Source organism: Vipera berus (assembly GCF_964194415.1).
Source record: "Vipera berus genome assembly, chromosome: 2".
Lineage (NCBI taxonomy): Eukaryota > Metazoa > Chordata > Lepidosauria > Squamata > Viperidae > Vipera > Vipera berus.
The window spans coordinates 129549474-129837831 of NC_138203.1; the positions used below are offsets into that span (position 1 = coordinate 129549474).

Below are 288358 nucleotides of genomic sequence, written 5' to 3' on the forward strand. Positions count from 1 at the left end.
TAGGTTGGGCTGAGATGAATCTTCCAAAGTCACCAACTCAGTTATGAAACAGGATCTCTCCATTGCACTACAGTGGCTCTTTTTAACAGGAGCCCATCAGATATTCTCAACTTTGTTTTATTTGCTCACATGTTCAGGAGATTATGTAGCATTTCCTTGGAACTTCTTGTTCCCGCTTATCCTGAGCTTGTCTGGGAAATCTCTAGTTTTTGGATAGTTTGTTCCAGCCTCCGTTCTTCTGAATGCTTTGGGTTTCCTACCGTCCCTGAAAACCAAGTATGCAAGCTAGTTCCAAAACTTTTGCAGTGTATGTTGGGATAGGGAAAAAAAATCATTTTGGCTGGCCTAAGCAAAGCCCCAAAGGGTCCTGCTTGTAAAAGACCTGCTGAAATAAAGTACAAAGTGACTTGCTAATATTCCTTGTTTAACGCAAGCACAAAATGTGCAGAAATTCTCATGTCCTCTGTCACATCTCATCTGACCAGATGAATCCCTGCAAAGATTTAGACATGTTGTTTCACAAGAGCAGCCTCATCCAGGGAAGTATTTGCAGGAGAAAACTCTCAAGTGTGCAGATTACGCTTTACTTTTCCTCTATTTTTCAACATGATCCTGCAAACTCCATCCACCCTCAGCCTTATTTTAATAATCAACATGTCCTATTCAAGTTCCGAAATTAAAATATAAAACACACCCGGAGAAAAAGAGAACATTTTCAAAAGAAGGTCAGACGGAAGTCGGAAGACTTACACATCTTTCCCCCTTGTTGACTGTTTCCTTTAGATGCTTCCCCCATAGTCTTGGCGTCAACTTCCCTCCGTCCAGTGCGCTCCCACAGAGAGGGCCTCCTCAGGGTGCCTCCGATCAAGGAATGTCGATTGGTGGCCCCCAGGGGGAGAGCGTTCTCTGTGGGCGCGCCAGACCTTTGGAACCGCTTACCGGTTGAGCTCCGAACGGCCCCCGACCTTCGCTCCTTTCGGCGTGATCTCAAAACTTTTCTTTTTGAACAAGCTGGCCTGGTCTGATGGGTTGGGGCTGGGTTTTATAATCGGTTTTAACTTTTAATATGTATTAATTTATTACGGGCATTGTAGTTTAATTACTTTTTAATTTTTGTATCCGGGTTTTTATTATGTATTGCCCTGTTCACCGCCCTGAGTCCTTTGGGAGAAGGGCGGTATACAAATTAAATTATTATTATTATTATTATTATTATTATTATTATTATTATTATTATTATTATTATTATTATTATTATTATTATTATTATTATTATTATTATTATTCTCAGCCCATTCAGCATCCCTTTAACAGAGAAAATGTAAAGCTTTCCATACAAAGTTGCCTGAATTTAGAAGAATTAATCAGGAAAAAAACCTGAGACATCTTGATGAAGAGACACCATCATTTGCTTTCCCGAGCGGTATGGTTCTCCTCCCCTACTAACCACCACTCGTGAAAATTCTCCGAGCAGATTGAACAAACAATTGGCAAACAATTGGCAAAAAGCCTAGCCAGAAAACAGAGGTGACTCCATTCTCTGCAGAAGAGTCTCCTGTCTCTTCTTGTTCTTGATCCTGCCTTCTCTTTCCAGGACGTCAGGTCTATTTGAAATAGGTTCCTTCTGGTTTATTACTAGCCAGCCAGCCAGAAATTGCAATTTCAGCTGTCATGAGGCAACACTTGGCATTGTCATAAAAGGCAAAGTGGAGCAACATTCCCGGCAAGAAATAAAGGGTCACCTTCTGCATTGCAAGACGGCCGGTAAAAGCAGACACAATGCATAAGTGGCAGATCAGTGATGCTGCTGTCTGGTGAGTGCGATTCCCCACGGGTGCGTTTCAGTCTCCCCAATGAATCAAGATTCGGAGGATGATGATGATGATGATGATGATGATGATGATAATAATAATAATAATAATAATAATAATAATAATAGTAATAGTCAGGGCTTTTTTTGTCATAGAGCGCTCAGAACGGAGTTCCGGCACCTTTTTTGGATGGAACCTTGTAGGGTAGGCAAGGCGGGTTGTATGACATGTGTGAGTTCCGGCACCTTTTTCTTTTACAAAAAAAGCACTGGTAATAGTAATAGTAATAATAGTAGCAGCAGCAGCAGCAATAACCTCAATGAGGCACTACTTTTGTATTGCTGTGTGACCTGTGTGCTGTGAAGAAGATGAGAACTATACAAAGTTTTAACCATACTGGACAGGTCTCATCAGAGAAGCCAGATGACGAGCATCTCACCAATAAACAATATGTTGAGATTTAATTAAGCAAAAATCCATACTGGATCGGTCCTTGCTTGAGTCAACAGAGTCTGCAGCTGATGTTGGAGCGGCTGGACATGAAGTGACAAATAGGCTACACAACTCAGGACCGTTGGCTGAACAACCAGGGCCAGAAGCTGCAGGACTACTGGAAGAAAAGGTGTTTACTTGTCACAAATATGCAAAGATTAACCACAAAGAAATAAATATCTGTTATGACAAATCCAAGTCCAGCAAGAAGCGAATAGCTGAAAAGAATGCACCAGTTCTAGAAAGAACAAAATCCAGAATCAGAAATAACAGAAACAAAAGTCTTGCAGATCAACCTTGATTTATAATATGAAATGAAGTATTCACAGAAGCAGAATTAGAAGAATTGCAAAGGTCTACTCGGGGCACAGAAACCAAAGCCTTGCCAGAAATAGCTCAGGCTGTAGTAGAGGCAAGCCAGGGGAAGTCAGCAGTAGAGGAAGCATGCATTATTGAATCATTTCTGTGGGTGCTCCATCACTGGAGGTTTTTAAAGAAAAGATTGGGCAGCTATTTGTCCAGAATGGTTATAGGGCATCCTGCTTGTTAGATGTTTAGTGCCAGCCATGGCAGTTACCCAAAAGGGTCATCAGATGGAAGCAAAGAGGCTTCTTTGCTTCCACTGATGAGTCAGGGGTCTCAGACCCCTACAGCCCCATTGGCAGAGTGTTTTATGGTTAGGGAGGGACTGAGACCCCCCATAAATACCTCTGCTCAAAGGGGCTGCTCTCTCTTCAGTTTTTGTTCTTCTGTTCCAGTTATGCTATGCTAGCTTGCTTTCTTTTCTTTTGTTCTCTCTCACATGCAGGCATGAATGCCTTCATGCCAAGTAATTCTTTCTCTTTAATCTATCATTGAGTAAACTTCATATGATTGCATCTCTGCATGATGCCTTTTACTTGGAAGCACCTTAACGATCCATCGACCTCGTGAGACTATCTCACACTGCTTGTGCAAGGGGTTGGATTAGAAGACCTCCAAGGTCCCTTCCAACTCTGTTATTCTGTTATTCATTCCCAAACCAACTCTCTGCCACCTATAGTACTCAGAAAGAACAAAGTCCTGTAACTTCTCAATGGAGTTTCGACTGGACAAATATGCCACCTTCACCATAAATCAGATAAAAATAGTGAAAACTGAAGGAACCAAGATGCCCTGTGGAAATAAGATTAAAAATCTGAATGATGATAACTGCAGATACCTGGGCATCCTTCAGGTTGACAACATCAAGCACATCAAGAAGGAAGCTAGAAGTGGAATACATCATAAGACTGCAGATGACCTTCAAATTGAAACTCAGTGGAGGAATTACCATCAATGCAATGAACATCTGGGCAATTCCAGTCATTAGATACACAGCTGGAATAGTGGATTAGATTCAAGCAGAAGTAAAAGACCAGGATAGGAAGACCAGCAAAACAATGGCAATGAATCATGCTCTTCATCCTCACAGTGACAATGACAAACTCTACCTACCAAGGAAAATAAGTGGGTGTGGTATATTGCAAGTACACCCGACAGCTGAGGGGGAATAAAGCATTAGAAGAATATCTGAAGGCTGGTGATAAAGATGTACTGAAGCTAGTATACCAGAAAGGTTTATTGAATACCAAAGAGACCAAACTGGCCTACAAGAAAGACCAAATGATGAATAGAAAAGAGACATGGCAAGGTGGAAGGAAGGAAGGAAGGAAGGAAGGAAGGAAGGAAGGAAGGAAGGAAGGAAGGAAGGAAGGAAGGAAGGAAGGAAGGAAGGAAGGAAGGAAACCAGGCAAAGCAGATATCAATAAGGCCTGGCAATGGCTAAAAGCAGGAAAGTTGAAGAAAGAGACAGAGGAGCTAATTCTGGCTGCACAAGACCAAGCCTTAAGAACAGAAGCATACAAAATCAGAACCAAGCAAACAGGAACAGATAGCAAATGCCCCCTCTGCAAAGAAGCTGAAGGAACAGTGGACCACCTGGTTAGCTGCTGCAAAAAGATCACACAGATTGACTGCAAGCAGTGGCATGACAAAGTAGCAGCAATGATGCATTGGAATATCTGCAAAAAGTATCACTTGCCTGAGACCACAAAATAGACTAAGCAATAGAAAATGAAGACGCTAAAGTTTTTTAGAATTCAAACAGACAAGCATCTTCCATGGAACAACCCAGACTTAACAATTGTTGTTAAGAAAGACAAAAGAGTCTGGATAGTGGGCATTGCAAGATCTGGAGACAGCACAATAGAAGAGAAAGAAGTGGAGAAAATCACAAATTACAAAAGACCAGCAAATAAAAGTGGAATCACTGTGGCAAAAGAAAGCAAAGATAGTAGCAATGCTACAGGAAGTCCTTGACTTACGACCACAATTGAGCCCAACATTTCTGTTGCTAAGCAAGACAGTTGTTAAGTGAGTTTGACCCACTTTATGATTTTTCTTGCCACTGTTATTAAGTGAACCACTGCAGTTGTTAAGTTAGCAACCTGGTTGTTAAGTGAATCTGGCTTCCCCATTGACTTTGCTTGTCGGAAGGTCGCAAAAGGTGACCACATGACTCTGGGGACCCTGCGACTGTCATAAATATGAACTGGTTGCCAAGTGTCTTAATTTTGATCACGTGACCTTAAGGATGCCGCAGTGGTCGTAAGCATGAAAAATGCTCATCAGTCACTTTTTCCCGTGCCATTGTAACCTTGAACGGTCATTAAATGAAGTGTTGTAAATTGAGGACGACCTGTAATAGGTGCCTTTCATGCAATTCCCAAAAACATATGGAGCCCCACCTGAACACCGTTGGCATTGGTAAAATCACCATCATATTATTGCAGACAGCAGCTTCATGTGGGACAGTTTACAGTCATAAATCACAACATCTGCCTTTCCCAGGTCCTTGGGAAGGACTCAGTAGATGAACAAAAATGACAAATCCAATCTAAAATATCCGGCTGGCGATGTGCCCACCTATAATAATTATTTAAACTTGTATGCCAACCGATTCTCAAGACTCTAGGCAGCTCACAGCAAACAAATCGATGAAAAAGATGGCAAGCATGAAGAAAGAAAAGAGGTCACATTTTCCTTCACTGAACGGGTCTTTTAAAAAAGCAGCAGAGGCAGAATGGGACAACAAACCTGCAGTCAACTCCTTGTGGCCAACTTGTCACATCGAATTTGCCATGTCCAATTTGCTGCGGCTAACTCACCACGGCCAACTGGCTGCGGGACAACTCACCATGGGACAACTTGCTGCTGAGCAATTCAACAATTCAACCGTATGATGTAATACCCTGTATTCAGCTCTGGGAAGTCAGGGGGGGGGGTGTTGGGAAGGGAGGGAAGGGGAGGGGGGTGGGGGAGATGGGGTATATGTTCTAAAAATGTATTTTAAAACTTTTCAATAAAAAAAATTCAATTGAATTATTTAATTTAAAAAAAATATTTTAATTTTTGTCATCATCCACATTTCATTCTGTCCCTCTTTTTGCACTATTTATTTATTTATTTATTTATTTATTTATTTATTTATTTATTTAATTCGATTTATATACCGCCCTTTTCCCAAAGGACTCAGGGCGGTTTACAGGGCAAATTAAAAAGAAATACAATATACAGATTAAAATAATTAAATTAGCAGCCCTAACACTGTAAAATTTGATCTAAAATTCTTAAAAACCCCTCAGCCTTTAATGATTCTAGTCCACCGTTTCTTCGATATTAGTGTAATTCTTGTCCCACAGTGAGTTGGCTGGGGCGAGATGGCCATGGTGAGTTGACTGTGGTGTGTTGGCCGTGGCAAATTGTCGCAAACCCCAGCAGAGGGGGACCATTCAGATCTCTTGGGGAACTTTATTTCAGAGGGCAGGCACTGCTACAAAAAAAAAAAGGCAAACTTCCAGGATCCTGAGAGATGTTATTGTTTAATCAAAGTAACCATGGAGGGCGCCAGCTCTGCAGGATTGAATTAAGGGATTTAGACTTCAAAAGGTTGGCAAGGGAGAGAGAAAGAAATACCCTTTAGAGATACTATACGGACTATGTTAAATCATAAATAGGTTAACTGTGGTTATATAAACTACAGTTTGATGACTTCAGACAAGACATCAAACTACAAACCACTGCATGAAAGTCATAAGCCGAGTCCATGCACTGTGTCAAAAACAGTTTAATCATCTGAAGTCTTAGTGTAATGTGGAGGGATGCCAACTCTGAGCTGCAAAAATCCAGATGATTAGAGGCAAAAAGAAATTATTATTGTTGTTGTTGTTTTATTGTATTATTGTAAAACACAAGTAGTACACTATACTATTTGGGTACAGAGGTGTTTGTACAGTATTAACTAGACAGTATTAACACCCTAGGGACGCGGTGGCTCAGTGGGTTAGGACGCTGAACTTGTCGATCGGAAGGTCGGCAGTTTGGCGGGTCGAATCCCGAGTGCCGCGTAGCAGAGTGAGCGCCTGTTACTCGTCCCAGCTTCTGCCCACCTAGCAGTTCGAAAGCACGTAAAAATGCAAGTAGAAAAATAGGGACCACTACGGTGGGAAGGTAACAGCGTTCCGTGCGCCTTTGGCGTCTAGTCATGCTGGCCACATGACCACGGAGATGTCCTCGGACAAGCGCTGGCTCTTCGGCTATGAAACGGAGTTGAGCACCGGCCCCTAGAGTCGGAAACGACTAGCACGCATGTGCGGGGGAACCTTTACCTTTACCTATTAACACCCTAAAGTTCAGTTAAATGCTTAGAGAAGACATTTATATCAATATTAACTATGGTTTCTAAAAAAAAGTGTTGAAAAGTGTAACGTTCTTTCAGTTGTCATTCAAAGCTAAATGTGACATCCATAAACAACCGCACAATACTTCAAATTTTGTTACCCAATAAAGGTTTCTGTCTTAGCAAAAACAATAGCATTTAGACTTATATATTACTTCATCATGCTTTACAAAACTCTCTGGGCAGTTTACAGATTCAGCATATCGTAGCCAACAATCTGGGTCCTCGTTTTACTGACCTTGGAAGGATGGAAGGCTGAGTCATCCTTGAGCTGGTCAGGATCAAACTCCAGACTGTGGGCAGAATTAGTCTGCAATACAGCATTCTAACCACTGCACCACCAGGGGTCTATTTTTCTTGTGATTTAATGGTCATTCAATGGTCAGCCCAGATCTAATAATTCTGCTTAAAAGTACAGGGCACAGTTTTCCCCACCTGCCCGGTGGCACAATGTTCATTGTCTTGCTGCTCATTTTTCCACTAGAAGAAGCTCAAGGCTACAAAAGCATGGCAATTGTTAGGTAGGGCCTTGGGAAGACTCTTATTTGTCAAACAATAATACCGCAAGCTTCCCTTAATCCCTGTGGAAAGATTTCTATAGACCTTTGTGCCTTCCTATAGATTAACAGGGTATTTTCCCCACCATAAATCAGTATATTGGAAAAACGTAAACAGGCAGTTCTCAAGGGAGCAGGAAAATAAGATAAACTGAGAGAGAGCTACTGTGTTGTTGTTGTTTTTTAGCTCCTTTCATGAATCACTTATATATAGCATCAGGAAACAGTTCTTTCAGGAAACATCAGGAGCCAAGTTGGAAGTTTATGAAGTCAGCAGTATTCAAGGAGCAAAGGTTTATAGGTTCTTGCTGCACAGAAGGGAGTAATTCAATTGTCTTAACCTTTTATTGGCTTTTATCTCTACTTTCTAATGGCCAGGAAGCTTTGGATGCAATAGCAGCCTCTCTTCTTTCACAATGAATTAATATTTTGGTTCAAAACCTGAGAACTAAGGTTTGTCTTCACACGCCATGTAAGCCTCATCAATTACATACTATGAAGCTATGATATGATTTATATTGTGCTTAGCATGTTGTAGGTGCATACGGTTTTGTCTTGTTAACCTCCTTTAGGTTTTAGCATGTTATGTGAACCAATCTCTGTAGTTTGACTGTTAATGCAGCCAATTTTTTTATCACTAGAGCTTTGCCACTTGATCAGAGGTTCTGAGGTTTTTTGTTTTTTTTTAACTAACAAATTTTGAAAGCTGAAAAATCTTTCTGATCTAATCCAATATCTTCCTTTCTACAGCAACCAGCAAGAGATGCTGGACACTGTACAGAACAGATTTTAAATCTAGCAGAGGAAAACAGAGCCAATTCATCCGCCGTCCAGAAAAGAATGAAAAAAGTTTTGAGAACTTTTTAAAATTTTATATAAATAAAAACTGTAACAAATGTTTTGCACTGAATCCCAATATCTGTATCTATCAAAGCGAGAGAGTGTATTCATACAAAGAAGCCGGATTGTATTAATGTAGTATTCCAGAACTTAAATCCAAGCAGCCTAATTTGGTACTAGTCAAATTAAACCTATTTGCATTTTTAAATATATATTTTTTTAAAAAAAAATCTCAGGGCAATAATAAAAGCACAACAAAAACACTAAGTCAATGCCTGAGATGAATTAAACTCTCTCATAAATAAAAAAATACAGTTTTGTTTTGCAAAACACAAACACAAAACAAAACACCTGCTGCCAGCCTCAAGCTCCCTTCGTCCAGTGCGCTCCCACAGGGAGGGTCTTCTCAGGGTGCCGCCGGTTAAAGACTGCCGGCTGGTAACACCCAGGGGTAGGGCCTTCTCAGTGGGCACGCCTGCCCTTTGGAACCAGCTGCCCGCGGAGCTTAGAACTGCCCCCGACCTCCGTTCATTCCGCCGGGACCTGAAGACCTGGCTCTTCGAGCTCTCTGGCCCAGGCTGAGAATTTTTTTTTTAACTGTTTTAACTTTAACTGGGGTTTTTATTTTTCTCTCAGGGAATGATGTAATCTTTTTTAATTGTTTTTAACTTTTGTATTGATTTTCTTTTAATATCCTGTAAACCGCCCTGAGTCCTTCGGGAAAGGGCGGTATATAAATCTAAATAATAAAAAAATACCCATCAACTTTTGAGGCGGAACATATTTTTGCATAATAAAGAATTGGGGGGGGCGGTTTGAGGGTGGAGGAGAAAGGGAGTCTGCTTCTCCCCCACAGTAGAAGGGAATTTCCCAGAAGATGCTGTCACATGAAAATCAGCTAATGATCTTGGTGGGGACATTTACAATTAAACATTCACCTTGAAATCAACTTAAATGCCATCACTCTGATTCTGGCATAATTGGGAGTAAATTATTAATATCTGCAGCATAAAAAATGAATGGCCATCACAACATCTGCACGTGAATGTGCTTTGTAACTTAGTGATTGCAAGCAAGAAGCATGGTGGGCAGGTGGGGGGGGTGTTACATATAGCTAGCATGATCTACCTGTAAAATCCTACTCAAATGTACGACACCTGAGGAGCCATCTAAGGGCTCCACTGTGTGGCTGAGCTGTCTCTGAGGCAAGGTATCAACATCTTTCCCTGCAGAGTGAAGGGGAAAATGTCATTAGGGAATGCTCTCTCTGTGCCTCTCGTTTAAGTATGAGCATGCGACCTTGCAATTTCTCAAATGGGATGAGAATCCTCTTCTGCAATGAGAATACTCTTTGTGAACAACCAGTATGGAGATGAGAGCCATTTGAGACACATTCTGGGCCAGTAACACTTTTTGACCACTGAGTACAGCACTGTCTAGGAATAACAAGAGTTGAAAGGGACCTTGGAAGTCTTCTAGTCCAACCCCTTACTCTGGCAGGATGCCCTATATATACCATGTCAGACAAATGATTGTCCAAATCTCTTCTTAAAAACTTTCAGTGTTGGAGCACGCACAACTTCCGGAGGCAGGAGGTTCCACTGATTAATTGTTCTGTCAGGAAATGTGTCCTTAGTTCTAGGTTGCTTCTCTCCTAAGAGGCACCCTGGTTTGACATATCCCTCTCTTTCATTCATTATTGTCCTTCTGCTCTCTCTCAGTCTAACACGATGGGTACTATTGTTCCTTATCTGCATGCCTTCTGGGTGTTGGCAGTTGTAGTATTGGCATAACACTGGGGAAATGTGAACACCAGCCGCCTGCTTTTCTCCTAAGCCTGCCTGCCTGTTTCTGCTTTTCCCATGCTCACCTCTTCCTCAGCCTCCACAGGAGCCTCTCTTAGTTTATCCATCTCCTGCCCCAACTCCTTCTTCAGCACTCTTTGAGCCGTCTCTTGTGGCTCCCAGTCGGCCAGTGCGCACGCACCTCTTCGAACGGGCAGTGGTGCGCGCGCACCTCTCCAAATGGAGAGTGGCACCGCCCGTTCCGAGAGGTGCACGTGCACCTTTCCGAAGGGCGGAGGTGCGCGCGCACCTCTCCCAAACCGCCGCCGTCCCGTTTGCACAGCTGCCGCGTTCGTCCAAACGGGACGGCGGCGGCTTGGGAGAGGTGCGCGCACACCTCTCCCAAGCCGCCGCTGTCCCTTTCGGAGACCTGCTGCATTCGTCAAACATGGACGAACGCGGCAGCTGTGCAAACAGGCCGCGTTCGTCCATGTTTGACGAACGCGGCAGGTCTCCGAAAGGGACGGCGGCGGCTTGGGAGAGGTGCACGTGCACCTCTCCCAAGCCTCTGCCGTCCCGTTTGCACAGCTGCCGCGTTCATCCATGTTTGACGAACGCGGCAGGTCTCCGAAAGGGATGGTGGCAGCTTGGGAGAGGTGTGTGCGCACCTCTACCAAACCGCCGCCGTCCCGTTTGCACAGCTGCCGCGTTTGTCCATGTTTGACGAACGCGGCAGGTCTCCGAACGGGACGGCGCGCACCTCTCCAAAGGGGAGACCCGTCGCCGCGCAGGTGCCTCCCATTTTGCGCATGCGCAAAATGTTTTTTGCGCATGTGCGTGAGTGGACGCACGCGCGCGCACTTTTTGCAGCTCCCACTTTTTTGTTTGTATGATGGAACCAGTTCTGAGTGGCTCTTTTCCTTTTTCCAGTTGCCGACCCCTGGTCTAACTGGACTCTCATTCACATCCCCCCTCCCAGCATAATCTAACTCTAAAAGCAAAAGAGAAAAGATGGCTACATTTCCATCTGTTGTCAAAGCAAGGACATCCGATGTTAGCAGCATTGACACTCTAAACATCAGAGTAGGGCCCAAACTCACCCTCCATCCCTGAGCAGGCTGTTCTAGAATCTATTCTAGAAGACAGATCTTCCAACAGAGAATCCTTGTTTCCATGCCTTCTCCCAACAAAAGTAAGCAGGGACCCTCAATATGTCTTCCTTGGTGGCAGACAGATTTTACTTGGAATAGGTAGTCTCAAGAAGAAAAAGATCCCATCCTACATAAGGTTTTATAGATAATAAGCAACTTCTTGAACTGCACATAGACTAAAACAGGCAGCCAATGGATCTTCCAAGGTGATAATGATGGATCTGACCCATTAGCAAACAGGTAGCTGCCTTCACCTCTAGCTGAAATTTTCATGATTATGAAAAACGCTCATATGTACTGTGAATTGCAATATTATGACTGAGAAGTGGCAAGGTCATGAGTGAACACTGTTAATCCATTTCAGGAAATACCCAACCTGATGTACCATCTAAAGATGAGCACTTCCTGCCCTAGCTCTTCATAAGTACAGGAACTTAAGCAGTTGGTTAACCTGCTCTTTCTGGGGAAGCCGCACCATCTAGAGGCCATATTGGAATGGCCCTGGGTTGTGTTGGGTTTGGATTAAGAGCCATTTCATCTTTCTTGAATTAAATCTCACCCCATTTTACTCCATCCACATTCTAACAACCTCTGAGCATTGTTTTCTGCATCATTTTATTTTCAGCCAGTGGTGGAGATATACAATTAGATCTACACATGCAGATTACTCTTTATCATGTGCCAATGGATGACCATACCTGAATGCCCAAAGCCTTGAGCTCATCTATTTCCAAATGACCAAATGGAATTGTCCATTTAGGAAGGAAGAGAACCATTATGAAATGTTCAACCTGCTCCCAACCCTTGCAGTGATCTAGAAAGATAATCACTAATTATGGTGGAAAAGGCCAAAGTAGACTCAGCAAGACAAGGAGGACAGTACAGTATTCCCTTCCCTATCTAGGTTCATCACAAAAGCAAACAATGTTATTTCCATCCCATGTCTGGGCCTGGACCATAACTGAAAAGTTCCAGGTAATCTGCTTCTACTAGGGCACTTTGTAATGCCACTCCACAACCTTCTCAAAATCTTCCCCCCAACGTGGAGGTTGGAGACTGGGCAATTGTTGACTAATACGGCCAGATCGAGAGGCATTCTTTTAAGGAAGGGTCATTCCAGAGTTTCTCTTAAGGATGCTGGCATCCTTAAGGATCCCTCTCTCAGATCATCCCGTTTTCTACTGTCTGCATTAACACCCTCCTCCTCTTCATGACAACTTAAGTCACCTGAAGTAGGAATCAACTGGCAGAGCTTGTCTCGCAAAAGTCCTAGTAGTAGTAGCAGCAGCAGCAGTAGTGGCTGTAGTAGTTGTAACCGTAGTAATAGCAGTAGTTTTGTTTTTCATTTGCCTGTAATACAGAATTGGAGAACAAAATAACAGCATATACCATCCACAGTTTGATATAATCACACACTGCATTCCAATTTAAAACCACAGCTTAAAATAGCCTTAAAAGCTATAGAACAAGAGAGTGTCCTGACCTATTTGGCACACAATTGACTTTATTTCATATTGAAGAGCTGAAGTCTAAAGTGTAATGCAGGTATCCAACCTAGCTGGGAAATAGCCTGAAAACAAATCATTGCAAATTTGTTATTGTTTAGGAACATTTTTCACCGATTTGTTTTTTTTTTTAAAAAGTGGTTTAGAAATGTGCTTGAAAGTGTGCTCAGAATCTGGCTTCTTTCTGAACACAGACCCAACTTCTCTGCTTAATTTCATATTTATTTATTTCATTTCATTCACCGTCTCTTTTTCATTGGATCCTACTCATTGCTTCCTGCCTCATCCAGTCTCTTATCTCAGCTACTCTTTCCCTTCAAACTTTTTGTTACAACCCAGCAGTTTCTCCAATTCATGGGGAGGATACAATTCTTAGAAGTTACAACTTGGCAGTGCCTTTTGAAGGAGAACTACACTACGCACCGCCTATAATTAACATGTTCATATTCCTGCACAAGCTGAACCAAGTCAAAGTGACCACCTTATGACCATATGCCAATTGTGACCCATGTCAGTGTGACAGTGTAAGCTAGTTACTTGAAAGGTCTGACTTAGTACATGTTCTTCATTACTAGGAGAAGACATGAGAGGTGGTTGAACCAAGGTCAGGAAGATTCAAGACCAATCTTCTGTTACATGTGCAGACTGTGTTAGAACTTCAAAGGATCTGTGAAGCCGAGGGAAATTCTGCAGTTCTCAAAACAAAATTAGTCAAGGGTAGCAGGTGAATTACGTATCAGCCTATTTTTTGACAGGGATTTTCTTTCTTTCCTGTTGAGCACTAGTCATAAATTTATAGTGAGAATGAGAATTGGAAACTATTTATTTATTTTATTTATTTTATTTTAATTCCATTTATATCCCGCCCTTCTCCGAAGACTCAGGGCGGCTTACAAGCTTAGCAGTAGCCTTCATTCTATGTATATGCCAGCTTATTAGGGCTTTCACCCCCCCAAGCGGCATTATTACAAAGTCAGCTTAATTGCCCCCAACAATCTGGGTCCTCATTTTACCTACCTCAGAAGGATGGAAGGCTGAGTCAACCTTGAGCCTGGTGGGATGCGAACCTGCACTAATTGCAGGCAGCTGGTGTTACTTATACTTAACTATGATTAACAAAGGGCATTTTGTATTTTTGTTGTTGTTGTTGTACTGTTTTCACAAAACAGAATCTTGGAGATAATTGTCCCAAAGGGAGGTTGTCCATGTTTATTTAAGTCACAACTGGGGAAAACCATCCTAACACAAACATGAGATCAAGCCAAGATGGAATTTCCTTCCTTTGTCTGGAATATTTAAAAATTGGATTACAGAAATGTGTTCTACCTGGCTTTACTTCTGAAAGTGACCGTAGATCAGCCCTGCTATTGCATTAGGATGCATCAGGCCCTGCCTTGCTGGGATTGAATCTGCCTGTCACATAAAAACATTTTGTAGAGGTGTTCTCAGAGTCTTTCTTCTGTGCCAAGTGCATGTTATATAGACTAGGTCAAGGGTGTTCAAATTTGGCCCTTTTATGACTTGTGGACTTCAACTCCCAGAATTCCTCAGCCAAGCATGCTGGCTGAGGAATTTTGGGAGTTGAAGTCCACAAGTCATAAAAGGGCCAAATTTGAAGACCCCTGGGCTAGGTAGTCAGGTTTTTTTCGGTCATGGCCCACATGCTCTGGAATTCACTTCCCCTAGAGCAGGGGTAGGCAACCTCGGCTTTTATGACTCATGGACTTCAACTCCCAGAATTCCTGAGTTAGCTATGCTCACTATGACTCAGGAATTCTGGGACTCAGGAATTCTGGGAGTGGAAGTCCATGAGTCAGAAAAGAGCCGAGGTTGCCTACACCTGCCCTAGAGGCTGGTGCAACATATTCCCACTTACCATTACCCCAAGTGGTTAACACAACCTTGTGCCATCCTCCTCTTGATCCTAATTACTTAGAGCAATTTGTCTCAGGATGGGTCAAATAATGTTTTTAATGTAACTGCCTTATTACCTCTTAGCCAATATTTAGACTGAAATGAGTTACAAAACTTGCCAATAAATAAATGCATATAATCTCTATTGATCCTCTGGCTTAATTCACACTTTAAGTTTAAGTCATAATGTGATTTGCTAGCATGTTGTGGGTGGACCCAGCCAACCAAAGATTGTGTAGCAAAAGAACAGTTAATGAATACCCTGAACCCAGACAAAACTGTTTACCAAAATTTGTGTCACAGCTACAACAATTAAAACTTCACTGTATTTTTTTCTTTTCATTATGGTTTTAAAATGGTGATTTAAAATGCTTTATGGATGTTTTATTTTTTATTTGTTTGATTTGTGGCTTTAATGATTAGACAGGATGATCTATAAAAAAAGTATTACGATGTAACTTTAGACAGAGAGGTTAAAATATAATTTACTTTTGAAGTAAATGATGAAGAAGCCATTTCTTTGTATCTTCTTTATCTTCTATTTTTCTTAAGCTTTTTTTTCTTTTCTTGCTTTTTTCTTTCTCTTTTCTTGCTTTTCTTTCTTTTTCTTACTGTATATTTGTTTAGATTAGTTTTTAAAGAAGTTTCAGTGAAAATCATTTATTTGTCTTGTTTTTGGCTTGGGTTAGGGAAGAAATTTGTAGTCCTATAGAGAAAGGTGACTTCTGTGTTTCTCAGGCATCTTTCGATCCATGGCTTGCTTGCTGCCTAATTGCTGAGCTCCTCATTTTCTTGCAAGCATCTTAGTCACAATATGGGTCATAAGAAAAGGCAGAATTCCAGAGAGTCACTTGGGAAATGAAGATCTAACCAACCATGCTGAGCACAGAGTTTTGGTCTGTTTATTTTTTTTATTTTTAAAGCCACCTGGCTCCTTGTTAGAAAAAGCTGGAGAACAGCCACTCCTTTCTAGAAAGAATTTTAAGGTTGGATTAACACAACATACTAAGCCATGCTTTAGTGATTAGCCCATAACTGACTAGTTTTTCCTAACATTACTAAGCCATAAATAAAGATACACAGTCTTAACGGCTACATTTATGCCAACTTAAATCAAAACAAGACGGGTTGCCTTTTGGTTTGGTGTGATGATGCATGAAAGCAGTCCAAGATTGCTTTTTAAGAGACACCATTAACCCAGATCAAGAGTAGGTGAGTGGTAATCTCCAGATCACCCAACCTGGCAATGAATAATGGGAACTGCTGTCCACTTCCCAAGGATTTCATGTTGTCTTCCTGTATCTTCACTTATACCTAACAATAACAAAGAGACCTAGACTGGTGTCTTCCCTAAAACCTATTGAGAAGCTTGATTGAAAAATTTTAAAAAAATCTATTTGGTAGCCTATGGTCAGTTCAGAAGGATCAGCAGCAGATTTTACAAGGCAGCTTCTCTAAGCCTTTTGTCAATTACACTTGCGCACAGGATTACCATGTCCTTGCAATCACAGTTTTCTGCCATGTCACTATGATATTGCCATCATCTTATTCTCGGCCCATAAGTGAGCTAGGTGAAAGTTCTTAGCTTGTACCAGTGTTATAACAGCATTTCCTGTTCTCATTCTGGCACCTATCACACCAAGAAAAGGATTCACCCAGCACACATTAACAGGCAAATAGCAGTGTCCGTGTGTGTGTGTGTGTGTGTGTGTGTGTGTGTGTGTGTGTGTGTGTGTGTGTGAGAGAGAGAGAGAGAGAGAGAGAGAGAGAGAGATTTAGAGGACAGTGCAAAGAATGAAAGGGGAGCGAAGTAGAAGACTGACTGGATATTATTGGGGCTTTGTGAGTGTGTCTTTGAATCAGTCTTGACTGACTCCTGGCAATTTCATGGACAGGGCTGTGAAATTTTCTGGGCAAGGTTTTTCACAACCGGTTTGTCCTTGCCTCCTTCCTAGTGTGAGAGAGAAGTGACTGGCCCAAGCTCATTCAGCTGGTTTTGTACTTAAAAGTAGGGCTAGAACTCACAGTCTCCTAGTTTGTAACCTGGTGCCTCGCCCATTTTACAAAAGCAGAGGAGAGATTAAAAACTCACTGGAGAGCTGGTTATTCAATATCAGAGATCTTATTGACCCACACACTTGATGCTCTACCCCTGCCTCAGTTTTATTAGAGCCGTGCAGATCTTCGCAGGGGTGCTTTCCTTCAGTGAAAGCTGAAGAAATGCCTTTTCAAGCTGCTTTTGGAAACAATGTGGTTCCCTCGTGTCTAAAAGCAAAACTTCCATGTTGCTTTGCATTACCTCATCCAACTACCTCTTTCAGCAATTTCAATATCCTGCAAAAAGGTTTACGCACATGAACATTAGCCTTTATTGGGAGTTCGGGAAGATGCAAATGTTAGAGCAAGGCTGCAAAATGAGCAAAGCACAAGATGAATTCTTTGCTCAGCTACAGTCCATAAAAGTCTGAAACTCTGGGAATCCAGAAAGCTCCAATGTCTACTAGACCTCCAAAACATCTTTTGACCTCTCTGAAACAATAGGAAGGGTCCTAACTCGATTCAAAGTAGGACGCTGAGCTTGTCGATCAGAAGGTCGGCAGTTTGGCGGGTCGAATCCTGAGTGCCGCGTAAGAGAGTGAGTGTCTGTTACTCGTCCCAGCTTCTGGCAACCTAGCAGTTCGAAAGCACGTAAAAAATGCAAGTAGAAAAATAGGGACCACTACGGTGGGAAGGTAACAGCGTTCTGTGCGCCTTCGGCATCTAGTCATGCTGGCCACATGACCACGGAAACGTCCTCGGACAAGCGCTGGCTCTTCGGCTTTGAAACAAGAGATGAGCACCGGCCCCTAGAGTTGGAAACGACTAGCACGCCTGTGCGGGGGAACCTTTACCTTTACCTTATTTAAAGGAATGGGGCAAATCAAACAAAACCTCTTCAGATCAGCCCTGATGGTGAAATAATTTTGTCCAGCATATACAGTTGACTAGGACTATATCCTGTGGTCCTGCCCAAACTGGAGAGTTTGGTCAATCCAGCCATGTGCTTCCAGTTTTCTGCACATGGTGTGTAGTGCTTGTTCCTGATGCACTGTCTGGGCCAACAGTGTGGGACCAGAACCAGATCTGACTTTCACGACCACCGGAGCTGTTCATTACCCTATAGATTCGCAAGCAAAAAGACCATGATACAGCCAGAAGGTAAACCCTTATCTACAGTTGAACGGGGGAAAGGGGAAAAAGCTTGCTAGAAAAACTGTCAGAATGCTGCCTGCTTATTGCTTAAGACAATCCATAACCAAAGGAGAAAGGAAGAGCTAGCTGTGGAGGAGAAGGAGAGTTAAAGGTTGACCCTCCAAGGACACTTGCTGATTGAAACACAACTGTTTGACCTATGTGATCCTTCCTGAGCAACCTTGGGCCCATTGGGATCAGATTGCATTTGTCCTGGGTTTTCACAGCACTTTATGGAGCACTTCAAACCAATTAGAGGGACTTTTATGCTAATATCCTTTCAAGCAGGAAAAGGGGAACAAGGAAGGCACTGAATTATAATAGTCAAAGAAGGAGTATGGGTAGTTTGTATTTCACTGTCTCATATTACATGAAGTCCTCTACAACCAGTCATTTAATGATCGAAGTTACAATGAACTTAAGAAAAATCTAGTTATGATCTATCTTGAAAGTTACGACTGCCCCCTGCTTCCCCCCCCACTCTGCAGTCATGTGATTGCATTTGAGGCACTTCGAAACCAATTTCACACTTACAACTGGTTGCCACACTTACAACTGGTTGCCATGCAATCATGTGATTGCCTTTGCAATTGTCTCCACAGAATTCCCCAGAAAGTCAATGGAGACGTTGACAGGGAAAGTTGCCACCTGCCAAAATATTTCCTGTGACTTCTACGGCAGGTTGGAGAAAGGAAGCTTGGATCAGGAAGATCTGAGCTTCCTTCCTGAAGCCCACTGCTGGAGTTCCTTTCTGCCTGCCCTCCTTCGCTCGTTCGATCCATCTGCTTAACAGCCTGTGTAGTTGCATAATGACTGCAACTGAGAGAGCCAGAATTGCAACTGTTAAGTGGTCGTGTGGGCATCTCACTTAACTTCCACAATTACTTACAATTGAAATTCTGGATTCAGTTGTGGTTGTAAGTTGAGGACTACCTGTATCTTTGTGTTAAAGAGTGTCCCAATCAGGAAGAGGGGGCAAATGGGGGATCAGCCTGGAATCATTAATATAGACACAAGAGGGCAAGATCTGATCCCCTTGAATTCTGTTAAATCTTATGTAATCATTCCAGGGGCAAACTGCCAGTCTGGGAAGATTGCTGTAATATAGGTATTCAACAATAAAATAGCTGGTTTATAGGTTAGACCTGTGGCTCTGATTGTATATGGCTGAAGCTTGATCTTTTTATTTAAGAGGAAATAGTATTGTGTCCAATGCATTTAAATAATAGTTTGTAATGCAAGCTATCATGATTCGATTCACTTATCATGCTAAATCATAACAGACTGTTCACCTCAAACAAACATGTCAGATTATAACTGGGATCTCACAAGCTAAACTCTAGACTGAAAGCATGCAGCTGAATGTGTTGGGTTTATTTTAAATGAAGAAAACGCATAAATTCTCGGATGGGACTTTTATAAATGGATTTAAGCAGGCCAACCATATCTCGATTGCAAAAATCCATTTAACCAGTAAATGGCAGTAAAATTATGCAGAAAACCCTAATCCTCTGCCATTATCATGTGGTTGGGCATATTTTTGCACCCCCATTAAATTGTAGGCTAGGACCACGTATTCTTGTTATTAGCTGTTGTTTCTATATTTAGAAAATTGTCAAAATGTTACGAAAAAAATTGGGTACTGATTTGCAATTAGCACAGTCTTAACTATAGAGGATTCTGGGAGTTGTAGTTCCAGTACACGTAGTCCTTGACTTATAACAGTTCATTTTAGTGACCGTTCAAAGTTACAATGGCACTGAAAAAAGTAACATATGACTGTTTTTTCACTCTTACGACCATTGCAGCATTCCCCCATGATCAAAATTCAGACAATTGGCAACTGTTTCATATTTATGATGGTTACAGCGTCCTGGTGTCATAACATCACCTTTAGCAACTGTCTGACAAGCAAAAATCAATGGGGAAGATTCACTTAACAACTGTGTTACTAACTTAACAAATGCAATGATTCACTTAACAACTGTGGCAGGAAAAGTCATAAAATGGGGCAAACTCTCTTAACAAATGTTCCACTTAGCAACATAAATTTTGGGCTCAATTGTGGTTGTAACCTGAGGGCTATTTGTACATCTGGAAGATACTACACTGGGAAACAGTGATATAAAGAAAATGTAATGATTCTACTGAACAACACAGGTTCACAATCCATAAAAATCTTTGACAAAGGGTGAAACAGGGAAAAAAAACCCCACACAATAGGATATAAATGTTGTAACAAAAGTAAAGCTGTTTTTTAATAACAGATATGTGTACCTTTTGCAAACTATACAGTAGATAAGAATCTCACTCTTTGTATAAAACAGGGAAAGGCCAGCTATTGCCTAAATGTTCAGGATAAATCAGGCAGAATGATGGCTGATATAAAGCTTGACGACAAAGAATGTGACACAAAAAGATTTTTATTATACAACATGTTGACAGGAACTGTCTAAATTTAATCACCAGCAGACACTGCAATCAGAGGACTTCATTTCAAAACATATTTGACAATCAATTTCTGCTCTTCCATATTGTTGATTTGCAGGCTCTCAGCAACCAAGCTCTCAGCAAGTGATGTCAGGTTTCCCATCCCTGAACCCTCCCCCCCAAAAAAGATAATTCAATAGTAATGTGTCCAAAACCATTATGTATTGTACCGGTCTTAATGATAGCACAAGTTTTAATGTTCATAATCACAAGAATGAATGAATGAATGAATGAATGAATGAATGAATGAATGAATGAACCTTTATTGTCAAAGTACAACCGTGTACACATTGAGATTGGCTGAGTCTCCCTTCGTGCCCGCCCGCCAACTCAGTGACAACAAACCCTCCATCTTGTTATACCATGTGAGCTAATTGCACAACACACCGACCTCGCAAGTCAATCATACATAAAGTTTATAAAATTATTTCCCATTCAAAAGCCTAACAGCCCACAGATAAAAGCTGTTTTTCAGCCTGTTGGTGCGGCTGGCTATACTCCTATATCTCCTACTTGATGGTAGGAGAGTAAAGAGATACCGTCCAGGGTGTGAGTCGTCCCTGAGAATTTTCCTCACTCTTCCAAGGCAGCAAGCCCTGGCGATGTCATCCAGTGGTGTCAGGGGACAACCCACAATTTGGGGCCTCTAAACTAGCTGACTTTTTTTCCCTTACGCACTTATTTAATCCCATTTATATCCCGCCCTTCTCCGAAGACTCAGGGCGGCTTACAATCTAAGAAGCACAAATCAATGTGCTTAGCAATAGCCTTCATTCTATGTATATGCCTGCTTATTAGGGCTTTCGCCCCCCCCCCCAAGCGGCATTATTACAAAGTCAGCTTATTGCCCCCAACAATCTGGGTCCTCATTTTACTTACCTCGGAAGGATGGAAGGCTGAGTCAACCTTATAACTTCACTTGGACAATTTTCATGATTAGGGAAGGAAATCCAGTTCCAAATTTTCCAGAAACTTACCATCCTAAGCCCTAACTGGACAAAAACTGTGAAAAGTCTCAAGTTGTCAAAAGGAAACAAGAAAAATTGGTTTCAGGGACTATGCAGTTAAATGTATTCCACCCAGGAGAATGAATTGGAATAACTTTGTTTATTAAAAATGCAGAGGTTACATGTAGCTTCTGAGCAGAAAGGAAAGTATTTTCTAAAATTTGTTTTCTAAGCCCCTTTACCTATTTCACTGCATGATTTATGAATTGCATAAGTCATAGGAAAAACTGACTCTAGTGAGTAGAGTCAATCTGCCCACAATCTGCCCACAATTTCCCTATCCAAATAATTAGCAATTCTTTGTCCCAGCCAGGGCCTCCAAACTTAAAAACTTTTTGAGAGAACAAGTCTTCTTATCTAATTCAACATGAGTAGCTCCCATGGGGAACACCACAAACAGGACAAGAAGGCAATTACACAACCATATTTATCTTTCCTATAAATGCTCATCATTTATCTTATATAAGTATTGAGGCCATGTATTCTTTGTTTCACCAACCTTTTAAACCAACATGGCTGGACAACATTGCTACAGCTTGTGATCTCAAATTCCATAGTTTTAATTATTGTGGATTGTATAAAGAGATGCTCCTGTTTTGTCCTGATTTTTTGTCAGGCCCAAGGAACAAAGAAGGACGCAAGGAGTTGCCTTTAAGTAGCTTCTTTATTGTTGCTTGCCTGTAGACAGGGATTTTGTCAGATTAAAGCACTTACCTGCATAACACTAGATTTACCCTGGGAAGAGCCAGGTTCTAACTTTGCTCTCTTTCTGCATACCGAGAATCCAAGCTTCTTTGTCTCTTTGCTTGCTGGGAAAGAGCCTCTTCATCCTGCAACTCTGGCTCACATTCCACCACAATTGTCCCACTTATCACACAGCTTCATTGGATGATTAATGAGCAAGTGGCAGTCATGGCCAGGAGGTCCTCTGCACAACCGCATTAGTAAGTCGATGGTGCCAATTCTTGGATCAGGAAGCCCTGACTCATGCCTTCATCATTCCTCAGTTTGAACTGGTGCAGTAAGCTTTACCTGGGACTGTCCCTGAAGATTATTCAGAAGCAAGAGCCTTGGTGGAGCAGTGGGCTAATGCCTCCTTAAGTAACACCAGCTGCCTGCAATTAGTGCAGGTTCGCATCCCACCAGGCTCAAGGTTGACTCAGCCTTCCATCCTTCCGAGGTGGGTAAAATGAGGACCCAGATTGTTGGGGGCAATTAAGCTGACTTTGTAATAATGCCGCTTGGGTGTGTGTGTGTGAAAACCCTAATAAGCAGGCGTATACATAGAATGAAGGCTACTGCTAAGTTTGTAAAGCCGCCCTGAGTCTTCGGAGAAGGGCGGGATATAAATGGAATTAAAATAAAAAATTTAAAAAAGCTGCAACTCATCAGGGTGGGTAGAGATGGACATAACTCATGTGACACATCTACTGTGCAGGCTGAACCAGTTCCTAGTTGCAATCCAAATGGAATGGTCATCACTACTGAAGCCCTTTATGGCTCACGATCAGGTTATTTTCAAAAACTACCTCTCTCTGTTTCAGTCTATCCCATACACTGCAACATAGTGGGCTTTGACCAAAGGCACAAACACGTTTCTTATTTTTTTTTAAAAAAACAAACAAACATGGTAACCTGTTTTTATGGCATGTACACCACACCAGTTATATTTTTGGGAACTGGGTAGCCATAACTCTTTAAATAGATAAATAAATGATTGTATTACAAAATAGGGTAATATGCTCTCTTACGTTCTACTTTATTTCATAGCATGCTTAATTTTATACATTTTCCTATCCACCCACCTACCCCAATATATTTTTCTGACCTAAAAAGCTCCAAACACTGTAATATTTTGTTTTTCATTAGTTGATCGTTTAGTTTTACTTTCCCTTCTCCACCTTTACCTCCACAATCTTCTTTCAGAGGTATGGTAAATTAAAATTACACATAGTATGCCAACTGAAGTCAGATTTATAATCTTAACCCAGATTATAAAATCCAGTTTGAATTTTGGATCTTCACACTGGATTTTATAATCTAGAGGTTAGCAATCTACTTATCCTGGCATTCCAAACCTCTTCCCTTTCTAGTTATTTATTTTCTGTCTCTCCTTTATTATTTTTCCAAATAACTCAAGTGGCGAACGTATCCTATTTTCACCACAACTCACCGGTGAGGTGAGTTGGACTGAGAGAGAGTGACAGGCCCAAAGTGACCCAGCTGGCTTTCATGGCTAAGGTTGAATCTGAACTCATGTTCTCTTGCTTTCTAGCCTGGTGCCTTAGCCACTGGAGCAAAGTGGCTTTTGGCTGGAGTTTCTGAGAGTAAAGGATCTGCATGGAAAAGCAGTATAACATGGACGCACACATGCACGCAACGCCGCAATTTTGTTGAAGAGCAGAACAAAAAATGGCACTGAGCATGGGGTTCAGCTTTTGTCCTTTCCTTCCTAAAGCAAGCGCTCAGTCTTGGCACATACAAATCAGTGATGTTTAATTAAAATGTCAGAAATGCAAATAAACCATTAGCAGCTACTTTTCAGCACCCATGTTTACACTCACTTATGCCCGGCCTCCACCAGTCATAAGAAAAAATATAAGTCAAAAGAAGTCAAAAGAAAAATATACAGATCATTTAAATGTATAATTTAACATTTATGAACTACCTTGGCAACTCTTTCCTTTAAAAAAAAAGGCATAATCTTGATTAAGGGTAATTATTCATTTTACATGTATCTTCCAGTGCTAAGAAAACATACAAATAAAAGATGTTTCTCTGCTTTTCCGCAGAATTCATCATCCACCAAGCCACTTCTACACATTGTTGTTTTTTTCACTTACTCCATGTAAACCATCACGTAGATGATTTCTTTGGATTTTCAATTTCACATTTAGAAAATCAATTTATTCTCCCATAACATTAAAGCCACATCACTGTTGTAGCAGCCTGAGGACCTTGCTTCAGGTCACCCACCCATTGCCAACATCATTACTGCATGCGATGAAATTATGTGTGTGTTTTACAAATCACAAAATTTTGATGTGTAATATATATACAGTAATTTTTTCCCCGTTGTTCCAATTTTAGGTGTTCATTTTTTAAAACTCTTAAAATATAATGCATATTTAGTGTAATTTAGTGACCATGTGTTGTGCTGTACAGTCATAGTGACAAATGTGTTCAAACAGTAAGTTTAAAAAATAAAAAAGCAAACAGAACAAGTTTTCATCTTTTTCAAATGTTCTTTAATTTGAAAGCCTGCGTGACCTCACCCTATCAGGTTGATGAGAAAGTAAATCTACATAGAGCTATGAAACAGTAAGCCCAAAGAAACTGCAGTGTTGGATTTCTGCTTTGTTCAAATTGATTTTGTATCTGAAACTGCTCCTATCCTTCTGTGCTGGAATGCGCATCTAAAGTGTTTGGTTCTGATTGACGAGGACTCAGAGTGATTTAACAATGAACGAGTTTATTGAATACACATAGTCAACTGACAACTGTCAAATGTTGCAACCCTTTTATAGAGAAAGCGTTAGAACTGTAACCAATCAATAGAGTCTCTTTTCCCGCTCCTAGGTTGTGGCGACCAATGATTGCACCTTAATTTCCCGCTCAGAACCTTGCTAAGCTGCAATGTATTTGCAATCACTTACTTGCCTTGTAATAACTATTTACATACACAACACCCCTTACCCCCCCAGTTGATGTTATTTCTTTACAAAATCCTTTAGGTATTTTGGTGGCCTATGTATTCTGGAAGGGTATCTGTTACTGTGGCAGGTAGGGACCCCTCTTCCTGGTTGACTGCTTGGCTGCTTGTCGCTGCTAAGCCTGGGCTCTGGATTACTGGCTTCAGGTGTGCTGTTTTGTGTATTAGGTTGAGTTTGTAATTCAGTGGTCACTGGCCTACCTCGCAGGAGTATTTCCCCTTCGATTTGACTGAATTGTTGTTGTTGGGTTAGAGGGGATGAGTCATTTTGCCCATCCTCTATGCCACTCACTGGCCTGTTGTTATCTGTACTGTTTCCCCCTACTATGCTTGGGTCCCCCTCAACTGGCACACAACCACTAGATCTTTTCCTCAGCTGGTCTATGTGTCTCTTCCAGATCCTGTTCCCTTCCCCCTCAATAGTGTACGACAGGGGACCTAAGATTTCAGTCACCACCCCTGGAATCCATTTGTCCCCTTGGGCATAGTTCCTGGCCCAGATCAAATCCCCCACTTTAAATGTCCTGTTAGGAATGTCAAATTCAATGTTTGTTTGCAGTCTGTCAGGGTGCAATCTGTCCAATTTGGTGGACAGTCTCCTGCCCCACCTCATTTCAGCTGGACTTTTCCCTGTAGCAGAACATGGGGTCGAGTGCTGAGCCAACAAGAACTCTGCCAGTCTCTGATGCCAGTCACCTCGAATAATTCTTTTTAAAGCGTCCTTTGTGGTCCTCACGTTTCTTTCAGCCAATCCGTTGGTGGAGGGGTGGAAGGGTGCTGAAGTCTTGTGCTTAATCGAGTTGGCCTTGAGGAAATCCTGAAATTCAATAGATGTGAATTGTGGCCCGTTATCAGACACAATTAAATCCGGCAACCCGTGAGTGGCAAAGAGGCCCCTTAATGCCTGTATTGTTCTGCCCGCAGTTACTGAACTGACCGGTACTACCTCTAGCCATCTAGAGTAGCTGTCAACCACTACTAGGAATGTTAACCCTTGGAAGGGTCCAGCAAAATCAATATGAATCCTGGACCAAGGATTCCTAGCTTGTTCCCATTTATGTGTGCGGATATGTTGTTGTTCAGGCCTGGAACGTTGGCACAAATGGCAATTGGCAACGCATTCCTCAATGTCGTTGTCCAGTCCTGGCCACCACAAGTGACTCCTAGCCAACGCTTTCATCCTGACTATTCCAGGATGTCCCTCATGCAATTCCTGTAGAATAGCTGATTTGTGGATTCCTGGAATAACTACACGAGTTCCCCAGAGTAAGCATCCCAAATGAACTGACAGTTCATCTTTCCTTCTGAAATATGGGCTGTACACTTCGTCCGGTTTGGCGTTAGGCCAACCGCTCATGACCCAGGCCATTACTCTTCTTAAGGTGAGGTCCTTATTGGTTGCCTCAGCAATGTCTTTTGCAGTTAATGGCAAATCAGGAATGTCCTGTAGGGACATTATTTGTCCCGCTGGGGCAGGGTCCTCCTCTGTTGTGCTTAGGGGCAATCTGCTAAGAGCGTCTGCATGACCCATGTCCTTACCTGGTCTGTATTGGAGGGAAAATGAGTATGCTGAGAGGAAAATGGACCACCTCAGCATCCTGGGTGACATAATCTGGGGAGTCTGTTTATCTGTGGTAAACAGTCCCAGCAAGGGTTTGTGGCCCGTCAGTATGGTAAAGTTCCTACCATACAGGTAGTCGTGGAACTTCCTAACTCCTGCCACAATGGCTAATGCCTCCCTGTCTATTTGTGCATAGTTCCGCTCTGCCTTGGTGAGTGTGCGGGAGTAGTATGCAATGGGTCTTTGTATTCCCTGGTTGTCTAAGTGGCTGATTACAGCCCCTACGCCATATGGCGAAGCATCGCACGCCAGGTAGATTGGTTTGTTTTCTATAAAGTGGGTTACAGTTGAATTACTGGAAAGGATGTCTTTTAGAGTTTGGAAACTCACTTTGTGCTTGTTCTGCCATTGCCAAGGGGTCTTCTTATCTAAGAGTCTGTGTAAGGGTTCTGCAATGGCAGCCTTGTGTGGCACAAACGTATGGTAAAAATTTACCAAGCCAAGGAAGGCCTGTAGTTCTGCCTTGTTCCTTGGTTCTGGGGCCCCTTTGATCGCTTTAATTTTTTCAGGGGTAGGGTGGACTCCACCCTTGTCAATCCTGAACCCCAAAAAATCAGTGGATTTAACCCCTATGCTACATTTTTCCTTCTTCAGTTTCAATCCAGCCTTCCTAAATCTACCCAGTACCTGTTCCAGCCGCTCCACTAACATTCCTTCATCCTTTCCAGCTATTAGGACATCATCAAAGTAAGGGCATACTCCTGGTATGCCCTTTAAGGTCCTCTCCATCACTTCTTGGAAGATGCCTGGAGCTGCTGCAATTCCAAATTGCAGTCTGTGAACTCGGAACGCCCCCTTGTGGGTAACGATCGTCTGTGCCTCTGCAGCCTCTTCAGAAACAGTCAACTGTAAGTACGCATGCGCCAAGTCTAACTTGGCGAAAATGGCGGCGTCCTGGATCGTGGCGAGGACCTGCTTCACCGTCGGGACCGGGTAAGCATGTTTTTTCATTCCAATGTTGAGGGTGGCTTTGTAGTCCGCGCAGATTCTCACATCCCCGTTGGGTTTGAGGGGTGTGACAATCGGCGTTTCCCACAAACCGCCCTCAACAGGTTCTAATACTCCTTGGCCTACAAGCCGGTCGAGCTCGGCCTCGATTTTACCCTTTAAGGCAAAAGGTACCCTTCGGGCCTTAAGCCTGATTGGTCTTACTGAGGGGTCTAGGTTGAAGTTAATGGGGGGGCCCTTATACTTGCCCAGAGATCCATCGAATACGTCTGCAAATTCCTTGCAGACGGATTCGATGGTCTTATTTTTAATCACTGAATTTATTCCCCCTATCCAAATTCCCAGGGCCGGGAACCAATTAAGTCCAATTAAGCTAGTCCTATTTCCCTCTGTAACTATTAGTTCTAAGACCCCCTTAAACCCCTTAAATTTTACACTAAGGCTGGTCTTCCCTTTTATTTTTATTGGACTTTTTTGAAAGTCCGTTAATTGAATATTTGTTGGACTAAGTGGGATTCTTTTCCCACTTATTTGTTCAATTCTCTCAAGGGTTTCAGTGGAAATTATCGACACTGAAGCCCCTGAGTCAATTTCCATTCTGCAAGGGACCCCTTGCAGAAGGACTGTGATTTTTAATTTTCCGTCCGGAAAATTGTGACCATTCCCCGGCCTTCTCCGATTGATTCGCGCCACCTCCCCAAAATTTGGAATTTTAACCCGGGTTATTGGGGTCTCCTTGCCACTAGCATTAGGGGTTACCTTACCCTCAGACCACACATCGACTTCGTTCAGACGGTTGTCGCGAGCGCGGTTTCTGCAGATGGCCTGGATGTGGCCGGTCTTGCCGCAGGCCCTGCACTTGGCGGTACGGAATCGGCAGGAGGCGCGGGGATGGTTGCCGCCGCAGCTGCCGCATCGGCCCTGGCTATCGTTGTCGCGCGGTCTGGTTGCGGTGTCCCGCCACGGTCGTTGTGCCCCGGTCGGTTGTCTTTGCGGAGTTGCGGGTTGTTGACGGCGGCCGGATTCGGGCCCCTCACTTCTGGGTTGTCTTGGTGCCATCTTCCCAAACCGCCTGGAGACTTCGGCGATCTCTTCCTCCCACTGCTGGTCCACCTCCCCGCAGTCCACATAGCCCTCTTGGTTGATCTCGGGCGCTGCTGCCATGCTACTGCGGGGGGGGTCGCGATACCCGGTTGACTCGTAAGTTAGGAGTTCGTCAATCACCTCCTGTAAATCGCCGGTGGGTTTGGCGATTATTCTGTTTTGTAGCTGCTCATCACGTAAGCCCAGTACAACTCGGTCCCGAATTCTAATTTCTAAATTATCGTATTTACACCGTACTGCGGCTTCCCTGACGGCAGCGACAAACTTTTGTATGGACTCTCCGGGTCTCTGATTCCTCTTTTCGAAGATGCACCGCCAAAAGAGCTCGGACCTTCGGGGTGTAAAGTGGACCTTTAATTTGGCGAGGAGGTCGGCATAAGGCACGCTAGAGACTGGTTGCGGTTGGCACAGTCCGACAGCGACTCTGTAGACCGGTGTGCCACAGATCGTCAATAATGCCGCCGCTTTTTTACGGTCGTCAGTGATTCCGTTCACTAGCAGGAACCCTTCCACTTGACCGATGTATTCTTCCCAATCCTCGGGGAAGTTTGGGTCGAATTCCTTCAAGGACCCTATCTGCGCCATTCGGAGAATTTTTATTTCGCCGCGGCCGCCGGTTGACTGTGACTCGTTTCGAATTTGCCGCCTTTGCGCAACAAATCGCCGATTCTCTGGTCTTCTGTCAATCCCACCTTCGTCGCCAATTGTTTGGTTCTGATTGACGAGGACTCAGAGTGATTTAACAATGAACGAGTTTATTGAATACACATAGTCAACTGACAACTGTCAAATGTTGCAACCCTTTTATAGAGAAAGCGTTAGAACTGTAACCAATCAATAGAGTCTCTTTTCCCGCTCCTAGGTTGTGGCGACCAATGATTGCACCTTAATTTCCCGCTCAGAACCTTGCTAAGCTGCAATGTATTTGCAATCACTTACTTGCCTTGTAATAACTATTTACATACACAACATAAAGTACCTTTTAAGGAATGATAGTAATTAATATAATTTGGGATATAGTTTTCTGTCACCAAGAAAACCACACGAATGTGTTGAATAAGGGCAAATTTGAACCTGCTTAGTAATAAAAGATAAATTAATCATATGGAAGCTCTCCAAATGTTGCTGAATTACAATTGCTAGCATCTCTTGCCATTAGTCATGGTGAGGGCAAAGGTTCCCAATTTGTACCTTACTGTAAACCCCTAAGTACATCCAGTTAGGAGTAAAATCCAGTAAATATAATTTTCTTTCAAGTGGAAATAAGTACGATTATTTTGTAATAACGCAATTACTGATCTTTTTTCTTTTTTTCTTTTCTTTTCCCTCATTCTGCAGCTGCTTATGTTTTTTTTTATTTGAGAATTTTGTTTCTAGAATCTGTTCCATAGAGAAAATATTGTTACAACTAGTACTGCATGTGTGTGTTTTTTCCCCTCCAGGCAAAATCACAAAATCGTTCAAATTTAACTTACTGTTGATCAACGGCTTTTCCCAGAAAATGAACATGCATACTCAGTTCATGCATCCATAAAATATTTTTTTTAAAATACGGGTTGTTTTGTGGGGGCCCAAACCCTACTTTGATTTCACTCTGCAGTGTTTATTTTTGTGTGTGTAGGGGTGGATAGGGATTGAATCAAGAGAGATTAGAAGGTGGAATACACACATCTTTAAATAACTGTCAATAACAGCTATCAGCACATAAATTGACTCATTTGAATGTGTGAAAACAAACTGCAAGAAATGAGTCACCACCAATCTGTGTCTTTCATCCCAGCAAATAAGATCCCCTTTCAAACCCAAATGAGAGCCTTTTTTAAAAAAAAACAGTGATGTGTATCTCTGAGCCCACCTTGCATTCTCTGTGTAAAAATTAGTGGAAGGGGGTCATTTAACCATCCACGTCATCCTATGAATCTACAGACTTAATTTTGCTATTCATTTCAATCTGTTAAAGCCAGCCAGAATTATTTTACCAGATAAGAAAGTCAGGTTTATCTCAGAAAGCTAAGAAGGGTCAGGCACCATCAAATTTGCAGATGACACCAAGCTGGCAGGAATAGCCAATACTCCAGAAGATAGGCTTAAGATACAGGAGGATCTGGACAGACTCGAACACTGAGCACTATCTAACAAAATGAAATTCAATTGTGAAAAAGTAAGGTTCTGCATTTAGGCAGGAAAAATCAAATGCACAGGTATAGTATAGGTGGTACCTTGCTCGACAGTAGTAACTGTGAGAGGGATCTCGGAGTCCTAGTGGACAATCACTTAAATATGAGCCAGCAGTGTGCTGCAGCTGCCAAAAAAGCCAACACAGTGCTAGGCTGCATTAACAGAGGGATAGAATCAAGATCACGTGAAGTACTAATACCACTTTACAATGCCTTGGTAAGGCCACACCTGGAATACTGCATCCAGTTTTGGTCACCACGATGTAAAAAAGATGTCGAGACTCTAGAAAGAGTACAGAGAAGAGCAACAAAGATGATTGGGGGACTGGAGGCTAAAACATATAGGGAACGGTTGCTGGAATTGGGTATGTGTAGTTTAATGAAGAGAAGGGTGAGGGGTGACATGATAGCAGTGTTCCAATATCTCAGGGGCTGCCACAAAGAAGAGGGAGCCAGGCTGTTCTCCAGAGCACCTGAGAGCAGGACAAGAAGCAACAGATGGAAACTAGTCAAGGAAAGAAGCAACCTAGAACTAAGGAGAAACTTCCTGACAGAACAATTAACCAGTGGAACAACCTGCCTCCAGAGGTGGTGAATGCTCCAACACTGGAAGTTTTTAAGAAGAGACTGGACAGCCATTTGTCTGAAATGGTATAGGGTTTCCTGCCTTAGCAGGGGGTTGGACTAGATGACCTCCAAGGTCCCTTCCAACTTATAATAATACCACCAGAAAATTTCAGAGATGTAAACTGTGCTAGAAAATATCAAAAACATCCCCAAACAAGCCAGTAACAAACTAGGTTCTTATTATTCATCAAGAAAATGGGATACTTGTATCCATGAAATTAGCAAAGTTAAATTTGAGAATTTTTTCTTTTCCTTTTCTAGTTATTAATGCTCAGTCCTATACATTTTCCCAATTTGCCTTTATTTATCGATTTGTATGCCTTCCCAATTTCTGTAGTGACCTAGGCAACTGATCAGAAGTAAATTCAGCCAAATTAAATAATACATATATCCAGGTTTTTGTTTAGTGACTTCATATTACTTCTTTTATCCTGGCAGTCAGAGAAACTCCCTTGACTATCCTGGACTTGTTTAGCTTTAACAGGGTGCAAATGAATGATGCCATAACAGAACTATTCTCATCCTGCCTTACTTCAATCCTTCCCTGTCTGAAGAAAAAGCCTGTTGTTTCAAAAAGGACATTGATAAATTTATTGACATTTTCACATTTACGATAAGGCTTAAACTTTTAAGGGCTGACCCCATGCCCTAATGAAATTACTTTCTGAAGCCTACACGGTACACCTGCTGAAATATTGTTTTGGCAGCCTTGGTGGCTGGCAGACAAGAGATCAGACACAGATTCCAAACTGCATTCTCTGAACCATCACACTGTTCTTAATATAGGTGTACCTGTCACTTGATGGCTGCAACACCGTGTCTTTTAGTAATACTAGTAACAATTGCACAGACTACAACGTCCCTGTGTTTCCCTGGAAAATTAAAGCCCAACGCACTACTTCCTGCAGGTGTGTTGTTCTAATATGTTCTCTTCACTGCAGCATTCAATGTAAGCAGAGTTTGTAGCTCTCAAATACAGAACCTTTCAATAGACCTGATGCATACAAAAAGTGTAATAAAAATGAGGTTTGTATGCTTGTCTAAAAACATTGTTTCATCCTGGTTCTTATTTCAGCTTCGATCAAGCTGCTTTTTGCCCTTAGCATGTTTTTCCGGTGTGTTCCAGAATATTAATTATGGGTAACCTTCCTCAACCTCTTGTCCTCTTCGAATAAGTTACTTCTGGATTTGGGGTGTTCTAATACAATTTGGAACCCACATTAGGCTATTAACTTCCATTATTCCCAGAGAGCACTACCATTATAGGATGGTGGGAATATAATTGTTAAATGTCAGATTGTGAAAGATATTTCCAGTGCCTTCCTTCTTCCTTCTCTAGTTATTTATGCAGACATAGCTACCTTTGTATGCCACCTACCCCACAGATTCCTCTCTAATTTACACTCTAAACCATAAAGACACAACCACACTCACACATTTACAACTCTACACCCTGCACCCTGCAGTTGCCTCAGTTAAATGGCATTTTTGCCTGAAAATCTCATTGGCAAAGATAAGTTTTCACTGCGATCCTAAGCATTAGCAGAGAAAGGGGTGGGTGGAGGTATCCCGATCAATGGGGCTGCTTCCCTCTGTTCTCCGCTACTGTTGCCCCATTCAGTCTCAAGATGTCTCACGTTGTCTTTTGCCAGCCTTCTCGCTGCTTCACTTAGCTAGTCAAATGTGCCAACTTGCTATATTACAAGAAGAAGAAGAAGGAGGAGGAGGAGGAGGAGAACAAGAAGGAGAAGGAGAAGGAGGAGGAGGAGGAGGAGGAGGAGGAGAAGGAGGAGGAGAAGGAGGAGAAGGAGAAGGAGAAGGAGAAGAAGGAGAAGGAGAAGAAGGAGAAGAAGGAGAAGGAGAAGGAGAAGAAGGAGAAGAAGGAGAAGAAGAAGGAGAAGGAGAAGAAGGAGGAGAAGAAGAAGGAGAAGGAGAAGGAGAAGGAGAAGGAGAAGGAGAAGGAGAAGGAGAAGGAGAAGGAGAAGAAGAAGAAGAAGAAGAAGAAGAAGAAGAAGAAGAAGAAGAAGAAGAAGAAGAAGAGGAAGCACACGGTCAAGTCCGTGTTTTGCTTAGTCAGGGGTGGAACAAGGGAAGGTTTTGACCGATGGCGCGGAGGAATCTCGCGTTTCCTAAAGAGTGTGGCTCAGGGACGAATCAGCAGAGGTAAGCTTGGGAGACTTTGTCTTGATCAGGAGGCAGATCCTGCTAAGTAACTGAGATTGCGTTTAAAAAAAAAACCAACAAACCAACAACCAAAGCACATGGAAGCTCAGAACGTTTCATTTGCAATTGCAAAGCCACCCGGTACGCGGCGACTCAAGAGTTTAAGCCTCTCTGATTGCGGCGAGGCTTGCTTACTCTTAGGTAAATAGGTCGCAGAAAGCACAGCAGGCGTCTTTGTCAGGGCATCGCTCAGGCCCGCTCTACAGCTCGGCTCCCTCAGGGCCCCGAGCGCGCGCGCGCGCCTCCGGTGCCCCGAGCGCGGGCGCGCGCGCGGGCGGGCCCGGGCATTTATCTCGCAAGGAGTGGGGGTGGGCGGGGGCGGGCATCCCGAGCAGCCAATCGCAGCGCCGTTCGCGGGGAAGGAGGGAGGGTGCGAGCGCGCTGGGTGGGAAAGCGAGCGGCCGGGCGCCCTCAGACCGGACGGGCGAAGGGAAGAGCGAGCAAAGGTAGATTATTTCTCGAGCGCGGCTCGTGTGAGCGCCCTCGATTCCCGGGACGACGGAGCCGGCATGGAACCGAACAGTCCCCGTAAGATCCAATTTACGGTCCCGTTGCTGGAGCCTCATCTCGACCCGGAGGCAGCAGAGCAGGTTGGTAGCAGCAACGTCGGCAGCGCCTACTTTTTTTTGGGTTTTTTTTTTGGGGAGGCGGGGGGGTGGGGACGAAATATATCCTCCCTTTTACCCCAATGGCAAGTTGAATGGAAAGTAAACCTCAGCCCGAATGGTTAATCTGGACTCGGATCTCTTTTTTCGAGATAGGCTTTCTAATCTTGGGGCATCATCCTGAAGTAGTCGTGTAACGCCCGGTTCCCCCCCCCGCCCCCCCCAAGCACGCATTTTCCTACATATTTCAATGAGATACATGGTTAGGGAAGCGTGCTAAGGACAGATGCCGGGCACATTTAGGAACATCATCTCTTTATTCCTCAGAACCATTGTATCACCAGATTTAAAGTATCTGCATATGAGGACCCAGATTGTTGGGGGCAATTAAGCTGACTTTGTAATAATGCCGCTTGGGGGTGTGTGTGTGAAAGCCCTAATAAGCAGGCATATACATAGAATGAAGGCTACTGCTAAGCTTGTAAGCCGCCCTGAGTCTTCGGAGAAGGGCGGGATATAAATGGAATTAAAATAAAAATAAAAATAAAATAAAATTCCTAGCATGTGTGATCTTCAAGAACCTCAGTTTTGGTTTTAGCACGTGAATGGTCTCCAGATCTGCTAGTTTCCCCCAGGAAGACCCGCTTAACAGAATCTGCTACAATAGCCTCTTTCTCATTGTGTTCCCCAACTATTTAGCTTAGAAAACATTGGAGGTGACATTGCCGTCTTGGTTAGGATCAATGACTGAGAGCCAGGCTCAAGCTCTGCCGGTGATGGGACCTTCTTTTGGTATGGGTCTTTCTCCAACGGTGGTCTTCCCTGGCATTTTATCTAGGTTAACCATTTCCTCCCTGTTCTGATGCTCCCTTCCCTTACACTCACCCAAAGGCCCAAGAAGGCAACGTGACAAACTTCACCTGGTTCAATTAACTGGTTCTCTGGATTCACACAATAATCAAGTTAACTCACTAAACTTAAGATTAACCAAAGTTCAACGGTAGGCTCCTGACCTGGTTAAAGACAAAGCTGGGCAAAATGAACTAGAATCATAGATTGCTGGGGACCCCTCTATGTTGGTACAGGTATACTGTGGGAAATTGGAGCTCAGTTTGGAGAGACAATCTTGCCTTGATATATTACCGTAGGATGCTTTGCCAACAGTGTAAGCAGGGAATAATAGCTAGCCAGAGGAGTTTCTCCTGGGTTGCAGGAGGAAGGGAGACTGTGGCATGTTATAGGGTTGGGGCTGTCAAATGCAGCAGGCTGCTACATTTGATCAGAAGAACTCAGTGTTCTGTGATTGTAGCCAAACTCCCCTCTTCTACACATTTATTGCAAGTATTCAGAATTCTGAGCTCCTACTGTTTCTGGCCCAGAACCAGGGCTTTTTTTGTCATAGAACGCTCAGAACAGACTTCCGGCACCTTTTTGAATGGAACCTTGTAGAGTAGGCAAGGAGGATTGTATGACATGTGTGAGTTCCGGCACCTTTTTCTTTTACAAAAAAGCACTGCCCAGAACTGTCACTGTTTTTTTTTCCAATTTAATTGACCTCTTGCTTTCCCTGGCTGCTCCTCTACTACTTTTCATAGTACCATTCTCTGGAAAGAGAGAAAATGATCATGCCCATGTCCCTGCTATGAGGAGCTTCCCCTGCAGATGAAGCTGCTGCTTATAAACCCAGGCTGCCTTTTTTCTGATTTATTGATAGTCTTGTCTCCTGTTGGAAGCTCTTTAAAAGGGAACAGAGTAGTCTTCCTTAATCCCTTTTCCACTCCCTTTTCATTATGCTACATATTGATTGTTTTAGATTTGTTGTAATTTCATTATTAGGTTCTAATGAGCTTGATTTTGTTACTTGCACTTAGCTTCAAAATGGATACACAGGAAGCCATATGGGAATAGTTGGGGGGGGGGGGAAATAACCTTGACTCCCTCCAGTGGTGCTGAATTAACACCTCTATAATCTGCAGCCTTCCTTGTTCTCCTGCCCTGCCCTCCAGCTCTTGGGACAAAGAGTAAAGTTATTATTATTATTTTCAACAGCAGTCTTTTTCTTTTAGTTCATTGATCCACTTCAGTGGATAGAACTTGCTGTCCTATGATTGGCATGTGCCTTCTCTGAGCAATAGTGACCTGTATGGATTAGGTCATCTTTAGGAACCCCAGTCTGTTTTGGACCTCCACATCCCTTTAAGCAACAGCAGTTTTTGGAGGAAGGCAGCAAAACCAAATTGCTCAGGATAGCTTGAGCCTGCATTTGGAACAGGACTCATGCTGTCGCTGGTATATTCATCCTGTCTTCTAAGCTTTTTTTTAAAAAAGGAGTTAAAGTCTCCTTTGAGTTGAGCTTGACTTTTTATAACCTCATAAATACGTCCATGCCATTTTCTTCATAACTCTATGGAAATTATTTGCCATTACTTTCTTCTGGCATATAAAAAAAATTCCCAGTCTAGCCTGCAGCTTTGGACTTCCTGCATAGGAACTGATTTTATGCTCCGTCCAGACAAGATGGAGAGTCAGCTGTGGCAGGTTTCTCCATCTTTTCACTTCACCAGCTTTCCTGCACAAGCAGTCACTGTCAACAAGGGTTAGCTCAGAGACTATTTCTTTCTGGGAAGTATCCCTGAGGAGATTTTTTGAGAGAAGCTAATAAAAGCTGACCTTTAGAACAAAAGAGACTAAAATCTCCTCAGTGCTTTCATCTACAGGTACCTACAAGAAATCAAAGTCCTAAGCCTGCTTTAGATGCCATTCTTCTACCTGAAGAAATCAAGGCTGCCCTGGCAAAGGGGCATTGCTTCTTTAATCAGAGAACAGAAAATTCTACCGTAAATGTTATCCTTAAGTTCGAGTACGGTTAAAAGAGTTGGATGTTGGGAGCTGTATTTCAAGAAAATCTGGATGGCCTTCTCTCTAGTGTAGACAGTCCTGGGCTTGGACATCTGACTTGGCCAAACCCAGGTTCAAATGATTCTACTGCTTTGCCAAAGCTTACCTCCTCCCCAGGTTACCATTTTTTCTTTCTTTCCCTGAGTGAACATCTTGGTCTTCTGTGGCACCATGATTCCTTACTGCCCCCCCAGCCCCCCCAGCCTGCAGCTGCCTGATTAAAGATCTCCTGGTGGGAATTAAAAGACGTACCTTTCCAGAGGTGTGGTGATCTGGCTAAGGTGGACTGGTTTAGCTTTGGATGAAATCAAGGATAGTGAGAAGCATTTGTTGGAAATGAAGAATTGGTTGAGACATCCTTAAACATTCTGGTTACTTGGAGCTTGGTGATTCATAGCTGCAAATATGTGAATTGACTATACAGTATTGAGAAACTTTTATATTAGATGTTTTATATTAGATGTAGGCAAGAGGCACGATCTTCAAAGGTAACTGTGGGGTGAGGAGACATAAGTATTAACCTGGCCAAGAATAATACACATAATTGGAGTCTGAGGAGAGAGGGAGGGAGTGGGAGGGGGGGGACTGTCTACTTTAAGGTTACAAACAGAATAGAATAGAATAGAATAGAATAGAATAGAATAGAATAGAATAGAATAGAATAGAATAGAATAGAATAATAGAGTTGGAAGGGACCTTGGAGGTCTTCTAGTCCAACCCCCTGCTTAGGCAGGAAACCCTATATCATTTCAGACAGATGGTTGTCCAATCTCTTTTTAAAAACTTCCAGTGTTGGAGCATTCACAACTTCTGGAGGCAAGTTGTTCCACTGATTGTTCTAACTGTCAGGAAATGTCTTCTTGGTTCTAGGTTGCTTCTCTCCTTGATTAGTTTCCATCTGTTGCTACTTGTCCTGCCTTCGGGCGCTTTGGAGAATAGCTTGACTCCCTCTTCTTTGTGGCAGCCCCTGAGATATTGAAACACTGCTATCATGTCACCCATAGACCTTCTTTTGATTAAACTAGACATACCCAAGTGCAGCACCTGCTCTTTATATGTTTTAGTCTCTAGTCCTCTGATCATCTTTGTTGCTCTTCTCTGCACTCTTCCTAGAGTCTCAACATCTTTCTTACATCATGGTGACCAAAACTGAATATTCCAAGCAATAAATGGAAAATGTAATGTGGCTATAATTAGAGGGAGAAATGGGATTATAAATTTCATGATCCCCCACCTCCACCCCACCAATTACCCAAAGCACAAGCAGAGCCTCTCATTCTGTCTGTGATTGGTTTGTTATTGATCTGCTGGCCACATATCACAGGGTAGGCTGGATCTTGCTTTTTTATTTCCTGGAATTGAACTAGCTTTCTTGATTTGCCTCTTTCTATGGAATAGCACAGGTGGTCTTGATTTTAAGCAGATAAAGTATGTAGTGTTTTAGTTGCCATTGCTTGTCACCGAGCCAGCTGAACTACCATAACTTCAATATTGTGGCTTTGTAGAAGTTCCTTCCAAGTGGTATTGAACTTGTCTGCAACCTGGGTTTATATTAAGGTGTTAGAGAAAGTCAGCAATATTTTAAAAAATTGGAAAAAGGGTTGCTAAGTGAATCAACTTTGGTGGGTTCCTTAGAATAAACAAATACTTTGTTTGTTTTGAATGTCATCAGCTTCAAGCAATTCAGCTAGGGATCCTTCCTTTCTTTTTCTTGGCAGTTTTATTAAGAGATTTCAGGAATTAATAAACCCAAACGTTTCTGGAATTGAGGTTAGTGTTCTACCAGACTTTCAGGGGGAGCTTGTCAAGCTACAATGACCATGGCAAAAACTGAAGAAGCAGTGAGTTCACCAGTTCTTCAGAACCTTTCCAGATAAGGAAAGGACAGATGACTATCCACATATATTCCAGAAGGCTGTTTCTTGCAAGGAAACTGCAGGAGATGGCTTCCCCGGGTTTGAGCCCTGGGCGATGAAGAGATTTGTCAAACTCACGAACATGACAGAGCCTTTTAAAAGACACAAAGTTTGCTAACCCTAATCTCTAATCACTTTTGGAAATTGCTTATATATCTATTTTAAACTATTAGAGAACTTCAGAACAACAAGCTTGAGAAGCCATCGAGTAAGTCTATCTTATTTCTGAACAAAGGAAAAATTAACTATAAGTTTAGGAACTTAAAGAATTTGGTGTGTGTGTGTGTGTGGGGGGGGGGAAATGGCAAAAAGCTAAATAAGATTTTAAACTAAGAAAATTATAAACAAGTTAAGGTTCCAAACAAATTTGAAACACTGGAACTTTTAATATAAAATTTTGGAACTAACTATATAAAATAAACAGCTTTTCCTGGTAAGCAAAATAAATTTAGTCTACTCTTAAGTCACAACACAAATTATAGACTTCAACACTTAAATTGGACACTAGCAGGGACTAAAGATACCAGGTAAAAAGAAAAGTGTGAACCTACTTTTGGTTTTGATCAGTATTGGAATTTTAAAAAATGACACCACACATTATAATATTTGAAATATTAAAAAATGGGGCCAGAAATTGGTAAGATGCAAAATCAACAATATCAGTAACAAGATCTGTTTCCATGGATAGACTAGATAGAAGTTATTGAAGGAATGACAAATATGAAACAAATCTTGCTTGATGCAGAAATATTAGAATCAAAAATATTGGATTTTAAAAAGTGTGGAATACATGACAGAAGTCATTCAAAATGGAAATGCAAGTGATAGGCCTGGATAAGGATTTTTACCGTATGTACAAAAGAAAATGACTCAAGTTTTAAAACTTAAAGGGGAAAGGATGATGACCTTGATAATGTCTTTTTATTGGATTTACAAAGGAGGCTTGTTAAAAGCCTCCATTAAAAAAAGTTATGGGATGGAACAAAGAAGAATTGAAGAAAGAACATATCCCATGCCAATATTTAAATAAAGATTAAGATTTTTTTCAGAAATAAAAGGAAGAAATATAAAGTTGGTTCATTTGATCAACGTTAAAATAAGACATGATTTTATAAATTCTGGCAACACTTTATGGATTTTTTGCTAACACCAGGATTGAAAAGTTGATGTCTTATGGATTTCTTTATCAACAAGAAATAGGTTATGACAGACCTGGGCATTTTACAGCCCACAGGCAACATCTGGCTCAGGGCCACAACATTGGCGGCATCACTGATTGGGTGTCGGCAGCAGCAGGGGCAGGGGATTGGTGGAGGGGGTGGGCTGGCATCCCTAGAGGAGGCGACACCAGTGCAGGGTTGGTGTCAGGGCAACAGTGGCAGCCCTCCACAACAGTCCCAGTTTGTCATGTGACTCCTTGGTTAATTTAATTGCCCACCCCTGGGTAATGGGATGATAGATATCCTTATCCAGGCCTGTGACTTGTATATTAATGCCTCATTGAGTGAAGGGTACTTCCCTGCCGTGGTAAGGCCACTCCTCAAGAAACCTGCATTGGATCCAGCTATTTTAAATAACTTTCGTCCTGTCTCCAGCCTTCGCTTTCTTGCGAAGGTTGTTGAGACCGTGGTGGCACAGCAGCTCCCTTTGGTCCTGGAGGAAACTGAGTATCTGGATCCATACCAATCAGGTTTCAGGCCCGGGTATAGCACGGAGACAGCATTGGTTGCGCTGGTGAATGATCTCTGGCAGGCCCGAGATAGGGGTTATTCCTCTGTCCTGGTCCTATTAGATCTCTCAGCAGCTTTTGATACCATCGACCACGGTATCTTGCTGCGACGTCTTGAGGGGTTAGGAGTGGGAGGCACTGTTTTATGGTGGTTCTCCTCCTACCTCTCGGGCCATTCGCAGACGGTGTTGGCAGAGGGGCAGAGGTCAACCCCTAGGCTCCTTAGTTGTGGGGTGCCGCAGGGGTCGGTACTCTCGCCTCTCCTGTTCAACATCTATATGAGGCCGCTGGGTGAGATCATCCATGGCTTCGGGGTGAGGTATCATCAATATGCTGACAATACCCAGCTTTTCATCTCCACCCCGAACCAACCCAGTGATGCCCTCGATGTGATGTCCCGTTGCCTGGAAGCGGTACAGATTTGGATGGGGAAGAACAGGCTCCGGCTCAACCCGGCCAAGACTGAGTGGCTTTACGTACCGGCATCTCGTTTAGTCCAAGAGGTTCCATCTTTGGTTATGGGGGGGAGAGGTGTTACCTCCCATTGATAGAGCATGCAATCTAGGTGTCCTCCTGGATTCACGACTCAGTTTTGAAGATCATATTGGAGTCGTGGCTAGGGGGGCATTTGCCCAGGTTCGCCTGGTATGCCAGTTGCGCCCCTTTCTGGACCGAGATGCCCTATGTACAGTCACTCACGCACTCGTTACCTCCCATATAGATTACTGCAATGCTCTCTACATGGGGCTGCCCTTGAAGACCACCCGGAGGCTTCAACTGGTGCAGAGTGCGGCCGCGCGGATAGTGATGGGAGCACCCCGATACTCCCATATTACACCCCACCTGCGTGAGCTGCATTGGTTACCGGTTGTCCTCCGGGTGAGATTTAAGGTTCTGGTACTTACCTTTAAAGCCCTACATGGCTTAGGCCCGGGATACTTGCAGGACCATCTGCTGACGGGAACGAATTCCCATTGCCCAGTACGCTCACACAGAGAAGGCCTCCTCAGGGTACTGTCGGCTAGACAATGTCAGCTGGTGACCCGTGGGGGAGGGCCTTCTCTGTGGGAGCGCCAGCCCTGTGGAACCAGCTCCCCCCTGAGCTTCGGATGGCCCCAGATCTCCAGTCCTTTCGCCGCGGCCTCAAAACACTCCTTTTCCACCTGGCTGACCTGGACTGACAGGGATTTTAGTTATGTTTTTAATTTTTAACTTTAATTTTTAACTTATTTTAATTTTAATTTATTCTACAGGGCCATTAATTTAATTTTTCTTTTAACTTCTGTATTATTGTATGTTACAGTATTGTTGTTAGCCACCCTGAGTCCTTCAGGAGATAGGGTGGCATATAAATCCCAATAATAAATAAATAATAAATAAATATGAGCCGTGGTGGCGCAGTGGTTAGAATGCAGAATTGCAGGCTAAGTCTGCATTCCACTGCCAGGAGTTTGGTCCTGACGGGCTCAAGGTTGACTCAGCCTTCCATCCCGGTAAAATGAGGACCCAGATTGTTGGGCGTGGGGGCAATATGCAATATGCTGACTCTGAAACCACTAAAAGTGCTATGAAGCGGTATTTAAGTCTAAGTGATATTGCTATTGTTGTCTGTAACTTTAAAGAGAGTGTTAACAGCTACAGAACTTATTTATACAAGTTGTGATGAAGATTGGAAGTCACTGCTTTATATATATATTTTTCTTTATCTTACTCTTTCCTTTTTGTTTTGTTTTTCCCCCCTGTTTTTCTTCTTTGTACTTTATACTCTCTTTTTATTTTCCTACCTTGAATTGACTTCAGGCAATTTACAAAAGTAGATAAACAACAAGATGGCACATAATAATGTAACCATATAAAACCATTGTTCCCTAAATCTAGAATCATTTCCATTTTGTAGGAAAGACATTCAAACCCAGTTGATATTATTGTTCCTTGAAAGCTCTTTGAAATAGCTCGTAAATGAGTATTTACAAGCTTCTTGTAAAGTGTGCAGCTTGGAGTCAGACTGTTCATAAGAGGAGTTTCTCTCAGAGAACGCTGATTTCTAAGTTCTCATCTGCTGAATTTCCCAATAGGTGGGAAGTCCGAATATAATATTTTGGATAGCATAGATTGGTTGGTCGATTCTGTTTGGAGCAGGTGGTCTCCAAGTTATTTGATCTTTATTATTGGCAGCTTCCAGGCATCTGAGCTAGTGCAAAGACCCTGCATAAAAGTGCACTTGGTTGGATCTAACACTCCTGAACTTTCAGCGAGGGTGCAAGAGATTAAATGCTACTTTCCAGGTTAGACAAATCACCTGCTCTTTGTGCCTCCATCCAGGTTAAGCTTCCGATTATTGGTTCTCATCTGATTCTGAAGGCGAGGTTGTCAGAATACAAGTGAATTTGAGGGCTAATCCACATGGAGCCCCATTTCCATCTGTCCTGTGTGCCATCGTTCACTCCCTAGAGACTAAAATGGACAATGTGAAATTTGAGCGGGCCACGAAAAAGAAGTATATATCGGAGGTGGTGACCCTTTGAGAGCTGTATGCAACGAAATTTCATTTTGATGTATGCCGATTGGTGTATATTCAAAGTGACAATAAAGTTATCATTATCATTATTCCAGAACAGAGGTATCTGAATTGGATGAAAAGAAATCAGTGTGCTGATATATTGAGGGCATTAGGCTTAAGGATGAGCCCCCTTTTAGAACAGCACACATTGTTACGGGGCCTTGCTTTAGTCTTCTAGCCCCACTTCTTGGAAATGGTCTGCCAGGCAGAAACAGAACTGCTGAGTCACGATGGTCTTGAAACTTATCTCAGAAGCCTAGTTGGCTTAAACGCTTTCATAAGAGAATTAAACACCTCAAAGAAACAATTACATCTCCTCTGCCCTTCTTCGGCAAAGAACACAGCACCGCCAGGTGCTCGTGGACGGTTATTCTCAGAATCTGAACTGTGGGAATCACATTAGATTGCATAACCCTGTCCTCTTACAACGAACAGGATACTTTCTGAAACAGAAACCAGATGAGAGATGATCATTACTGTATTTAATGGCATTTATTTATTAAGAAAATTTATATGGCCGCCTGACTCATGATGACCCTGGGCAGCTTACAGAAGTAAAAACCCCAATATAAAACCCACTAACCTCTGGTGACAACCATCAAATAGACCAGTCTATATCATCCTAGAAGTCCCAGGCCCACTGGCAAACCCATGTCTCCAAGGTCTTTCAAAAGAGGATCAAGGTGGGGGTCAATCTTATCTCTGCAGGGATGATGTTACATAGGGAAGGGCCTTCTTTCTTGGTCCTTTAAGACAGGGGTCCCCAAACCCTGGTCTGTGGACCGGTACCAGGCCACAGCATGCCAGCCACCAGTCCGCACAACAAGCCATCCGTGGGATCAGGCAGCACGCAAAACCACACACTCTCCGGTCCGTGGAAAAACCTTTCTCCATGGAACCGGTCCCTGGTGCACAAAAGGTTGGGGACCTCTGTTTTAAGAGACTTGCAACTCTAACATATCCTGCATCTCCACTCTGGTGGGTTGGGTAAATCTATTTAAAAATATATAAGCACTATTTTGGGTGGGGCTTTACTCAAAAAAGGAAGTTTTATCATTGGTGATAATCTGTGTAGTAGAGGATATTTTCCCGCTTATTAGCCAAGGACAAATAAATAGATTTTATCTGGTAAGAGTGTGGTTGTTTACTGTTTTTTTCCACCATGACCCATCCTGTGTATGAAAAGAAGTAAAAAGGGACAAATCAGAAAAGGGGAAAAAAAGGAAATAAAAATCAGATAGCCAGAATGCAGCATCAACCTTTTGTGATGCTTAATTCTTAGTCATTTTATCAGATAAAGTCAGATAAAATGGAGACCATTTATTTATAATCTCTAGGAAATTGGATTCAGGATATTAGTAGCAGGCAGGGCATTATGCTTTCAGAAGGAAGACACCCAACTGTTGCAAAATAACTGGCAGCCCTTTCCACCAGGCTGAAATAGCAAGGGAAAATCATATTTCAGGGCCATGCGATCTCTTGGGAACAAAAGGGCAAGGCGGTGTAATAAACCCAGTTCCCAATGGTTGTAAACATATTGACCAACTACAGCAAAAACTGAAAATTTCAAAGGGCAGTTTTGGCGGGAGAATGGGGAGGGGTTGAAGGTAATTCCCAAACCACCTAGTGAAACTAATTCTTTCTGCATTCCATTAAAGAGGACTTTTAAAATCTATAGCAAACCATCCAAGTGCCAAAAGTTAATAATAGCGGTGGTGACATTAATCCATGCAATAAGAGAGTGGGGAAAAAGTGAATGTCACAAACTGACAATCATGTCTCAATATAACCTTCCTAATTTATCTTCCTTAGATTGTATATATTCCAAAAGAGATAAAGCTCTAAAAAGAAAAGAAAAAAGGAAACATATTTATACCTTTTCCTGGTTTTCCATTAGCTGCTGAATCTGAGCACTGAGGCAGGAATTGGAGAATGTTGTTATTTTTCCTGGAACTTTTTAAGCCTCTGTTCTTTTCAATTAGCATAATTTTTAATGTAAACCAAGTTTCTAGCCATTATAAAAGATATAAGAAGGAAATACGTATGCAAATTCTACCCAGCTGTTCAGTAAGAATTAAATCTGCTGGGCACTTTCCTCTGCTGTAGTCAATGAATACAAAAAGCTGGTATTTATTTATTTATTATTTATTTATTTGATTTGTATACCGCCCTTCTCCCTAAGGACTCAGGGCGGTGAACAGTGACATAAATATCAAAAGCACAAATACAGATATTGAAAACAAATTAAACCCTAATGCCCAAATGCAGAAGATAAGTTAACTTAAAACAATAATTACAACAGAACCCGTCAGACCAGACCGGATTGCTCAAACAGATATATGATATATGATATATGAATATGATATGATATATGAATAGCAGGTGCTTAGTATCTTAAACTGTTTGAATGCATTTTCATTTTTTTAAAAAAAGTATATTATTTAACTTCTGGGATTTAAAAATAATGGAACATCATCTCCAGTGCTAGTTTACAGTTTAGAGTTAAAGCTGTGGTGGGGCAGTGGTTAGAATGCAGTATTGCAGGCTTACTCTGCCAACTGCCAGTAGTTTGAACCTGACCGGCTCAAGGTTGACTCAGCCTTCTATCCTTCCAAGGTTGGTAAAATGAGGACCCAGATTGTTTGGGGGGGGGCAATATGCTGGCTCTGTAAAAAAAGCTTAGAGAGGGCTGTAAAGCACTTTGAAGCACTGTATAAGTGTTATTTCTATTGCTAAAGTCAGAAACCTACCCAGCATCCTGAATTTCAATTCCTATCAAGTTCAAGCAACATGGTAAAAGTATAGGTCTTGTAGGTACTGCAGTCCAGCATATCTGGGAGATAACAGGATTTTTTCTTTTCATGTACAGTGTTTTTACAGTGTTTCCTCGCCTTTTTAGCCTCCTTCCATGGATCCTTTATTCCCCTTTGTTTTAGCAGTGTTGTTACAAAAAAGTGTGATTTTAGCCCAAAGGACTATTGTGACTAATTAGCAATAAATGTAGAACCAACCTAGAACTAAAGAGAAATTTCCTGACGATGAGAACAATTGATCAGTGGAATGACTTGCCTCCGGAGGTTGTGGGTGCTCCAACACTGGAGGTCTTCAAGAAGAGATTGGACAACCATTTGTCTGAAATGGTATAGGGTTTCCTGCTTGAGCAGGGAGTTGGACTAGAAGATCTACAAGGTCCCTTCCAACTCTGTTATTCTATAGGAAGCTTTTTGTAATCTTGCTCTATCTCCCCATTAACAATTTATAGCATTTTCTAGAGTCATCCAATCATCACTGTGTCAAAATAATAGTAATGAAGACAGGACAGTGCTATGAAGATACTGTAAATTTCCCAGAGTGGCAATGCAGTTGGGTGGCCTATAAATGTAATTAAATAAAGAAATAGGTCCCTACTGGAGAGACGGTGTATATATTTCAGGATTTTGTGTATTGGGTGGCTATGGCTTTCCAAAGTCCCATTTCAGAAAAGGATTTCTTGACAAGTGTATTGTTGCAGATTGAATAGTGAAAACTATGCCATTTATTTACCCCATTGAGTGAGATGGTGTCATAGGATATGGCCCACGGCTATTAATAGATGCAATGAAGTTGAAAGATCTGAGCTCTTCCCCTCAACAGAACAAGTTAGTCACGCCAGATTAAATCTTGCTGCTTTCAGTAAAGCAGATAAAGTTTGAACCTGACTATCTTGTATATTTTGAGTGTTTCACATTCACCCATAAATGACTCTTTTGTTGAGTCTTCTCCCTGCCACAGCTGCTCTCACAAATACATGCACCAACATTCACTTCTGCAAATTGGTGGAGCCTTGGTGGAGCAGTGGGCTAATGCCTCCTTAAGTAACACCAGCTGCCTGCAATTAGTGCAGGTTCGAGTCCCACCAGGCTCAAGGTTGACTCAGCCTTCCATCCTTCCGAGGTAGGTAAAATGAGGACCCAGATTGTTGGGGGCAATTAAGCTGACTTTGTAATAATGCCGCTTGGGGGGGGTGTGTGAAAGCCCTAATAAGCAGGCATATACATAGAATGAAGGCTACTGCTAAGCTTGTAAGCCGCCCTGAGTCTTCAGAGAAGGGCGGGATATAAATGGAATTAAAATAAAATAAATACATAAATAAATAAATTACCTACCATAGTACATCAGGCACCTCAGTGGATTAAACCTGCCCATCTGGCAAGTATCTTCCTCCTTAAAAAGAGTTTCCAGTCACCACTAATGAAAATTAGGTTCAAGTGCTCTCAATGGTAGCCTTTTCAATAGGAGCTGTAGCGGCACAGAATCCAGTATTGCAGGCTATTTCCGCTCACTTCCAGGAGTTCGATTCTCAGCAGCTCAAAGTTGACTCAGCCTTCGGTAAAATGAGGACCTAGAATGTTGGGGTCAATATGCTGACAGCTAGGGCTGTAAAGCACTGTGAAGCAGTATATAAGTCTAAGTGTTCTCACTATTGGTTTTCTATTGTGGCCCCACACTTTATTGCTCTCCAGTGCTGGAGGATTACAGACCCCTGTCCCTCAGCAGCCAGAACGGCCCCAGTCCATTAAGTTTTTAACATTACTTGCTAGCAAGAGGTGTCCATCTTGAAGGAAATTTGCATGTTGTTTAGTACTATTTTTAGTCTCTTGTAATTCACTTAGGGTCTTCTGAATGGGTCAAGCTGTAAAAATACCTTCCTCTTGAGTGCTTGTAGAGATCAGCAGGAAAAAGATTGAATTTTAAATGCTGCCAGATTGTCACTTCTGGGGCTCCAATGCCAAAGTTATCTTTGATTCCTACTCAAAACACAGCTTCCTACCTAAGCAATATCCTTAGGTAGTGCCTTTCAGAGCAACCATAGAGAATATAATATGTGGTTTCTTGAACTATACCCCGTGTGGAAACATTATCTTCTTGATCAACGTATCTACATTGCTCTTCTCCTGCTCCATATAAAACTGCTCAAATCTTGAAGGGCATTTCAGAAGAATTATTCTGCAGATAAAATGGTATCAGACAGAGGAAAGTTTCCTGTAAAATCCCAGCCCTTTTTTCTTTATTGCGATCTTTGACCAGCTTTTACAATAAAAGAGTTACAGTAAAAAAGAGTTTAACACAAGAATTTGTTATTGAGAAAGGGGGAAAAAATTGGGCGATAAACCAACACATCTAATTAAATGTTTTGTGCTGTTGTATAACTTGTTGAAGATATTTGGCCACCCGATATGTGAGTGTGGGGTAGGCATAACCCCAAAACTAATAAACATAAAATTTATCTGTATGGCCCTTGTGTTTGGGCATCATAGAAAGGGCACCATATGAGTTCATGATTGAGTGTTTCTATCTGCCTGCATCCACAAAGGCAAAGTCTCTGCAAATAAAGAGTCCCATGAAATCTTCCCGTCAGTAGAGTTGATGGGTGGGCATCAAAGTGGGCTCTGAAAAAGGCCCATCTATAATTTCTTAGGGTTAAATTATATAAATACCCCTCATGAGAGAGCTTGTGACTTTCTAACATTTGGTGATAGAATTCACTGTTGATATCATTTTGGCAATCAATGCTCCTTTTTCTCTCTTTTACTATTGATTAGGCCTTCTCCAGGGTTAATTGGCTTAAATATTCAGGAGAGAGGCCAAGGCTGCAAAGTTCTCCTATATAGATATGGTACCAATGAGGTTGTCAGCAACAGAGGCATTAGGCCTGTGCTTCCAGAGCCAGAAGAATTTTGGTTATAGATCTTCTCAAACTTGCTGCTGAATATTAGTATTTAACATAACAGAATTAAATATGCGGGAAGCAATCATGTCCACTGTACTTCATTAATGCAGTTTTAATTGCATTTACATTGTAATGAAATAAAAACCAATGTAACTTTTGTCTTGGCTGCATTCCTTTCCTTGTGGCCTGTGCTACATTCAATAAACATGTGGCGCTCCCCCGCCCCCACAAAAAAAATGGTTGTACAGTCCTGCTTTCCTCATGAAAAATCATAGACTTGGTTTAGGCCATTGGAGTCTTCGAGTCCAACCTTTAGCTCCATGGAAGGATCCAACATAAAGCATTCTTGGTAAATAGCAGTCTTACCTCTCCCAGCAAATCCTATCACCTCCTTCATTCACCAATTCCACTGATGAACTACTGTTTTAGCTAAGAAGGTCTCCTGCTATTGAAGTTGAATGTTGTTTTCCCCTGTGACTTCAATCCATTGTTCAACATCTCATCCTGAGGGATGATAGAATAAGGTCTTGACCTTCTTTGGTTACATCCCTTTAAGTATTTGAAGGGTGCCATCATATCTACACATACATATCACACACTGTAGGAACCATGGAGATGGCCTTGGAGTAACTATTAAGATAACAACACATGCATAAGTATGTTCTGAGTACAAATCAAAAGGAAAGTCTTAGAAAGACTAGCTCTCCCCAAGTCAGACTAGTAAGATTCTGTTACTATAGCCTATATATCAATAAAATATAGTTGTAGTCTTCTTGTAGTCTTTCCTGATCTGGGCAATCTCATAGGGTTCACACACAAACACACAGAGTTTATTTTCTGAAGCTGTCTCAGTTTTTTCAATGTTTCTATAAGGGTGAAGGCACCAGTAACCTGGAGAGGTGGAAAATTGCCCCCCTTTTGAAGGTGTTCAATGGAGGTTGGAGATTCATGTGTCTCTAATGTTTTTGTTTTCATTCCTACACCGAGTATGGGGTTGAATGCAGTAGCCCAAGTAGTTCCTTCTAACTCTAATATTCAGTTATATTGATTGATTTTATCTGATCTGATGGGATTGGGTTTATATCTCACGTTTTTGTTCTGGCATGCACTCAAGGCAACTAACAACAATTTAAAACTTAACCAGAATCTGAAAAGTGAAGCTCTCTCAGTTGGTTCTAGGTTGCTTCTCTCCTTGACTAGTTTCCATCCGTTGCTTCTTGTCCTGCCTTCATGCGCTTTGGAGAATAGCTTGCCTCCCTCTTCTTTGTGGCAACCCCTGAGATATTGGAACACGGCTATCATGTCACCCCTCACCCTTCTCTTCGTTAAACTAGACATACCCAATTCCAGCAACCGTTCCTTATATGTTTTAGCTTCCAGTCCCCTGATCATCTTTGTTTCTCTTCTCTTGTACTCTTTCTAGAGTCTCAATGAACGATTCCCCTAATTATGCTTGGTGCCTCTAAGAATCTTTTCCAGTTGATCTGATTCTTCCTTAAAATATGAACTCAGCTCAAAGTGAGTTTGGGAATCAATTATCCTGCCATCACTCCTAATCCAGTGAGGCTGGGACTGAATCCAATTTGAACGTTGAATTCATTTGGGAGAATTAAGATCACTGGGTAATTTAGATAACTCATCAACTTTTTCAAGATTGTTGACAGGAAAAACTAGGCATGGGAAAACCAAGTATGAAGTCCTAAGAGTGGAGGAAGGGTGGAATGAACTCTTAACTCCTTCCTCTCAAGTCTTCATAGCTGCCAGTAACTCACTGTCAAATAATCTTTTAAACCAGTTCTGGAAACCCATCCAGAATTTCGAATTCCCACTCCCAGCATCCCAGATGAAACACAGGTATTATTAGGTTTTTTTAAAAAAAATTGAAAATGGCCAACAGCCCAAATAACATGTGGTGGCGTTACACAAAGATGGCGTACTATAGCTACACAGAAAAGGCTTCCAAACATCCCCCCTGCCAGGGTTCAGTTCTTTAAAAGCGAACCTCACCAAAACTGAATAGCATGCTGTTCTTCAAGTCATTTGAGAGAATGGCAGAATTGTTGACAGAAACTGAAGCACAGAGAGGAGGAAGGAGGAGACAGTTAAGTCAGGCACAGGAGGAAATCCCACTGGGCCCAGCTTCGTTTCCCAACATTGTTTGCAACGGTGCATAGACTGTTTTCTGTAGCACCAAGGGGAAGCTTTGACACATCTGTTTCAATACTTCTCTCGGCTCAGGTGCCCTTCTCCAGCTGATCTCAGATGTGGCTAGAGGAGGAAGCACTTGCCTTCTCCAGCAGGAGCTGACACCGCTGCATACCCGCCCCTCCTGCTCGGTTGTTTGCTCTGCATCACATGGAAGAAAGAAGGGCAGCTGAATGTCTCTTAGGAATGTGCTGCAAACAGCTGGGTTCATCATTACCTGCTGTACTCAGGAAGCTCTGGGTGGCCGCTGCTCATGGTACTTGGCTTCCATGGACATTTTGGGGCCTGTTTATTTTTGAAAAGAACAGAGAACAACGGGAGGGGGGGGGTCAAATTGAGTCAACGTCACCAGAGCTTAATCCCAGGAACCAATGTTCAGATCTTTTAGAATACGCAGTGCAATCATGGATGAAAAGCACTCATGACACATGAAATGCCTTGTCATATAATTGAATGACATAGTCAGCCTACAGTCTGTTCCCCACGGTTGCAATATAAGAGATCTCAATTCCAGATGATTTCATAATAGTTTTATTGGCAAATAATACAGACGTGATTAGCCAGTGCCTTCTTCGGGGATGTTTTGAACGTCCCAGTCTAACCTTAGTCAGGTGGCTTCCTATCCATAAGTCTTGGTATCTGGACTGGTTCTGTATCCCCCCCAACCCCTTTAGCATATCAATCATAGGAGTTTGCATATCTCTCTTCCTTTCTATGCACAATAGAACGCTATGCCTGGAGCTGGAAAAAACTCAAATTGCCGAAGAACTAGAAATATTTCTTAAGCAAGTGAAGAATTTGGACAGAAAGCAGAAGCAGCGGGTTCCCACAAAATCCACTGAAGCATTTATCAGTGGTTATTTCACGAAACCTACTGTTAGCAGAGGCAACTTTCTACCCCTAATGGAAACCCTTTCACTTATACCAGGAAAAACAGTACTTTCAGAAATTATCCTCCTCCATTCTGGTGTTCTCCAGATTTCTAAGAGTCTATTGTCATCCAAGCATGGAAGATCAAAAGAGTAAGCTTCAACATTTTGGCAGGGCATCAAGGTTTTAAAAAATTCCGGAAGCATTTTAGAAATCCTGTCCCATTTATTTCTGAATTAGTTCATCAACATATCGACTGATTATGAGCCAGTAAGTCAGTGTCGTTTCTCAGCCACCATATAAATAACATTTCTTCATGAAGATCTATCCCTGATCTGTCCCAAATCTGATCCTTCAAGACTTCCAACATTGCACTCATCACCACTGTAACTAAATTTCCCCACCTTGTGGCAGCTCACCTCTTCTTTTTCCTTCAAACTTTCCCAGTAACAGACCTTTCTCCAGAGAGCTGCTTCTTCACATAATGTACCAGAAGTAGAATAATTTGGGCCTCGTCATTTGTGCCTCAAGTGAGAACTCTGGGCTGCTTTCTTCAATGCTTCATTCGTTTTCTTGCCTGTCCATATGGTAAGGGATTGTTTAAATTTCAGATGCAGCACTCCACTGAAAGAAGGCATTCCATATATAAGATAGACTTACGCTGAGTAATTTTATGCTGGATATTCTGTCTAGACCTTGGCTGCTCGTGAAAAACCAAACATGGGGCAGAATCATGAACATGAAGTCCAGAGGACTCCAGGACTCAACTTAAAACTGACATTACCCAGTTTTATTATGAAACAGATCGGATAGTGTGTGTGTGGGAGAGGGGGAGTTATTAAAAATGAACTAAAGGATTTGAAGGTAGTAGTCTATCCTCAAAAGAATAGAAATTATGTCGGGGTGGGGGATATAGTTCTAAAAGCATATTCAAAAGAAAAGGGAGAGAAATTTTTTTTTTAGTTAGCAAACCAGGGTAAAATACTCGAAGATAAAACAGTAAGATAAAACCCCGATCTTTTTGGATGGCTTTGAGAGTGCTGACAAGGAATCACAAAGAGTGTGAAATTTTGGCAAGAAGATTCCTGGGAGAAGGGGAAGGGGGAGAGAAGATCTCCTTAGGGATCAAGGGATGAGTTTTGATATCTTAATAAATAAGATACATAATGCCGGAATCAATACTAAAGAACTTGAATGGGTTTTAAGGGATTGGGTCTTAATGTGGACTCTGGTCATTAAAGCAAATTGTTAAAGGCGGGATAGTGTTTTGGTGTTTCTGGAGTCTTGTGTTCGGAACGCAAGAGGGCTTATGAAATGGGCCGGCTGCCTGGGGAGGATTGCACTAAACTGCCCCTTAATCTCGCTGTGGCAGCAGGGGTTGGATCCTCTTAACCGCAGGCTGATACTTTGGGATGTTTTCTTTCATTTGGGAGCACTTCAGAGCTTATTTGCTTTTAATGTTGAGGGAAAATAACAGGCTCCCAAGAGATCAAGCAAGAAACACACAACACAATCGCAAACGTCGTAATCTTTTCCTCATCTAAGAGGCTCCTTGAAATGGGCACTTTCCAGACATTTTCTGCAAAGCTTCCATTTCCACGGCTAGAATTAACTCCAACACTTAGCCCTTTTCAAAACATTACAAAGGATCAGGAATGTGTGAGAACAGGAGGTCTGGCAGCAGGCAGATCCAGAATATAGATTCAGGCAGAAATGCACTGGCAATCTATCTACCCTCTGTACCAGGGGTAGGTAACCTTGGCTCTTTTATGACTTGTGGACCTCAACTCCCAGAATTCCTGAGCCAGCCATGCTGAGGGAAAAGGGAGAGGTTTCCAAGCTGAGCCATGCTGGCTTAGGAATTCTGGGAGTTGAAGTCCACGAGTCATAAAAGAGCCAAAGTTGCCTACCACTGCTCTATACGTTTAGAGTAACTCAGCTTTGTATTCGTTAACTAATCACAGAGTAGGTATAGAAAGGTCCCAAGACTTACTATCTCTATTAAAAGGGGGACAAGACCAGAGAAGCGGATCCTACAAAGCAGCAGCAGGCAAACTCTTCTGTTGGTGGAGACCTTATGGAGGAGACAATAAAGGAGAATATTTGTAGTTGAGGGTTGAAATGGGGGGTTCTTGGTGCTCTCCGAGCTTGGTTGTTTTCTGGTAGACATTTCATTACCCAAACTAGGTGATAGCATCAGTGCTAGTAGTGCTAGTAGTAGCTAGTAGACTGTTACCTGATTCGGGTAATGAAGCATCTGCAAGAAAACAACCAAGTTCAGAGATCTCTAAGGACCCACACACACTGGAGGAGATTTGTGTTTTAACTCTGTGTTTGAATTATATTGCCCCTTTTCACTCATATCAGCTTTCAGAGCTAAATAACTTCCTCACTCCCTACTTCATCCACCAAGCTCAAATACTCACGCATGAGTATTCAATGTTGCAATTTTATAGGAATATGCTTTTCCAACAGAATCAATTTTTGAATTTAAGCACTCCTAAATTTTCGGTTGAGAATAAGGGAGCACCCTTGAACAGAACTGGGCACCAAAATAGAAAATACTTTATTTAAATACAGGTAGTCCTCAACTTACAACAGTTCATTTAGTGACTGTTCAAAGTTACAACGGCACTGGAAAAAAGTGACATGACTGTTTTTCACACTTACGACCGTTACGGCATCCCCATGATCACACAATCAAAATTCAGATGGTGTTGGTAATTGACTCATATTTAAGATGGTTGCAGTGTCCTGGGGTGTGTGTGTGTGTCACATGATCCGCTTTTGCGACCTTCTGACAAGCAAAGTCAATGGGGAAGCCTGATTCACTTAACAACGGGGTTACAAATTTATCAGCTGCAGTGATTCACTTAACAATTGTGGCAAGAAAAGTTATAAAATGGAGCAAAGCTTACTTAATAAATGTTTCGCTTAGCAACAGAAATTTTGGGCTCAGTTGTGGTTGTAAGTTGAGGACTACCTGTACTTTCCTAAAAAAAATAAAAAATAAAAATACATATTCCAGTAGAGAGAAGTTCCCTGAGGATGGGCTCCAGCACAAGTCTGAAAGCTCAGAAGACTAAATCTCTGGTCCCAGATTGGATCCTGCAGAAAATACTTGGCCCAAATGAAATACGCTCACCTAATATTGCTGCATCCTATATGCCAGTGTTGTAATGTGAGAAGCAAGGTTATGCAGTCCTTCAGATATGAAAGGAAAAAGCTATGTTGGAAATCATAGGGGCGCACCCAAACAACTGTCTGCAAGTTCTTAAGGCAGCTGTGCCTTTTCTTAAGATTATGCAGGTACCCTTTGCAAGCTGCAACATATTTCCAAGAAAAAGACATGCTTGGCTTAAGGAATTGCCAATACTTGCTATACAGGTACTCTCCCATGTATGTTCTGAAGTATCTTTTCGTATTATCCTAGCGTGAAATAGATGTGCATGTTCTCTTATTCCCTTTGCTTTCATTTTGTTCTGCTGTAGGTAATTGCAGAAGAATTTCATTTGAGCAATATGCTTGTATAAATGCACCAAATGGATACTTCCTGTGCAATTATTCAGATCAAAGCATAAATTATCCTGTGTTTTCGCCAGATAATTCACCTATAGGTACAAGCTTGCCTCTCCATTCAGCACAGATTTTGGGAGCTTAAAGTTATAAGAAGCCAAAAGCATAGAAAATTGCCAAAGGTTCTGTGGGTGCTCACATTGTGGTTAGATTCACACAGTTTGTCAGACTAGGCTCAAAGGAATTTGGGCATTAAGATCTTTAGTGTGTTGTGGGAATCTAATGCACAGATATAGTATAGGTGGTACTTGCTCAATAGTAGCAACTGTGAGAGGGATCTTGGAGTCCTAGTGGACAATCACTTAAATATGAGCCAGTAGTGTGCTACAGCTGCCAAAAAAAGCCAACACAATGCTAGGCTGCATTAACAAAGGGATAGAATCAAGATCATGTGAATTGTGAATACCACTTTACAATGCCTTCCAAGGCCACACTTGGAATACTGCATCCAGTTTTGGTCATCACGATGTAAAAAAGATGTTGAGACTCTAGAAAGAGTACAGAGAAGAGCAGCAAAGATGATTAGGGGACTGGACACTAAAACATATAAGGAACAGTTGCTGGAATTGGGTATGTCTAGTCTAATGAAGAGAAGGACTAGAGGTGGCATGATAGCTGTGTTCCAATATATCAGGCGTTGCCACAAAGAAGAAGGAATCAAGCTATTCTCCAAATAGGCAGGACAAGAAGCAACAGATGGAAACTAGTCAAGGAGAGAAGCAACCTAGAACTAAGGAGAAATTTCCTGACAGTTAGAACAATTAACCAGTGGAACAACCTGCCTCCAGAAGCTGTGATTGCTCCAACACTGGAAGTTTTTAAGAAGACACTGGACAGCCATTTGTCTGAAATGGTATAGGGTTTCTGGGGGTTGGACTAGATGACCTCCAAGGTCTCTTCCAACATTGTTATTGTTGTTGTTATTATTATTATGCCAGCCCATTGTCTTAGTATGGTTCATTTGTTTGGGCACAGCCTTTTATGTAAACACAGCAGTAATGTTTTGTTAATCCAGTTTAAAGTTTGGCATGCTATGTGAATCAAGCTCCTGAAAGAGATTTAATTAGCCTGACTTGTTTGGAAGTGGGAAGCAACTGAGAATTTAAGGTGTTTTTCCCCCCTTTATTTGTATCTGGTCTATTACGGTTGTGGTAATGATTATACTAAAAACATTAATTAAATGTGGCCAAACACTTAAATGTGGGGGCTGTAGCATCTATTTTTGTAGCATCTGTGTTTGGTTCCCAGTTGCCTTGTAGTGGCCCAACTTGGGTGGTGGTGCCAAACATTTGACTTTCAGCCCAGTTTTGCTTAATTCATTAATTTCAGGTACATCCTGGGAGGGAGGTGAAGTGGCTGTTAATTCTTTCTCTTTGGGCCAACTTCTGTGCTTGCACAAATTGAACTCTAGCCAGTTCATTCTGGCGCCCCTGTTGTGATGATTGGCCTTTGTGATCATTGCCAATCAATGTCGGAAATGGGTCTAAAAATAGCAGCCTACAGAGTGGCAGTAGGATGAGGTCCGGTTGCCAAACAGCCCCATGCTGCTCCAAAATACTCTCTCAGTAAGGAGAAAGAACCAAAGAGGTGGAGAACAAGGGCAGCTTTTTCATCACCGCATTTTCTTTCCCCCCCCCCCCCCCGGACTAGAAAAACATGGTGTTTAAGGCTCTTTAATTCTCTTTTTCTCTAGGCGCATTTATCATGGAAAACAGCACGTCGGACTAGCTAGGAAAAGCTGGCAGGGTGATAGCAGTCATTTTTTTTCTCTGCTCCCAGAAAGATGTCCTTCCTCCTTCCCAAATGAGCAGCTTCCAGAGTAACTGCTCTGGTTAATGTGGACAGCAGAGCCATTAGGAATCTGAGGATGCTGTGCTGGGAAGGCTGATTGCACGTTATGACTGAATCGGGATACGTTTTTGTGACGTCAGCCTAAGGCTGGGGGTGGGGGGCACCCCGTCCAGCATTCCCCAGTTCAACATCCTTTTCTTTTATTTATTTATTTTTAAGCAAAGTTTCTCCTGTCTCCTTCCTCTTTCTCCTCTCCAAATCCAGCTGAAGAAAAGAGGATGCCGGCTATAACCAAAGCTTTGCCTGTGGTGCATCCAATTCTATATATGTGTTGAAGGGGAAAGTAATAGGGGGTGCAGAGAGAGCGTGCCAAGGAGGAAGAAAGAGAAAATGAGAGTGGGCCCCAAGGAGGGAGAGAAAGGAGCTGTTGTAGGCCAGGGGTAGGCAACCTCGGCTCTTTTATGACTCATGGACTTCAACTCCCAGAATTCCTGAGTCAGCCGGGAGTTGAAATCCATGAGTCATAAAAGAGCCGAGGTTGCCTACCCCTGGTGTAGGCGGTTGAATATGAGGTGTGTGGTTGGGACTGGGGACAAAGAACCTCTCATTCTGGGCCCTTTCAACCCTAGGAGCATTGCTGCCAATTCCGGTCTTATTAATGGATTGATTAACACGATTTCTGTATGATTTCTACATACCCCAATCTCATGCCCCTGTTTTTAATTATTTTTTTAAGGGATTGCAAGAGGTAGCAGGTTAGGGAAGATGGTTATATTCTGAAGACAAGTAAATGGTGTGATTTGGCTAGTAAGTGTTCCAACTGCCAGCAGCATTTTTGCTTAGAACCAGGGCTTTTTTCATCATAGAACGCTCAGAACGGAGTTCCGGCACCTTTTTTGGATGGAACCTTGTAGGGTAGGCAAGGCGGGTTGTATGACATGTGTGAGTTCCGGCACCTTTTTTTTTTTTTTTACAAAAAAAGCACTGCTTAGAACCATTGTAGATTTGTAGAATTGGAAAGGACCATAATAAGGCTCATGTAATTCAACCTTTAACAGTGTGCGGGAGAATGAATTAAAAGCATTCCTGAGGGGTGGCTGGCCATCTTCTTCTTAAAAAAATTTCCAAGATTTCCAGGAGCCCACAAACTGCACAGCGCACACTATTGCTGCATTGCTGCACAGCTGTTCCTGAGGTCAAGCATACAGAGGAGTAGGAAGACCATTGCCAATATTCAGTCTGTGCCTCCTAATTCACCCTTTGCTAATGAGAAGGGAAAAGAGAAGCAGCGTTTCAAAACTGTCTCAGTTTTCAGCATCCTGAAGATTATGGGGAGGGAGGGAGGGAGGGAGGGAGGGAGGGAGGGAGGAGAGAGAGAGAGAGAGAGAGAGAGAGAGAGAGAGAGAGAGAGAGAGAGAGAGAGAGAGAGAGAGATTGAAGAAAAGCAAGTCACTGTACCTTCAAAGGATTGGAGAGACAGAAAGCATGTGGAGACTGCAGTAAAATCCTACATCTGGCAATTCATGTACATACTGTAGGAAGTAAACATTTTTATTTTATTTTTTTGCATTTAGAGGATGAGCCACCAGTGCCCTATTTATCTCTTTGCTTCCCCCATTCTGTGCTCAAGAGTATTGCTTTATTGTATGCCTGCGTACACAAACTTTCACTGTATATGCCTGGATGGATGGATGGATGTTCATCTTCAGACTTAGATAACATGTAGATCAGCATTTCAGGCTGCAGAAGGCTCTATTTGTTTAATGCTTAAAGCAGGCTCATCTTTAGAACTAACACAGATGGACCTTTGGTTGAACACAGAGGGCTCCATGAAAAGTTCATCTAAAATGCATATTGAGTTGCCTGCCATTAGCTCTGTTTTCCCTTCTAGTGAGTTTTTACGATCTTTGCCAACAGGGAATAGTGGCGCTCGACAGCACAGCACAGCACATCTCTGTCTTTTCTAGCTAAGCAGTTTCCAGTTACAGGACCAAGGCTAGAAGCAAAGCTGGGGAGAGCTGCTAATCAAAGTTGACAGTCTTGGGTGAGGTAGGTCAGACCAGTCTGCCTAACTCAGCTCCTTATGTCTCTACATATCATCTTTGGTATGGGGGTAATGGATATTAGCTGACATTGGTGCTGGCAAGTGTAAGAAACCTCTGCCAGTCTTTCAAAAGCATTTTGCTTATATGGATCATAAGGAAACATTAGCCATTCCGCAAGTGCCCAGTTTCCCAAGGGCAAGTAGCAGCTGTTTTGCAACAGCTTAGTTAAATCTAAATTTTATCAATCCATAATATTCTAGGGACAAGAAAGGCTTCAGTCAACTTCTTGGCCCTACTTAATTTATCAGTTCAGAAAGACTTTGCTTTTTAAGACAAGGGCTAAGGTGGTTCCTTTCATACGCAAAAACAGGGCTGTTTTAAGACTAGCAATGAATCTATGCCATCCAACATACCTAAATGCAAGCAGAAAGCTTAGGTGGCTATGGCAGGTTATGTGTTTGCCTGTGGACCACTTCCTGCCTCCCAGAATTTGTTATCCAAGGTGACCATATATCTAAATAGCCTGTATGAATAGATGTCCTCCCTCCGTTGTGTCCACAACAACCCTACTGTGATAAGGGTCAACATTTTGTTTACTTTCCATCCTTCCTTTATCTAGCTATCCAAATAGTGAAGATGGTAGAATGTGCTTTGGATTCCAGCTGTTCTTCAAATTGGAGATGGCCAAAGATAGTTTGAATGATAGTTCCTGCAATTTCTTCCCAATATGGGTTGATGGGAGTTGAAATCTAAATCTTGTAAATGGATCAAGTGGTTCATCTATGTGTATACATGCGTGAGATCTTGGTGAAGGCTTCAAACATGTTTTTTCTTGTTTTATGCAAAACCTTGATATTTACATGGTTCTATTTGAGCTTAGGGACACGGTGGCTCAGTGGGTTAGGATGCTGAGCTTGTCGATCAGATGGTCGGCAGTTTGGCGGGTCGAATCCCGAGTGCCGCGTAACAGAGTGAGCGCCTGTTACTCGTCCCAGCTTCTGCCAACCTAGCAGTTCGAAAGCACGTAAAAATGCAAGTAGAAAAATAGGGACCACTCCGGTGGGAAGGTAACAGCGTTCCATGCGCCTTTGGCGTCTAGTCATGCCGGCCACATGACCACAGAGACGTTCTCGGACAAACTCTGGCTCTTTGGCTTTGAAACGGAGATGAGCACCGGCCCCTAGAGTCGGAAACGACTAGCACGCATGTGCACCTTCACCTTTATTTGAGCTTCAGGATGGAGTGGGTGGTATGAAAGAAGGCTGCTGTAGGAGATTAGGCTGCTAATTAGGAGACTCAGGTGAACCCTTGGATGTTGAAATGGGAAATAGCAGAAGGGGAAGGAAGGTCCAATCAACTTTTCCCTGGGAATATGGAAATAGAGCTACTGTGGGTGGCTGACGCCCTATGGCATTTACAAGCAAAAGCTCCTTTGTAAATCTCAACCATACTGAAAGAGAGTAAACAGCCAAATTGAAGCGCTTGTTGATTGAACTCAGAAGTAGAGCAAAGTCAAGTTGGGGACAGCCACTTGGGAATTCCAGAGCGATAGGCTGGAGCAGAGTTTTTCAACCTTGGCTGCTTGAATATCTGAAGACTTCAGCTCTCAGTATTTTGAGAGTTGAAGTCCTCACTTCTTCATGTAGCCAAGGTTGAGAAAGACTGGGCTGGACAGAGAAGTCATAAGAACATTAACCTAGAAGAAGATGTAAACCAGTTCCAAACATTGCCAGGAACTGCATGGATTTAGTCACCAAAGCCAACCTCAACTACAAGGTGTCTTTACAGGTAGTGTTCAACTTATAACTGTAACTGAGCCCAGAATTACTGTCCTAAGTTTGTGGTGATCATTAAGCAAGTTGCCATGTGACCACACCCAAGTTTATGTCCTTTTTTTTTGCAATGGTCATTAAGCAAATGCTGTGGTTAAGTAAGCACTTCGGTCATTAAGCAGACCTGTTTTTTTTCCCCCAGACCTGTTTTATAGTGGAAATCGGAAATAAACTGGAAATGTAAAAAAAAAATAAATGCTGAAAATTGCAGTCATGTGACCACAAGACACTGTAAATGGCCATAAAGGGGAGCCGATTGCCAAGCACCCAAAATGCACTTATGTGACCGTGATGTCTCTGTGTGTGTATGTATGTGTGCACACACGCGCACATGCGTCCATCAGAACTCCGGAATTGGATCAGAACTAGCACTGAGGAAGCCTGTCATAATTTTGTACGATTGCTAAGCGACCAGTCGTTAAAGCGAGGACTACCCGTACTTTTTCTTTTTTTAGACGGGTGGAAAAAAAAGGGAACCGAAATGCTGTGAAATGGCACATTTTCGATTGCTTTTTATATTCAGCCTTCGAAGAGCAGGAAGAGGTGACCTCTCCTCTAGTGATAGTTTTGGTGGCAGAAGGATGACAGTTGCTTCTGAAGACTTTCTCAGTCCCATTCCCAAGCGCCCTAGATGTGTCATTTCGTTCACTGCACGTTGCCATTGTCAAGAATATAAAAGAAGCGGAGGAGGCTGCCTCCCCTCTCCCCTCTTCGCTCTTCACTCATTGTTTATACCAGGGGTGTCAAACTCAATTTCATTGAGGGCCGCATCAGCATTGCGGTTGCCCTCAGGGGGCCGGGTGGGTGTGGCCTACTGGGTGGGCATGGCTAAAGTGCGTATGGCCTACTGGGTGGGCGTGGCCAGCTCTACATCGTTCTCATCAAGGGTGCCTATGGGGGCCTGGGCAGGAGTGAGACAGATCTGAGGGTCTCTGGCAGAAGGAGGGTCTCTGGGCCAGGGCCAAGGCAGTGGGGGCCATTCTGTCACTGTTTCCAGGATGGCTTCACGGGCCACATGAAACCACTTCGCGGGCCGGATCTGGCCCCCGGGCCTTGTGTTTGACATGTCTGGTTTATACGTTTTAGTGGGAAAAGGCACTGACAACCAAGGGGAGCTTGCTTGGATCAGGATCTCTTAAGTGATGTTGGTGGAGGTGGGGGGTGTTTCGTCGCATGTTCCATCATGCTTTACCCCAACTCCACTTCTCCTCAGGGCCACTGATGTGCAGCTGTGGCGAGAAATGCTATGAAATTTACGAAATGGCCTCTGAATGCCTGACAGGTAGCAATTGTAGTTTGTGTCACCAAACCAGCGTGTATTTTGAAGCACCTTTTAAAAGTTGACAGATTGATTGTGACATAAACCATACTCAAAATCATACTTTTTTCCCAAGCTGTGTTTTCTCTCCTTCCTCCTGATCTTTCCCCTCTTTTCCTGAGGAATATGTCAAGATGCTTTCTCGCATCTGTTCCCGGTTATTCTTGTCACTGGCGTAGCTGTGGCAAATGAGCGTGGGTGTCAAAGGGCATCTCGTTAAGTATCTGCAAAAAGTTCCTTGACTCCTCCTTCTCACCCCCCCCCCTACCGCTAGGTTAATTCATTCAGATACAGTCCTGGCTGCATTTAAGAATGACTATGGGGGGTGGGGTGGGAAGGAATGAGTCATGTAGTGCAGAAATTCTCAGAACCAGGCTGGATGTCAGGAAACAGCACAATCTTTATCTGAAAATTATTTTAAAGTATAGAGTTCACGTGTGTTAGTTGTACCTTTGCGTTTTGGATAGATGTCAACTGGTATAAAACAGCCTATTATAATGCAATGTGCTCCATCCACACCTATAGAAAAAAAGAAAAGAAAAAAAGAAATCTGGATATTCCAGGTTTTTATTTGAAATTGCAAAACAAGCCTAGTCTTAAGAACTTGGAAAGTATAATACTTAAGATACAATATGCCTACTTATGGGTCATCATTCCTTACCTGACCGTTATCTGTCACATTAGTTCTCTATTATCTCTCAAAGAATTAACTATTACACTAGTCACTATTTCCTTTGAAACACTCCTGCTAAAAAAAAAACAAATTTACCCACAACCATTGCGACTGTTCTAGTCATTAAGAATTTTATCTTTTGTGGATTTCACCACTTCTAACTAATTTGGGTAATTCAAAAAGTCTTTGTCAACATTCTGGCTATACTAAATCTTGCAGGCACAATTAATTTTTGCCATGTTCAGACATTCTCCATTTGTTACTTCTGTACATGGATACTGGGGGATAGGGGGTGGGGTGGGAGAGAAAGACTCCGTTATTGTTCCTAACATCCTACATGTCATATATTAAATCCTTTCAACATCTCTGCCCTGAATTGAGATTTCTGAAAGGAGGCCTCAATCTGTAAACAATAGCAGAATGTGAAAAAGCACTTCATTCAAAGGAGATGTCTTCTGTAGAACCAGGCAGTTCGCACACAATGTACTTTCGAACACATCTAGGTTGCAATGATCCAGAATTTCAATGTGTTTGGCCCAATTACTATAGTTCTATAAAGGGCTGAGCTGGCCATCTCTTTTTTCTGGATAGTAGTGGTAGACTCCTCCCAACAGGTTCCCAGGAAGGAGCACACTGGGTTGCTAGAAGCATCTGATTGCATTCTGAAAACTGGAAACAGAGTGCATGTGCAACAGGTAAGGGACCTCCCTTCCTCTGTGTAAGCCATCAAAAGCAGAGGGCAACAAAATGTGAGGCTTTACCTGCAATTCCAAGAGGATAATTGATACTTGTCAATGAAAATGAAAAAAAGTGCTGTGATATGTGATTTGAACCCAGATATATCTTATAATAGGGACGCGGTGGCTCAGTGGGTTAGGACGCTGAGCTTGTCGATCAGAAGGTCGGCAGTTTGGCGGGTCGAATCCCGAGTGCCAACCTAGCAGTTCGAAAGCACATAAAAATGCAAGTAGAAAAATAGGGACCACTACGGTGGGAAGGTAACAGCATTCCGTGCGCCTTTGGCGTCTAGTCATGCCGGCCACATGACCACGGAGACGTCCTCGGACAAGTGCTGGCTCTTTGGCTTTGAAACGGAGATGAGCACTGGCCCCTAGAGTCGGAAACGACTAGCACGCATGTGCGGGGGAAACTTTACCTTTACCTTTATATCTTATAATATGGGGAGGTTGACCAGGCCATCTATGGAGAGCCAACTTCAAGATCCCTTGGGGTTTAGTTAGGCTTGGATTGACCAGCTCTTGAGAACAGCACCATCAGAACCACAGTTTAGAAGCTTACAGTATAACATGTCTGGTCTTGCTGTCTGGGGCTGTTGAGAGCTTATAAGACATTACTTTTGACAGGCTTATGAGATAGATCAGTGATGGCGAAACTTTTAGAGACTGAGTGCCCAAACTGCAACCCAAAACCCACTTATGTATCATTGGGTGCCAGGTGGGCATGACCTATTGGGTGGGTGTGGCCCATTGGGTGGGCGTGGCCCATCGGGTGGGCATGGCTGTGATGGTAACGGCAGACTGGGTGGGACTAAAAACTTCAATCAATTCCAACTTTGCAAGATCTTTTTTTCCCCATGAGAAGTTGAAATTGATTGATTGATTGAATTTTTATTTTATTTTTTGCACACGGCGGCAGAGGCTTAAAGCAAAAAGGTTTTATAAAACCCAGCTGAAGGCCTAGGGCAGGGTTAATGGTGCGTGTGCCCACAGAGAGGGCTCTGCTTATGGTGCCATAGGTTCACCAACACAGAGATAGATCATCATCTTCATGTCATCATCTTTGTAGGGATGTCCAATGAAAGAGGTGATCCAATTCCTTGAGCTACTGTACTTTAAACCAGAGAAGGATTTTTACACATTCCTTTCATGTGATCATCCTGTTATTTGATATAGTAGCATTTTGAAGGCCTGCTTAACATTAGAAGGGAAGAAGGAAATTGTTGTGATTCAGGGTCAGCCTGTGGGTTCGGCAGTTGGGTCGGACGACTCAGAGGAGGAGGGGGGGTGTTGAAGAGCTTGCTGATGATGGCCTTGAGGCTCCGCAGAGCCCTCAGCCAGGCCCCTCCCACCTGGTCACGACGGAGACCCAGCTGTGTGAGCCTGACAGCATGGATGAAGATGACCCACAGCTGGCCCTGTTCAAGGACGCCCGACACAGGAGGCAGTCAATCAGGAGTAAACAGAGGAAGGCAATGGGGCACCTCGGAAGGAGGCAGAGAGAAGCCACGCCCTGAACTGTATAAAAGGGGAATGTGTGGGAGGGCTGGTTTGCTGAAGGCAACCGCTTGAATAGTCCTGTTTCATAGCTCCTGTTTCATGGTTGGTGTCTGTTTTATGTTAATAAATTTGGCAGGCTTTATTCCAGCCTCTTGCCGTTTGTAAAGGGGTTGTCCCTGCTTTTTCTGCAGGGCCGGTAGCAGGCTGGTACAGAACAGAAATGAAATGGTGGGAAGAAAATGCTCTTCTAACAAGCAGCAGTATTTCACCAACAATGACTGATCTCAGGAAAAAAAAGCTCCAAGCAGGGCTAAAAGCTAAACTTGGAAATCAAGGAAACATCCCAGAAGATGATAATGGCAGATCACTTTCATATGGTTGTTAAGATGACAAGTTTGATCCTGTGGCTTCCAACAAGCTTACTGTTTGTTTGTTTTTTAAATCAGGCTTATCCAATGAAAGCAAGAGGTTTGCTTAATGGCAGTAACTGAAAACCAGTCTGGAGCACTTGTTTTGATGGCCTTTGGTGGAACCTCATTTTGGGTCATCTTAAAATGATCATTCTTAAAACTACTTGCCAGAAGCAACAAGCTCAACAGAATAGTCACTGCAGCAAAGCTCCTGATCCTTTGCACCGAATAGTAGATTTCCTACTCAACTGCTACTGCCAGGCCTATGAGAATTCCTAGGAAGTAGCATTACTTGACAAATGGCATCCAACATTTTGAAGCACTGTTGCGATTGCTGTTCATAATATTCATCCCAGTTTGAAGCCTGACATTCTTTATGATTAGGTTCAGATCCCCGCTGGTCTAAGAAGTACACTGGGTTATTTAGAGCTGGGAACTCACTTCCTAGATGCCCCTCTGAGGGGAACAAGAAATGCCTATAAAAATAAAAAAAGAGGGGAAATGTTTCATCTATGCACAGTGGGCCACTTATTCATGGTCAACAATGGTAAGTCATCTCACCTATTTTTCTAAAAAGTGTTCCTTCCCAATCTTAACACTCTCAAAATGTGTTGAGTGAGGTTGTCTCTAGGAAACATAGTAGAAAATGCTTGGGGGGGGGGGGGGGGAAGTTAACCTAAAGCAGCTCACTGCAGGCTGGTAGCCTGATTTTTCCCCCCTCAGATTTCTCTTTCAAGTCAGGTTGAAATCCAATATCTTCCCCACCTTGGGCTACTTTACAGGGAGTTAGGAGACTGATACATGCAAAAGGCAAATGCTTTTCCAGCTGAGGGCATTGGAGCTACTCTAAAGAAGAAGAAAAGGTGGTTTATTCATAGCACACAGACTCCAGATAACCCACTTGAATGGCTTGCGATGCTCTGATGGAGATGCTGGTCTGGCTATGACCCACATTTTTTCCCCCTATTGGTTTTGTCCTATTACATTTTTTGAGGATGCACGGCAGTGGAAAAGTAATCCAAATACATAACTGTAAAGTTAATAAATCAGCCAATTGTGTGTGCGTGTGTGTCAACAGGTGCTATCTACAAAGACTAAAGGATGAAGATGCTATCCAGATCTTTAGTGGAAGATTCTTACAAATAGGAGGTGCTCTTTCAGAGGAACGCCTGAATTTCCTACAGAAGAGAAACCTGAACATGCCTAAATGGGAAAAGTACACCAAGTAGGTAGGGTTTATTTGAGGCAGAAAGTGCTGCAGGTGCCAGGCCACGTAGGGCTTTTCACTTCAAACTGTACACAGAAGCCTATTAGCAAACAGTGCAATACCGGCAACTGTTTGTTCTCACCCATTAACAACAGGCAGTGCTTTGCATTTTGCACCAATTAGAGTTTGGTGAGAATCTTCCCCCACAGAGGCATGTTGCTCCCCTTTGACCAGGCACTTCATATGAATGGGGTACCCCACTGTACTTTGTCAGAACAAGGTCAGTCCACCTTGATTCACTGGCAGGTGGACAGAAGAGCCCCTTACTGTCAAGCAGAGTCACCATTCTGATCTGAGGCTTTATTTATTTATTATTTTATTTTAATCCCATTTATATCCCGCCCTCCTCCGAAGACTCAGGGCGGCTTACAATTTAAGCACAAACCAATGTGCTTAGCAGTAGCCTTCATTCTATGTATATGCCTGCTTATTAGGGCTTTCGCCCCCCCCCCCCCCCCGCGGCATTATTACAAAGTCAGCTTATTGCCCCCAACAATCTGGGTCCTCATTTTACCTACCTCGGAAGGATGGAAGGCTGAGTTAACCTTGAGCCTGGTGGGACGCGAACCTGCACTAATTGCAGGCAGCTGGTGTTACTTAAGGAGGCATTAGCCCACTGCTCCTTTGCAGAGTACCGCTGGGTTTGGAGAAGGGACTTTGAGAGGATCCTTCAGTCATTCTCCTAGCAGGAAAGCACTTCCTTGAAGTTCAAACAGACATTCCCAAGTACATAACAAATGCAGTGCACATCTGTCAGCTCTAGTCTGGGCATGGATTATTCATTGGTTAAGAGGCATATCAAAAGCTAAAGCCGATCTGTGACTTCTCAGCATCTTGCCTCCTTCGGGGCTACTTTCCTGTATCAGGAAAAGGGAGAATGCAAAATAACTTATGTTCTGGGAGTCCCTTTGAGGGTTATAGGATTGTGGCCTGTTGGACTGTGAAGTTTACCCTCCAGTTCCGGTAGTACTTTGGTGTGCCAGAAAGAGAGTTTTTTTAAAGTCTTTAACGGTATTTGTGATAGCTTTGACTTGCTGTGTTTGAGCTCTTCTGCTCTTGTGGGAGATCCAGTCCAGCTTAAGTAAGGGGTTGCGTCTTCCATCTGAAAATATGGCAAAGTCCTTAGTATGTCCAGTCGGCTTAAACTGGAAGAGACATTGTACGGTATGATATGCCATGGCATTTTTTATTTAGTATAGCCACCCATTCCAGTGGATTCTGGGCAACTTACAAAATGTAATACTAAATTTGTAAGGGGTTGCTTCCCTCTGCTTTTAATAGAAGAGACCTTGAGTGCAACGTTCTGCCCAGTCGTAGTAAATGGGCAGAAACACCGGGAGAAAGACCACTACCCAGCTAAGTAGGCCCATGAATGGAGAGCAGTAGGCCTTCCCTTTTCTGTTCTGTGCTATTGCATTGAGCCCAAAACTATCAAGCTCCAATTAGTTATAATGCTTGGGGGAAGAAGACTCAGCCATTGAAGATGTGAGTGGCTCACCTGGCTGGTGAATGGTGAATGGCCCAGAGGCCCAGATTTTGAAGGCAGCCTCTAGATGGGGGGGGGGATCATCAAACTGCTGGCCTGCAGGCCGGTTGCAACATGTGGAGGCCATGCCAACCCCAGCTCCGGCAATGCAAAAAAAGTCGCAATATGTCACAGCACGTCACGTGATGCGGCGAGTTTGACACCCATGCTCTTGATGCTTCCTGTAAGGGCAGGCATTTTTTTACAAATAACTCAAGACAGTGAACATATCCATCTCACCTTCCTCTTCGTCCTCCTCCTATTTCCCCCCACAATAACAATGCTGTAAGTTAGATTGAGGGATGCGGTGGCTCAGTGGGTTAGGACGCTGAGCTTGTTGATCAGAAGGTCGGCAGTTTGGCGGGTCGAATCCTGAGTGCCGCATAACAGAGTGAGCGCCTGTTACTCGTCCCAGCTTCTGCCAACCTAGCAGTTCGAAAGCACGTAAAAATGCAAGTAGAAAAATAGGGACCACTATGGTGGGAAGGTAACAGCGTTCCGTGCGCCTTTGGCGTCTAGTCATGCCAGCCACATGACCATGGAGATGTCCTCGGACAAGCGCTGGCTCTTCGGCTTTGAAAGGGAGATGAGCACCGGCCCCTAGAGTTGGAAATGACTAGCACGCATGTGCGGGGGAACCTTTACCTTTAAGTTAGGTTGGGCTGAGAGACACTGACTGGCCCAAAGTCATCCAGTTGGCTTTCATGGCTGAGGCAGGACTTAGATATAAATCTATAGATACTATTTTTCTGTATTTGTCTTATTCTTGCTTTCTACTACAGTTTGGGCAATGCCTGCTAAACTATTCTCATCTTAATTGTTTTTACTTGAAAAATGGCAAAAAATACAGAATTTAAAATAGCAAATTCATAAGAGAAACAAAAGTAACTGGAGAAAAGGAGAAAAAAACAAGGAAAAATGGGAATGCACAGTCAAAAACGAATACAATATTTCTGAATCTTTGTGATATAAAGGGAAAACAATACGTACTCAGTATTTCTATTCAGTGACATTTGTACAGCCAAAGGCAATGTTTTAGGGAAGCATTAATAATATACAGTAAATAATAAATGGACTTGAGTACATTTAGTCTTAATTCTGGGAGGTTTCAACGTTCTTTGTGTGTTGTGCCAATTTTTAAATCAGAGCAACTTCCCATACTTTTAAATACTTCTTTTTCAATGAACCATGAATTTTAATTCTCCAGTTTTTGCATTATTGGATTTGGCAGTTAACAACAGGAAATGAATTGATTTCTTATGGTACAGTGATTTATGTTTGTACAATTTATACAACATTAAAAATATGAACAATAAACCAACAGCAGGGCTCATTATAAAAGCTTGTTGAGTGATTTTCCTAATTTCTTTACAAGCCAAATGAACTAACTGGGCATTGCCAAAGAAGATGGCAATATGCACCAATTCAGTTGGTGCATCTTGTCAACAAAATATAGCACAATTTTACTGAACTGGAGTGCTACCTATGACTTGTCTTCCTGATCTATTCCTGATGATTTTCCGAAATAGATTTGAAAGAAATTCTGTGCCATAAAGAGTTCCAATGAGATTAAGGTAAAGGTAAAGGTTTCCCCGCACATGCATGCTAGTCGTTTCCAACTCTAGGGGCTGGTGCTCATCTCCGTTTCAAAGCCGAAGAGCCAGCGCTTGTCTGAGGACGTCTCCGTGGTCATGTGGCCGGCATGACTAGACGTCAAAGGCGCACGGAGCGCTGTTACCTTCCCACCGTAGTGGTCCCTATTTTTCTACTTGCATTTTTACGTGCTTTAGAACTACTAGGTTGGCAGAAGCTGGGACCAGTAACAGGCGCTCACTCTGTTATGCGGCACTCAGGATTTGACCCGCCAAACTGCCGACCTTCTGATTGATAAGCTCAACGTCCTAACCCACTGAGCCACCGCGTCCCTCCAATGAGATTAATCACGATCAAAAATCTTTACAATCTTCCCTAAGCTTTTAATTTTCAGGAGACTCTGATGTTCTCAGTATAACTACTAAGATTGTTTTCCTGGTGACGTACTGATGTAGGAAATCCTGCCCTTGGGGACCCACAAGCAAGCTGGTAATCACAAGGCATCAAATTTCATAAGCTGTGATTAGAAGATTCCACTCCTGTTGGTCCCACTTCAGAGAATGTTAACTGTGCCTAAAATCTAGGAAAGGGCAGCCACTGAGGCTCTTGACCGAGTTGTACCCTTGCGGCCCCTGACCCGGTGCAGATCCTGTCGAGCTCCATGGTTCTCCGCGGAGCTCCGGGAGATGAAGCGTCGGAGACGGGGCCTAGAGAGCGGTTGGAGATCCAGCCGATCCGAATCCGACCGATTGCGACTAAGAGCCTATATTAGGTCTTATCTCGCTGCGATAAGGGAGGCGAGGTCTAACCACTTCGCTACCCTTATCGCGTTTGCAGATAATCGCCCGGCCGCCCTGTTTAGGGTGACTCGCTCCCTCCTGAATCAAGAGGTGAGGGAAGAACCCTTGCAGGGTCGTGCCGAGGAGTTTAACCAACATCTGTCGGACAAAATCGCTCGGATTCGGACCGGTCTGGACTCTGACTGGGCAGAGTCTGGCGATCAGGACGCGGGCGGTCTTGTCGATATTACCTGGGAGGAGTTTGATTCTGTGACTCCGGAGGAAGTGGACAGGATCATGGGGAGGCTGAGCTCCACCACATGTTTATTGGACCCGTGCCCTTCCTGGCTGGTTTATGCAGCCCGGGAGAGGACATGCAGCTGGTTCCAGGCAGTTATATCGGCTTCTCTGAATGAGGGTAGCTTCCCCGCCGTCTTGAAAGAGGCGGTGGTGAGGCCTCTCCTCAAGAAGCCTGCCTTGGACCCAGCTGTATTGAACAACTTTTGTCCCGTCTCCAACCTTCGCTTTCTTGCGAAGGTTGTTGAGAGTGTGGTGGCGCATCAGCTCCCTCTGGTCCTGGATGAAGCGGATTATCTAGACCCGTACCAATCGGGTTTCAGGCCCGGGTACAGCACGGAGACGGCATTGGTCGCGCTGGTGAATGATCTCTGGAGGGCTCGGGACAGGGGACATTCCTCTGTTCTAGTCCTATTAGACCTCTCAGCGGCTTTCGATACCATCGACCATGGTATCTTGCTGCGGCGTCTCAGGGGATTGGGAGTGGGAGGCACGGTTTTACAGTGGTTCTCCTCCTATTTCCAGGGACGTTCGCAGTCGGTGTTGACAGGAGGGCAGAGGTCGACCGCGAGGTCTCTCGTTTGTGGAGTTCCTCGGGTCGGTCCTCTCGCCTCTCCTGTTCAACATCTATATGAAACCGCTGGGTGAGATCATTCGTGGTTTTGGAGTTGGGTATCATCAGTATGCTGATGATATCCAGCTTTTCCTTTCGACCCCAAACCACCCCAGTGATGCCCTCAACATGATGTCCCGTTGCCTGGAGGCGGTTCGGGTCTGGATGGGGAGGAACAGACTTCAACTCAACCCCGACAAGACTGAGTGGCTTTGCATACCTTCATCCCGGGTCTATTCGGATATTCCACCTCTTTCTATGGGGGGTGAACTATTACCCCCCGTAGATAGGGCTCACAACTTGGGAGTCCTCCTAGATTCACGGCTTACCTTGGAAGATCACATAGGGGCTGTGACTAGGGGGGCTTTCGCCCAGGTTCGCCTGGTGCACCAGTTGCGGCCCTATCTAAGCCGGGATGATCTATGCACGGTCACTCACGCGCTCGTGACCTCTCGGCTGGACTACTGCAATGCTCTCTACATGGGGCTGCCCTTGAGGACCACCCGGAGGCTCCAACTGGTACAGAATGCAGCCGCGAGAGTTGTGTTGGGAGTCTCCCGATACTCCCACGTTACACCTCTGCTCCATGAGCTGCATTGGTTACCAGTTGCCTTCCGGGTGAGATTCAAGGTACTAGTAATGGTGTTCAAAGCCCTTCATGGCAGGGGTCCGGAGTACCTTAGGGAACACCTGCTGCCGGCATCAACTTCCCTCCGCCCTGTGCGTTCCCACAGAGAGGGTCTCCTCAGGGTGCCACCGGTCAGAGAATGTCGACTGGTGGCCCCCAGGGGGAGATCCTTCTCTGTGGGCGCCCCGGAGCTATGGAATCAGCTACCGGTTGAGCTCCGGACAGCGCCCGATCTTCGCTCCTTTCGCCGCGAGCTAAAAACATACTTTTTTGAACAAGCTGGCCTGGCCTGATGGGGGACTGGGGGGTTGTTATTGTTATTTTATTGGGGTTTTAAGATGTATTAATTGTTTTTAGTATATGGGCATGTATTTAATCATTTTTTAACTTTTGTAATCCTGTATTTTTATTCTTGCCCTGTTCACCGCCCTGAGTCCTTCGGGAGAAGGGCGGTATAGAAATATTATTAAATTAAAATTAAATTAAATCCTGGGGGTGGGGCTTCAATTTAAACATTGCTATGGTGATCAATGCTCTTGTCTCTTGTCAGGGCAAAGTAGCCATTTGCAATAGTAAGCCAGGAGCTACAGAATCAGATAGTCCTCCAGACCAAAACAGAATCACAGGATAAGCTAGAAAGGTAGGATTGCAGAGTGAGCCAGGAATCTAGATTGAAGAATAATGGAAATACTAGAAGAGGGTAAGACATTCCATATAGTTCTCATAATGTTTGCTTCATCCTTGCTGCTGATCAGCTTCCAGATTATAAGCCCAGCCATTCATTGCTCCAAACATGTACTCTTTTTTTTTTTCATGTCCTAGTTTATTTCCCATGTAATTTTTCTTTAGCACTGCACTTTGGGCATTAGGTTCATTCATATGCACTTACAAGAAAGAAGTGAAATGTTTTTAATGGAAATCCCGTGCATTTCTCCCCCATCTACATAGGAACACGTCAAAAGGCAAAAACTCAGGTGCAAGGCCTAGTCCCAGCTTTCCTCCTTTGTATTCTTCCCTGTGAGATGAAAACAGGGCCATGCGAACCCCAGAAGAAAATTGTGTCAACTATTGTATTCTTGTCCTAAAAGAGAGAGGACTGTCCCGAGTGTTAAACCTGGTTTGAAGGGGTGACTCTTCTGACTGTTCTCATGCCCTTGTATTTGGCTAGTTGCTCAATTATTCATAAACATTAGATTGTCTCCCTTGTGTTTGTATTTCCAACACAGTTCTGAACCATATCATTAGTGTTGCCAGAAAGCCAACGGTCAAACACAGTCGCAGACCAGGTCGCTGAGACTTCCTTTGTGTAATTAGCATTTTCCCATTTTACAGAATTATCTTTTTTTAAAAGACTTTTTTATTAACTAAATACAAAAAAAAAAGAAAAAGGTTACACATAATTATAAAAGAACAATAACGAAACTGAAAAAAGAAGCAAAAGTTTACAATGTATATTTACAGGCATGGGTAAATTGAAACCATCACTCATTGTAACCATCCATTGCTGATCAATTAACCAGTTCTGCAAACAGTTCTGAATAGTGGGAGCCATGTGTTTGTCTTTGTGACACTGAACAATAAGGAGTTTAAGTCAATTTTCATGGTTCAGCATTGAACAAAAATCTATTGAAATTTTTAGTTTCACACAATTATCATCATTGTCTGCTATCTGTCAGGCACAAATAACCAGGAACAAGAGTTGAGTTCAAACCACTAAACGTTTATTACATGCGATGTATACACAAGAATCTGGTCTATTAATGTCAAGGCATATTGGCATCTGGCCCTCTCAATTCCTGGCAAATAGATGGGGAAGAAATGGAGGTAGTGACAGATTTTATTTTCCTGGGCTCCAAGATCACTGCAGATGGGGACTGTAGCCAAGAAATTAAAAGACGCTTGCTCCTGGGGAGGAAAGCCATGGCAAATCTAGACAGCACACTAAAAAGCAGAGACATCACCCTGTCAACAAAAGTGCGTATAGTCAAGACTGTGGTCTTCCCAGTTGCAATGTATGGCAGTGAAAGCTGGACCATAAGAAAGGCTGAGCGCCAAAGAATTGAGTCCTTTGAACTATGGTGCTGGAGAAGACTCCTGCGAGTCCCTTGGACTGCAAGGCGATCAAACCGGTCAGTCCTAGAGGAGATCAACCCTGACTGCTCTTTAGAAGGCCAGATCCTGAAGCTAAAACTCAAATACTTTGGCCATCTAATGAGAAGGAAGGACTCACTGGAGAAGAGCCTAATGCTGGGAAAGATTGAGGGCAAGAGAAGAAGGGGACAAAAGAGAATGAGGTGGCTGGATGGAGTCACTGAAGCAGTAGGCGTGAGCCTAGATGGACTCCAGAAGATGGTAGAGGACAGGAAGGCCTGGAGGAACGTTGTCCATAGGGTCGCGATGGGTCGGACACGACTTCGCAACTAACAACAACAAATATTGGCACTAGATAAGAGTTAACAGAATTCCTGGGTGGCATGACTTAGGTTTCTTTGTGCCTGCGTAAGGATTCCAAACTGATGACTCATTTGACCTCACCTCTGCCTGGTCGTCTCCTACAGTACCCAATTATCATTTTGTGCTTGCTGTTTTTAAAGGCAGATAGGGATTGCTGGTGCAACATGCATCTTGGCTGGGAGCCACTAAAACCTGAAAGGGGCAGATAGCCTTGCCTTCCCCAGAGAGGGTTTTCTATAAGTTTTGAACTTGTAGTTCCCATTATCCCATCGGCTTTGCCAGAAGTAATTGATGGCAGCTGTAGTACTAGGGGCTCAGGGGCCTGGTGTAATGGACTGCAAGAATAACCTTGGGAGGCAGAAAGAAGAGGTACAACTTAGATGATCTGATAACAGAAATCTGAGTCAAAGGAGGGATGGGGTGGAGAAACCATTTCAGAAGGGACCCTCCCTAGTTCTCAGGGAAGTAAAAGCAACGGAGGGGAAAAAGTGATTTCAGACTTGCAAGATTCTGTTACTGTAAACCTTCAACAAAAGTAGTATTTGTATTCCTAGTTTTGGTTTCCTGGATGGATTACCTGCACAGACTGATATCTCCACAACTGTTATATTCACATAAGATGCTATGCCCGGAAAAATAAAACATACATTTAGATTATCGTGGTAACCTGATTTGCAAACATACTAAAAGGAAGTTGGCGTTTCTTCAAGGCTTTAGATTCCAAGATACCAACTCTGCAGGCTGAGGAAGGTGACCTTAAGAGAAATAGATCAGATCCCTTTACTAAGGAGACAAGGGGCAAAACTAAGTTTTGAAAGATGAAGGAAATATGCAAAAAAAACAACAACAACTGAAGCAGATCCTCCCTAATTTATACTAGTATATGGGGGAGGGGGAGTGAAGTCAGACTTGTAAAACACGGTTACTTCTTTTTCTTCTTCCATTTAATTATGTCTAGTTCTTAGGAACAGCTTGGACAATTTCTGCAGGTTTCTTGACAAGGTTTTTTAGAAGTGGATTGCCATTGTTTTCTTCCTAGGGCTGAAAGAAAGTGACTAGCCTAAGGTCACCCAGCTGGCTTTGTGCCTCAGGAAGGACTAAAACTCACAGTTCCCCTGGTTTTCAGCCTGATGCCTTAACCACTGCATCAAACTCTTTAAAAAAAACCCAAAATTTCAGCCTTCATGTAAGTTGACGTCTCGATTTGGTCTAGATCAGCAGCCCCCAACCTTTTGGGCACCAGGGACCGGTTCCATGGAGAAAGGTTTTTCTGTCGACTGGAGGGGGTGTGGTTTTACATGGTGTCTGTATCCCGCCAATGGGGCTTCACTTGTTTGTGTGGCCCAGTTGCAGGCATGCCGCAAACTGGTGGGACCCCTGATCTAGATAGTGAGACTAACGCCAACCCACCTCATTTTAGTCTAGGGGTAGGCAACCTCGGCTCTTTTATGACTCATGGACTTCAACTCCCAGAATTCCTGAGTCAGACTCAGGAATTCTGGGAGTTGAAGTCCATGAGTCATAAAAGAGCCGAGGTTGCCTACCACTCTAGTCTAATATTACTGGGCAGTTCAACCAGAGGATCCTCAATTGATCTGTTGCTGACAGAGGAATCTTCAAGAGATGTGCTAAGCCTAGTTCTGAGTTCAAACTAATAGTCCAGGTGCTGCTTTGCAAATAGGTGTCTGTCTTGACAGAGACAAAGAGACAAGATTCCTTATCACTCATGGGAGGAAAAAAGTACCAATTATCAGGGGAACAGCCCTTCGAGCATGCTTTCTGGGGTTGTGATACCCTATTTTTTCAGAAGCTTAACTAGTGTCAACACTAATGATTATGGAGAGGTGAAGTTCACCCAACACTCAATTGGTCTCATTCTCTCCCCTTCTACCCCCCCACCCCCGCTCATTCACTTTAAAAAAAAAATAAAACAAAACAAATCTGGACTTTTGAGCTGAAACATTGATTCTTGACAAAACATATGGACTAATTACATGCCATAAATTTAGACACTCAGGGAATGGCTGCACTTATTTATAATATCCCTGCATTAGCTGGAGAACCAGACTGCCAGCTTCCCTCAATGCAGAGGCATTAATAGCTTCTAACATAGCACGCTTCATCTCCAAAGAGAGAGGGAGAAGGACAGAGAGGGAGAGAGAGAGAGAGTATAATTAATTAATCATTAACAGCACTTAACTCCATGCTGCTCTCCACACAGAAAGAAAGAGCGAGTGTGTACACTGTAGACATTAAGCACTTTGGTGTATTTAACTCTCTGATCATATTAAGTGCAGCCTGGAGCCAGCAGGCAGGAGCTTCAACAACCTGAGCTCCTGTTTCAGGACAATGCATTTCATCCAGGACTTGGGAGGAAGCAGCCTGGCTTCTTCCAAAACTACGATGTCCAGTAGCCCTGTCAGCTAGCCAGCACTGAGAGATACTATGGACTGTCATTTGGGAACATCTAGATCAGTGAAGGCGAACCTTTTAGAGACCGAGTGCCCAAACTGCAACGCAAAACCCACTTATGTATCATCAGGTGCTGGATGGGCGTAGCCCATTGGGTGGGCGTGGCTGCATTGGTAACGGCAGACTGGGTGGGACTAAAAAGTTCAATCAATCAATTCCAACTTTGCAAGAACTTTTTTTTTTCCCTCGAGAAGAAATTGATTGATTGATTGAACCTTTTTTTTTTTGCACACAGCGGCAGAGGCCTAAAGCGAAGAGGTTTTATAAAACCCAGTTTAAGGTCTAAGACTGGGGCGACGGCACATGTGCCTACAGAGAGGGCTCTGCATGCCACCTGTGGCACCTGTGCCATAGGCTCGCCACCATGGATCTAGATGAACATGTATTGTCTGTCCACAATAACCCAGTCCTTAAAAGTTTCAGGTGCAAGACTGACTTATATACTGATTGGGTTGGGGACATTGTACAAGCCATAATTGGCTGGAAGAGGTAACTGCTGGAGGAGAACAAGTGATCTCACATTTGTTGGGATGTCATTGCACAAATGACATGCAATGTCAATGGGCATTGTTTGCATCCAATGACGTCATAACATACATTACTTAATTTTGGCGCCACTGCAGCTTCGGTGTTGGCTGGGTTCCCGCTGAAGGGCTGAACAATCTGTCACAGCTGGCAAGCAGTCATGGCTAGATTCACACAAGTCCAAAGTCTAAATTTAACAAACCATCTTAAAGCTGAGTTCACCCAAGATACTTCACTTGGTCAGATACAAAGATAGTCCCTTTGCACTCCCTGCCAGACCTGGTTAATTTTGATAAACTTATGTTTGTTCACTTGTAATTTCCTTCTCTTTTTGGCAGCTTAATGATTTTTTTTAATGAACCCAGGTCATCTAGTTAAAATATGGGTCAATGCCAGGGCTTTTTTTCTCATAGAACGCTCAGAACGGAGTTCCGGCACCTTTTTTGGATGGAACCTTGTAGGGTAGGCAAGGCGGGTTGTATGACACGTGTGAGTTCTGGCACCTTTTTCTTTTACAAAAAAAGCACTGGTCAATGCATTATGTAATCAGCCTTCCTCCCACGGGATAAATTCACTAACCTTCTGGAGCATATTGTGTGAATCCATCCCATGGTTTATTCTGATCTGGGAACCCAGCCAGTGACATTGTGTTGGCTTGGATCCACTCTGCATCTCTGCCTTCTTAAATTCCATTTCCCTTTCTGTAATTTTCTCCAAAGGACAGTCTGCTTTTCAGTCCATGCCACTTTACTATTTCCAGCCCAACAGAATGTGGCAAGGAGATTATGTAAAGAGGCTTGGGGCTCTCTTTTTATATTTATCAGTGTACTATTTTTTCCAAAATTGAACAGATCAGGCCCAAAGCTGGTGTGGCAAAAGAACATGGGGGAAAAATGGAGTTCAGAAATGGACCAGGTCTGCCTGGGATCTGTGGAACAAAACAAAATCCCCCAATGCATTCCGATGGGAAAGGCAGATGAGTAGCTGACTCCTCTATTCAATTTATTCAAAGCTCCCCTTCCAAATTCTTTCCTGTTGCTCACATGTCCCTGAGCAGAACATATGTAAACCACCTTGTGCTTCCCAGTCCACATATACATATATATGTACACACGTACTCAGAGAAAAACATAAACATAATACGTTACTCAGTTACACAGATGCCTGCCTATGATTACTGCTGGCGGTGGGGTTGGAGACAACTTCAGAAGCAAAGCTCTGTGTTGCCTCCCCCATCTTAACCTGCTAGTAAGTTTAGGGCTTGCATGGAGGGCTTGCATCATTTACAAAGCGTAGCACATATTTCACACTTTAGGGCATGCTCTTAGACTAGAGCACGGGTGTCAAACTCGTCACGTCACGTGACGTGTTGCAACGTATCGCGACTCTTTTTGCATTGCCGGCAACGGGGTGGGCGCGGCTTTGTTATGATGAAACCAGCGCGCCCTGGGAAAGAGAGATTCTAGCTCTTTTTATTTAAACAAAAAATATTAATTCGTATGGCCCATTAAGGTCTCAAGTTCTATCCTAAGCAACCTGTTAGACCTCAAAGCGCTGCAAGACTGCTAGCTTGTCTATCGCACACACCCATCCCTTTGAAGATCTCTTAGTTCATGGCCTTTGTGCAACGCCTGCAATTCAGCTGCTGCTGATTTTTCAGTAAGTTAAAATGAAGCTAAGCAATATCAATGCACGAAAGGTCAGGAGAGGTGGAAAGGGGAAAGAGAGACAACTGGTGAACAAAAAGTAAAAAAAAAACCACCTTTTTTCTGCTTGCTGCACCCATTTTCCCCTGACCCATGCCTGTGCTCCTCCTGACACATACAAGACTTACTTATGGCTGCTAATTATTCATTCACTCTGAACTCGTGCATTCAGACATTCGGTTAGTGCAGGGGTAGGCAACCTTGGCTCTTTTATGACTCGTGGACTTCAACTCCCAGAATTCCTGAGCCAGCCATGCTGGCTCAGGAATTCTGGGAGTTGAAGTCCACGAGTCATAAAAGAGCCAAGGTTGCCTACCCCTGGGTTAGTGCATGCTACGCTATTGCAAACTTATTTATTTATTTATTTATTTATTTATTTATTTATTTATTTATTTATTTAATAATATTTATATACCGCCCTTCTCCCGAAGGACTCAGGGCAGTGAACAGGGCAAGAATAAAAATACAAAATTACAAAAATTAAAAAAGGATTAAATATATGCCCACTAAAAACAGTAAATACAATATTAAAACCCTAATAAAAAACCCCCCCAATCCCCCATCAGGCCAGGCCGGCTTGTTCGAATAAGAATGTTTTTAGATCGCGACGAAAGGAGCGAAGATCGGGCGCCATCCGGAGCTCAACCGGTAGCTGATTCCATAGCTCCGGGGCGCCCACAGAGAAGGCTCTCCCCCTGGGGGCCACCAATCGACATTCTCTGACCGGTGGCACCCTGAGGAGGCCCTCTCTGTGGGAACGCACAGGGCGGAGGGAAGTTGATGCCGGCAGCAGGTGTTCCCTAAGGTACTCCGGACCCCTGCCATGTACGGCCTTAAACACCATTACTAGTACCTTGAATCTCACCCGGAAGACAACTGGTAACCAATGCAACTTTTTTTTTCTCTTTTCCTTTTTTTGAAAGAAGAGCATCTAAAAACACTAGCCGGCTTTGAAAGACACAGCAGCTCACGTTATGATTGGCACTAGTAAATCAAGCAGGTGACTCTCCTTTTTTTTTTTTTTTTTTTTGCAACGCCTTCACTGGCTCCTGGGTTTCAAACGCTAGCAGGAAATGCTGATGGCTGCCTAGCAAGGCACTAAATCAGTTCACAACCGTTTCAAGATATCTAATTGCCTTTCTCTGCTCATATGAATCTGCCTGGACATTTGGTCCTGCAGGAGGCATTCCTACCAACCTCTGAGCTGCACATGGTTGAGATGTGGAAAGTATTTTCTATAATCACAATTAACCCATTATATTCCTCTCTTATCCTTCCCCGGCTGTCCTTACAATCTGCTGGCAATAATCCTTCCCCCCCTCCCCTCCCCTCCCCTCCCCTCCCAGTCATCTGGTTTCTTGTACTTGATGTTTTAAGAGCCCACTCTTGATTTAATTTTCTCTCTTTTCATTTCTCTCTTTATCTTTTTATCTGGCACGGTACTTTTTTCGACTTCTTTCCATGCTCCTGCTTGAATTTTCAAAGAAAAGTGGTACAGCCCAACCAAGGACCCTGCACGGGAGCATGATCAGTGTTCAGGAGGCTTTATTCCTAATAGGAGCAGTTGCTCTACTACTCTGTGCCAGGGGACTCTAGTGGCTAGCAGCATCTAGCTAGCAGCATCCCCCTCTGCCTGTTAATAATGAGCGTAACAGCTGGCGACTGCGGATCCTTCCAAAGGCGGCTGTCGAATTAGGCAGCTGCCTAAACAGAATCTGCCGAAACGTCACTGCACAACAGAGGCTGATCTGCGTCTGCTGAGTCTCTAGTGGGGGGGGGGAGCCTGTCCCCCTCCAAAAGCTATGGCAGCTAGCACCTCCTGCCAGCTGGAAATCCTTCCTTAATGGAAAAGCTGCCCCAGGAAGTCTCCCCTGCGTCGGCTGTCCTTTTACTCTTTTGCTAGCTTTCCAGTGCCAGACAGCAATAATAATAATAATAATAATAATAATAATAATAATAATAATAATAATAATAATAATAATAATAATAATAATAATAATAATAGAAGAAGAAGAAGAAGAAGAAGAAGAAGAAGAAGAAGAAGAAGAAGAAGAAGAAGAAGAAGAAGAAGAAGAAGTCGTAGTTGGAAGGGACCTTGGAGGTCATCTAGTTCAACCCCCTGCTCAGGCAGGAAACCCTATACCATTTCAGACAAATGGCTGCCCAGTCTCTTCTTAAAAACTTTCTACCCAGAGTGAGGAGAACCTGCCCTACCCAAAGAAGGGAGGAGAGAGAAAAAAATGAATTTCGCCCTGACTTCTCTTGTTCAGGTTTTCCACGACCAAACAGGGAGGGATCCTTTGGACTGGAGGACGGACAGGTCATAGAACCTCAGTAGTTATACTGTGATTACCATTCCTTTTTTTTGTTGTTGTTTTCGGGAAGAACCCTGTATCGTCGTTGCTCTGTGTAGGGATTCATGCTGGCTCAGGAATTCTGGGGGTTGAAATTCACAAGCCGTAAAGGGGCCATAGTTCTCCATAGTTCTCCTTTATGGTCCGTAGCTTTAAAAGGGGAGAAGCCCCATGTACCGGCTAAGCACCCCTTTACATTGGAATAGGGAAGATTTTAATGTTCCCCAGCCAAAAGCAGCGGCAGAGAAATCCAACCAGAATGACCTCGCCTCCGTTTCAGCCCATCAGCAGCCCCAGCAAGAAGAGTGGGACTAGATGAAGGCTGAAAGCAGGATGAACTATATTTTTGGCATGAGGTTTGCAGTTCGTCTGGTTGAGATGTGGAGAGCTGCATGAAAAATAGATGTGGCTATGTGGGAAATAGGAGGAGGGGGAGGGGGGATGGAGCTATGAATATTTCATCCATTAATTGCGTGTATGCCCCATATTTTCATTCCATCCCTGCATGTGGATTATGCATCCCATAAAAGATGTGAGGCTTTTTGGCAGCAAAGGCTTCATCATTTCCCCACCACCACCACCATCCCCCGCCTTCTTCTGCCACCCTCCTTCAGTATCTGGTTGCAGGTAAGACTGCGCTGAATGTCTGTGCTGCAGCTTCCTAAAAAAAGGAAACGGCAGAGGCTAAAAATATACACAGTGAACAAACCAGTAACATAATAAAGCAATAAACACTCCAGTCCAGTAATACATTTGGGACATAACATCAATGCAGCCTCAGCCAACAGCGCATTAAAAAAAGATCAAATCAAAATATCTGCATAGATGTTGAAATTTAAAAGAGGATACCCTGGGAAAAGAAGTGGGGCCATTATCAAAAAGGATTTCTGCTGTCCCAATTATGGCTGGTTGTGTGTGGATATATTCCATGGAGGGCCATTAATGTTAATGAAGTGCACTGTGTTTATCTAATTTTTTTTTAAAAAAACCCATAGTATATCCAATATAGCAAACACACCCAATAATAAGCTGAAATAATAATAATAAAGTTGGAAGGGACCTTGGAGGTCATCTAGTCCAACCCCTTGCTCAGGCAGGAAATCCTATACCATTTCAGACAAATGGCTGTCCAGTCTCTTCTTAAAAACTTCCAGTGTTGGAGCATTCACCACTTCTGGAGGCAGGTTGTTCCACTGGTTAATTGTTCCAACTGTCAGGAAGTTTCTCCTTAGTTCTAAGTTGCTTCTCTCCTTGATTAGTTTCCATCCGTTGCTTCTTGTCCTGCTTTCAGGTGCTTTGGAGAATAGCTTGACTCCCTCTTCTTTGTGGCAGCCCCTGAGATATTGGAACACTGCTATCATGTCACCCCTTGTCTTTCTCTTCGTTAAACTAGACATACCCAATTCCAGCAACTGTTCCTTGTAAGTTTTAGCTTCCAGTCCCCTAATCATCTTTGTTGCTCTTCTCTGTACTCTTTCTAGAGTCTCAAATGATTCACAAGTGCTAGAAACCAGAGTCTAAAACAACAGCTAAAAACAGCGGTTACAAATTTAACAATATTGAGCTGAAAATACTTAAAATTGGAAAGAAGTGCAAAGCACATTTACTGATTCCTCAGACTGGAATCAAAAGAGATGTTTTTCCCTGGTCCTTGAAGGACATTGGAGAGGGTCCTAGCCTCATGCAGACTAGACAAACTTTAACACAACTGGGATGTGTTAAAAACTGGTCGTTGGGATTCTTAGCAGCACCTTTCTTCCAGCAATTCTCCCCCTCCCCCCCACACAAGAAAAATATATATGAAAAAGTAACGTTCTTTATTTTTGAAGAAAGCATGGCTTGCTATGGTCATCCCTGCATGACACCCTTTACTTTGCTTAACCGTGGAGTTCTTAGCTATTCTATCCAGACCGTTTTCCTTCAGCTCAGTCAGTGGTATTATCTCAATGGCCAGCGACTGATATGCCTCTTGGTTCATCGCCAGCCAAAGTGGCTGAGCTGAGTGAGAGGAAGAGGGATTCCAAGCATGGTGTCTTCTTGAAGGGATATGAGGGTGACAGCATCCCTGGGCTGTCTGAAGATAGGAGGTAGCTGCAATCTTAAGAGGAAGTGCTGAAAAGTAATTGTATTGTGATGTGTATTGGCCTGTGAGAATAACCTTGGGAGAAGTGAGGAAGAGCCACAGCCTAGACCAGGGGTCTTCAAACATGGCCCTTTTGTGACTTGTGAACTTCAACTCCCAGAATTCCTTAGTTGGGCACACTGGCTGATGAATTCTGGGAGTTGAAGTCCACAAGTCATAAAAGGGCCAAGTTTGAAGACCCCTGGCCTAGACAATAGGGAAGAGAAATCTGAATCCCAAGGAGTGATGCGGGTGAAAAAAGCAACTCTTCCTAGATCTTTGGAAAGTAAAAACATTGGGGGGAGGGGAATGCTTTCAGATTCACAGGTTCCTTTTACTGTAACTTTACAATAAAGGTAGTATTAGTACTTATGGTTTGGTTTCCTGTCTGGACTACCTTGAAAGACTGACATCATGTTCTCAAAAATGTCACTTTTGTGAGAAAGGATGGTTTTGTTCAACCTTGTTTGCTCAAAATGGTTCTGTTAATTCTAGCTATGCTGTTTGTGGTCCTCCGTGGTAATGATGGCTCTATCAAGTTTTTTTTTACTCTGTTGTCAGTCAAATAATTGGAAAAGAACACTACCAGCATAATGGGTAGGGCATTGATTGATTGATTGATCGATCAATTGTCCAATCATATGGCAATGGTAGGGCATATAAGTGCCCAAATGTCTTTGATGCCTACTTCCCATCATCTCCAGTTAGTATTGCCTTTATAGACAGGACTAATGAAATAGCGGTTCAACATATCCATTAGATAGCCAGTTAGAAATATCTCAGTTCTCACAGTACTTTGCCATTGACTGCGTCTTTTGAGAACTGCAATCTACAAACATCTGCATAAAAACATTGGCAGGGTTGCCTGTCTCCAGTGTACCATCTACAATAAAGAACTGTCTTTGGCATTGCTGACAAATAACTATCTCTCTCCTGTCTGCAGTTTTTTTGGATATTTAGAAAAAAGTTCCTTACCGGCAGTTACTGTAATTAATCTCTCTTCGTCTACAGATCCGACGGCGTCGCCCAACTCCTGCCACCTTGGTCTTGAGCAGCGACCAATCGTCACCTGGTGAGAGCAGATGCATGACTTGATTAAATGAAAATTCCCCCCTCCCCTCCCCCTATCCAAGAATGGTTTGCTGCTATTCAGTAGGTCAGTCCTGGAGAGAATTTGAATAGTAGTATGTGAGACAACAAAGACTTCAAATCAGGGATGGGAAGGGGATCTGTAGTCATCCAAGCATTACTGAAATATCCTCCCAGCAGCTGCAAGCCAATATTGCTCAATATCTGGATCTAGTAATATCTCAAAATCTAGAACTAGTAATATCCAGATGGCCATGACCAACGTCTAGTAACATCTAGAATCTAGATTCTAGATGGCCACCTCTCTCACCCATGCCTGTCCTAAAAAGTTGCTCATTGTTTATATTATGGAGGAATCTTTTCTGACCCCTGAGGAAGGGAATATATGGGGGCCTCACTCTGATTGGTACAAGGGACTATTTCTGATATTGCTGAAACTCTCAAACTATAGCTAAGGACTAAGAGCCAGTCAGCCATCTCTACCCCAAAACATAACTTTTTGCTAAAGCCTTTGCTGTCGATCAGATTTTTCAATTGCTTTTTGCAGTGCAAAATAGATTACAGAGTATGACTGAGGCTAAGTAATGGCAGTTGAGCCCTGCCTTTATTCATGATTGCACAATTGAGGCTGGGAGGGCTTTGGCCAGCCTCCCATTCCTTTCCTGTCCTGCTCCTGGCTTTCAGTGAATAAATTAAAATTAAAATTATTGGATTTATGTTTGGATAAGAGGGATAAGAAGAAGGAATTGAACCAATGAGTAAAACGTGTGGGTGTAAGAAAATGTAACTCTTATCCTGGACAAGGCATTTGACCCCCCACACACACTTGCCACCCCTTTGCAACTTTCAAAACACTTGACAAGATTCATACATTGTCCTTAGTACAAACCTAAGAGTAACAAAATGTGGCACCTTAGGTGGGTGAGACCCTGATGTCCATGTACTATGACTGATGGTTAGAAATTCTGGGAAATGTAATCCAATATATTTAACATTGGAATCATTTTCTTCATTATAACAAATTACACATATTATCTAAGAGGCTAGGTCCGTTTAGCAAGTACTTTTGCGAGCAGCATAGATTTTCCTCAATAATTTGGGTGATGAGGGAAACAGGAATTCAGTGATGTGGGGGCTGTTTTAACCAGGCAATGTGTGGTTGCCTGGTTTAAACATAAATATAAATCTCCCACAACATTTTGGAGTAGTTGACAACATCATTCCTAGGTATTATGGAAAATTTTATATGCCAGTTATGGAGGGAGGATCTGCTGCCCTATAGTATACAGAGAAGTGGGTCTACAGGAATGAATACTATGGTGATGCGGGTCCAAGAGAGGGTCAGAAGAGAGGGCAAGCCCACATTTTTGTAACCTTGGTATTTGCCCCGAATGACACCAATTGAGTTAACATCCAGAGCCTGTTAGAAAATAAACATTAAGCCAAGTATTTAGGGCAAATTGTTTTTAGAAGTGTACCCCAATTTGGCAACTCATTTATTTTGTTCAGCGTTCCCCATCCATGCTATTTTGGTTTAGTGTGCAAAATGGATTGAATTTCACATAGCCTGCTCTTGATGGGATCTAGAATGAAAAGAAGGGCAGAATGCTGAAGTTGGTCAGTGGCTTAAAGGAGGTTGTGCTGAAGTCAGCTTGTGTTTACAGTATTCCAAACTGTCAGGCTTCCCTCCCAGACTCAAGGTACATATTTACTCATCTGAGATCACTACATCTTCACAAGTGAAAAATGCATGCTCTAGAGTCTAGGTCGGGTACGGAGACAAATTTTCCATTTTATCTGAGACTCTTGATCATTTTAGAACAAAGACAGGAATTGGTCTACGGGGCTAGGAAAAGGAGAGAAGCAACCTCTGATTTAGGATTACCAGATATCTGAATGGGCAATGAAGGATATGAACAACTGGGACAGGAGAACAAAGAGTAGGGAGAGGACTCACTAATTGTTTAGCTGTCTTGGTGTCTGCAGCTAACAGCTGTTGTGACTCAGGGCCAGCTTGTGGGTCCGACAGCCGGCTCCGATGTATCGGATGACTCAGATGAGGGGGAGGAGGGAAACGAACCGGCTGATGATGGTTTGGAGACTTTGCAGAGCCCTCAGCCGGGGACCTCTTCTCAGCTGCGTGAGCCCGAGAGTGCGGAGGAAGATGATCCACAGCTGGCCCTGTTCAAGGACGCCCGACGCAGGAGGCAGTCGAGCAGGAACAAACAAAGAAAGGCTGCGGGACTCCTCGGGAGGAGGCACAGGGAGACCACGCCCTGAGCTCTCTATAAAAGGAGTGTTTGGGGAGGGGCTGGTTGCTGAAAGCAACTTTTCCGCTTGAGAAGACAAGCTCTAGTGTTTTTGTTAACTGCGTAATAAATCTTGGCAGATGCCTTTTAGCCTTGGACGCTCTCCAGTCTCTTCTTTCTGAATAGGGGTTTGCCTTATTACAAGGCCAGAAGAGGGCTGGTTCAGAACAGTTTGCTTTCAGCCACCCACCCCTTATTACTACGATGGAGCAGCTTCTTGCCGAGAATGCCCAGCTCACCCAGCAACTCACTTTGCTGGCAGCTCAGGTGGCTCAACTGCAAGCTCAGGTACATGCTGCACCCCCACCCAGGAGGAAATGTCAGATAGCTATGCCGGATAAATTTGCTGGTAATCCAGAACTGTTTCCTGCCTTCCTGGGACAATGCCAGCTTTTTATCAGCGTGAGAGCAGCTGATTTCCCCACTGACCGAGATAAGGTGGGATTCGTGTTGAGCCTTCTGTCGGGAGATGCAGCTCGTTGGGGCACGCCTCTGTTGGCACAGCCTAGCCCTTTGTTGGATAACTTTGGGGGGTTTTGTGACCATATGCGCCTCATGTACGAGGACCCGATTAAGGCGCAGACTGCCACCCGACGCCTGAAAGCTTTGAGGCAGGGTCAGCGCCCTCTACAGGCCTATATCAGCGATTTCCGGCTGCTTAGCCAGGATTCCGCCTGGAATGAGGCTGCGCTCGTGGATGCCTTTCAGGATGGCTTGTCAGAGGAGATGTTGGATGAGCTGGCCCGCGTGGACATTCCCTCAGATCTGAATGGGCTGATCCATCTTTGTCTGCGGATCGATGCCCGGCTGCAGCAGCGAAAGAGTCGCCGTGCCACCCCACAGACCCCTGCCGCCCCTGTTGTGCGTGAGCCCCCAGTCCAGAGGGAGGAGCCAATGGAGCTGGGTGCCGCCAGGTCCCGTCTATCGGTGACGGAAATGGACAGACGACGATCGGAGGGGTTGTGTTTTTACTGTGGGGACCCTGGACATTTGGCTGCTTCTTGTCCAAAGAAGCGTCAGCGGGCATCAGTGACCAAGCCGGCCCCGAGAAAGTCCCCTGCTTTGCTGTCGGGAAACGGCCCGAGCCCGATCTAGACGGTGTGATAGATCGGACGACCCACCACGACCACGCCGAGCGACGCCATTCCGATGGTGCCTGTGAACCTCCACGGCATTTGATTTTGGAGGCACGACTGATCCTTCCTGGCAAGCCAGAGGGGATTCCGGTCCATGCCTTAATTGACTCTGGGGCTACCACTAACTTTATGGACTCGGCCTTCGTGGCCAAATGGGCTGTTCCTCAGTGTCCGGTGGATCCGCCCATGCTAGTGGAGACTATTGATGGTCGAGTGCTCCTGTCCGGGCCTATTACGGCCGCCACGCAACCAGTGAGTATGGCTATCAGTACCCATGTGGAGGCCATTCAGTTCTACATCACTTCGGATCTGCACTTCCCCGTGGTCCTGGGACTGGCGTGGCTCCGGGCGCATGATCCACAGATCTATTGGTCTCAGAACTTGGTCACCTTCCCAAGTTTGCAGTGCGTGGACCACACCCGCCATATCTGTGCCGGCCAGGTGGAGGGCTCCTCAGGAGTTTCTTTGCCTCCCGAACTGTCCGACTTTGCTGATGTGTTCAGCGAGTCAGAGGCGGACCAATTACCCCCGCACAGGCCCTATGACTGTTCCATTGAACTAGTTCCTGATGCGCCTCTCCCAGTGGGGCGTTTGTATTCCATGTCGGAGCCCGAGTTGGCTGCATTGCGGGACTTCTTGACAAAGAATTTGGCTCGTGGTTTCATCCGGCCCTCGTCCTCGCCAGTGTCTGCGCCCGTGCTCTTCGTCAAAAAGAAGTCGGGCGAGTTACGGCTCTGCTGTGACTACCGGAAACTCAACGCCATCACGGTGCGTAACCGCTACCCGCTGCCCCTCATCCCCGAGCTCTTGGACCGACTCCGGGAGGCTAAGATCTTCACGAAACTGGACCTGCGTGGAGCTTACAACCTCGTCAGGGTTCGGCCGGGTGATGAGTGGAAGACGGCGTTTGGTACTCGCTATGGACATTTCGAGTACACGGTGATGCCGTTTGGCCTGACCAACGCCCCCGCTGTGTTTCAGCATTTTATGAACGACATCTTTCGAGATCTGTTGGACCAGTTTGTCGTGATTTACCTGGACGACATCCTGATTTACTCCCCGTCGCGTGAAGCGCATCATCAGCATCTCCGTCAGGTCCTGCAGCGCCTCCGGAAACATCGGCTGTTTGCCAAGTTGGAGAAGTGCCAGTTTTACCAGGTGACCATCGATTTCTTGGGTCACCGCATTTCTCCTGAGGGCATCGCCATGGAACCGAGTAAAGTTGAGTCGTTGCAGAGTTGGCAACCCCCACGTCGCGTGAAGGATGTTCAGCGACTTCTTGGATTTGCCAACTACTATCGAACATTCATTCCTGGCTTTGCTGCCTTGACAGCCCCCCTTACCCGGCTCCTGCAGAAGAAGACTCGGTTCCAGTGGAACGCCCCCGAACAACAGGCGTTCCAAGCTTTGAAGGACGCCTTCATGAAGGAGCCCATCTTGAAGCATCCTGACCCGCAACGGCCGTTTGTCGTGGAGGCGGACGCCTCCGACATTGCCATTGGGGCCGTGTTACTCCAGGCAACGACGCCCAGCGGTACCCTTTTCCCTTGCGCGTATCACTCTCGGAAATTGAACCCCTCGGAGCGCAACTATACCATCTGGGAGAAGGAGCTGCTGGCCATCAATGCGGCGTTCGAGGCTTGGAGGCATCATCTGGAGGGGGCGCGGCATCAAATCGAGGTCCGGACGGACCACAAGAATCTGGAAAGCCTGCAGACCGCTCGGAATTTGAACCAACGCCAGATCCGGTGGTCCCTCTTCTTTGCGAGGTTTGACTTCCGGGTGCGGTACATACCAAGCGGGCACAACCAGAGAGCGGATGCTCTGTCCAGGAAGCCCGAGTACACCCGAGTGGAAGACAAGCTTCCGCCCAGGACAGTGATCCCCGTCGAGTCTTTTGCTGCGGTGCGGGAGCCGGTGGATGTACGGGCTCGGATCCGGGAGGCGCAGCAGCAGGAGGCGTGGGTGGCTCAGCGGAAGGAAAAGGTGGGGCCAGATTCGCCTTGGTCGGTCACAGATGGACTCCTGTATTATCGTGACCGGCTCTATGTTCCAGGAGGGCCACTCAGGGGACTCGTCCTCAGCCAATGTCATGATAACCCGGCTGCGGGGCATTTTGGCCTGTTCAAGACTCTGAACCTGGTCTCCCGTACCTTCTGGTGGCCCCGAGTACGACACGATGTCCAGTCTTATGTCACCTCCTGCGTCCCATGCAGGCAGGCCAAGTCATCGACAGGGGCCCCGCCTGGTTTACTGCAGCCTTTGCCAACGCCCGAGACCCTGGGGGGCTGTGTCCATGGACTTTCTGACGGATCTACCCCCATCCTCCGGCTTCACGACAGTGTTTGTGGTGGTGGACATGTTGACCAAGATGGCGCACTTCATCCCCTGTCGCGGCTTACCGTCAGCTCGCGCCACTAGTCGCATGTTCATCCAACAGGTGTTCCGGCTGCACGGCCTTCCCGATAGGGTCGTCTCCGATAGGGGGGCCCAGTTTACAGCCCGCTTCTGGCAGGAGTTGATGCGGGCGTTGGACATTAAGGTTTGCCTCTCGTCCGCGCATCATCCTCAGACCGACGGGGGTACCGAGAAGGTCATCGGCATCTTAGAGCAGTATCTGCGCTGCTATGTTAACCTGCAGCAGGACAATTGGGTGGACTATTTGGCCATAGCCGAGTTTGCCTTTAACAACTCGCAGCACACCTCCACGCAGATGACACCGTTCTTGGCCAACGTGGGTTATCACCCCAGATTTTTCCCCCTTTCTCCCGTGGACTCACCGGAGCCGGCAGCGAACGAATTCATGGCGGAATTACAGGCGATCCATCGGTTGGTGCGACGGCAGCTGGAGAAGGCCAAGGCCGACTACAAGAGGTTCGCCGATCGGTCGAGAAGGGATACGCCTCCATTATCGGTGGGGGATCGGGTCTGGCTGTCCACCAGGAACCTACCATCCACTCGGCCGGCGAGGAAGCTGGACCACCGTTACCTTGGACCGTTCCCAGTCGAGGCCGTCATCAACCCAGTCGCCTATCGTTTAACTCTGCCACGTTCCCTGCGCGTGCACCCCGTCTTCCATCGGTCCTTGTTGGTCCCCGAACAACCGGCTTGTCCACTTTGCCAAGCGGAACCTCCCCCATCAGGACCTGGTGATGGCGACAGCACCCCCGAGTACGAGGTCGCCAGCATCAGGGATTCCCGCTGGCTGAAAGGTCGCTTCCAGTACCTGATCGAGTGGAAAGGGTACGGGCCGGAGGACTTCACATGGGAAGACGCGACCGCCGTTCATGCCCCTGCGTTGGTGACTGCTTTTCACGAACAGTTCCCATCCCGACCGCATCCGGATCGGCAGACCCGGGGGAAGGGCCCTGCGGTGCGGGATAGTGTTGTGACTCAGGGCCAGCCTGTGGGTCCGACAGCCGGCTCCGATGTATCGGATGACTCAGATGAGGGGGAGGAGGGAAACGAACCGGCTGATGATGGTTTGGAGACTTTGCAGAGCCCTCAGCCGGGGACCTCTTCTCAGCTGCGTGAGCCCGAGAGTGCGGAGGAAGATGATCCACAGCTGGCCCTGTTCAAGGACGCCCGACGCAGGAGGCAGTCGAGCAGGAACAAACAAAGAAAGGCTGCGGGACTCCTCGGGAGGAGGCACAGGGAGACCACGCCCTGAGCTCTCTATAAAAGGAGTGTTTGGGGAGGGGCTGGTTGCTGAAAGCAACTTTTCCGCTTGAGAAGACAAGCTCTAGTGTTTTTGTTAACTGCGTAATAAATCTTGGCAGATGCCTTTTAGCCTTGGACGCTCTCCAGTCTCTTCTTTCTGAATAGGGGTTTGCCTTATTACAAGGCCAGAAGAGGGCTGGTTCAGAACAACAGCATAGTTTCCCAGCAGGGAGAAAGAGAAAGCCTGAGAATAGTCCGACCAACCTCTGGGATCCTGGGAAGGCAGTTGGAGAGTGAGGAAGCCACAGTGTCCCCCCGCCCCCCCCCTGTCCCACCGATGCACTGTGAGGGAACTCTAAAGATGTAGAGTCACCTCTCAAGTGGACTGTTGCAATGTGCTTTACATGGGCAACTCTTGTTTTTTTTTATTGAAAAGTTTTACAATACATTTTATCTTTAACAATCCCCCCCTCCCTCCACCCACCCCTACCTAACCCTCCCTATCCCTCCCCCCCATTCCCCCCCCCGACTTCCCAGAGCTAAGTACAAGGTATAAAAACAAAGAACAATCATAAACATCCATATGCTAACAACAATAAACTATTAAGTCTATCGCACTCTAGCTCATATGAGATGACTACAAGCAATACTAATATTACATATAAAAGGAAAGAAAAAAAAGAGAAAAAGCTTATTCAAATGCTAAGTGAAACTTTTTAGTCCCATATTTGTTCTGGATATAATCAATCCACTTTTCCCACTCCATAATATAACGTTCTTGCGTATGATCTTTCTAGTAAGCCGAAATCTTTGCCATTTCCGCCAGGTCAGAAACTTTTAGAGTCCATTCTTCTATAGTCGGCAATTCCTCCTTCTTCCAATATTGACCTATTAAGAGTTGCTGCTGTGATTAAATACAACATCAACTTAATGTCCACAACAGTAGCATCTGTAATTATACCCAATAGAAACAATTGCGGACAAAACTTTATCCTTTGCTTGAAGATCTTCTGCATATTCCACCAAATTTTTATCCAAAAAGCCTTAACCTTTTTGCAGGTCCACCATATATGAAAATAGGTTGCATCTTCACCACCACATCTCCAACATTTAGGTTGATAGTTCGGATACATACTTGCAAGCTTTTTAGGATCTAAATGCCATCTATAAAACATTTTATAAAAATTCTCTCTTAGATTTTGGGCTTGCGTAAATTTTACGTTCCTCACCCAGATCTTTTCCCACGTGTCCATTGTAATAACTTCTTGAATATTCTGAGCCCATTTTATCATACAGTCTTTAACAAGTTCTGTTTCTGAGTCAATATCTATCAATGCAAGATAAATCCGTTTAATATGTGCTGGAACCTGATTTCTAATTTGCTTTATCAAATTTTCATCAGTCATTGAGAAACCAATTTTCTGATCTTCTTTCCACCTGGCACGTAATTGACCATATTGAAACCAAGTTTGAACGATCTTCTCATCTCGCAAGAGATTGTACGGCTTCAAACACCAGACGTTCCTCTCCAAGCTTAAGATCTCCTTGTACGTAGTCACATCATGTTTGAAGCCAACATTTATATTTTCTATTGCATGTTTTGGGATTGCCCACAACGGCATCTTGTAGTCTAACTTATGTCTATACTTCTTCCATACTCTCAACAATGCCTGTCTTAAAATATGCACTTTAAACACATTATCTACCTTCTTATCATACAACAAATATGCATGCCAGCCAAATAACAAGTCGTGGCCCTCAAGATTTAATAATCTCCCTTGTGTCAAATTAATCCAATCACTTATTCCTGACAACGCAGCAGCTTCATAATATAATTTAAGATTAGGCATTTTAAGACCACCTCTTTCACGAGTATCCTGCATAATCTTAAGTTTAACTCGTGGCCTTTTCCCTGCCCACACAAATTTATTGATACCCCGTTGCCATTCTTCCAAATTAGAGTCTTTTTTAAGAATCGGTATCATTTGGAATAAAAATAAAAATTTAGGCAGGACATTCATTTTCACTGCTGCAATTCTTCCCAGTAAAGACAATTGCAATTTTTCCCAGCTCTCCAATTCTTTTTGAATTTTTCCCCATAACTTTTCATAATTATTTTTATATAACTTTGCATTTGAGGGTGACAAATACACCCCCAAATATTTAACCCTTTTAACAATCTCAAATCCAGTTAATCCTTCTAAAAGGGCCTTTTGCGATGCTGTCATGTTTTTGGCTAAAATTTTTGTTTTTTGTACATTAACCTTAAATCCAGAAACCTTCTACATGGGCAACTCTTGAAGAGCATTCAGAAGTTGCAGCTGTTCCACAATGCAGCAGTATGGGCAGAAGTGGGCACACCTCAGTGCATCCATCTAACAGCAGTGCTGTATGAGCTGCACTGGCTCACAATAAGCTTCTGAGCAGGTGCTGGCTGACAAGTTGTAGCCCCTATGTGTCATGGCCCTGGTTGTTAGCAAGACTGGCTGTCTGTGTCTGTATTACTCAAACTAATGGGATGTTTCAGGTCCCTTCATTGAAGCAGTGTCACCCGGTGGGGCCTTGGAAATGTGCCTTTTCTGTCTTGGAATGTGCCTTAAAGAACACCCTCCCACTGGGGATAAGGATGATCCCCAACCCTATTGACCTCATGGAAAGCTGCGAAGGCTGACTTTTCCCCCAGGCACTGGGGCCAGGATGTTGGTAGAGCAGGCACTGGGTAGTTGGTCAGTAGCTAGAAGTAAGTTTTATTGAAGTCTTGATTTGTTAAATGTTAAAGGTAAAGGTTCCCCCGCACATGCGTGCTAGTCGTTTCCAACTCTAGGGGCTGGTGCTCATCTCCGTTTCAAAGCCGAAGAGCCAGCATTTGTCCGAGGACGTCTCCGTGGTCATGTGGCCGGCATGACTAGACACCAGAGGCGCACGGAACGCTGTTACCTTCCCACCGTAGTGGTCCCTATTTTTCTACTTGCATTTTTACGTGCTTTCGAACTGCTAGGTTGGCAGAAGCTGGGACAAGTAACAGGTGCTCACTCTGTTATGCGGCACTCGGGATTCGACCCGCCAAACTGCTGACCTTCTGATCGGCAAGCTCAGTGTCCTAACCCACTGAGCCACCGTGTCCCTTTGTTAAATGTTACAAAAGTTTATTTTAAAAAAAAACTAGTTATAAAAAGATAAGATCTATCCCTAAGGCTTATAGATTAGGGGGGAAAAATAGGCCAGAGATGAGGATTCCCTTATCTATATTATGTTCCCTTCCCTTCTTTCCCTCCAGGGCCATCTTTCCGAAACTAAGATTGTCAATGCAACAATTGGAATTTATGTCATGCCTATTTGGATTTTTAATTGACTGGCAGGTTTCATTAATGTAAATTTGGAGGGAGTTGTTAAGAGAAATAGCAAGGAAGGGACCTAAGCGATTTATTAAGGTTGGAGTAAAAGTGGATATCACATAAATGCATTTGGGGGGGGCTCCCCAATTTGCCAGTGTTTCAGTTAGAAAATCAATTGCAGAAAAAAGTTTACCAGGACAGTGCAGGCTGGGTTCCTTTCTCTTTGGATCACCCTTGCCCCTCATGCCATTCTAATCCTCGTCTATCCAAATTGTGGGCAGGATGCAACATTGGCTGTAGCTTTTATTTTTGCTACATTTCTTCTCCAGCTGATGACGTTTTCTTTTTTCTGTATGTGGTATCAGCAAAGAGGCCCTCAGAGTTTCTTACTGTTTCTGCTCATGGTTTGGTGCAAGGGTATGCAACCTTGGCTCTTTTATGACTCGTGGACTTCAACTCCCAGAATTCCTGAGCCAGTATGACTCAGCTTGGAAACCTCTCTCTTTCCCCTCAGCATGGCTGGCTCAGGAATTCTGGGAGTTGAAGTCCATGAGTCATAAAAGAGCCAAGGTTGCCTACCCATGGCTTTGGTGTATAAAATGGGTTGCATGGAAATCCTTTATTTGATGCCCGCTTAATGATACAGCCAAACATGAATACCCATTCTGCTCCCAGTGAAGAAAATGATTGCAAGAAAATGTCCTTAGAATCTGGACAGTCTTCTGCCTCATTTTTCCTATCCAGTCAATCTCCAACAGCTGCATCTGCCCTTTGAAAGACATGCAGCCCCCGTAATGACCTGTACATCTCTCTCCATCTGTTTGAACATTTAGGAACTTTTCACAGCAGGTGACAGATCAGCAAACTACATTCCTAATGCCTAGGAATTATGGGCATGTTGCTCTCAAAAAGTAAAATTTAGATGCTTTGACAATGTTGAGATTTAAGAGCGAAGAGATATTTACAGTTTAATCCCCCAGCCTAGAAGAACTCAGCATCTAAGTGATAATTATTTTCCAACAATTCATAAATAAGACTTGTTCAAGTAAAACTGTGCCACTAGGTTTACTGATAATAGAGCAGCACTAATAAGGTGTTAAAAGCTTGCTTTCCCTCACTTCTGCCCACCACTTCTCCCAGTCATTTACAGAGTAATATGTGTGCAACTGATCTATGGAAAAGTTACATCTTGAATAGGGAGTCTTCTGGATTGTGTGAAGGAAAATCTCAAAATAGGTTTCTTGTCCTTGCGAAAGGAAGTGTTAAAGGTTTAAATCCAGTTTTGTATCTGATATAGAATCTGATACATTCTTGGAATTGACATCTAATGGATAGATTTGAAAACCAATACATATAAATTTACCTCCAGGCATTGTTTTGATCAATCAAAACTATCCCCATTCAGGACACTGTCAAATACCATAAGTAGCAGCAATACTGAGCACAACAAACTTTCTGATACAAAAATGTAGGCATGTCTCCATCCATCATTCAGAGAACTGATCCTTATGACACAACACGTTCCCAATGCTTGGTGCACCAGAGTAGGAAATTAGCAATTCTATTCAATGAATTATAAAATCCTGTTGGCTTCTTTGGGAAAATACTATATCTAGAGAAAGATCATTCTAAATATAAGACTATCCTCCAGCATCAGTAGATCAGAAAATATTAGAAAAAACACACACAGTTCCTGTTCAATGTTCGGCTTCCCTACTTTGTCATCCTAGGATGGGCAACTCTAGCTGAACGTGATTCCGAAGATTACCTCCACCAAAAACTATGTTTCCATGTAACACATATATTTGTATTTCTATATATCTGTCCAACGTCACACTTCAAAAACAGAATAGGGCCAGATAATACTGTAAGAGGGAGAGAGGGACAGACAGGGTAAGTAGGTAGATGAATTTAAAAAAAAATATTAATTAAAAGTAACAATTTGAACAATATCTCATCCCATTTATAAAATTAATTTATGGTGACCTGGATGTCTCACCAATCTTCTCTTAGGCAAACCATTCTCACATGCAGAGACAGATTTGTACACACACACAATATGTTCTTCTCCCTTTTTCAATAGAAACAGCACAACAGAAGGAGACATTGAATAGAGAGGGAGTGCAATGAAAGGATAGCTGCATGGTGAGGAAAGATTTGGGAAAGGGTAAGGATAAAACCTGGAGTTTGGGTGAAGGGGAAAGAAAACAGCTTTTGTTTCAACATGACAGAAATTTTTATGTTTAGCAGGCAAGCAGCTCCTATCATGAAAAGGCTAATCTTCCAAAGAACCACCACCCCCTGTAAGATATTCTCCTACAAATTTCTAGGTTCTCTAGAGCTTCTTCTATTCTTATCGGCTGAATGCAACAAGTAATTATCCTAATTATCTGGGATCAGGCAATTATTTACCTGATACATATTCATTAGACTTGCTTGAGGGGAACAGATGGGTAAAGAATATCCTTTATGGAACAAGGTTGCAACAGAATGATCTTTAGTCCCTTGGTATGTCCACTACTGGGCTGCTTTTGTGATTAGTGCTCTTCCAAATGTGTGAATAGCCACAGGAAATGCTAGAAAAGCAAGAGAAAAATCCCCATGCTCTTGAATTTGGTTCTTTATTTTCTGACCCAGTGAGTTTCAGATTGAATTAGTCCTTCAGGAACACATAAACCTAACGTACACTTAATTGAAGTACCAGTTAGGTTTAATCTGGAACAAAGCACCTCCTTGAAGGGCCGCATCGCTGTTGATTGTGGTAGGGAATCCCAATACCCAAGCCAGAGGCATCTAGCCAGAACCCTTAGCAGATGCCACGTTGTCTCCCAGATGGCAGCCCCTTGCTGGAAATCTCACAGTGGGCCCAGGAAAATTCAACCTCTAGCATAACCACAGGGGCCTCCTAGGGCTTCCGGAAGTCCTTCTGGGATTGCCCCACCACTTAAGAAAAGCAAGCAGCCCAGAAAAGCTCCTTTTGTACCACTAGGCCAGCGGTAGGCAACCTCGGCTCTTTTATGACTCATGGACTTCAACTCCCAGAATTCCTGAGTCAGCTGACTCAGGAATTCTGGGAGTTGAAGTCCATGAGTCATAAAAGAGCCAAGGTTGCCTACCCCTGCACTAGGCTCTTTGGCGTGGCTTCCCAGATGCCAAGTGGCTGAGAGAGACAGTGACAAGCAAAAAGAGTCTTTTCCTGCGGCATGCATTCTCTCTGTTGTTGCCAGTGGACTAGGGAGGGGAGCAGGCTAGAAAAGCTATTTTTGTGCTGCTGGGCTCCCCCAACTGCTCACCAACTCTAGAGGAGAGTTAAGAGTGGAGTAGGAACGTCTATGGAGATTCAGATCATAGTTGTCCCAAAGGTGCTTTTCAAAAGGCAACTCGACTGTCTCGTTTTTTGTTTTGTTTTTCCCCTTGAAAACATTTCGCCTCTCATCCCAGAAGCTTCTTCTGAAGAACTGAAGAAGCTTCTTGGATGAGAAATGAAACGTTTTCAAGAAAAAACAACAGCAAGAAAGTCCAGTTGCCTTTTGAAAAGCTTCTTCGGGGCATAGTAGAATAAGGCCAATGGTCTACTCCCATAGGAGGACCTTGGAGTACAAAAGGAGGAAGGGCCAAATCTTTTGAAGGAGCTCTGTGGGAAAAGGCTGAGAGAAACTTTCTTGTAACCTTGGCCAAAATGCTTTCAGACTAGGTAGTATGGAGATCCTTAGATACACTAAGATCTTCTTGGCTGTGGGCCAACCATCATGAGGACATGAGCCTTGGTGGAGCAGTGGGCTAATGCCTCCTTAAGTAACACCAGCTGCCTGGAATTAGTGCAGGTTCGCATCCCACCAGGCTCAAGGTTGACTCAGCCTTCCATCCTTCCGAGGTAGGTAAAATGAGGACCCAGATTGTTGGGGGCAATTAAGCTGACTTTGTAATAATGCCGCTTGGGGGTGTGTGTGAAAGCCCTAATAAGCAGGCATATACATAGAATGAAGGCTACTGCTAAGCTTGTAAGCTGCCCTGAGTCTTCGGAGAAGGGCGGGATATAAATGGAATTAAAATAAAAAATAAAATAAAAATTTAACTGGTATTGGGGGAGAAATCTGAGAGGAGTCTTCTTCTACCATATGGACCAAAGCAATTCAAGGCCATCCAATTTTTTTGTTGCTGTTGATGCAAATCGAGTGACCTGTTTGCTTATGCAATATGAATCAGTTTAGCCCCATGAGCTAAGCAGCTCTGTTGAAGAGCCATCTATAAACCTAGTGCCTCTTCATGAGAATTGAGTAAGAAATAAGGCAATATAGTTTGGAATTCTTAAACATGTTTTAATAATATACAAGTAAATGCTCCGAAATAGAACCAATTTAATGCAGTGCTTAAAGAAACCACCAGCAGACTAGAATTTGAGAAACCGTGATTTCTTAGCACTTGCCTAGGCATGAAATAAGTGGGAGGACTTTGGGCCAGTCACTCTCTTTCAGCCCTAGGGAAAAAAAGGCAATGGCAAGCCACTTCTGAAATCTTGCAAGAAAACTATACATCCATATATTTGCCAAGAATCAATACTGCCCGAAAGGCTCATACACAGAGGCTCCAGAAACAAATGTGTATGGTGTTATATACAGGTAATACTTGATTAATGAACAGTTGCTTAGCGACCGTTCAGATTTATGCTTGGGCCTCTCCAGGATACTTATGACCTGGTTACGAAGTTCCATAGCCAGTCCATCCTCCCCCCACCCCCACCCCACCCTTAGTAATATATGGTAACTGCATTTGGGGCACTGGGCAACCAACCTGCAGTTACAGCCAATGATAGCATCCCGAGATCAGATGGCCTCATTTTACGATGTTTTCAGAAACACCCACTCATCCTGAACAATTAATAAGGCTTAACCTAAGGAACAAGTAACACTTAATGAGTGAGTCATCATTTTGCAACACTGCACTCACTTAACGATCTCCATAAACAAGATCACAAAATTGGGTCAGTCACGTATGACTGTCATGACTTACAACATGATACAGGCAAACAGACAGACTCTGTCTGTGTGTGTGTGTGTGTGTGTGTGTGTGTGAAACAGCACCTTTTTTGGGGAAAAAATGTCCTAAAAAGAAAACTCTAACATATGCTTTTGTCATCCCACTAAGGCACAAGAAGAAAATCCTAACCATCTTCTTTCTTTTTAAGAATCGTAGAAAGGAGAAAGCATTTTTTTCCCCTTGCTTGTGTCTATAATCTAAGTAAAAAGATTCATACTGCTACCCGTGCTATAATAGCCATGTAAATCAAAGCTGCAGCTGCAGAAATGAAAGCTCTTAACCCTTCTCTAACATGGATGGAGTCAGCAGCGGAAAGGAAGAGAGCCCACTGAAACTCTGAAGTCCCTTGGGGGGGGGGGTTGAGAGATTTACCTGATAAACATTACAGCAAAGGAAAAAGAGAGAGCACCTCAATTCTGCCGTCCCTAAAAAGGTAAAAGATTTATAACAGAGGCTTATAGATCTCATTAATGATCACAAAAAACCCATCTCATTAAAACTATCTAAATTCAGCATCTTAATATATAGTTTCCTCCTTTGTTCTTTTTTTTTTAACTCCTCTATCCGGTGAGCCTACTTTTTCAATTCCCAGAATGTTGTCATCTGGAGTGTCTTTGCAGTTAATCAGTGGCCCCACCAAAAAAGAAGCATTTATCCTTCCATTCCAGATACGATTTAGGGTTTGCACAATGACACAAGGGTTGTGAGATATCCTTACAGCTTCTAGACTTGTAAAAATTACAAATAGTCCCTGACTTACAACAGTTCATTTAGAAACACTAAAAAAGTGACTTATGGCCATTTTCCACACTCAGAACCATTGCAGCATCTCCACGGTCACGTGATCAAATTTTGCGACACTTGGCAACTTGACTCATATATTTATGACGGTTGCAGTGTCCCCGGGGGTCACGTGATCGCCTTTTGCAACCTTCTGATAAGCAAAGTCAATGGGGAAGCCAGATTCATGTGTTATTAGCTTAACAACTGCAGTGATTCACTTAATAACCATGGCAACAAAGGTCATAAAATGGGGCAAGATTCACTTAACAAATGTCTCCCTTAGCAACAGAAATTTTGGGCTTAATTGTGGTCGTAAGTTGAGGACTCTCTGTATTCTATTTTGGGCTTTATCTGAGGAATGCATTGTGACTGCAAAGTTGGACTGCTTTTGGCTGGAAAGAGGGAACAGTAAAGAGGGGAAGCCATTCCTTCAGAAGCTCCAGAAGAGAAAATGGAAATGTCAATATGGAAAAATTCATTTGAATTGCCTATGGACCACCAGCCCAGCTTAAACTATGTCCATAGTTACCTTATTTTCCGGCGTATAAGACGACTTTTTAACCCATGAAAATCTTCTCAAAAGTCAGGGGTCGTCTTATACGCCGGGTACTGAAACTTTAGGGACAGGGCTGGCTGGAAAACCTGGAGCGGATCTCCCATTTGCGCAGGGAAAGCTTTAGAGTGAATTAGGAAAAGTTTGATCCACTTGCACTGTTTTATATTTACATGTTTTATGACAAACAGCCTTATGTTTATAAGTGACAGTTTTCCTACTAAGTACCTGCATGTCATAAGCATTAGAATTAAAATTACCATATTAAAATCAAATCTGATGTTTTTTAATTTTTATTTGGTGTGCGTTGGAAGAGAGGTAGTCTTATACGGCGAGTATAGCCCAAACCCTATAATTTAACAGGAAATGTAGGGGGTCGTCTTATACGCCCAGTCGTCTTATATGCCGGAAAATACGGTACCTTTCCATAGAGAAGGAAAAATAGACTCAGAGGGTTTGCATGTAGCAGAAGCTATTGTTATTCAGCTTTTTTTTTAAAAAAAATCATCCTTCTGACTGCATAAATTAACATTCCATTATCCCATCGCTAAGCTTTATTCCCTAGAGCTGACAGGTGAGTTCCGCTTATTTTACAATAATTGTTCTCTTTCTTTAGTCACCCTAATATCCTTTCAGAAACACAATAGAAAAGAATCTTTAATCTTTCTCCCTCCTTCCCTCCCTTTCTCCTTACAGTTGCAGACGTTATTTTGTTAGAAAGGAGCAAGAGCCTCCTTGGATAGATGAAAAGTAACAAGGAGACAGAGTGAGTCGTTGGGGCTACAGTCTCCTCTCTGGCCTTTTCTGTCTCCCCTTCATTATGGGATTGCAGTGTTCTGGATATCACCTAAAGCTGATTCTTCAGAAAAGCTGGAATAGGTTTCCTGCCCGGCTTGGACCATTGCTTAATAACAGGGGTCTTCAGACTTGGTCCTTTTATGACTTGTGGACTTCAACTCCCAGAATTCCTCAGCCAGCTCGCTGGCTGAGGAATTCTGGGAGTTGAAGTCCACAAGTCATAAAAGGGCCAAGCTTGAAGACCCCTGCTTAATAACAACAGCAATAGCACTTAGACTTATATATCACTTCATAGTTCTTTACAGCCTTCTCTAAGCGGTTTACAGAGTCAGCATATTGTCCCCCAACAATCTGGGTCCTCATTTTACCAATCTCGGAAGGATGGAAGGTTGAGTCCACCTTGAGCCGGTCAGGATCAAACTCCAGGCAGTGGTCAGAATTAGCCTCCAGTGCTGCATTCTAACCACTATGTCGCCAGGGCTAAATTATCTCTCCTCCTCTGAAGTAAAACCAATCATTGTAATGCACATCCTAATACAGGTAGTCCTCAACTTACGAGCACAACTGAGCCAAAAATCTCTGTTGCTGAGACAGTTGTTAAAGTGAATTTTGTGCCATTTTACAACCTTATTTGCCACAGAGGTTAAATGAATCACTGCAGTTGTTAGGTTAATAACACAGTTATTAAGTGAATCTGGCTTCTCCATTGACTTTGCTTGTCAGAAGGTCGCAAAAGGTGATCACGTGACCTTGGAACATGGCAACCATCATAAATATGAACCAGTTGTCAAGCCTCTGAATTTTGATCACATGATCATGGGAATGCGGCAATGGTCGTAAGTGTGAAAAAAGTCATGTCACTTTTTTTAGTACCGTTGTAATTTTGAACGGTCATTGAATGAACTGTCGTAGGTCCAGGACTACCTGTAATCCTAATATACCTGAATATGAGTTTTCATGATCTTGCCTTGAAGAATGAGGCGAGTCTGTGTGGTGTTTTTGCTGTCTTCTGATTGAGAACCAGTTAGGCATGGCAGTTTAGGGCCCAGGCCCTCAAGGGTGAAAGTTTTCACAGCCTTATATACATAATTGCCTGACTATTGAATTAGCCATTGTAATGAACCCAATTGATTGAACTATAGACCAGTGGTGATGAACCTATGGCACACGTGCCAGAGGGGGGCACTCGGAACCCTCTCTGTGGGCACACGTGCCTCGTGCTTTGGCTAAGTTTTCATAGGAAAAAGCCATTTCTCAAGCCCCTTCCTAGCCAAAACAAGCCTCCAGAGTGAGTGTGCAGTTTTCAGCTTTGAATTATATCAAATCTGACACCAGAAACAGACTAACAGATGACTGAGTACTGCATGTGTTGCTCTCAAACTTACAAAGTATAAGCCAAGATTAGACAAATTATCAGCATGCATACAACAGCAAAAATCACATTAATTGTTCAAAAGCATGCCAAATGCAAACTTTTACCTTTCAGTAAAATGTTGTTTGTATCATTGAAAGCTTTGTTATTGTGTTTTTCTTTTAAGACAAAAGATGTTAATGTATGAGTTGTTTTTTCTAAACTAAAACCTCAGTGTTCAGATTAAATTGCTGTGTTGGCACTTTGCAATAAATAAGTGGGTTTTGGCTTGCAGTTTTGCAGGTTTTGGGGTTGCAGTTTTTTTTTAAATCCCATTTACTGTATATCCTGCCCTTCTCCAAAGACTCAGGGCGGCTTACAATCTAAAGCACAAATCAATGTGCTTAGCAATAGCCTTCATTCTATGTATATGCCTGCTTATTAGGGCATTTTTACAAAGTCAGCTTATTGCCCCCAACAATCTGGGTCCTCATTTTACCTACCTCGGAAGGATGGAAGGCTGAGTCAGCCTTGAAGTTAACCAAACTTAACAAGTTCTGTGAATACAGCTGGTAGGTTTTTGTTTTTTTTAACCTAACCTGGATAAGCATCTTGTCCAACCTTTCTTACGAGGTGGTCGTGGTTGTGAGAAAAAATAGGGACAGGGTCCATGTGTATGACACACTGCACTTGTGGAGGGAAGGTTGAATTAAGTCTAATATAAGGGGACTATTTTTTTTTTTTGATGGGCAAAGTCTGTTTTTTCATGAGAAGGGTGACAAGTGTGTTGGGAGGACTGGTGGATAACATAGTTTTTCTGATTTTTTGATGCTGGGCGGTGTCAGTTTTAAAATTTAATTTAGCTAATTGAGGTAGAAATAAGTTTGGGGGGGTGGCAAAAAGAGAATGTGCATTCTGTTGGACAGCAAGAGACTTTATTTCAGCCTTCAATTATAAGTCTCTCCATTATCTACTTCATGGCCCATTCGTGCCTGTGATTCCACAAAATGTAACACCCCTCGTCAAAGGAAGACTCCTGTAATTCTGGATTGTATCAGTGGATGGGAATAAAAATAAGACTGATGGATTTAAAAAAAAAATCTCTCCTAAGAGGAAACCTGACTGTAGATATATTTTTATCCTCAGACAGTTCTGGCTTTCAAATGGAATTTTGGAACAGTGCCAGCATGATAAGTAAATTGCTTGATGCTCAGACTGCAGAATAACTCATCCACCACCTGCTCACACCTACCTTTCCCCCAGTGATTTGATTCCAGGTTGCATTTAGGTCTGACATTTAGACTTTTCACTGAAGTGATCTCTCTGTCATTTCCTTACCTAGAAAAACTAGCTGAGCACATAGCAGTCTAGCGGTTCTAGTCATTTCTGAATGTTCTGGTCTCCCCAGAACTGCGGCCTACCCTAGCTATGGGGTAAGGTAGCAGTCACACCAGGTAATACAATTCTGGAGTTTATAAGGGGAAGAGGAATCTTGGTTGTTTCTGTTAGTGGTTTTCGGCACCACAGATCATACTTTCCCAAACAAGCACCTTCCAGACCTGTAGGCTTACAATTACCATCATTCCCAGCACTGGGAATGGGAACCCACATTGAGGAGAAATGATAGTGGGTGAAAAGGCTGAAAGAGGATGGCTTTGGGTTGAAGAACCTATGATGTCCAAGGAATCTGAAATTGTTAGGTGACAGGAAAGTTCTAACTTTAACATCAGGGTTTGTGCTAAGATACCTGAAGTCACACTTCTGTCAACCTGTCAGATGATAAGAAGGTACTTCTAAAAATCTGTTTCTAAGTCACCTTAAGTTTCTCATCTTGGGAGCTACAGTATATCTAGAGATTGGGGGGGGGGGAGTTTGCATCTTGTACATCTAAACTCAATTTAATGGTTAAAGGTGATCTAAATACAGCATAGTGGCTGTATTGGCTCCCGACCTTCGCTCCTTCCGACGTGACCTAAAAACATATTTATTTGAACAAGCCGGCCTGGTCTGATGGGTTTAGGGGTATTTTAACATTTTGTATTAATTTATTTAATTGGGCTACTGTATTTAATATTTCTTTTAATTTTTATATATTGTATTTTATTGCATTGCCCTGTACACCGCCCTGAGTCCTTCGGGAGAAGGGCGGTATAAAAATTATATTATTATTATTATTATTATTATTATTATTATTATTATTATTATTATTATTATTATTATTATTATTATTATTATTATTATTATTGTGGTTAAGGTTGCTGAGTTAGCAATCTCCAGTTCATATTAGCTGCACCCATGTCTTAACAGCAATATTTTTCAGTGTCACAGCCAAGCATCCATTTGGGAGTTATCTGATTTTAAATCTGTTATTTGGTGTCCTGCCATTTGAGAGAACAAGTTTTGGTTTTCTTTTTTTTAGATAGATTTTGGAGAGTGCTTTCATGTTGCTTTTGGTCATCTATGAACATATGGTTTCCTGCTTGAGCAGGGCGTTGAACTAGAAGACCTTCAAGGTCCCTTCCAACTCTGTTATTCTGTTATATCCAGCTCCTTCTGTCCACTCATGGGATTTAGTTACTACTCCCCTAATCATCCTTTCTCTGAATCTGTTCTAATTTCTGTGAATCCTTGCTCAAGTGAAGGGCCTAGAACTCTTTTAGAGTATTAATTTATACTTCCCAATGTTATGTCACCTGATAACTTGGTAAGTATTCACCTTTACCTTTTCATCCAAATCATTAAGGAACATACTGAAAAGCAAAGGATTCAGCACTCAACAGTATATCTTGATATACAAAATGGGAAAACATTACAGGTTGTCCTTAAATTACAGATGTGATTGAGCCTGCAATTACAATAGTAAATTGTGAAGGTCGCCATGTCAGTAATCGCATGGTTGTGACCGATTTTATGACCTTTTTTTGTAGTGGTCTTTATATGAACCCTGTGGTTGTTAAGCGAACCAATTTTCACTATGGGGTGTTGTTGTTTTGTTTTTTTTTACCAGAAATTGGAAGTAAATGCCAATTTCCGGCAAAACCATCATAAATTATAGTGACATGATCACGGGATGCTACAAATGACCATAAATTTGGCTGGTTGCCAAGCACACAAAATGAGGTCATGTGACTTGGGGGGGCGGCAGCCATTAAATCTGGGTCGTACATACCTTTTTCAGGGTAACTTTGAACAGTTACTAAGTGATCAGTCGTAAATTGAGTATTATCTGTAATGCACATCATTTGAATATGGTGTTTGAATTAGGTCTGTTAGTGATTGTCATTCATTGGCATCCTTCAGTCTTGAGAGACTATGATATCGTGCTCTGGAAAGAGGTCCTAAAGCAGCATCTGGTGTGGCTAAAAAGGCCAATTTGAGAGTGGCAGTCCCTTCCACACTGAGGGCAGATACAATCTGTCCCCTGTCCAGCCCCCAGATTTTGCTGCTTCCGGGACTGCCTCTGCCTCAGCCTGCCGCACAAGTGTCTCTTCAAATTGGAGAAGGCCATGCTGCGTCTTTAGCCTCCAGGCTGAGCAATCAGAGGTTAAGTTTTCCCAGCTGTTAATATATATTAGTGATGCTAGCTGATGAAATGACGAGATAAAGGTAATCAGCAGAATTTATTTTTAGCCATTTCTTGCTGTCTTCTGTTTATTAAGTTATCATTTTAAGATGCTCTCTAAAGAGATCTAGTGTACACCCTTCCCAGGTATCATTGTCTGTTGAGCTTGTAGCTTACTGGATCCTCTCTTTCCCCTTTTTAAAAATAGGAATGATATGTGCTCTTTCTGAGTCAGCTGCTATTTTGCCAGTTCTCCAAAGTTTCTCAAAAATAATACATAAAAGTTCAGCCTATTCCTTTAGACCGCTAAAATGTAGCTCATTTGGCCTTAAAAATTTTAAATCATTCAAGTTGAAGAGCTATTCCCTCACCATGTGCCTGTCAATCTCCAAGCAAATTGACCAGTTCTAAACTGTGGGGTCCTTGGTGTTCTCTGAGCTTGGTGGTTTTCTTGCAGACATTTTATTACCAAACTAGGTAACATCATCAGTGCTAATAGAGAGTGGTTTGCTCTTATTTTTATATATTAGAGGCTTGCCTTGTCAGTGTTGGTGGGTGTGGTCTTGGTAGTTCCTTGATGTTTTTTACTTTTAGCTTGTTTGCCTGTTGTTGGTAATTCCTTGATTGGTTACTTCTTGATTGCTGGTCTAAGTATTAATCTTGATGTTAATCTCTGCTCATCTGGGTATTGATTGCTGATGTGGAGGTGTTTACTAATTCTAAGCGTTTCAATTCTACGCAGTGGTTGTCCTGTCCCGTGAGCATTTTTCCATTTCTTTTATTTATTTATTTTTCTGTTCAGATCTTCAGTAAGTTTTTAATGTAGTCATATTAGCCTCTTCCCCCCCCCCTCTTTGGCTGTTTCCTTCTTTAGGAGATCTCATCCCTATTGAGTTCCTTTTCTCATCAGCTTCTCCTTCAATAGCGGTCTTACTGATCATTGCTCTAAGTTGATTAAAATCTACTTGTTTGGTATCAAAAATATGCATTTGACTGCATTCGGTTTTACTTTTCCTTAAAAGGAAGAACTCCAGCACGTTCTTCTTAACATCTACTAATTTAATTAAGTCTTTCCTTCTGAGTAGTTAGGGACGCGGTGGCTCAGTGGGTTAGGATGCTGAGCTTGTCGATCAGAAGGTCGGCAGTTTGGCGGGTCGAATCCCGTGTGCTCATCCCAGCTTCTGCCAACCTAGCAGTTCGAAAGCACGTAAAAATGCAAGTAGAAAAATAGGGACCACTACGGTGGGAAGGTAACAGCGTTCCGTGCGCCTTTGGCGTCTAGTCATGCCGGCCACATGACCACGGAGACGTCCTCGGACAAGCGCTGGCTCTTCGGCTTTGAAACGGAGATGAGCACCGGCCCCTAGAGTCGGAAACGACTAGCACGCATGTGCGGGGGAACCTTTACCTTTTACCTTCTGAGTAGTATCAAATCTAGAATAGCTAATTCCTTTCTGCCTTTCTCCATCCAGCTAGAGAAAGTTGTTAGCAAGGCAAATCATGACTTCCCTGGAAGAGATCGTGCTTGGTAGAGGCTGTTTCTCAAAAGATGGTGAGGTGAAATTTTCCTCCACTACACCTTTACGTCTCTTTGAAAGATCTGGATTTTGTGTTTGGAAGGCATAGTTTCATTTACTTGGCTGGTTGGGTGAGAGTTCACTCTAGTAACAGGAGTGCTTTTGTTTGCTTTTCCAATGATTTTAGTACAGAAACTATTTACAACATTGCAAGTTTCGTTCGTCTGAATTTCTGAGCAGAAGAGATATTTTTGACATGGGGTGACACCGGATCCTTCTAATTTTCTATTGCCACTGCTCCTTTGGAAGAAACCATATCCTTAATTGTCATATTCCGGTTAAGGGAATATGAAGTCATCCCACCAGGTCCTTGTTATAACCACTGAATCATATTTGTCTTCCTGTACAAAAGGCTGAAACTCATACTTATTTCCCATAGTTTTAATATTAATTAACGAGGCCATGAACCTCATGAGCCATTTCTGATTTTTCATCCAGCGATCTAAGATGTCCCATCTCGGCAACGTCCCCCACTTTTTACAGTGCACAAATCTTTTATCTGAGGTCCTTAGCTCAGAGTTTTCATTCACAAGTGCCTACCCGGATTCAGATTAGAGCCCACCTAATTAAGCTTGCCATAATTTTTGCCAACATGTTTTTATCTGTTCTTGGACGTACAACCTCATTTTATGTCAGCAGCCCATCACCTAGATAGGTCCAGCCATGGTCCCAGAAACCAGATCCCTCTCATCAACACCTTGGTACAGAGAATCCTCAGCTTATGACCACAGTTGAGCCCAAAATTTCTGTCATTAAGTGAGACATTTGTTAAGTGAGTTTTGCCCCATTCTATGACCTTTCCTGCCACAATTGTTAAGTAAATCACTGCAGTTGATAAGTTAGTAACACGATCGTTAAATGAATCTGGCTTCCCCATTGATTTTTGTTTGTCAAAAAGTTGGAAAAGGTGATCCCATGACCCCAGGATACAGCAATTGTGTTAAATATGGGTCAGTTGTCAAGCTTCTGAATTTTGATTATATGATTGTGGGGTCTGCGACAAAGGTCGTAAGTGTGAAAAATGGCCATAAGTCACTTTTTTCAGTGCCATTGTAACTTTGAACAGTCACTAAATGGGCTGTTGTAGGTCAAGGACTACCTGTACTACTTAGCCAGGCACTGACCTGAGATATTCTACTTCCTTTTCTGGTCCTCTATTATGTAGTGGAAGGTTGGACAAGAACACCACATAAACCTCTAGAGCAGGTGTAAGCAACCTTAGCTCTTTTATGACTGGTGGACTTCAACTCCCAGAATTCCTGAGCCAGCATGGCTCAGCATGGAAACCTCCCCCTTTCCCCTCAGCATGGCTAGCTCAGGAATTCTGGGAGTTGAAGTCCACGAGTCATAAAAGAGCCAAGGTTGCCCACCCCCGCTCTAGAGCCTTGAGCATCCTTCCAAGATTTTCAAGCTCTTTGGTCACTGTCCTTTTTTTGTAACATCTGTTCCAGCTTGGATTAGCTGAGAAGAGGTCATTGTGAGTGGACTAGACAAGTATTCCATGTTTTTCTCATGCCTAGTCCTAGTCAGGCAGTCCTCGACTTACGATCACAGTAGAGCCCAAAACTTCTGTCGATAAACGAAATGTTTGTTAAATGAGTTTTGCCCCATTTTACGACCCTTCTTGCCACCGTTGTTCAGTGAATCACTGCAGGACAAGGAGCAACGGATGGAAACTAGTCAAGGAGAGAAGCAACCTAGCACTAAGGAGAAACTTCCTGACAGTTAGAACAATTGACCAGTGGAACAGCCTGCCTCCAGAAGCTGTGAATGCTCCAACACTAGAGGTTTTTAAGAAGAGATTGGATAGCCATTTGTCTGAAATGGTATATAAGGTTTCCTGCCTGAGCAGGGGGTTGGGCTAGATGACCTCCAATGTACCTTCCAACTTTATTATTGTTGTTGTTGTTGTTATATGTTAAGTTAATAACATGGTTGTTAAGTGAATCTGGCTTCCCCCACTGACTTTGCTTATCAGAAGGTCGCAAAAGGGGATCACATGACCACGGGACACTGCAACCGTCATAAATGTGAGTCAGTTGCCAAGCGTCTGAATCTTGATCACGTGACCATGGTGACATGCAACAGTCATAAGGGTGAACAAACGGTCGTAAGTTACTTTTTCCAGTGCCCTTGTAACTTTGAACGATCACCAAAGAACTGTTGCTAAGTCGAGGCCCACCTGTAAGCTTCGTGAGGCCCTGGGTCTGGTCAGAATAACATTTATTTTGTTTCCTCCTGGTTGTGAGTCATCAACTACCATAACCAGCTACCCCAAAACTCAAAAGAGGAAATACAAGGGCTGATTCTGAGCCATTCATCTCCAGAGCGTGGCATTAGGCAACAGCATTGAAGGGAGCCAAGAAAGTCTCGTACGCGCATTTTGAAAGTGATATTGTCCTTATTGTAATCATTTAAATGGAGGGTTGCCTCTCAAACTGTTATAAACAGTATTTTTCATGTTTATATTCATCCTGGAAGAATCGCCCTTTTGAGAACAAAATCCCGAGGGTTGATTGAGGCTGTATCCAAAACGCAACTACCATTTAGATTATACCTGCTGGGCAATCTTATCTGTAAGGCATCTGAAGGCAAAGTCTTTATGCTGCACACCACAGGCTGCCAGAGGGGAGGAAAAAGATATTGTGCCTCCCCACCTGGAAACAACATAAGCAGCGTTATCATACTCCAATTAGAGTTTCAGCAAGTGGGCTTTTTCTCCCCCCACTTTTCTTTTTTTAACCTACACACACACACACACACACACACACACACACACACACACACACACACACACACACAAGCCTCCTTCTGCCAGCAGGGACCTGTGTTTGATCTTTAAATGGAGCAGAGATTATTTGAGAGCTATTCCAGACCTTCTCTTCCACTGCTCCAGGTCCCTCCTGCCTTCGCCCCCATTGCAGTGCCACGATGTAAAGGTGGATCTCAGACAGGGGAGGCGGAAGAGCAATAGGTCTCTTTTTCAGGAAGCAATAACCTAAAGCTGAAGTCAGATTCCTGATTATTACTTGGAAAAATAAATGTCAGGGCAAGGCGGAACTATTTTCAAGATGGTTGGAGAGCTCCCATTGTCATTATCATGCCTGTGTGTGTGTGTGTGTGTGTGTGTGTAGTCACACACATTCATATAATTTTCTCCTCCTTTGCCCAGGGAGTGGCAGAGTAGTTGTATTAAAAGAAAAAGAGGGAGGGGGTGACATATCTGCAGAAGTTCATCCTAGTCCTACCTGAGACATGAAAAACTAGCTGGGTGCTTTTGACCCAGTCAGTCTCTCTCAGCCCAGCTTACCTCACAGGCTTGTTGTTGTGGGGGAAATAGGAGGAGGAAGGAGGAGGAGTTACGTTTGCCACCTTGAGTTATTATTATTATTATTATTATTTATTTATTAAATTTTTATACCGCCCTTCTCCCGAAGGACTCAGGGCGGTGTACAGGGCAATAAATATCAAAATGTAAATACAAAGGTTAAAAAAGAGTTAAAAAGAATTAAATAATTATGCCCAATATAATACAATAATAAAAGTGTGTTAAAACTAAATCCAACCCCAAACCCATCAGACCAGGCCAGATTGTTCAAATAAATAAGTTTTTAAATCGCGCCGGAAGGAGCGAGGGTCGGGGGCCATCCGGAGCTCAACCGGCAAGCGGTTCCACAGGTCTGGCACGCCCACAGAGAACGCCCTCCCCCTGGGGGCCACCAGTCGACACTCTCTGATCGGAGGCACCCTGAGGAGGCCCACTCTGTGGGAGCGCACTGGACGGAGGGAAGTTGACGCCGGCAGCAGGTGCTGCCGTAGGTAATCCGGACCCATGCCACGTAGGGCTTTGTAGGTCATAACCAGCACCTTATTAGTAAAGGGAGGGTAAAAATACGTTAAAAAAAATAAAATGACTGCTTCTTGTGATGTCAGCAAATGTCTTCTCTCCCCCTTGTCCTTCTCAGAGCAGATTTACAACTTAAAAACAACAATGATTTTTTTTATAACGTTGAAATATTAAAACGTACAGGAGGGTCCACCCCCTCCCCAACCCAAGCATATATACCTTTTTACACACTTGTCATCATTGTTACTGTTCAACTAAACACGATTTGAGGATCTGGTTTTTGAAAGAAGAAGAGGCAATGAAAAAAGATGTGGATTGTCCAAAGAGGCAGGGTTAAACCTGTTGGAATCTCTCAGTCCTTAAAAGATTGCCCCCCCCCCCACACACACACTTTCTTGTCCTAATACTAAATCTATAAATGAGCAGGCAGGACACAGGAAAAGTCTTCCCTCTGGATAAAAAGGTAAAGGTAAAGGTTCCCCTGCACATGCGTGCTAGTCGTTTCCGACTCTAGGGGCCGGTGCTCATCTCCGTTTCAAAGCCGAAGAGCCAGCGCTTGTCCGAGGACCTCTCTGTGGTCATGTGGCCGGCATGACTAGACGCCAAAGGCGCACGGAACGCTGTTTACCTTCCCACCGTAGCGGTCCCTATTTTTCTACTTGCATTTTTTACGTGCTTTCAAACTGCTAGGTTGGCAGAAGCTGGGACGAGTTGTCTATAAATCTTTGGGAAAGGACTAGCACACTCTGATCTTTGCTTGCTATTTACTTTTTAAAAGAAAGTCTCAAAGGAGCATTTTCAAAAGGCAACTGGACTCTTCCCCCCCCCCCCGAGGAAGAAGATGTTTCTCTTCTCATCCAAGAAGCTTCATCCATTCTGGCTAATGACCTGATGACTGCAAAGAAATATGATCCTTCCAATTTCCGCCCCCATCCTGTCAGAACTAACCCTTCTATCAACCCAACCATCCTGCCAGAACGGATGAAGCTTCTCGGATGAAAAGCAAATGTCATTTTCTTCTTCCTCAGGGGAAAAAAAACAACAACAGCCCAGTTGCCTTTTGAAACAGCACTTTTGAGACAAGCTGGATGACTGAGAATCTCCACAGACATTTTTAAAAAACAGGTGTGTGAACTGCATTTCCCTTTGACTTTTTTCAATTCGGCCCACACTGCCCCTTCGAGTGTTTCTTCTGTTACCCTTGGCATGCTTTAGAAGACTTTTAAAAGATGTTTTGGTCATAGCAGGTGGCCGCACCTAGCCAACCTTGACTGGTTTTTTCTTTTTTTAAATAAAAATCTAAGGAGAACACCAGGAGACTCCAAAGCAGTAGACTAGATTGGGAAGTCAAAACAAATCCCTTGGAAGAAAGAAATGGAAGGTTACTTCCACCTTGTTCCAAAAACACTCCATGGATGATGCATCCATGTAAGTTGCCAACAGGCAAAACTGATGTTCTACCATGTTTGGTTGAAGGTCACAGAAGAATGTGGTCAAGGGGACACAATATCACAATACACTGAAGCTGCTGCTGCTGCTGCTGCTGACCTTTGACCTGATTCTGAAATCTTAACAGGGCTGGGTTGTTAAATGTGTACAGCTTATTGTTAAATGGGTGACCACAACTCCAAAAGATTCCATTTGAAGGTAGTCTTGTCAATTGTTCTTTTTGCCCCAAGTTCCAACCTTTCTATTAATTTAGCATATTGTCCACCAGACTGGTTTACTTAAGAGTGGCATTTGGAGCTAGGCACTACTGGCTGTTTTTTGGAAGAGTCAAGAAGGGAGAGAGTCTGGCAGTCCAGCAAAATTCTAGTTCCCATGGTAACATCCTGGCATGTTTCCTGGGTGACAGAGATGCTCCAAATTATGTACCTTTTAGAGAGTGAATATGTCAGGTTATATTTCAGTACTTGCTGCTTAGCTTTTTGGAGCAGAAGGAAGACTTTTTTAAGAGAAACACTTCTCACACACCACCACCCTTTTAAACAAAAGCCCATTTTTGTTTTAAGGCATTTTAGATATTCTTTGGACCTTGGTCTGCTTCTTTGGCTCCATTTTAAAATAATAATAATAATAATAATAATAATAATAATAATAATAATAATAATAATAATAATAATAACAACAACAACAACAACAACAACAACAACAACAACAACAAGAAGCTGGGTCATCCTCTTCCAGGGAAAAGTCATATCAGGGGTCTGCACATCAGCTCATGATGTTAACATGATGACATCATGGTGATTCATAATCCCTCAAGCTGTCTGTACAAGTTAAAATCACCAAGGACAAGTGAAATAGCTTTCAGAAGCTGTGTGCTAGTTCTCACTGTACAAGTATGGTATTTATCTTAACATTGAGGTTTAAGAGAGCTTGTTGGAATATGAAATATAGTCATTTCTTTTTTGCTGTTGATGTAGCAAATAAATATATGGACATTTATAGAGATCTTTTCAGCAACTATTATTTTATGTACCTATAATTCCTTTAATGTCCTTCGGGGTATTTGCGGGGGGAGGGGATCAAAATCAATTTAGCAACCATGATTGCAAACTTAAAAGTTCTACCCGTTTTCTGAGCCCATACACAAAGCAGATAAGATCAAAGACATTCACATAAAAAACGGATGGGATTTTGATCATACAGTCAGAAACTTTTTCACACACACACACCCCTCTCTCTCTCTCTCTCTCTCTCTCTCACACACACACACACACACACACACACACACACACACACACCACTGCAGATGCCTCTGAAGTTCCTCTGATTTCAGGCTGTTTTACATTATTTAACTGGGAGCACAATTATAAATTATAATAATCTTTCCCTGGAGAGATACTATTCTGTGGCAGCTGCAATTAAATAATGTCTGTTTTCAAGTATTCTGGGTAAATAAAATAGTAGCTGCCTAGTTTATCAAGTAACTCTGCTTCTTCCTGCAGTGGTTTGGAAAAAAACAAAAGAAGAAGAAACAAGAGCATTTTTTTAGAAACAAATGAATAATGCAACAAAAAAAGAGGACTGCTGTATACTCTTTATGTACTACTGGAATTCTCTTGTCTCTTAGTAACCTTCAAGTGAGTGAAGGTGACAATTTTTGAATCCAGGTAGCTCAAACACGCTAACTTAACAAACGTGTCCAAAAACCATTAATCCCACAAGATTGAAATTTCAAGGATCTTCAGACCAGTTCCATTGGCAAATTTGTGGCCACTGCAATGCCACCCTGCCACCCTGTGACACTGCCTTTTTTTTTAGCAGCAGTCACATGATCATAATTTCCAAAGCTCCCCTGCCAGCTTCCCACAGGTGAAATCAATAGGGAAATTGGCAGGAGATCAGAACTCGCTCGTGCTCTCACTGCTTTTTTTTAAAAAACCAATCGTGGTTAATCTGTTCCTCTGTTTAAATAAGGGAATATCTCTGAAGCGATGATCCAAAGGGTCAGGGGTTGCCTGCTCAAATCGAAACCTGATTATAAAACGTGGGATAGGGAATTACGCAAACTCCTACTACTGTCAAACTAACTCTAGTACAAGAGGCTTAATTTTTTCTCCATTGTCTTGAGAACTTGGTCCAGGTTGGGGTTTCTAGATTTGGATTGCAAAGACCACCAGATAATCACAGAGAGATACAGGCAATAACCCCCTGCTGTTGTATGGTGGCCATCCAGATTTTGACTGCCCAGATCAGGTTCATTCAGTTGCATGGACGTGAGAAGGGTTCAAAAATACCTATTGCCTTGTTTACAAGGATTATTGAACCCTGGGATTTAAACCTGGACATTTAAACTTCGGTGAGCTCTGGTAAACATTAACCTCTGTTTCTTTTTCACAATTTGGAGCACTTCTGCCGATCCACCAGCTCCCTTCTTGAAACTTCCAGGACAGATTTCCTCCCTTCTATTCTGGCAAAGTTGGAGAAAGGTTCCTGAGCTAATCAGCATTTCCTCCAGCTTCCTAAAAGAGAGGAGTGAAAAGGGTACCCTCCAAGTGCGAAAACCCCTGTCCTTGCCTCACCCCCACATTTGGCCTTGCAGTGAGGAAAAAAAGAAAAGAAAAAAGCTGGTCTGCCTGCAAAGAGCTTGGTAGAAGGAGACCACGGAGCTCCAAGGACATCACAGTTGGGAGGTGGAGATTGGCCAGACATCCTGCCAGTTATCTCCTGATCCACCTCCAAGACCCACTTAGCTTTAGTTCAGCTGCCAATTTGAACAATGGTTGGCTTGGCTGCCTGAGGCCAACAGGATTTTAATGCTGAGGCATGGTGCCAGTCCAGAGCAGTCCCCGTGGAGGAAGGGCCTTGGAAATGCCCGTTTTGTGAAGAGTTCCGGGTAGGTTTTGAAATTTCAAATAATCTTTCGGCCATGAATCGGGTCATTAGCAACCATTCAACATTATGACAGACAACACCCCCCCTCTCCCAAAAGCTATTTATGACCCACCTTTGAAGATCCAACATCCCCCCACCCACAGTCACCTGATTGCATTTTGGGCGCTTGGCAACCAGCCCACGTTTACAGCTATCTGCAGCACCCCACGTCACACGGGCATGACTTACGACCATTTTGCCAGTGCTTCGAGTTTCTGGCAAAAACCACCCCAGGGTGAATATTTAAGACCACTGCAAAAAGTTATAAAATCCGGCCCAATCACATGGTGCCCCACTTAACAACTGTCACTAGTTGTGACAGTTGCAGGTCATAACTTTAGGACTCCCTGTATTGCATCACACTCATGTCAGAAGCCCTGAGACGCTTCCGGATCAAAAGAATTAGCCGATGGCATCCCCGTTTCCCAGGGGACACCCAGTTGGGGGTCTCCTTTCATGTCCCCAGCAGGAGCTGTAGCGAAGGACGGAAGCTCACTCCACCCCATGGCAGCACACAGGCCTCGAACGCTAGCTTGCTAACCTCCAACCCAGCATCCTAACCACAAGAGCCACCGTGCTCCAGGACTGCCTGTAGAGAAGCAGACTGTTGTAGTGATTCTCAAGTGCTGACCTCAGGCTTGAGAGATCCTGGTTCAAGTCCATCCTCTGCCAGGGGACAACTTTAGGAAAGTCAGTTTTGCTCCACCCAGCCTCCCTTACAGGGTTGTTGTTAAGAGGCAAAATGGGAGAAGAGATTTACATGTCACTCCTGGAAGATAGGCAGGCTGTAAATCAAACAAATGATAAATAACTTGATTTGTTCCCGTCCCCTCTTAGCCTTTGACTATGCCTCTCCTTTTACCCCACTCGACTTCACCCAGTGCTCTTTTGTCTTTTGAGGTGACATTCATGCTATACTTCCAGTTCCTCTGCCATGCTGGATGAAACAGGCGGGCCAGTCATACCAGCTTGGTTGTAAAAAAGAGGGGAGGGAAAGGGTGATTGGCTAGTTAAAAAAAAACAGCGTTCAGCTACCTGCAGAAACTGGATTTTACACAATTGTTCCTGAGGTCTCCTTCTGGGAAGAGCTTACAATTTTAGCCAAGAACCTTTACTGCTGTACCTCAAACTGCCGTTTTGTTCTGTTGGCAATAAAAAGAGTTTATCGCTGTGGAAAGCTTCACATGCTCAATTTCTGTAGGACCAGTTGGCAACCCAACCCATAACAGAGCTGACAACTAATAAAACAATAATAAAACTCTATCGTAATGTAATAAATGACTCGAACGTGGAGGTGCTGCCAGTAAAGCTATTCCACAGTCAGCATAAGTCATCCTAAAAATCTCAAAGTACAGCATAATTGAGCACAACAGGCACTTGGACAAATAAAATCACAGGCTCCCGGCAGGGATTCAGCAAATTGCAGGGGCCGGTGCTAAAGCGGCAAGATTGTGGAAAAAGCCTCAGGTGTTTTTCCAGGCAGCATCCAACCAGGGCTGGCTGAACATGCAACTCTACACCTGCTGTCCTGTCCAGCCCTTTGTGAGCCAAGCCACCTTTGCGATCCCTGCGGAAAGGATCCCGGGCTGCAATTGAGCAGGTGGATAGGAGAAGCCACTCATCAGTGGGCCAGAACTGAAGTTTTGTTCAGTTTTAATACTTGAAGCATTTGGAAAACCTGCTAGTCTTACTCTATCTAGCTTTTGGGCCACAGTTGACTGAGATGGGGCAAACATCAAAATTGTAGGGTTATTTTGTTATGGCTAAGTTGGGGTAGGAAACAGCCACAGCTGGCTTTTCAAAGTGGCAGAGGGCTGCAAAGAGGAACAACATCAAAACAAGGCTAGGGTTAGGGGAAGATTCTTGGAGTTGTCTTAAAGGTGGCGGGCGCCTATTTTAGGGATTACAGAACAGCTGACATCTTGTCTCCAAGTGGCAGGAAGGACGGCCATCAGCTTTCAGCTGTCCTGGTCAGAAGGAGGCCTTAACAGACTATAGAAACAGTCTTTGGCTGGTGGTGGCCTTGAGACTGCAGATTGTCCATTCTTGCTTACTGTAGCCAGATTCAGGATATAGCGTAGCCTTGCCCTTTACCCTTACGCCATTCCAGAGGTGTTTTTCCCCCATAATATTGCTCACTTACCTTCATTTTCTTATTTATCGTTACAATTGCACAGAAAGAACCAATAAGACAGACTCAATAGGTGACAAAAATGCCAAATCGAGCCTAAACATCTGGCTGATTGGGTAACCAATCCTAATAATAATAGAAATATATGAAAGCTACAAAAAAAACCCACAATACAGCTACCTAAGTTAATCAGTGAACTCTCCAACAAGACTGAACCTTAGCAACGTTGCTTAATGATAATCAGTGGGATGGGTTGTCCAGCACACATTGAAGTGTACCAGGTAATGCAGAGAGAAACGCAAAGGGAGAAGCGCAGTAGTTGGAGTTAGCCATCTCAGGCACTCCTTGAGTCACACAGGGGAACAGCCTCTGTCTGTACTATTACAACAAGTGTGCTGCACATCGGTCTACAAACAGAGAAACGGTGAGTTCTTAGTCCTGCCTTAGCCGTGAAAGCCAGCTGGGTGATTATATATAAATAAATTCAGGGAGACAGTGAAAAGGTATTTCCATTGCAAAAATAACCCAGAGTTCTAGGATTTGGTGTGTTGGCTTTACCTTATTGGCTTTAACTTATTGTTCTTCCTGTTTCTTCCTTCTCGATTCCTATTTTTTCCTCCCTAGAAATTGATGAAGACCGGATCCCCAACCCGCTTCTGAAGGTATATAATGCCCCTAATGTTCTCAGACTTGAACAACGGAGTAAATTTATGCATCTAGCAGAATAATATTGTGATACACGAAAGCCTTTTGGGATGGTGATGGGGGAACAGAGTTCGTGTATGAATGTATACACTTCCCATAAAAAAAAAAGAATGCTTACTAAGAACTGAAAGTGAAAGAAGAAATTTCAGAATGCCAGGAAGACCAAAGCATGAACGAGTTCCCAGAGTGCCATACGTAGAGCCTTCATGAGACTGGGATGAGTTTTACTGTCGTTGCTCTAATTAATAAGCTTTAATAATGGGAAAAGAGTAGGGACGCGGTGGCTCAGTGGGTTAGGACGCTGAGCTTGTCGATCAGAAGGTCGGCAGTTTGGCGGGTCGAATCCCGAGTGCCGCGTAACAGAGTGAGCGCCTGTTACTCGTCCCAGCTTCTGCCCACCTAGCAGTTCGAAAGCACGTAAAAATGCAAGTAGAAAAATAGGGACCACTACGGTGGGAAGGTAACAGCGTTCCGTGCGCCTTTGGCGTCTAGTCATGCCGGCCACATGACCACGGAGACGTCCTTGGACAAGCGCTGGCTCTTCGGCTTTGAAACGGAGATGAGCACCGGCCCCTAGAGTCGGAAACGACTAGCACGCATGTGCGGGGGAACCTTTACCTTTACCTAATGGGAAAAGAGTTAGTTTTAGGGCTACTTGGAAGTCTCCAGATAAACACTAGCTGGCAGCAAAGAAGTACAAGAAATCTAGCCCTTTGCTGCCCTCTTGTGGTTGTCTAGATTCTTCCATCCCTGATCTTGTAGCCTCAATTGTATTTCTGAGATGAGCTGCATTTCTGATTCTGAAGGGACGGGAGGCCAAACCAAACAAAAACCTTATGCTCTTATGCCCTGTGTTTTTCCCCATTGCTCCGTGGGAATGGAGAGAATTATTTATTTATTTTTAATCCCATTTATATCCCGCCCTTCTCCGAAGACTCAGGGCGGCTTACAATTTAAAGCACAAATCAAATGTGCTTAGCAATAGCCTTCATTCTATGTATATGCCTGCTTATTAGGGCTTCCCCCCCCAAAGTGGCATTATTACAAAGTCAGCTTATTCCCCCCAACAATCTGGGTCCTCATTTTACCTACCTCGGAAGGATGGAAGGCTGAGTCAACCTTGGAAGGCTGAGTCAACCTTATAGACCTCTGCAGGTTGTAAATTTGGAAGAAAGAAAAAAAGAGAAGGCCAGCAAAGAGGCTTGGGCTGGTTCTAGCTTGTCAAACCAAAAGCATGAGCCCAAAAAATGGTAGCCTCCTATGGACCAGATGATAATGTGCCCATCACAGAGAAGAAGCTGGAATTCCAGATCTTCAAGGGCTTTCCTGATTTGTTCTTGTTTCGTTCTGTAAGTAGCGAGAGCTAGGCGCAGCACATGGCTAGAAGATTATACATTGCCCCTGAATGTCGGCATTTTATGTCTCTTAGGACTTTTCCCCCCTTTCTTCTCTTTTGCAGCCAGGATTGTCAATGTCCCCTAGGCAGAGGAAGAAAGTCTCTCGCACTACTCCCACCATGAAAGGTAACTGGCCTAGAAGCCATGTGGCTGTATTGAAGGATGGGATCCATCGTGGCAACTACGATGCCTAGGAAGCAGCCAGCAAGGTAGTTGGCTGCTTTCTAAGCCTCAGAAGGGCTCACTGCTATATTCAGCAGTTTCTTTGCCCCTCTTGAGATGATAGGGAAGAGGTGGGGGGGGAGGTTTTAAGTTTGGAAAGTTTGTCTCACAAGGTGATACACTTTTTCTTCCCACTCTAAATGAGACACGCTCAGCTTTCTTCTATGTCCAGATCACAATCTGACCTCATCCCAATCCCCTATCCCAGGGGTAGGCAACCTTGGCTCTTTTATGACTCCTGGACTTCAACTCCCAGAGTTCCTGAGCCAGCACGGCTCAGCTTGGAAACCTCTCCCTTTCCCCTCAGCATGGCTGGCTCAGGAATTCTGGGAGTTGAAGTCCACAAGTCATAAAAGAGCCAAGGTTGCCTACCCCTGCCCTATCCTATCCTATTCTCCAAACATGAAGTGATGGTGGGGTGAGTAGTAAGTCAAATGCTTGCCAGCTCTCTGTAGAATAGATAATATCTTGTTGCTAAAATGGAAGTTCCCACAGGCTGGTTGTGGGTTTTTGGAAGAATACACCTACCTTCTTTCTTGCTATGTGTGCTACAGCAGACATTGCATCCTGTGATACTCATTAAAAGAGCATAGGATTTCTTTCTGGATGAGGGTCACCACCTTGTATATAATATACTCCCCATTAGCTTGCAGAACTTGTCAGTCAGTGCTAAGATTCCTTTAGCCTTTCCATGGTTTTGTAAGTTCTTTCCTTCTCCTCCTCCTCCCTCCTCCACTCCCGTTGCCTCTCTCCCCCCCCCCAACCCACCCCCCCACCTCCCTGTAGCTTTTCATACATCCTGCCTAATCCTTGCCAGGATCATTTTTCATTAATTTTGCATTAAAGCGTTTTATCTCTTTGCATTGGTCCTCTGCATTCTCTCCAATTACCAACCTTCTCATTGGTCTTTGCCTCTGAAGTGTCGCAGTGCCTCACGTAATGCAGGATGCAACTGTCAGGCTGGGATGGGACTGCAGCAGCCACTGCAGAGGAATGCAGGGATCAGCATTAAAAACCTGTCAGAAGTTCCTAAATTAAAACATGTGAATTCAAGAAAAGGGGAAATTTCACAATCCGGGAAATAGATACAAGAATTATCATTGGCCTTCAAGGCCAACAACAAGTGAATACCTATTAGGGGTATTATTAGTCCGAAAGCGTAGGTAATAGGAGTGTGGAGAGGAGCAAAGAGTTTCTTACAATAAAATAATCCTCTCCTAGTGATGCATTCCACCTACAGTGGTTTCCACATCATTGGACTGACTTCGGAAACCTGTTTACCATAAGTGCGGCCCAATTTCCCAAATTCTCTAGCCATTAAAAGTATTTGTGAAGCCGAAGTTCACATATTCCAATATCTAAGTGACTGCCACAAAGAAGGGGGCTGGTCAATCAATTCTCCAAAGGGTCTGAAAGCAGAACAAAAAGCAATGGGTGGAAACTAAACAAGGAGAGAGACAACCTAGAACTAAGGAGAAATTTCCTGACAGTGAGAACAATTAATCAGTGGAATTGTTTGCCTCTAGAAGTTGTGGGTGCTCCAACACTGGAGGTTTCTAAGAAGAGATTGGGCAATCATTTATTTGAAATGGTATAGGGTTTTCTGCTCGAGCAGCGGGTTGGACTAGAAGATTTCCAAGGTCCCTTTCAACTCCTGTTATTCCGTTAAAACTGCAGGCCACTTAAACTGTGTAAAACTAACCAGTAGATATATTCCTTAATGCAGACATGTCAAACACAAGGCCCGGGGGCCGGATCCGGCCCGCGAAGTGGTTTCATGTGGCCCGCGAAGCCATCCTGGAAACAGTGAGGGAACGGCCCCCACTGCCTTGGCCCTGGCCCAGAGACCCTCCTCCTGCCAGAGACCCTCAGATCTGTCCCACTCCTGCCCAGGCCCCCATAGGTACCCTTGATGTGAACGATGTAGAGCTGGCCACGCCCACCCAGTAGGCCATACGCACTCTAGCCACGCCCACCCAGTAGGCCACGCCCACCCCGGCCATACCTATCCGGCCCCCTGAGGGCAACCGCAATGCTGATGCGGCCCTCAATGAAATTGAGTTTGACACCCCTGCGCTTAATGCATGAGAACAATTTGCTGTTTCCAGCAGAGACTTTAAAAAAGGAAACATTTCCATAAGAACCAGTTCATCCCGAGATCACAGTTTTCATGAATTCTGCCCATCCCTACTTTTCAGAGCTCCAGCTGATGGTTGAACACCATCTTTGCAAGCAACAGAGAGATGAAGAAGAAGAAGACGGCGCTGAGGCACAGGAGTCACACAGTCCACGTTGCTGCCCTCATGCCAGCACAGAACCTGCCCACAGTCCCGAGAGTTGCCCTTTGGCCCAAGCCCACGTCCAGTTGGAATCCCAGGAAGAACCACACTCTGGCCTTGAAGAACGTGAGTATGGTCCTACCAGTGTAGGGCAAGCCAGGCTTCCTTGGAGCATCTCACTTGTACCCACTGCCAATAAAGAAAGAAGCCTGTCTAGATTGCTTCAAGACTTGACCCCCTCCTGACCACATGTGTGCTTTCTTCAAAGAAAATGATACTCCAAACCTAATCAGGAACCTGAAGCTCTCAGATGTGACTGAATCACAGTTCCCAACAGGCCTGGCCTGTGTGGTGACATCTGAGAGCCACAGATTCTCTACTTCTACCAAAATGTAGAAAAAGATTCCCTTAAATTCACCTTTCTTTCATGAAGGAAGTTCATTTTCCATGGAAAAAGGAAAATACTTAGTAAAACAGTCTCTGAAGCATGCTGCTTTTGGAAAATACGTATTTTTGTTTTGTTTTGTTTATCCAGTACATTCTCTTTTCATTAATATCCTAACCTTATAAGACCCTCCCAAGCCATCAACTCTGGTGAGGGAGGATCAGGGTCCCACGTTCAAGCTTTGATTGCCCTCCCCCCCCCCGCTCAGAAACAAAGGATCATGCTTGAGAGCAGTAACACAAAACAAAATGGAGTCAGCAACACCAACGGGACAGTAAGAATGCAGAGCAGGATTTGATCTGGGCTAATTTCATGCCCTAATCCGTGCCGCCCAGGCTGACACACACATTAGGCCAAGCACATTCTTCAGAATTTGCACTTCTTTGAATATTGCCCTGCTCATTTCGACTCTAAGGAGAAAAGGCTCTTCAAAGCTGTATCTATTTCAAAGGAAATGAAAGCCCTGTTAGATTTTTAAATGCATATGTACGTGTCTGTGCTTGTATATGGTGCATATCTGTGTGTCTAAATAGAGATTTTATGCACATTTTTAAAAATTGCCAATCCAAGGCAGGACACACTAGAATCATTATACACATGGTGAGTTAGCAGGCCCAGAAAATAATTGTTCTGTCCCAAACTCATTCTAGGAGGTCACAGTATCCAGATTTCTTCAATTTCCAGGGGTGTCCTAAATTATTATATGTCCTTTACCCCCCCACACACACACACAAATTGAAGAGGAACAGCTGAGAAATAGGCCTTTCCTGCCTGTGGAATCCAACTCTGTCATTCAAGAAATGTGACCTTAGCTCTACATATTGACACAATTCTACAATAAGACTTTTTTGGGTTCCAACGTGAACTTTTGGCTGCTTTCCCTAATGGCCAGGCAGGCTGCTGTTGCTGCACATTGTAGCTTAGCAGCCGGGGAGAGCCACAAGTTCTCCATCACCAATATAAGCCCGTGTTTCATCAAGATGCATGTTAAAAGTGTTCCTTTGATGAACTGTGCAGGTGGCAGAGCAGTACCCTTCCTGCTATTTTTGCTTAATAAGTCGGGGAAACAGCGGCCTCTAGTGGCCAAAGGCTAATGTGATAACTAGGTTGGTTTGGGCTATACATTTGTGGGTAAATTCAAGCTATTCTAAGCTCATCCATCGTCCCAGGTATTTGCCCCCAAGAGGGGAAGATTTTGATCCGTTGCTATCCCAATAAATAATGCATTAAGAATTTTTTTTAAAATCAGCCTGGAATCCCTTACCAAATTCTCACAGCATGAGATTGTTTTTGTTTTGTTTTTATCCCATTTATATCCCGCCCTTCTCCGAAGACTCAGGGCGGCTTACAATCTAAGAAGCACAAATCAATTGTGGTGTCCCTGGATGATGAGCATCAAACAATCGCAGCAGCAGCAATAGCAATAGCACACCAATAGCTTCTAGGTTTATACACCCACCCCCCCCACAGTGCTTTACAGCAACTCTTTGGCTGGTTTACAATGTTAGCATTATTTGCATATTGTCCCCAACAATCTGGGTCCTCTTTGTATCAACCTTGGAAGGATGGAAGGCTGAGTCAACCTTGAGCCCCATCAGGATCAAACTCCAGACTGTGGGCAGAGATTGCCTGCAATACTGCACTTTAGCCACTGCACCACCAGAGCAGCACATCCTTTGACCTTTCAAAGGGGAAAGAAGTTGAAGTTCGGGGAGAAATATCAGTCACTGAAAGAATACAGTCTGGGCTTATCCAGTCATAGAGGCAGGCTAAGTAACTTTCTGGTGCATCAGTAAAACCTTGGGGTGTCTGTGCCCCAGCTATTGACGCATCTTGTAAGAGACCCACATCTTTGAAGAAAGCACATCATTGGTGGAAAGTCAGCAGTTTGCAGACACTCAATGCTTGCTTGCATTTCACAGGATGTAATCAGGCGCCGCTGTATTTCTTTCAGTCCCCCACAATTCATAGATAGAAACACCTACTCGAACAAAAAGAATTGATCGGGGTTTGTGATCATTTTACTTTTTGAAATTATTAAATTTACTTTCAGCAGTGAAAAGTGGTGTATGCATGAGAAAAGGAGAGAGTACGTTTGTTTTATTCATTCATTCATTCATTGATTAGGGCTTGCATTTGTGCCCTCCTTTTCTCCAGGAAGTCTATATGGCACTTCCTTCCCATTCAGTTTTATTGTTAAAAATGACCCTGTGAAGTGGATTAGACATTAAATGGGATTCATGACTGAGTGGGATTTGAGCCTGGATCCATCCAGCACTTTGGTCACACCAGATTGATGCAATGTCATTACAGTGGATGAGTAGGTGGGTGAGTAGGTTGCTGCGCATACTGAGGCAAATGCATTTTTCCTGTAGTCTGTGCGTCTTGCTTCTGCACCTCTAGATGAATCAAGAACATTTTTTTAAAAAAAATGTCCCTTTGAATTAGTCTTAACTCTTGGTCAGTGCCTGGACAGGTCTCTGCAGTTTTCTTCACAAGGTTTTTCAAACATTGTTTGCCCTTGCCTGCTTTCCAGGGCTGAGAGCAAGTGACTGGCCCAAGGTCACCCAGCTGGCTTCATGTCTAAGGCAGGACTAGAACTTACAGTCTTTTGGTTTCTAGCCTGGTGCCTTAACCACTACACTAAGCTGGCTCTCTTCAAAGGCTTAGGCAGACCATTTTAATTTAGAACTCAACAAATTCTGGATGACTGAATTGCAAATGAAGAGACTTTAAGGAGCGGTAGGAAAGATGGATATTTTTTTTTCTACACTGCCATGTGGATGAATGGGCAACATGGGGAATCTAATTGATGTGAATGATGGTTGCCAAAAATGTAGCAGAAAGATTTAATCTAGATTAAAAAGCCTGCAGCACAAGATTGTACAAATCCATTATAAGGTCAGAAATGCAAATAAGAAACTAGTAATCATGTTGATTCTTATAATTTAATGTGACAGTTAGGCTACGAGACATAAGGCAGAGAGTGTAAAATGTTGATTTGCTTGAGGCAGATAAAAAATTGGGCTGGCTCTGCAGAACACAGTCTGGGTCAGAAAATGTTAGCTGCATACAGTAAAAGGAAACACAAAAATAAAAGTCTCCTATAAAGATTAGCACATTGCTTTTTTGCAATAGAATGAAAGAAGTTCAGAGATGTTGCCATTCAGTTAAAAATAAGAAGACTGGCATTTGTGCCTTATGGTGTTGCTTGCAGAGCAACTCCAGGAAATAAGTGTAGAGATTTACTGCAGATACCTTAATAGTTGCACCTCGTCTATCACTACATTTCTTATTTTTCCTCTCCCTCTTAACGTGGTTTAAAAAAGAAAACCCTCCTAGTTCAGCTCTCCCATAGCTTCTAGGTCTATGGTCCATCGCTCGTTCCACTGATCCAGATCAGTGCACTCTTTTTTTTATTCAGATTTATTCAAGCTTTATACATCATCCTTTCATCTACAGCTCCTATCCCAAATTTTCACAAACAGAAAGCAAGCCGCACGGCTTTCCCAAAACAAATCACGACAATTTTCCTTCAAACTAGTTCCACTAATATGGGGGCATCCACACGTGGACTTTCCCCCCCCCCCCCCGCTTCTGAGCCTAGAATCTTTGTGGGGATTCTCCTGCAAGACTAACCTGGCATATCTGCTTCCCTCTTCCAACAACGATTGGCACAAATACTAATGGAGGAGAATATTTGTAGCTCAGGGTGGAAATGAGGGGCCCTTGGTGCTCTCTGAGCTTGCTCGTTTTCTTGCAGACGTTTCGTTACCCTAGCTAGGTAGCATCATCAGCGCTTAGCAAGCAAGCTCAGAGAGCACCAAGGACATAGGTGCAAGTTGGATTGGGAGGAAGCTGACAGGCTGGGCTGAAGAGCTCTCACCTGTTCTTCAGGTCCCACTGCTAATCCCAGAGAAGCGTCAGGGAAAAGCAACAACTGCAGCAGTACCTAAGGAGAAGTAGTTGTAAGAAAACGGCTAATTAAAAAAAACACAGCTCTTCGTACAAGGAGCCCATACGGAAAGAAGGCAAGCAATTTTATAGCACCCGTGCTCTTAGCAAGTTTTTCTGTTGCACCGGCACAGGCGCAAGAGAGGCAGAAAATGGAAAAGTCCTCTTGTTTCTCAAATGGTGTAAAAATGCAAGCTGCAGCCATTTATCTTCTTGCTTACAGAAACACGTGTCTTAAGTTTTTGTTGTTGTTGTTTTCTTTTCCCAAACTGATTGGCACCCTTGCTACTTTGGCACAGGAGTCCTGATAAAAGCGTAAAACCCTGGTTTTTGCAGCCAGCAAAAATGCAAAGTCACCCCCAAAGCAGGTATACTTAAAGAACATTTAGCCTCGATTCCTCCCCCACCTCTTCCCTCTGTTTCCTTTCCCCATCCAAGGATTTGGTAAACTAGAGAGGAGCAGAGAAGTCCTTTATAAATTGCAGCTCTGCAGCGGATAGGCGGAAAGATGCACAAATGAGTGTATAAATGCTTAGGTTGAAATATAACGATCACCACTAGTACTACTAGCATACTAGTATTAGAAAAGGTAAAGGTTCCCCCGCACATGGGTGCTAGTCATTTCCAACTCTAGGGGCCGGTGCTCATCTCCATTTCAAAGCCGAAGAGCCAGCGCTTGTCCGAGGACGTCTCCGTGGTCATGTGGCCGGCATGACTAGATGCCAAAGGCGCACGGAACGCTGTTACCTTCCCACCGTAGTGGTCCCTATTTTTCTACTTGCATTTTTTACGTGCTTTCGAACGGCTAGGTTGGCAGAAGCTGGGACGAGTAACAGGCGCGCTCTCTGTTACGCGGCACTCGGGATTCGACCCGCCAAACTGCCGACCTTCTGATCGACAAGCTCAGCGTCCTAACCCATATCTACAAAGAAAGAAACAAAGATCAAAACTTTATTTTAAACAGTGACTCCTTTCATGCACAATTTAATTTAAAAAAAACACACCAGTTTTACTCTCTGCTGTTTCTTTTCAAAGTTGGAAAGCTCTACCCACTGAAACATTTCTCCCTAGAGGAACTGTAATACTGGATTATTTGTGCCTCTGATCTCTCTGCTGAGTATGGGAAGTCAATTATTCTGCTAATGTATACAGACGTCTCTGTTGTAAGCCACCTTTTGTTCTGAAAGGCAGCATCTAGATCAGTGGTTCCCAACCTTTTCTATACCCCGCACCCCTAGAACGCTTCTGATATATTCTCGCACCCCTTAAAAAAGCTCGAAATAACGGCAACAAATTATGCATATACCCTATAACAGTGGTGGCGAACCTATGGCATGCGTGCCAGAGGCGGCACTCAGAGCCCTCTCTGTTGGCACGCATGCTACTGCTGCCAGCAGCAGGACCATCAGGCCACCACCGCCGCCCGGAGCAGGAGCCCCGCCCAGCACAAAGGAGGCAAAGGGCCAACTAACAAGCTTGAGTAGAGGTGGTGGAGCAGAGGTCACCAACCATTGTCAATTGGTGGACTGGAAAAAAAGGGAGGGGGAAGCATTTTGCATGCGTGCATGCACGCACGGGGCCATGAGCACACACATGCTGCAAATGGGGCGGGGCGAGTTCCTGCATGATACTCACTAGCCATTTTTGCGCCCCCGGTTTTTGCATGCCAGAGGCAGCACTCAGAGGTGCCTCCCTGCCCCCCCCCCGAGCACCACAATGCTGATGCGGCCCTGGCACTTTGCGATAAATAAGTGTGTTTTGGGTTGCGGTTTGGGCACTCGGTCTCTAAAAGGTTTGCCATCACTGCCCTATAATTTTGAAAACCCAAGTGTTCACACCCCCTGGAATATCGTCTCGCACCCCAGGGGGTGCAAGCGCCCCTGATTGGGAACCTCTGACCTAGATACTTTTCATATATAATGTTACACGGTAGATTTAATTAGGAGCATGAGGATGCTTTTCTGATTTGTTTTGTTAGCATCCGCACTCTTGAAGTGCTCCCAGATTCTTCTCCTTGCTCTTTTTTGGGGGAAGGGGGCAGCCTCATAAAGGTGCACATGCCTGAAGCTGCCTCGGCCCATTGACATACATGAAGAGGGTGCATCCCGCTCAAAGTCTGAGCATCCATGAGCGGGTGTGGATTGATTTCTTTTGGTTTATTTCCAGTTACTTGTAGGGCTGCCTCCTCAATCAATTTAGGGATGGGGATTGACGGTCACGGCCCACTAGTGACGGGTTTTAATTGCTGCCTTGCCCAATCCCCTTTCAACAGCTACAAGCCATCCGGAATCCATCTATACATACCTGCCCAGGATGTTATGCGTAACATTGCCTGCTTATTAACGGTACATCTCATTTGGCATTTCTTTTCTCAGTGACCTAGTTTTGGAGAGATTCCCCAGGAGCTCTTGTCTTGACAGCCTTCTGGTCTTGTCTTGTCTTGGATTTTTTTTTCTTTCTTTCTTTGAATTCTGTATCCTTTCGTATTATCTACCAAGATTGCCATTTTCCGGTTTCTCCCCTTCTCCTGATCCCTTGCAAATGAAAGAAAAATTACCCCCACCACCCACCGCCCTTTTCTGCTGATCTCCCCGTGGATTTTTTTGGAGAAATTTTTGTTGTTGTTGTTTTGAACAGAGGGAAGAGTCACAGAAGCTTGCGGTGCAGAGAGCTCTGACAAAACAAGGTCTTGCTTGTGCTCAGAAAAACAAGGGATTCATATATCACCGGAGAACTCAGTGGAAAAGGACAAGCTGCCCAAGGAGTACGTATGATCACGTATCAGGGTGGAGGTGGGTGAGGGTGGTTACATTCAGACATTTCACTAAACTATGTTTGTTTGTTGTTGTTGAACAAACTATTCTTCCACATGAACAAAATAATTGCAGGTTGATCTGCCAAACGCTGAGGAACGGGACATCCCTAACTCTTGACTTGATCATGGAGAAAATCCATGCGGTGGCCAAGAGTCAGAAATTACTTAACGGCCCATAATCACATAATTAATAATCAATCAATCAGTCTTGACTTGTATCTCTGATTAGCAAGCAGGAATAAGCCAGGAGTTGACAAACAAAGCATTCTCATGTACATATCCCACTAAGCCAAAGTGTCACGTAGTAAGCCAACAAGAGTTCAGTCTGGAACTGTGGTATACTATCTTAAAACTAACCATAGTTTAACCATTGACCATCCTCCCTGATTCACCCAGCACGTTAAATTAAAAACAAAATGCATAATGGCTTAATTCAGCCTTAGTGCCGAATTGAATGGGCCAAAAAGAAAGCATCTGGTCTTTTCTAAAACTATTCTGCCTATTTTCCCAACGTGTTTCTTGAAACCTTGAAAACAGCAGCTCTTTTGTCCAAAGACATGGAGATGAAAATAAACTGAGCATCTTATTCCACAGAAACACAGAGACAAAAATCCCACTTTTGAGAAAATTCACCTTTTCAGTGCCGACTCGTGACTGTTGCTTCTCAGATATTTGGCCGCTTCTGTGGGCTCTTCTTGAGCTAAACCTCCCTATTTTCTTTGATTCCAGCCAATGACAACCTCCTGCCGTGTTTAGCTATTCATATTGGTCTTCATATTTATTTATTTTGGAAAGTCATCTTAAAACGATGGGATGGACTGTTCACGGCTGCACAGATTCTTTGCACAAAGCAATTTCTCTTTGGCTTAGTACAGGGGTGTCAAACTCAATTTCATTGAGGGCCGCATCAGCATTGTGGTTGCCCTCAAGGGGCCGGGTGGGTATGGCCGGGGTGGGCGTGGCCTACTGGGTGGGCGTGGCTAAAGTGTGTATGGCCTATTGGGTGGGCGTGGCCAGCTCTACATCGTTCGCATCAAGGGTGCCTATGGGGGCCTGGGCAGGAGTGGGACAGATCTGAGGGTCTCTGGCAGGAGGAGGGTCTCTGGGCCAGGGCCAAGGCAGTGGGGGCCGTTCCCTCACTGTTTCCAGGATGGCTTCGCGGTCCTCATGAAACCACTCTGCGGGCCGGATCTGGCCCCCAGGCCTTGTGTTTGACATGTCTGGATTAGTATATCAATCCTCTTCCTGCCCCAGATAGTACCGACTTTAGCAGTAGCAGCACCCATTTACTCAGGAGGAGGAGTAAAATCCATTCTCTTTGCAATCTGGTACCAGTAATTCACAATGTTAACTTCTGAACCTGGCATGCTCATGAGAACTCGGGGGGGGGGGGGAAGAGCAAAGGTTTTGACAGACTCCTTGGCACCCACAGCAAGGAAAGTCTGTATGATGGCTAATGGAGAGTGATAATTACATTGCAATCACGTTAGGATACTCTTCTACCAGGATGCTGGTAGAAGAGTCATATTGTGTAGCCACTCTCTTATCTTACGCTGACTGACTACATCTTACAGGAATAAATGAATATTACGGAGCTTAAAGAAATAGAAAATATTTCCCTCCCGGCAATCAGTCACTTTTCTTGGAAAATTGTTAATCTACCACCCTCCACCCCCAGTTTCACACTCTCCCCTTTTATGGAAAGGTGTTTTGCTGGCTAGCAGCCAAAAGGCTTCAACAAGCTCTTGCTGGCTCTATAATGATTCAGTTTATGCTTTCATAGGTTGAGCAGCCAGCAGTGTGACAAAATTGTGTTCAGTCATGCACAAAGGAGTCAAACCATAGGGCAAAACCCTACCAAGTTAAGTTCTTGATACATTTTCAGAAATCGAGTTGCAAAAATGGTCCCCGCGATTGAATAAATCCAAAATTGTGTGTCTTGGTGGGCAGTGAATCAAACTGAAACAGTCCTGGCTCTTCATAATAATTACAGTATTATCTCCTGCTTGTTTACTTCTAAACTAGCCCTGCAAATACCAGGGCTTCTGCATTCTTTGGATGCAGGGCAGGAAATTGACACCTGCAAGCTTGGAAAGAATAAAATCCTGAACTTGCTATGCGTCAGCCAGCAAAAGATGCATCATTTTCCCTTGGGGAACACCCATGATTGTGGCAGCCAGTTCTCCTTTCAGCTTGGATTAGTTCAGCTCCAATCAAGCCAGTGAACATCCTTCTGCTAGGCTCAGAGCTGAGCCTAATCCGAACTGAAACTGGCTTATTTCTCAAATGCAAGGGAGGGGGTTAGAGAAGTGGGCTTCATAGGAGGCCTTTCATGGGGCCCTTCCAACCCGATACCCAACCTAAAGCAGCATACATGGCATAAAACTCTCCCAGAATCCTTGGGGGAGCAGCAATAAAGCTGGCTCGAAGATGCCAGTGAAATTCAGGGCAACCCTCTGATCTCTTGAGGCAGGGGACTTCAAACTTGGCCCTTTTATGACTTGTGGGCTTCAATTCCCAGAATTCCTCAGCCAGCCGTGCCTGGCTGAGGAATTCTGGGGGTTGAAGTCCACAAGTCATAAAAGGGCCAAGTTTGAAGACTCCTGTCTTGAAGAAAAGGAACAAGAGATGGCAGTCTTATTGGATACACCTTAGACAGTGCTTTTTTTGTTAAAAAAAAAAAGTGCCGGAACTCACACATGTCATAAAACCCACCTTGCCTACCCTACAAGGTTCCATCCAAAAAGGGTGCCGTAACTCCGTTCTGGGCGTTCTATGACAAAAAAAAGCCCTGACCTTAGATATAATCAATGGGTTCCTCTCTGAGCAAGCGGATTGATTCATCCCTCTAGGCAGCAATTGAAAGTTTAAAATACGGTATACACGTAAGGTTGACTATTGAGAGTGGGTCAGTGGAGAGGGTGGGCTGCAGGCAGAAGAAGAGTTTCCTCCCCATACCTGTTTGTTGGAGCAGCGGGAGCTTCTACCTGTTTGCTGTCCATCCATCCATCCTGTCTGTTTGGCGTTCTACCAATGGGGGAACAGATTCTATGCAGATAGCACAAGCCAAGGGAGACTTTGGTCATACCTTTTAGTCAGCCCAGGGAACAAGCAGAAGTCTACCTAAAAACATGGCTTGGTTTGGAATGTGTCGTCCTGAAAATGCCCCTCCCTTTTCAGTAAATTCCCGTGGTTTTGTTGCAAAGAGCCTGTCTGTAACTTTTTCTCTTTTGTTGTTATCCTTTCCTCTACAGGTGATTCTCCGCTGGAGGCACAGAGTTACAGCTGGACACAGGGCTCATGCATACCTGAGAAATATCACACAGCCCTTCCTTTCCTTTCCTTTCCTTTCCTTTCCTTTCCTTTCCTTTCCTTTCCTTTCCTTTCCTTTCCTTTCCTTTCCTTTCCTTTCCTTTCCTTTCCTTTCCTTCCCTCCCTCCCTCCCTCCCTCCCTTCCTTCCTTCCTTCCCTCCCTCCCTCCCTCCCTCCCTCCCTCCCTCTTTTTTTAAACGATTGTGTTTTTTTAAAGATTTCAATAACTTGGTCATATATCTGTAATGGTCCCATCTTATTTTTTTTAAGTGAAAAAGCACTTTCACCCTTTTGGGTTTTGTGGTCAGACAGTAGTAGGGATTTAGCTTAGAGCACTAGGCAGAGATGGAAAAGCCTCTGCTCTTGGCCCTGGGTGGTGGCCTAGATCTCCCAAGCAGCTGCTCTGAGGCTGATAAAGGCCTTCAGGCAATTCTCCACCTGGTTGGATTATGATCTCTGTCACTCCCAGCCACGCTGGACAGAGGTAATGAGAATGGTAATCTAGCACCTGTGAAGGCAGACCAGCTGGGAAGGTGAGCTTCAGCCTAAAGCTAGACTACTGTAGATTCCAAGGGGGAGGCCCTGACTGAATTTCCTGCTGTGCATTCCCCTGCCTTTGGCCCACTCTGTGTTAAGTGTGAAAAAAGAAACAGGAATTCTACCTCCTGGCGTGCCACTCTTTGTGTTGTTCCGTAGACAATCATTAGACGTTTCTCCTTGCCAACATTAGATATCGTTCACCTTTTCTCCCCTCTGCTGTTGAATAGAAGGGAGAGAATTTTCTGTAATATTTTACTCCTTCGGCCAGTTTTTCCTGTCCAAAGCTATCGCCCTCCAAAGTTGCTTGAGATTTCATCTCCCCAGGTTTGCAGTCTATGTGGCCAAAAATCTGGTCAGGGGAAGGTTTCTCTAGGCCTTGTTTTCTACACTGTATGATATTTTGATAGCTGTCTACTGTTTTCTGGACCTTGTATTTGCTTTCTGCTCTAGCATAACTTTTAGGTATGCTGGGGCCTCTTATAGCTCCCTCCGAGCACGCATCGCAAGGCAGCGGGAGTGTGTGCAGCAGATGTAGGGTGATAACGAGATGGACTGCATGCTCGTATGCAGAAGACCTTGTGCAGCTGTGCTTCACACCACAAAAGCAACCCTTTCCCTCTATTCGAGTGAAGAGACAACGTGATTCTTGTCGTGGCACTGGGCCTCACCTGGCCACTCCAACAGCTGGAAGAGGAGTAGAAGGAGTCTGGGATTTTCTGCATCTGTGTTCGTGTGGGCAGAATACACTTCTGGCTCCTGGAACTGTCAGCAAAGCCATGGGAAGCCAAGGATTTGGAGATGGGACACGTTGCTTCGGGATGCGTGGTGTAAAACCTTCATTGAAAAGAGCCAAGCCCACCTGGGAAGCTCTCAGTATGGCCCCAGTATACTCACAAGTGGGCCATACAGTTACCAACCTGGACCTGAATAAGAGAATTTCCTCTTCTGGTGTTGTGGGGCAGGGCCCCTTTAGCTGTCTCCAGGCCCATCTCTTGGTTCCAGTTCTATTCTGCTGAATCCTGCCTCCTTATTAGTTAAGGAAAACTGGGCAGCCGTGGTCCTTTCTGAAGCCTCTCGATTCCCCTTCTAGTGGAGGTACACCCAACAGTACCACCCAAGCAGTGCCTTCCGAGAACAAACCAGCATTTCTGCTGTCACACCTACAGGCCTCCGTTGCACGTTATGTGCAAAAACCCTCCCGAGAGTTGCCATGCAAGTATTTACAAGATCATGAGTGCTGGGATACTTTTTTTTTTTTTTTGGGAAAAAAAATAACGATAAGGAGTGTTTGCAATAGCTGCTGATTTCCCCCTTCTCGTTTTAGATGTACAACCAGTGTTCTAAACTTTTAAAAGTGAAAGACCAGCAGCCCTTCCAATGATGTTGAGCTGCATTTTGCAGCCTCTCTTCCCCCTTTGATCGGGCTGCTAGAAATGGATGTTTGACAGCATCGGAAGCCCCCCCCCCATTCATTCAATACGAAATACATTCAAGGCTGTCACGTCTTAATAAAGGAACTAGTTGAACATAGCCTAGATGAGAAGTAGACTACATGTAGTTGGTCGATGACGTTTGGGGAGGGGGCTTTGCTTATATTACGGTTCGCAAAATAATCCCATCCCGGATGATGAGGTGGCTGCCATCTGAGCAAAATGCCTGTTTGGGAGTGTCCTTAGTCCTACATTGCTGTATCTCTGAATTGGTTTTATGTATCTGGACTACAATGTTGGACTCTGCATCCTGACTCCCCCACCTGTGAATCCTGCTTCTTTATTAAATGGGTCATCTTTGCTTGCTTTGCGAGTCCTCAGTCACTGGCTTTGCCAATGTGGTTTGTGTAGTGTTTAAATCCACATGGATACAGTCATTCGGCATCAACATTCACTTAATAACCCTTTCTCTTGATCTACAAGACTGGGTCCTGGTCCCAAACGTTGATACTACTGATTCTGCCCTGATTATAAATCCTGTGATCAGAAGATTCCCTACAAAGAGCGCACACTTCCAAGAGGAAGCTTATGCTAAACTTGGGCTGCAAGAAATGAAAAACATGCAACAAAAAGCATTTGAAAGCTCCATCTGAGGGAATCTATCGAGCGATCATTGCCCAGAGTTGTCTGTTCATGATGTCCCCAGTTTTATATGCAGCTATTGGAAATACAAAATTCCTTATTGCCATCTTGAAGCTCAACAAGTGCATATGGCAGCTGTCCCCTGGATGATTTCAAAAGTCGTCTAGCATTCCCCATTGACTTGCTTGTGCAACTCCCAAGATCATCTGAGTACACTTTCCTGTAAAAGAAATCTCCACATTCAGTGCATGTTCAAATGCTTCCTGAAAAACATGTATAGGATTAGGCTATAAGGGCAGAACTGGGTGTGGTGCTCTGGATCATGGAACAGGAAGAGGATGAGAAGACTTCACTTTCACTTTTCAAGGCAATATAATTAATACAGTCCTCTCCTTTACCCTCAAATAAAGCAGGGTGAAGTCACCCAATGGCTTCTAGAAAGATCTAAACCTGGGTAATCACAATTGCAGGTCACATATTTCTGAACTTTCAACTTACAGCTGATTATGATGGGTGGGACAGATGGGACTTGTAGCATCTGGAGGGTCAGAGATTTCCCCACCCCACCCCCGCCCCCATCTTAGCCAAAAGAGCCTTGTAATTTTGTGGAGGTGGTATTAAAAATGTGTAATCCATTCACAGAAAATTTACAGGTAATCCTCATTTAGTAACAATTGGGACCAGCAGCACTATGTAAGAACAATTAAAGCAGTGAAATGGCTTATCTCTGGAAGTTGTGAGTGCTTCATCACTGGAGGTTTTCAAGAAGAGATTGAACAGCCATTTACTCGGAATGATATGGAGGTCTGTCTGAGCAGGGGGGTTGGACTAGAAGACCTCCACAGTCCTTTCCAATTCAGTCTTATGTTCTATCATTAAGTAAAGATGTCACTTAAGTGGGAAACCAAGAGACCACAACTGCTTTTTTACCCCCATTCCCCACCCTTTAAGAATGCTCAATCTGCCTCACAATTTCACTGGAACTTCCCTTGAAAATTAAAGAAGAATTTCCAAGAAGGGATTTAATGTTTGTATTTACATTCTTTGGAGAGCAAGGGATTACAAGAGAGTAAGCAGGCACAGAATGGGGAACACACAATGAAACCAATGCTGTGGTTCCAACAGCTCAGCATATTTCACAAACAGTCCAGTGTATTTCCCATTGTGTGCCTGCCTATTCTCTTGTAATCCCTTCCTCTCCAATCTCTCCACTGCAAGGGAGGGGGAGAAAAAAAACCAAGTGATTTCTCTAGGTCAGGGGTCGGCAACCGGAAAAAGGAAAAGAGCCACTCAGAACCAGTTCCATCACACAAACAAAAAAGTGAGAGCCGCAAAAAGTGCGTGAGGCACCTGCGCGGCGACGGGTCTCCCCTTTGGAGAGGTGCGTGCCGTCCTGTTCGGAGACCTGCCGTGTCCGTCAAACATGGACGAACGCGGCAGCGGTGCAAACAGGACGGTGGCGGCTTGGGAGAGGTGCGCGTGCACGTCTCCCAAGCCGCCGCCGTCCCTTTCGGAGACCTGCCGCGTTCGTCAAACATGGACGAATGCGGCAGCTGTGCAAACGGGACGGCGGTGGCTTGGGAGACGAACGCGGCAGGTCTCCAAAAGGGACGGCGGCAGCTTGGGAGAGGTGCGCACGCACCTCTCCCAAACCACCGCCGTCCCGTTTGCACAGCTGCCGCGTTCGTCCATGTTTGACGAACGCGGCAGGTCTCCGAAAGGGACAGCGGCGGCTTGGGAGAGGTGCACGCGCACCTCTCCCAAGCCGCCGCCATCCCGTTTGCACAGCTGCCGCGTTCGTCCATGTTTGACGAACGTGGCAGGTCTCCGAAAGGGACAGCGGCGGCTTGGGAGAGGTGCGCGTGCACCTCTCCCAAGCCGCCGCCACCCCGTTTGGACAAACGTGGCAGCTGTGCAAACGGGACGGTGGCGGTTTGGGAGAGGTGCGCGCGCACCTCTGCCCTTTGGAAAGGTGCGCGCACACCTCTCGGAACGGGCGGTGCCACTCTCCATTTGGAGAGGTGCACGCGCACCACTGCCCGTTTGAAGAGGTGCGTGCGCACCGGGCGACTGGGAGCCGCAGGAGACGGCTCAAAGAGCCGCATGTGGCTCCGGAGCCGCGGGTTGCCAACCCGTGCTCTAGGTAATCTCTCCTGTATCTGAGGTGTTTCTTTTTCTCCCCCTTCTCTCACATAAAAAAGAAAGATTGGAGAAGAAAAGATTACATGAGACTAAGCAGGTACACAACAGGAAACACACTGGGCTGTTTGCAAAGCATGCTATGATAGATTGTATCTATGAAGGGGGAAGTGGATGATAGACTATTAAGTAAAGCATCAGTATCCCCCAAAAGAGGGAGTACATTCCAACAAAGGGATTGAGACAACATAGCCTGGAGCTGGACTGGAAGCAGAAAAGGAGAGTTAACATAGCCACTCCCTAGAATCTCCAAGGGTATATTCATTAGGATTATAGTAATAAAGTTTAGTTTGGCATGGTTGTATGGTGTAAGCACATAAAAAAAGTGAAGTTTGACTGGATTGTTCTATGCCATTCTTGGGCTGGGCCTGATATGCTTACTAGTGTCGCCATATTCCTTTCTATATTCCCCATGGTGTGCCTACCTACATTCTTGAAATCCTTTACTCTTCAAGCAGTTCACTTTACAAGGGAGAAAAAAAAAGAAAATTCCATCTTTTATTAATGTCAAATTTTGTGAAAGGTTTTGCTTAGCATACTACTTTATTGTTTATTCCCTGATGCACTGCCCTGACAGTTCTGTTTCAAAGCCTGTTGCATAGCACATAATATCACAGTAACATTCGTAACCATTGTTGTTAAGAATGGAGTATTATTTCAGCAATTGATCTAAAGATCCTGACTTTGCTGCTCCACAGCAAATTACCATATTAATTACTAGTTTAAGCTCTCTTTTCACCTGCATATCTACCCCAGAAAACTGGCTAACATCTCTCTCTCAATCTCTACAATTGTACGAAATTATTAAATGTCTATCTATGGCAACTCAGATACTTTCCCACTAAATTCTTAAATGTTTGAACTGAATTCTATGCTCAAGCATATTTTTAAAAACATCAAGTGAAACTATGTATATAAATGAGAAATCTTGTGCAGGTTTTTAAGCAAAAATTAGAAAACGAATGTAGGTGTTCAAACTTGCATGAGTATTGGAATTGTATTGACAAGAGCTAAAAAAAAAAAGTTGAACCCACCTCCCTTTTCTACAAAATTTCTGATAAACAAACCAGGAGTCAAAATGCTTGTTTGATTTCCCCCCCTCCTTTTATTTTATTTTGCTGTTTATTGGTTTCTTCTTTTTTAAAGTTGCTTTTACATGCGCATAATTTGGAATTTGCATTGGAATATGGAGCTGTTATAATAAGAATCTGACTTCAAGAAACAGAACAACAACAAAAAAAAGTTACTGCATGGTAGAAAAAATTATGTCCGAGGTACAAATACATACAGAGTTCCAAGGACCAAATGTGTTGACAGATTATTTACAATGTTGTGGGACTGAGGGGGAGAGGACAAGGAAGTTGGAAATGCAAACAGGAAGTTTTGCCCAAGTTGAACGCTTGGAGAACGAGCCAAATCGGGACGAAGATAGCTCCAATCCACTATGATCCTTGTTTGACCATGTTGGTCTCCAGGAAAACGTTCAGAATGTTAGATTAGGTGGCATAGCCGAAGAAGAAGAAATAAAGGGCAAATTTTCAGTTACATCTCCATTTTAAAAGAAGAATCGACTTGGATGAAAGGCGGGGGAGGGGGGGACTGAGGCCTGAATCTATTAGTTGTATTGTTGGCCTAACTGCATTGTGAAGAAATGGAGAAGATATCCATTCCCACCACAGTCACTGTGATACTCCACTTATGTATATTGTACTTAAATGGTGGCTTTTCTGGTTGTTCAGCCATCTCTGTATAGAACGTCTTCCTCTGAAGCTTATCCAAATACACTGTTCCCACCCTGAGGCTAATTTGAAAAAAATATAACCAACTGTTGTGACTCAGGGCCAGCCTGTGGGTCCGACAGCCGGCTCCGATGTATCGGATGACTCAGATGAGGGGGAGGAGGGAGACGAACCGGCTGATGATGGTTTGGAGGCTTTGCAGAGCCCTCAGCCGGGGACCTCTTCTCAGCTGCGTGAGCCCGATAGTGCGGAGGATGATGACCCACAGCTGGCCCTGTTCAAGGACGCCCGACGCAGGAGGCAGTCGAGCAGGAACAAACAAAGAAAGGCTGTGGGACTCCTCGGGAGGAGGCACAGGGAGACCACGCCCTGAGCTCTCAATAAAAGGAGTGTTTGGGGAGGGGCCGGTTGCTGAAAGCAACTCTTCCGCTTGAGGAGACAAGCTCTAGTGTTTTTGTTAATTGAGTAATAAAACTTGGCAGATGCCTTTTAGCCTTGGACGCTCTCCAGTCTCTTCTTTCTGAATAGGGGTTTGCCTTACTACAAGGCCAGAAGAGGGCTGGTTCAGAACACCAACTTATCTTATCTTCTCCTTTCTTCTTGAATGCCCGCAAGAAGATAAATTATTCTGTAGCTAAAAAAAATGTAAAGAGATCATCGGCAATATTGGCCCAACCAATTGATTTTTCATAGATAACGGGTTCGCCTTTTTTATTTTTCCTTCACTGTTCAGAATGAAAAAGCCAACATTTGGGAAGGACTATCTAAAATCAACTTCTGCGTTCAGTAAAACCATCTGGGACAACACAACTAGAACTAACCACTTGTGCCTGCCCTTAGAAGCCAATCACACCAATCCTATTCTCCCCAGTTAAGAAGATAAAAAAACCCTGCACATAGAATACATACTCTCCACTGGTATCCTAATGTTGTTGTTGTTGTCGTTGTTTTAACAGATTGAGAATTTGATTTGGGGAGATTTCATTTTGTGAATTCCTCGGGGTGCTCTTGAGCTACTCTGTACATGCTTTCATATTCCTTAGCTCTCCCTAAGATTTCTCACAGTTGCCCTGTGTTAATTATGCCCTAAGACACACAGATGTACTTGAACATGGACTAACCAAGTTCCTGCCACAGATTAGCAAATGCTGTAGAATCACACAATTGCTTTCCCATATGCCCAATTTGCTTCTCAAATTACATCTCCCAAGCCATTTCTCAAGTTTCTTGACATCTACCACTGCACCCGATGCCCTTATCCTGACTGTAGCATTTCCTGCTGTGTACGCTTGCAGTTGTAGCACTGTTGGCAGCTCAGACTACTGTAATTTAGCAAACAGCAGTTTAAGTGAATGAGTGTGTGCCCAAAATGGGAATTAGCCAAACTTGCTGTTCAATAGTAATGTAATAACGGTATCTCAATCTTTCAGAAGAACTTCAAAGATGTTTCTGCTATGAGTCTGACAATGCTCCACAGTCCTAGAGCCACATCCATCTAATATGGATCCTCAACAAGACAAAACCATGCTTCTCTTCTAATTTGCTGCTAAATATGAAAGAGGTGCCAGGACTTAAGTAGCAACCAATCATTAGATCTGGAAGACATATCTTCACATTTCAGATATATGGAATGATCTGCAGCTTGAGACAAAGACCATCTGCCCTTGGTGACAAGTATGATGTTATTACTTAGCAGAGCCCTAAGTTACTCTGTACTCCTGATTCAGGTTAAGTAAACCCTGGTCTTTTGTTCTCTTCTGCTGGTGGGGTGCCCTTCTCAGAACTCCCTTTGCCTGCAGGAGATCTCTCTTTTTCATCCTGATGTCACCTAGGCAGAGTAGCATCCATGTTTGCAGGACACCACAAGAAAGACCTTCAGATTGCTATCAACCAGATGACCACTAAGGAATATAAATCCTTCCGCTCCCCACCATTCAGCCAGAACTGAAGAAACTTCTTGGATGAGAAGCGAAATGTTTTCAAGGAAAAAAAAAACCCCAAGAAAGTCCAGTTGCCTTTTGAAAAAGCACCTTTGGGACAACCATGACTTGGATGGTTGAGAATCTCCATAGACACAAGAGAGACAGGCTTTCTGTTGAAGGAGCATCTAAGCCCACAATCTCAATGATAAAACAGATGCTGAAATCCTGATGCCCCCAGATCAGAGTGATGGCTCAAGGGACACGCTACTATCCCAGTGGTCCCCAACTGAGTGCTTTCTAAACGAGTTGGACTACAATTCACTTCAATCCCCAACCAGCCTCCTCTGTCTCCCGCCCACCTCTCCCTTGCCACCCCTGTCAGTTCTAGATGGCCGTGCTGAATAACGATGGTCAAAGTTGTAGAGCAACACATTCGGAGAGCACCAGGTTGGGGAAGGCTGAACTGAGAAATGTGAACTTTCTGCTCCTCAGATCCTAGCAGTTGTGAAATCACTTGCTGGTCCAAGGCATCCTGGCCTCCATCTGTGCAAATTCATAATAGCAGGGATTGAGTCTATGAATAGGTAAAGGAAACACGACTTGAGTTTCAAGATCAGGACTGAAGAGCTTCTGCTTCGAAAGAGAAGATTACCTTCACTTGCTTATCTCTCTGAAATGCTGGAGTGACTGGTTGGGACAGGGCAACAGTTAATGACGTTGGGGACAGCAGGTGAGGTTACAGCCTTTGGTCACAGTATAAGCTGTTGCTTGAAAGCAGGGAGAGGTAATGCATTTGAGATCTGAGTCACTCTGAGTTAGTGCCACAGCAGTTGAAAAACTGGATATCTTCAAAACCAGGAGACAGAGGACAGGGATGACCTTTACCCATGCAAGAGGCTGGATGACAGAGACAGCAGGACGTTGCCCTATGGGGGTTGAATTTCATTAGGGGGTGGAGGACTGCTGGGATCCAGCCGCTTGAAGCCTACTTCAGAGGCCATCATGCAGGGAAGAGAGTCCCCACCCTCAGACACGGACATGCCTGCCGTGCTCAGTTAAAAAACAAACAAACAAGGCCCTCCTCATACTCTTCACCTAACAGTACAACCACCACCGTTCTTCCTTTAAAAGCGGGGCAGAAAGTGGTGAGAGTTGCCTTGGCAGTCGCTTGGCTGGTTTGGCAGTGAAAAGCCTTACCTGGGCTGTTGGGCAGGAAAGGGAATTGGGTGACCAGTCCCAGTGTTACCGTGGCCTTTTGCCCACTTGCACTCAAGGGACGGGAGGAAGCTATACGGAGGGCGGGGGGGGCCAGGGAGGGCGGGGGGGCGGGGAGGGAGGGTCTCAGTCTTTCATTCTCTGCAACTCAGGGATGGGGCAGGCAGTGTGTACTGTGTGATGTCGACATCGTTGACTCGGTAACACTTGCATTTATCAGTATTAATATTATTACTAGTAGTATTGATGGTCGCATTCATGTCACACCCTTCTCGAGCTGGGGAGGGGCTCCCTCCCTGTGCGGATGGTGCTGAGTCGATGGTATCGAAGACTTTGGAGTAAACTGCGTTGAAAACCTGCCAGTTAAAATAGAAACAGAATTAAAGGTGGACTTGGAGGAAAATAATAATAATAATAATAATAATAATAATAATAATAATAATAATAATAATAATAATAACAACAACAACAACAACAACAACAACAACAACAACAACAACAACAACTGGATCCTTGCCAGAAGATAAGTCATTGCAGATGATTTGCTCTTCTCACTTGGAATGAACAGCCACAGGATTTAGTTGCTACAGATTGCTTTAGAGTAGGGGGTCTTCAAACTTGGCCCTTTTATGACTTGTGGACACCAACTCCCAGAATTCCTCAGCCAGGCACGCGTGCCTGGCTGAGGAATTCTGGGAGTTGAAGTCCACAAGTCATAAAAGGGCCAAGTATGAAGGCCCCTGCTTTAGAGCAGCCTTCCTCAACCAGGTATCCTTCAGATGTATTGGGACTACATCTCCCAGAAGGCCTTGACAGCAAAGGCCAGAAATCAGAAATCCAGCACACCCAGACAGTAAGATCTGCTTTCAGGTATCCAAAGCTCAGCCCTCATCGACCGCAATCCAGCAAGTTAAGCCAATTTTAGTTCTCCCTTTCGGCATTTGAGGTGATGCTTTTGTGACCTCAGGCTGGTTTTTATCTACACAGCAGACTGCAGAAGGGATATGTAAATAACAACACCTGCTATGCTCAATTCGACATAACATATGGGGAACAAAGTGAGAAGCAGCCTTATGTCTGTGCCTCATGCCTGTGCCTTTCTAAAGCAGCCTTCTGAACAAGCTGAGGGAAGAGAAGATAAGACAAGGGAGTCTTTTGATGGATGAACCCAAAATTGAAGGTTCCTCTCACCCAGAGTACAGAAACAGGGGCCAGACTATGTCACTGTAGACCTTAGGCATCATCATAACTGTAGGCTTCCAAGTTATAAATTCTATACATCGTGTAGCTTTCATAATATGATCAGCACACAGATGCAACTTTATATTCTTGTCTCATTTTTGAGGCATTTGAGGATTTGCTGCAGCCTCAGACCTTGTTCTGTACCAGCCTACTACCGGCCCTGCAGAAAAGGCAGGGACAACCCCTTTACAAAAAGGTAAGAGGCTGGAACTAAGCCTGCCAAACTTATTGACACAAAACAGAGCAAACAGAGCAAAACAAAAACTGTTTACTCCTGATTGACTGCCTCCTGCGTCGGGCGTCCTTGAACAGGGCCCGCTGTGGGTCATCTTCATCCAGGCTGTCAAGCTCACACAGCTGGGTCTGCGTCGTAACCAGATGGGAGGGGCCTGGCTGAAAGCTCTGCGAAGCCTCAAGGCTATCCTCTTCAGGCTCTCCAACACCCCCCTCCTCCTCCTCTGAATCGTCCGACCCAACTGCCGAACCCACAGGCTGACCCTGAATCACAACAGACCTTTCCCTGGGCCATTGACTGGCATTTGGGTATTCTGTCCACAGATAATCCAGTTTTGGTGAACTCCCACTATCCCGGGATACTTGCAACTATGCTACGTTCACCAGTGCAACTGAGAGTTAGCTAAGATGGAGGGGGTGGGGAGTGGCCCCAAAGGCAAAGCAGGATGACATCAACCAGAGATTGAGAACGGTCTTCCTGGTGGCATGAAATTTTATCTGCCAGGTTTCTGGCTTGCTACCTGCTATTAACTGCCTGCTATGTAAATGCCTTAGATAAGGTTGGGTGGAAGAAATGTTAAGTATTGTGTGTTATGTTGTGTTGTGTTGTGCTGTGCCGTGTTATGTTATTGGGGTGGAATGTTGTCTGGAGTCACAGGAGAGCAGAACTTGGAATGCTTAGTGGGCAGAAAAGAGCATGGTCGGACTCTCCCATAGGCTATAGCAAATCAGAAAGTCTATCTATAGTTACTGCTTTAGTCTGGAAGGATTCTGTTTGTAGGTGAACAACAATAAAGGAGCTACTCAGAAGTAACTTCATGTGTCATTCTTATTTCTTTGGGCTTGAAAGTTAATAGTTTTAATTTTGATTGGCAGCTACCCAGAGTTTGGTATAAAATGGACAGCTATGTAAGTGCTTTAAATTAATCAATAAATAATGAAGAGTCCTGTATCACACATACAGTACGCCACACACAAAATAACCCTTCTCCATAAAAAATAATAATAATAATTAAGCCTTTTACGGAGAAGGAAATCTGAATGGGAATAGGAGTTAGAGATCTTCCCGATTCCCTGCTTTTCAGCTGGAATTATCAGCACTCTCTAGTAAGCGAGAGCTGGGAAGCCCTTACCTTGCTCCTCCCATATGCAGCGCTATTCCACGTTGCCATTCTGATTGTGCCGATTTTCAGGTGTGCTGGCCTTCTCCTCGCAAGGTGAGAGCTCATCAATAGATGCCTGGTTGGTGATCCCTAGAGCGAGAGGGGATCAGTCAGAAGCACAGCATCACAGGTAGAGAGATCTAGATCTATCTACTCATGGTTCTAGATCTATATGCACAAAAGATCTAGAGATCCATCTATTCCTAGATCCAGCTTTAGATCTATCTATCTATCTATCCGTGGATCTAGAGAGATCTGGTCAGGCCCTGGGTCAGAGAAATCCTTGGAAGATCAGGTGGCAGTGAAGAGGCTGGCAAAAAGAGACGGTATGAACTTATAAGAAAGCCAGCCACAGAAAAGATTCCCAAGGAAAAAAAAAAGAGGAAAAGGCAATCGTTTGGCAATCATATGCAACACTTGGGCAAAATGAGGGAGAAGACTTGAGGTTAGAGTGGGCCAATGATGGTACCAAATGGACCAGCCTTTAGAGTTAGATTAGGATTACTGTTATTTATTTTAAAACAACGTCCTGTATTTTCCGCTTCAGTCCAGAAAGAAACTGTGCCAATGAGTTTTCAGGGATTGGAGGGGATCGGAGGGCTGCCACACAAACACACACACACCCTGCAATGGGACAGCAGGAAGCTCTATGCCCTGAGCTGCCCAGCCTTCTGATTTAGTAAACAGAAGAGCTTGGCAGGAAGAAGAAGTTGGAGGTCTCTCTCTTCTGGAATGGAACTTTGAAAGTCCCATGCTCTGAGGAAATTTTTAAATTTAATTTAAAACAGGAACAGGCAGCCTATACATATGGGATGTGTATACAGACATCAAGAAGTCAGAAACCAGGGCTGATCACCATGTCAACATCTAAAAATGATCCTTTTCTTTCTTTTTTCTTAACAGCTTAAGGAAGGGACAGAAAGCCTTTAAAGGGAGCTGAATGGGAGAATTTCTCCAAAGCTCCCTCGCTCCATCAGCGTTCCCATACCGCTGGCAGCTCGTTCCTTCCACTTCTGCTTGTTCTCTTGGATGTACTTGCTCCAGGTGGAACGGAAGCTGTTGATGTCGGCGTTGATGTCCCCCAGCTCAGCGTGCTCATCTACAGAAGTCTGACGCCAGGTGGAACTGTGGGCAGTGGGATACAGTCAAGAACATGTTGCACATCCCCAAAGTGGTCATTGTGCAAGAAGCGATTGTGGTCGTTTCCTCTCCTCTCTTCCCTGTGCTGGCTTCCCTCAAGTTCTTCCACTTCACATCTTGTCATCACTACAGCTCTGTCTTACAGCTCTCTAGCACAGGGTTCCCCAACCCCTGGTCCATGGACCACTCCCGGGCCACGGCATGCCAGCAACTGGTCCACACAAACAAGCAAAGCCCCATCCGCCAGATGCAGGCAGCACACAAAACCACGCAGGTCCGCGTAAAAACTTCTCTCCACGGAACCGGTCCCTGGTGCCCAAAAGGTTGGGGACCTCTGCTCTAGCAGTTTACTCTTTAGGAGCTGTCTGGTTGCATACTTTTATAAAGTATACAAACTTTTATAAAGTATGAGTTTGGGGGCACATTGCCCCCTGAAAACACCTCCTTTCCATGCACGAAACATTTTTTTCAATGGGCAGTAGAATCATCCCCAAATTAAAAAAAAACAAACCCACCAAACTTCCATTCCTCATTTAGCCAAGTTTCCCCATCGATTCAGTAAACTCAGTGAAGATGACCCTACGTACCATATGACTATATCTATTGCTCTTCCATTTTTTAACATTAAAAATTCCATTTTGAACTGTATCGTTGACGGGCTTTCAAAAGTCACATTTTCAAACAAAGTGACGGGAGATTCCATTTCTCTTTTAAAGAGGGGAAAAAATGTTCGGTAAGAAAACCTTTTATCTTATTCAACGGCATCATCTGGCCTTAACAACAGGGTGGGAGGAATATCTTCTTTGCCTGGGAAACATGTGCTAACTCTTTCTCCCTTAGTCATCACTCAACAGGACAGGACTGTACAAGGCAGAAGTGCAACCTCTGCTGTGAGTTGTGGCCCTACAGGGGGATATTTATGCAAAGCCCTGATATGGCTGCCAGCTGGGCCACTTGGCACTGGCATTCTGGAAATTGAGGGTGGGGGTCCATCTGATCTCACAGGCTGCTTGCAATCTCTTTGGCCCTCATCTTTTGCTCTGCCCAACAGGCAGCATACTTTCATGAGGAAAGTAGTCCTCAAGGCCCCGGGACTCACCATGAGAGAACAATCCTACAGGCATTCACCCACAGGATTCATTACTGCTGTTCAGTATTGTCCATTGGGCAATGCTGTACACTCTGCTTTTCACCTAGAGATGCATTGCACCAGCCACACAAATGTATTCATTAAATGTATATGCCTCCCGTCAAGCGCAGGAAACCAGGAGCCAAGGAGGTTCAAGCGAATTCAGGTTAATTGCATACTAGCATTCTCTATAAAAATCTGAACTACTAACGGTGAAAGCAAATTGGAGGTAGATAAGAGTCAATGGCATTCAAGGTAGGCTGGAGTAAGATCCCTTGTGGTCATGAAGGGATTCGAGACTGATGACCTGCTTGACCCCTCCCTCAGGCTCAGCCTGGTCATCTCCTTCAATTCCCATCTCATCAAGTCTCATCTGTCAAATCTGGGGCAATCAAGATCATTACTACGGGGCAGGCTTTGCCTTCCCCTGAAGGGAGAGAATTTTTTTTTTGCAATGGTCCACCATCAGTGGTGCACACCAAATATCACACCTGCTCTTCCCAGTTAGGAGAGAAGCTGCTTATAAAGAGATGTAGAAATCGCAAATGTCAGGCTTCGGGGAGCTTCTGTCACTCAGTAAACAATTCCAAGCTAGACAGACAATCCACCTTAAAGCCACTTTCTTATATCCAGTCGAGAATATAGGGGCAAATATGCTGAAGCATTCCGTGGCTTCTTTCCTCCACCTGATGTGGCACAGCCTGGCAATAGAAAAATACACAGAAGCAAAGTCTGGCCACTGTAGTTGAACCAGTTCCAAATAGGCAAAATGGGACAAATCTCTGCAGCCATCTCGCCATGGCCAGCTCACCACAGCCAACTCGCCACAGGACATTTTGCTGTGGGACAATTCCGTACAGGATAACTCGATGCAATAAGAATTACACACTGCTGTTTCTTCGACCTTATTTCTGTTGACAAAAATGGAAGTCATGTAGAAAAAACAGTGGTGGATAACCTTTATTGCATTGAGTTATCCCGCTTGGATTGTCCTGCAGTGAGTTGTCCTGTGGTGAGTTAGGCATGGCGAGATGGCTGTGGCAAGATGGCCACGCTAGGTTGGCCGTGGCAAGATGGCCACTCCAGGTTGGCCTTGGTGAGATGGCCATGGTAAGTTGGCTGCAGTGAGTTGTCCTAGACCAGTGGTGGCGAACCTATGGCACGGGTGCCAGAGGCGACACTCAGAGCTGTCTCTGTGGGCACTCGCGCCATGCCCCGGAGGTGGCAGCTGTGCCTCTTCAACCAGCCGCCTGCTAATTCGCCAAGGTCCCACATGGCTGAATGCATCCCGGCACAGCTGGTTTCCCTCCCCCCCATCCCATCCCTCCTGGCCTCGGATGCTCTCCTTTTCCCAGGCACGACCCACTGCATCACCTCCTCAGCTGTTGGCCAACCATCATTAAGAGCCTTGGTGGAGCAGTGGGCTAATGCCTCCTTAAGTAACACCAGCTGCCTGCAATTAGTGCAGGTTCGCATCCCACCAGGCTCAAGGTTGACTCAGCCTTCCATCCTTCCGAGGTAGGTAAAATGAAGACCCAGATTGTTGGGGGCAATTAAGCTGACTTTGTAATAATGCCGCTTGGGGTGTGTGTGACAGCCCTAATAAGCAGGCATATACATAGAATGAAGGCTACTGCTAAGCTTGTAAGCTGCCCTGAGTCTTCGGAGAAGGGCGGGATATAAATGGGATTAAAATAAAATAAATAAAAAAATCCATCTCGGAAGCAGCTTCTTTGAACTGCTGGCGACGGGCTGCGGAGCCCCAGAGTGTACCTGTCGAGGGGCCGGCAGGCTGTGGCTACTGATGGACACCATTGGCCCCCATGCGCTCGCTGGCCTCTGTGTGTGAGGACCGATGGTGTCAGGCAGCAGCTGCCCCAGCCCTTGCCTTGCCCCATGGCAATGGCACCCCCATCCTGCCTCGCCTCACCCCACAGGATGAGTCTCCTGCCTACCGCCCCACCTGCCAGAGACCTTCTGGAGCTCCCCCAACCCTGCCCACCCCCCACACCCCTCCCCATGAGCAACATTGTGACCATGCCCACCTTGGCCACACCCACCCAGTAGGCCACACCCACCTGGCACCCAGCGATAAATAAGTGGGTTTTGGGTTGCAGTTTGGGCACTCGGTCTCTAAAAGGTTTGCCACCACTGTCCTAGACCCCCAGATAGACAGGGAACTGGGTGGCTGCAAAGGATCCATGCCTTCTCCAATCCATTTAGAGAGGAAGGAAAGGGGGAAGGAATGTATGATTACATACCATCCAATTGTATTATTACTATAGCTGATCATAGTCAGCCAGATGTTCAGACTCCATTTGGCATTTTTATCCAACTATCAAGTCCTTCCCAAGGGCCTGGAATAGGCTGTTGTTGTTTTATAAAATAAAGGTGCCATTGCAGAATGTGAGCTGTTCCAGGTACAGCTGTCTTTTGCAATTGAATTATTGTGCAATTGACGCATTATGGTTTATTATTATTATGGTTTGCTGCACAGTCAGCCAGATGTCTAGACTGGGCTTGGCATTTTTATCCACCCATCGAATCCTTTCCAAGGTTATTGTTATTATTTTCCGCTTCTTTTCAGACACCGAAGGAAGGGGCTTGCAAAAGATCGTGCACGACTTGTCTGCAGGCAGGCTCATCTCCCAACTGGAGGTTGAAGGTATCCTTCCCACTGGAAGAGGTGAAAGAAAATACTGCCCCAGACAGCTAGGCTGAGACAGAGGAATCTTATTTCATGCTGCCCAACTCCAAACATCACAATGTACCAGACAGCATAATAAAAACAATTATCATGTTCCAAGGCTAGACCAGTCAGAATGCCATCAGGGACTCAGAGAAAACAGTTTCTCTTAGGAGACAGTAACATTCCCCCCCCCCCCCGCCCCCAGAATTGTGAACAAGATGGAAGGCCAAATCATCGCTTTATCCAGGGAGCCTTTGGTCATTGAAAAATCAATCTTCCACCTGCTGTTCTACATTAGGGAGTTCAGACCAGAGAGTTGGAATATTGGGCAAGTAGGACAAAAGCCTGAGAAGAAGAATTCATGCAATAAGGCAGTGTTTCTCAATCTCAGCCACTTCAAGATGTGTGTGGCCTTCAACTCCCATGGCTGGCTGAGGAATTCTGGGAGTTGAAGTCCACACCATCTTGAAGTAGCTGAGATTGAGAAACACTGCAATAAAGAATGCCAGAGAGGTTCGCTCCACCCCCACGGCTGCGTCTCCCTCTCTTCCACCATTCTCCATCCCCACCAATAGACGCCAACCTGCTCTGCTGGCTGGATGATTTATTCTTGGAACCTTCTTCCACTAATGGGATGATCATTTTCTCCGCGACATCGGTGAGAACTTGGAAAGTGGGTTCCACAATAAAGTCAATGAAACCTGTGGAAGGAAAAGAGGGACATGGCCATGGACTTTTCTGTTTTCCTCTGAAAACACAGAGTGCAACGAGGACAGCGCACTTCGCTATCCCTGTGGCAGGAGAAAATAAATAAAATAATGTATGGAGGATACATTAACATCTCTACTACATCAAGGGAGGGAAGGAAGAGGCAGTCAAGGAGAGCCCCACAGTGGCTTACAATCTGGGTGTTTTTTTTAACCACTCACCAATCTGTGACTGGGCCACCAGTGTGGATGTGCGATCACATAACGGGGAGAAGGGCAATCCCAGCTCAGCTTCCTTGTCTCCCTATAAAAAAACAAAGTAGATAAGAGCCAAGCCTTGTAGTGCGATGGCTGAGTCGGTTATATTCATGATAGGTGATAACTTGGCTAGTTTTAATTTCTGTGGCACAGAAGTCATGCAACCCCAGCCTGTGGGATGCTTCACAATTCAGTGTATGATATAAACCCAGAAAATCGGCTAATTGGCTAAGCAGGTGTAACATGCGGTGCAAACTCAGCCACAGTTCATGCATGGAATATAATCTTTCCCTGAACGCTCTAGAGCAGACATGTCAAATGACGTATCGGAGCTTTTTTCCCATTGCCGGTAATGGGGTGGGCATGTTTTTGTTGTGACGCATCCGGCCCACGGGCCGACAGTTTGACACCCCTGCTCTAGAGACTCAGTGAAACCTGACAACTGTGGCTTTGTTTGAATAAGCAAGTGTTTGTGACGACTAAGACAGGAGAGCATGATTTCAGCAGTCCTATTCGGCCTCCGAGCCCCAACATTATAACCCCGCTGAGGCAGAACCCCAGGCATACCTGGCGGAAGAACTCTTCCATGAGAGCTTTGGTCCATCGGCAGTGCACCGGCCATTGTTTGGTGGGGTGGCTGATATCAGCTGCATGCAGCAACAAGGAGAGGGTTTTTGATTTGTCAATCCTGGGGAAGCAGCAGCACAAGAATAGCGAGAATGGGGGTCAGATTTTGCCCCTGGCATAACGGACCCGCAAAGGCACAGTGTCCCAATTGGGACAGGCAGCCTCCCGTTTGCTATGCCATGCTCCAGGCTCTCACCTTTGCTGTTGTGTAGAAGCCTGATTTAGCAAGTAGCAACACCCTTCCCATCAAGGAGCAGAATTACCACTTACTGTGCACATCCTTATCCCAGAGACCTGTTTTTCAACTGCTGTTTTATAGCTGATTTTAAAAAAATAACAACAGGTATGCTCCTTAGGCAGCTGGAGGATCTTCTGCCACTTCTTACTTTATGCTCCACCCATATATGTGAAGACCTTGACTTTTTCCCCATGGCCTCTGTGCATGCCAGAAGCAGCCAGGAAGGAACCTGGGCAACCTCAAAGAACTGTTGACTATTATTCCGACTAGTTCAGAAGTTGTAGGTGCTTCTTCACTGGAGGTTTTTAAGAACAGAGTGGATACCTGAAATGGTATAGGGTCTCCTGCTTGAGCACAGGGTTGGACTAGAAGGCCTCCAAGGTCCCTTCCAACTCTATTCTGATTGATTGATAGTGTTTCCAGATGTGGCTCAAAAAGTCCTGTTTCCCCTCCCCTCATTGTTTCATCTACAGTTCTATGTCTGTCTATCTGCCTGCCTCTATCTATCTATCTATCTATCTATCTATCTATCTATCTATCTATCTATCTATCTATCTATCTATCTATCTATCTATCTATCTATCTATCTATCTATCTATCTATCTATCTATTTATCTATCTATCTATCTATCTATCTATCTATCTATCTATCTATCTATCTATCTATCTATCTATCTATCTATCTATCATATCTATCTACTTAACTACTATGTATCTATGTATCTCCCTCTCTCTCTACCTACCTACCTATCCACCCACCTATCTATCTATCTATCTATGTATCTATCTATCTATCATATCTTTCTACCTAACTACTATGTATCTATGTATCTCTCTCTCTCCCTACCTATCCACCCACCCACCCACCCACCCACCCACCTATCTGTCTGTCTGTCTGTCTATCTATTTATCTATCTATCTATCTATCTATCTATCTATCTATCTATCTATCTATCTATCTATCTATCTATCTATCTATCTATCTATCTATCTATCATCTTAAAATATCTGTAAAGGAAGCATTGTCCACCCTCTGAATTGATTTAGTTGTCAGCATCATCACTAAAAAATCTGTCTCGGGTTAGCTAAAGAGTTTTCTAATGTACTGCAGATTTAATACGTATCTGCAAACCTTCCATGCTTTTTATGCTTTCAAATCCATCTTTTTTCTATTACATATCCAGGGGTTATCATAGCATTTTTTTTTAATACATGCACATGCACACACATACACGCACACAGCCCTCCTTTTGCCATTTACCGTTCCAGCTGCTGCAGGGACGTTTTCATGGACTTGACTTGCTGGAAGTGACAGGACATGTCTGTTGCCAGAACCATTTCAATCACGAGGGACCGGAGCTCCCTGCAACCCATGAAATCAAGAAACACAGCCACCATCAAACACATTCTTCCTTATGTGTTTCAACCTCCAACACAAATGTATCTTGCGGATACACCAGGTGGAATCCCCATTTTTAGTGACAAATGGTGGGGGGGAATCTGTCCATTCCATTACCATGAATGATCACATTTGAACTGATACTCTGCAATCCCAGAAGAAAAATTCTGCGCCAAGAGGACACAAACATAAAAAATGCTTGAACATCAAATAACATTGTTGGCGTGTTTAGCTTTTGATATCGTCTTTGATCATGACAGCCATATCTTTAACCTTTTTTTTCCCGGGGGGGGGTGGTGGCTGGAAAGACTCAAATACCATTTGAGACTACAAAAATGTCTTCCTTCCATTCAGTGCATTCCCAAAGATAATATATCTTCACAGTGACTGCTTTGCTGCAGGAAGTCTTTGGAAATCCTATCTTCCCAGCAAGTCCTTTGCAGTGGTAATACATTGAACAGAAGGAGTCTGCCAACTTTTATTTCAATTGGTTTCCTGCCTGTGAATAGATTTAATAAGTAATCATCTTTGTGGTTGAGCAGCTGAGCTTAAAAATAATGCAATAGAATTTCAAAGCTTAATTTCACCATGCCTCCAGAAACTCTCTCTCTCTCTCTCTCTCTCTCTCTCTCTCTCACACACACACACACACAAACACACACACACACACACACACACACACACAAATATATGGATCCCAGAAAATTCTAATTCAAAAGTCTGTACAAATTCCTATGTAAAGTTCATCACAATGAGTGTACCAAATGTACCTGAGAGAGGATATTTGTGCTCCGTTTCCTGCCTCCCCTCCCCTCTCCTTCTCCTCCCCCACAAATCTTAGACTGCAACAAATCTAAAGATTTATTGCTCAAGCAACAAAAAAGTGGATTCTCAAAAGTGATAAGAGAAAGGGGAGCTGACTTCAACAAAATTAGGCTATCTATCATAATGATTATTTACAAAGCCTCAAGGGCCCTATCAGCTAGGCTGAGGGAAGATTGTAACAATAAACATGGGCCCAAGATGAGAACATCTGGTACGTAAATGGTTTTGAATTTGGAAATAGGTTCAAACCTGGGTGTCAGGCAGAAATATATGGTGCAGGCTGAGGCTGTCAATCAAGCCAAGTGGAAGGTGCTGGCATGATAATGACCTCTCAAGAATGAAAAGAGGTATGTAGGAGATCCACAGAACAAGCCTTGCGAACAACTTTGGGATGGACGCTGGTAGAATCCAGAACCTTTGTCATCACTTCTTATTAGTCATTGCAAGACTCTTTGAGCAACTATGTACGTACAAACACACATACACAACCCCGTTAGGGAGTTCCTTGCGTCATGCAAGAGGACAATTTGCTACCTTTTGCTACTGGTCTGGAAGGCTAGTTCCAAAAACCAAGAATAGGTGATCAGAGTTCTTATCCTCATACCATGAAGTGTCTGAGCAACAACTGAGAACTTCTAAACACTACAAATGCACTGCCTGGAAAGGTTTTGTATGTTGGAGTCCTTTTAGCTTCAAAATGTCTAGAATCACAATGCCTAAAAAAAATAACATTATTTCTGCTACCATCTAAGCAAACTCTTCTATGTACAAGCCCACTGATTTTCAGATGCTGGGGTCTCTAGAATATTCCACCAATCATCCTAAGGAAAGACACAACATCCCAAACTACAGATATCTAAAAATAAAGGAATATCAGATGGAACTAATTAAAGGTATTTAGAAGGAGTCCCACCTAAGAGGAACTAAGCAGTTAACAAAATTATGAACCCAAGGCCACTTACTAGAGGGGGAAGCTCAACTTAATTGTTGCCCTTTCTCACAACGATGTATAAATGCACAGCATTTTGCAGGAAGAGGCCATCGTGTTCCAGTTAACCAAAAAGTTGACCATCAATTTGCTGATTTCTGCCCTACTCTACCCCACAATGTCTGGACCCCTTTGAAGCATTTCTCCGTGAAAGCATGCCCTGTTTTTTCCTGAGAACATGGTTCAGTAGAGAAAGGGAGGATGAGGGCTCACACAAATTCATCCTTGGTCAGGTTAACAAGTATGTTCATCTCTTCATCCTGCATCATGCGGAAGACGGCGCTGATGTGGTGGTTTTCCAGAACCGAACGGTCATTGTACAAAATGGCTGTATCTGACCTGAAAAAGAAGAAAACCACAAAGCAAACACAATGTCAAGGGCAGGGATGAATGATCTTGGGGTGTTTTTTTTTTTTTGAGGAACTGGTGAACCTTTTCAACATTTCGGTTAACTTCAAACATACTGAATACAATGGCCTACAGTGGCTTATCTTTCATTGTGTGACAAAAAGAGGCCACGGAGGCCTCAAGTAACCAGTACAGTTCACTTACTATGTTACTGTGCAATCTACGGTCTTTCAGAATTCTTCTTTCCTCTAAAATAACACTGTAAGGTTAGCAATGGAACATCCACGTAATGGCGTCTTTACTTACTTGGTCTGGATGTGGAAGCTGTTGGTGGTACCCGTGTGTTCATAGTCATGGATGGCAGCTGCAAAGATAATGGCTAGGGCCTCAATCTCTGTCAGACAGTGCTGTGGAGAAAGAAGAAGCAAAGGAGATGATCGGCATCTTTGGGAATGAAAGGGTGATGTCTGGAAATAACTCCAGACTTTTGCCATCATAAATGGAGGACACGTTCTACAATAGGGCAGTCATCCCTATGACCAAAACTCCCTGATTCCATAACCTTTCTAGATCACTTGTTGTCCTATCTGTGGCACAAATTCTGACTGAAAACCTACTTTCCTGGAAACAGACACTATAACAATTGCACTTCCTATGGCAAGAAGAGAAGCAGCAGCAGGGCACAGATAGAGACCTATCTTACTGTTCTTTGGGACATGTGTATGGCCAGGTATGTGCAATCTAAAATAAGATATATAGATACAAAATATAAATTTGCTCCCACATAGGACATATACCGGTACCATTTCTCATCTTAGGATTCCTACCAGAGATATGGTTTTGTGTCATTCCAAAGAAAATTTCTGCTATCTGATATTTAACAGAATAACAGAGTTGCAAGAGTCCTTGAAGGTCTTCTACTTCAGAGGTCCCCAACCTTTTGAGCACCAGGGACTGGTTCTGTGGAGAGAGGTTTTTCTGCAGACACAAGGGTGCGTGGTTTGTGGTGCTGCCTGCATCCCGCGCATGGGGCTTTGCTTGTTTGTGCGTACCAGTTGCTGGCATGTCGCAGCCTGGTACTGGTCCACAGACTGGGGTTTGGGGAGCCCTGTTCTATTCCAACCCCTGCTCTGGCAGGAAACTCTATACAATTCCAGACAAGTGGCTGTCCAATCTCTTCTTCAAAACCTCCAACAACTTCTGAAGGCTAGTTGTTCCACTGATTAATTGTTCTCACTATCAGGAAATTTCTCCTTAGTTCTAGGCTGCTTCTCTCCTCAATTCGTTTCCATCCATTGTTTCTTGTTCCTGACTTTGGGCATTTTGGAGAATAGGTTGACACCCCCCCCTCTTCTATGTGGCAGCCCCTGAGATATTGGAAGACTGCTATCATGTCACCCCTAGCCCTTCTCTTCATTAAACTAGACATACCCAATTCCTGCAACCTCTCAAAGCTAATGAGTTCCAGGTGTGCTGAGAATATGACTACCAACATTTTCAATAGGCATCATCCCCATGCAGAGCCAACTGCTGGCTACGTTCTTCAAAGCCCAAAGAGAAGCAGCCTAATTCAAAGGCTGTGCTTTCCCAAATAAGTCGGTCCTGGTTTTAAAAATCTTGGGGAAAGTGCTTCCTTCTGCCTTGCCCTAGGTCAGGGGTAGGCAACCTTGGCTCTTTTATGACTCATGGACTTCAACTCCCAGAATTCCTGAGCCAGCTGGCTCAGGAATTCTGGGAGTTGAAGTCCATGAGTCATAAAAGAGCCGAGGTTGCCTACCCCTGCCCTAGGTGGAACTTGTTACTTCCTGCCATGGGAACTCCCCTTTTCAGAGAGAGAATTGGTTTTCAAGATGTTTTATTTGCTGGAATGCATTTCAGCAGGTCAGATCACTGATTTATTTTAGGGTTTCTTTGGGGTTTTTACTTGATATGGTTTTATACTTTAATTAAAACTGTGTATTCATCTTGTAATTTATTTATTTTATTTTATTTTAATTCCATTTATATCCCGCCCTTCTCCGAAGACTCAGGGCGGCTTACAAGCTTAGCAGTACAATACAACCTGTAGAATTTTTGCTTAGCACCCTTTAAAAAAAAGAGTGGGGGGGAGGGGGAGAGAGGAAACAACTCACACATAGCGTACATTTGCTGACTGCAATCAGTTTTTCCAATTCCTGGCTTGGTGCTAAACTGGGAAGACCTAGATTGTTGGGGGCAATAAGCTGACTTTGTAATAATGCCGCTGGGGGGGGGGGCGAAAGCCCTAATAAGCAGGCATATACATAGAATGAAGGCTATTGCTAAGCACATTGTTTTGTGCTTTAGATTATAAGCCGCCCTGAGTCTTCGGAGAAGGGCGGGATATAAATGGGATAAATAAAATAAAATAAAAAGAAAGACCTCTAGAGGGCACTGTTGCTTTCTGTATGTGTTATGGCGTTTCAGTGAGTTTTGATAAAGAATAATTTGGGAGCAAAACAGCTTGTAGATCTCATTCCTGAGATTTGTCCTAGGACCTAAAGTAATTTATGTCAGCCCAGAAGAAAGTCAGGCACTAAAATCCAAGATTCAAAAGTTTCTTCAGACCCAAAAAGCAGAATTAATTTTCTAAGCATGTAATATTAACATGCTTGAGGGTGGACACATGGGACCTTCACCGAAGCACCCTGCCCACAGGATAGCCTTACCACCATGCCAGTGCGAAGCAGGAAGCAATGTACTGTCTGGGTAACATCAGCAGCATGTATCTGATTGTGATAAGGATTCTTATATTTCCCATAACCAGCCTCCAGTGCATCCAGGAAAGTCATGAGGTACACCGTGGGGATCTGCAAAACAACAAAGACAAGGTGACCCTAAGCAAGGTCCGAAAATAGCTGCAAGCTTAGATGTCTTCTATCGAGTCTGATAATTGATCCATCTGAAAAGCCACGGTGGCAGAGCGGTTAGAATCCAGTGTTGCAGGCTAATTCTGCTGACTGTCAGCAGTTCGATTCTGAACAGCTCAAAGTTGACTCAGCCTTCCATCCTTCCGAGGTCGGTAAAATGAGGTCCCAGATTGTTGGGGGGCAATAGGCTGTCTCTGTAATCTGCTTAGAGAGGGCTGTAAAGCACTACGAAGCAATATATAAGTCTACGTCCTATTGCTATCTAGTTTGGTGCTACCTGTATTAGTCTTTCCAAGCATGTCTTCCAGTTTTGATGGATTATAACTCCTCGCCAGCATGGGAAGTCTGACTTGAGATGGTTGGGGGTTGCAGTCCAACAAGGTCTGAAATGTAATCTGCCTAAGTAGTGGTGGCTCTCCAGTATTTCAGACAGGAGTTTTTCCCCAGTCCAATTTGGAGATGCTGGAGACTGAGCACAAAACCCTTATATACCTTGGCTTCTATGCAGAGCAGGATTCCCCTTTTAGTATATATGATCTACTGCTGTGTTTTTCCAGCTTGGCAAGTTTACGATGTGCGGACTTCAACTCCCAGAATTCTCCAGCCAGCAACTGGTGACTGAAATCACAATAAGCCACAGTTTGTTCTCATAATGGTTTGTTGAAAAAGCCAGAGTGACTTAGGTGGTACATACTGGCAAGTCAAATTATGGCTTAGCATTTGTTAAAAATGGAAGTTTTAAAGGTAGAGCTAGATGACTGTAGCTTTATCATGAATATTCAGAACCCTCTATCATCCCAGCAACATCTCATCTGGAAAAGGTTGAACTATTTGATTCAGGAGAAGCAGCTGGTCTCCTGCTGAGGTTTTGGACTATCATTGCCATAACTTCATGCCACTGGCTATGCCAGTGAAGAATGATGAATGTTCAGATATAAACTGCAGGAGTTTCAACCAGTTTTCCATTATTGTAGCCTTCGAAAAAGAAAAGAAAAAAGCCCTGGTGATTTAAGCAGCGTATTAAACTTCTTTTAATGCAAGAACTTACTACAACCATTTTTGCTGATGTCCCAGCATGTTGCAGCATCCAGCCAACTTTGGCTGCTATCAAAAAAGAAAAGAAAAGCTAAATGGAATCAAATCTGCTTCTTACAAACCACTTCTGTGGAGAGCAGCAAGGTCCGTATTTGATTCAAGAGAGTCTTTACTTTTTTGACTCTTGGAAATTCGGCAAAGTAAAAGGAGGATGGGCATTATCTAGTCCTCAGTCTGCTTTCCAAACATTTAGTTTAGTTTAGTTTATTAATATTTCTATACCGCCCTTCTCCCGAAGGACTCAGGGCGGTGAACAGGGCAAGAATAAAATGCGAAGTTACAAATATTAAAAGAAGATTAAATAGTTGCCCATTAAAAAACAATTAATACAATACATTTATAAAAACCCCAAAAGTACAGCAATAAAAACCCCACCAATCCCCCATCAGGCCAGGCCGGCTTGTTCAAATAAAAATGTTTTTAGATCGCGGCGAAAGAAGCGAAGATCGGGCGCCATCCGGAGCTCCACCGGTAACTGATTCCATAGTTCCGGAGTTCCAGAGCGCCCACAGAGAAGGATCTCCCCCTGGGGGCCACCAATCGACATTCTCTGATCGGTGGCACCCTGAGGAGTCCCTCTCTGTGGGAACGCACAGGGCGCAGGGAGGTTGATGCCCAAAGTGCTCAGCTCCTTCCATGGCAATACTTTGATGGGGGTGGGGGAACAGAGGGGAAAGATGAGAAATGACCCCACCCACTTCTGACTCTGGATCTGATCCCAGACCACTTTGGCTTCAGCCCTTAGCGGCCTGAAGAACTCCTCCCCAGCTGATCATTCCTATAAAAATAGGATCCTCACACACACACACACACACACACACACACACACACACTCCCTCTTCTACTTTAAAAGCAGCTTTATAGTGCTGCCCTAACTTCTCACAATTTGGAAAGATGAATTAATCTGCAGGCACACGACGGTTACCTGGATGTGCTTGGAACCCTGCATTTCTTACCTTGAAGCGGCTGTTGAGATTGTGGCGGGTGAGCAGTTCGAAGACAATTGTGCGCAAGGCGTGGTCTTCGCTCACCTTGTTCAGTGCAAAGACATCGAAAAACCAGAGGTCGAGAGTCTAGGAAGAGAAACAGAGGCAGAGTGAAAGACTGGGCAGGAGAGGACCGTCAAATCTGCCATACCTACTAAGCAAAGGACTTACCTCTGGTGTAGGACAGGGGAGGAAAATGGGACAAGGATCCAAAAGAAAAGGATGTTGTTGTTGTTGTTGTTTTTTAAAAAGGGGGGGGCTATTATATGGAACTTAATGTGACCCAAGAAATCCATTTCTAGGTATTAATCACTCCTATAATAAGTAGGCCTGTCTATCTGTCCGTCCACCCATCCATCTCTACACGAATATTGTACACACATAATACATGTGTTCATTTATTGTTTACCTGCTGTCAGGCTCCACAAACCAAGAGAGACACACAGAGTTACTTCTAAGCAATTTATTATTCTTCCCCTAGAGGTAGAAATCTTGCCAAACTGAAGCAACTACTTGAATCATGAAAGATATTTCTAAGAACTTCTAGGGGAGAACTCTCTTGATCCTCTTTCCTCCCAAACGAACTATATAAACTAGTCTTTGGATCCTCTGGAATGCAGCTCTTCCCTCCAGGGAATCCAGACTGCATTCTAACACACACACACACACACACACACACACACACACACACACACACACACCTATTCCAAATTACTCCAGGTGGTTTACAATATATATCAAAAAGAATTCCTCTATGCCTCTTCCTTCTTGAAGTGATTAATTAACCCCTACAGTGCGGATTATTGATTACTGCTGAAAACTAGGACTTTCGGGAAAACTTTGCCTCCAGTAGCCTTTTTTATAGAGCGGATAGTAGGGAATAGCTAGAAAAGTGTGACTGTCAGAATCCATTTATATTTCATTTCTAACTATCTCCTCTGATCTGAAACCAAATCTCACTTTTCCCTGGATTCTGCCATACTCCCAAGGGGGAGGGGGGATAGGCATGTGGGTTTTATTGCTTTCACTTCCTCTATTAACTACAATGCAAACTTTTGTTTATTCCCCTTCCTGTCTGCTATCCATTACAATGTAACAAATTGCCTCCTATACTATGTATTCCTCTGAACTTCTCCTCCCTAACCGGGCAGCTGGGGAAAAGGGAGGGGGGGAGGAAAGATACAAACCTCTGGAACCTGGTTTATCTCTCTGTCCTCAAAATGAGGTGTGAAGAGCTGTGGAATGATTGTGCACAAATGGAGCCGAACTTAACACCTGCGGATTTGCTGGTCTGCACTGCCTGGATGAACTGTGGGGTGGGGTTTGCTTAGGGACACTTTAAAATACCGATCTCTACGGAATCCCTCAGATCCTGTCTATCATGCCTGCTATCTCCTATTCTTAATAAAAGTTCCTGCTTGGAAGAAGCTGTTTCCAAGAGTTCTGCTTTCTTAAGATGTGGGCTTGAAGTAGGCCCTGACAGTGACTCATAAATATTGACCCAGTGGATGGCTTGAGGTGATGGGCAAAAATAGCCTTGGGAATTGGGGTAGGGTGGATGACAAAAGCCTCCTCTCAAGCAGGAGAAACCACCGATGCAAAAATTAGGAATTATTACCAGAGTGTAAGCCTCATTACATCCAGCAGACACTTACACAGATAGCATAGCACTGTTAACAGGAACCTCCCTCCCCAAAGAGTTGTTACCTTCAGACAGTTGATGACCGACTTGGAATAATTGGGTCCCACAGCTGTGTACGTTCGACGGAACATCCTATGCAGTGGAAGACACAGTCAGACAGTCCCTGGGAGATCTGGCTTACTTGCAATTAGAAACAGCTTCCAAATCCCATCAAGCATGCAAGGAGCATTCAGCTTTCTCCAGGCAGGGCAATAAATTTCAGGCACGTCGAATTTGAACCTCTTCTCCAGAGATACTAAGAATCAATAGCCCAGTAGTGTTCCAGACCCATGTACAGATTCCCCAGGCACAGGAGGATATATAATAATTTTAGTTTAAATTTTCATCACTATCATATGCATTTTTATCTGCTTCCTCCTTTCCACTCGCTCCTTTTCATTATCCCAGTTCCCTTTCCTAAACTAAAACTAAGCTACAGTCCCCTGCATAGATGCCTCAGAACTAAGTCAGACCCGGGTTGTCCATTTGACTCCCTTTGATGCCCTCTCATCTATCACCCTTAACCAGCATGCCTAACCGTGCAAACGAGGGTGGGGTGGGGGGGGCTGGTAAGCTGCAGAACAAGAAATCAGAGATGGGGTTCTCAGCTAGGAAAAGCTATTTTAGGGCAAAGTATTCTCTTTCCTTTGTCATCTCATGTGAATCATTTCTTATTCAACCACACAAGCATTGTCCCTCATCCCTCATACCCTATTCTATTCTAATTCCAGGCAGTCCATGGAGAGGCAAGACAAACCAAACCTTTCCACAAAGATGCCAGCTTGAACAGCATGCACAATGCTGCGAAACTTGGGTTTCTCCTCCGAACGGCGCCCCTTGGACCGGGTCTGCTGGGTAAAAGTGGAGGCCAGCCAGTCTCGCACTTCAGAGGGCACAGCATCAGATTTGATCTCTTGGAGTTCATCTTCTGTGTCCAGAATCTTCCTGAAACAGGAATGGTGCCAGTGGGGAGAGGAAGGACAGATGATAAGCAATTAGAGGCAACGTGTGTCACAATAGGAGACATTGCCACCCCCCCAAAAAATTAAAAAGAAGCCCAGAGAACAACAGTAACACCGGCACTTAGCCTGGTTTTCAACACTGATGGATCATCTTTTAAATGTTAAAAGAAATTTTGAAAAATAAAACGAAGGGATGTTTAACTCATGTCTCCATAACATTGCTTATACTGGCCCGGGGCTCTTCAAACGTGGCCCTTTTATGACTTGTGGACTTCAACTCCCAGAATTCCTCAGCCAGCGTGCCTGGCTGAGGAATTCTGGGAGTTGAAGTCCACAAGTCATAAAAGGGCCACGTTTGAAGACCCCTGTACTAGCCCATGAGTAAGATGGCCTTAAGTCAACCTTTTTTGTTCATTCATTCGTTCATTCATTCATTCAATCAATCATCAATCAATCAATCAATTTCTATAGCTATCCAGCTCAGGAAATGACTCTGGGCAGCTTCCAATTCAGAATGTATCTTACAATTAAAAATTTGAAAAACATTTTAAAACAATGAAACCAGTAGAAAACATTAAACAGCCAATTCAAAATACACAAGAGCAAGGTATTTGGCCAGTTACCAATAAAGCCAAGAAAGGGGGGTGCGGGGGGTTGGTGCATTCAACAGGGTCAGGAACATAGCCAGGTTTTTAAGGCCTTACAAAAGGCTAATAGGGTTGGGGCCATTCTAATCTCCAAAGGGAGGAGGATTTTAGGTGCCCCAATACTAAAGTAGTATGTTTCCCATTATATAAGAAATGCATTATTAAGAACATGGGGGAAAATAAAAAGTAAAATATACTTGAAAATTCCAGGGTGGTTGTCAACAATGGAAGTATTTGTATACCCAAATTTAGTAGACTGAAAAAATCTAGACATATAGAGGTATTCTAAATGCTGAAGGGAATTTAAAATCTAAACAAGAAATGGATAATCAGGGTATCAACCTATCATGGTGGGCACATCTACAAATGTAAACTAGATATGATAAAGATGTTAAATTATATGGATTTTATAACGAACAAACTGTGTCTGATCATTGTTAACTTCAGATGAGAAATTAATTAAGAAAATGTATAATTTTCTGATAACTTTGGAAATGGAAAGCAAACAAGCTAAAGAAACAATGATAACATGGGCAAAAATTTTTGGATATAATATAGAATTAGAAAAATAGCAAAATTTATGGGAAAGAAATTATAAACTGACAATGTCAACTTCTTATAAAGAAAATTTATATAAAATATTCTATAGATGGCACCTGCCACCAGCAAGATTAGCAAAAATCTTTAAAAATATGTCAGATAGATGTTGGAAATATAAACATAAGTCAGGCACATATTATCATGTTTGGTGGACATGTAATAAAGTAAAGAAGTATTGGAAAAAGATACATAATTGGCTAGAAGGGGTGTTGGGAGAACTTGTAGACTTTAAACCTGAACTTTTTAATTAGGTATAATGCCAGAAAAGCTCAACAAACAAAGCTTGTATCTGACCTTGCATGTCACCACAGCGGCAAGAATTATACATGCGCAATATTGGAAAAAATGAAGGAATGCCATGAAGAAATAATTTAAAAATACTAGAATGTGCAGAGATGGACAGATTGTCTATGAGATTGAAAGAAAAAGAAGAAACAGAATATTATCAAACTTGGGGCTTATTCTATCGATGGGTAGAGGAAAAAATAAAGGATTAGGAATTAAATATGTATTAGCAAATGTAAACTCAGACAGCACGTTGGTTGAAAAATTATTACTGTGTGTATGGAAAAAATCAATATTTTTTTTAAAAAAGAAAACATTAAACAGCCAATTCAAAATACACAAGAGCAAGGTATTTGGCCAGTGACCAATATAACCAGGAAAGTGGATTTAACATCCCAGGCTCAGGAACATAGACAGGTTTTTAAGGCCTTACAAAAGGCTAATAGGGTTGGGGCCATTTTAATCTCCGAAGGGACTATTTTAAGTGCCCCAGTACTAAAGTAGTATGTTTCCCATTACTCTGAAGGTGCAAGAACAGCTTCAAGGTGAGTAAAGCTGTTAGGTTCTCAGGTATTACTTTGGAAGGAAGTCAGATGACTGATAGAAACTAAAAACACCTCGAATAAAGGCCCAGTAGGGGTCAATCCAGTGGTGGGATTCAAATATGTGAACAACAGGTTCTCTGTGTGGATGCCGCTTCCAGAGGTCCATCCTGGGCCTCGGCAACAAAAAATTAGTTACCGGTTCTGCCGAAGTGGTGCAAACTGCCTGAATCCCACCACTGGATCAATCATGGGGACAACAAATTTCACAGATGGTGAAATTGTTCTGGCAATACTTAAGTATGGATGAAGGGCAACTCAGCAATAGGGGAAATGTCATCAGTGCTTCTCTGGACTTTAGACAGAGGTGAGGTGTCTTCTAATGTGCTCTTGCTCGGCTTTCTCTTAGTGACTCTGAGAAAGTATTTCCCACCACTTAATAGAAAACCGAGGAATGAGTTTGTGATTTAGATAACAGCGTGTACAGTACTTGACTGACTCTCTGGATTCAGCGCATCCAAGGTTGGCGAGTTCTTCATATGTCAGTCTGCCACTAGGGGGAACCACATCCCTTCTTAGTGCTAACACGAACTGGAATCCAGAGGAAGATCCACCCATTAAAAGATTTTCGGAGCTGGTAAAACTCAGCAGAGCTTCTGCCATCATCCAAGCCAGGATGCTAACCACCACTGTCAAATTTCTGCCTGACGGTGTCTGTTGCATTACGAATTCCCCACAATTCAGTTTATCCCAGCTTTCGTCAACCTGGGTGCTCTCCAGGTGTATGGACCGACTTCCAGAAACATTTTCAGCAATGGGATGTGAAGTTCCTGAATCTGGAGAGGCGGTTTAACTTGGGGATGGGCAGCCTATCGAGGGGCACTCATTTTGACTTTGGGGAGGGAGGGAGGGAAATAGTGTTGGAGCAGATGGACACCCAACAGGGCTTTCCCAGCCCTTCACCCTCACCTGGTCTCATCAATGTAAACTGCTTCAAGCAAAGAAGCTGTATATTCCAAGTTCTTCTTCAGCTCCACAATATTCACCTCTCCTGTCTCCAGCTGTTTCACCATATACCGCAACCTGCAGATCAAGCGGGGGAAAAAATGAGAGGAAGGGATTAAAGTAGACTGGGGAAAACTTCTTTCCTTGGCTCACCTGCGGTAGAGCAATCTCACATCACAATCCCACCTCCTCAAGAAAGAGCCAACCAGCAAGAAATCATATTCCAGTTGTTCGCCACTGCTGTGAGAAGATAATCTCAAGGAAAGCGGACAGGGCTGGTCACCTTTCTAGAACTTGCAACTTCCTCAACCAACAACTGCTTGATCAACTACATCAAAAATGACTCTCTCTTTTAAAAAAAAAGAAAAAAAGAATGAAATGCAATGTTCTCTTGGAAAATGCTTTGCCTTCTTGCACACTCAAAGGGAATGGAGGGAAGGGCAGTTTCCGATAGAAAAGCACAACATTTGGGGGGTTAATATACCACTGGACACAGGCTAACAGCATTCACTGTAAGAGGATATGTTAAACTCCATTGTTGTTGTTGTTGTTAGTTGCGAAGTCATGTCCGACCCATCGCGACCCTATGGACAACATTCCTCCAGGCTTTCCTGTCCTCTACCATATTCTGGAGTCCATTTAAGCTCACACCTACTGCTTCAGTGACTCCATCTAGCCACCTCATTCTCTGTCGTCCCCTTCTTCTATTGCCCTCAATCTTTCCCAGCATTAGGCTCTTCTCCAGTGAGTCCTTCCTTCTCATTAGGTGGCCAAAGTATTTGAGTTTTAGCTTCAGGATCTGGCCTTCTAAAGAGCAGTCAGGGTTGAGCTCCTCTAGGACTGACCTGTTTGATCGCCTTGCAGTCCAAGGGACTCGCAGGAGTCTTCTCCAGCACCAGAGTTCAAAGGCCTCAATTCTTTGACGCTCAGCCTTTTTTATGGTCCAACTTTCACTGCCATACATTGCAACTGGGAAGACCATAGCCTTGACTATACGCACTTTTGTTGGCAGGGTCATCTCTGCTTTTTAGTGTGCTGTCTAGATTTGCCATGGCTTTCCTCACCAGGAGCAAGCGTCTTTTAATTTCTTGGCTACAGTCCCCATCTGCAGTGATCTTGGAGCCCAGGAAAATAAAATCTGTCACTACCTCCATTTCTTCCCCATCTATTTGCCAGGAATTGAGAGGGCCGGATGCCATGATCTTGGTTTTCTTAATGTTTAGTTTCATTCATTCCATTAGAAGATGGAAAATAGGCAAAAGAAACCCAAGTCCACATCTCTATCCAGCCATGAAAATTATTGGGCGATCATTGGCCACTCATTCTCATCTCCCTTTCAAAGTATCCTACTCACAGGATTGATGTGATAATGAAGGGGGAGGAAAAGGGACTTAGAGTGCCACGCAGAGTTCCTTCAAGGGATAACGGGGAAAAAATATAACAAAATACCGGTAAATAAACATGTAGGTAATTTCCTTCTTGATCCTGAGCCCAGCATTATGGATACAACACAAAGAGCAATAGCAATAGCACTTAAACTTATATACCCCTTCACAGTGCTTTACAGCCCTCTCTGAGCGGTTTACAGAGTCAGAGTATTGCCCCCCAACAATCTGGGTCCTTATTTTACCGATCTTGGAAGGATGGAAGGCTGAGTCAACCTTGAGCCGATGAGGATTGAAGGAATCGAACTCCTGGCAGTGTGAGCAGAGTTAGCCTGCAATACTGCCTTCCAACCACTGTGCCACCACGGCTCCCAAGATGCTTGCCTACAAACAAGTCTTCTTTTCTCCTCCCTAGCCGCCCTCAACCAAGAAGACCATTGGGTCTTCTCCATCCACTGCTGGGAGTCTGAGAGCGTTCTCTGTGGGCACGCCGACCCTCTGGAATGAACTGCCTCCGGAGCTGCGGATGGCCCCTGACCTTCGATCCTTCCGCCGTGACCTGAAGACATGGTTGTTCCAACAAGCGGGTCTGGACTGACCATGGTTTTTAATTTGGTTTTTATTGTGTAAATTGTCCTGTATTTTTTATATTCATTGTTTAATTCTTTTTTTAATTTTTGTATTTTATGTCTCTTAATTTTTATTGTTGTGAGCCGCCCTGAGTCCTTAGGGAGAAGGGCGGCATATAAATTTAATAAATCCTAATTCCTAATCCTAATCAATTGAAAACGGTGAAAAGGATGCTAACTCCCACCCCCCACCCCCACCTCCTCGCATGGATTTCATCCCACCAGGGATGTGACAGACCCACAAGGGCATTGGCAGACATTGCAAAAGATCTGACCAATCCATACAGAAGGTGGAACGGGCCAGTCTTCTGCTGCGCTATGCAGCAAAGCTGGAAGCAAAGATTCAGGGTGATTTCAACTGAATGTTAAGACAGGGAGCAGGATTCAGCTCTAGGAAAAGAAAAACTCTTTGACAATGAAACAGACTGTCTTGGGAGGTGGTAGGCTCTCTTTTTCCTGGAGGTCTTTAAATAGAGTCTGGCTGGTTGTATATCAGCAAACAAGGAATTTTTAAGGTCTGTATAAGTGCTGTGCAAAAGGATAAAAGGCACTTCAGAACACATGAGTAAGAGCTTTTAGCCCTTGTCCACAACTCTTTAAAACTAAATGTATCTTTCCCCAGGATCAGTGCTTTTTTTGTAAAAGAAAAAGGTGCCGGCACTCACACATGTCATACAACCCGCATTGCCTATCCTACAAGGTTCCATCCAAAAAAGCTGCCGGAACTCCATTCTGAGCGTTCTATGACAAAAAAAGCCCTGCGATCATCCTCTCACCTTTAAATCCCAAAGCACAGCCCTATTCTGCACTAATCTTCAGGGATTGGGCAAGATGGCCTTTCAAAAATCTTCCCAAATTCTTCATTTTGACACGGACAGTTCTGTATATTTATATAACAGGAGGGTATTTATCTTACTCAACCAGTTCTAATAAGCCTGCAGCTGGTCTTGAAGATGGCTTCTACGTGAGGGAGGCAGAAGGCCTGCCAAGGGCCAACCCTATCTGTCAACAAGACTCCTTATAAAAAAAATGGGACAGGATTAATCTGCAAGTGCCTTTTCGCTCCTGTGACAACTTTGGGATCTGCTTTACTCATACATCTGGAGGAACTCTCATTCACCTTTCTTCTAGGAATTCATTTCTTCCCATTTTCAACTTTTTCCCTTTTGTTCAGAAAGGAACAACAAAAGTGGGGCTCATTCTCATCTGAAGGCCCCTCCTGTAACTTGTCTCACCAAGTGTATTTCTCTTGTGACACAATGACCCTACCTGTTCTGCAGAGAGTGGGCTAATATCAACAGACCTAGCCAAAGCAAAAGATAGGTTAGGTCACAGGTCTGCAACCTGTGGCTCCGGAGCCGCATGTGGCTCTTTCAGCCGTCTCCTGCGGCTCCCAGTCCTCTGCCATGTGCAGTCCAAAAAAAAAAAAGTGGGACTAAAAAAGTTCAACCAATCAATTCAAATATGCAGGGTAGGTGCATATTTCGCCTTGGCTCCCACTCTTCAGTCAAACCCTGTTCTGCGCATGCGCGCATGTACGCGCATGTGCACACATTTTTTGTGGCTCCCAGTTTTTCCTTTTGTGAGGGAACCGGTTCCGAGTGGCTCTTTCACTGTTTCAGGTTGCTGACCCCTGGGTTAGGTCATGCAGTTCTGGCCAGTTCTTCGTGTGCTGCTAGTTAATAACAGGCCATCAAGCTCAGCCAGGCGCTTCGTCCGTAATGTTTCACTTCCAATTAATCAGTCCCATTGTAATGCATGAAAGACACTGACAGGAAAAACAACAAACACCACTTAGTCTTTCAGTGAAACCAGAGGAGCACATCATTAACACATGAGTGTCTTTTGAAGGAAATGGAAAGTGCCCACACACATTTCTTGGGGACAAAACAACATGTCAACAGCAGCACAAGGAAAGCTGCAAAACAAGGAGCTTGGTGTTGAGTCCTCTCTTTGAACTTAGAACTTTCCTTATCCAGCACCCTTCAGATGCACGAGTATTACAATGCCCAGGATCCCCAGCCAGCATGGCCCAACACTACTGGAGAGTCATCTTAGGGGCTGCTGCTGAAAAACACGGAACAAGTCAGGGCATTTCTTATATGGAAGCCTATGTTCTTCTACGCTGGAGAAATGGAAGGCCAACAGGATGATAACACAACAATCGCGCCAGCTGCGCTACCTGTTACAAGAAAGATAAATCTTGTGACTGGGTTGCCATTTTCAGCGACAGCTCGGTGTGTTTCCTAATCCACTGCCTGGCCCTCCAAGAATTTTTCATGGCCGCAACTGCTGAATAAGAAATTGTCACCCTTCCCCAACCTTTCCTTTTACCACCAGTGGGGAATAAGGCTTTTGTCTAATGTTTCCTTGCCTAAATCAATCTGATGATGTACCAACAAGGGGAGGTGAAGATAGGCAATGGGATCTCCTCGTATTTGAAAAAAAAGCTCTCATTTCGGAGGAGCCCTTGGCTGGAGAAAGGGGGGCACCGTAGAGTAGAAGGGAGAACGAAAGCAAAATGCATCCACGCAGCAGCAGCTTTGCTGTGACTGGATTACAAAAAAAGGAGGAGAGTAGCAGCTAGAGAAGTAAGGTTTAGCTGGTAATAGGTTGAATTGGGGGCGGCGGGGATGTTGGGGCAGGGAATACGAAAAAGGAAATGCTCTCTAGGGCCCTCAGAGCCAATGAAGGATGACCCAATCAACAGGAGGCAAACTTTGAGAGCCTGGGAGATTAAGCTTAATGTTTTTTGAGTGGGCTGAGGACTGCAGTAGGAATTTTCATGTTTTTCTCCCTCTAGATTTTAGTGTGGGTGAGACGTTCATGCTTTTTTTCTTTTAATGTTATTTTAAAGGAAGTCACAGTAGGTGGCAGCACTTGCCCAGCCTTCGTTGACTGTAAAAAAGCTAAGCAGGATCTGGATTAAGATCTGGTTAGTATTGGAGGGTGTGTGTGTGTGGGGGGGGGGGGTTTATCAGAAAAACCTAGACGTGTAGGGGAAGTTGAAAAAAAACAGTCTAGAAGGGTGGCAGTGGCCAGTCCAGGGGTAGGCAACCTCAGCTCTTTTATGACTCATGGACTTCAACTCCCAGAATTCCTGAGTCAGCTGACTCAGGAATTCTGGGAGTTGAAGTCCATGAGTCATAAAAGAGCCGAGGTTGCCTACCCCTGGGCTAGTCACTTGCATGCAGTTGTCAGGAAGATTACAAAGGTGTTTTCTGTAGTCCATACGAGTAAAGCTCGGCTGGAGAGAGATTTTGTTGCTCTAAAGTAGGATCGGACAGGCCTTAAAAATGATTTGGAAGAAATGTTTCAGACCTCATGTGAGCTCTTCGTGAAAGCAGCTGGCCTTCCTACAGGGAACCTGAAGTTACCTTGGCGCTATGAATCACTTAAGTGCCTCTTTAAGCAACTGACACACAGCAGCACACCCAAAAGCAGAAGCATCCTTCCTCAGGCTTGTGCAGGAACCTGCAAAAAAGACATGTGCACAACAAAGAAAGACTGTGCTGACACAACAGTCAAAGGGCTTTTTCCAAACCACTTTTGAAGCTGGCATAATCTTAGTGTAAAATATATCTCAGATTTAAATTACTGTCTGCTCTGGAAGACCGCGAGGCCTTTAAAAAGGGGCTCATGTACCTTGCCCACCCATGCTCTGTTTGGATATTTTTAAACATGGGCAGTATTATAATGTCACCTCAAATCTCCAGCATGTTCTTGTCCAAAAGGTCTCAAATCTATCAGCACTGCCATCCAATTTCTCCAAACCACAGCAACGTCAAGCATCTCTTAATCACAGGATAAGAATCCTGCATGTTTCCTTAAATCTGACCATAGCTTAATTTAAACATGATCTCCTACAGTAACCGAAAATCAAGAAACTCAATACGATTCAGCAGGGGATTAGACTGGAAGACCTTCAAGATCCATTCCAACTTTGTTTTTCTGTATTTTGTATTTGAGACGGAAGCATCACACAGGAAGTTGAACCTTGTCCTTAAACCAGAACAGAGAGCGATTACCAATGGTTTCCAACTAGAAGCTAGACTAGACTTCTATTAGTTCAGGACAGGCAATTTTTACTTTCTCTGGAGGATTATGTTTCATTTTATGGTTGCTTGCCTGTGAGTACTGTATAGATAAGTCCTATAAGTCCTAAGTCCGCTTCTGTTCACCCTATTGACCCATAACTGTTGTGCTAGGTTTGCCACCAACCATATTGTGAAGTTCGCAGACAGTACAACAGTAGTGGGCCTTATTCACCATGACAATGAGGGTGCTTACCGTAAGGAGGTTGAGGGGCTGGTGAACTGGTGTAAGGAAAACAGCCTAGTTTTGAATACTGGAAAAAACCAAAGAGATCATTGTCGATTTCAGAAAAGGCAGCCACAGCTACACTTCTCTGTGCATTAATGATTCACCTGTGGACATGGTTACCAGCATCAAATTCCTGGGTGTGCAGTTAACAAGTAGGCTGGCTTGGTCACTCAACAGCGAGACACTGGTGAAGCAGGCACAGCAGTGCATGCATTTTCTGTGTCGCATGAGAAAAGCACATCTTCCTTCCCTTATTCTTATCACTTTCTACAGGGGGACGAGCGAGAGCATCCTGTCATACAGCATCACAGTCTGGTTTGGAAGCACCAGTGCTTCAGACAGGAAGGTGGTGCAGAGAGTGGTGAGGATGGCCGAAAAGATCATTGGCAGTTCCCTCCCTCCCTCCCATCCAGGACACAGCACAGAAGTGTTGCTTGAGCAGGGTCCATAAGATTATCTGGGACACTACACATCCTCTTCATGATCTGTTTTCCCTGTTACCTTCTGGGAGGAGGTTTTGTGGTATCCGCAGCAGAACATCCAGATTCAGCCATAGTTTCATTCCATACAGCATTAACCTTGTGAACTCTCAAGCTTCCTCCTTCTGTTATATATTCCATATGGAGAGTGTTTAATATTTATTTGTTATGTATATGTAGGGGTGTGGGTCTATACATATGTTGTATATAGTATGTTTAGGTATGTGTCATGTATGTGTTCACTTTGAGAGTGGGCAACTAAATTTCATTTTTAATGTGAGCTGTTGTGCCCACAGTAAAAAATGAAAATAAAGGTTATCTTATCTTATCTTATAAACCTCAGGGGCACTAGGTGGGATGGCATTAAGTTTGATGGAAAGAGTATATTGTGCAAACCTACTTTAAATATGCGTGGTATAGTGTGCTGTCTTTGAAAATTCAATTACCATGAAATAACAACACAAAGACAGCACTCATGTCACCAAATTATTCAACATCTACTGAGCTTCAAATGCCAAAGGAATTAAATCAGTAGATGTAAAAGCAGCAGGGGCTGTGTGCCGATAATGGGAAACAAGAAAAAAAATGTCATCATCTATTAAGACACCTTTCCCAAACAGGTGTCTTTCACATGGTGTTGAGATTACTACTCTGAGGAATACCTAATCAGCCTGTCATCTGTAAATACTGATAATGTTAGGCCCAAAACCCAAGGAAGACGTGTGGTGATTCTTCCAACTTGAATTCTTTACTGTTCCGCACCTATAGACAGAATCCTGCCAAAATGAAGCAGTCTCTTATCTGCAGCTACCATAGACTCTGAGAACTATTAACTATTAAAGTTGTCTGTGGAGATTCTCAGTCATCCCGGTCATAGTTGTCCCAAAGGACATTTAACTATGCACTTTGGGATGAACACCCTTCAAATGATGTGGGACTATGAACGGATTTCCAAAACAATTGCAGCCTATAGGAACCGTTTGTGCTTCAGTTTGAGACTACACAAACTCATCTACAATAGCCTGTGTTCCACAGTGAAGGCACACAGGGCAGAAAACATCCTGCGGAAAGCACAGCTCCACAACACAGTCCTTTCAGCAGTTCCAAGAAGGCTCCACACCCATTTGCACTACTCAGGCGACCCCGAGGACACAGACAAATCTCCAAGTGGCCTCAATGACTCTCTAAAACAGGGGTGTCAAACTCAATTTCATTGAGGGCCGCATCAGCATTGTGGTTGCCCTCAGGGGGCCGGGTGGGTGTGGCCAGGGTGGGTGTGGCCTACTGGGTGGGCGTGGCTAGAGTGCGTATGGCCTACTGGGTTGGCGTGGCCAGCTCTACATCGTTCGCATCAAGGGTGCCTATGGCGGCCTGGGCAGGAGTGGGACAGATCTGAGGGTCTCTGGCAGAAGGAGGGTCTCTGGGCCAGGTCCACCGTTCCCTCATTGTTTCCAGGATGGCTTCGCGGGCCACATGAAACTACTTTGCGGGCCGGATCCGGCCCCCGGGCCTTGTGTTTGACATGTCTGCTCTAAAAGAATGCAAATGACCAGCTGTCTGCAAGGAGTATAAATCCTTCCATTCCCCACCATCCACTCAGATCTGAAAAATCTTCTTGGATGAGAAGCGAAACGTCTTCAAAGAAAAACAAGAAAGTCCAGTTGCCTCTTGAAAAAGCACCTTTGGGATATTAAAGAGACGGTGTCTCCAACCTCTTTCTCTCACACGAAATATTTGGGTTGATCTGCCTCTTATTCCTCTGGAATGTACACTCTCCATCCTGGGTGTTCAGCCTACTATACTGGATCACAGATAAGGGTATTCAAATATATGCATCAGTTTCAGGAAGGGTTAAGGCACTAGACTGGCACCGGGGAGACCCAGTTTCAGCCCATCCTCAGCCATGGAAGCTTATTGAGATAACTTTGAGCCAGTCATATTGTCTTAGTCCAAACTTGCTTGGTTGCTATTTCTGTTGTAGGAAAAGAAATGGGAGGACCTTTACACTTTAACAACACAAGCAGGTAACAAATTAGATCAAATCAATTACTTTGTATGGAGGCAAAATGATATGTAACCCAGCTGGACAAATTTATGCCAAAACACACAAATTTTTGTTTTGGTCGCAGACTTATTTAAAGGTAAATATTCTGTATTGTGCTGCAAATGGTTAAACTTTTAACATTCTATAAAGGTTGCATGGCTGCTTTTCAACTTCATCAGATAATGTTGTACATGGTGTTTGTTTTTCTCCCTTCAAATAATACCAAAAAACCCCCACGTCCCCTGATGGTGATAAGCTGATTGTTTAAGAACAGTACATTTTTCTGGCCAGCTTCTAAGCAACACAGCACCCATGGGGTGAAGATATACATACATTTGATCATTAAACGGTGCTCCCAAAATAACATCTTCCCAAGCAGTGTATTTTTGATTTATGATGAAGTGTTGTATTTTTTACGATTTATAATGAATGTATTTTCATGTTGTTTACGATCATGATTATCACTACTACTTGTATGAACACTAAGAGTTTATGCACCGGAGACAAATTCCTTGTGTGTCCAACCACACTTGGCCAATAAAGAATTCTATTCTATTCAGTAGAGACAAGGGGGGGGGGGCTTGGAGGCATATAAAAGGGAGAAATGAGAGGCTTAAGCATTACAGAAGCTTAAAATATCTGTTTTATTATGTACAGTATTTATTAGATTTATATCCAGCCTTTCATTCAGGAGATCAAGACAATGCACACAGCACTCCTTCTTCCTACTGTACTCTCTAAAATATTGAAAAATGAAGGGAAATTCATTTTTCAAGGGGCATGGGATTTTACAGATGCAGTGAATATCTTAAGCTTTTGGCCTTCAATTGCAGCAAAAAAACAAGAAAGACAGCTTGACAAACTGCACCCAACTCTTTGCCAGATCGCATGTAGCCTAGGAGGCTGCACGTTCTCGACCCTTTGCCAAGGAATAAAAGGTAAAGATTTCCCTGTCCAGTCATATCCAAGTCTAGGGCATGGTGCTCATCTGCTTTTTGGCCGAGGGAGCTAGTGATGTCCAAAGACATTTGCCATGGTGATGTGGCCAGCATGGCTACATGCCAATGGTGCACAGAGCACAATTGCCTTTCCACTGAAGTGGTACCTATTAATCTATTCACATTAGAAGAATCTAGCATCTCAACATCTTTTTTTATATTATAGGAACCAAAACTGGGTGAAATATTCCAAGCGTGGTCTTAACCAAGGCATTGTACAATGGTACTAACATTTCATGGCATCTTGATTCTATCCCTCTGTATAAAGAGTTTAAAGTGTGCATCACTTTAAAGGGTTTAAAGTGTTAGTTTCATATCAATTGAATCTTTAACTGTTCAAATGTTGACTTTAGTGCTTTTGTGTTTGTTCTGTGCAGTTAACAAATCCCTTCTTCTCAATTCATGCTACTAGTGTCTGGCTGAAAAACCTTTGATATGAGCATAGATTTTGAACAGCTGATGCAAACAGATAAGGGTCAACGACCCCGATTTTAGATGCAAATTGAAGATTCTGCATCTTGGGTGATTAAGAGCAATCCCATAGATAGCCTTCATCTCCCGGAGACATGTTTCCATGCAACCAATCTTCTGCCTCATTTGGGAAAGGATGACACCTAATGAGAAGTATTGCCATGTGCCCTACCCCTATTTGCCTGGAAGTAAGCCGAACGTTTCATTGCGACCAGATCCCCAAACTTGATTTATCATCCAAACACACAGAATGAAATATATATCACTGGATAATAGATGACCAGTTTTTTCCTAATAATTCATTTAAAGTTGGGAAAAAGAGGTTGTCCATATTTTTCTAAGTCTAGGTTGGCAACCACATGAGAGACACAATCAATTATTTGAGATTCTGCAACTAAGTTCAACATTTCCGCTGACAATGTGGACCAATGTGATTGTGTTGGGGGAAAAAGCCCAAGGCTTAGGCCATGGCTGTCTAATCTTTTGGCTTGCCTAGGCCGCATTGAGTGGGCAGGAACTGTCTTGGGCCACAGATGAAACATATATACCAGTAGTTATTTAAATCAGCGCTTTTCAACCGGTGGTACGCTTACCACCTGTGGTACTTTGCCACATGGCAGGTGGTACACAACCGTCCTAAAGAAGTGTAGCGGGGGAGGGGAATGAGCTGAAGCAACCCAAACCTGAGGGAGAGGCAGCTGCAGGATTGTCTGAACTGGCAGAAGCCCCAGGACCTGATTGGTGCTTCCAGAAGCAGACTGGAGCTGGAGGTGAACTGAAGAAAAAAAAGGGTGTGTGTGTGTGTGGAGAGAAAAGACTATAAAAAGAGATGGTTTGGGCGGGAAAGGGGGAAAAAGGAAAGAGGGAAAGAGGAGGAAAGCTCAGCAGGCAGGGAAGAAACGGACAGAGAAGAAGCAGCAGCTGTTGCTGAAAGAAAAAGTCACCTGGTTCGTTTTCTCCAGCCAGTAGAATGCAATCAGCATTCAAGCCAGCAGACAAACATGTCAAAAAGGAAGTGGGTTTATTTAGTTCTGGATCAGCTGGCAGCTTGATTGAGTTACCATAAGGATTTTTGTACAGTTTTTACAGCGTGTTGTAATTCAGAGACTCAGTTTGTGTGCTTTGGTTATTTAGTCCGTATTTTAGGCTAGCACTGAGTCCAAAGCGTTGACTTCCATAGGTTTAATCCCTTTAAACAAATGTAGTTAGTTTTACCCCCTTATCTTGAGTCTGTCTATGGCTTTTAGAAAGTTTTCTTTGAAGGTAAACAGGCTAAATTTAAGGCTAAAGCTTTTCACAATTGCCGGAGCCTTTCAGTTTCGTTTGCAACATTGTGACACGAGGCAGCTTAAAGGGGGGGAAAACACCAGAGTTTATGTGTTTCTTTATTTTGTGAGCCATTCTTGCTTTGGACTTGATTCCTGTGTCTTTAAGGGTTCAGGGAAGGGGTTGGGGGGTGGGGGTTGTATTCTTACTACACTGTGGAAAGAGCTAGCTGGTAGTGGTGCATATTAATAAACATGGATAAATTCATCATACATTTGTCAGTGCAAAGGGAAACTGATCCAGTAAAGGAATAGCCACCGAAGAAGTTAAAACTGGTACCTTTTTTTTACTTTTTTCTACAGTTTGTAATATTTTATTAGCTTATAGAATAAAATACCAAAATACAAAAGCAAATAGTAGGACACAGTGGGGAGGAGAAAGGGGGGGAAGTGAGGGGGAGAAGGGAAAAAGAACAGACTTCCTCTGTTGCAGTAGAATGAAGCATTAATATTGAACCTCAACTTTTTGCTTTTCCATAATATTATAAACTAACCATTTTTTAACAACAAATGAATCTAATCAGTAAAACCCAAAATCCCCTCCCCCCTTTTTTTTTTAGTCATCAAGTTTTCGACACCTTGCTAAGCACTGGTGGTACTCAAATATTGTCAATCTGTGAAAAGGTTGAAAACCCCTGATTTAAATAACAAACTTCCTTTATTTTTAAAATAATTTTTAAAATATTAGCTGTCGAGGGCTGCATGTGGCCTATTGTCCGTGAGTTGGACACCCCTGGCTTAGGCAGTGAAAGGCACCATGTTGAAGGCATCAAGATCTTGAAGGAGAGAAGTGGGTGTTATGTATTAAGCTTTATTGCAACACCTAAAGCTGTGTATAAGAGTCACCACCAGGAGGCGTTGAACTGTAACTGTTTTGGCGGGAAGCATTTCGGCGGGAAACAGAGGTTCAAACCGATTGGTTGGTTGAGTACCTGGCCAGGTACTGGCCAGGTATATATAAGAGTGCAGGTAGCCCCTATTCCCCAGTACAGTCCCTTCACCTAATAAAGAGCTGCTATGCTGTACTCATCGTCTCGGTGTCCTTCCTGCTCTCCAGAACCCACAACACAACAGTGGGCATATGCCCTGCACTGCACTTCCATTCCCACATTCAATGGACCTTGCTGTCCTTAGAGTTAGCAGAGCAGGTCAACTCATTGTCAGTGTTCCCATCTATCATTTTCAGAGCATGACAACTGAAATAACATCTGTAAAAAGACCGTGTCTGTAAGAAAGCTTTTTTTTTTGCAGACAAAGCCACTACTTCCTAAGTTGACATGTACAAGCACTATGCTTTGAAAAGAAAGCTGCCATAGCCACGAAATTTGCAAAGAAGGGCCTGCTTCAGACCACAACCTTTATCACTGTAGCACAATCTGTGTTAGACTGATTCAGCCAAATTTGGACAAGAACAATCATTATTGAGCAATGAAAAGAAGGATGGGTGACAATTCATGAGACGTTTATTTTTAAAAGAACATTTTCCCCGAGTTAATGACCAACTATTAACTTGCAAGACAATAGAAGCATCCGTTCATTTCTTTTATGTAAACGTGTTTTTCAGCATGAAGACCAGCAATAAAATGCTCAGTCTAGAGATCATGTTTTCTGAGTTATTTACCAAATACAATAAAGGCAAATATATAAATAGTAGCATACAAATAATATGTACAACCAGGGTGGAGGGAGCTTTGGTTCTTTCACACTAGTAGTTGTTAAATTGTAATTATCATTGAATGGCCCATTATGAACAAGCTGGGTATTGCAATCCAACAATTTTTTCATCTAAATCTACATTCATTCATTTATTATTTAATATGTCACCCATCTCACTATACAAAGTAATTCAATTATAGAACGCTGGCTTCCAATTACAATTTCATATGAAATCAAGTGGTGTTGAATGCTAAGGTGTGTCTCTCTTTCTTTTCTACTAGTTTTTAAAAATTATTGATGCTATAATCAAGCCAGGAAAATCACCGGGTGGAATGAGAGAGAGAGAGAGAGAGAGAGAGAGAGAGAGAGAGAGAGAGAGAGAGAGAGAGAGAGAGAGAGAGAGAGAGAGAGAGAGAGAGAGAGAGAGAGAGAGAGAGAGAGAGAGAGAGAGAGAGAGAGAGAGAGAGAGAGAGAGAGAGAGAGAGAGAGAGAGAGAGGCGTACGAAAGTATAACAAGAGTTTTGGTTGATTAAAGTACAGATCTAATCATCTGCATTTCCTGTTATGCTTTCATAAGTCTTGATTTTTACGATAACAGATTGTATGTTTGGAAGTAGCAATTCCTTACACAGTTGATATTCTTAAGGATTTAATCATTTTAAAAGCTTAAAAAATAATAACGTATTCTACAACAAATCACAGTCATTGTTCTCTTTAAAGTGGAATCTCATCTCTGGACTATATGGCAGTTCACACAATTTACTATAACTAAAAAAATTCTCTATCTAGTTTAACTTTTTGCCTCTTATGGTAATTTTTATACTTCTGTACTCTGAAATGGTTCAGCCCAAACTACAGATTTACAATACCTTAAAAAATAACTGATCAGGAAAATCCAGGCATTGCTTACAACAGTATTATCAGTTGCTCCCTAGAATGCAAAGGAATGGATGGGCATGGGAAATGGCAAGGGAGCACCAGACTAATTTCTGTTTATTCACCCTTGAATTAAATGGCTTTTTTGTTTCTTGCAATAGATATACAATTTTCCTCCTCTATTTTCCCTTATTTTCTATCATACATGTGCACACCCACACCTGTTAGAAACATTTCTCTCTCCAATTCATGCATCTTTAGCCTCCATCAAGCTGAAGTTTTTGTAAATTTGAATGTACGTGAGTCTTAATCTATGAGGTGTTTTTTTTTTCTTCTCTCCCCAGCTGTCTTGATATGCATATCTGTGCTTTCAAAGCACTCTTCTGAAGGATTTACACAGCTCAGCCAACTGCTGTGTTGTAAAAAGAAATCTTCTGGGCTTTTGTTTGTTTGTTTCCTTTTTTTTTCAAAGGGCCTGGGCTTCACAAATAACAGAAGTCCCTGAGTAATGTTCCAGAGATTCAGGCTTCTTTGCTGCAGACTAAGCCAAGAGTGGGAAAATAATGAAGAAAATAAACATAAACATAAACTAGTTTACTTTAGCTTTCAAATGAATTTGTCATATTTCAGAGGCCAAAGCAGACCAAGGCCACATTTCTGTGTCAGTATGGAATTTTGAAATCAGGTTGCAGGTAGTTTCACAAAATGGCTGCCAAAGGAAGTCTGATTTTTCCACATAATGAATGGCAGGAGGGCTGTAACAAAACAAAAACCTGATTTATCATCGTCTGGCCCTATGAGACAAATGAATGGGCGGGAGTGGGAGATGAAGGAAACTTTTTAGAAATTCCCAGGGACAACATGGAGGGAATATCAGCCCTTGATGCCTGCAAATTTCTGTTCCTGTCCCCACAATTTCAATCCAGGCGGGAGCAACAGAGAATCGTTCTTCAGTGGAATTTAATTCCAGATTGCCGAGTTTCGGTGCAAGGATTCCATGAGCTCTTCTGGACTTTGCTACCCATATTTTATTGCCATAGCAACACCCCAAGAGACTCAAGATACTGAACAGGGATGGACAGATGTGTTTGCATGTTGGGGGGGGGTGAGCGATGCAACAATCTTGAGAATACCCAAGGCTTTTAAAACTCATGCTGGCAAACACAGCAGCCTTTTGCAGAACTTTTGAGGTGACCATTCATTGCATTCATTCTCTAGAGGCCACTCACATCCAGTGTTTGCAGGAGATGTTCTGGTTTGGCCTACTTAATAGCTTTGGCATTCAAATCACCCTTCAACATAATGCATACTCTCAGTGAGGCCTATCTTATAAAGATTTTTTTGTGACTACAAATGGTTTTCAGGGACACACACACAGGTAGTTTAGTGATCACAGTCGAGACCAGCATGATTGTGTTGTTAAGTGAAACCAGACTGTGCTAATTTACATCTTTCTCTAGCTTTCCCTATGCCTTCCATCTGGTAAACTCACAAGATTTGTTTTTCTCGCCATGTACTGTACATGTACATATCCGAACTAGACTGTGTTGTTTCTTTGTGTCATAGAATATATGTGGGTATGTGGGTATATGCAATTTTTTTGTCATATTTATGTAGTGTATATTGTAGTGTATATTATGTAGTGTATAAAATGTATACATACATTTTATTATATGCCAATTAGTGTACATTTAAAGTACAATAAAGTTATTCTATTCTATTCTATTCTATTCTATTCTATTCTATTCTATTCTATTCTATTCTATTCTATTCTATTCTATTCTATTCTATTCTATTCTATTCTATTCTATTCTATTCTATTCTATTCTATTCCATTCCATTCCATTCCATTCCATTCCATTCCCTTCCATTCTTTCCTTTGCTTTACAGAGCTGCAAAGGTGGTAAATGTAAGGATTGGTCATAAAGTTTCTTTTTCATCACCATCATAACTGTGAACAGTCATTGTATGAGGCAGTCGCTAATCAAGGACTAGATGTAATAAAATAAAACGAATTGGAAGATGAAAGGATGGACATCTGCGTATGGCAGCAATACACACTTGCAAAATCCAGTTTAACCTTCTTTCCTGCAAACCAACCATAGCTTTTATATAAATCTGTGAAGGAATGTTGTCTGGCTTCAGTATTGCTAATAGCAAGAGTACTTAGACTTCTATACTGCTTCACAGTATTTTACAGCCCTCTCCAAGCAATTTACAGAGTCAGCATATTGCTTACAACAATCTGAGTCCTCGTTTTACCAACCTCAGAAGGATGGAAGGCTGAGTCAACTTTGAGCAGATCAGGATCGAACTGCCGAACTGCTGGCAGCCAGCAGTCAGAGGTAGACTGCAGTACTGCACTCTAACTGCGCCACCAGTGCTAAGAAGGTTTTGCTGTGCTTGAGTTGGTTGGGATCTAGAATAGTAGTAGTAGTAGTAGTAGTAGTAGTAGTAGTAGTAGTAGTAGTAATAATATCACATGGCCAGAGTACTGATGATGACTAAGGCTGAAATGTCTGAAATGGTATAGGGTTTCCTGCCTGACCAGGGGGTTGGATTAGATGACCTCCAAGGTCCCTTCCAACTACTACTACTACTACTACTAGTACTACTACTACTACTACTACTACTATTATTATTATTATTATTATTATTATTATTATTATTATTATTATTGCATAGCTGCTCAAGCTTTCTTTCCTTCTCATTGAAGAGGAGAAGAGATATGAAGCACTCCTCAATAGCCTACTGCAGGGGTCTTCAAACGTGGCAACTTTAAGAATTGTGGATTTCAGCTCCCAGAATTCCTCAGCCAGCAGAATTCTGGGAGTTGAAGTCCACAAGTCTTAAAGTCTGCAAGTAGAGAGCTTCTGTGTTCACATGCAGATGTTGCACATTCACATCCTTGTTTTGAACTAGACCAGTTTGCATCCCATCCAAGCACACCTGCAGAAATGCCCTATTGCAGCACTGAGAGACATTTTCTCTCTTCTGTATGAAGCCCCTCGGTCACTTCCCAGCTGAGGCAGCCAATCTGGAGGAAAGGAAACCAAGATGAGACATTCCTCCAATGAACTACCAGCTGAGATTATGATCCTAATGCCACCTCAGGGCCTTGTGCATATTAAGCAGCACTTGGCAATCTGGCTTCCAGTGAGGATTAATAGCAATTTAGTGTGTCTCAGAAGAGCAGAGACAACACCACAGCCTGACTGTCACCGCCGGATTCCAAAAGTTGAAGGATCTGACATTACCTACAATGGAGGAATGGATGGTGAAGCTCAGATGGTGAAACTGATAGCTTTGATTAGAGAAAAAAAATAGAAGAAACAAAAGTTATATTGTAAACTTAAAGTAAGCGGTACATGTAACTTTATACTTATTGCAAAAGAAATTTGGAAGTTATTTCTTCTTTCTTTTTTCTTTCTGCACTTTTGGCTTTGTTTTCTCTTTGCTTCTTTACTTTCTTCTTTTCTCTGTCTTAAATATTAGTTAGGGTTTTTATTCTTCCATAGTATTTTATTTATTAGTACGATGAGAGCATGACAGAAGAGAAGTAAACATATGCACACAATCCATGTAATTACTTTTACGGGGTTATGGCAGTGGCCTCATAACTGGATGTCCAAGTCTGCTCTCCTGGCATTACTTTATGCAGATCTTCTAGGGCAGGGGTCCCCAAACCCCGGTCAATGGACTGGCACTGGGGTGCAGCATGCCAGAAACAGGGCCATGCAAACAAGGGAAGCCCCATCCACGGGGTGCAAGCAAATGCGAAACCATGCCCCCTCCGCAGAAAAATCTATCTCCACAGAACCAGTCCCTGGTGCCCAAAAGGTTGGGGAACGCTATTCTAGGGAACCAGACAATGCATTGTTGAAGGAAAAGTCTTCATCATGGTTCAGTCCAAGCCGGGAATAAACAACATGGTGACTGTTTTAGAAAGAAGGTTGCAGTTTATTGAAGAGGAGAGCCAGACAGAAATATGGCTCTGGAAGAAAAGAAGAGCAAGCACATGTAGGGAGTGGGTTTTTATATCTTCTTGAGCCTTTTGTTTGGAGTTGTTCCTGTGGCATGAACTTTGATCTGAGTCTGAGTGTGCCTTTCTGGTATTCTGATGGTGGTGGGTTAATCCTAGTATGTCTCAAGAGTCATATCCTGCTTCTCAGGGGCTGGGGCTGATGACTCTTAGATTTTTGGTGTGAGGGGTTGTTGTTCTAGGGATCTTTCTTCCTAATCCCAGTTTCCTGACTCTGACAAGATTATCACATCTGCAATTCTGCAGAATTGGTTTCTGTTTGGGACAGAGAGACTTGGGGGGGGGGGTTGTTTCTGCTTTTAAAATCCTTTAGGGAAATATATTCTTCCTTTTAAATATTTCTAAAAATATTTCTTTCTCTTGGGCGGGGGGGAAAGCTGACTTCCCACAGCATGTTGTTGGGAATCTTGCACAATATGTTTATATATATGTGGCAGAATATATAACATTGTGCTTTTATATACAACCAGAAGTCGCAACAAAAAGAAAGCAAAGGAAGTCCAGGGCTTTTGAAGATGGCGGACGTGTCAGGCTGAGCTCCGTGAGCTCCGGCTATGGGGGCGTCCTTTTGGAGTCCCTCAGGGGGTCTTTTTGGGCCCGCTGAGTAGGGGATGTGGATTTTGATCCACGAAATGAATTACGAGGCAAATGAGGTGGCAGTTCGGCTGTTGGCCTGTTCCATCTGCGCGTCGCTTTTCCCTCGCCTGTTTGTCTCCCGCGGCGTTGCTGGGTTCGGCTTTTTCGGCTAGCCGGTCCCTGCTGCCCTGGTGTCTCCGGACCTCTCCTAGGAGGCTGCGGTCGGCAGCGGGGGCGTTTACATCTGTCCTGGGCTGCCTGGGCTGTCGGGTCGGCGCTGCTGCTTCGGACGACTTTCGGCCGTTTTCGGCGGCGTTCTCGGCGTCCCTGGAGCTCGCGGCGTCTTCAGAGCCCCAGCTGATCGGCGCTTCCGTGAGAGGGGAGGAGAGCCTGTATGAGAAGCTCGCAGATTATTCTGGCGGCGGCGGCAGCAGCAGCAGTGGCAATGGCGGCGGCGGCGGTGGAGACATTTTATTGTTGGACCTGCTTGTGCCGTTTGTTGGCGGCTGCGGCGTCTTCGGGCCGTTTGGCGGCGGAGAAGACAGCTGCTTGTTATTTTACTGATAGGGCTGCCCTTTGTGCGGGTTCTGAGTTATTGCTGACGATGGAAGTGGCGATGGCGGCGGCGTCCTCGGGCTGCTTTGGGCGGTGGAGAGGACGACCATGGCGACAGCGATTCGTTGGTTTTTGGCTGCTTGAGATGATGGCAGCAGCAACGACTTTTGTGACAACGATGGCGATACAACGGACTGCCAACTTATTTATTCACTTATTTATTATCTTATTTATTAACTTTCCATTTGCCTCCTTCTTTCCCCTTTGGACTGGGACGGACCTGGGTACAGGCCACAGTGGGAGAGTGGCCTGTTTTACATCGGCAGCCCCATAGAGGTGGGAGCTCTGTGGGTGCTGCCCCACCCAGGGTGGGCATTTTGGACCATCCCCGGAGGCAGACTCGCGTCCCGTTGTGAGAGGACGGGTTGTGGTATGCCTCTGGGAGCATCCAATCAAGTGGCAGTGGTTGGTGGATGGCCCAAATGTCCCACTCCTTTCCTTTGATCCTCCTGTTGGTTTCAATCATTGGACTTCCCTCTCTGGACTTGCTGACTGGATGCATCAATATTCCGACACGGACTTGCTCGCCCTCAGGGGTGCCCCCCTCTCCTGGGTGCGTCCCGCCTTCTTTTCTTTCCCTAATCTCGATGAGGGGCCCAATTGTTGGGACCCTGAGAGATGGCCGGGAAAGGCCAGGGGCTCTCGATATAAACCTAATAAGAGGCCCCTGGTTAATTTTTTAGCTAAATTTTTTAGGGGGTTGGGGAGGGGGGTGGGGGGTAGTGGTTGTCTGGCGGTGGGGGGTAGCCAAACAACTTTGTTGCAGGCCAGGCCTGGGTCTGACGGCGTTCGGGGGGAGCGGGTTGTGGTTACATCTGGGGCTCTTGAGCGGGTCGTGGGACTACCAATTCCCACGACGGGGAAAGGCAGCAGGCGGATAGACAGGGGGCCATATCGTTACCGGGAGGGCCGTCTCCGCTGTCTTCAAGCGGTGAGGCGCTCCGACCCTCTGGTTCTTCCCCGAGGTCCCGGGAGCGGGGATGTGCAGCCTCCTGAGCTCCGGCTGGTGTACCTGAATGCCAGGTCCGTGGTTAATAAAGCTCCCCTCGTTAGGGATTTAGTTGAGGGTGAGCATGCGGACCTGGCCTGCATCACGGAGACTTGGTTGGGCCCAGAGGGTGGGGTCCCTTTGGTTGACCTCTGCCCACCAGGTTTCCGGGTGCTACACCGGCCACGAGCTCAAGGTAGGGGTGGGGGAGTGGCGGTTACCATTAGGGAGACCTTATGTCCGCGGGAGGCCACCGTTTCTCAGATAGTCGGGTGTGAGTCTCTCTTCATGAGATTTGGTCCTGGGGCGCAGTTGGGCTTGCTGCTGGTGTACATTTCGCCTAGTCTCACAGCGGCAGCCCTGCCCGAGCTGCTCGATATCCTCTCGGGTTTGGTGGTTGAGTTTCCCAAACTTATAGTTTTGGGAGACTTCAATCTACCATCCCTGGGAGGTTCATCTGAGCTAGCTCGGGAGTTCATGGCTTCCATGGCGGCCATGGACCTGACGCAAGTAATTTCAGAGCCAACTCATGAGGGAGGCCACACCCTTGACCTGATTTTTTTATCTAGACGGTGGTTGGATGATCTAGGTGGGGGCTCTCCATTTATTATGCCCCTGTCATGGACCGATCATCATCTCCTGCGGCTGGTCTTCCGCTTTGCCACCCCCCGCCGTGGGGGTACGGAGCCAATTAGATGGTACCGCCCCAGACGCTTAATGGATCCTGATAGATTCCAAGCGGCGCTGGGGTCCCCACCTGCCTCCACTGCTCACAGCTCGGCTGATGCCTTAGTGGAAGCCTGGGGAAGGGCAGCCACTGAGGCACTTGACCGGGTTGTACCCTTGCGGCCCCTGACCCGGCGCAGATCCCAGCGAGCTCCATGGTTTTCCGCGGAGCTCCGGGAGATGAAGCGCCGGAAACGGGGCCTAGAGAGCTGCTGGAGGTCTAGCCGATCCGAACCCGACCGGTTGCGGTTAAGAACCTATATTAGGTCTTATCTCGCAGCGATGAGGGTGGCGAGGTGTAATTACTTCTCCACCCTCATCGCGTCCGCAGATAATCGCCCGGCCGCCTTGTTTAGGGTGACTCGCTCACTTCTCAATCAGGAGGTGAGGGAGGATCCCTTGCAAGGTCGTGCCGAGGAATTTAGTCATCATCTGTCGGATAAAATCGCTCGGATTCGGACCGGTTTGGACTCCAGCTGGGCAGAGTCAGGCGATCAGGACACGGGCGGTCTTGTCAATGTTATCTGGGAAGAGTTTGATTCTGTGACCCCTGATGAAGTGGACAGGATTATGGGGAGGCTGAGCTCCTCCACATGTTTGTTGGACCCGTGCCCTTCCTGGCTGGTTTATGCAGCTAGGGAGAGGACACGAGGCTGGCTCCAGGCGGTTATATCTGCTTCTTTGAGTGAGGGTTATTTCCCCACCGTCTTGAAGGAGGCGGTGGTGAGACCTCTCCTCAAGAAGCCTGCCCTGGACCCAGCCGTTTTGAACAACTTTCGTCCAGTCTCCAACCTTCGCTTTCTTGCGAAGGTTGTTGAGAGTGTGGTGGCGCATCAGCTCCCTCTGGTCCTGGATGAAGCGGATTATCTGGACCCCTACCAATCGGGTTTCAGGCCCGGGTACAGCACGGAGACGGCATTGGTCGCTCTGGTGAATGATCTCTGGAGGGCGCGGGATAGGGGACATTCCTCTGTCCTAGTCCTATTAGACCTCTCAGCGGCTTTCGATACCATCGACCATGGTATCTTGCTGCGGCGTCTCAGGGGATTGGGAGTGGGAGGCACAGTTCTTCAGTGGTTCTCCTCCTATCTCCTGGGACGCTCGGAGTCGGTGTTGGCAGGGGGGCAGAGATCGGCCCCTAGGTCTCTCGTTTGTGGAGTTCCTCAGGGGTCGGTTCTCTCGCCTCTCCTGTTCAACATCTATATGAAACCGCTGGGTGAGATCATTCGTGGTTTTGGAGTTGGGTATCATCAGTATGCCGATGATACCCAACTTTTCTTTTCGACCCCAAACCACCCCAGTGATGCCCTCGCCGTGATGTCCCGTTGCCTGGAGGCGGTTCGGGTCTGGATGGGGAGGAACAGACTTCAGCTCAACCCTGACAAGACTGAGTGGCTGTGCATTCCGGCATCCCGGGACATTCCAAATGTTCCATCTCTTTCTATGGGGGGTGAGCTCTTACCCCCCGTGGATAGGGCTCGCAACTTGGGAGTCCTTCTAGATTCACGGCTTACTTTGGAAGAGCATATAGTGGCCGTGACTAGGGGGGCTTTCGCCCAGGTTCGCCTGGTGCGCCAGTTGCGGCCCTATCTGAACCGGGATGCCCTGTGTACAGTCACTCATGCGCTCGTGACCTCTCGCCTTGACTACTGTAATGCTCTCTACATGGGGCTTCCCTTGAAGACCACTCGGAGGCTCCAACTGGTACAGAATGCGGCCGCGAGAGTTGTCTTGGGAGTTTCCCGGTACTCCCATGTTACACCTTTGCTCCGCGAGCTGCATTGGTTACCAGTTGTCTTTCGGGTGAGGTTCAAGGTGTTGGTCACGATCTTTAAGGCCCTACATGGCATGGGTCCGGGTTACCTCAGGGACCACCTGCTGCCGGCATCGACTCCCCTCCGCCCTGTGCGTTCCCACAGAGAGGGCCTCCTCAGGGTGCCGCCAGTCAGGGAATGTCGACTGGTGGCCCCCAGGGGGAGGGCCTTCTCTGTGGGGGCTCCGGCTTTATGGAATCAATTGCCGGTGGAGCTCCGGATGGCACCAGACCTTCGAACTTTCCGTCGGGGCCTGAAGACCCATCTGTTCGAATTAGCTGGTCTGGCCTGATGGGGGATTATGGGCTTTTAATTGTTTTTAATCTGTACTTCTGTTTTAATTGGGCATGGATTTAATTCTTTTTAATTTTTGTATAGTGTTTCTTATGTATGCCCTGTGAACCGCCCTGAGTCCCACCAAGGAGAAGGGCGGTATATAAATCAAATAAACTATAAACTAAACTATATAGTTTGCATATTAAAAAAATCTTCCATATTAAAAATATTCCACATTTTTTATATTCCGTATTTAAAAAAAATCTAATTAAAAAAAGATTAAAAGTTGCAATCTTGTTCAAGGCACACAATCGCATCCATTACAGGTATCTAGATGGAAGCCGGTCAAAGAGAGCGCAGAGGGGCTGGCAGATCAACGGCATGACAGCACATAAATTGCAGCCCAGTGGAAACCCAGTGGGTCAAGGCTGTCAAAGCAATACAAGCCATACAAGACATTACAAGAACCCTCCTTGCCCTTTTGGATTATGTAAGCACAATTATGGAAAGCAGATGAACCTTTAAAGATGAAAGTAACACAAGAGGAGTATCTTGGAATGAATCGACCTATAGATGTCCAAAAACGTCTTTGGTGAAGTGGGACCATTATCACATCAAACTGATGGCAACTTTCAGTGCAAAAGGCAGAAGGTAATTGTCCATCCAACTGCCAACCTAGCAGTTCGAAAGCACGTAAAAATGCAAGTAGAAAAATAGGGACCACTCCGGTGGGAAGGTAACAGCGTTCCGTGCTCCTTTGGCGTCTAGTCATGCCGGCCACATGACCACGGAGACGTCCTCGGACAAGCGCTGGCTCTTCGGCTTTGAAACGGAGATGAGCACCGGCCCCTAGAGTCGGAAACGACTAGCACGCATGTGCGGGGGAACCTTTACCTTTACCTTTTAATTGTCCATCCAGGGTAAAGAGGGAGAACTTTCTTGGACTTGTGTGTGTGTGTGTGTGTGTGTGTGTGTTACTTGAGGCTCCATGTAGATAAATGGTTCCATGCTTGATGCCTAATGAGTATTGGGAGAAAGAACAAATTAAAAACTCCTTATGAAGGAGGTGGCTAGACTAAACCTTCCACCCACTACATGCTAGGGTTTGTTTGTTTTTCTATACAGGAAGAATGAAAGAAAGAGCATATAAAATCCCTCTTCCTGGAGCTAACAGTTTAATCCAGCACAGTCCCTCACTCTGCCAACTGTAGGAAATGGATGCATCAATGAGTAAAGCAGTAAACAGTAATAGTAAATCATCCAGCAGTATTATGCTCTTCATCACAAAGGAGGGCAATTTCATCTTCATCCTCACTACTGTAACCACAACAGCCAGAAAGTGACTTTGCATTAATACTGAGTGAGTGTGGGTCCACATATTAGCTTCAGTCTGGACCTTAATTGTCCTAAGACAGGGGTGTCAAACTCAATTTCATTGAGGGCTGCATCAGCATTGCAGTTGCCCTCAGGGGGCCGGGTGGGTATGGCCAGGGTGGGCGTGGCCTACTGGGTGGGCGTGGCTAGAGTGCGTATGGCCTACTGGGTGGGCGTGGCCAGCTCTACATTGTTGGCATCAAGGGTGCCTATGGGGGCCTGGGCAGGAGTGGGACAGATCTGAGGGTCTCTGGCAGAAGGAGGGTCTCTGGGCCAGGGCCAAGGCAGTGGGGGCCATTCCCTCACTGTTTCCAGGATGGCTTCGCGGGGCGGATCTGGCCCCCGGGCCTTGTGTTTGACATGTCTGAGCTAGGTGAAGAAATGGACTCTGCTGTATATTGTTCTATTTCACCCTGTCACTATTAACTTCCTGGGGTGGAGGAGAGAAGGTGTAAGGCAGGGATGTCAAACTCAATTTCACTGAGGGCCGCATCAGCATTGCAGTTGCCCTCAGGGGGCCGGGTGGGTATGGCCAGGGTGGGCGTGGCCTACTGGGTGGGCGTGGCTAGAGTGCGTATGGCCTACTGGGTGGGCGTGGCCAGCTCTACATCGTTGGCATCAAGGGTGCCTATGGGGGCCTGGGCAGGAGTGGGACAGATCTGAGGGTCTCTGGCAGAAGGAGGGTCTCTGGGCCAGGGCCAAGGCAGTGGGGGCCGTTCCCTCACTGTTTCCAGGATGGCTTCGTGGGCCACATGAAACCACTTTGCGGGCCGGATCCGGCCCCCCGGCCTTGTGTTTGACATGTCTGTCCTAAGATGAGTTTATTTCACTGTTGTTTTGCTTTTTTTCTCTCTAATAAAACTGCGAAAGCTTAGCCTTTGAATCCTGGGAGGCACTTTTTTTTAATGAATCCTTATTGAGGATTCTTTTAATATGGATCTGAATAAAGATTAATGAGTCAACAGAGGTATATATTGTCCCCCACAGCAATGTAAAGTAGAGCTGGTTAAACTGATCCTTTTATCCAAGGATGACAATACATGTAAGCTAGCTGCTGTCTTGAAATTGCTTCCAGATTTTGTGCTTGCAATGAAAAAGAAAATGAAAACTTGATTTTGTTTTTGTTAATCAGACAGCCGTATTGTTATAGAAATGGTTTGTACGTATCGTTGTGTAAAAGCAAAAAAGCTGGGATTAATGTTATCTTCTACCGTGTTAAAGAGAGCCGGAGAGCCTTTTTCTTTTCTTGCTTTCTTTTCCTACACACCATCTTCTTTTTCTTTTACCTTCCCTCTTTTCTAATTCTCTATTACTTTTTTTATTTCTGTTTGTATTTTATACTTTGATAAATCAATAACATTATTTATTTATTTTTTTTAAAAAAAAAGAATCTTGAGAGGCACTGACCGTATTTTGAAGTTGTTTCCAACACATTATGTTTTGCTTTTGTTTTTAACATCCCAGACTTCCTCCAAAAAAAAGCTCATGTTAGTGTGCCAGATCTTCTACTCATGTACATATCATAATCATAATAGTAAAGTTGGAAGGGAGGTCATCTAGTCCAACCCCCTGTTCAGGCAGGAAACCCTATACCATTTCAGACAAATGGCCGTCCAATCACTTCTTAAAAACTTCCAGTGTTGGAGCATTCACCACTTCTGGAGGCAGGTTGTTCCACTGGTTAATTGTTCTAACTGTCAGGAAGTTTCTCCTTAGTTCTAGGTTGCTTCTCTCCTTGATTAGTTTCCATCCATTGCTTCTTATCCTGCCTTCAGGTGCTTTGGAGAACAGCTTGACTATCTCTTCTTTGTGGCAGCCCCTGAGATATTGGAACACTGCTATCATGTCACCCCTAGTCCTTCTCTTCGTTAAACTAGACATACCCAATTCCAGCAACCATTTCTTATATGTTTTAGCCTCCAGACCTGTAATCATCTTTGTTGCACACAAACCCAAACACTGGGAGAACATTAGACAGGGATAAAAGAGAGAAGCAATGGGTATTTCAACAAGTCCACATAGGGCTAGTTTGAAACACTACCAGAGACAAGCAACATTTAGGACTAGAGGATTTGCCTCCTTCTTCACTGTAAGCTTAAGGTTCATCATCCAAATGTCTATGGAGATTCTCTCTCATCCAGGTCATAGTTATCCCAGAGATGCTTTTTCACAAGGCAGCTGGACTTTCTTGTTTTTCTTTGAAGACATTTTTTCACATTTGTTCTTGGATGAGAAGCGAAAAGTCTTCAAAGAAAAACAAGAAAGTCCAGTGGCCTCATGAGAAAGCATCTTTGGGTTCATCATCCAAGTGAGGTGCAAAATCCAGTAAGTGGGGAGTGGGCAAACATTTAAGCGGTCCACACAAACAAGCAAAGACCCATCCGCGGGATGTAGGCAGCACACAAAACCACACCCGCTCTGGTCCACGGAAAAACCTCTCTCCATGAAACCGGTCTCTGATGCCCAAAAGGTTGGGGACCTCTCCTCTAGCTGACCAATCTCTCATTCATTTCTTTCAATGTTGATAGAGTGAGAATCAAATGGCAAGTAAAACCACAAACTCTACTTTGAATGACTTGGAAGAAATGAAATGAAGTACAAATAAATAAAGGTCCCTTATTGGTAAGAACATCTCTGGAGGACAAGAGCAAATTTTCACCTAAAATTATATAAAGAAATCTGGAGGGGGGGGTTGAATCCAGAAGGAAGCTAAGTTTTACTTTACTAAACACATCCAAGACTTCTGAATTTTGCCTATTATCTAAAAATGCAACTTACATGATTATTATTATTATTTTTGCTTCCGCACTTAGCACTCTAGAGACTCCATAGGTAATCATCATTAAGGCTATGAGATCATTTATTCTTTAGTTCTGTTTCCAAAGCAGATTGATGCTGCTGACAACTGGGATTAGGGCATCAAAATGCAGGCTGTATTTTTGCATTATGCATTCACGGTCTGTATTTTTAGGTGAGTAATAATTGCCTTGGGCAGACTGGGTGAGGTGGCTTGGGCCACATCAGCCACAGCAGCATTTTCCGGCTTCACAGACTCGTGATTGATTCATTGGCTAAAGCATCTCCCCTGCTGGCTGTCAAGTCAGCCTCCCATCCTGGGCAATTTACACAGCAAGGCTGCAATCTGGGTTTGCTATCTTTTCAATTAGCCTAGGAAGGTGGAAGGCAAGCCGTGATGCTGCCAAAGGGGACGAAAAACACAGCAAGTGTTTAAAGTGCTTCAGAACTGACAGCAAGGGCAAAGTCAAGGAGACGAGTGTCTGAGACGTGCTCCATTGAGGAGGAAGATGTCTCCCAATGCACGGACCACCCAGGTCCTCCTCCCTTTTCCAGCCAGTAAATTCTACTGAGCAGCAGCACTAAGCATTCAACTTCTGCTTAGGACCATATTCAGATATCCTTAACCTCACCAAATCAGTTTATAAGGCATTTCTCGCATTGTGACCAATGCAAAAAAAAAAAAAAAGAGCTTCTACAGAACAGCATTTCTCAACATATCATATAATGGCCTCACATCTCCCCACCAAGGATATATAATCTGGCTTCTGCAACCACACCAATTCCATGAAAATACAGGAGGGGTAGACTAAATTTCAGAAAAATCTTAGCAACCCTCAAAAGCATCAAGAACCATCATTTTCTAGGCCTTACCCTTGTCAAGAGGTACTTGAAAGTTGTTCACAGCCGTGAACAACGGTGGCAAGTAAGATTGTAAAATGGTCGTAAGTCAAGGACTACCTGTGGTGTTGTTCACCTGTCAGGAACCAGCTTTAAATGCAATCATTCAGGAATATGGAACTATATATATTTTTTAAAAAAATTAGTTTCTAGCCTAGGAACCAGAAGACTGGGAGTTCCAGTGCTTCCTTAAGCATAAAGGAATGCCTCTCAAAATTTCAGATTTTTTTTCTTACTTATTAAGTCTCCATAAATTAAGTCCTTCTATATACCATTGGTTCCCAACCTTTTCTATACCCCGCACCCCTAGAACGCTTCTGATATATTCTCGCACCCCTTACAAAAGTTTGAAATAATGGCAACAAATTATGCATATACACTATCATTTTGAAAACCCAAGTTTTAGCGCCCCCCTGGAATATCATCTCGCACCCCCCAAGGGGTGCAAGCACCCCTGGTTGGGAAGCCCTGTTCTATACAGATGACTGGACTCTCATTAGGATATGCTTTGTTTCTGCATTTGAACTTTCTGTTCTCCACCCCATCAAAGATTTTTTATCCATCTTGTCAAGTTCAGTTGCTACACAGAGCCTCTGTTCGTCTCTGTTAGCACCTGCCAAACAAAGTCTGCAGCTTTCTATAGTTTAGAGTCTTTACCAAGGTTAAAACTGGCCCTGGCAACACAGATGCCTTTCAGATGTTTGCAACTCTATCGGCTGCAATCTCTTGCCACTAGTGCTGATGGGAGGAGGCCAAAACCCACTAGTGGGTACCTGGTTATCCATTGCTTCTACAGTGGAATTTCGACGGGAATTCTTTTTAATAGGCGTGTACAAGATTGTGCTGTTAATAACATCCCAGAACTGCAATTATTAATAGAACTGGGCAATGTGCTGGATTTGGTTTGGAAGAGATGCTGCAGGAAACATAGGAGTGCAAATGCATTAAGACATTAAATTATATTAAAGCAGCCACACTTTATTCCAGGATTACTGGGATAAAACCAATACTGGGCTGTTGTGCGTCTTTGCCGTACTTCTGAGTCAAATCTACAGCAGTCCACTATTTTTGCTGTTAAATTTTATCATGCTTTTTATACATTCCAAAAGCTTCACTAAGAACCCATAATACAGGGAATGGCCTTACGCTGGGTTTTGTTGTAATCTTACAAATCTTGTGTAAAACATGCCGCGACTTATAATCCCCATACTTTCTAATAATAAGAGAAGTTTGCAGTGAGTCCAACTAGGAGTAGAAGTGTTGAGTTTCTTTTCTGGGCCCCTCTAGTTTTTGCTTGCAGGCAAAGGGCATTTCTTGCCAACACCCCATTGCTGCTACTTTGTCATGTCATTGTTTATAGTCAGCCTGTACAATCTTCTTGCCGCAGTTAACTAGAAGGTCCACTAATGTTTCAGCTTCTTTGCCGAGGCGGCATTTGCTATCTATTGCTATCTTCTCAATTCTGGCTTTGTATGCATTATTATCATCATTTCAATTTGTACAGCCGCCCATCTCATCTAAGTGACTTCGTCACGAAGTTTGAATTTCATTACTATCAATCCTGAGGAAGAATGATGTACTTGCATAAATTGAATCCAGGGAACTGGCCATACAGTTCTTTTGCACAGGGAAAGATTAGCCTATAAGAATACAAGGAAGTTGCAAGTAACCCAATTTATAGTAGAGACTACACCTGGAGCACCCACCATCCTAGTAGAAGCAATGAAAGAAGGCAGAAAAGCGCAAAGTAAAGAAAGCTTGCAGTGCCTTGAATTATTTCCAATCCATCTCATGTCTTGCATTTTATCCTGCCTTTTTTATATATAAGCTGGCAAACCTACCTAATAGCCTTTCTTCCTCCTAACAACAACCCTGTGAAGTGGGTTGACCTGAGAATGACAGATCCAAAAATAATTCAGATGGCTTACACACTGAAGAGTCTCCTGGTTTCTAGGCCATCATCTTTCTTCATCATGACATCAAACTGGCTCTATATCCATCAATACGTTGCCCATTGGAGGATATCTATGTGTTTGCGCCTGCGTCTACTCTCCTCTTTTGTATTTGCATGTCCTTGACTGTAAGTATGCATCTCCCCTGCCCCCCGGGGAGTTAATCAGCATGTGTGCATATGCGTTGCTTGGCAATGCAGGTATTCTTATCCTTCTCCAAGTGTTCCATCAGCATTTCTTTGTATGCATTAACTTTCTCCAACGGTCTAATCAGGATGTGTAGAGACATGTTGTTTCTATGGGTTTGTGGAAGGGTCTAATCAGGGCAGTTGAATATATGTTGTGTCTGTTTGTGTTTTGGGCACTAAACAGCACAAGGTGGATTGTGTAGAGCTCTCTTTAGCAACATCTCTCTCCTGGGTCAAAGGACTAGGTCTAGGACATGGGTAGGCAACCTTGGCTCTTTTATGACTCGTGGACTTCAACTCCCAGAATTCCTGAGCCAGGAATTCTGGGAGTTGAAGTCCACAAGTCATAAAAGAGCCAAGGTTGCCTACCCCTGGTTTAGGAGACAGAGAATGGAGCAATCATCCACATTCTGAGCCAGTGCCTAAGGGCCTCTCCCAAAGGGAGAACTTTTTTTTTTGGCCAGCCCGCCATTAGCACTACATGTGTATACCCTCCCCTTGGTCCTGTTCTGTTCCATTTTCAAAACTTATTAGAACAGAGCTGGCAAACAGAGGTCTGGGCTTCTTTAAATAATTCCCTTCCACCATTTAATTGGCTTGGGAAAGAACAGAAAACATCTTCTAACCTGGTCATCCCCATCTGGTCTCTCCAAATATGCTGAGACTACAATTCTCAGGATGCCAAACCAGATTTCGGTTTTGCCAAATTGAGAAGACAGCGAAAGGGGATTCTGGAAGTGGCAGTCTCAATTTTATCTAGAAGATGGCATATTTGGGGTTGCTACCGCAAAATACCTCATCATATCACTTCCAAAGTAAATCCCACTGTGTTTAATGAGGCTTACTCTTAAATAGGAATGTACAAGATTTCAGCCTTGATGCATTAGGCAGAATATTCCAAAGCAACAAGTAACGACATTTATTATATAATAAAAATCTAGTGTCACATCTTGAAAACATGAAATAGATTTATTGAATCTATGAATAGAAGCTGGCATTAACAACAAGACAATTTTTCTTTTTATTACTTGATAATGACAGGAAACAAAAGTGGGAGGTCCTTCTGACCTGCCCATGAGAGAATTGCTCAGTTGGCCTTTTTAGGAGAATCAGTGCTGGACTAGATGTATTAATAACCATTAAGTATCTTGGGCAAATTTAGCTGATCATCACTTAAAGATACAAAAAAAAGACAGACCACTGAGTAGCTATTGTTAAACTGAGGGGCTGATAACACTGGCCCTTTTGTTCATTACTTTAAAACAGCCCTGGAATCCACATCAAGTATCATTGCCTTCGTTAATAAAAGAAAGCAACCTGGAACCTCAGTCTACAGGAGAAAAAAGGATAAAAATGGGGAATTGGGCAAACACTGACATCCTCCCCCCCCCAAAAAAAATGGATCAGAACCAAATAGATATGTCCAGGCTTCTCTCCTGCTCCCAGGGAATTTTGGCAGCATCCCGAGACTAAAAGACAGAAGGGTTCCATTGATTGATTGAAAACAAAGCCATATACTCTGTTAAGTGTCTGGCTTTGTTGTCTATATCTCCTTTCCACCCACTAAACAAGGATCTGTCCGTTCCTAGGGATGCTGAATACGGAGAAAGATGGGAAGGTGACCCCACATGCCTTACTAAGTCCCATATTTGAAAGGTTGCCATGGTGATTCATATTCCCTCCCCGTCGTGTTACTAGGTAACTACTGAAAGCTGGCTCTGAGCACTGATCCAGCAAACATGCTTGCCATAAGAAAAGAGTGTTTGCTTTGTGTTCACAATGAGCAGCTCATTCCTCCCCACGCCCACCAGGGTCCGTGAATTTGTCATCCTTTGGTAGCAGTCTCTTCATGTGGGCCCCAGTCACGAGTTGATCAGCTATAATGTTCTACCAGAGAGCTGAGGTCAACAAGTTTACAAGATGCGGCCTCTCAGCTTTTCTCTTCTTAGAGCTGATTCCCTACTCCATTCAGTTTTCCACAGGATAAAGTTTCAAGCAACAATTCATGCCTACAGAAATCCCAAACCTGTAATGGAAAGTGTGGATGACCTTGGGGGACAAGGGAAGAGAGCCTTGGTGGAGCAGTGGGCTAATGCCTCCTTAAGTAACACCAGCTGCCTGCAATTAGTGCAGGTTCGTGTCCCACCAGGCTCAAGGTTGACTCAGCCTTCCATCCTTCCGAGGTAGGTAAAATGAGGACCCAGATTGTTGGGGGCAATTAAGCTGACTTTGTAAAAATGCCGCTTGGGGGGGGGGCAAAAGCCCTAATAAGCAGGCATATACATAGAATGAAGGCTATTGCTAAGCACATTGTGCTTTAGATTGTAAGCCACCCTGAGTCCTCGGAGAAGGGTGGGATATAAATGGGATTAATTAAAAAAAAAGATACTGCCTAGGAAACAATCAGACAAAAGAGGCAGAAGTTCCTAGTAGGTTAATGGTGTGTGTGTGTGTGTGTGTGTGTGTGCCTGTCTGTCTGTCTGTCTATCTATCTGTCTGTCTGTCTGTCTGTCTGTCTGTCTGTCTGTCTATCTATCTATCTATCTATCTATCTATCTATCTATCTATCTATCTATCTATCTATCTATCTATCTATCTATCTATCTATCTATCTATGGATCAAGCACTTAAAAGTGGCAGTGGGAAGTCTGTCCTTTTCAGACTTGCAAGATTCAGTTAATGTAGCCTTACAATAAAATAGAATTAGCTCATCTAGTCATGCTTCCTGCCTGGTTTACTTGGAAGGGCTGACAAAACCACAAAACTATCTACAATTGTTTAAAAAACCCTATTTAAAAAATCCTGATTGGTGCTCTTATTTATTTTATTTTAGTGTGGAAAGAAAATTCCCACCCTGCTGGGAATTCATTTAAATCAGGAACAAGGAAAGAACTGAGACATTTGGGCCCTTTCTCGAAAAAGGAGGAAGGATCTTAAAGGCAGAATCCAGGGGACCAGAGCGAAAGCCAACCGTCTCTTTGACAACTGGTTTTCTGTTTGCACACGTCCAATTACACACTTTGAAATGACGTGTTCCAGAACTCTTTTTTGACATGTTGTTTGATGATGTCTTTTGCTGAAATCCTAAACAGGCAAAATGTGAAACCTTAGCCAAGCTGAGAAGGGGCAAGCAGACTTCAAGGCACTGGTCTCTTTTCACTAGGTCTTAGAGAAACCTTCCCTGACTTCCACGGAGTACCTAAATATTGCTGGACTACAACATCCATTGCCCCTGGTCACTGGGCATATTTACCTAGGATAATGAGATTTGTCAGCTAATGTACATCTAGAGAACCAAGACAGGGAAAAGGTAAAGGTAAAAGGTAAAGGTTCCCCCAAACATGCGTGCTAGTTGTCTCCGACTCTAGGGGCCGGTGCTCATCTCCGTTTCAAAGCCGAAGAGCCAGCGCTTGTCCGAGGACGTCTCCGTGGTCATGTGGCCGGCATGACTAGACGCCAAAGGCGCGCGGAACGCTGTTACCTTCCCACCGTAGTGGTCCCTATTTTTCTACTTGCATTTTTATGTGCTTTTGAACTACTAGGTTGGCAGAAGCTGGGACGAGTAACAGGCGCTCACTCTGTTACGCGGCACCTGGGATTCGACCCGCCAAACTGCCGACCTTCTAATTGACAAGCTCAGCGTCCTAACCCACTGAGCCACCACGTCCCTCTAAGACAGGGAAAGGCACCTATAAATCAATATAAAATAAAATAAAATAAAAACAATAGAGCAACCCAGCGCTTCTGAATGCTGTAGACCGTAAATGCCATCATCCTCAATTAGCATGGACAATAATATCTAGAATCAAAATTTGTCTGCCCCCATGCTATAGTTAGGCATATTATGTATTTGTTTTTCTGGAGAATTCTGCTGCTCCACTGCTGAAGTTATGTGAATATATATAGCTAATGAAACAGCCCAGCAATGACTGAAATCACTGCACTCGTAAAATTAGCTTGCTTTTTTTTTTGCAAAGCCATCATAACCTTTTGACAAAGCTCCAAGAACCTAAAGCAAATTTATGCATGAACTTTAGTTCTACACCAACTCACACTTCTTTTGAAGAAATGTAACAAAATAGACTGAGCCTGAGGGCAAAGAGTTAACAGTGTCCCCGCAGTTCATTTCAGAATATTTTTATCTTGAGCAGGAGGCAAGAAATTATGAAGCAATTCACATGTATAACATTTTACAACATTCCATTTCTTTGAAGTATTTCGTGATTTGCGATTAGGAAAGGATGATTACAGTCCTGTGCAAGCTTACTCATCAGTAAGCTCACTTGACTTAACAGGACTCACTTGCATATAGATCTGCCTGTCAATCATTCCTGCAGTAAGTCCTTTTGACACTTTATTAGACATTTGCTGTCAAATTTAATTAATTTCTTTTAATTTATCTGATGAAATAATTACATTGCACTGATATTTTACTATTTCAAATGCTCCTTGTAAAAAAAAAATTAGATCCATTACCTAATTTCATGTAAAAGCATACAGTATATGTACCCTCTCCCCCTAGTTTTCAATGCTTCTGATCTTATCACTAAATTTACAACTATTGCAAATACTTGTAATTTTTCATGTATTTCTTTTCCGGTTGTTTGATATTCTATAATTTTCCTATTTCTTTCTCAAAAACATGTTACAAACAAATACATAAATAAGAATATATAGTATGCATTCTCTTAAAGTGAAAGTCGCGGGCAAATTTTCAGGTCCTTCCTGTACTCATCCAACTCTTTCAGTGAACATGGGAATAATGCATTTTGCATTTCTGTGAATTTGGGAGGAGAATTAAGGAACAATTTGGGCCAGTCACCTTCTCTCTGCTCAACCCATCTCACACGGTTGTTATGGGGGCAGGGGAGGGAAGGAGATGGGAGGAGTTGGTCCCAACATTCCCTTGAGTTTAAAAAAAATAATGGCAGGATAAATACGATGAGATAGATAGAAATAGAGATAGAGAGATACAGATAGATGATGGAGATAGAGATGGAGATAGATGACGGAGATAGAGATAGAGATAGGTGATGGAGATGAGAGAGAGAGAGAAAGAGAGAGAGACAGAGAGAGAGACAGAGAGAGAGAGAGATGATAGGCTTAAAGCACCCTTAAAACTCACGGAAGTGCCCAAAAATGAACCTACTGTGGCCTTTAAGTCAACATGAGTGCACAATCTTCTTCTGAAGCAATAAAGCAATGAGGACCTTACAGATCTTGATGGTCTATAGCTCCATCACCACTGATCATGCTGGCATGATTGATGGGAAATGAAACTTCCCAAATGACTAGAATATCTCAGCTTTTTGTACAATTCCCAGTCCCAATATTAATTTGGTGTCCTTCCTAGGGAGATTGCAAAAAAGTTTTTTAAAATGCACAAATGCCGCAGACAATGAAGTTTTTGCCTTTGTCTTCAATGACAGCCAATCTCTGCCCACAGGAATAAAAGTGTAAGCTGGCATTTTCAGTGACACTGATGAATGGGACAGATTTGTCATTAGAAATTCTTAACAGGCAGCTGCCAAGCACCTATAGGGATTCTGTTATCAAAAATAAATAGGACATTTATAGTTGACTCCCTAAGAAATACTATATTCTAGTGGGAAAGCAAAGTTAGTTTGTTGGGAAAGTAACAAGCAATTTTTTTCAATATCTTAAAAAGAATTTTTTTAATATCAAACCTTAGGAGTCTAAGCTTGCTTTGCTGTACTGCAATTCTCTTAAATTAGGATTAGCATTGCCTAAATGTTGCACATGCCACCCAGTTCCCAGTTTGCAGTGCCCAATCCCAAGACTGCACTGTCAAAATTTAAATGAAAATGGTAATTCCCAGCCAATTACTCCAGCAAATTGAAAAAGAGATTACACCTGCATAAAACATACAGTAACCAGTTTTTCATTTATCGCCTCCCTCTATTTCAGGCATGTCAAACTCGCGACATCAAGTGACATTGCACGACGTATCGCGACTTTTTCCCCATGGCCAACAATGGGGTGGGCGCAGTTTTAGGATGATGCATCTGGCCCGCGGGCCAGCAGTTTGACATGCCTGCTCTATTTGCTTTGCAAAACAAAACAAAAGCTCTAAATTGTCTGCCCTGCCCAACTGATGATGTCCCTAGGGGCTTGCCCTTTAAGTCCTTGAAGGAGAAAGCATCACATGAAAGTATGACCTTCAGGCTGAAAAGTTGTGCTTCTGGTATCCCCAAATCCAAGGCTAATATGAGGGATGGTGGGCTTTTTGTTTGATTCTGAGTTTACCTCTGTTGGGATTTCATAATTGCTCTCCGTGACTTCTCAAGCCCTGTTCTTCCCCATTTCCCACAACTATGATTACCGGTTTCTTCTTCTCCTTCCTAAAACATAAAAAGATGGCATCTTCTCTTGTCCTTTCATTCTGAACAGTGACATAGGTTGGATAAGTAGACCATCATATAACAGAGAAAGAGAGAGGTGGAAAGGACCTTGGAGGTCTTCTAGTCCAACCCCTGCTTATACCATTTCAGACAAATGGTTGTCCAGTCTCTTCTTAAAACCTCCAGTGTTGGAGCATTCACAACTTCTGCAGGCAAGTTTTTCCACTGATTAATTGTTCTAACTATCAGGAAATTTCTCCTTAGTTCTAGGTTGCTTCTCCCCTTGGTTAGTTTCCATCCATTGCTTCCGGTGCCTTGGAGAATAGGTTGGTCCCTATTTTTTGTGGCAGCTGCTCAAATATATGCCTGTCTAACATGGTATGTTCTAAACATATTCAGCTTACATTCCCATCACGCCAATAAATCTGATAGGATTTGTACTTAAAGGAAGCCAAGTTGGAGAAATGGGTATAGGTCATAGTAATTTGTAGCAAGAAAATAGGATCCATAAAACTATGGTCAATATCTCTAAAAGCAATTAAGTCTCCTAGCTACCAAAGCACTCTTTTAAGTGCCTTAGATATGCATGACTTTTATGAAGTAACTTTAACCAAGAATCTTGAAGCACTTCAAAGACAAAACAATTTTGCTTTATTACCATTTAAGCTTGCGTGTATTACAACCCATTTCATTAATGTATTATATCTATTCATAATGGATGCAAAATGCTATCCTAGAACAATGGGCCCAATCTAAGCTCAATAGCAGCAAAACACTTGGTCATATAAACTCCAGTTAAAGTTCAGAAGACAGGACTTAGTCAAAGAAAAAAGTGTAACTGCAGGAAGCCACTTCTTACCTGATGATGGGGCCATGCATGTGAACCCGCTGGATTTGAATAAATTCTTCCATGAGCTATTGAGAAGAGACTCAATATCCATAAACAGCTTCAGATTTTGCCCCTTTCAACCCCAGAAGGATACAATATAGTTACCCAGGGCCCGGTCCATCTCTCGTTTGCTAACGACATCCCTTGCTTCTTCCTTAAACTCAGCTAAAATAGTATTTCACAAGGGATCTGCAAAAGTTATGTTACTTTGCAGGAACAACTACGAGCAAGAGCTTTTGAGTTACTGAGAGCAGCTGTGTGAGAGAGCAGCTTAACAGCACCCAGCAAAGACAGAGGGGGAAAACCCACAGAAACCATTTAAGGCCACCACTGGGGTGGGGGGGGGGAATGAACATATGTGCTAGAGCTAGAATATACAAAGGCAGATTTCAAAATTCAACCACTGGCTATTTTTGCTTGTCAAAAAAACATTTATCATTTATATCATAGAAACGTTTACTGAACAGAGATGAACAGGGGCCAAGTGGGTTGGGACAGTGGCTCTTTCAAGAAGAGGGGAGGGAGACTCTGGAAATACCCTGGTTGTTTCAAAAAGGGAAGAAAAAAACCCAGCTTAGACCTAGCCAGAAACAAATGAAAGGTCTGAGAGACCACCAGCTTCTTTTTAGCAGAATGAGATGCAGATGCTCCAACACTGAAAGTTTTTAAAGAAGAGATTGGACAACCATTTCTCTGAAATGGTATAGGGTTTCCTGCCTGAGCAGGGAGTTGGACTAGAAGACCTCCAAGGTCCCTCCCAACTCTGTTATCCTATCCTATCCTATCCTATCCTATTCTATTCTATTCTATTCTATTCTATTCTATTCTATTCTATTCTATTCTATTCTATTCTATTCTATTCTATTCTATTCTATTCTATTCTATTCTATTCTATTCTATTCTATTCCTCTACACTACACTACTTTATTCTATTCTATTCTATTCTATTCTATTCTATTCTATTCTATTCTATTCTATTCTATTCTATTCTATTCTATTCTATTCTATTCTATTCTATTCTATTCTATTCTATTCTATTATGTGCTTGATGTGTAAAAAAGATGGGTTAAATTCAAGTGGCCTTTTCATTCCTTTCAGAATGTCTTTCTCCTGGCAAAGCAGCTTGAAGGCCAAAGGGAGAAAAAAGTGTGTTGAAACGCTTCTGCTTTTCTGTAATAAAAAGGAAAATAAGCAGTTTGCACAGTCACAGCCATTTCCCCTTAAACATTATTTTCCAAAGGAATAAAAGAAAATACCCGATTTTTCCTAGCAAATTTGAAGCACCCAATTCGAAGGGAAAGAATGAATGCTTGAGAACAAAATGTGGCAATTGTGGCAGGTCCTTGATAGATCTGTAGTTAGCAACTTGACTTGCAACCCATTCATTCATAAGATTGGGCCTTCATTCTTCTGCGATTCCTGTTCACTATTTTTGAGAGAGAAAGCACCCCTAGGGTAAGCCTCCAATCAGTTTACCATAGCTAAAAAAGAAATATCCCTATTTCCTAAAACACATATACTGTAGAAGAAAAAAGTTTTGACTCCGCTCGTATACTGGACACTTGGCTATTTCCTCTGCATCATAGTCTCACCGTTGCAGTGTTTGGTCCCTTCAAAGCTTATGTCATGGGTGCTGATTCCTGACCAAAAGTTTTTCCATCACAAATTTGTTACTGCCTGACATCTACTACACCATAATACCTGAAAAAGACTTGGTCAGTTGCTAACTACCTTATCTTTATTCCACTCATCTTCAGTCATAATCAGCAAATGTGGGTCAGGCAAGTGGTCCTTTTGCCATACTGAAAAATAAAGTTTCATCAAGGATCCACCTTTGCTCCATTGCAGCATTCCCTCACATGTATTCTAAATCTATTGGACTACAATTCCCAGAATCCCATTGGCAAGTTGGCTGACTGGCTGGCTCCTGTTTCTGGGAATGACAGATCAGTATATACAGTATGGATGTCCATGTTGGGGAAGGTTGTTTTATTGCCAGAAATGAATGTTGGATTTTCCCAAGCTACCACCTTAACTAATTGGCAAAAATCACTAGAGCACGATTCTTGAACTACTCCTTTCTGTAAACACACTCCCAAAGGTTCTTATCCATGTATATTCCTTCAACATGTTTTTTTTAAAAAAAGTCTTCTTTCCCAATTGCGGACACTCCACAAAATTGAATAAGTGCAATAAAAGGCTTCTCATGGGACATATGCCTTGATCCATCTAGCTTCTCGTAATCCTTCGGGGTTGCTTTGAAAAGGGCAGGAAGGGAGTTTGCAGACCTTCTTCATAACATATAAAGAAACAGGTCAAATGTTGGTATCCTTCATGACTTGCATGCTAGCTTAGGAGCCCACAGATTCTGCCCACCCACACTTCCTTGTCTCTCAGCATTTGCCTCTGCAGAGATCACTCAAGTCTGCTTCCTGACCAGGACAGTCTGATAAACAAAGCTATCCTTCCCACATCTGCTTGTAACAGCTCGGTGGAGAGAGACAGTAAACAGGAAGAGAATCCAAAAATTTGGGGAAGCAAAACCAAGGATCCCAGCCAGCAGAGAGGAAGTATCCGGCCAGCTTTCATTCTCCTTTCCCTTACTTATACAACTATTGTTATGAGACATACTACTGGTACATTATTTCCAGTTAATCTGAACCACATAATCTTATCATCACATTTCCCCAGAACAGAAAACAGAGAGGCAAATTGCAGTTCTCGTAAAGTGAAACGTCCAATGATCGCATACAATACGTAAGAAAACTTCCATAGGCTAGATGAGCTCAGTGGCCCAACTAAGCAGTGGTGGGATTCAAATACGTGAACAACCGGTTCTCTGGGTGGATGCCGCTTCCGGAAGTCCATTCTGGGCTTGGGCAACAAAAAATTAGCTACCGGTTCTGCCGAAGTGATGTGAACCGGCTGAATCCCACCACTGCAACTACAGTAACCCATTACCATTGACATGTACAACCTATGGCTCTTCAGATATGGATCCACATTTATTTTCTTGCCTTGCGTAGGGTGGCTAGGACTTGAAACTGGGTCGCAGACGAGTGGAATGCACAGGGTCCCGCTGCCTCAAACCAAAATTTCATCTAATCCAGGATTTTTGTTTCAAATGGGGTGTCACCCGATAAATTAAACCAATTAAAAGAACTTCAAGGGAAGATTTCTTCCTTAAAGAACATTTTAGTAGGAAACAAAGTATCAGCACTTACATAGTTGAATCCAAGAATGAGATTCCCTCCTCCCACACACAAAGTAACAAATTGCAATTCCCACTCCACAAGAGCTGTCATAAATCACATTCCCCAATTAGCACAAAACAAGGGCTTTTCGCTCCAGCCTCTCAGCTCGCCAAAAGCTTATCAGAACACTTCCTTGAGTCCCCACACCTCTACATTGTTATGGCTAGCTCAGGGGTCAGCAACCCGAAACAGCAAAAGAGCCACTCGGAACCGGTTCCGTCATACACACAAAAAAGTGGGAGCCGCAAAATGTGCGCGCGCTTGTGGGCGCGCACGCGCAAAACAAGCAAAAAATATACCACCCCCTACGCCCGCACCGCATCCTGAGCTGCACGCACCTGTCGCTGCCCAGTGCTGCCAGGTTACGCGGGGGGGTGGGGAGAGACGGACTCGCAGGTGACGGGCACTAGGTTGTGGCGGCGCCTTCAGCCCGGGCACCGCCGGAGCCACCCGAGCGCCCTCCCCCTCTCCCGGGACCTCCAAACCTCTGCGTTTGATGAATGCAGCAGCTCTTCAAATGTGGAGGCGGAGGTTTGGGGAGCTGCGCAGCTCTCTAAACCGCCGCCGCCCCGTTTGCAGAGCTGCTGCATTCCTCTGCGTTTGAAACACGAACGAACGCAGCAGCTGTGCAAAGAGGAAGGTAGCAGTTTGGAGAGTGTGTGCGCACCTCTCCAAACCGCCGCCGTCCCATTTGGAGACCTGCCGCGTTCGTTCATGTTTGGCAAGCGCGGCAGACCTCCAAACGGGATGGTGGCGGTTTGGAGAGGTGCGCGTGCACCTCTGCAAACCGACGCCATCCCGTTCGGAGACCTGCCGCGCTCGTCAAATATGGACGAACGCGGCAGCTGTGCAAATTGGACGGCGGCAGTTTGGAGAGTGCGCGCGCGCCTCTCCAAACCGCCGCCGTCCCGTTCAGAGACCTGCCGCGCTCGTCAAAGATGGACGAACGTGGCAGCTGCGCAAACGGGACGGCGGCAGTTTGGAGAGGTGCGCGTGCACTCTCCAAACCGCCGCCGCCCGTTGGGAGACCTGCCGCACTCGTCAAACATGGACGAACGCGGCAGCTGTGCAAACGGGATGGCGGCAGTTTGGAGAGTGCGCGCGCACCTCTCCAAACCGCCACCGTCCCGTTTGGAGACCTGATGCGTTCGTTCATGTTTGACGAGCGTGGCAGACCTCTGAACGGGACGGTGGCAGTTTGGAGAGGTGCACGCGCCTCTCCAGGAAGGGAAGGCTACATTTTCTACGGTAGCAGGCACTGGGCACCTGCTATGACAAAAGAGGGAAATAACTACTTATCAGGGTTTACTGCAGAAAGTTTGTTATCTCACCATTTATAACAGTAAATAGAAGGAGCTACCTTATCTAAACAGTCTCTCTTTCAGATGTTAATTTAAAAATGCAGGTCAATCACAGGACACCTTATCTCTTCATCTGTACGGGAATAGGAAGGCTCTCTTGAGATGCAGTCTCGGCGTATTTGTTAAAAGTCACAGAAAGTAACTAATGCTTCTGGATAGGACCATATTATGGGCTAGTGAGTTCTGCAGGCTAATTAATATATGTAGCCACAAGGAGGCTGACCCTAAATTAAAATGATCCCCTCCCTCCCATCCATCAAGAGGAAGATCAGACAGGGAAAAATATTAGTTGACATTACTTTAATATGACCTCTCATTTTACAGGCAAATTATGTGGGAGGGGGAAACTTTGTCTTCCTTTGAGGTCGATCCTGTATATTGAATTAAAAGCGCTGCATTTCAAGTCATGTCTACTGAAATTCTGACCATCCCTGAATCAGATGAGAACACAGAAAATAATGTGTGCTTATTTAAAGACATGTTATTAAATAAGCTTTGCAATTACACTGGGGGGGGGAAAATTGATCATACTATTCAGGTACCTTTTGCAAAATGTATTCTACTTGTACTCATGTAGCTTGATCTTTCCTTGTTTACCTCCGTCCCTCTTTCCTTGAGTTCAAAGGCAGTCTGTGTTGTTTTCTACCATTTAACTTTGTTAATTACCCTGTAAAAAAGGTCACATTGTCAGAGAGAATGACTGGGCCCTGCTGGCCTTATGGAGACTTGTATCTGTGTTTCCACAAGTCCCCATCCACAAACACTACATCACGCTAACCCTCTTGTTCCTGAGTTTCAATCAGCTATACAGAATCCAAATACCTCTGGCAATAGCTGCACGTTCATTTCTAAAACTGTGTTGACCTTCCAATAGGCTCGGACAATAACATCAGATTTGATATGATCTTTGGTTGTTTTCAGCAACATTCTCCAACCTGGTGCCCTCCAGTCTAGGTGACCTGGACTAAAATTTCCAGAATTTCTGATCATACTAGAGGTTCAAATGAGGAACGTTGGCAACAGGAAAAGTGGTTCTGCACTGGCTCACATTCTTTGTTGCTCTATTTTATTGCTGCGCTACTTTTCGTCGCTGCTTCTCGTGGGCTGGAATTAATCATATCTGGCATATCATAATGCCCCAGTAGGATGCTATTTACTGAGCAACCCCTCTTGGTTTCTCAATGGATTTCTCGTCACCCTGGGAAGCACTTGCCTGTTTATCAAAACCCCCAGTAAGATAATGCAAAAGGGTCCCTGCAAGTTCCACAGAATAGTGAATGGAAAAACTGAATTCCTTCCATTTAGGAAATCTCTCTCATAATTAATTAAACCAAAAGGAAATGCATGTCTCCAGGATACTTGCTGGTGGAGAAATAAGTACTGAGCATTCAACACACTGGAGTTTTCGCTGAATCCCAGATAGACCGCCTGCAGTTCCCAATATGATCTTTTTTACATTTCTTCGGGCCATTTCAAACAATTCAACTGAATTGCAAAAAATAAAAATAAAAAAAAAATCTGACAGTGTGTTCCCTGCTATTTTGAAAGACCTGAAAATTGCAGTATACTGTAAAGTGGGCTTACTGTAATAAAAAGCAACCACCTCCTGCAAAAAAACTTGAAAAATTAGAAAATCCTCAACTTAAATAACCCCCAACTATTTGCTATCAAAGCCTCACCCCTGCGATCCTTGATCCCATCAAAATGTTCACCACTTAACAGCGTCTCGCGTGGTTTACCATAAAATTAACAGAAACAACAAAATGCCGAATGATAGGGAAAAGGAAAATAATCATCATTACCAAGCAACATTCATACAGAGAAGACCTACATGAAGGTATCCCTAGAAATATCATGGTATATGATTCATGAATTTGAATGTTTACTGGCGTTTATTTACCTTTTCACCTTGTCCAGATATTGGTTCAGAACTTGCATAGCCTCCTCCACTATGAAAAAAATAGAACTGACTGTCCTCTGAAATTATTTTAATTATTTACTTATTAAATTTATATGTTGTCCATCTCACTGTTGAGCAAATATTGGTGACGCCCAGCTTCAAAACACCTGATGGGCCACCTCTGTGCTTTAAATAGATTACTAAAAAGTACAAAACAGTGCCTTGAGAATTCCTACGTTACAGGCAACCAAATGCATCACACTATAACATGGTGCCCTCAACCCCAGCTCTAAAGACAATCCAAGAAAACATAAGGTCAAAACAACAAACTCTTCCCCTAGGTCAGGGGTCTTCAAACTTGGCCCTTTGATGACTTGTGGACTTCACGCTGGCTGAGGAATTCTGAGAATTAAAGTCCACAGGTCATAAAAGGGCCATGTTTGAAGACCCCTGCCCTAAGTGATCCTCTACCAGAATAACCATAATTAATTTTGTCCCCAAATTCAGTCTAAACGAGACTGAAAAAAAATGAGACCTTTCTCCTCCAATAAGATTTGCAGGTGTGCAGACATCACTATCTGCCCAGAGTCACCTTATAGAGGAGATGGGAGGGATAAAAATTTAATAAATAAATAAAAATTAATTTAATTTTAATTTAATTTAATTTATTAATATTTCTATACCGCCCTTCTCCCGAAGGACTCAGGGCGGTGTACAGGGCAAGAATAAAAAACATAAAGTTACAAAAATTAAAAAGTAATTAAATACATGCCCGTAAAAAACAATAAATACATTAATAAAACCCCCAATAAAATGATAATAAAAAACCCCACCAATCCCACCCTCAGGCCAGGCCGGCTTGTTCGAACAGGTATGTTTTCAGATCGCGGCGAAAGGAGCGAAGATCGGGCGCCGTCCGGAGCTCAACCGGTAACTGGTTCCATAACTCCGGGGCGCCCACAGAGAAAGATCTCCCCCTGGGGGCCACCAATCTACATTCTCTGACCGGTGGCACCCTGAGGAGTCCCTCTCTGTGGGAACGCACAGGGCGGAGGGAAGTTGACGCCGGCAGCAGGTGTTCCCTAAGGTACTCCGGCCCCCTGCCATGTAGGGCTTTGAATACCATAACTAGTACCTTGAATCTCACCCGGAAGACAACTGGCAGCCAATGCAGCTCACGGAGCAGAGGTGTGACATGGGAGTATCGGGAAACTCCCAACACAACTCTCGCGGCTGCATTCTGTGCCAGTTGGAGCTTCCGGGTGGTCCTCAAGGGCAGCCCCATGTAGAGAGCGTTGCAGTAGTCTAGTCGAGAGGTCACGAGCGCGTGAGTGACCGTGCATAGATCATCCCGGCTTAGATAGGGCCGCAACTGGCGCACCAGGCGAACCTGGGCGAAAGCCCCCCTAGTCACAGCTCCTATATGGTCTTCCAGGGTGAGCCGTGAATCTAGGAGGACTCCCAAGTTGCGAGCCCTATCTACGGGGGGTAATAATTCGCCCCCCATAGCGAGAGGTGGAATGTCCGAATAAACCCGGGATGAAGGTATGCAAAGCCACTCGGTCTTGTCGGGGTTGAGTTGAAGTCTGTTCCTCCCCATCCAGACCCGAACCGCCTCCAGGCAGTGGGACATCACGGTGAGGGCATCACTGGGGTGGTTTGGGGTCGAAAAGAAAAGCTGGGTATCATCAGCATACTGATGATACCCAACTCCAAAACCACGAATGATCTCACCCAGCGGTTTCATATAGATGTTGAACAGGAGAGGCGAGAGGACCGACCCCTGAGGAACTCCACAAATGAGAGACCTCGCGGTCGACCTCTGCCCTCCTGCCAACACCGACTGCGAGCGTCCCTAGAGATAGGAGGAGAACCACTGCAGAACCGTGCCTCCCACTCCCAATCCCCCGAGACGCCGCAGCAAGATACCATGGTCGATGGTATCGAAAGCCGCTGAGAGGTCTAATAGGACCAGGACAGAGGAATGCCCCCTGTCCCGAGCCCTCCAGAGATCATTCACCAGCGCGACCAATGCCGTCTCCGTGCTGTACCCGGGCCTGAAACCCGATTGGTACGGGTCTAGATAATCCGCTTCATCCAGGACCAGAGGGAGCTGATGTGCCACCACACTCTCAACAACCTTCGCAAGAAAGCGAAGGTTGGAGACAGGACGAAAGTTGTTCAATATAGCTGGGTCCAAGGCAGGCTTCTTGAGGAGAGGCCTCACCACCACCTCTTTCAAGACGGTGAGATTAAAAATTATCTCAAACCGCTTTGCTTTTTTAAAAAAAAAATACGCATGTATGACTGAGCTCAGGTTGATAAATTTGTCTGGAGGCCAGGATTTTTTCAGCCCAATTATAACACAACACAATAACAGAGTTGGAAGGGACCTTGGAGGTCTTCTAGTCCAACCCCCTGCTCAGGCAGGAAACCCTATGCCATTTCAGACAAGTGGCTATCCAGTGTTTTATCTCCTTTACTGCCAGTGGATCTACTCCATCATGTCCAAACACATCATTTGCTCCTAGATTCATCTAGTTAATGGCTAGATCCCCTGTCAACCCCAAGTCTTGAGGTTCTCCAATACCATCCTTGACAACTAACTTGGTCAGAGAACTCATCGGGCAGCAAAGATGGGTGGTACACCTCCAACAATTTTACCTTGTTATTTCAATGCCAGGAAAAAGCCTTTATAGACTAACCCAGTTCATAGAGGTTTCCAGATGAGTGAAAAGGGATTACAGAGGATAAAAGTCCACAGCCATCTAATACTTAATTCTTCTCTTCTGACATGAGAATACAGCAAGTGTAACTCTCCCGAACTGGCATTTGCAAAGAACTTTATAGCCATTACCAAGCAAAGAAAGTTTCAAAACCTGTTACTGTATTAACTGCAGTGCTGATATGTAGACAGCTACCTAATATCTCTTCAAGGGAGGGGGTAATACATTCACATCAGAGGCCCACTTAACTGGAGCGTTACAACCCCACATTTCTCACTGTAGCACAGATTCATTTCTGAGGGACAACTGTGCTCTCCAGAGCCATTAAGAATCTTGGAAGATTTCTGAATCAAGGCAAGGTGTCAGCCCAAAAAGCACGTTCATTCTAAAGAACATTTAGAAGACAAAATCAGCTTGTAGTTGTCCCTTCTTTGATGTGGAATGCTTCAGATTACCGTATATACTTGAGTATAAGCCGAATTTTTCAGCCCACTTTTTGGGCTGAAAAATTCCACTTCGGCTTATACTCCAGTCAACAAAAAAAACTTACCGAGGACTTGTGCGCGGCCGAGGCTTTGGTGCTTCCGGGATCGCGCGCACCTCTCCCAAGCCACCGCCGTCCGAGACCTGCCGAAGTTTGGGGAGGTTTGGGGAGGTGCGCGCGCACCTCCCCAAACCTCCCCAAACGTCGGCAGGTCTCCGTTCCTCCTGCCGACGTTTGGGGAGGTTTGGGCGCCTCCCCAAACCTCCCCAGGTCTCCGTTCCTCCGCGCAGACCTGCTGACGTTTGGGGAGGCCATTTAGCTGCCATTCAAAACAACCAACACCCCAAAACTACAAATAACCTCTTTCAAATTTATGACAAATGCAGCACTCCAGTGGTCATTCACACTTACCACAGACCCTGGGGATGTTGCGCTGTCCTCCCCTGCCCGTCTTCCCCTGCAGCACTTAGGCCTGCTCCCCAGGACTCCTGGAAGCAGCTGCGAACAATTCCTTGCTAAAATGGCGGCTACTTTCAGAGCCTTCTCCGCTAATCAGCTGTCTGCCCATCAGCTGTCCATAGGGATGCTGCAAAGCTCTCCTTCTCTAGGCCTTGGACTCCCTCCTGGCTGAAGAGTAGATGAACCAAGCCAGCAAGGAGACAAAATGTTTCTGCAGCTGTTTTTCCTCTGAAGTTTTTTTTTGTTTTTTTTTTAAAGTAATCTCCGAAGGTTATGCCAGAAAATGGAGGACGCTGGGTCTTTGCAAGCTTTAGCTGTCCGCCTGGCTGCCTGAAGGCCGCCCTTTTCAGGCAGTCTGACAGACAGCTAAAACTTGCAAAGACCCAGCGTCCTCCATTTTCTGGCACAACTTTAGGGATTTATTATTATTATTCCTACTACTACTATTACTACTACTACTACTTCAGGAGTAAAAAGTTGCAGAAAAAAATTCTCTCCTTACTAGCTTAGTTCCTCTACTCTTCCATCTGGAGCCAAGGTAAGATTTTAAAAAGGGATATTGGTTGGAAGGCAGAGGGAGAGTTTAGTTTTAGCATCTAAAAAAGGGGGGGGGGAAATCAGCGAGTACATCCCAACCAGCTTTTTATGTTTTTGTTATTGAAGAAATATGGGGGAGGGGGAGGGGTTCTGGGGTGGGTTGGGGAGGGGATAATATTGTAACTTCAATAAAAATTTTCAATAAAAAAAAAGAAATATGGCTTTCTGGGGGAAGGTGGGGAGGGCGTTAAGGAAGGAAAGGGTTTTTGGAAGCTCGTCCTGAAGCTGCCTTTTGTGCAAGGGGCCTTTTCTCAAAGCCTAGAGAGGCAGCTTTGTTGCCTCCCCGTAGACAGCTGATGGGCGAACACCAAAAGCTCCAAAAGGCTAGGGAACTAGTCCCAGAACACCTTGGTAGGAGGAAGGGCAGAGGCAGAATTGGGAAAGAGGTAAGACAGGGTTTTCCTTCCCAGATGTTTCTCTTTGGCAAGACAGCCAGCTGTGCTGAAGCCCAGTATCTGGGGGTGGGGGAGACCTGAGGCAGGCGGGCTGGTGCTTGCATTAGGCCTCCCAGGATCTCCCCCACCCTCAATTAATGACCAGTGCACTCTTTAATGAATGCACTGAGGAGAATACGTATGGCTGGTCATTACTTGAGGCAGTTCATTTAACATTATTTAATGGCAGTCTCCATTAGGGTCACAACCTGAAGACTATCTGTGCAATACTTATCAACAGAATGTGTGGCTGGTACAGTCTATGACATATCTGTTTTTTCCCCCTCCTAAGCTTATACAAAAGCTAACAGATGTAGCAGAAGAATGCCAAAGCAATCAACTAAAGAAGTTGAAAGAGATTTGTGAAAGGTAAAAACTACTTAACAATTCTTTTGACTACCATTCTAGATGTACTTGGAGGGGAATAATCCCCTGTCAGGACAGAGGGAGTCACTTCTGGGTGAATGTGTATAGTGAGACCTGGGGAGGTTTGGGGAGGCGCCCAAACCTCCCCAAACTTCGGCAGGAGGAACGGAGACCTGGGGAGGTTTGGGGAGGTTTGGGGAGGCGCCCAAACCTCCCCAAACGTCGGCAGGTCTGCGCGGAGGAACGGAGACCTGGGGAGGTTTGGGGAGGCGCCCAAACCTCCCCAAACGTCGGCAGGAGGAACGGAGACCTGCTGACGTTTGGGGAGGTTTGGGGAGGCGCCCAAACCTCCCCAAACGTCGGCAGGTCTGCGCGGAGGAACGGAGACCTGCCGACGTTTGGGGAGGTTTGGGGAGGTGCGCGCGTACCTCCCCAAACTTCGGCAGGTCTCCGGACGGCGGCGGCTTGGGAGAGGTGCGCGCGATCCTGGAAGTACCGAAGCCTCGGCCGCGCGCAAGTCCTCGGTAAGCTCCGGGCGGTCACTTGCTTCGCGTCTCCTGAGGGAAGGGGGGGCGACTGGAACGGGCGTGTTTCCTCGCCTGCTGGGCGCCGTGATTTGCCCGGGGAACGCGCGGGCCCCGAATGGCAGCGTGGAGTGAGGAAGCGGACAGCCAGGGCTTCCCCGAGAGCCGCGGCCACACAGGGTATTCCTGTGTATTCAGGCTTGCAAAATGGCGGATCGAGCCTCTGCTGGCGGCAGAGGCTTGCAGAGCGCGGATCCAGCCTCCGAGGCATGCAGAACGGCGGATCGGCTTATACTCGAGTCAACAACTTTTCCCAGTTTTTGGGGGTGAAATTGGGGGTCTCGGCTTATACTCGAGTCGGCTTATACTCAAGTACCGTATATACGGCATATCTTCGTGAGATTGTTTTCAGCCCTAGTTATAAACATTAGCAAGTATTTCTGGAACTGCGCACAAAAGGGGAAAAACCAGACTTCACCATGGAAATTGTGAGTATCTTCACCATAAACCAAAGCTAGTTTACAGTAATTGTTTATTTTTTGTATTTTTAAATCCAGAAATAAATGAATAAATAGCCTCTCCAGGGGAGCCTGGGAACTGGGCTTCTGTTTAAAGGGATTAGGAATCTCTGAGGAGAAAGAGAATTGGGACTTTTTTTAGCACAGTAAGGATTCTTTGGAAGTATACCTTTTATTGCATTTGATCTAGGCATTTTTATATTTTTCTCTTCTCCTGTAAAACCTGCTTGAGGATGATATATCTTGTTCCTTTGGGGGCTCCCTAATAGAATAAAATCCAGCTCCAAGACACATGAATGCAAGTTGCCAAAGAGGGTTTCTCTGCTTGCTGGAATCACTTCCCTCCTTTCTCCCCATCCTCTCTTCATGTTAGGAAGGCAAGCACATTGTTAGTTGCGAAGTCGTGTCCGACCCATCGCGACCCCATGGACAATGTTCCTCCAGACCTTCCTGTCCTCTACCATCTTCTGGAGTCCATTTAAGCTCACGCCTACTGCTTCAGTGACTCCATCCAGCCACCTCATTCTCTGTCGTCCCCTTCTTCTCTTGCCCTCAATCTTTCCCAGCATTAGGCTCTTCTCCAGTCAGTCCTACCTTCTCATTACGTGGCCAAAGTATTTGAGTTTCAGCTTCAGGATCTGGTCTTCTAAAGAGCAGTCAGGGTTGATCTCCTCTAGGACTGACCGGTTTGATCGCCTTGCAGTCCAAGGGACTCGCAGGAGTCTTCTCCAGCACCATAGTTCAAAGGCCTCAATTCTTTGGTGCTCAGCCTTTCTTACGGTCCAACTTTCACAGCCATACATTGCAACTGGGAAGACCATAGCCTTGACTATACGCACTTTTGTTGGCAGGGTGATGTCTCTGCTTTTTAGTGTGCTGTCTAGATTTGCCATGGCTTTCCTCCCCAGGAGCAAGCGTCTTTTAACTTCTTGGCTGCAGTCCCCGTCTGTGGTGATCTTGGAGCCCAGGAAAATAAAATCTGTCACTACCTCCCACAGCCCTTCCCAAAACAGCTCCTGCATAGCTGCTGGTTTCTAGAGCATGAGGTAGCAGCAAGAAAGAGTGTGTTAAAAGAATAGCGATGGTCTACAGAATTCCCATTTCACACTAACAGATACACAGAAAGGCACTACTAGCTCAAAAAAGGGCAAGTGAGTCACCAAACTGCACTGATGAATACACAGATATCAATCTGTGGACTCATGCAGCTCCCTGACCAGGTACTAATCCAGATGAACAATTTCAATCCCCTTCCCTTCCCTTTGCTTAGACTAGTCGGGTCAAGCAAAAGCCCTGAGGGAAGTCAGCTCCCCAGAAAAGGAAATATTAAAAGGGCAGGAAAATATATTTCCTAAAAAGATATTGTAAAACCAGGAAAGCATGCCCAGTTTTCTTAATAGGTCTCCTTCCCCCAAGCAGAAAACCAGTTCTATAGACATGGAAATGTGAGCCATCAAGAAGATTGGAGCCAGGAGCTTAGGAAGACAAAGCCTTAACTTCTACATACTCCAGCCCCAGGAAAGCAGGATATGACCTTTGGACACAATAGGATTAACCCACAACCATCAAGAATACCAGAAAGGCACACCAGACTCAGGTCAGAATATGTGACACAGGAAATATAAAGCCTGAAACAGGAAATAACCAAACAATAGAGTCCAGGGGGTATAAAAAACCCCTCCCGACATGTGCTCAGCCCTTTTTCTGCTGGATTCATCTTTCTGTCTGGCTTTCCTCTGCAATAAACTGTAACCTTCTTCCTAAAGTAGTCGCCATGTTGTTTATCCCCAGCTTGGATGGAACCATGATGAAGACTTTTCTTCCAACAGCCCCTTGAGGACAGGGCATAATACTGCCTCCTTGAGAGATGACAGAGCCACCCTCTCTCAAGAAACGACTAATCATCATCCAGATCCATTCATAAATCTCCTCCTGGGCAACCTTAACCAACCAAGAGGGACATAGATCTAACTCAGCTAACAACTGCAAAAGCCCTGTCCACTTCCTCAAGTGCACAGGAACGAACTCTCTCCAGATAGCCTTGCAAAACCTAAGACGCCTTCCCCAGTCACCGCTGGTGCTGCCCTCAGTCGAGAGCTGAATGAATTCCAGCAAATCAAGTTCCATCAACTCCACTATCCTTGAAAAGTGTGAGGTTGAGGAGCGCTGAACTATGCAACCAGCTTTCACAAGATATGCTTGCAAATGGGCAAGTTGACAGCATTTTCTTTTTATTTCCATTGGGGGTGGGGGTGGGAGAACAGTATTATTTTAAATGTGAGGCTTGAGTTGTCTTTTAGCAATTTAGACTGCCAATTTTTGCCTTCCCCCAAACATTGTTAACAGCTGACTGCTGAAAAAGCCTTGGCGGTCGGGCTGCCCAGGGAGTTCTCATGAACCAAACTGACCTCAAAGTCCCAGTTGAGCTGCTGGGGTATGAAACAGGAAGTGCCGTGTGTTTCCTCTGTCACAGCATCATACTACCATCTCAGCCTTGAAAGATGCCTATGGAGATTCTCAGTCATCCAGCCCATGGTTGTCCCAAAGGTGCTTTTTCAGGAGGAAACTGGACTTTCTTGTTTTTCTTTGAAGACGTTTCACTTCTCATCCAAGAAGCTTCTTCAGCTCTGACTGGATGGTGGGGAATGAAAGGATTTTTATGCCTTGCAGACAGCACTTTGGGATGAACACACTTCGAACGGTGCGGGAATATGAATGGATTTCCAGAAAACATTGCAGATGACAGGAACCATTTGTGCTTCAGTTTGAGATGCAGACAACACAGACCCAACAGCCTACATCTGTCTTTAACAGTGAAGGGACACAGGGCAGAAAACATCCCGCAGCCATGAAGGCTCCACATCGATTTGCACCACCCAGGTGACCCTGAGGACACAGGTAAACCTCCAAGTGGCCTCAACGACTCTCTAAAAGAACACAAATGACCAGCTGTCTGCAAGGAATATAAATTCTTCCCCACCATCCAGTCAGAGCTGAAGAAGCTTCTTGGATGAGAAGCAAAATGTCTTCAAAGAAAAACAAGAATGTCCAGTTGCCTCCTGAAAAAGCACTTTTGGGATGCCCACTCTTGAAATTTACACTTTATCTCCCAAGAATTCTGAAGAGAATTTGCAGCTCAGTTCCCCAAATGAGCTGTTTGTTTACAGGACACTTTCTGAACTTCAGAAGGTAACTCTTCCATATATCCCTCTTCTCCCCTCCTGTCCCTTCCATGTGGCAAAATAGGTGCTTTGCTGGCTGAACCTAGAATGTCCAGCTGAACCTAGACCTTCTGGCTAAACCTAGAACCTCCTGTCACGCAATGGGCCTTTCACAGGGAGCAAGAGCCGATATGCCCTGCATGGTGATCACCTACTTCCAGCAAAAGCGGGTGATCACCTTGAATCGTAAGCCAAGATTAGGAAAGTTCCTTTTCAACCGTCTATTGCATGGAATTACTTATCTCGTCTTTCCAAAGTCAGCCAGGCCAAGAAAAAAACTGCCTTAATCCAGAGATCCCCAATTTTTTGGGCACCAGGGACCGGTTCCGTGGAGAGAGGTTTTTCCACGGACTAGAGGTTGCGTGGTTTTGTGTGCTGCCTGCATCCCGCGGATGGGGCTTTGCTTGTTTGTGCAGATCAGTTGCTGGCATGCCTGGTACTGGTCCATGGACCAGGGGTTGGGGACCCCTGCCTTAAACCACAAAGGAACAGGGAATCGAGACAGGAAGAGTGGATTTTATAGTATTATCAGCCTACCAACACTCCACCAAGTTTTTCAAATGAAACTTTTCTTTCCCATTTATAAGCAGAGCAAGGAGCAACGGGTCAGGGCCCTCGGTTCCTCTATATCAGTGATGGCAAACCTTTTAGAGACCGAGTGCCCAAACTGCAATCCAAAACCCACTTATGTATCGTCGGGTGCCAGGTGGGCGTGGCCCATTGGGTGGGCGTGGCTGCGGTGGTAAAGGCAGACCAGGTGGGACTAAAAAGTTCAATCAATCAATTCCAACTTTGCGAGATCTTTTTTTTTCCTGCGAGAAGTTGAAATTGATTGATTGAACCTTTTTTTTTTTTTGCACACGGTGGCGGAGGCCTAAAGCAAAAAGGTTTTATAAAACACAGCTGAAGGCCTAGGACTGGGGCGATGGCGCACATGCCCACAGAGAGGGCTCTGCGTGCCACCTATAGCACAGGTGCCATAGGTTCGCCACCACGGCTCTATATAAACTTATATAGAATTAGAGTCAAGCTCATAATGATGCCTGAAGTTCAAGATATCCTTTTAAGGGATAAAACGGAAATTGACAGCGATGTCAAGACTCTTCCACTTTTCCTGGTAGTCGAAGAGAAATTACAAGGGGATCAAATCTAGAGTCTCTCGAATAGGAAGGGAGAAGCCACAACTATCCAGATATCATTGGATTACAATTCCCACTGTTCTTGGCCTTATGCCCCATGGGTGGAGCTGGGGAGAGATGGAAAATACCTAAAACATTTGCAGTGTTAAAGCTTCTCTGTCCCTGGCTAAACTGGAATCAATCAAAAGGTTTTTTTTATTTGTTTATTTAGACCGAGCCCTTCGGTAGCAGGCATGATGACTTGTGGCTCATCAAATGTGCTATTTCACAGGAAGACTTCAAACCTAATGAAGAGATTATTAGAAAATAAAGGGTGGTTTTTTTTCCTCCCCCACAGGCAAGTTCCTGCTAGCTCCTCCAGTCTACAGGTCCCTGGCACCTCTCCCCCTTATTAGCACTAATCAGAATTGTCAGTCTCATAGCAATAAACTTGCAATGCTATTTAGTTAACAGCATTTCAAGCTCAACTGGGAGCTAACGGCATCACGCAGCCAAAATCAAAGGTAGTGCCAGAACCAGATGTGTAATTCAACTGGGTACATTTGCTTTCTGTGGGTGTAATTTTGGGGATGCCAAGAGCTCTAATTGCACAATATAAATCCAATGGTTTGCATGTGACTTTGCATAATTCACTCTGCTTCTCCCGGAGATGGAGAAAAGGACCGGAAATCAAGCCACTGGAAAGCTTGTTCAACTTCACCCACCCTCTTTGTGCATTTTCACCAGGCACTTCCCACTCACTCTAACATGGAAACCTACAAAAACAAAAAGCTAAAGATCCCAGAATGCTAATTTCAACTCTGCATTTTGTCAAAACCAGTGGTTATCCTCACGGCACCCTGGAGGACACACACACATATCCCCCAGCACCAGCTCTATATTCCAGACTTAAAACTGCTCTTTAGAAGTAACATTCCAATTCTCCATCTTAGAATTCATGCATCGTTTCACATTGGCCATCATTTCACATTCACCTTTGAAAGTTCTAGAAGAAAAAAAACCAAAATCTCTTATTGCCACTGGAATATCTACGGAGATTCTCAATTCATCAGGGTCATGATTGTCCCAAAGGTGTTTTTCAAAAGGCAATTGGACTTTCTTGGGGTGGGGGGGGGTTTCTTTGACTGCAGGAAGGATTTATACTCTTTGCAGACCAGATGACTGCAAAGAATACAAATCCTTCTATTCCCCACCTTTCAGTCAGAATTGAAGAAGCTTCTTGGATGAGAAGCAAAATGTTTTCAAGGGGAAAAAAACACCCCAAGAAAATCCAGTTGCTTTTTGGAAAGCACCTTTGGGTGCACCTGGAATGGTCCCTCACAAAACTTTCAATGTTTCTCAAAGATAGTCCTAGAAATCACGTGTGACTAGGAGCTGAGGATGTATTTAGCAACCAGCTCAATACAGAATCAGCAGAACAGACAAATGCCTTTGAAATAATAGAAAATACTTGTAGTTCGGTTTTTAGATTTTGGCAGTGGTTTCTCTCCAAGCTTGTTTCAATATAGTTTCTGAACGTTACATGTAAGAAACCAGGCCATTCGAACTGCCAATCAACAAGAGAACCAATCAGCTGCTCAGAATTTAAATATAGCTGCAAACGAACAACCAGTCAAATGACCAACTGACCACACTGGCACACAAGACATTTATTGGCTGAGGAAAATAGGACAAGAAAATATTGCTCATGATGATGTTACCTAGTCTGGCAACGAAACGTTCAGAAACTATATTGCAGTGATGGCAAACCTTTTAGAGACCGAGTGCCCAAACCGCAACCCAAAACACACTTATTTATCGCAAAATGCCAGGGCCGCATCAGCATTGTGGTGCCCTCAGGGGGAGGGCAGGGAGGCACCTCTGAGTGCCGCCTCTGGCATGCAAAACCCGGGGGCGCAAAATGGGCCACCGTGCTGCAAGACGCAAAAATGGCTGCCGCACTGCAGGGTGCAGATACAAGGCACTGTACAATGCAAGAATGGGGCAGGGCTAGTGAGTATCACGCAGGAACTCGTCCTGCCCCATTTGCAGCATGTGTGTGCTCACGGCCCCATGCGCGCATGCACACATGTAAAATGCTTCCCCCTCCCTTTTCTTCCAGTCCACCAATCGACAATGGTTGGTGACCTCTGCTCCACCACCTCTACTCAAGCTTGCTAGTTCGTCCCTTTGCCTCCTTTGTGCTGGGTGGGGCTCCTGCTCGTGGCGGTGGCCTGATGGACCTGCTGCTGGCAGCGGTGGCACGCATGCCAACAGAGAGGGCTCTGAGTGCCGCCTCTGGCACACCTACCATAGGTTCGCCAACACTGCTATATTGAAACAAGCTTGGAGAGCAAACCACTGCCAAAGTCAAATGCCTTCCCTATAAGTAAGGTATGTTTTCTAGAGTTCCACCCTTACTGCTGCCAATCAAATTCAACTGAGAACAAGAGAAAATTTTACATTCAAATGAAGAGTGATCACCCAATAAAATGCAAAAGGATTCATTTTACAGTAGTGGCCAAAATTGTGGAAACCTTTTGGGGAAATTGTACAGTTAGAAATGCCACCTTTGGTTAAGTTTCCACCATTTTTTTCCTAATTTCTTTATAACTGTAGCCTTGTTCACTTAATAATACTATTTTACATCGCTTTCTGGGCAACCAGTCAACTCTTTGCACCATTACTTTAATTTTATTACGTTTTACAAGCTCACTAAATGAAAGAAAACAAAAAAACCCAACCAACTTGATAGCGATCACATAACACACTGACAAATGTCCTCCTCTCAGCTTCAATACATGACATAGATAACTGAATCCTACTGTGATCTGATTGGCTCATTACCAAAACAAGATGACACCTTATTGGCTCTCTAAACACCCATGCTCATTGGCTACAATCAGATGAAGGAAAGCTACGTAACAAGTTGCGCTTCCTTTTTCTGGTTATTTGGCTATAACTTTTCATAGAATATGGTACAGGTAATTGAACAAATTTTGTTGCATTACATTCTTGATTAAATTATCTTTCCATTGATATATAATTTTATGGTAAAGGTAAAGGTTCCCCCGCACATGTGTGCTAGTCGTTTCCGACTCTAGGGGCTGGTGCTCTTCTCCATTTCAAAGCCGAAGAGCCAGCGCTTGTCCGAGGACGTCTCCGTGGTCATGTGGCCGGCATGACTAGATGCCAAAGGCGCACGGAACGCTGTTACCTTCCCACCGCAGTGGTCCCTATTTTTCTACTTGCATTTTTTACGTGCTTTCGAACTGCTAGGTTGGCAGAAGCTGGGACAAGTAACAGGCACTCACTCTGTTACGCGGCACTTGGGATTCGACCCGCCAAACTGCCGACCTTCTGATCGACAAGCTCAGCGTCCTAACCCACTGAGCCACCGTGTCCCTTAATTTTATGGTACTACTCCAAAAAAAAGTGGTGTTATTAGCCATCAAACCTCAAAAGTACACTTTTCCCAAAAGGTTCCCACAATTTTGGCCACTACTGTATATAAAAAGTTAATAGGGTGGTCAAAAGGAGTGAAACAGAGATCCATCCTAACAATACTAACATAGGCCGCTCTCAAAGCAACAAGTGCCTTTTTGTTAACCAACTGGAAAGTACCTCAGTACAAAAAAAAAAGGAATGGGGGCACATGTGTCCTGTAGGCTGGCTATCCTGTTTTAGAAGAGGCACCCCAATGGCTCTTAAGTGCCCAAGAAACAAGCAGCTTTAGCTAGTAAGTTCCAGGGAAAAAAGTCTGAAAAGAGCTTCAAGTATTGATATTGTAGTCAAGTGCAGATTTTGACTTAAAAGATCTATAATACAGACGGCCACGTGTATTGGCTGCCTGGGCCTGCTGGGAAGAGATAACAGGCAGAAGCTATGGAGCCGTTCTCCTGTTCAGCCAAGTGGGAATTTGTAATAGCACAGCAGTGCTGGCACAGCCTCTGCGGTGTCAATCAATCTTTTGTGGGCGGGCTTCCCAAGAGACAATGCTGGGCCATTGGAGCTTCTGTCTCAAAATGACAAGGAGGATGCTGAACAGGGCTGCATAGTTATTAGATCCATTTTAAAAGGGCTTGTTCTTAGCCAAATAAGCATTTTATGCAGAGATAAAACAAATATGTGCCCAAGAGAAGTGGCAACACGTGTCAATGCTGCTAACATCATTTTTTTCCCTTTCGCTTTTAGAGTTAGATGATGCTGGGAGCGGGGGATGTGAATGAGAGTCCAGCTAGAAATAACAACACTAAACTTACCGTAAGAATCAAGGTTATTGAGCTCAGAGGTGATAAAGAATTGGCGGGCTGGAGACTTGGAGAGGAAGCTCGTGCTTCAAGCTAATTGGGGAATGTGATTTATGACTGTTAATTGGAGGAGGGAATTGCGCTTTGATACTATGTGCCCAGGGGAGGGGAATTCAGTTTTTGGCTTCAATTATGTAAGTGCCAATATTATGCTACTCAAATAAAAGATAAACAATGCCTTGAAGTTCTTTTGAAGAGTTTCATCTGCCAGAATCATGACAAGAAGGCTCCATCTGCACAGGAATCTGTGGAGCCCAGATTTAAAAGATAGCAGTATCCAAGCAAGAGTTCCCAAAGAGCCTTTGAGCAAATGCTTTGAGCTTGGGTTCAGGATCTGCACTTTAGAGCAGAGGTCTTCAAATTTAACCCTTTTATGACTTGTGGATTTTAACTCCCAGAATTCCTCAGCCAGCATGCCTGGCTGAAGAATTCTGGGAGTTGAAGTCCACAAGTCATAAAAGGACCAAGTTTGAAGACCCCTGCTTTAGAGGAACAGAAAAATCTCCTTTCAAAGGGCTTTCACCCCCAACACTGACTTCTTTATAGATAGTCCTCACTTAACAATGGCAATTGCAACCTGAATTTCCATCATTAACTGACACAGTCATAAAGTGAGCGTGTCGCATAGCAATGGAAATTCCAGCACTTCCGGTTGCTGTCATGAAGTGAATCACTGCAGGTCATTAAGCGAAGATGTCATCGCGGGTCATTAAACAAAGATGTCATGTGGCTACTGTTGGCAATCTTCTGCCAGTTTCCCCATTAACTTGGCTTGTAGGACGCTGTTGAAGGAGGATACAACAGGGGGATCGCATGACCACAAGATAGCGTGATGGACATACAGTACTATGTTTTATTTATTGGTTATATTCCTGGCCCCATCTCCACTAGGAATTTGACCTCTGACCCCCAGCAAAACAAGAGGCGGGACAAGTTGAGCTACAGAAGGCAGCGTTGAACCTCTTCTACTTCTGCAATGTCAGATGCCCAGCATGTCTGAGATGGCATTACCAGATACCTTCACTGGGGCTGTGTATGGCCCCTTTGCCTTTCTATTTATGCTGCCTACTACACCCTTGTAAAAGACTAACCTGAGAGGAAGTCCATCCTTGTGGGGAACCTGAACAGATGCAGCGAGTTCCTATTTGCAGTCATAAAAAAAACCACCAGATCTCTGATGTGTTATAACAGGGGTCTTCAAACCTGGCCCTTTTATGATTTGTGGACTTCAACTCCCAGGCACGCTGGCTGAGGAATTCTGGGAGTTGAAGTCCACAAGTCATAAAAGGGCCAGGTTTGAAGAGCCCTGTGTTATAACTTCTGTGAAGAATATTGAAAGGCCCTTTGTATTACCTTTTTTTCTTCTTTCTCTTCTATTTTTGTTTACCTTTTATCCCTCGCACTCTTTGCTTTCTTTTTTCCACACTTTGTTTTTCTTTTCCTTACTTTATATTAGTTTTAGAGTTCAATCTTCTTTAATCTTTTAATCTTACTGAAGTTTTAATAAAAATGATAACAACATAAAATCACTGTCCTCCTCCACTAAAAATTGTAAAAAAATAAAATAAAATAAAATAAAATAATAAAATAAAATAAATAAAATAAAATAATAAAATAAAATAAAATAAAATAAAATAATAAAATAAAATAAAATAAAATAATAAAATAAAATAAAATAAAATAAAATAAAAAATAAAATAAAATAAAATAAAAAAATAAAATAAAATAAAATAAAATAAATAAAATAAAATAATAAAATAAAATAATAAAATAAAATAAAATAAAATAAATGAAACAACTAGTCTGCAAGAACCAGACCAGACTGGGTAGATTTCAAGTAGCCCTCCAGCATGCCATCCAAATTACACTCTGTATAATTGCAACCAATTTTGTAGCAACACTTGACCTTCTGGACAACCAGATGAAGCTGGACTCTATGCAAATCGTAACTAGAGTCGCAATTTCACTTGACAAGTGCTTTGCTTAACAACCGAGTTGCTGCTCCTAACTGGGGTCGCTTAACAAGGACTGAACGGTAAAGGTTGCATAGATTAGGGTATAAGAAGGATAGGAATTTCTCAGCAGCCACCCATCACCATGCTCTGTGATAAGGCACCCTGGGAGCTATAGTTCAACAAATCTAGAAAATGTGGGTGGGTTCTCCCTGCTCTCCAAGGAACAACTGCAGTCAATAATACCGTATCATCCAGAAACATGGCAGGTTGTATAGTGAGAACTGTAACAATTTCAAAGAACTTTTAGACCAGCTGGCAGAGAGATTTGTGCCTCTATCTCCTTTCACACCACAAACACTTCCTACAAACAATGGTGGCTGTAATATTTACAAAAGCACGGGAAGTGTTAAATACAAAACCCAAGTGAGGTGGCTTGGGGCAATGCTACTCTTGAATGCACGCACAAATGCTTTCCTATGAATGAAGGCACAGAACAGCAGCCCGACCGATTTTGGTAGATGTGTGGTTAATATGGTGGTCCAACGAGAGGGACAAGAAACACCGACAAATGAGTATTCGGTAGAGCCTGTAGAAGCAGGACCCTCCCCTCTTTCCTACAGTTTGTCCTTCATTTTAGTCCGTAGCAAAACAGGGGAAATGTCAGGGAGATGACTGAGAAGGGTCTAGAGCAAGGTTGTCAAACTCACTGCGTCACAAAACCTGTTGCGACTTATCGTGACTTTTTTCCCCTTGCCGGAGCTGGGGTGGATGCAGCTTCTGCATGACACATCTGGCCTGCAGGCTGGCAGTTTGACACCCCTGGTCTAGGGTCTTAGATTGATATGCAGCTGACATTCCTGCACAGGATCATCAACCACAGTTACCTCAAATAACCTGAGTCAGAGGAAAGGTACGTTTATGCTTGAAGACTTCCAGAGGGGAACCTTGGTCCTCTTCTTGTCTCTTGTGACATGCTTGTCTTCTGGCCTATTGGTTCTGACCAATTTGCCAGTGTCTATGTCACAGGTGGCTTAATCATGGTTGATTGAATACCTGGCTTTTCACAACATGCTAAGCCACAAACCATGGCTTACAAGCTCCACTGGCTGGATTCACACAATCTGCTATCCCGAAGTTAAGCAAGCCACATTAGGGCTTAGTCTGATGATGTGTGAACCAGGTTACTGACTCTATGGCTACATATTCAGGTTCTGCCATTCCAGAGCGAGGCTCCTCTAGCCTTTACCACCGGACTTGCAAAAAATCAAGGTGTGGAATTCTGTGTCTGCAAAGAGCAGATGGCTTTAAAACAGAGAGGTCATTTAATTGCACAGAGGGAGATTTCTATAAATGAGAGCAATTATTGAGATCGCTGCTGTTGGAAAAACTAACTCAGGCTGGCCATCCAGAAAATCAATAAATAATGGTGGATCCCAGTGGCTGAATCATTTAATCAGTCTCATTCAGCAGCTAGCATCTTCTCTGGCAGCAAAGAAGCAGGAGACAGTTAAAAATCAATAGCGGTGATATATATAATATAAATTACAAACAAGAACCATGGTGGACCATTGCTGGCATCAGTTAAGGTTGGTCTGGGCATTAATTAAATGGATAGATGAACAGCAGATGAAGGAGAAGTAAGCCTGGAGAGGTAATGCCTGGAGACGCTGAAGCATCATTCCTTAAGAAGCGGACAGGTTTACTCTCCAATTTGCTCGAATTAACTCCTAGTCACTTTTGACATTATCTTGGCAACTGAAAGTGCTTGCCCACTTCCAGGATTAAAAAAAGCAAAGCAAAACAAAAACCTTTCCGGTCTTTCTATCACCCTGATATTGGTCTTCAATCCAAATACCAACCAAGGCCTGCTTCGCTTTTCTAGTTCTACCTAGGTTGGGGAGAGTGTTGCTGTTGTTTAGCCGGTTCTTGCAGCAATAAGCAAGACGAGAGGTTGCAAACAGGAACATTGCTTTATTGAGGTAAACAGGAAGAGAACTGAAACAGAGGCTGCTGCGCAGCTACTTATATGGTTGGCCACTAGGTGGTGGCCAATAGGTTTAAAGGAACCCATTCCCATTCCAAATCATCCAATGATCTTCTCGGAGACAGCAAGTCTGGCTTAGCCAGTGACCGTTACACAGACACACCATTGAGCAACCATAAACAGCATTCAAACAGACACGTGAACAGTTCAAGTAAAGATTCCAATACATTACAGTTGCTATTGCCAAATACATAATGCAGGCCATTTAGAACAGAGGTCCCCAACCTTTTGGGCACCAGGGACCAGTGCCATGGAGAAATATTTTTCCGCAGACCAGAGGGGGTGTGGTTTTGAATACTGCCTGCATCCTGAGGATAAAGCTTTGCTTGTTTGTGCAGCCCACTTGCTGGCATGCTGCGGACAGGTGCCTGTCCGCAGGCCGGGGGTTGGAGACCCCTGATTTAGTAGACAGAAGCCCAGATGGGCATTATAGTGTTCCATTCTGATCTCCTAAGAGGCCATAAGTAGAATGCATAAATTAACAGAAATCAAAGCGGCACTAAATAAAATCCTTGTATAAAGTCTTCCAAAACGTTCTCACCAATTATACTTACAGCTCCTAAAGGCTTACCATCTTCTATACATGCCTGGTTCCCAAAACAAGAATCTGTTCCAGTTCAGGAATCCAGCCCACTCCTCATTCCTTTCCTTGTGCAGGAAATGGAAAATGTTTGTCAGAAATGCTGCTTCTTGTTTGCTCTCCATTAGGCAATTGAGTTGCAGCTGCTGGGTGTTCACCGAGGCTGCTAATATGGTTGGCTTGTTCGTTTAATTGGTTTTATGTCACTAGCGATTTTAAATATAATTGCAGGCCACTACAGCCAGCAATCTCATTTGTGAGGTGTATATTGTTGAAATAAGAAATTAAACTAGAAAGACCGCACGTTACTAGCCACAGGTAAGAGAGAAATGCTGTACAAATACATAGCTGTTAAAAACTATAGATGCCCGCTTCCAGTTTGCCAGTGCTACCATTATGGACGTCTGGAGGATGGCTCTCATCTTCCACATCCAATTTCGCATTGCTGGGGGGTCCTAAAAGGGCCAAAGAGTTGCCCTGGAGGGGCGACCAGCAAGAAGGGGCTTTTGCAGAAATGCGGGGGACCCGCAACCCCCCCGTTAGTCCCTGCATTCCCTTCAAACCAGTGGACGAAAGACCGGCCATAGCAACATGGCTGGTTACTAGGCTGCAGACAGCCAAAGTCACACTTACCACCAGGCAACATTAAAGCAGCGTGGAAGAGACTGGGTGAGATTCCTCTCTTATACTCCAATCTTCTTCCTTTCACCTAAATAAGTAAGTACTTTCAAAATAGTGGCGATCAAGCCTCCAGGGGTGTTTTTTAAGAAAAAAAATGTTGAAAAAACGAATTGACCTCAACTAGAACTTTATCACTTGTGGACTAAAAGCTTTTGATTACCTACTCCTTACTTCCTACTCTTATTTGAAAATTTGGCTCTGCTCTTCTAAAATAGAAGAAATAATTGAAAAGAGATTAACAGATAGTTCCCTAAAAGAAACAGAATTCTCTAAACACTTGGGGGACACTCAGTGGCTAAACTTGAAATTGCAATCTGACACTCTTTAAAAAAGAGAAAGAGAGAGAGAGAGAGACAGAAGACACTTGGCTGATTCCTTAGAAAAACAAGATAAGACTAACCTTGAACACCAGATGTGAGACTCCACCATGGAAGAAATACAAAAACAAATCTATGCTATGATGAAAATAACCTACCATACTTATCAGTTCCTGTCTACAGCCAGCGATGAAATAAGAGCTTTTGGGGAAAAACTAGAAAGCGTCTTGGAGAAGCAAATTGTGACTACAACTAATAATTTATCAGGACAGAACATAACAAGAAATTAAACAATCAAATACATTGACAGAAGAATTAACTACTCAACAAACACAGACATTTGAAAATCAAAATGAGAAACAGATGGAAGAAAAAAGGACAATTATATCAAGAGGTGAAAATAATGAGAAGAGTTGGTGCTTTTATTAGACCCCTCAACCCTTCAAAAAGGAAGGTTGGAGGGTCACTTCAATACGATACAATAACACAAGAATTCTTTGATGACCCTGAAGCAAAGAAGTGAAAAATGATATGGCAAAGGAAAAAAGCAAGAATAAGATTGAAGAAGAATGGACATATTTAAGAGGCCTGAAACGGAAAATACTAAAATAGACAGGATTGTACTTGGATTATGAGAGATTGCTTTGATGAGTAGATAAAAATACTGGCTAATTAAAAAACTCAAATGTATGAATATTAACAGTTAAATGGAAATATTGAGCTGTTTAAATGAAATTGATTAAGATGTATATATGTTAAGAATGATATAATGTAATTAATATACTTGGATGTAGTGATATGAAAGGATGAAACGATGTATTAAATATTGAAATGGGAGAAATTTTGGCTAATTTTTAATATGTGGAAATTATAATGAAAACAAAAATATTATATTGTATTATCAACTTGTTGATATGGAAATGAGATAGATAAGAAGTGTATTTATATTACTAGGTATTGGAGAGAATTGTGTAAATGGAAGGGAGGTCACCTAGAAATATAAAAATGAGAAACTTTAAACGTTTAACTTTAATATCAATGCAAAATTAAAGCTGGAAAAGTATATAAGGTATTTGATGTCTTAAAGATGGAATGTTAAAATATAAAATATACAAAACTATTGACAAATGTAAGAAAACTACTAAATAACTGATGGATAACAATAAGAAGTATGTTAATTTAGATAAGAGATAATATTTATCAAAGGAAAAAAGAGAGGAAATTCTGGTTACAACAAATTGGAGGTTTGTAATAATATGTATTTGTACGAAACGGAACTATTGTAACCCAGACACCATGTTGCTTTTCAAAGATGCTATTGTAACATTGGAAAATCAATAAAAAAACTTATTAAAAAACCTATAGATGCCCAAAGATACTGTTTCCATGTTACAGGAACCAGGGGTGGGTTCACATACCAAATCATTTTGTGATCTGGTTTGGCTTAGCTAGGGCTCCCAGAACTGGTCTGCAAAAAGTTACCGACAAACATCTGATGGCAGCAAAGTGAATAAGGGGACTCTAACATCTTTGCTGCCATCTTTTGGTCAATGGGATTTTTGCAATATGGATCTGGTAGCCATAAGCTTAGCACAAGGTGTTTGGATTATCAAACAAAATATGTGGCTTCGTGTGGTGTGGGAAGCCAATTGTGTTTGGCAAAGTGTGGTTAAACGGCATGGCATGGCCTGAGTGTAGAACCCAACCAATGTGGGGATCAGGCATTGGGTCACTTTTTGTCCACCTCTATGTGAGGAGTTAAATAAAAGCTAAACAGCTGCAAACTGGGAGGGAAACCTTGACTCAGATGTTGTTGGAAGTAGAGCTCTTATCACCCCAATTTAGTCATGCTAGTGAGGGTTGATGGGATTTGGAATCCAGTAACCTTTACAGAGGGATAGTTCTCCAACAGACCATGATTGCAGCATCAAAGCCAGTATGTAAGAGCAAGGAAGAAACATCTGGATTAAGACTCATTCCCATCTTCCTAAATCATGTTTCAGGAAGTGTAAATGTCCAGATAATCTCTGGGTTTATTCCAAGAAATTTTCAACATTCCCAAAGACTGTTCTGAAGCTCCCTTTGTGGCCACTGAATACATACTGAATTATGTATTCAGTACTCATCTTTCCTGCAAGCTCACAGCTGATTGCAGGCTTAATAGGTTTATAATACGAACGACATCGGGGAAACTGATCCAATTAACAGGGAAAACAGACATGCTTTTGTTTCAGCTTTGTGAAACCTTGGAATTTCCTTCTGTGCTCCATGCTGCTTCTTGTTTCACACCTCGGTGACAGAGGAACAGGTGCATTCAAACCAGACCAATATGCTTGTATCAGAAAATAAAAATAACACAGAGATTATTAGCCATGTTTTCATCACTTTCTGAGCACAGTGCTCAATCCATTTTGGAATCTGCATCTTTTAGCCTGCCTGCTCAGATCGATGGAGATCTGCAGATCTCTGTTAAGTTTTAGTCCCAAAAGCTAATTCTGGGAAGGTGTTTCAAAGCTCTTTCCAATGTTTTTCTTCATCACTTCAGCCAAGGTCAACATGTAAAAGTTGTTTGAATGTCATTAGCCCTTGCACTGTAATTAGAACCTCAACACAAGCACTGCATCTCTTTAGTTGAGACAACAATGCTGATTGCCTGGCATAGTTCCTAGCAACTCACATACCTGACAGGACACTCCCATCTCTCTCGCACACATACCGGTACTTAACAAGAATATTCTAAGAATGCACATCAATCAAAGAGCTAGTGGATTCAGTGGAGAGCTAGTTGGGAATGACCATTAATCAAGCAAGCACAGGGGTTCTTGGCTGCAAAACACTACCATTTAGGAATGGATCAGGGAGGGAGGGAGGGAGGGAGGGAGGGAGGGAGGGAGGGAGGAAGGAAGGAAGGAAGGAAGGAAGGAAGGAAGGAAGATGGATTTCACTTGGTGTACTGGCCAAGTAGAAATAGATTCCAATTTAGGAAGCAAGTGGCTAGACATGAACAACTTCTCCCAATCTGAGCATCTTCAGAACTATAAATTTATATTCTCAGAACTCCCAGCTATCTTGGTCATTGATGAGAATTCTGAAGTCCACACATCTAGAATGAAGCTAATCTGGTAGGGCAGGGGTGTCAAACTGCCGGCCTGTGGGCTGGTTTCATCATACCGAAGCCGCACCCACCCCATTGCCAGCAATGCAAAAAGAGTCGCAATACGTCGCGATACGTCACGTGACATGGCAAGTTTGATCCCCGTGTGGTAGGGTGTGTCAGCAGCAAAAAAAATAATACTCCATAAAACCACTAGAGGGTAGCAAAGAGATAAAGAACATTCTCATTCTTTGCGCCTTCTAGCAATGTAGTTGTCTAGATTTCTACAGACTGGAAATAACTGAATAAAGTTTGGGGAAAGATACTGCAGCCCCTTTTCCATCTTCAGAAGCTTTACCATGGAGCGCTGCCTTAAGGTGAGCCAGAAAAACATGCCATCAGGCAGAGAGTTCTTTCTCACAGCATCGTAAAGCAAGTCTTTTCTCATTCCTGAGTTGGAGAAAAGTGTACCACAATAAATGTTCCCGCCTCACAGCCCACCTATAGTTCACCTCACGGTGTTGTTACTCTGGCACAATTTACTGCAGGGGCGGTTTCAGGGCCACTATCTGATGGTTCCTCTGCCATTCCCCTCTCAACTCATGATCATCTAGCAATAGGAAAACTAACCAACAATCACTCTCCAAAACCTGTGATGCGGTGGGGCTGGGGTGTGGGGGAGGTTTGAGCACTCAGTGTGTTATTATTTTACCACATGCTTCTTTGATAAAATTATCACTCTCAGAGAAGATCAATAAACCTGTCAGGGAAGTAGCAGATTGATATACCATACAAAATCATTCAAGCGTTAAGACTTTTTGGTATTTTCTAAGTAGAAATTTTCAGTGAAATAAAATATACACAACAAACAAGAACAAAGAGAGAAAAGAAGAAATAGACAAACAAGAAAGAAATCACACACACACACACACACACATTAAAGAAAAGGCATACAATTGTGCCTTCTGCCTTTCTTTCTGTCAGAGTAATTCTGACAGATTTAAATCTTTTCCTCAGCCTCTTTGTTTCATTTTTATGATAAGTTCTGAAATACAAATCAGGGAAGCTCAAACCAGAGAATTCTCTGTGCTATTGTGTCTCTGGATTTTTTTTCCTTTCTCCTTATTGAAGCTAATTCTATCTGCCCTGAAACATTTTTGGTCAAATGGAGTCTCTTCTCTCTCACACCCATCATTCTACTTGTGTGTGTTTGCATGTAAGTATACTTTTCAGTTCCCCCCCAGCACACTCACCATTATACATAATAGCAATAGCCATAGCATTTAGACTTATATACCGCTTCACAGTGTTTTGCAGCCCTCTCTGAGCAGTTTACAGAGCCAGTATATTGTCCCCAACAATCCAGGTCCTCATTTTACCAAGCTTGGAAGGATGAGTCAACTTTGAACCGGTTGGGATCAAACCCCTGGCAATGGGCAGAGGCAGCCTGCAATGCTACATTCTAACCCCTGCACCACCCACCAGCTCTAATCTTTCTCTCCAGCATGGTAAGGCATATTTATCCTTTAATGCAAAGATAGCAAAAACCTCGAGGGCAGCAAGTGATGCTAAGCAGATGAACGCTGGGTTCAGATCCTTGAAAAGGAGCTACTGCAAATCCCACATAAGAACAAGACAAACATTTATTAAACAAACTTTTAAAAAATGGATATCCATTCATTTGCACTACTCTTTTGCCAATATGCAGGTTGTCCCATTTGCCGTTGCCTCTTGGCCGGCCTTTATCTTTAGTTTCAGCAGACCGACAAGCAGTCCTGGCTGCAGCACAAGCTGCTGAGCATTGAGCCAGCTGCATGGATTCCAGGACCCACAGGAGCTGCCAGTCCCAGCACACTTTCTTTTAATTACTTGACCCAGACTGGTGATTAAAGTTCTGTTCTGCTGCACCTGGAGCTGCAGGGAGGACTGCCTATTAACTTGACTCGAGATAAGCAACTCAAGGGTGACTCTGTTTCATCTCTGTCTTGACAAATGCAGGGCTCTTACGAGCCTAACAAAGAGCAGGCTGCAGCACAGCTTCCTGTTACATGGAAGATAAAAGCAGCTCTCTCCACCTGGGCCTGGCAAGCAGGCTTGGGTGAAATTGCTTCTCACACTGAATCTACCCCCCCCAGTGGGAGGGTCCAAGTCCTAAATGCGGTGGCTGTGCAAAGTCCGAGCAAAACCTGCTCCTGAGACCCAAGTGTCTCTGCGTGGATTCAATTTGATTCCTTCTTTCCTTCTTCCTTTGTCATGGAACCCAAAGCTCAGAGTAGAAAGCCACAAAAAGCTATTTTTCAATAAGTAGCACATTGCAGCTTAATTTTTATATCCGGCATTTCGCCCTCTGAGGCTGAATTCTTACTAGCTGTTGACTTAATCTGTATTCTTGGAGAATCTCTTTATGGTCGGCAGGCACTATTAAAAAAATTTTCTAATACCATCACTATCAGCAAAGACTGCAGCTATACCTTTACTTGAGATCCTAAGCGTTCTCATCATCCTTTTAACTTGAGCTAAGTTAAATGATTGTGAAAGTACACATCACACCTGTGCACACCAACTTTAAAAATTAGATTTGATATAACCTGTAGTCTAGATATTTAATATACATCATCCACAAGCATTATATAGTTTAATCCTTGATGTAAAAAGCTCAAACTAATGAAAATGGGGGCAGTTTTAAACTGGTTTCTAAGATCTTATAAAGGTAAAAGTAAAGGTTCCCTCGCACATGCGTGCTAGTCGTTGCCGACTCTAGGGGCCAGTGCTCATCTCCATTTCAAAACCAAAGAGCCAGCGCTTGTCCGAGGACATCTCCGTGGTCATGTGGCCAGCATGATTAGACGCCAAAGGCGCACGGAACGCTGTTACCTTCCCACCGTAGTGGTCCCTATTTTCCTACTTGCATTTTTACATGCTTTTGAACTGCTAGGTTGGCAGAAGCTGGGACGAGTAACAGGCGCTCACTCTGTTTTGCGGCCCTTGGGATTCGACCCGCCAAACTGCCGACCATCTGATCGACAAGCTCAGCGTCCTAACCCACTGAGCCACTGCGTCCCTCAAGATCTTATAGTTATAATCAATTAACTTTTGCCACCAACTAAGAAAACGTTAAAAGACTAGACAAATTAATGATCGAGCTAATGCTGGCTAATGCTGATGAGATTGTCTAAATACATAATTGGTAACTTTAGACTAGTAGCAGCAAACACAAAGGGGAGAGAAATAATTACACATAAACCTATCTTGCAAATTTCTTCCCTTTCATTCTGGGAGCAGAATGTTGAATGACATGTGGGGTCCAACAGATTCTTTGGATGTCCTTCCATGTATGAACGTAGCCTCAGAAAAACTCTTTAACTAGGGCTGAATCAACCTATTGTCGCGCCCCGCGGGCTCGACGCCCAGCGGCGCCGCGGGCGCGACACTCACCGGCGCCGGTTTCTTCTTCTGCTCGACTCGAGGGAATGCCCATCAGCTCGGGTCGGGAGAGCGCCCATCAGCTGCGGCAGCACCAACGGCCTCCACGCACGACCGCCGAGCCGGCTGAAGCCCCGATAGTGCGCACGCGCGTCGTGCAACCCGGCCCCGCCCTGCTAGCTACGGTGGCCTCGCAGGGTCCTGGCCTCAGCTTCGTCCTGCCGGCTACGGTGGCCTCGCAGGACCATGGGCCCAATCCAGATAGTGACTCGGCCCCTGCGGCGCTGGTGGGCGGGGCCCTCGGCAGCGGAGCCCGTTCACAACAAGGAAGGACTGGGGGCTTGCCAGCCTTGCAAGGGGGGGCCAAGCAGCAGGGCGGAGGTGTGTCCGCCACAGGAGGGAAGGTGCCGGGAGCAGGGACGGGGGTGGGGGTGGTGACTGGCGGCGATGGGACGGGCGTTCGCGAGAAGACTCACCTGGGAGATAGAGGGTGCCGGGTGGCGGGGCGTGTTGCAAAGGAAGGTGTTTGGCAGAAACGGGAGTTAAATAGGGGATGGGCGGAAGAGGGTGCGGCTGGGTGGGGCGTGGGTGTGTACAGGCAATGTGTATTTAACAGCGTTGGATGCGGGTAGCAGCCAACGCTGGCTTTGTTCCGTTTGAAGATCGTTTGCTTTTGCTTATTAAACCGTTTTGGAACCTCAGCTTTCGTCTCGGTTGCTTGAATCTCCTGCTCTCCGGACGAGGTTTGAGAGAAAGCCAGCGTTGCAACCCTTTCATTTTTCCTTCCGAGCGACAACTGGGTGAGTTGTATGGCGGAGGGATTGCAGGGGCCCGCCTCGGCGGCTGCTTCTGAGGAGGAGGTCGGGCCTGAGATGGGGGCCGGGGCTGGTGTAGCCTCCTCCAGGACAGTGGATGTGGGGGAGGTTGTGCTTCCGGCGGTTCGGCCTAGGCAGCGGCCATCGTTACTCGAGGATTGCATGGTGGAGCCAAGGGAGGCAGGGGGCCAGGGCCTCGGCAGAGGGAGGAGGCCGGGCCTTGCCCTGGGCCATAGGGGATACGAGGAGGCCCACGAACCCCGGCTGAGGGGTCCTTCGTCGGTGTGGAGGGAGCGGTGCCTTGTGGAGGACGAGGAGGAGGAGTGGAGTTATTCCACCACCCCAGGCAACCGGACTATGGACATTCTGCGGACCAGGTTCGGGGAGGCTGGTGGCCAAGAGCCAGGCCAATGGTCCCCTGCCGGGGCTCCGGCGGGACGGGCTGCGCCAACCCATTCACCTCTGGATGCGCCATCCCACCAGAACCAACCTGGTCTTGGCATGCCTTGTGAGGGTTCTGCTCCTGTAGGCCCTGGGCGAGGTGTTGCAGGGATGTGGTCAGGGACGGACGATAGGCCTGGCCAGTCGACGACACGGCGAGTTGGAGCTTCTCCGGTGCTGGGCCCGCAAGTGGCTTCGTGGGGACCCGGAGTGGTATGGGGACCTCCACCTTTGTCAGTTACTTATGATGGCCACCCTGACCGCCTGGCGATGTTCCTGGGCCAGGTGATTGGACATATGGACCAGTATGCCCAGGCTTACGTGTCCCAGCGGGCTATGGTGGTGGCAGTAACAGCTTGCCTGCAGGGGGAGGCAGCGGCTTGGGCAGCCGATTTATACAGTGACCACGCTCGGGAGCTCGGGGATGTTGGCCTGTTTTTGGAGTCGTTGCGGACTCGTTTCGAGGACATTTCCCGGGTGCAGCAGGCTGAAGCCGACATCCTTTCCCTACGGCAGTGAGGCAGACCCGCGGTGGAGTACGTGAGGGAGTTCCGTAAGGTGGCCGGGAAGTTGCGTTTGTGGCCGGAGCGTCTTCTTGTCCACCATTTTAGGGCTGGCTTGGATGGGGCTCTCCGCCGGGCTTGTGTGGTCCGCGGGTGTTCCAGCGCGACTGCAGGAGTGGTTCCGTGTAGCCGTGGAGCTGGACGTGGGTTTGCAGGACGTGCAAGGCCGGTTCGATCCTCCTTCTGGAAGCCGACGGCCGGCCGAGAAGACGAAAGTGGAAGAGCCATCTGTGGCGGCGTCTACACGGCCTTCCTCCCAGCCAGCACGGGCTGTCCTGAGGTGTTTCAGATGTGACCAGCCAGGACACCGGGCAGTCGATTGTCCTCTGCCTCCTGCCCGGCCAGCTCCTTCTGCCTCCCCAGCACGGGGGACCGGAACCCGGAGATCCATGGAGCGGACACGGGCCACTCACCAGCTAGGCGGAGATGTCTCCAGACCAACTGCTCCTGTTCGGGTGGAGACGCCGGTGGAAACACAGCCCCCACCGTACAAGAGTCCAGAGGAACAGGATCCAGACGAAGACCCAATGGTAAGTGCTCCGGTTTGTCCCTTCGTATTCCCTGTGGTGCTGGTTAGTCCCCGCACCGGTCAGAGGAAAGCATATAAAGCCCTTGTCGACTCAGGTAGCACACGGTGCCTAATGAGCCAAGCGGTGGTAGTAGGACTGGGGGTTACGGTGAGGCGGCTAACTAGCCCTCTACGCTTTCAGCAGGTGGATGGGTCTCTTTTGGGGGGGGCACCTGTCACTCACGTCACTGAACCAATCCGGTTGGAGATGGGCGATCACTGGGAGACGTTGCGGTTTATAGTGGTGCCTTCTATGACCGAGGCAGTTATTCTGGGGCTCACATGGTTGGATCGGTGGGGCCCTACGATCTGGTGGGAGGGGGGGTTGCCGCCATCTCCGGTTGGGGTTGGGCCCACAGCCTCCGCGAGAGCACGCATTCCTGGGTCCACTACTCACGGGGGAACGAGAGAGGGCCTGTGCGGGTGGGTTAGCGCAAGAGGCTCTGGTACCCCGCGAATACTCCGACCTGTTGGACGTCTTCGATGAACGAGAGTGCGACACGCTACCACCTCATCGCTCCACGGATTGCGCCATTGAGCTGGAACCGGGTGCTAAGCTACCAAAACCCCGGATGTACGCTATGTCCCCGAAAGAAATGCAGGAACTCCGGCGGTACATCGACAAGAACCTGGAGCGGGGATTCATCCAGCCAGCACGGTCTAGGATGGCGGCGCCCGTGCTGTTCCGCGAGAAAAAGGATGGTGGGCTTAGACTGTGCGTGGACTATCGCGGTGTGAACGCGGTGTGCGTTGAGCACCTTTACCCGCTCCCACTAATGAAAGACCTGTTGGCCCACCTGGCTAAAGGCCGGGTCTTTACCAAACTGGACCTCAGGGAGGCCTATTATCGTGTCCGAATCAAAGCAGGGGACGAGTGGAAGACGGCGTTCAACTGTCCTCTGGGGAGTTTCCAGTTTAGGGTGATGCCGTTTGGGCTACAAGGTGCCCCTGCCGTCTTCATGCAATTGATTAACCAGGTCTTGCATGAATTCTTATATCGTGGGGTCTTGGTTTACCTAGACGACATCCTGGTTTACACCGAGACGATGGAGGAGCACGTCGCCTTGGTTAGGCGGGTGTTAACCAAATTGCGGGACGCACGGCTCTTTGTGAAACTGTCCAAGTGCGAGTTCCATCGGCAGCAACTTGATTATTTGGGGTACAGAATCTCTGCAGGGGGGGTGGAAATGGACCCAAAAAAGGTGGAGGCCATCCAGCAGTGGCAGGCCCCGCGGACACGGCGGCAGTTGCAAGGGTTTCTAGGCTTCGCGAACTTTTACCGCCAATTCATACCCTGTTTTGCGGCCATAGCCCTGCCACTTACGGACCTTCTTCGCACTCGACAGCTAACAGTGCAACCACGTCCCGGATTACGGGTGGGGTGGACTGCAGAGTGCCAACGAGCTTTTGATACGTTAAAAGCTCTTTTTGCTAAAGAACCGATCTTACGACACCCAAACCCTGCCCTGCCTTTCGTGGTCCAAGCCGACGCAAGCGACGTTGCCCTCGGAGCCGTCCTTCTTCAACGAAACAACGACGGGGTGCTTCAACCATGTGCCTATGCATCTAAGAAATTGTCTCCTGCAGAGCGTGCCTGGGCAATATGGGAGAAGGAGGCTTTTGCGGTATGCTGGGCATTGGAACTGTGGCGACATCACTTGGAGAGGGCTGTCCACCCGTTTGAGGTGTGGACGGATCATAAGAATCTGATGGCGTTGCAGACACCCCGACGGCTGTCCCCCAAGCATGTACGGTGGGCACTGTACTTCCATCGATTCCGTTTCACATTGAAGTATGTTCCGGGGGGGGGAAATTTCCTGGCGGACGCGCTGTCGCGCATGCCGCAGTTTGAGGGGAAGAGGGAGGACATTGTACAAGCGCTTGTGCCTACCGAAGGTCCAGGTCAGGAGGGGGACACCACTCTAGCAGCGCAGGACGAGTTCTGTGAAGACCTTAGGAAGGCCCTTCAGGGGGATACCTGGCTACAGGCCCACCCAGAGTTCGTGGCCATGCGTGATGGCTTAGCTTGGCATGGGACCCGCATTTATGTACCAGCCCCTTTACGGGAACGAGTGCTGTATCGGTGTCACGACACCAAGCAAGCTGGACACTATGGGTTTCTGAAGACCCTGCATTTGGCACGTCGGCAATTTTGGTGGCCACACATGACAAAAACGGTGGAGGACTATGTACGGCGATGCCACGTTTGTGCTACCACAAAGCCTATGGTGGGAAAACCTTTGGGCCTCCTACAGAGGGTGGCCGACCCTACTCGTCCATGGCAGGATATAGCCATGGACTTCATTGTTGAGTTACCCGAAAGTAAGGGCCATAATGTTATTTGGACAGTGGTGGACTTATTTTCTAAGCAGGCCCACTTTATTCCCTGTAAAGGGTTGCCCTCAGCACGTCGATTGGCTTGGCTCTTTGTAACTCACGTCTACCGTCTACATGGAGTACCACACCGTATCATTTCGGACAGGGGAGTACAGTTCACGGCGCGTTTCTGGAAAGAGTTTGTTAGATTCATCGGGTCAACCCAAGGACTCAGTACGGCGTACCACCCTAGCACCAATGGCGCAGCCGAACGAGCCAATGCCGCCGTTGAGCGGTATCTACGTTGCTACGTATCGTACCAGCAAACCAACTGGGTGGATCTTTTAGCGTTTGCGGAAGTAGCGTATAACAACGCTGTACATAGCAGTATGGGGTTTTCCCCCTTCAAAGTGGTTATGGGTAACGATTTTGTCCCCATCCCCGAATGCAGCCCGGGGCACGAGGATCCCTGTCAGCCACAGGAATGGATGAGGCAGATTGAGGGGGCCTGGGGTGCAGTGAAAAAAGCGTTGGAGCGGGCTGCGATAATGAATAAGGAGCAGGCTGATAAGAAGCGAAAAGCGTTCGCAGTCCCGAAGGTGGGGGACTTGGTCTACCTGTCTACTAAGTATCTACGTGGCCAGGTTCCCTGTAAAAAGCTAGGGCCCAAATACATCGGACCATTCCGGGTGGTACAGGTAATTAACCCCGTAACAGTACGGCTACGACTACCGAAGATCCTAGGCAAACTTCACCCAGTGTTCCACAGTAGCCTATTGAAGCCTGCCACCTCAGGCGCAACGGCAGTAGGGGAGGGTGGGCCTGGGCCCACCCATGGCGACCATTATGAAGACCAAGAGATCCTTGACTCCAGGGTTCGTAGGGGGGGCGTCCAGTACCTAGTCAGGTGGAAGGGATATCCTGTGGAGGAGGCGACGTGGGTGGGGGATGCAGATGTTCATGCTCCTCGGTTGGTGCGGGCATTTCACCGGTTGCACCCTGGTAAGCCGAGGGGAGGACGGGGGAACACCGCGGATAGGGTGGACGATCGCTTACCTCTTGTGTCTTCCCCTGCAGGAGGGGCCCTGGTAGGAGGGGCGGCATGTCGCGCCCCGCGGGCTCGACGCCCAGCGGCGCCGCGGGCGCGACACTCACCGGCGCCGGTTTCTTCTTCTGCTCGACTCGAGGGAATGCCCATCAGCTCGGGTCGGGAGAGTGTCCATCAGCTGCGGCAGCACCAACGGCCTCCACGCACGACCGCCGAGCCGGCTGAAGCCCCGATAGTGCGCACGCGCGTCGTGCAACCCGGCCCCGTCCTGCTAGCTACGGTGGCCTCGCAGGGTCCTGGCCTCAGCTTCGTCCTGCTGGCTACGGTGGCCTCGCAGGACCATGGGCCCAATCCAGATAGTGACTCGGCCCCTGCGGCGCTGGCGGGCGGGGCCCTCGGCAGCGGAGCCTGTTCACAACAAGGAAGGACTGGGGGCTTGCCAGCCTTGCGAGGGGGGGCCAAGCAGCAGGGCGGAGGTGTGTCCGCCACAGGAGGGAAGGTGCCGGGAGCAGGGACGGGGGTGGGGGTGGTGACTGGCGGCGATGGGACGGGCGTTCGCGAGAAGACTCACCTGGGAGATAGAGGGTGCCGGGTGGCGGGGCGTGTTGCAAAGGAAGGTGTTTGGCAGAAACGGGAGTTAAATAGGGGATGGGCGGAAGAGGGTGCGGCTGGGTGGGGCGTGGGTGTCTACAGGCAATGTGTATTTAACAGCGTTGGATGCGGGTAGCAGCCAACGCTGGCTTTGTTCCGTTTGAAGATCGTTTGCTTTTGCTTATTAAACCGTTTTGGAACCTCAGCTTTCGTCTCGGTTGCTTGAATCTCCTGCTCTCCGGACGAGGTTTGAGACCTATTTCCACCCAACAAAATGTTTTTTTCTATTTTTTTTCCTATAATGCAGACATGTCAAACACAAGGCCCGGGGGCCGGATGCGGCCCGCAAAGTGGTTTCATGCGGCCCACGAAGCCATCCTGGAAAGAGTGAGGGAATGGCCCCAACTGCCTTGGCCCTGGCCCAGAGACCCTCCTTCTGCCAGAGACCCTCAGATCTGTCCCACTCCTGCCCAGGCCCCCATAGGCACCCTTGAGGCAAACAATGTAGAGCTGGCCACGCCCACCCAGTAGGCCATACGCACTCTAGCCACGCCCACCCAGTAGGCCACGCCCACCCGGCCCCCTGAGGGCAACTGCAATGCTGATGTGGCCCTCAATGAAATTGAGTTTGACACCCCTGCTATAATGTAACACTTTCCAGTATACTCCAAACTCTTCAAATATTCTCATTATAATTTTGGGAAAAGAGAGTAAAAGAAAGAATCCAAAGGTTTGGGGTTGTTGTTTTTTCTTCATGGTACCTGATTTGACTCAACAGCAATTGCTTTCATTCATCATGTTATCCTGATTTGTAATCTATTCAAAAAGGGATGGAATAGCACAACACACAAAGAAACCAAACAAAAAAACCAAATTCACCAAGCTTAATCTGCATGAATGCAGCCATTAACTGCTTAGTTCAGTTGACGTGTATGAAATCAGCCAATAACCACAAATAATACAGTTTCATCAACCAAAAACTAACCATACTGTATGTCAAATTAGAGATAGGCAGTCTTTTGATGGTCAAGGACCATCTTTACTATTTTGGGGGGGCATGAATTGGACAGAATTAAATTTGGGAAGAAAACTTAGGGGTTTACTTTTTTGAACACTATTTTTTAAAGTATACATCATAATCTTCATGCATATCTTTTCTCAAAATGATGGGAAACTACAAAAAACGAATCAGAGAAAGTAGCTGAGAAATTGGCTGATTAAAATTGATGCCATTTTTGAAGCAACCACTTCTATTTTTCAAAATTATGTGGGACTCTGGAAAAAAAAACCAGGCTACTTTAAATTGTAGAAGAGATATGTAGTGCCTCATCTGAATTTTGAAGCTCTTCCTTCCAATAATGTTTGAAGCATGCATAACCCTAAAATAAATTGTGCTGTTAGTTTACAACAATCATGTTCAAAAAGGTTTTTAAAATGCCCAGAAACGACATGTGCAGAGATACGTCAGGAAGCCAAGACCAAATACACCATCTTGGCACTTCATTCTGATTATACTTTCTTTTTATGCTGTACATGTTTATTGTCACTCTATTGATAATAAACAGGATTGTTAAACTGAAATGAAGTAAAGCATATTTACTACCACTGGAATGGCAAAAGAAAAACCTGTTAATAAAACCAACTAAGAACAGTAGTCAGTTAATAAAATTATTTCTAACTTGATTAAATTCCATGGTTACAAAACGAGATGTTATAAAGCAGGTTTGGAGGAACTGTGTGCCCGGTACAATTCAACAATTGCCACTGTCTTGTAAAACTTCCCTAAGTTTTTATGGCAAGGGAAAGAGTGTGTATTTTGGTCTCTACACATTATCCTCAGCACAAAGATCTCCCATAAGTTGAATTTCCACGGTAATGCAAAAGGAAGGAGGACATGGGACTCAAGAACAAAACTGTGTAGGAAATCATGTTCCTGGCAATGAAGACATAGAAATGGAATTGCACCAGCACAAACTAAAATTACTCAAGCTAGCACAAACTGTGCTAGGCTATGAAACAAAACAACGCATGCAGCGTGCAAGCCACGCAGAGGTCTGTGCTCTGGTGCATGTTAGAACTACCTATAATGGTTAAGTAGCACATGCAGAAGCTCCAGGCTGTCACTTCATCTTCCCTTTGGAAATGTGGGATCAATGCACATGGCAGAACCTTTTGAGATTTCCCACCCAACCACTTTCACTTGGTTGGCTGCCACTTTGAGTATAAAAAGCTGCAATTGTAGAGTTAACAACAACATGCAGTTTGCATGACTTAATGCTGGTGCCAAAAAGAGATTGGAAACAGTTGCCACAAACCAGCAGCCTTAATTCCAAGTTTGGTCTTGATACTTAAATTGAGGAGGTGAAAGAGGGCGGAAGGAGGCAAAGGAAAGATTAATATATGGACACAACTATGAGAAAACATGACAAATGTCCTTATGAAATAAAATTCAAAATTCATGAGAAAGAAGAGACACAGCAAGAACGAAATGACTAGCTGTTGAGCCAATAAAATTGATACCGATACTTTTTGAGGCCCAATAAATCACTTTCAATGGATTCTTTGGCCCATACCTGCAAAAGCTGATCTCTTACATTATTATCCATGCAACTCATGTGTAAGTATACAAGTGGACTCCTTGGTCAATATTCAGTCTTTTTCAAGCCAATGCTGTCCAGGCATGCTGGACCATAACTCCCAATATCTGCTGATTGAGGTGACAGGAAGACATATGGAAGATATCAGCTGAGCAAAAGCTGAGCTCTACCATGAAGTTGGACCCTTAGCTTAGCAGCATGGGTAGTTGAGGGAAGAAAATATCCCTCTTACCTAAAAGCACTGCATTTCTGGTCACTATGCAATGTCAATAGTAGGAGAACAGGAATGGGGTTGTCTTTAGCCCTGACTATTCTCCCAGAATTCCAGGCAGCAGTTCAGCTAGTCTGTGCACGGAATAGATGCCTTTAATCGGTTCCAGCTTATTTTTCCTGCCCTCTTCTCTAGGGCCCAGCAGGTGCATGCACAGCATGCAATAAATTAGAACTGCTTTCATAAGAGGAAATTAGGTTGGAAAGAGAGAGAGAGAGAGAGAGAGAGAGAGAGAGAGAGAGAGAGAGAGAGAGAGAGAGAGAGAGAGAGTAGGAGGGAGAATTTCTCTACAATTTAGTCCTGAAAAGCAGATGCCAGAGGAGGAGGTGGGCAGGGAGGGTGTGCAGGAATCAATTGGATCAGCTATGAAAAAAACTTCTGGAAAGACTGAAGAATCATTTCCAGAACGGTAGGCAGGATGGCATCTGCTGCAGCAAAAGTGATAAAAGATCCTGGTGGCATCTCAAATCTTAAATTCACTGTTAATCCTTCCCCGACCACAGAACCCTGGGAGTTTCTGCTACAGAAAGATGATTGAGTATACAAGAACAGGGGTCCCCAACCCTGGGTCCATGGACCGGCACCTGGCTGTGGCATGCCAGCAACTAGTCCACACAAACAAGCAAATCCCCATCTGTGGGGTGCAGGCAGCACACAAAACCACGCATTCTCTGGCCCGTGGGAAAACCCTTCTCCACGGAACCGATCCCCAACCTTTTGGGCACCTCTGTACAAGAGGACACACCATTTCACCACTGCCTGCCCAAACAATAGAAAAGAAAATCCTTTGCCTTGCAGCACCATCCCCAAAAGCCTTTTTCACCAGACTTGGAGGAAGAATAGGTATGTAACATCCGCCAGCTATATTTCTGAAGGAGAGAAAAGAAGCATAGAAGAAGAAGCATTGGCCTATTAGAAATTGTAGGCTTCCCAATGCAGATGGCTGAAAAGACGTTTGACTCAGTTTGGAGCCCCAGAGAACTTATAAAATGACTTTCCAAGGAGAGCTGTGGTCCTCTCGCCTAACTTTCATCTCTTATGCTTGATTCTGTATTGATCAGAAGAATTGGAGCTCCTGTGTGTTGGATCTCAATTCCCATTACCCTGCCAGAGTTGAATAGGACTTCAAAGCCAACATATCTTGAGAGAATCACATTAAGGGGGGGTGGCTTCAATATCAGAAAACAGGCAAGAAATCTTTCAGGACCCTGGATAGCTCCCCATACATTTTGATCGGAGAAACAGACCTTCTGGTTTAACTAAAATCTACCAATGATCAGGCTACTCTAGGGATTTATTGTGGTGTTGCTCCATACCATGCCTTCTCCAACCTGGTATTTTAATTGCAACTCTCCTCATCCTATCAATTTTCCTAACTGTGCCTGACTAGAGTTTTGAAGATCACTCGACTGGAAAAAAGATACTCTGATTTTATATCTCTATGATGAAGCCACACAAATTACATGCTTGGGATGAACAAACTGAATGACCAGAATGTTTCACTGCCAGAAATGCTAACAAAGATGGCAGTGGCTCTACCACTTCATTTTGCCTGTGCTAAAAGAAGATGAAATCTGGCAGCTTTCAATGGGAAAACTTCATTTAAAAGAAGAGCATAGCCAGTCTTTCATTATTGCTGAAGGCTTTAAACATGTATAGTACTTGTGTAGCCTTCCTAACATATTCTGTGATTAGTATTCAGCCAGTGCTCAAGGAATAATAAGCCTTTCTGCCTTTTTTGCCAGAGCAGAGCCTTAGAAGAGAAGAAAACCCAGAGGTCCCTGTTACAGAGCTGTGCAAAATGCAAGCGCAACACGAAAGCAAAGACGCTGCCTCCAATAATTCCATACCTTGACACAGATGCAAGCATGTAACCCATTATCTTTAGACATGATGGCCTACAGGTGTCAACATGGTTCTGTTTTTATTGGAAGTCATGCAGAGAAGGAAAGAAGGTTCTAACTTCAACAGTATAATTGTACAAGTGCTTTACTGCATGTGTATCACCACTGTTGTCAACTGTTTTCAATACAGTAGTGTGTGTGGAAAAGCAGGATATAATTTGAAATAATAAAAATGCACGCCTGACATTCAAATACAGAAATGTATCTAGCAGTGTATTCCATGTGTGCAAAATCTGCTCATTCGTTGTTAATTACATAGAGTCTATTTGACTACAATGGTCTCTTGACTCAAACAATTGTGACACATATCTGTTTTCATGAAAATAATATTTCATCAAAATAAGATCTAGATTTGGGAGATGGCCATCCTTGATTGAAATAAAGCCTGGAATAGAAAAAAGGAAACATTAAACTATTAAGTAGCCAAATAGGAGCTTGCTGATTGAATTCTTCTATTATTACATTTGGACAGTCAAAATTCCTCAAATCAGCCACTGGGTTATTAGCTTAAGATGCCAAAAGGAGATCTAAAAAAAGAGGGGAAAATCACCTCCAGTCCTTACTAGATCCAATCCCGAATCCCCAGTTTATTCTGAACAGTAACTGAACATGATGGATGGTTACTAATGGCCACTCAATATATTTAACCCCCATGGCCCCAATTAACACTCCCCAGCAGCTGCGCCCTTTTCCTGTAAAAATGTGCTCAGCCCAGCCTGAAATGACTTGTTAAGGCATAGCAATTTATCTTTACTTTTTAAATTTTCTGTACAATCTATTTATTGGGCAAAATATTTCTTTCCAGGCTCTAATGTGCTCCGTAAAAATTAGCCCTTTTAGAAAGATGTATTAGGCAATTAGCAAGCTCAGAAAGATAATCATTTAATGCCGAAGGCAGGATTGACTTCTTTTTTTTCTTCAAAAGGCAAATAAATAAATAAATTGGGGTAATGAATATTAAGCTTTTTAAAGTGGATGAGAACACCTCTTCAGTTTGTCTTAAATCAGCTAGAACCCATTTGCAAAATGCTTTTTAGATCTTTAAGAAATAAAAACCTTTCAATTACCTTGGGGAGGGCTTCATATTAATTCTATCTGCACAAGCATTATCTCGGATTACTCCCGTATGAGCATTAATAATCACACAGTTTCTTCCAGCTAGATTTTCTTAACTAGAAAGAGAAACCATTTTCTGCCTTTCCAAGCTGGCTAAACCAGAAATCAAAATGAGCTTTGCCTGCTATGACCAATGCAGAAGTAACAGAGTTAGAAGTAACAGTCAGAAGGGACCTTGGAGGTCTTCTATCTCTAGTCCGACCCCCCTGCTCAGGCAGGAAACCCTATACCCTTTCCGATAAATGGTTGTCCAATCTCTTCTTAAAAACCTCCAGTATTGGAGCTCCTACAACTTTTCTGAAGGCAAATCTTTCCACTGATTAATTATTCTGTCAGGAAATTTCTCCTTAGTTCTAGGTTGCTTCTCTCCTTGATTAGTTTCCGTCCATTGTTTCTTGTCCTGCCTTCAGGTGCTTTGGAGAATAGGTTGACTTCCTCTTCTTTGTGGTAACCCCTTAGATCAGGGGTCTTCAAACCTGGCCCTTTTATGACTTGTGGACTTCAACTCCCAGAATTCCTCAGCTAGCGTGCCTGGCTGAGGAATTCTGGGAGTTGAAGTCCACAAGTCATAAAAGGGCCACGTTTGAAGACCCCTGCCTTAGATGTTGGAACATTATCATGTCATTCCTAGTCCTTCTTTTCATTAAATTGGACACATCCAATTCCAGCAACCATTCTTTATACGTTTTAGCCGCCCATCCTCTGATCACCTTTGTTGCTCTTCTCTGCACTCTTTCCAGAGTCTCATTGAATTTGGTACTCAATACATTATTCAAATGCATAAGTATTTTTTTAAAAAAAAAATCAGCTACAGAATAGTTAGCACCCTATTATAGTTCTTACCATACTGTTTTCATTTTCCAGTTCCAAGGCTGTGTAAAAATTAATTTTCCTCAATCATATTAGTTGTCTTTAATAAATCCCTTTGCCTGCACATAGAAACTGAACAAATACATCAAGAAGGGGGTGGGGGGGAAGGTGAAAGGAACAAAACAATGTAATTTCACTAGGAAATATGTAGGAGGTAAAAGTTATGGGGGAGTAGTTTTTCTGTTTTCTTAAGATTGCAGTTTCAGTTTTTCAAGTACCCAGTGAGGTTAGAATTTCCAACAAAGGTTTTTAAAGTGAAACTCGGTGAATAGATAATAGCCTTCTGCAAAATGCCTTACTGGTTATATCTCAGGATATTCCCCTGTAAATGTGTTTCCACTAGACTGCAGGAGTAGGCAACCTTGGCTCTTTTATGACCCATGGATTTCAACTCCCAGAATTCCTGAGTCAGCATAGCCTACCCCTGCCTAGAAAAATGTGACTTCCCTTCATGCTATTTCCCCTTTCAAGACCACCCCCTGCACATATATCCAAACCTCTGGAGCAGATCTGTGGAAGTTTGGGGGTGGGAGAGAGATGGAATTGGCTGCAGCAGCAGATGGCATTCCCCATCAGAAGCAGACCTTGGGATTCAGAATTATGAACAAGGGTAGCTTTCGTGCCTCACAACAGCTTGCATTGCATGTGGAGACTGGCAGGAAGTCTATGACCCCAATTGGTTCAGGTGCATAACACTTTCAGCAGACAAGTCGATTTTCCTGACCCCCATAGGTTAGCTACACACATACATATATACCCTTTCACGTGGCAAATGGTCACAGAATGCTGCTTCCCCATGGCTATCAAGAAGCCATGTACATTCCTGGCTCTAGTTTCCAACTGACATTGTAACTTACTCTCCCAGACTCTCTAGGTGCACAAATCTGAAGCACCAGACTGCTCCCTGAACGATTAAGAATTTGAGGCGAACAGCAGGGCTCAAACACTAGATAAAGCGACACGAACTTCTTAAGACTGGGAGACTTCACTGCATCCAAGGTAGAATGGGCTCCTTTGTGATTCCATGGATTCAGCCTGCAAGTTGATTTTCCTGGGTGTGGAGTTAAATATCTACAGTATATTACCATTTCCTTGCTGGTTCGTGTCCTTAACAGAATAACAGAGTTGGAAGGATGACAACATCTATTATTACTGATGTCATCTTACATTTTTGAAGCAAAAAAACTTGCACAGCCTGAATTATAACTGGCTGGGAAAAGAGCCAAACACTTAGCTGGAGTCTTAGCTAGGATGTCCAGATCACCCTTCATGTTCAAAAGGCTGAGAGGCCTGGTTACAGCATAGAAGTGGTGACGCTTTATGTCCCTCCTGCATTTTGCAATTGATTGAAACTTTCACTTGTACATTTTATTTGGAATAAAACTCCAAACAGCTAGCAAAACTTTAAACCTAATGTATATAATAAGAGTATGCCCGACTTCCGGTTTGTCACGCAGCCGCTATGGACAGCTGGGAGACTTGCGCTCTCTCCCCCGTCCAGTTTCACATCGCTGGGGGACCCTGAAGATCCTTCCAAACCGGCGGACGAAAGGACCGGCCATTATGGCTCGTCCCTAGGCTGTGAACAGCCAAAGTCACATTTTCCACTAGGCAACTCTGAAAGAAGCACGGAAGAGACTGGGTGAGATCTACCTCTTTTACTCCCTAATTACTTTCTGTACATCCTTAAGCTGCTAAGCATTTTCCCCCCTGCGGTGAAGGAAGAGGGATTTCAGCCCTCCCCCCAGAAAGAGCAGCCAACTAAATACCCAGGGGCGTTTTAAACGTTGAAAAAGTAACTGAATCCCAATTGGAACTTTATTTCTCAAACCATGTGGATTGAAAGATTTTTTATTCCCTACTGTTCATTGTCTATTTCTGTTGGAAATCTGAATTTTTTCTTATGAAAAAAAAGAAAGAAAAACTGAAAAGATTAAGACAACTTTGGGACTCAAAGGGAAACTTGTTGACTGCCCAGGGAAATAGATAATATACATAACCTTCAGAACTTTGAAACAGCAGCTGTGAAAGGCTTTGTGTTCCCTATCTAGAAAAAAAAATTCTTTCTTTTGGATTTTCTAAGTGTAAAGCCTTTAGTTTAAAATACCAACATGGAAGAACACCAGGAACAAAATTTGTTTATAGATGAAGATCAACAAACTCTTGCTAGGTTAAAAACACTAATCCAAATTCTTACCACAACCAATGAAATACTAAGAGGCTATGTGAAGGAACAAGAAGACAGCCCAGATATGAAAGCCCAAACTTTGACCACCATTAAAGAACCATCTATACCAAATACAATAGAAAAAATGAAACATTCAAGTACCATGAGAGAAAAATCTACTATTAAACAAATATTGATATTTGAAAATCCAGAAAAGACATTGACAACCTGGAAAACAGAAAAGGTTTCTTATACAACTCAGAAGGAACTAGAGGATCTAGAAAAAGAACAGTTGGATGAGAAGACAATTCAGAACTACATCAATATTGTAGAATAAAGAGATGACCCACTAGACCTACAAGTCCTCTCAAAAAATGGTGATCGGATGGTTTTGCCAATATCAATTAATATACATGATATTACAAGGAGATTGGTTCGATGACTCAAAAATAAGGACATGGAAGATGATTTGGCTAAGGAAAAAAGCCAGAATAAGACTCAAGAAGAATGGAGTTTCGACCATCTTATTGAAATCTGAAACAGAATGTACTTAAATAAGTAAGATGCGTATATTGAACACAAGACATTGTTATGAACTGAGATAAAGAAAAAATTTTGGTCATTAAAATTTAGCAGTATAAATACTAATAGCTAATTTGAATATTGATTTGTGCATAAAGGTCATGTAAAGGTGAATAATGTAGATAAGCTAAAAACTTATTGTTGAAAGTAATAAATAGGTCTATTTTGTTGTTGTTGTTAGCTGCAAAGTCGTGTCCGACCCATCGCAACCCCATGGACAATGTTCCCCCAGGCCTTCCTGTCCTCTACCATCTTCTGGAGTCCATTTAAGCTCACTCCTACTGCTTCAGTGACTCCATCCAGCCACCTCATTCTCTTGTCGTCCCCTTCTTCTCTTGCCCTCAATCTTTCCCAGCATTAGGCTCTTCTCCAGTGAGTCCTTCCTTCTCATTAGGTGGCCAAAGTATTTGAGTTTCAACTTCAGGATCTGGCCTTCTGAAGAGCAGTCAGGGTTGATCTCCTCTAGGACTGACCGGTTTGATCGCCTTGCAGTCCAAGGAACTCGCAGGAGTCTTCTCCAACACCATAGCTCAAAGGCCTCAATTCTTTGGTGCTCAACCTTTCTTATGGTCCAACTTTCACAGCCATACATTGCAACTGGGAAGACCATAGCTGTTCTGTTCCAGCCTATGACCGGTCCTGTTTGAATGTCAAGGAGAACCCCTTTTTAGTCTGGAACTAACCCAACCAAATTTATTTACAAAAGTTAAACGAAAAGTTCAAACAAGACTTAAACGAAAAAGGTTAAACAAGAGTTAAACAATAACAGACCAGGACTCTAGCAGAAGCTCTTCAAACGGTTGCCTTCAGCAACCAGCACCTCCCACACATTCCCCTTTTAACAGCAGTCCCAAGGCGTGGCTTCTCATTGCCTTCTGCCAAGTTGCCTCATTGCTTTCCTCTGCTCAGTACTGCTAGATTGCCTCCTGCTCCTAGCGTCCCTGAACAGAGCTGGGACTGAGGAGGAACAAGACGGGAGGGGCCAGGCTGAGAGTTCTGCGGTGCATCAGAACCTTCCTCTGACACCAAAGGCTCTCCAAACCCCTCCTCCTCCTCCTCTTGAGAATCGTCCGACTTAGCTGCCTAAACCACAGGCTGATGCTGAATCACAACAATACGCACTTTTGTTGACAGGGTGATGTCTTTGCTTTTTAGTGCGCTGTCTAGATTTGCCATGGCTTTCCTCCCCAGGAGCAAGCATCTTTTAATTTCTTGGCTGCAGTCCCCATCTGCGGTGATCTTGGAGCCCAGGAAAATAAAATGTGTCACTACCTCCATTTCTTCCCCATCTAATTTGCCAGGAATTGAGAGGGCCGGATGCCATGATCTTGGTTTTCTTAATGTTAAGTTTCAAAAATAGGTCTATATGGAATGTTAAAAACAAAAAATATCAGTTTAAGCAAGTGATAGCAGATATAAAGAGGAAGAGAGGAAGCATTAAATATTGAAATAAAAAGAAATTTTGATTACTACTTAAAAAAAACAACTGAAAATTAGCAAAAAGAAAGGATATCATATTGTATCCTTAACTTATTGACACAAAGGATGAGAAGTTAAGTAAACGTGTGGGCATAGTCATATATATATATATATATATATATATATATATATATATATATATATATATATATATATATATACAGTATATATGTAAATTTTAAATTGCTAACAAAGAATTAAGGGAGACTGATATGCATTTCAAACTTATTATATCAGTCTCCCTTAATTCTTTGTTAGCAATTTAAAATTTACACAAATATGAGCTGTCACCGGTGTGACTACTGCCTGTCGATGGCCTTCAGGATAGGCTGACACAGGAGATAAAGATTTGTCCCATGTTTGGGGCCTAGCAAGGTAATCTAATAGTTAACAAGCATTTGTCATACAGTATATATATATATATATATATATATATATATATATATATATATATATATATATATATATATATATGTATATATACTTACATATACATATATATACATACATATACATATACATATACATATACAGTATATATATATATACAGTATATATATACAGTGTATATATATATATACAGTATATATATACAGTGTATATATATATATATACAGTATATATATACAGTGTATATATATATATATACAGTATATATATACAGTGTGTATATATATATATATATATATATATATATATATATATATATATATATATATATATATATATATATATATATATATATATATATATATATAGTATATATATATATATATATATGACTATGCCCAAATTTAAAGATATCCAGAAAAGCTACATTAACAAAAGTGCCGTATTCACCCTGTACTCATCAGGGCAATCCAAAAGCCTTCATTAAAATCTCCTTTCTATATGTTTTCAGAGCTCTGGAAGGAAGAGATAACAACCAGGAAAAAGCAGCGAGCAGAAAAAAGACAGAAGGGCAAGTGCCCCCGTTTGCTTTTTCCCCCACTGCAAAACGTCCCTTTCCATTTCTGCTTAGCAGATGCTCAGCACAAACCCAGACACCAAATCTAGTTCATTCCTAAAGTTTTCTGTCTGGGGATGGGCAACCTGCAGCTCTTATACTACCAGTTTTCCTTGCTTTAAGCCTTGCTTTAGGCGGTGAGGGAAGAGCAGAATGAAAGAAGAAGAAAAAAGAGGAGCCAGAAGGAAGAAAAAAGGGGGGTGCCAGAGAAAGAATGTGTCTATGTGTTTTGGAGTTGGTCCAACCTACTCTTTGCTTTCGGATGGTCCTCCCACCATCTCTTCAATACATTCCCCTGAGAGATGTGCAACTTCCGTGTCTCTCCTATAAGTGTCTATTTACAGTATATCCGTCTCCTGCAGTTCTAAGTCTCTACCCTCCAGGCAGGATTTTAGGAAGGCCACTAAACCAGCAACAGTCAGTGAATAGCAAAATAAAATAGCATCCCTAATCACCTACTCACAGGTTTGTCTACATAGGATTTGCAACTAAGATCAGTAGGACGGTTTCCACTTTTCATAAACCAGCAGGCTACAGTTTCCTTCCAGTCATGCTATAATTTGCCCTGTCATGCCCCAGCAGTGTGGTGAAGGCCTGTTTGGAGAAGGAAAAGCAGCATCCTAAGAGGAGAACCAAGACAAATTATTTCTGGAATTGTTCCTTAGTACAGAGATCTTATTAAAGTGACTGTTGTCTTCTCATGTTACTGCCTCACTCGCTCACTCACTCACTCGCTCACTCACTCATTCATTCATTCATTCATGATAAATGTGGATAACCATGACTAAAACATCCAATACATCATAAAAAGCCAAAAAACATCAATGAAAAAGCAGTGCTAAAATGGTGAACAATGAAAGGCTCAGCAAAGGAGATGTGTCTTAGCAGCTCCCCTGAAGACAGAAAAATGGGGGCAGGGGGTGTCAAAAGCAATTCCTATGGAAGTCCATTCCATAACCTGGAAGCGACATAGGAACAGCTGTCTCCAATATATCGACAAGAAAGATCTCTAGAAGCGTGGGCAGTTTCAGAAGAGCTTCTTCTAGAGACCTGAATTCTGGATAGCTTTCAAATCTGATGCTGATTTCCTATACCTGTCAGGACCCACCCCAAACCACGTCTTAGGAAGACAAAACTCTTGGAGCCAAATCTTAGTCCAAAAGAAATCTTTATTACAACATGCTTGGTTGTAGGAATACAAGACAGGACTTAATATTGTTCTACAAACTAAACCCTTATAAAGAGTTCCCGGTTCAACCCCCCCTTAACCCCATTTGGTCAGTCCCCCATCATTTACCTCGTATCATCCCTCTCGTGGGAAAAAGGAACTTAGGACCTTTTATGTTTATTGCTCTCTTCCGTGACACAAGCCAGATGCTCCTACCCTAACCCCCCCTTTTTTTCCCCAGTTCAAAAGGCTTCTCTTTTCCTTTGAAATGCCTAATACAGGCTCAATACACATTCGTTCCCTCCTCCTCGGGAGATGGCAGGATCCATGGAATAATGTTTTAAACATACATTTATGAATATGATATAAATGGATTCTGACAATACCAATGTTTCTCAACCTTGGCGACTTTAAGATGGGTGGACTTCAACTTCCAGAATTCCCCAGCCTGCAAATCTGGCTGGAGAATTCTGGGTGTTGAAGTCCACCCATCTTAAAGTTGCCAAGGTTGAGAAACACTGTTCTATGCAGTACTTCAAAATTCAACCATACAGGGGGACAGGGAGAGTCGCTTTCATCAAAAGCCAACCAAAATTGCACAAAAGTCACTCAAAAAGGAGCTTGGGTGCTGGATACTTTCTAACGATTCAAGATAAGGAAGATCAGAGTTGATTTCATTTTTATGAAGCTAAAAACCAAAAACTGATAAGACTACTATTGTGACTTCAGTACTACCCAAATTCCACCGCTTGGGTTCATCATTCTAAGATCTGCATATGTCTTATGAGAAGATTACAAAACTTTTATCAGCATTACTTATTTTCATGGGGTGAGTTTTAAAACATTTTTAAATTTCTTACAATTTCTTATCATTTCTTACAATGATAAGAAATTTTCCTAAACGGGGAGAAAGCTAGGTTATTTTGAAAACACGTTGAGATCACCCTAAATTGAGGGAAATGAGTAAGAACACTCTATTGATGGGTTTAGGTGCAGAAGGTATGATCAGGAAGCACAATTCAGCCAGAATACATTAACATTTTTGTGCCATTCTCTCTAGAAATTAATCACTTCATTGAACAGCTGGAAATAAGACAGATCACCTTATCCATGACAACAGACAATTGACTTTTAAAAATGACATATGCATATTATCTCAAAGTCTATATAAATCGAACATCCCTAGACCACATCATCTAGACTATCCTACATATCCATTTAGACAAACAGATAGGAGAATGTCATGGAAGTATTGAGAGCGCACATCTTAATTTAAGATGCCTCAAATTTGCTTGCTTCAAGATTGCAGTAAGTCAGCTCTGTTCTGTCCCAATACAGTTTACTTAAATAATGAGCTCTGACACAAAAATATACATCTCTCCCTCCTTCCATTTAAAATTGTAAAATATGCACACACGGGCATGCACAGAATAGAAATCTAGACAAAATTCAAGTTAAACTTTACTTACTCCCCCTTTTGTTTGTCATTACAGTGCTCCTTTAAACCTTAGGGTTAGGCTGGGTTAAAAAAAAAGTTAATAAGATAATTAAATATTGCCTTAAATTGCCAGAGTGATTTTTTTTACATGACAGAGCATGGGAGGGGGGTTGGGGTCTGGGAGAGGATTTTTTAATTTTTGCACATATTATTATAATGTAAGAGCTGTGATGGCGCAGTGGTTAGAATGCAGTACTGCATGGTACTTCTGCTGACTGCCAGCTGCCAGCAGTTTGGCAGTTCGATCCCAACAGGCTCAGGGTTGACTCAGCCTTTCCATCCTTCCGAGGTCGGTGAAATGAGGACCCAGATTGTTGGGGGGGGGGCAATAGGCTGACTCTGTAAACTGCTTAGTGAGGGCTGTAAAGCACTGTGAAGTGGAATATAAGCCTAAGTGCTATAACTATTATGGTTTGCATTTCTCTTAATCCTTTTCTTTAAGCATCAGCTCATGCTCTGAAAAGATGGCAAGGAAATGAAATGGCAGGCACATGCTCTTTTTATTCTTTCCTATACAAAGTGAACTAAATTAATTGTGTTCTAAAAGCTTGCTTATAATATATATATATATATATATATATTATTTCCCAAAATAGTCTCATTTGGCAGGCATGTGGGAGGCAAACTCACTTATTCTCTAGCTGAGCCCCATTAGGTATGCTTTCTTTCAAATCAGCTTAAAAGCTGGCTGGGGTCCAGCAAAGTTTTTAAAAGCAGAGAAACTGCGTGCAGAAAATCATGGCATTTCACTGTAATCTACAGTGACGTTATGATGGGCAGGAGCAAATTTTCCAGAACATAGAATGGAACGAGGAAGAGTAGGAAAAATAAATCTGTTTGTTCTTGAAAAGTTCTTGCTATGTCATCCTGCCATTGCCATTCTGGTGAAGATACAGTGAGTGAGATTGCCAAAATGGAATGGATAAGGTTGTACAAGGGCTGTCAGAATGAAACTTTCTGAGACATTCTCCTGAAATAGTTGATGTGAACAACAGCTGAACAGAGGTATAAAGTTGTAGCTCATTTTTGTTCATTAGTGTCTTCTCTATATACAGCCCTTTCCTTGTATCTCACTTTTATCAGGAAGTAAAAAATGTAATGTATCTCTCACTCTCTTCCATATCAAGTACAGTTGTTGTTGTCAGCTGCGAAGTCGTGTCCGGCCCATGGCGACCCTATGGACAACGTTCCTCCAGGCCTTCCTGTCCTCTACCATCTTCTGGAGTCCATTTAAGCTCACGCCTACTGCTTCAGTGACTCCATCCAGCCACCTCATTCTCTGTCGTCCCCTTCTTCTCTTGCCCTCAATCTTTCCCAGCATTAGGCTCTTCTCCAGTGAGTCCTTCCTTCTCATTAGGTGGCCAAAGTATTTGAGTTTCAACTTCAGGATCTGGCCTTCTAAAGAGCAGTCAGGGTTGATCTCCTCTAGGACTGACCGGTTTGATCGCCTTGCAGTCCAAGGGACTCGCAGGAGTCTTCTCCAGCACCATAGTTCAAAGGACTCAATTCTTTGGCGCTCAGCCTTTTTTATGGTCTAGCTTTCACTGCCACACAGTACAGTATATCCATATTAATGAAATACTTGTCTTATTGACAATCTGTAGAACAGGGTAACCTGATCTTCTGCCTCCTTTCTCACTATAAATACACATAAAGCATTTGTCCCACTCTTTGATTACTAAAGCTTTTAAAGCAGAATGCTGAAAGCCTATGGGAAAAATTCTATGTTATAAAAACATCATCTAGTCTTCTCCATTCTAGCACTTTCCAGATGACATTGACATTCCCATTTTCTCCATAAATTTTAAACATTTAAAGTCTGGAAATTATACTCCAGAACATCCAGGCTGGGAAAGGCTAATAGAAGTCAAGTCCAATGCTCTCCAAAAGAGAAAAGGGATAGTCACTGTTAGAGAGGATAAGCAGTAGGTCAATGAAAACAGCTAACTTGGCTTCTTCTTCAGCAAGGGACATTGGAACTCTCCAAGTCTTTCATGCAAATAAAATAAAATCCCGTAACATTGATGCTTGTTGCAATGAGCTCAGGTGAGCTTTAACACAGGCCAGTTTTACCGGCTTTGGGTTAAGCCACAATATGGTTCATTTGGCTTGAATTACATTTAGGGTTGCAATGTTTGACTCAGTAACCCATTTGTAACCATGCCACTATAAACACTAGCAAATTGATGTGGGCATATATATTTGTGGAATACATTATTGCACAGGCTGTCATTCTGAAGCAGAGCTGCACATCCACTCTCAGCCATGAGATGGGGCTGCGGGAATACGGAAAAGAGAGGGAAGTAATACATACAGCAATAATTACTTCCATAGTGGCTATTCAGAAATTGTCAGAAGTTCAATTCTCATAGTTCACACAACCAGATTACAAATTTAACCTTCTCAGAAGGATGCCTACTTCTATTTGGGCTAGTCTGGAAGCACCTTCCGTTTTTCTTAGTTTGCAGACCTGGTATTCAAACTAAGAAGACTGCTCGGACAAGCAAGAACTGAAGCTCGGATGTCCTGGGGAGATAAGTAAGATCACCCAGCTTTCCAGCTATGGGCCAAGCATAAAAATGAATGAATGGACATGTTGGTTTGGAGGTGACAAGAGTGAAAAATGTTACAAGTAACGGAGTATCAGCAGCATGTAAAGGAGTATGCATAGTAATCTCCCCAACACACACTCCCAAGAGGAGACACTGCAAAGACCTCAGAGAGAAGACTAGTACATTTCAATTTCAGTTCTCGCTGCCTCTTTGCATCTAACCTTCCCCATCAGGATTTATTCTTGCTTTCCTTGCCTGGCTCTCCAACGCCAAGTGAATTTGGACAGCAAAGCAAACATGCCTCCAGGGAGCTGGTCTATGGCCATAATAAATTGGACTGAACTGAACTGGCCCCAGGGCTATTAAAGCCCGACACCCAGAGAAAAATAATTACCAGAGCATTTGTTCTAGTGACAAGGATTTGGGATAGAGGTGGGATTTATGCTTTCAGAGATCTCATTTCTGCCTATAAATCCCTCTTTCCCAAGCCACTCTTCACAATAAGTGACTTTTGCACCCACAGACTCTTTTTCAGTTCCAATTCTGGTGGAGAAAGGGAAAAGGCCATAGCTGCCTTTGCATACCAATCATAGCACATTTAGATATTTATTTTGGCTTCTGTGGCACTGCAATCTGCTAAAGACCCTCTGCAGTTCACAACAACAAAAGTACAGTAAGAAAACATCCATGCTTTAATCTCTGGCACTACTCATTAATTGGATCAGGGCACAAATGATTTACTGAGAGGGTTCTCATCCAGCATCTTAGAAAGCAAATGCCAATTAAACTGGGAGAAAATGATGAAATAAAGGAAGGAATGGCTTACGCTGGTAAAGCTCGGCTGAGGGGAATCTGTGGCCTTCCAGATTTCCACTTTATTTCCCTGTCAGCTATGCCGTGCAAGTCCAATAGGAGCAAGTCACAGATTCCCTATCAGGGGGTCTTCAAGCTTGGCCCCTTTATGACTTGTGGACTTCAAGTCCCAGAATTCCTCAGCCAGGCATGCTGGCTGAGGAATCCTGGGAGCTGAAGTCCACAAGTTACAAAAGGGCCAAGTTTGAAGACCCCTCCCCTATACCTTATTCGGATTCCATTGGTCAGAACGATACAAAGGGTTGTTTCTCAAGTTGGTCCAGCAAACAAACAAATCTAGCCTAGGAGCTTTCATAGGAGATCATCAAGTAAACAACTTTTTATACAAGTACTCCTCGACTTACAATCATTCATCAGGGGCCATTTCAAGTTACAACGGCAATGTTGCAGCATCCCCACGGTCACATGATCAGACTCTGGACTCAGCAACTGGTTTATTTATTTATTTATTATTTATTAATTTTATTTGTATACCGCCCTTCTCCCGAAGGACTCAGGGCGGTGAACAGGGCAATACATATTAAAAAACAAGATACAAAAATTAAAAACCGATTAAACAAATGCCCATGAATAAGTTAACACACATTAAAATAGATTAAAACAGATTAATAAAACCCAACCCCATCCCATCAGGCCAGGCCAGCTTGTTCAAAAAGGTAGGTTTTGAGATCGCGCCGGAAGGAGCGAAGGTCGGGGGCCATCCGGAGCTCGACCGGAAGACGGTGCCATAAGTCCGGCGCACCCACAGAGAATGCCCTCCCCCTGGGGGCCACCAGTCGACATTCTTTGACCGGTGGCACCCTGAGGAGGCCCTCTCTGTGGGAGCGTACTGGGCGGAGGGAAGTTGACGCCGGCCGCAGGTGCTCCCCAAGGTATTCCGGACCCATGCCATGTAGGGCTTTGTAGGTCATTACCAACACCTTGAATCTCACCCGGAAGACAACTGGAAGCCAATGCAGCTCGCGGAGCAGAGGTGTAACATGGGAGTGTCGGGAATGGTTGCAGCATTTCGGGGTCATGTGATTCCCCTTTTGCAACCCTCTAATAAAGCAAAGACAATGGGGAAGCCAGATTCACTTAACAACCGTGTTACTGACTTAACCACTAGAGTGATTCACCTAACATATGGGGCAATAAAGGTCGTAAAATGGGGCAAAACTCACTTAACAACTATCTTGCTTAGCCACAGAAAGTTTGGGCTCAGTCCCGGTTGTACGTTGAGGACTATCTGTACTCTGGCTCGTATTCTTGCAACTGTCTCCTTTGTGCAGAGTTCAATGGTGGTAGTGATATTTTATCTTGCTTAGTAGACCTTGGCAAATTTAAAGCTTAATCATCTGAAATTAGCTACAAATGCTATGATTTGCTTAAAAATGGAAAGGTTTGACATAGACCACAAAGAGGGATGTTGTCGAAGATGATGGAATTTGCAGAGAGGGATAAATTAACTTCTTACGACTAGGAGGGAAAAAACAATACTGTATCTATATCTATGGCTGACTGGAAACCCTTTATAGACTTTTTTTTTGCACGAAATGAAACAAAACGCTTTTACATTTTGCGGTTTTGATGATTAGAAAAAAAAAGCCCTGGATAATAGAAGAGTGAGCTTGCTTTTTTTTTCCCAACCATAGTAAGAGATAACTTTGTAAGTCTACTTATATTTGCTACAAAGAAAATCAGACACTTCTTTCTACATCTTTTTGTTCTTTCTGCACCTTTGCTTTTTTTTTCTTTCTTCTTTCTTTCTTTTCTGCTTTTACTCTTTATTAGTGTGTGTTAGTTTTCAGGCTCTTTTAAAAACTTTTAATAAAAAGAAATATGGGTGCAAAAGAAATATAATGGATAATCTCCTTTATTTGGAACACCTGGTTCACAGGTTCACTATAGTTCACACCTGAATCTTTTCTGAACACATTTTTTCCCCCAAATTTCATTGACTTACTATTAGGCATTTTCCTCTCCAAATTAAACTGCTCCTATTAATTACTGATTCTATTGGACTGGATTCCAAGGAAACTTGCAACAAAGTGGATGAGAAACTGACCAGAAGTAAAACGTTGTCTCAGCAAAGGAAAGTCACCTGATTACTTTCTTATGTGGCCATATGCATGGTTCAAAAACAATTACAAGTCCAAGCAGCATAATGTGGTCAGAGAGAGAGAGCCATTCCCTCATGCCCAACTTTGCCTTGACAATCAACTCATCGTGCCGCTGTCTCCCAGCCTCAGTTGTGGCAGATAGTAACATTGGTTAATGTCACAGGGTTGTTGTTAGAATTAAAACTAAATAATGCAAGTGCTTCATGCAGTCCAGAGAACTGCCACTAAGATCCAGGAGTCAAATATATTCACACCATCTCATCCCTGTTGAGGATCGAGAACACAGATTGTGAGGAGATAATGTAAAAGAAGACTTTGTCCCAACATCATCCTAACACCCCCCCCCACACACACACACTTCTCCCCTAATTTCCAGCATACCGTCCCCCAATCTAGTAGCCTCCTGGTGTCTAAGCAGTTCAACTCCCAGAGTAACAGGAGTAACAGCCAACTCTTGGGCAGGGGGCTTCTAATCAGAAATGGCTAAACCAAGCACAATTTCTGGGCGTCCTAAGACCGATGCAGTGCCATCTTCAGTGTTTGAGATCTTCAAGCCAGAGATGTGTATGGAGATTCTCAGTCGTCCAGGCTTTGGTTGCCCCAAAGGTGCTTTTTCAAGAGGCAACTGGGCTTTCTTTGTTGTTCCTTCAGAAGAAAGTCCAGTGGCCTCTTGAAAAAGCACCTTTGAGGCAACCCAGGCCTGGATGACTGAGAATTTCCATAGACATTTAGCTATGCACTTTGGAATGAACACCCTTTGAATACAGAACTGAAGAAGCTTCTTGTATGAGAAGCAAAAGATCTTCAAGGAAAAACGAAGTCCAGTTGCCTCTTGAAAAAGCACCTATGGTTCAAGCCAGAGAACACAACAAAGGTCAGCTTTTCCCCGTGCAAGAACTCACAGTTGTTTCAGAAATGGCCGAACCTTATAAGTGGTAAGAGATACCTGCCAAAAGAAGCAGAGTTGTCCATTCTATTGCGACAGAAATTTAATTTTGCTTTCAGTCTAGGATTCCCACTTACTAAAGTCACTCCTGAGTTCTTCCAAAGCTGCTCTCTAGAAATAAATTGTGATTATCCAATTCCCGCATTGTCTGAGAATGGTACTTCAAGCTTATGTGGAAATTCCAGGCTAGAGAAAGCTACTCCAGGCTGATCTCAACTGTGAGAGGCTTAGTTCCAATCAAAGAGCAGAACTTGGAACTTGATGCTTTTTATCTTGCCTTACTGGGACAGAAGGACGATGGGGTGCAATGGCTCAGCAGTTAAAAAGACATTCAGCTTTGAGACCCAAGCTCCATACAACAGGGTGAGCTCCCATTACTTGTCCCAGCTGCTGCCCACCTAGCAGTTCAAAAGCCTGAAAATGCAAGTAGATTAATAGGTGCTACTTTGGTGGGAAAGTAACAGCATTCCGTGTGCCTTTGTTATCTGATTCCCCAAGAGCCAGGCACAACTGAATAGAGCTGGACAACTGAATAGATACTGGACAAGTCTCATCAGAGGAGTCAGACAAAGAGTCTCTCTCCCATAAAAAATATGGTGAGACGTAAATTTCAGAATGCCATACCAGCTCGGATGTCGCCTGGGTTAACAAGGTCCATGCCAGATGTTGGAGTTCCTGGATATCTGGTGAAAAATGGGTTACAGGACTCAGGACTGTTGGCTGAGCAACCAGGGCCAGCAGCTGCAGAACTACTGGAAGAAAAGGTATTTATCCGTCGCAAATACACAGTGATTGAAAACAAAGAAATAATGATCTGTTATTACAGATCACGTCCAACAAGAAGAGGATATCTAAAACGAATGCACCAGTTCTGGAAAGAACAACATCCAGAATCATAAAGAACAGACTAGCAGATCAATGCCAATTTATAATACGAAATAAAGTATTCACAGAAACAGAATTGGACAAACTGCAAAGGTTTACCCAGGGCAAAGAAATCAAAGCCTTGCCAGAAGTAATTCAGAATGCAGAGGCAAGCCAGGGGGAGTTGGCAGTGAAGGAATCCAGCAGAGATATACAACTGTTCTCATTTGGAAACCAGGCACCTCTTCCTCAGGAAGAACAAAGCCCTCTAACTAAAGAAATAAAAGAATTGAAACAAAGAATAACTGAGCATCTAGAACAGCACAAAAACAACAGAATAAGGCTGCCTGCATTGAAGCTTGTTCCAAAGAAACAGCTAGCACAAGCATTAAAAGATGCAAATACTGCAATATCAAATATAAGCACCAATTCACTGCAAGAAACAAACCAACTAATGTACAGCACAACTGCAGTTATAACTGAATACCTGGGATGCAAAATCAACAAAGAAGAAAAACAAACAACAGTGCACCACAAAATGGAAGGTTAGACTAGAAAATAAGATCAGCAAGTTAAGATCACATGCAAGCAAGCTGAAACAGATGAAAGAAAAGAAGCTGAAAAACAAGAAGACCAAAAAATACCTAATCAAGAAATACCACTTAGAAACAAGGAAGATCAAGGAAGCACTGGAAATAATAAAGCAGCAAATAACAGCTATAGCCAGGAAAATCAGTAGATACGAAGCTCGAATTGCAAATTATAGGCAGAACCTCCAATTTCAATCTAATCAGAAACGTTTCTACCAATCCATCAATGGAGAAACTGCAATGAATCAGTCAGTACCTGACAAGGAAGAAACAGTGCAGTTCTGGAAGCAGATATGGGATAACCCAAAGAAACACAACAAGGATGCAGCTTGTTTAAAAGAGGTGGATGCAAATAAATATCAATCTAAGATGGCGGACGTGCAGGCGGATCTGTTTGAGTGAGCTCTGCAAGTCTCAGAAAATAGGTGTCCTAGGAGCCCCCCAGGGGTGTTTACACCCTCTGGGTTGGGGGGATAGTGAGCGCAATTGTTTAGGCAGCTGAAGGATGAAGGTTTTGGACTCCGTTAGCTGCCAGCTCTGCCGTTTTTTTCGACTGGATGTTGGCGGCGCCTACCTGCTCTCTCGGGCGTTTTTCGGGTCGTTTTCGCGGGCCTGGTGGTTGCGGCGGCCGGCGGCTTCGGCAGCGGCGTCTTCGGCGGTGTCGGACCCGGCGTTCACGGGAGGTCCCTAGCTGCTGGCGGCCCTGGTGGCCTTGGCGGAGGCGTTTCAGGCCGTTCCGGGCCGCTTCTGTGGCCGGCTTGGTCTTTCGCGGCTCTCCCTCGGCTGTGGCGACGGCGGCATTGTTGGTACGTTCCGGAGACGACGGGGACGGCGGCGGCGGCGGCGTTCTCCGGGGCCGTCCTGGGCCTGCCTTTCCATCGACCGTTCGCTGGGCGTCCTCGGCGGTTGCGGAGCCGGCCTTCGGATGGTCCCTCGCTTCTGGCGGTTTCGGTGAAGGCGTTTCGGGCCGTTCGGGCCGCTCCTGTGGTCGGCCTGGTCTCCCTCGGCTGTGGTGGCGGCGGCGTTCCTGGCTCGCTTGGATGGCGACGGGGATGGCGGCGGCGGCGGCGTTGTGCCGGGGCCGCTTTAGACCTCCCTTTCCATCGATTGTTTATTCTCGGCTCCATCAGCGTCCTGGCGGCGGCAGCAATGGCGGCGGCGTCTGCAGCAACGCTCCGGTGGTGGCGGTGGCCCTGGTGGCTCAGCGGCGACGCTGTAATCAACTTATTGTCTCCTCTGCCTGCTTTGCTCTTTTTGGATGGCCTGGTACTCTTACTGCTGTTGGTGGCCTCGAGGGTTCCTGGGCTAGCCGGTTAATGCCGGTGGAGCCCAGTGGAGCCCAGTGGTCCCTTGAAAGATCTATGTTTCCCGTGACACCAGTTGTGACTCTGGTTGGTGCCATTGGATTTGTGGACCTAAAAGAACTAGATAATTTGGAAGACCCCAATGATTGCAGAATTGGCCATGATCAACTTTTTCGAAGGACAGAGCAGCGGAGGATTTGGCCACCTAGTAGTGCAGACTTTGATGATGTAATACACTATTTCATCCCTGCCTTCGGACTGTTCTCTATTGCCATTCACATATCGGCCCCAAAGGATTCAGAGTTCCCTGGGTACTGGCCACAGTGAGAGGGTGGCCTGAACTTACATCTGCTGCCCCTAGAGGTGAGAGCTCTAGGGGACATGCTGTACCCAGGATGGATGTTTCGGACTATTCCCCCCCTGGTATAGGCTTTCCAACTGTCGTGAGAGGGCGGTGGTTGGCCTGTCCTGGGGTGACACCCAGCTGAGTGGCAGTGGCTGGGTGGAGGCTCGGGACATCTATTTGCTCTCTGTTTGGTTCCTCCTTAAATCAACTGATTATGGACTGCCTATATCTGGACTGCTTTATGCCTTGTTTTAGGTACTCCTCTACGGACTTGCTCGCCCTCAGGGGTGCTCCCCCTTCCTGGAGGCGGCCCGCCTTTCCAGCCGAGTATAATCTCGAGGAAGGTCCCATCTATTGGGATCCTGAGAGATGGCCGGGCACGGTTATGGGCCTCCGACGTAAACCTAACAGGAGGTCCTTGATTTGTTTTTTGTCAAAATTTTTTTGGGGGTTAGGGAGGAGGGAGGGTTCTTTTTTTGGTTGTTTGGACGAGGGGGGCAGTCCAACTACCTTTGTTCAGGCTAGTGCTGAGGCTGATCGCGGAGGGGAGGAGCGGGGGTCGGCTGCTTCTGGGGCTCCAGGGCCAGTCGTGGGATTGTCCATTCCCACGACGATAGGGAATGGCAGCAGGTGTAGGAACAGAGGGCCGTATCGGTCTCAGGGAAGGCCTCTCCGCTGCTTACAAGCGGTGAGGCACTCTGACCCTCTGGTTCCGCCCCGAGGTCCCGGGAGTGAGGATGTGCAGCCTCCTGAGCTCCGGCTGGTGTATTTGAATGCCAGGTCGGTCGTTAATAAGGCTCCTCTCGTTCGAGACTTGGTCGAGGGTGAGCAGGCTGACCTGGCTTGCATCACGGAGACCTGGTTGGGCCCAGAGGGCGGTGTTCCTCTGGTTGATCTTTGCCCACCAGGTTTCCGGGTGCTGCACCGGCCTCGAGCTCAGGGTAGGGGTGGGGGAGTGGCTGTTGTTGTGAGGGAGACCTTGTGTCCGCGGGAGGCCACCGTTCCCCAGACAGTCGGGTGTGAGTCTCTCTTTTTGAGATGCGGCCCTGGTGCGCAGTTGGGCTTGCTGCTGGTGTACTTTTCGCCTAGTCACGCAGCAGCAGCCCTGCCTGAGCTGCTTGATGTCCTCTCTGGGCTGGTGGTTGAGTTCCCGAAACTTATAGTTTTGGGGGACTTCAACCTACCATCGCTGGGAGGATCATCTGAGTTGGCTCGGGAGTTCATGGCTTCCATGACGGCCATGGACCTGACGCAAGTAATTACGGGACCGACTCATGAAGGAGGCCACACCCTTGACCTTGTTTTCTTGTCTGGACGGTGGTTAGATGATCTTGGTGGGGGCTCTCCAATTATTATGCCCCTGTCATGGACCGATCATCATCTCCTGCGGCTGGTCTTCCGTTTTGCCACCCCCCGCCGTGGGTGCTTGGAACCACTTAAATGGTACCGCCCCAGACGCTTAATGGATCCCCAGAGGTTCCAGGCGGCGCTGGGGTCCCCACCTGCCTCCCTCGCTCACAGCTCGGCCGAGGCCTTAGTGGAAGCCTGGGAAAGGACGGCCACTGAGGCCCTTGACCGAGTTGTACCCTTGCGGCCCCTGACCCGGTGCAGATCCCGCCGGGCTCCATGGTTTTCTGCGGAGCTCCGGGAGATGAAGCGTCGGAGACGGGGCCTAGAGAGCGGTTGGAGGTCCAGCCGATCCGAACCCGACCGATTGCGACTAAGAGCCTATATTAGGTCTTATCTCGCTGCAATTAGGGAGGCGAGGTCCAACCACTTCGCCACCCTTATTGCGTCCGCAGATAATCGCCCGGCTGCCCTGTTTAGGGTGACTCGCTCCCTCCTAAATCAGGAGGTGAGGGAGGATCCCTTGCAGGGACGTGCCGAGGAGTTTAACCAACATCTGTCGGACAAAATCGCTCGGATTCGGACCGGTTTGGACTCTGACTGGGCAGAGTCTGACGATCAGGACACGGGTGGTCTTGTCGATATCATCTGGGAGGAGTTTGATTCTGTGACTCCGGAGGAAGTGGACAGGATCATGGGGAGGCTGAGCACCACCACATGTTTACTGGACCCGTGCCCTTCCTGGCTGGTTTATGCAGCCCGGGAGAGGACACGCAGCTGGTTCCAGGCAGTTATATCGGCTTCTTTGAGTGAGGGTATCTTCCCCGCCGTCTTGAAGGAGGCGGTGGTGAAGCCTCTCCTCAAGAAGCCTGCTCTGGACCCGGCTGTATTGAACAACTTTCGTCCTGTCTCCAACCTTCGCTTTCTTGCGAAGGTTGTTGAGAGTGTGGTGGCGCATCAGCTCCCTCTGGTCCTGGATGAAGCGGATTATCTAGACCCGTACCAATCGGGTTTCAGGCCCGGGCACAGCACGGAGACGGCATTGGTCGCGCTGGTGAATGATCTCTGGAGGGCTCGGGACAGGGGGCATTCCTCTGTCCTAGTCCTATTAGACCTCTCGGCGGCTTTCGATACCATCGACCATGGTATCTTGCTGCGGCGTCTCAGGGGATTGGGAGTGGGAGGCACAGTTTTACAGTGGTTCTCCTCCTATCTCTTGGGACGTTCGCAGTCGGTGTTGGCAGGGGGGCAGAGGTCGACCGCGAGGTCTCTCATTTGTGGAGTTCCTCAGGGGTCGGTCCTCTCGCCTCTCCTGTTCAACATCTACATGAAGCCGCTGGGTGAGATCATTCGTGGCTTTGGAGTTGGGTATCATCAGTACGCTGATGATACCCAACTTTTCTTTTCGACCCCAAACCACCCCAGTGATGCCCTCAACGTGATGTCCCGTTGCCTGGAGGCGGTTCGGGTCTGGATGGGGAGGAACAGACTCCAGCTCAACCCCGACAAGACTGAGTGGCTTTGCATATCTTCATCCCGGGTTTATTCGGACATTCCACCTCTAGCTATGGGGGGTGAATTATTACCCCCCGTAGATAGGGCTCGCAACTTGGGGGTCCTCCTAGATTCACGGCTCACCTTGGAAGATCATATAGGAGCCGTGACTAGGGGGGCCTTCGCACAGGTTCGCCTGGTGCGTCAGTTGCGGCCCTATCTTAGCCGGGATGATCTATGCACGGTCACTCATGCGCTCGTGTCCTCTCGTCTGGACTACTGCAACGCTCTCTACATGGGGCTGCCCTTGAGGACCACTCGGAAGCTCCAACTGGTACAGAATGCAGCCGCGAGAGTGGTGTTGGGAGTCTCCCGATACTCCCACGTTACACCTCTGCTCCGTGAGCTGCATTGGTTGCCAGTTGTCTTCCGGGTGAGATTCAAGGTACTGGTAACGGTATTCAAAGCACTCCATGGCATGGGGCCGGAGTACCTCAGGGAACATCTGCTGCCGGCATCAAGCTTCCTGCGCCCTGTGCGTTCCCACAGAGAGGGCCTCCTCAGGGTGCCACCGATCAGAGAATGTCGATTGGTGGCCCCCAGGGGGAGATCCTTCTCTGTGGGCGCTCCGGAGCTGTGGAATCAGCTACCGGTAGAGCTCCGGACGGCGCCCGATCTTCGCTCCTTTCGTCGCGATCTCAAGACATTTCTGTTTGTACAAGCCGGCCTAGCCTGAGGGGGGTGTGTTGGGGTTGTTTTATCTTTCGCTTTTTAATTTTTCTGGGGGTTTTTAGCGTTGTATTTATATTGTTTTTAACTAGGGCAATTGTTTAATCTTTTTTAATGTTTGTATTTGCTATTTTATTCTGCCCTGTGAACCGCCCTGAGTCCTCAGGGAGAAGGGCGGTATATAAATGTTATTAAATTAAATTAAATTAAATTAAAATGGAAGTTGAAATGAAAGAACTAGTAATAACAACAAAAATGGTAGAAAAAAGAGCAAGATCAAAAATTGGTCAGCACCAGATGAAGATGAACTGCATGGGTTTTGGTTGAAACATCTAACTGTTATATATCCACTCATTGCCAAGCAGTTCAATAATATACTACAAGGAGGAGAAATTGAAAAGTGGCTAACAACTGGGAAAACCTACCTAATAATGAAAAATCCAGCAAAAGGGGCAACACCAGGCAACTACAGGCCAATTACCTGCTTACCAACAACTTTCAAATTGCTAACTGGTGTGGTAGCTGAGGCAGTACAACATCATCTAGTTGAAAACAATCTTTTTCCACAGAAAGGAAACCACCCCAATAGCAGAGAAACCAAAGATCAACTCCTAATAGACAAGATGATCTTGGAAAACTGCAAGAAAAGGAAGACCAACCTGAATGTGGCATGGATTGGCTACAAAAAGGCATTTGACTCTCTGCCACATGATTGGATAATCAAGTGCCTAGAAGTAACAGGAGTCAGTAGAAACATCAGAAAATTTGTGCAAAGATCAATGGCACAATAGAAGACACAGTTGCAGGTCAATGGTGAAAGACTGGGAGAGGTTAATATCAAGAGAGGAATATTTCAAGGAGATTCATTATCACCACTACTATTTGTTATTGCACTGTTTCCTCTGTCAACATACTGAATAACTCAGGACATGGCTATCAAACATCAAAAACATCTGCCAGACTATCCCACCTCCTTTACATGGATGATCTGAAGCTGTATGGAAAAACATCATCTGAAATAAAATCGCTGCTGAACACTGTCCGTATATACGTATAGCCAAGATATTGCAATGGAGTTTGGCATGGACAAATGTGCCACACTTACTCTCAAACAAGGAAAAATAGTGAAAACTGAAGGAATCAAGATGCCCCACGAAAATAACATTAAAAGTCTGGATAAGGAAGATTACTACAAATACTTGGGTATCCTTCAAGCTGATAACATCAAGCGCACTGAAGTCAAGAAAAAGATTAGAGGTGAATACATCAAGAGAGTGAAGAAGATCTTAAAGTCGAAACTCAGTGGAGGAAATACCATGAAGGCAATCAACACCTGGGCAATTCCAGTCATTAGATACACAGCTGGAATAGTGGAGTGGACTCAAGCAGAACTAAAAGCAGTGGATAGGAAGACCAGAAAAATAATGACAATGAATCATGCCCTTCATCCACGCAGTGACATTGACAGACTCTATCTACCAAGGCAAATAGGTGGATGTGGAATGCTGCAAGTACATCAGATGGTTGAAGAAGAAAAAATGGCTTTGGAAGAATATCTGAAGGACAATGATGAAGATGCACTCAAATTAGTATATCAGGAAGGCTTACTGACTACTGGAGAGACCAAACTGGCCTAGAAGAAAGACCAAATGAAGAACAGAATAGAGGCATGGGAAGACAAAGCACTACATGGCCAGTACATTAAAAAAAATAGCTGGGAAAGCAGATAATAACAACACCTGGCAATGGCTAAGAGCAGGAAAATTGAAGGAAGAGACTGAGGGACTAATTTTGGCTGCACAAGACCAAGCCTTAAGGACAAATGCATACAAAGTCAAAATTGAGAAGACAGCAACAGAGAGTAAGTGCCACCTATGCAAAGAAGCTGAAGAAACAGTGGACCACCTGGTAAGCTGCTGCAAGAAGATTGCACAGACTGACTACAAGCAGTGGCTTGACAAAGTAGCAACAATGGTACATTGGAAGATCTGCAAGAAATATCATTTGCCTGTAAGCAAGAACTGGTAGGATCATAAAATAGAGAAAGTCATAGAAAATGATAAAGTTAAACTGCTCTGGGACTTCAGAACTCAAACAGACAAGCACCTGCGACATAACACCCCAGATTTAACAATTGTCAATAAGAAAGACAAAAAAAGTCTGGATAGTGGACGTGGAAGTGCTTGGAGACCGCAGAATAGACGAGAAAGAACTGGAGAAGATAACTAAATACAAAGACCTACAAATAGAAATACAAAGACTGTGGCAAAGGCAAGCAAGGGTAGTACCAATAGTAATAGGCACCTTGGTGCAATTCCAAAACAACTGGAACACCACTTGAATACCATTGGAACTGACAAATTCACCATTATTCAATTGCAAAAGGCGGCCTTACTAGGAACTGCTTCCATCCTGCGACGATATCTGTAATATCATCAAACATCCACATCTGCCTATCCCAGATCCTTGGTAAGGACTCGATAGGTAGACAAAAATGCCAAATCCAGTCTGAACATCTGACTGACTGCACGATTATTATTATTATTATTATTATTATTATTATTATTATTATTATTATTATTATTATTATTATTATTATTATTATTATTATTATTATTATTATTATTAATAATAATAATAATAATAATAATAATAAGAAGAAGAAGAAGAAGAAGAAGAAGAAGAAGAAGAAGAAGAAGAAGAAGAAGAAGAAGAAGAAGAAGAAGAAGAAGTTGGAAGGGACCTTGGAGGTCATCTAGTCCAACCCCTTGCTCAGGCAGGAAACCCTATACCATTTCAGACAAATGGCTGTCTAGTCTCTTCTTAAAAACTTCCAGTGTTGGAGCATTCACCACTTCTGGAGGCAGGTTGTTCAACTGGTTAATTGTTCCCACTGTCAGGAAGTTTCTCCTTAGTTCTAGGTTGCTTCTCTCCTTGATTAGTTTCCATCCGTTGCTTCTTGTCCTGCTTTCAGGTGCTTTGGAGAATAGCTTGACTCCCTCTTCTTTGTGGCAGCCCTTGAGATATTGGAACACTGCTACCATGTCCCCCCTCAACCTTCTCTTCATTAAACTAGACATACCCAATTCCAGCAACTGTTCCTTATATGTATGAGAGGCATGGAATGAATTGAGGATGGTACACAAGGGTGCAGCGTGGAATGGAGAAGTTGCAAAGGAGTGTGCGAGTGGCTGGAGTGAACACATAGGACAGTATGCAGGTGAGGGAGAGACTTCCCCCCAGAGATTTGTGACCTCCCCTGTCAGCTTCCCCATTTATTTTCTGGGGAAGCTGGCAGGGAAGGTTGCAAGCAACGATCACGTGATTGCAGAGGGCTGGAACTGTCTGTAACTGCAAACCAATTGCCAAGCACCCACAATCACAATCTCATGAACACAGGGTTGTTGGGACAGCTGGAACTCAAAGGCCTGATCATAGCTACCATTCGCTCAGCGCAGTCGTAAATCCTTAAATGAGTGAAATTTTATTTCCCATCTGCAATATTTTCCTATCACAGAATAGGCTGCTGCACCTGGAATCAGAGGTCCCTCTTTGGAGAGATAATAGTAAAGGTAAAGGTAAAGGTAAAGGTTCCCCCGCACATGCGTGCTAGTCGTTTCCAACTCTAGGGGCCGGTGCTCATCTTCATTTCAAAGCCGAAGAGCCAGCACTTGTCTCCATGGTCATGTGGCCGGCATGACTAGACGCCAAAGGCGCACGGAACGCTGTTACCTTCCCACCGTAGTGGTCCCTATTTTTCTACTAGTTGCTTTCAAACTGCTAGGTTGGCAGAAGCTGGGACGAGTAACAGGCGCTCACTCTGTTACGTGGCACTCGGCATTCGACCCATCAAACTGCCGACCTTCTGATCGACAAGCTCAGCGTCCTAACCCACTGAGCCACCGCGTCCCTGGAGAGAGAATATAGACTGGGTAATACTCTCTTATCGCACTTCAAAGAAACTCTTCCCAGTACATGAGGAAAAAAACAACTTAGGTCACTAAATTAGGATCAGCTTGAACAGTTAAGTGTAATTTCATGCCCTATTTTCATCCAACAGATGTAGCCTCTCCCATAAGATTGACTTACATTAGTTTTTGCGGATACAGCTTTATAGCGCAGCCAAATACAGAAACACCTCCATGCAGTCTGGAACCCTGGATTATCTAGACTTGTGAAAGCCTTTACAGATCATCTAAAGATGCCCTCCTGGATAGATTTTCACACTGCATACAAGATTATCTATGGACGTAACTGCATCAGGAGCGAGAGTGGGGGCTGGAGAGTGAAATATGCCTGGGGCAATTCTAACTGGAATATTTGGAAAGAGCTGTGAAGGAGAACTACATCAAAAGATTCAGGCAAAATGGTCTGGCTTCAAAGACAAGTATGGCTGCTTTGAACTGCCCACTGTATTCAGCGTATACCAAAGAAGCTAAACATCCTAAGTCCTACATTTCTGCAATGAAATCCCTCTATCAAACTGAGCAAAAGAAGCAAAGACCTTGTGTCTCCAGCTAAAGCTCACGTTCTCGATCCCTTCACCAGGTATAATTTTAATTGATACCACCTAATCACTGAATTCAAAAGCCACTTTGAAACCCTATATAAATAGAAAGGCAGGGTGTAAATCCAATAAAAATAAGAAATAGCATTGTAAAAATAATCAGATAGGCTTCTGACTCAGGGAGAGAGGAAAAGGCTGACGTAGAGTGATAACAGATAATCTGGAATTAATATCAGAATTAATAACTGGAATTAAAAGAAAACGGACTATATGCCTGTTGGGTGTACCGTACCTGATTTTGCCTTTCGTGGTGCTAGAAAGATGGCATGTTTTTAATTAATCAGAATAGCAACAACACAGAAGGAAGCTATTCCCATCACCTCTTCTTCTTCAGCACTAGAGATCTTTCTGTTCTGATTCAAGAGCATTCAACTTTTTTTTTACTGCAACTGTTCTTGTTTTCCAATTATCTGCTTAGTTTGGGGCCTGCTGCAAGAAAGAATTGGCTAGCTATCTCGCACTCCAGATATTCCGCATAGCCCCCCCCTCCCCCGTAGTAGGTGAACTTGTAAATGAGGGAAGATGCAGACCAAGAGCTCAAGTGGATTTCTACCTAATTCCTCTCATGTGCCCACACACTCCACACTTCTGTGCACATCCACTCATACAACATTTTCACTCACAACCTCCAAAAGAAACAGAAGTGAGCTGCTGAATGGGATTTTGGAGCTTGGATCTGTGATATTTGAAGAAGATTTATCTGAACAGCACGGGTCAAGCAATGAGAGAAAGCAAGCATAACTTGCTCTCCTTAGAAGCTTCCAAAGGCATCTGGTGTGCCACTCTTGGTAACCTCTAGAGAAACCTGTAGCCTGACCAAGCAAGAACATATTTCAGCAAAAGCTTGGTGGAGCAGTGGGCTAATGCCTCCTTAAGTAACACCAGCTGCCTGCAATTAGTGCAGGTTCGCATCCCACCAGGCTCAAGGTTGACTCAGCCTTCCATCCTTCCGAGGTAGGTAAAATGAGGACCCAGATTGTTGGGGGCAATTAAGCTGACTTTGTAATAATGCCGCTTGGGGTGTGTGTGAAAACCCTAACAAGCAGGCATATACATAGAATGAAGGCTACTGCTAAGCTTGTAAGCCGCCCTGAGTCTTCGGAGAAGGGCGGGATATAAATGTAATAAAAAAAAAAAAAAAAAAAAAAGAACTTGACAGAACCTTTCTGTTTACTGTATCTAAGGAACTAGCCCTTTGCTTATGAGAAAAACCTTTGCAGTGTCAGAAATCTGCTTACGCCCTCTCATACTTTAAATAACGGGTGACACAGAAGGTTCAAAAGCTCTCTAGGCTTCCAAATAAAAACTGAAAAGTAAAAAAAACCACCACAATCCTCCAGCATTTGCTCACCCGTTTTTCTGATTTTAAAACTGAGTTGAGGTTGGTTTCATTTACACAGAGAAGTAGTCAACGGTGAATTGTCATTACATACAACAACAGGCAGCCTATCCATCAACCTTCTCAGGATGGCAAGAAATACAGTGGATTCAATCCCAGAATGGGATCAATCTCCATCTTGGCTTTTGTTTGTAGTTTAGTTTAGTTTAGTTTAGTTTATTAATATTTCTATACCGCCCTTCTCCCGAAGGACTCAGGGCGGTGAACAGGGCAGGAATAAAATGCGAAGTTACAAATATTAAAAAAGATTAAAAAAGATTAAATAGTTGCCCATTAAAAACAATTAATACAATACATTTATAAAAACCCCAAAAGTACAGCAATAAAAACCCCACCAATCCCCCATCAGGCCAGGCCGGCTTGTTCGAATAAAAATGTTTTTAGATCGCGGCGAAAGGAGCAAAGATCGGGCGCCATCCGGAGCTCTACCGGTAACTGATTCCATAGTTCCGGAGCGCCCACAGAGAAGGATCTCCCCCTGGGGGCCACCAATCGACATTCTCTGACCGGTGGCACCCTGAGGAGGCCCTCTCTGTGGGAACGCACAGGGCACAGGGAGGTTGATGCCGGCAGCAGGTGTTCCCTGAGGTACTCTGGACCCCTGCCATGTAGGGCTTTAAACACCATTACTAGTACCTTGAATCTCACCCGGAAGACAACTGGTAACCAATGCAGCTCACAGAACAGAGGTGTAACATGGGAGTATCGGGAGACTCCCAACACAACTCTCGCGGCTGCATTCTGTACCAGTTGGAGCCTCCGGGTGGTCCTCAAGGGCAGCCCCATGTAGAGAGCGTTGCAGTAGTCCAGACGAGAGGTCACGAGCGCATGAGTGACCGTGCATAAATCATCCCGGCCTAGATAGGGCCGCAACTGGCGCACCAGGCGAACCTGGGCGAAAGCCCCCCTAGTCACAGCCACTATGTGATCTTCCAAGGTAAGCCGTGAATCTAGGAGGACTCCCAAGTTGCGAGCCCTATCTACGGGGGGTAATAGTTCACCCCCCATGGAGAGAGATGGAATATCCAAATTGGTCCAGGATGAAGGTATGCAAAGCCACTCAGTCTTGTCGGGGTTGAGTTGAAGTCTGTTCCTCCCCATCCAGACCCGAACCGCCTCCAGGCAACAGGACATCACGTTGAGGGTGTAGAGGAGGGAGGAGAATTAGGTGGGGTTTTAAGTGCACACACTGCCGTTCTGATCTTTCTTTCTTTTTTGTTTGTAACCTCTGAGGTCCTTTTCTTGAAACAACTCTAACTGAAGCCAACATACTGTATATTTATGGAGATTCTCAGTCATCCAGGTCATGGTTGTCCCAAAGGTGTTTTTTTTCAGGAGGCAACTGGACTTTCTTGTTTTGTCTTTGAAGACGTTTTGCATCTCATCCAAGAAGCTTTTTCAGCTCTGATTGGGTGGTGGGGAATGGAAGGATATATACTCCTTGCAGACAGCTGGTCATTTACATTCTTTTAGAGCAGGGGTGTCAAACTGTGGGCCAGATGTGTCACACAGAAGCCGCCCCCACCCCATTGCCAGCAATGGCAAAACAGTGCCAATACGTTACGTGCAGGGCTTTTTTTCTCATAGAACGCTCAGAACGGAGTTCCGGCACCTTTTTTGGATGGAACCTTGTAGGGTAGGCAAGGCGGGTTGTATGACATGTGTGAGTTCCGGCACCTTTTTCTTTTACAAAAAAAGCACTGGTTACATGACATCACATGACATCACAGGTTTGACACGTCTGTTTTAGAAAGTTACTGAGGTCATTGGGAGGCTTGTTTGTGTCCTCGGGGTCACCTGAGTAGTGCAAATGGGTGTGGAGCCTTCTTGTCTGCAGGATGTTTTCTGCCCTGTGTCCCTTCACTGTTGAATATAAATCCTCCCATTCCCCCACCATCCAGTCAGATCTGAAGAAGCTTCTTGGATGATAAGTGAAACATCTTCAAAGAAAAAAATAAGGAAGTCCAGTTGCCTCCTGAAAAAAGCACCTTTGGGACAAGTGAACGTATGGTTTTCAGCTTTTAGGAAACCTAGACTTAGTTCAGCCCTCGCAGTAAGCCAAATTGTACTTGTTTTGAATTAAGTTATGATGGCAATCCAGCCACTGTGATCTATACATCCTGACAAGTGGTTTACCAACTTTTGATCTGCAAAACACTGGCGCTAATCCATGAGGCTCTGTAGGCGATTCATAGGGAGAGAAAGAAAAGATAAAATGATGACAGGTCCTGTGAGCATACAGTGACAAATATGGGTAGTCCTCGACTTACGACCACAATTGAGCCCAAAATTTCGGTTGCTAAGTGAAACGTTTGTTAGATGGGTTTTGCCCCATTTTACGACTTTGCTTGCCACAGTTGTTAAGTGAATCACTGCAGTTGGCAAACGAGTAACACGATTGTTCAATTGAAACTGGCTTCCCTATAGATTCTGCTTGTCAGAAGGTCACAAAAGGTAATCACTTGACACCGGGACACTGTAACCGTCATAAATATGAGTCAGTTGCTAAGCGTCTGAATTTTGATCACGGGGATGACCATGGGGATGTGGCAATATGTCATAGGTGTGAAATATGATCATAAGTCACTTTTTTCAGTAACTTTGTAACTTTGAACAGTCACTAAATGAGCTGTTGTAAGTCAAAGACTACCTGTATACTGCGGTTTGTGAGAGCATAAGAAATTATTAGAAAGAACCACATTTTATTATTCTTTCCTATACAGGCTTGATTCATATCAAACATAAACTATACTAAAATGGTTTTTTTAAAAAAAAACATGGGTTATATGGTGATCTGCAAAAGTAAGGAATTGCAAGTTTAGCATGATAGGTAAATCCAAGCACGTGTGGTTTATTCAGTCAAACATGCTTAAGCAAACCATGACTCAGCACAAAAGAATCAGCACACAGTTTCTCTCTGCCATGAATTTCAGCAGGGAGTTATACAATGGATAGCAACAGATGAAAACTAACTAAAGAGAGAAGCAGCCTAGAACTAAGGAGAAACTTCCTGACAGTGAGGACAATTAACCAGTGGAACAACCTGCCTCCAGAAGTTGTGAATGCTCCAACACTGGAAGTTTTTAAGAAAAGACTGGACAGCCATTTGTCTGAAATGGTACAGGGTTTCCTCCCTGAGCAGGGGGTTGGGCTAGATGACCTCCAAGGTCCCTTCCAACTTTATTATTATTGTTGTTGTTGGTGGTGGTGGTGTTACGCTTGGGTATGCTTGTATGCTTAACTGGGCTACTGAAATAATTTTTAGCATTTGTGCAATATAGTAAACCATAAATTGACTAAGAAGGCTGGATTCACACCACATGCTAAGTCCCCCTAAGCCAAATTAAACATGAGGCTAACCCAGCTTAGCATGTCATGCCAATGCAGCCACTAGATTGTCATCTAAAACGTCAAGTGCATTTTAAGATGACAGCCAAAATGTTTTCATTCAGAAAGCAGACGTTTAAAGGAAATGGCATCTGTGGTGCCAGACTGTCAATGATCCATCCATCCATGATGCTGAGCTTGTCTTCACACACAGAGCGCGCATCTGCCAATTATCCTTTTCTTTTTCTTTTTTGTCCAGCAGCAGTGGCGGCAACACAATTTGGCCTCCCATATCCAAGCCAGTCCTGCTACCAATACAGGTACCCCCCACAACTTACAACCATTCATTTAGTGACCATTATGATGGCATTAAAAAAATGACTCACAACCAGTAGTCACACTTACGACCGTTCAACACCTCTGAGGTCACACGGTCAAAATTTGGGTCCTGGGCAACTGGCATGGATTTGTGATGGTTGCTGAGTCCTGGGGTCATATGATATCATTTGCAACCTTCCCAGCCAGCTTCCAACAAGCCAGGTCAATGGGGGAAGGTCGATTTGTTTTATGATCACATGCATCAGTTAATGACCATGGTAATTCCTGGTCAAACAATCATAGCGAAAAGGGTCATAAAATTGGGCACTACTCAGTTAAGATTGGCCTTGCTTAGCAATGGAGGTTCCGGACTCAGTTGTGTTCCTAACTGTACTAACTGTACAGACCTCCGCCTGTCTAAAACTGAGAACAATTTAGCCACCAATCAAGAGAGCAGTAGATCAAAAACGAGGGAAAGAAGGTAGAACAGCTGAAGCCAGTTTTGGCTTCAAGTCAATCATCCACCCAGAAGTGATCATCAGAGACATGAAATTAGCAAGGTGGCATATCTGTACACGCAATGAAAGAAGTTAGGCTTTGGATGCACTTTGCACATCAGTGACACACCAAAATGAACTAGAACGTAAATATTGGCCCAAGTTGGTTGTGGTCATGGGTTTCCTAGAAGGCTTCTGGGATGGTTTTCCGCGGAGCTCCGGGAGATGAAGCGTCGGAGACGGGGCCTAGAGAGCGTCTGGAGGTCCACCCGATCTGAATCCGACCGATTGCGACTAAGAACCCATATTAGGTCTTATCTCGCTGCGATGAGGGTAGCGAGATCTAACTATTTCGCTGCCCTCATCGCGTCCGCAGATAATCGCCCGGCCGCCCTGTTTAGGGTGACCCGCTCCCTCCTCAACCAGGAGGTCAGTGAGGATCCCTTGCAGGGGCGTGCCGAGGAATTTAGTCAACATCTGTCGGACAAAATCGCTCGGATTCGGACCGGTTTGGACTCCGACTGGGCAGTATCGGACGATCAGGACACGAGTGATCTTGTCGATGTCATCTGGGAGGAGTTCAATCCTGTGACTCCGGAGGAAGTGGACAGGATCATGGGGAGGCTGAGCTCCACCACATGTTTATTGGACCCGTGCCCTTCCTGGCTGGTTTATGCAGCCCGGGAGGGGACACGAAGCTGGTTCCAGGCGGTTATAGCTGCTTCTTTGAGTGAGGGCAGTTTTCCCGCCGCCTTGAAGGAGGCGGTGGTGAGACCTCTCCTCAAGAAGCCTACCTTGGATCCGGCTGTTTTGAATAACTTTCGTCCGGTCTCCAACCTTCGCTTCCTTGCGAAGGTTGTTGAGAGTGTGGTGGCGCATCAGCTCCCTCTGGTCCTGGATGAAGCGGATTATCTAGACCCGTACCAATCGGGCTTCAGGCCTGGGTACAGCACGGAGACGGCATTGGTCGCACTGGTGAATGATCTCTGGAGGGCTCGGGACAGAGGATACTCCTCTGTTCTAGTCCTATTAGACCTCATTATGGGGGGTGAGTCATTACCTCCTGTAGATAGGGCTCGCAACTTGGGAGTCCTCCTAGATTCACAGCTCTCTTTAGAAGACCATATTGTAGCTGTAACTAGGGGGGCGTTCGCCCAGGTTCGCCTGGTGCGCCAGTTGCGGCCCTATCTAGACCGGGATGCCTTGCGCACGGTCACTCATGCGCTCGTGACCTCTCGTCTTGATTACTGCAACGCTCTCTACATGGGGCTACCCTTGAAGACCACTCGGAGGCTCCAGCTGGCACAGAATGCAGCCGCGAGAGTTGTGTCGGGGGTCTCCCGATACTCCCGTGTTACACCTTTGCTCCGCGAGCTGCATTGGTTGCCAGTTGTCTTCCGGGTGAGGTTCAAGGTGTTGGTAATGACCTACAAAGCCCTCCATGGCATGGGTCCAGAATACCTTGGGGAGCACCTGCAGCCGGCGTCAACTTCCCTCCGCCCAGTACGCTCCCACAGAGAGGGCCTCCTCAGGGTGCCGCCGGTCAAAGAATGCCGACTGGTGGCCCCCAGGGGGAGAGCGTTCTCTGTGGGTGCACCGGACTTATGGAACCATCTTCCGGTAGAGCTCCGGATGGCGCCCGACCTCCGCTCCTTCCGGCGCGACCTTAAAACCCATCTCTTTAAGGAAGCGGGCCTGGCCTGATGGGATGGGGTGGGTTTGTTATTATGACTTTAATTTTAAATTTGTACTATGGGCATTGTTTAATCATGTTTTAATAATTTTAACTTTTGTATCTGTCTTTTACGTATTGCCCTGTTAACCGCCCTGAGTCTCTTGAGAGAAGGGCGGTATATAAATTAAATAAATAATAATAATAATAATAATAATGGGAAAATACCTACCAAGCTGTTTTAAATCAAAGATATTCTGGATTCCCCTAGTCCAGGGGTAGGCAACCTTGGCTCTTTTATGACTTGTGGACTTCAACTCCCAGAATTCCTGAGTCAACATGGTGTTGAAGTCCATGAGTCATAAAAGAGCCAAGATTGCCTACCCCTGCCCTAGTCAAATCCAATCTAAACTTCAAAACCCAGTCAGAAGTTGATTCTTTATCCTTTAAGAATAGAGGGAACCAGGAGAAATTACCAAGAGCAGCCCATTCCCTGAAGGGAACCATAGGAAGCCCCACTAAAAGAACAGAATTCCAGCAATGTTGAATTTCTTGAGTCCGCTACCATTAACTTTTTAAATGTAGAAGAGAAGCTAATGAAAAACTAAACCCCTGCCTACGGGCAAGGTCCATGAGCAGTGATTATGGGAGCATTTGCTATTTTCCCACTGCTATGAAATCACAACTCAGCAGAGGGATTCAGTTGAGGCATACCCAGTGCTTTTTTGTAGGTGTTCTGTCCCAGCTTACGTACATCCTTGTTACTTCACAAGGTAGCAATTTAGCAGTAGATTGAATAAATAAATCCTTTTTATTGAAGTTACAGACCTTGTCCACAAACAGAACAGAGCATGAGCCAAAACAGGAAATAACTCACTGGTAAAATAAACAGACCATCATCTCTTGACACAGAAGTTCTTTGCAAACAGTTGTCTCCAGCAACCAGCCCTGCCCACACATTCCCTTTTTGTTACACAGCTCCCAAGGCGTGGCTTCTCACTGCTTTCTCCTTCTCCCCTGGAATCGACCCATTACCTCCCTCTGATTTACTTGTGTGACCTGTCTACGTTTATGTGCGTCTTTGACGTCTTCCAGCCGTGCTGCCTCCAAGTATGACTCATCCTCCCAGCACAGCTGGCTTTCAGCTTGACCATGAGTGGAGGGGCCAGGTTCTTCCTCACTTTATAAGTCCTGTAGCTCATCAGAGCCTTCCTCCTCCTCCTCCTCCTCCTCTTCTGATTCCCCAGACTCAGCTGCCAGGATCACCGGCTGGCACAGAATCACAACAGTAGGATCCCATGTGATTTAATTCACATTTAGAAACTGAACCATTTTGAGAGCTATAATATTTCCTATAGAGGGGCAGTGATTAAGGTATGAGACTAGAAACCAGGAGGCCACAAATTCCGGTCCTGCCTTAAGGGCAGAATTTCTAATGTACTGAAAAAGTTCTTAAAAATTCAGGAGACATTTCAGACCCACATTTCTGCCTTGAAAGAAGCCCATGTTGAACTGTATATAGCACAGTGAAACATCAGGAGCTCACCACAAGAAATGTTTTGTGACATTTTACGTTATGTCATACAATGCTTTATGGCCATTCTTCCGTCTTAACATGTTTTATGAAATTGCCAAATTTCAATTCATTGAAACCGTGGGTCTTAGATGTTTGGACCCATTCTGTAAGTTAGCCCATTTGAGATAACTTGATTAAAAAAACAAAAACCCGTTTGCTCTATGATTCACTGCTCTGTCCACCTAAAGGTTAAAGACGTGAGAGTCTTAGCGGCATACAGATACAACAGAACATATGACTAGAGTTATTTAATGCACCTCTAATGCTATAAAATGCTAACATTTTCTTTGAAAACGTTCATTATAATCTTTTAAAAGCTGAAATGGGTGTTTTTTTATTTTCTTTTTTTAAAGTGCCGTATTTCTCCACTTTCACAAAAAGGGCAAAATGAAAACACAAACAGCTTTGGGACTTTGGGCAGAAAACAAATGGGAAGAGTGAAAGTACCTTGAAGATATGAAGGAGCTGTCAATATCAATTTGCAGGCAGGGGGCATTTGGAAGATCAAAGAATGACAGTGAGAAGCCAAGAGCTCTAGGGCAAGAGAGTTGGTGAGGGATCGCTTAAATGAATTTTCAATTTGATTGAATGAAGCTGGTAAAGTCAAAGACAAAGAACCGCACCATAATGGGGCGCCAAGCAAGGTAGCTTTTCTGAGCTGCAGGCTGTTGGGAACTGACCTGTAGCGTTGCTAGCCAAGTTTCTAGCATTCAACAAAGAGGGCTCCATCAGGGTCAGAATAGGCATCATGAGAAAGAAAGCTAGGAGCTGATAATAACACCATCCTCCCTTGAACCCACTTCAATAAATGGTATTTCAGATGCTGGCATCTACATGGCTCTGAGGCCGTGCCTGTGAGCACCAGCTGAAGAGCGTGTGACCCAGGCTACTAGCAATAGCAATAGCAGTTAGACTTATATACCGCTTCTCAGTGCTTTACAGCCCTCTCTAAGCGGTTTACAGAGTCAGCCTATTGCGCCCAACAATCTGGGTCCTCATTTTACGGACCAGGGAAGGATGGAAGGTTGAGTCAACCTTGAACTGGTGAGAATCGAACTGCAAGCAGCCGGCAGTCAACAGAAGTAGCCTGCAATGTTGCA

The 288358-nt window shown here is 44.3% G+C and overlaps 2 protein-coding genes across 2 annotated transcripts; one reads left to right on the forward strand and one right to left on the reverse strand.

Moving 5' to 3' along the window:
- The first annotated feature begins 34270 nt into the window (after positions 1–34270).
- PPP1R1A (protein phosphatase 1 regulatory inhibitor subunit 1A) lies at positions 34271–135407 on the forward strand. The gene is made up of 7 exons (XM_081319893.1): positions 34271–34543; positions 85675–85735; positions 120836–120873; positions 122376–122439; positions 124734–124940; positions 131851–131977; positions 135283–135407. The coding sequence occupies exons 1-7, from the start codon at positions 34463–34465 to the stop codon at positions 135284–135286; spliced, it is 582 nt and encodes a 193-aa protein (XP_081176019.1). The 5' UTR covers positions 34271–34462; the 3' UTR covers positions 135287–135407.
- Positions 135408–145193: 9786 nt separating this feature from the next.
- On the reverse strand, positions 145194–206404 carry PDE1B (phosphodiesterase 1B). The gene is made up of 15 exons (XM_081316956.1): positions 206360–206404; positions 168670–168783; positions 165427–165609; positions 164691–164757; positions 162954–163070; positions 160702–160842; positions 158321–158421; positions 157880–158005; positions 155716–155817; positions 154157–154277; positions 153554–153635; positions 153208–153325; positions 148655–148791; positions 147637–147756; positions 145194–145383 (listed from the first exon to the last, which is right to left on the reverse strand). Exons 1-14 carry the CDS (start codon positions 206377–206379, stop codon positions 147659–147661), a joined length of 1527 nt encoding a protein of 508 aa, XP_081173082.1. The 5' UTR covers positions 206380–206404; the 3' UTR covers positions 145194–145383; positions 147637–147658.
- Positions 206405–288358: the final 81954 nt, after the last annotated feature.

What these genes read in the sequence shown, in the direction of transcription:
- PPP1R1A (XM_081319893.1), top strand. Translation starts at nt 34,463, where the DNA reads ATGGAACCGAACAGTCCCCGTAAGATCCAATTTACGGTCCCGTTGCTG. An exon ending in CAGCGACCAATCGTCACCTG is followed by an intron (nt 85,736 to 120,835) that starts GTGAGAGCAGAT and finishes TTTCCTCCCTAG; the next exon opens with AAATTGATGAAGACCGGATC. An exon ending in CACTACTCCCACCATGAAAG is followed by an intron (nt 122,440 to 124,733) that starts GTAACTGGCCTA and finishes CCTACTTTTCAG; the next exon opens with AGCTCCAGCTGATGGTTGAA.
- PDE1B (XM_081316956.1), bottom strand. Translation starts at nt 206,379, where the DNA reads ATGCATGGCCCCATCATCAG. An exon ending in CGGTCATCAACTGTCTGAAG is followed by an intron (nt 163,071 to 164,690) that starts GTAACAACTCTT and finishes TTCTCTTCCTAG; the next exon opens with ACTCTCGACCTCTGGTTTTT. An exon ending in TCCCTGCAGCAGCTGGAACG is followed by an intron (nt 154,278 to 155,715) that starts GTAAATGGCAAA and finishes CTGCTTCCCCAG; the next exon opens with GATTGACAAATCAAAAACCC.